Consider the following 277,622-nt stretch of genomic DNA (forward strand, 5'->3'; position numbering starts at 1 on the left):
CCCATTGTTATTATTATTTATGCTAAGCTTTTTAGAACACGTTTGCTTTATGTCATGCATTTATGATGATGTCCACCACCTTCCTCTGTCTCCTGTCAAGCTTCTCTGCTGCAGCTTGAATGGTTGTTTCAGTTGATTTTGATTTGGATTTGGATTCGGTTTCTATAGCTTTTTAATGCTTCCCTTCTCCCTTCTCCCTTCTGCCTGCCTGAGAGTTTTAAATGACTGCATTCAGGTTACTGCAACCATTTGAAGACTATATCATCTCCATCAAATCCTACGATGGAGATGGTCAAATTTATGAGAAACACCCTACTTTTATTTTATTTTATTTTATTTTATCTGATGAGTTAAACTTTATTTATTTTTTAATAATAGAGTAGTCAGTCAATAGCTATCTATATTATGAGTTACCGAACGATAAATATCTATATAAAATAATAATAATTAAAAGTAAAAATAGGGTGTAAAGGATAAGTTTCCCTTGATAATTAATACTTCTGAGATTTATTCTTTGTTTGCAGGCCCAATCAATAGCATGATTAACTTTAATTACAAAATATACGAGTAATAAATTTTATACTTCGTAAAATTATGGATTAAATTAATGATATCATCAACAAGATAATCCGCTACTCGAGAAGGTTGAAAGAGTCCATTGAGCATATTGACAAGCAACTCAGAATGTGACAGATTGATTTGGTGAAGAAGGATCTCTATTCTAATAATAAATAAGAATTATGAGGTAATATATTGTCTACTAAAAAAGTGAGTTGAACTATTCGTATTGAGGAAGACATCGTTGAATGGATAACAATTCTTCAAATATAAATTCTCTTGATGAAGTCGAAATATTTGAAGGGTTTTATTTTCCTACTGACTCTTTAATTTTGTTACCTAATAAATTCAAACATGGTATAGTCTAATTAAATTATTATTTATTTATTTTTTAGAATTTTTTTTATCTAAACCGACGCATTTTTATCTTTATTATCGTTCACATCATATTATATAGATATTTATTATTCGACCCATATATTTTATTTAAAACACCCTAATTAATTTTACTCCAACATAGAATTGGAAATATTTTTATTATTTTATAATACTTAAAATACTTCTCATTTGACTTTATTTATTTCTTTTCATCTTAATCTGAGATAAATTTACTCAGGGATATTAAGGTTATTTTTTTTATATATTTATTTTAACTCATCTATATCGTAACTAATTGTTAAGAAAATTGAATGATAAATGCCTCTAGTTCTTTATCTTAATCTAAGAAACTTACTCAAGAGTATTAAGGTCATTTTTATCTTAATTTAAGAAACTTACTTGAGTATTAATTAAAGATTAACCATTTTTTATAAATTTTCCTTATTTTATTATATCTCTAGTTTGGATAAGTTATATATATATATATTCATCTAACCTCCATATTTCTCATCTCAATGCCTTAAAATATCACTATTTTTCAAACAAAGGAATAAAAAAAAAGAAATCTCAAAACTTTGTTTGACTAATTCCATGCCACAAAACAAGCATCGCCTCAAATAAAGTTTATTGTTGGTCAAATGAAGGAGCATAACATCAATTAGTCTCTACTTAACTGCTCTTAATTTGCTTTGCCCCACATCACCCATTATAATATATTAGAGGCTAACTAATGTATAATTTTTCTATTAATTATTTCTCCATAAGGAAGTGATAAGATTCTTTTAAGTACAACATGGTTTTGTTCCTCAAGTCAAGTATTCTAAAAATAGTATCTTTATGGGCCTAAACCAAGTGGCAATAAATTTTGCATGGCTTCTGGCCCATCAACATGATTATAGCTTTGTTTCATGAGTCATGGCCTATGCTCTCTACGTGGATTCATGTTTGTTTATAGACGAAAGACAAGAGTGGTTTGTTGTAGGGCAGCAGAGTTATGAATCATAGGTACCAACTTAATTATCACATGTAACATTGGATATATATATATATATATCTATCAACACATCAATCACAAGCTTACAGTAACCATAATCACGCATTTATACTCTCGGATATCGATTTCAAATACGACTAGGGTCATTAGATGCTCACGATAAATGCATTGAAATGCATATCTAACAACTAACCATATTAAAATCTAACCCTAAAACCTTCGTTTAATATATTAGATTGCTACGTAAAGAAAAACATTATCACCTTGTCTTACTTTTATTGTGGTTTTAGAGCGCAGTTAATTCTTGTTTTCTACGTAAATAAAAGAGTAAAGTTTAGCTTGACAATATTACTTTCCAATATTTGCATCTCATTAAGTTTATAATTACTAGGTCCAATCTCATGGGATATATGACTTGGACTTTTCCTCCTTTTATTATGAGTAGGAGGTGATTTAGGAATCTCCTCATGCACTATGACAGCTTTGAAGAAAACGAAAGCTAACAAATATGCAATAAATATCTGTCGAATTAGTAACAGTATGCTGTAGGTACTAGTCAGCCATCTCTACTAGTTGCTGAGAAAAATAATAATATCAAATATTTATAAATATTATGTCATGGGACCCATTTTAGTTATATAAATAAATTGACACATTTTCTTTCGACCACTTAGAGTTTCATACGACTCTTACAATATATTACTAGGTTGGCAATCATGCCATTTTATGTAAAAATTGAAGGGGTTTCTTTAACCATAATTGTCATTAACTTTTTTTAATCAAAATTATCGTCACGGTTAGTTTTTTTTAATGAAATATAATATTCATATAGTATTCCTAACGTTATGAGATATAATACTTTACAATATAAAATATTGCTGACTTGTTTTTTGTTATAAAAGATAAGATTTTCTATTCTTCTACTATAATATTGGATAATATTAGATTGGATAAATTATAGTTTATCCTCTTGATTCGGTTTGATTCATAGTAATATCATGTCACACCATACGTGGATAAGCTACACGACATGTTAGATATATTTTAAGCAATTTAAGGGTAAAAGAGTCTTTTGATGATCTAAGTTTTGTTTTAATTATAATATTTTTGAATGAGATTAATAATTTTGGTTATATTTATAATATTTTGAACCTTTCAAGGCAATTATGCAAGGAAAAAAAGAAAAAGAAAAGGCAATCGAGCAAAACTAGTAATATATAGAGAAGCTCGCTCTTCCAACCCATCTCTAGCTATCCAAACAAAGCCTTCTTCCTCCTTCCAACCCTAACAAAGATTCTTACAATTAGAGAAAAAAACCTTCACCATTACCCAGCAATGGTGGCTGCTTCCAATACTAGTCCAAATCCTCGAACCGATTGCGTTCCTTCTGTTGCCATCCCAGTAGTAGACCTCTTGGAAGAGAGAACTCTTGTGAAAGATCTCATAGTTAGGTCTTGTGAGGAGCTTGGATTCTTCAAGGTGATCAACCATGGCGTGCCCCTCGACGTCCCGGCGAGGATGGAGGCCACTTCAATGGAGTTCTTCTCCTTGCCTTCGTCTGAGAAGAATCTTGCGGGACCTGCGAATCCATTAGGGTATGGAAGCAAGTCTATTGGGCTCAGAGGAGACACTGGAGATGTTGAATACCTTCTCCTACCTACAAATTCCTCATGCATGGCTAAGAGAGCTTGTGCTATATCAACGAATTACCCCCATGAATTCAGGTAACTCCTATCCATTCTTCATCGTTCGTTCAGAATGACTCATTCATTCGACCATATAACAAACTGATCACGAACACAAATAGAATTTCCTTTTTTGCAAATAAAAGAAGGAATAATATTGTCGTTGTTGTTGGTTTTTTTCTTCTTTTTCTTCTCTCCTTCTCGTTAGTTAAAATATTCGTTGTCAAAGTTAGGGTTGTTAGGAGGAAAGCTACAGGCGTACTTTTGCATGTCAAAGGGCGAGCATCGTCTACCATTTTGTATGGGGGTTGGACTTTAAAATAGAAAGGCTACTTGCAACCCCTCTTTCGACTTGGAATAATCCTGCAAGGCTACAACCATTTATAAATGCCAATTTATTATCATGTCACACTAGTTTATTATTATTATGAGATTGTGTCAGTTTGAATGTGGTACTTATGAATGGCGTGATAAGAGAAATCTAACCAATAATATATCAATTTTCTCTTCTGTTTTCTGCTGTTGATGAATGATCTTTTTGGTGGAGATGGGTATTGGTGATAGGTCGTGAAAATAATTTGGTGATGAGTAGCAGTAAAGAATGGTGATGAGAGCCATCAATCAATCACTCGTTTGGTCTATAGCCGTACCAAGATCTTAACGGATGAGAGAAAAAGAGAAAAAAACTATGAAGTATGTCTAAGTTTAGAAGTAAAATCACTGTATCTAGATATAAGAAAGAAGCAACCAAGACTAATCGAATGAAAGGAATAGATATTTTATATAAAGAAGGATTTTGATGTGGGCCAATTCATCCGAATCAATTGGTTAGATAATATTTTAAGTTTTTAGATATCATTGAATACATTGGGATATACTAAGCATATAATCCAGACCTGCCAGATAATAGTTTGAGATCATATTACAATAACTAGATGATATAAGAGATGAATATCATTGATGAATCCACAAATTGAATATTGGTAAAAGATATATAAATTGCCAACTTGAATGATAAATCCAATATAGCTAAGCAATTGCTGGCTCTTTGATTCGATGTTATACGTAATATATAATCTAACTAAACTTGATTTCTTTTATATGCATGTATCGTGAGACAGTGATACTCTTTGACGAAAGTAGGATTAGTTGGCGAGAGTGATCAAATTAATGCAACTATTGAAAGGTCAACTAGTGATGGATCTAACTAATAATTAATGTTTAATATTTATATTTATATTTATATATACCTTTCTCTAAGTCGCATGATGTAACATCTAGAAATTATGCATCTCTTTCAATGAGCCCAACTTGCATGAGATGGTCCAATTAAGGTCATCATCGATTGGTTAATTATATATATATCATCACCTTGTTAGGAGAAAGAGAACACGTACCAATCAATCACTAATAGGAATGGCTTTCAATGTCCTTATATATAAGCGTACAATTAAGCTTTACTTGAATCCCCCCTTTCACATTGATAGTAATAGGTACTTAGAAAACAAAAAGAAAAACAAAGAAATATTTACAAATAAAAAGTCACTACATATTTTGTTTTTATTATTGTCTTGAAAACCCATTGAGTTGAATTTTTTTATATATTTTTTACTTTTGAGGGTAAAAAGAGTATAATACCTAACTAAGACATTCATGTTTTATATATATATATATATATATTTATAAAATTTATATCCTCGTCCTAGCAAGAGGTGAATCGAAATAAGTCAACTTACAAAGGGATATTATGGTTATTATACAAGTTGAATTACTTTATTATATAGTACTTATTGATTAAGTGGACTGACGATAGGACATTTAATTTGAGGTAATAAAAGTTAAAATGTAGTACTTGAATAATAAATATCACTGATAGTACTTATTGATTATAGTGTTAATGATAATAAAAGCAAGTAACAGATACACCATTGGGTTATCCCTTGCACTCTCTCAATTTTAACTCCTGTTAAGGGCATCCTTATCACTTTGAGAGTATCATGTAAATAGTGATCTTTGCTATGTAAATACCACTGAGGTTAGAAATCTGAAACCCACAAGCTCTATCAAGTGGGTGAGAAAACCTATCACTTTAATGAAATAAAATCATCTCTCTTCCCTCCATTTTAACTCTTTGTTTTTCTTTTTCCCTCCTTTTTAAACATGCAGCTCTGTGATGAATGAGTATGTGGATGCTGTGAAGAGTCTTGCATGTGAGATATTGGAGTTATTGGCAGAAGGACTTGGCCTTAATAACACTGAGGTCTTTAGTAAACTAATAAGAGATAGGGAGAGTGACTCCCTCCTAAGACTAAACCACTACCTCCCTTGCAACAGCAAAGAGGACAACTATAAAAACAGCAGCAGGATAGGGTTTGGAGAGCACACTGACCCTCAGATCATCACCATACTCAAATCCAACAATGTTGAAGGCTTTCAAATACTAGGGCCCTTCGGGGCGTGGGTCCCGGTCCCGCCAGATCCCGATTCCTTCTTCGTCAACGTGGGCGATGCTCTCCAGGTTAGTTCTCCGAACACTTTCATGCTATCTGTTCTAAAAGCTTAAACTGTTAGTTCTAATACTATAATTGGATAATGTTATTATTATTGAAGGTTATGACAAATGGGAGGGTATTGAGTGTGAGGCACAGGGCAATGGCTTCTTCCTATATGCCAAGGCTCTCCATGGTGTACTTCGGTGCACCACCACTTGGTGCATGGATCTCTCCACTCTCTGAGATGATCACAAGCAAAGAGCCCAAGAGATACAAATCCTTCACCTGGGGTGACTACAAGAAGGCCATGTACACTCTTAGCCTCGGACACAACCGGCTCGATCGATTCCAAACGGATTCGGATCCCACAAAGAGGATGTTGGAGTACTCCACCTCAATTGAGAAAGTTAATTAATTAAATTTTGGCTTAATTTTTTTCTTAAAAAAAAATCAAATGTGTAGATGAGCAATTATTGAACAAGGTTTTCATCTAAATTTTGCCTATTTGTAGTTGATAATTAATTTCCCCAAGTTTTGGGTATGGATGTGTTGAGCTAAGGCCCATAAAGCACTTAGGCCCAATATGAGATAAATATATGTGTACTGAAAAGTGAAATGAAAAAGGAATGCTTTAAGATGTACTTGTACTAGTATTATACTATGTTCATCCTATTCACATCAATCCCTTTGACCATTAGTAGGAAACTAAGTTGTAAAGGATAGAGGAAACCATTGTAATTCAAGTCGGTTTGCAACTTGGTAAGGTAGTTTAGAAAGGAAGGATGTTTATGTTGGGATAAAACATTGGTTAGAGTAGATCTACATAATTGAAGTAATACTGTTTTATCCAACAAATATATGACTCGAGGGAAAACGACACCATAAAGTTTAATAACCATTTATATTGTGCATGAGGGCAAGATTGAAAGATAATTAAGATCCTCGACAAGAGAAGCCCATGAATCAATTGATTAGGTTTAGGATATTTAGGAAGGTGGCCACAAAGATGCAGAGGTAGGAGTGGATTGATAGGATCCTTAATATGATACTTGGATTTGGAAGTTACATCCTTGTAAAGACTATTAATTTTGAGATTGTTTGAGATGATTGGAAACATATCTAGTCTTTAAATATGCTGTCCAAAACAAGATTTATTTTTATGAAATTTTGCTCCCATAAATTAGATCGTATCTTAGCTCCATTGGCCTTTTGGTGACCTTTTATATATACATGGGTTGCTCTATTGTTGCTGAAACTATTCTCAGTTTAACCTATGCTTCTAGGATGATTAGGTTAATGGTTTATGATTGCATATAAGAGAGGGCCTGCTTGATTAGTCAGAAAATTTAGAAATAGCATCTATTTCATAGGAGAGCAAAAAGACCCTTAATTTGATTAATGAAAATTTCACAAACCTCTATGTCAGTTATACAAAACCTAACTCAACTTATCCACGGGAACAACCGTCACCACCACCACCACCACCTCCTGAGTGATATAAGGCTAACGTGAACAACTCATTTTCTAACTAGAGTGAATTTGGGAGGACATACTAATGTGGCCCATTTCCTTGCAAGCATCTATTGTGGTACTTATAGCTCCGCCTTGATCGTTGAAGCTATGGCAACGAGGAAAGCGCATCGTAGCCTCAAACACAAAGGCATCAATAATGTTTTGTCTAAGTTAGCCTCTCTTTTACTGGTCAATATAGTGAACAAAACCAATCGGACCTCTTAGGCAGTAGATTCTATTACAGACGACATAATTACTTTTGACTCATAATTTGTAAAATTATAAAGTTACTAAGCTAGATTAATTACGTTACTGACTAACTCGCTAATTAGGATAAAATTCTAGGTTATGGGTCTACTTTGAATAGTGATTTTCCTGCTGAGCTACTTTTAATTTTTGATCCTTCAACTGTAAAGAAGCTTCTTTTTTTTTTTTTTTTCTTAACCCTTGTTAGCTAATCTATAGAGAAAATGGATGCATGCATGGGGACGGTGTGGTCATCACAAAATGCCGCACGAGGGTCAACCTCGTCCTGTTGACTAAGAATCCGTGGGCGACGGGAAGACCGAAGACTTTGAAGGCCTTCTCTTGGTGGGACCCACGCCATTGACGGGCAACGTGGCGGAAAGTCGAGTCCTCCGCGTCCTCCGCTTCGTGCTCGCCAGCTCATTTTGTACGAGGAAATTTGCATATAATACCCTGTCCTTTAATAAAATTATAATTTATACTTTATATTTTATTTTTTTTATAAATCTATGTTTTAAAAATATTTAGTTTATAACATATCTGTTATGTTTTAATTAGTTTTTATTTTACATATATACATTTAAAAAGTCTCATATTTGATTATATATCTATTTAAAGTTTGTATTTATATTTATATCTCTCAAATATAATATTTTTTTCAAGTAGACCTTTTCAAATTCGTACGTTTTGCGTTAAAATTTAAAAATAATTCAAATATAAAAAAATAAAGATATCCCTATTCTTATTTTTAATTATTTCTCTTAGTTAATAGTATTTTTATCTTCTTACATTACTTAACTTAACTTGAAAACAATCATGAAGGTATTTTATAAATAATATTTGTTTTGAGGGATATACATCCAATTAAACTATTTTTATAGATAGTTTATTTATTTTTAGAATTATTTAGATCTACTTATATATTATTAAATATTTTTAATTAACAATCCGACTAAGTGAACCACTGGTTGAACCAATAAACTCGATCGCTGATCGAGTCAATATCTGATCTCTCTTATTTATTTTGCTCCACTTCAATGAAATATAATAAATTAACAATAATTTTTAAATTTATTCCTACTTTTCTTTTTCTCATGTTTGCTCAGGAGAAGGCAAACCTAATCATTAGGAAGTGGGCCAATTAAATTGCTTGTTGTATTGAGAACAATAGCAGATATATTTTAACAATGAATTAATTAATTACTCGTGATTTAGAATATAAAATATTTATCCCCAGTCTTATCTAATGCGTAAAATATTTGGATAAAGAGTAGGCTTGGGTTGTGGAAAGTGGTCTTAATTAGTTCCGTGCATAGATGATTAATTAATCCCCCTTTTTGGAACTTCCCCAATTCACCGACCCAAAATATTGACTATTAACATGTAGAAAATGATATCAATGATCAGAATGCGTGCTAAAGAGAAGTCTTATCAGGTTTTTGACTGAAGAGGATAAGATCAAAAAATTTGAAAAATAAATAAAAAAATTAACATCTTAATACACCGTATCATATACATCAGAAAATCACCGGCGACACCGGAAGTCCTGGTTGAAACACAGTTTGATACGAACTTTAGAATCCAACTCAACTCAAACACTTAAATTGTTAGGCTAGTATCCATTAGTTGTTTGTTCGATTTATCTTCAAAGTGTCTATTTCATTAGTTGTTGATTTAATTTTTGTAAGATAAATAAAGATATTAGATAGTTGAGAGAGTGGTTCAAGGGATGTTATTTTTCTTTTCTTTTTTAATAATCTCCTCCTTTTTAGAACATAGAGAAGAAGAGTTAAACTATTAATGTATTTAATAACTAACCTTATAGATTAATTAACCAACTAGTATAAACACAAGCAATGGAGATGTGGGCTAATGCCCCTTTTCTCCAAGAGGCGACTTGGATGAATAATTTAGAGCATCATAGAGGCACCCCAATTATGAACAACAGTAAATTGGAAAGAGACCTCCACTGGCTAATTGAGTGTCTCCACGTGTGAATCCAATGGATCCCAATTGGGGGCTTTGCTTATTATTATATATATATACAAACTAATCTTATAGTACATTAACTAAAACGTGTTCTTTCTAAAATTAATGGTATCCATGGACTGGTTAATTTCAAGTTAATTATACCTCCAATACCACACGCGTGCTATGGTTTCGTGGCATAATTAGATTTAAATCTATGTCGAGGGCCCACTTAATTGTAAGGATAACTCTTGGTTATATGAGAAAGATTCCTCGTAGGGCCAAGACATGACAAACATAAGAACAAAATATCCTTTCAGTTCTACCCTTTTTTTTTTATTAAAATATATCAACATGATTAATAGCATTAGATATCACTCTCTCTATTATTACAAGTCATTGGCACAATTCTTATAAAATATGAATCCCTTTAACCAATTCAATTAGGATTACATAATAATAATAATAATTAAAAAAAGATTAACAAAAAAAACCCAAGAGGTAAGTGTTGAATACTTCTACGATTTCTTCCTTTTTTTTTTTCTTTTTGGGTTTGATTTATTGTACTAATTACAGTAACCAAGTATCCTCTATACTCCATAAATTCTCTCCCCAGTCTCCGAAATCAAAGTCCGGTAACCCAAGGTTACAGTAACCTCCCGGACTCGGCAGTGACTCGGCCCATCCGCCGCTCCACTGATGAGCGGCCTGGATCCCGTCAACAACGCCCATACCGTGACCACCCTGCTGGACGCCGCCGTCGGAGACGGGAGGTGAGGAGAAGACGCTGGAGATGTCCGGGCTCGGGTCGACCTGCCCGGACTGGCTCCCCCGACACGTGGCTGGCGTCGGGACGTCGGGTTCCTCGTAGATGGAAGCCGATGAGCTGCCGGAGTTGGCCGCCTGGATCCTCTCCATGAGGCGAGGCATCCAGAGGTACCTCATGAGGTCCTTGAACTGCTTGCTATTCACGTCGCATTTGAGGTGCTTCGCGTGTTTTTGCACTCTCGTCCTCCAGTAATTCTTTATTTCGTTATCCGTCCTCCCAGGCAAGTGCTGCGCTATCTTAGACCACCTGCCAAATTGGGTACAACGTTAGAGGAGGACTAAATAGTAAATATGGCAGAAGTGGAGGGGTATTTTTTTTTTTTTAAAGAAGATTGCTCACCGGTTGCCCCACCGGGAGTGGAGCTCGAGGATGAGGAGCTGCTCCTCGGGGGTGATGTTACCCCGGCGGACGTCCGGGCGGAGGTAGTTGAGCCACCTGAGCCTGCAGCTCTTGCCGGTTCTTCTGAGACCTGCGCATCGGGCCAGAGAATTCCATCGGCCCTCGCCATTAGCGGCAATAAAGTTCATGAGCAAGAGATCTTCGTCGACCGTCCAAGGACCTCTTCGCAAGTCCATCTCCTGATCAAATCCATGAGCCATCCTTAATTTTGTAGAAGACGATGATGGTGAGAAGAAGAGGAGGAGGATTGGGATGGATGATGGTGATGACAAAGAGCGGGAGAGAGGGGGATGGGTTTTTATAGACAGAGAGAGAGAGAGAGAGAGAGAGAGAGAGAGAGGAGTGTAAGGCAGCCGCAATGGAATTTAGATTAAGATAATTAAAGCAAAACAGCGTGAGAAGGGGTTTGACGTTTGACTGGTCTCTCTTTGGTTTCCCTTTCGCATTTCTTTTGTCATCATCTCTCTCTCTCTCTCTCACTTAATTGGACTTCTCTCACTTAATTTCACTTAATTTTTGTACCTAGGAAAAATTATACAAGAGTTGGTTAGGTAAGGGAAGAGCCGAAGCTCATTTCAATCATTCTCAGGGGTATTCTCGTAATATCACTATATCTTTTTCAGAAAATTTTATAAATCATACCCTATATTTTATCTATTTTATAATTTACACACGTCTTTAAGGTTTTTGTAACTCGAGCCGTACTTTTTCTTTATAATTATTACTTAACACTGTCCGATAATTTAAACCATACCAGCAAAGAAATATTCTGTTATAATATATAAAATAATTTGTAAATATCTAAATTATTCATGCCTTCTTCAAATAAGATAAGGGGTTGAGAGGTGGAAAAATGGTAGCGACGATATTTTAATAATTTAGTCTATATTAATTAGTTAAAATAACGCTAAAATATTAAATAAGAATTATAAAAAAATAAATATCGGATTATAAAATCGTCAAAAACGGAATGTGAACCACAAAATAAATAAAATATAAGATTAATAATTTATAAAATACATTTTTTTAATTATAGAATTATAAGTTATAGAAGGCGAGAGATTGGGAGATATATTTATTAGTCAATGGAGTTGGGAAGGTATTTTGCAATAGGATATGAACTTGAAACAATTGGATTTTTGTGGGTGATTTCAACGAGATCTAGATGGTCTTTGTCACGACATTGCACTCTAAGTCCACATGTATTCATTTTTTCTCTAATAACCATTTGCATATTCCAATAATATTATCCCCTTCTCACTTGGTCTTTACCAATTGCCATAGAAAACTAGGGTTTGGACAATTAGGTATATCCTTTTACCTCCAATGTCAACAACAATAGTTTTTTGGATGCTCGTTGACACTAAGAATGGCCAAAGGGAGCCACTTGCTCCTCTCATTGCCCAACTTTATTTGCCTACTTGTGATGGTGGAAGAAGCTATTGCCGTGTTCCGACTAATTCGGTGTTATTGGAATTCGAATTCAGAAATGCTCGCTACAATATGAATCGCCCTTACGATCTAAACACAATCTCATTAGAGTCGACGGCTATCAGAAACCCTAAGTATACATATAAGCAAAATGCAAAAAAAGAGAGAGAGAGAGAACGATATTTTGCATGTGGAAAATATTTAAACATTTACTTAATCTCTCTTTGTTAATTGGAAGACCTCAAGTATCAAACAATTGGAGTGAGGTGGAAGCGTGTGTTGACCCAAATCAAGCATCCACATGTGATTCATAATTCGACATCACAAAATCCACAAAGTTCCAAGCAACCTCTTGTGACAAATTCAGTAAAACTTTGATATGAACGTTACCTATTGGTTTGCATACATTGCATCTATGATTATGCCAATGGTCATCTGAGTAGGGCTACAAGGATGACAGAGCTCTTCTTCAACACAGAGCTGGATGAATCAGAAGTAGGCCCTGATTCCTTTGTTATTTAACCAGAATCCAACATCTCCTCTAGTACTGGTCAACTGTGCTTAGGTTTACTTCACTTCAATGGATCTATGGTCGGTGTTTTGATATACGAATAGAGAATAGAAAATAAAAATAAAATAAAATGAAGTAAAGTGATGTTTGATTAGTGATACCCCTTCCTAATTAACTAGGAGGAGCATCAGGAATATTTTAAAGAACGGGAATCGATTCATCACGCTTTGCACGCTAATTTCCTTACTTGTCTTAGTTCGTCAAATATTACTATTCATGAATTACTACATTAAAAGGAGGATCAAATGTTAAAAAGTATCGGAGAATACGAGGAATTTGGTCTTAAGTTCTATACCACTTTATTACGATGACCTGCATCCAACGGTGTACTAGGATTGACCCAAATTTATTCCGAGTAATTTTTAAGTAGCTTTGGGCATGCGCAAAATATGTTGATCGTATATGACAGTTGTGATCCATCGCTACCAAGATTACGATTGTTGTCAGATATACAATGCACATCACATCTTAACCAAACTTAATTCTAAGTCATCTTCCTCCACTCCTAACCAATTCCAATCAATTGGAACCTCCGGCGAGAGTCAAGAAAAAGAAAAACAAAAGAAAAAAGAAAAGAAAAAGATGATAAGTGTAATGTAGTAAAATGCTTTCAAAGGCATGCATGCCAATGAAAACAACAAGAGAGCATGATAAGCACTACTCTTTCGAATTATTCTGTTGGAATACATACATATATCACCATCAATTTGATTAGTTGCTAAGTCCAAATCACATCAATAATAGAAGCCCACTCCATCCCTATCAACCATGATGCTCCCTTTTATTAAACCGCCTTATTATTTGCCACGTCAATTATTATTATTATTATCATTATGTTCTTTTTTTGCTACGATTAACTATTCTTTATTTATTTTTAAGGATCAAATCTAGAGTGTGAAGAAAATGTAATATTTAATAAAAATAAATAAGTGACCCTCGTTTTCAAGGGGATATAGACCACCATTTCTCTACTTCCAAATTGTGGGTGAATATTAAGAGTTTTTGTGTGTAAGCGTCTTTGACTCAAACATCTTTGCATAGATAAATTCTAGTTTAATGTCACTCTTCTTAATCTTTTTGACCTTCAAATGCGTGTAGTCATGTACAATTTTATTTTATACTCAAATACCGCTATACTTCCACTTCATAAATCATACTTTACTAGAATTTGTGGGCACTTTGGGACTTTTACTTCATTTATAAGTATGATTATACAATCCAAATCAAAATTTTACAAGTGATTAATATTAAAATTATAATATATATCTACATATATTATTGGAATGTTACCTAACATTTTATTTGATATATTATTTAACTCTATACCAAAATTAGTTTTAGTTTATTAACCAACAGCTTAAATTTTTAAGTCGACTAGTTATATAATAATTGATAATGAATATTACATTTGTTTAACTAACTAGGGTTTTTAAGGACCCAACCACCTCAAATATTTTAGTTTCAAGACTTTGGACTTTAGATGGATATAGGTGACTAATATCAAAGGAAAATCCCAAGTGAGAGACTTTTTAGAAAGTAATATGAGTTTTATCCTTACATCCTAATACTTCTTCACCATAACAAGGACTTGGAGTAAGATACTTCTTCTAAGAGGAGAATTAATTGTTAACATTCTTGTGGACTTCTAGTATGTTCACTACCTACCCATTATAGTGGATGCTTGTTTAATTCTTTGACGAGAAAACATTAGGTAGCTATTATTAATGCAATCTGAGTTGACTTTTTTTTTTTAATATGACAGAATCTTAATTGACTTTTGTATGCCAAAATAACAACTCCAACATTCTAGTTTGAATATTTGAATGGAGCAAAACACTCTGACCAAATACTTAATCAGCCAGATTAAATTTTTGGGTCATGAAATGCTGCAATTAATGCCAACAAAATTAGAGCCATCTTAACTTAGTAATGTGTGCATGCCTGGAATTATTTATATTTCAAAATAAGATTAGAGCAAGGACCTCACAATATGAAAGATAACTAAAAGTAAGGAAAACTTATCAAAAAATTTACTATATTTTGTTCATCACTCAACCACTATATATTATTTTTATTGTATAAAAATACTATGAGCTAACTTCAACCTAGGAACAACTAAAAGCATGGAGAATATTTCGTTACTTTTGAGAATAAAAAAAAAATTAAAATACCCCTATTTGACCTTGAAATATAATTCCTCTTTTATCTGTTTATCTTAACTTTATAAACTTAATTACTCAAAGGTATTAAAATGATTTTGCATTTAAAAAAAAAGAAGAAAATGGAGTATTTTAGATATATTAAAAACAAAATACAAATTGTATTGTGTTTTGAAAAAAAATTTGTCAAGGTATTTAATATTAAACCTTGCAAGTGATGGATTGATTAAAGCTTAAACTAAGAAACAATTAATCTTTAGAAAGATCATATGAACTACTTATTATAACAATCATCACCAAAGTATTATTGCCTCAAACTATTCATATATAACTAAAAAGAGGGCACATGTGTCTTTTGTGTTTGGTGATGTCTTTTCTTCTAAGTACACAAAAACTAAACGTGACTCTTTTGGTCTCAAACTCTCTCGGGCTATTCATACTACTTTAACAAAAGAAACACTTTGTTAATGAAGCTTGTTGTTGCACCACTAGGCAAGAATCATCATAAGCTAAGTACTTTACTAATTATTTTGTTTGTATGCTTAATGCTGGCTCTTTTCTCACCATAACCTTGTCTATTTCTTATAACAAAGAAAGTGAAAGATGATGAGCATCGCATCCCTCTCATCCCCCCTCCCCCAAATCTTAACGTGTGCTAATTAGAGCATTGACAAATTATATTTGAACTCTTATGTGATTAGGCTTAATTTCAACCAAATTACAACCGTTAAATTATGTATCCATACTAACCTATTTTTCGTCATAAGTAAATTAATAAAAGACCAAACTACTGCTACCATCTTTCAGACAATACTGTATTTCACATTATCATTAGCAACTTAGTTTAAACCAGAAGGAGATTAAGTGCTTGGGTTTAAACTATGTGCAGGGTTAAACTGTAATTTACCATGATTACATGGTTATCATCTTATAGAGACATTTGCAATAGTACTTGGCAGTCCTTGGTTTTGTAGTCAAGTCTTCTGTGCTTTGCTTCTCTTTTTTTCTTTCTCGTTGGCATTAATTTTGCACGATCAGTGACGAAGAGTGTGGCGAAGATGATGATAGATCCAAGTGGCAAATGCATCAGTAGTGGAGGCGAACAGCTAAGATGTTGATGTTTTGGATAGAATTCAAAAGGGATGTTCAACTGAAGCGAGGAAGGAAACTTAGACGATTTGTATTCTTAGGTTGTCTGGATGCACTGCCATCTATCATGATTTAGGTACTCTTTTTCTTTTTCTTCTTCTTCTTTGAAAAGAGAAACTAACCCAAAAAAAATCTCAAACTCCCATCTATCATGACATAAAAGACTTGCATGATCGATATATATGACGCAAAATAGTCTCAGGGCTACTAATCTTTCAAGTTTATCGATGAAGGGCATGGATGCATATAGGTTTAGAGAGCAAAGCGATCTGTACTGTAGATTATTCTTGTGGCATGGGATGCATCGATCATTCATCAACTTTGCACCACTTGCAAAGAACTGGCACATGCATGAACTATAACCAAGTTTCTCCTTCAAATGTACCACATATGGTGAGATCCTATTGGAGTTTAAGTTTTCCGATGTGATTAACTATGGTAGGTAGAAAGCTTCACAGAGATAAAGAAGAGAGAGAGAGAGAGAGAGAGAGAGAGAGAGAGAGAGAGAGAGAGAGAGAGAGAGAGAGAGAGAGAGAGAGAGAGGCAAACATTGTGTTGATGTTTGTAAAGTGCCAATAGTGCCATGATGGTGCCAACTGCCAAGTGAATGCTAGAGATAAGGGACCACATTTTTATGTGGAATAGTAAACAACCAAATAGGCCATGAGGGAGAGCCAAAAAGAAGAAGGTTGGGGTGAGGAAGAGGCCATGGCCCCATGAGGGAGAGCAAAAAAAGGAAGGTTGGGTGAGGAAGAGGAAGATGAGTAGGAGAGCTCATTTCTTTTATTGAGATCCATTTGTATGTATGTGGATAGTGTTATATTTATTTTATGTTTCTTTTAATAAATATTTGGTTGTAATAACTTTGGTTTTGATTATTTAAATATGAGTACGAATGAGGAACAATGCCAAATATTGAAAATAACCTTCATGCTTTTAAAAAAAATTGTTTGTAGGTGTTTATATTTTCTTTTAGAGGTATTTTGGTGATTATCTATATCAAGCTTAAATTTGATCCATGTCCCTCTCATTTACTCCAACTTAGAGTTGGAATAAGAAAAATATTAAAGACGATTATGGAGAGGAGACGTTAACATCAGTTAGCTAGCTATTTCCATCCTTGTAGTATATATTTGATTATTGACTTAGTTTAATCTTGGAGAACTCTTGTGTCTATTTAGACTCTATATATAGCTAGCTATTTCCATCCTTGTAGTATATAGAATTAAATTGGGCCTTTATCAAATTGGCCCAAAATTCTTTCGGCCCAAAGGAGCAAGGCATCGATGCTATAAAGTCTACTTCTACTTCTTGGATTCAATTCTTACCATTTCAAAATTGTCATTATAATTAATTTTAATAAAATACTTATAACAATAGATAGTTTTTGAACCATTTTTAAAATCTAAATTTAGTTTTAACTATGATTAGTTAGATTTAACTACAAAATAGAATTTCAATGATAATTATGATATTTTAAAAAGTTTCAGTAGCATTGAGAGCATTAATCCCATAGTTTAGATCGTAAAGAGGAACTTAAATGATTCATTATCTAATAGCTAATTTTCTATTACAATTGTTCGGATCTAAACCTGAGAATTAAGTGTCACCCGTTTTGATATCCGAACCCGCAAACTTTTCCGGGTTAACGGGTTATTACTATCCACTACCCTTTATAAGAGTTGCAGGAGCCAAATAATTTCGAGATCGTACTCATTAAAGGGTGGTTGCCTCTCCTCTCCTCTCCTTCGATCGATCGACCTCTCTATCTCTTCTAAACATCCAATTCAAATCCAAACTTGCGATCTTTCCCGTTCCAAAATATGCATACCAACCTCTTCTTCTTTCTTCCGTCTCCGATCTTTTCGAGTTGCATAACCATTGCACGGTTTGGCAGCGCAAGTCAGCCGCTCAAGTGTTCGACGAAATTCCCCTGAGAAGTTTGCTATGTTCTTGGTCGACAGATGCAAGTTTTCTTGCTTAGTTTCAAGTGTTGAATGGCTTGTCAGATTCAGAAACAGCCTTCAATTTTCATCCATGGGCTGAATCACAGCAGTTTTTCGAGCATGAATACTTCACTGTCAAGTAAGTGATCTCTTTGCTATTGGAAGAAGTTCTAAACTTCACTTCACCATCCGAGCACGATCCAATTGTCTTGAAAGATTGGCATGTAATACTTGGCTGGAAATTTATAAGACATAGATATTAAACATTAAGGGCATCTAGAATCCCTGGAACTATAGCCTATGTATTTATAATTAATAAGGAGGTCTATAACTCTATATAAAAATAAGCAATACTACACTATCCCTAATGTCTAATAGTCATATCTTATTAATTTCGAGCTAAGTATTAGCCGCCAAATTTAGGTCAGTGCAATGGGACATGCTCACATATTGTTGGAGTATTCTTAGACTCAAATCATAATGACATTTATTTAATTAAGATATTGTTAACTTCACTTCTCCCAAAGGTCAAACATATGTTTACCCTGTCTTATAGCCATATTTTAGTCCCATGAATTTCACATTTGACAGCCCAAGAACAAGGTTGAAACCCTCATGACATTGAAGATTGGGTAAGTGAATCTAAAAGCAAAAGCAGCAATATTTGACTGTCATTAAAACAACATTAGTTTAAGTGCCACTAAATATAAGTAGAAGCAGTTGGGTATATTATCATTATAATAATACTAAATATTGCAGTGCACAACTCTACCACATCTGCAAGTAGGACAACATTTTGCAAGAAAATGCAGCTAAATAGATCTGCTTCAAACTCTGTCTATTGTGATGTTGTGATCTAAGTTAATTAGCTTGAAAGTTTATGAGAAAGGGGTGAATAATGGCAAATCTTTTTAGAAATTGTATTGTTAATTTATGGACCAAGTTAGAAGGCAATATTATTTAGTAATATTGTAATTAAAAATATGCATTGATTTCTATTGTATGAGAACAATATTTGGAAGGAAATTCAAATGAAAGGAGGCCAAAGAGTGAGCTATGTGGCTTCATTAATTTCAAATGCAGGACGTGAGATCATTAAAAAGAGAGTTATGCATGCAAATCTCCACCCAAAGACTCCCCCCAGGTAGGTGGCAACAAATATTGGACGGCTGGAGGGTCAACCTCCGTCTCGTTGACTGAGAATCCGTGGGCGGCGCGAAGACCGGAGACCAGAAGACGCCACGTGGAAGAAAGCCCGAGTCCTCGGTATGCCCGGAAAGTTGACGCCATGGATTTCATTCTATTCGATTTTTTCCGAGAATATTTCAAAGTGTTTATATTTTACTTTCAAACAAATTTAAATTTTTTTCTATTTTTAATATTTAGTTATAAAAAATAAATCAAAAAATGTCTTTTTTGCCTATCAATTTTTTTTAATTATCTTTCTTAAATGAAAATAAGATAGTCACTTTCTTAAACTCCACTTTCTAGCAATTAAACAAGTATTTAAAAGAAATATTTTAATACCGGAGGTTTCATTCTCGTATGTTAATATATATCTAATAACCACAATCACGCTAGCAAATAGAATCAGTGCGAACACAATTAGGATTATCAAATGCTACAATTAATGAGGTGGCATTCAATTTGCAAGCTTAAACACTACGAAATAAAGTTATTATTTTAGCTTTATCTATGTTTTCTAACAAATAATATTAATTGTTGTGCAATACATTGGTAGAACTCTTTTTTTTTTTTGTTTTATTTATTCTATTTGTTGTTGGGGGTCAATCGTCGCAGATAATTTACACCGGATGAGATTAGTAAAACTCTAGTAAAAACAAATCAACTCTAACAACAATGCGTTTGAAAATTTATTCTCACCTCCAAGTGGAAATTCAGGGAAGTCTGTAGAATGGTTGAGCCTATTCTATTCAAACAATTAATATACACGATAATTTTATATTAACTATATGAAGGGGTAACAAAAATACATATGCCTAATTTATGTGAAGTTGGTGTCCGTATAAAAATACTAGATAAAAACTAAGGCTTATAATTGTGGAAAGTGGCCTTACTTCCGTGTATACATGATAAGTTCCCATTTGAACCTTCCCCAGTAGTTCACCGACCCTAACATTGACCATTTAACAGTGATCCAAATTGTGTGCTAAAGAGGGGGCATGCCAAGTTTCTTGACTGCATGCAGAGGAAAATATCTCAAGAAACAAGAAGTAACATCTTGATGTTACATGATGTTACATTATCTCTGGGAAAATATATGTTACCTCTCTATAGTTAACACTAAATTAATGAGAAAAATGGAGAAGAAAGAAGCACATGAAAAAATAAAATTAAATAAAAATAAAAACAAAAGTTAACTTTCTTTTTTCAGTTCTTTTTATAGATTAATACTAATGTTTGAGAAGAAGAAGAAGATGTGACAAGTAGTTAATTTGGGCAGCATTGATTCGCCCAAATAAGATAAATAGTAAATTGGATGGAGACCTCCACTGGCTAATTGGGTGTCTCCATGTGTGGCATAAACAGGAGAATAGAATACCGTTTTAGTTTATTTGTCATTATTTATCCGGATAATCACTAATCAACTTCTCGGCATCGCCGTCAGAATTATCTATCACAAGCCTGACATTAATTGGTCCCCTCGAACCAATAGACATTTGATATTACAAAACATAAAATACGTTACAATTTAGATCAATCTTACGACAACCTTCGTAAATACGACCCTATTTTTAGCTCAATTCTTGATTTGCTGAGCTGATTACACTTAATTTAGAGATAATCTACATGAATCGGCAATACAAAGTAATACTTAGTCGTCAAAAGAATGAGCAAAAACCCATCAGATAAGCGTTAATCTAGACTTCTATATATATAGATAGATATATATATTTGATAATATTGCACAAGAAAACGATCCTTTTAGAGTTGTTGCAGAAACGAATTATCCTCTAAACTCCATAGGTTATCTACCCAGTCTCTGAAATCCAAGTCCGGTAACCCCACGTTAGAATAACCTCCGGGGCTCGGAAGCGACTCATCCCATCCTCCACCGCACTGAGCTGCCTGCTGGATCCCGTCGCCTCCCAGCATGCCGTAGCAATCGGCGGAGCCGCCGCCATGGGAAACCGGAGGTGACGAGAACTGCAACCCGGCTGTGTCCGACGACGACCACGTGACGCTGGAGATCTCCGGGCTCGGGTTCACCTGCCCGGACTCGCTGACCGGATCCATGCTTTTGCACGTGGCGGCCATGGGGACGTTGGCTTCCTCGTAGATGGAAGCCCGCGAGCTGCCGGAGTTGGCTGCCTGGATCCTCTCCATGAGGCGAGGTATCCAAAGGTACATCAAGAGGTCCTTGAACTGCTTGCTTTTCACGTCGCATTTGAGGTGCTTCGCGTGCTTTTGCACTCTCGTCCTCCAGTAATTCTTAATCTCGTTATCCGTCCTCCCCGGCAAGTGCTGCGCTATCTTCGACCACCTACCAAATTCGCTGCAACGTTAGAAGAGGACTAAATAGTAAATATGGGAAACCTCCAGCAGTAATTTTTTTTTTCTAAAGAAGATTGCTCACCGGTTCCCCCACCGGGAGTGGAGCTCGAGGATGAGGAGCTGCTCCTCAGGGGTGATGTTACCCCGACGGACGTCCGGGCGGAGGTAGTTGAGCCACCTAAGCCTGCAGCTCTTGCCAGACCTTCTGAGACCTAATAATTAAGCTAGTTACGATTCATCCCATGTTCATTATGCTTACAGTAAAGTGAAGCTTAGATATCACACAGTTACATACCTGCGCAGCGGGCTAGAGAATTCCAGTTGCCCTCGCCATTAGCGGCAATAGAGTTCATGAGCAAAAGATCTTCTTCGGCCGTCCAAGGACCTCTTCGCATGTCCATCTCCTCATCAGTAGTTGTTCGTATAGTAGTAGAGCAGTTAGAAGCGCTTCCATGGTGGTCTGTACCAACTCTGTTGAGGCCCACTTCCATAGCTGACTTAGATCTTGTGGTGCAGTCCAAAAGGAAAAAGGAAGAATAATAAAGATCGTTGAGGAGGAGCGGGAGAGGGGGTTGGGTTTTTATAGAGGGGAAAGATGAGATTAAAAGGGATGGATGGGATTAGATTAAGGTAATTAAATGGCGAAAAGCAAGTGGAGGCAACTGCTTAATTATCTGATTAGACTTAAAATAGCGTCAGAAGGGTTTTGAAGTTTGACTCGTCTCTCTCTCTCTCTCTCTCTCTCTCTCTCTCTCTCTCTCTCTCTTCCCGATGGCATATTGTACTTTCCTCTGTACTCTGTAAGTCGGTAGGTGGGGATTTGTCACTTTGAATGTCACAGTAAGTATGGACAAGCCAACTTGATCAGTTCAAACATAACCATGGCTATTCTGGTAATATACTATATGTTTCATTCTTTCTTGAGAGTCGTGAGTACATGTTCAAAGAGCGTTTTGATAACAAAAGAAACTATCAGACTTTAATCCCAACATTTATAATGAATCAAGCTCATAGCCTTCGTCGTCGTGAGTTGGTAAAACCCAACTGATAATAAGATCGATAAAATGAGATATTCACCTTAAACATCCCTGAAGATGATCCAACATGAGTTCTCTCACAAGTCATTAGCAACGTTCACAATAATCTGAGACTCAGTAAAGATATATATATATCTATAGATGTAAAATGTGGTAATTAATTAACTTGTGGCATTCCCAGATCTAAAGCATTGTAATAGATCTAGACATGACTTTGCCAAGGCAAAAGTGTAAAAATAAGTGACCCTCGTTTTCAAGGGGAGATATAGACCCCCCCAAATTGTCTACTTCTAGACTGTGGGTGAATCAAGAGAGTGTGTGTTATTCTGAGCTGAAGCGTGTTTGACTGAAACATCTCTACGTGGATTAATAGTAGTTTAATGTCGCTCCTTTCTTAATCTTTTTGACTTCAGATGCGTGTAGTCATCTACATTTTATTTTATACTCATATATAGCTACACTTCCACTTCATGCTTAACTAGAATTATCAAATTAATGTTAGTTATTAATTACAGGCCTTGCTTTCTAAATTAGAGGGATTCAAAGAGTTGAGTTGCAAGATATCTATTCACCATGCTTTCTGATCAACAATTAATAATAGGCACAGCTGGACTTTAGTGATGATTGTTCTAACTCTAAGCAGCAAATATTAGCTAATCTATTACTAGTTCAAATAAATTGAATCTGATTGACTTTTATACAGAATTTGAATTGACTTTTGAATGCCACATTACCTGTGACATTCTAGTTGTTTGACTATCTGAGTGGAGCAAAACAGTCTGACCAAATCGATCCTTACACAGCCATATTCAATTTAATTAGGTCAATGCCAACAATAAGTTGGTTCACTCTGTCTACCAATTTAATAGTTAATTATTCTAGATATTTATTTCCTTATTCAAAGCTATCAGGTTGACGATGCTTCCATAGCTGCAGTCAGAGCTCAAAAACCCTAGTAAAGTTATATGGGACTGTAGTTAATGCTATTTCTCCATAAGCACTAGAATAGAAACAATGGTATGGAATATACTTCAATTGATTCGATGAAGAATATTAGCTTTCGAAGGGACTCATAGCATCTTTGTCTTGATACCACTTGTTCTTACAGCTTAACACCAACTTGTCGAAGTGTCATCTCGCTTCGTGCGTGTGTGATTCAATCTCATTAAGCATCAAAAGAGAGTAAAGTTGTATGTGAAGGACCCTCTTAATAGAAAAAAAAAAATATTAAATGGCGACAATAACAAAAAAAAATACGAATTTAAAACATCTAGGATAGAACAACCAATATCTAAGAAATATACCCACTTATACATACTGCCTAGTACAAAAACTCATACACAACAGACCACGAAAGATTCTTTTATTATTTTTCACTATTGTCCATATATTAGCTTCTTACTAACCTTTTAAGTTGTTCATATTGTTTCCCGATCATATTGTATTGTTCATGTATCATGCACATTCTGCACCTTTATATTGCTCCATTCAACATCGCATCTCTTATTGGAGGACTCCTAGTGTACTCATCATGGATCTCTGTTCAAAGTCTAAACATCCAAAATCTTCATCTAAGCATCCAAAATCTATGTATTTGAATGTCACCCTTTCTTAATTTGATGGAGACAAAAAGAAAAGAAAAGAAAGACTGAAGGGTGATGATGAACATTACATCCCTCTCACTCCCGAGTAGCTACAACATCTTTAATCCTCTCTATATCACTCAACCAAGATTTCTAAAGCATTTCTTTGTGAGAGCTTAAGTATAACTAATCACATGTTCAAAGTCTAAGAGATGCATAGGTAGGAGGAAAAAAGAAAGAAAAATCACACTCTACATAGGTATCTTTTTTTGTGCTTCAATTTTCTTTTCTTTCGTGCCCACCGTCACTGATACGGTGGGCTATCGTCGACTTAATTTATAAACATATATTATTTATTTATTTACTTTTATCGTTAGCCTATGTGAGGTCAACGATGAAGAATATGGCAAAGATGATAATCCAATTAAGTGGCGAATGCATCAGTAGTGGAGGCGAAAAGCAAAGATGTTGATGTGTTGGATAGAATTCAAAAGGGTTGCTCAACAGAAGTGAGGAGAGAAACTTAAGTGATTTGCCTTCTTAGATCATCGTCTAGATGCACTGGCATCTATAATGACTTAGGTACACTTTTCTCCATTTCAAACTCCCTACTTGGAATCTTCAAACCGTGGGCATAAACGAGGTTGAAGGTTAAGTAATAGCTGCGCTACCTACCATCCATCATTTTCCTCTACACCCTTCAATCTCCATTCGAAAGATTAATTAATAACTGACGTGCAAATTAACACCATTCTTAAAGCCAATATATCTTTCTAATCCTTTCTGAAGGTTTATATATATATATATATATACAAAATTGTTCATGAATAAACATATATATAGTCATCCTTACTGTAGTTTATTCTGGATGCCACAAGGAATTGGAACACTTTTCTTTTGTAAATGCATCGTGCAGGAACTTTGGCACCCACTTGCAAAGGCAGGAGCTATATAAGAAAGCTTTTTCTTGCAACCATCCACTCATAGATTGACACATCATACCAAGAGTGTACAGCCCCTGTCATTTTCCAAGTTTCCTTTTTTCCCTCTCTCTCTATGTAGCAAGCGTGCTGAGATCCTATCGGAGTTGAAGCTTTTCAATGTGTTTTAGCTATGGTTGGTAGAAAGCTTCGCAAAGGAAGAGGAGGAGGAAGAAGAAGAGAGGAAAAAAATAAGAAGAGAAAGAGAAAAGAAATACAACATTGTTCATGTTTTCTAAAGACCAAATAGAGTCAATCAAGAGGGTGCCAACTGAATGCTAGACACTGTTCATGTTTATCCTAATTGATATTAGAATGAGAATATTATTCATTTTCTACCACATTATCTCAGTACTCTTCTTTTGTTGTTCTCTTTCTGTTTAGTTTTCTTCATATCATTAGATCACCATGGCTTGTTTCTTTGATCTTAGAAACCTCTTCTTGCTGTCCATGTCATTTTCTCTTCTTCGAACCACACACTTAATCTTCCTCACTGCAAAAGTAATCTACCAAACACTTGTTTGGGAGTAGTTTATTAGGAACATATATAGGAGTCAATCTATATACGTTCCTAAGCTAGAAAACTCATAATCTGAAATCGATGTAGATTATGCAAACAAATTAGATATCTGGGAAGCATCTAATATACAATTAATCCACTCATGATTCATGGATACTTTAGGGATGAATCAGGTGATCAGTCTATTGCAGGTTTTTGCTCCAGGTTTATACAAGTGGGGAAGCCTTGACGGGCTGCCCTATAAAACATCCAGAAAGATCCAATACATGTATGAATTTTTGTACCGATTTGTATAAATGGTGAAATGTAGTTTTCTTCGTTGGGAGGATTTTCTATATATATATTTGAGTCTGAGATTACTGTGATTATTTGATTCTTTATATATAACAAGTGATATCAGTATGTCACGGAGAATTCCAACATAAAGATATTACTATCCTCGTAGCCTCCAAAATTCCAGTTCTACATAATTGACACAGTATCTAGCTAGACGTAAAATGGGCCAGACATAAAGGCCCAAAACTCTTGAGGCTCAAAGGATCTATCGGCCCATTGGCCTTTTTATTTAAAGGGTAATCAAGTAAATAAAAATAAGAAAACTAAACCATAATAAGCCTTAATGTTATGATCCGACCACATGGGTTAAGTCGAGTTAAGTTGGTTAGTTAGTTTTATCTTATTATTTTAAATTTTAAATAAATCAAATAATTTGTATGTGGATCCGATCTACTAGGACTCTACACATATAAATAAGAGTAGTTATGTGTTAGGGGAGTTAAGTTATTTTATTATCTCATATCTTTTAGTTAGATTGTCCTTATCTTTCTATGGCTATATCATAACAGCTACCCTAGGGGTGAAAACAGGTCGGATTAACTCCGATCTGACTCAACTCGGATCGGATTCGATAAAAAATTTCTGTCCGATTCGGATTCAGATTTAAATATGGATAGAATTTTTAAAAAAAAAATAAGATACGGATTCGGATACGGGTCGGATATATTTTTCGAATTCGGATACGGATATCAGATATCCGTTTACCCGCATATTCTTTTAAATAATTTACAATTTTTAGTTTGCTTATTTAAATAGTAAATATTAATATTATTACTAATAATACGTTATATATTATTTATAGAGATTAATTTATCTAATTTTATATATTTGACGTACAAAGAAATTATTTGTTATAAAACTCTTAATAATTTTATGTTAATTATATTTAAATAAAAATATTATAATTATTTTAAATTCAATTAATATCCGTTTAAGATCCAATCATTTATCCGAAAATTATCTGTATCTATTTAGTTAGGATATGGTTTAAAAAAATTTTATCCGTCCAATATCCGTATCCGAATCCATATCCGAACTAAAAATATGGATCCAAATATGGGTTAAACATTATTTGATCCATATCCGATCCGTTTTCACCCCTAAGCTGCTCTATCTTATCGTCGTCCACTACACTCTAACAACTCTCGCAACGTCGGATATTTACTATTTTACCCTATTTTACTTTACTCTATTATTTTATTAATATCTTTTCATTTAGCTGTCGAATTCTCGTGAAACTAGATCCATTAGAAACATAACTTCCGAAGCTATCTTTATATAAATTTTTACAATTTTTTTACGTCTAGATTGAACCAGATCTAAACGGTAACACTTAATGTGCATTACATCCCAGCACCGATGACAAAGAAAGCATTAAAAAAAAGTTTTAGAAACAGTTGAATATTCTATTAATTTAAATACATAAACTATTGCCCATCAAAAACACCCTGAGCTGTGCAGTATATATATTTATTCTTTTGATAGTGAGAGCATTTTATATTGTTTTATACCTATGTGTATGATTGCCTCCAATTAAAAAATATATATAACATTGAGATATTTTTGAGGATTAAACCATGCAGGATAAACTGTAAATGATAATAAAAATGAAATACATTAAATCAATTTTCCTAACTTTAAAAGGGCAAGTCCACTATTTTCTTTTCATTAATTACCTTGGGAATTATTAACTAATTAATATAAACACAAGCCAGGCAGATGTTGTTATTGTCCTCTAAGTTACAGCAATTTTGTTACATATATATATATATATATAATACAAGATAATTTTTGGCAGCATACATGCGCCTAATTATGATAAATAGTAAATTGGATTGAGACCTCCACTGGCTAAGTGGGAATGTCCACGTGTGACACAAACATAAGAACAAAATACCCTTTTAGTTTACTTGTCATTATTTATCCTGATAATCATTAATCAACTTCAACATCATCATCATGAGCATTATCTGTCACTCTCTAGGGTTGTTATGGATCCCCCCACCCCAATGAATCTTATGAACCAATACAGATGCATTGACATCTTATATTTGTTTGAGTGAATTAAAATATAAATCTTACTATAATTACTAAGGGAAATATGAAATAATTTATTAACTTTGAAAAAACGTGGATCCTTATGTATGCTCTGATACTAATTTAATTTTTTTTAATTATATATAATCTAAAATATGGGATCTAACGTATGATTAATAAAATAAACACGAAAAATAAAGTATGTAAAGACTATTGCAAACACAAGATAATTTATGTGGAAAAATTTTAAACTGTATAAAAATCTAAATTTGGATCAAACTAACTAGTAAAATTTATAATAATTATAAAAAGCTTATATATCGTCGGTCGATCTTTAAATTTGATTTTTTTTCATCTAAGTGATCCTTAAGATGTTGTTCTTCTAGAACTGAGAAAGACATACTGAGTTGAGAGTGATTTTCTGTGTTCTATGTAAAACTAGGTGTTCTCTAATAAATCTCAAAAAGATAATCAAAAGAGATATATATATGACTTATTGGGATTATGTTACAATCTCCATAAATATCTCTTCCAGATACAGTAGAATATTCCCTTAAAAATTCTCTATGGGTTCTGCATGTTTGATAAAATTCTGTACTAGCCTTTGAACGAGCTCAGTTCAAAGTCATTAGTACTTAAAAACTCAATTTATAGATTTCGTCAAACATCCTTAAGAACTTCTGCTACTGCAAAGAAACGTATGTATCTGAAAACATTACTAGTGGTGTTCGAACATCTCCACTTAAAAAAGGATCGTCTCACTTGAAATTCTTCAATAATTAAAGTCATAGGTTGAATTCTTTCACTTCAAAATTAATTTTTAATTTTAATCTTTTTCATCATATATCTCATACTTTGTGCATATATTTATACATAATAGTATTTAGAGACGTGAATTTGTTAATTACAGAGAGTAGAAATAAAAACTTTAGGAACTTTATTAGACTTACCATGTCATATATCATTCGTTGGAAATAGGAAAAATATATTCACTCAAACTATTGATTTCTGAGCTTGTAACGCTGTACAGATTATCTACATGAAATCGACGACACGAAGTAATACATAGCAATCAAATGAACGAACAAAACCCATCAGATAAGCGCTCTAAGATCACTTAGTTTTCCCATAATCTATTGCACAAGTAATCGATCCCTTTAGAGTTGTTGCAGAAACGAATTATCCTCTAAACTCCATAGGCTATCTACCCAGTCTCCGAAATCCAAGTCCGGTAATCCCAGGTTAGAATAACCTCCGGGGACCGGAAGCGACTCCGGCCATCCTCCACCGCACTGAGCTGCCTGGATCCCGCCACCTCCCTGCATGCTGTAGCAATCGGCGAAGCCGCCATGGGAGAGCGGAGGTGACGAGAACTGCAACCCGACTGTGTCCGACGACGACCCCGCCACCCTTGAAATCTTCAGGCTCGGGTTCACCTGCCCGGACTCGCTGCCCGGGTCCATGCTTTGACACGTCCCAGCCATCGGGACGTTAGCTTCCTCGTAGATGGAAGCCGGCGAGCTGCCGGAGTTGGCTGTCCGGATCCTCTCCATGAGGCGAGGCATCCATAAATACATCATGAGGTCCTTGAACTGCTTGCTATTCACGTCGCATTTCAGATGATTCGCGTGCTTTTGCACTCTCGTCCTCCAATAATTCTTTATCTCGTTATCCGTCCTCCCCGGCAGCTGCTGCGCTATCTTAGACCACCTTAGATAAAAATTAGTGAAAACATTAGGACTAAATAGTAATCTGGAGAACTAGAGGGAGGATATATATATTCTTTAAAGATTGCTCACCGGTTCCCCCATCGGCAGTGAAGCTCGAGGATGAGGAGCTGCTCCTCGGGGGTGATGTTACCCCGGCGGACGTCGGAGCGGAGGTAGTTGAGCCACCTGAACCTGCAGCTCTTGCCGGTTCTTCTGAGACCTAATAATTATATGTTCATTAGATTATATAAAACTTAAATATCATTACAATTATATATGTGTGTGTGTGTATGTATATACCTGCGCATGGAGCCAGAGAATTCCAGCGGCCCTCGCCATTAGCGGCAATATAGTTCATGAGTAAGAGATCTTCTTCGAACGTCCAAGAACCTCTTCGCAAGTCCATCTCCTCATCAGTAGTTGTTTGTGTAGCAGTAGAGTTGCTAGAAGCGCTTCCATGGCGGTCTATACCAACTCCGTGCAGGCCCATTTCCATAGCTCGCGTAGATCTTCTGGTGTAGTCTATCGTCCAAAAGGGAAGATGGAAGAGTAGTAGAGATCGATGAGGGGGGAGCGGGAGAGAGGGTGGTTGGGTTTTTATAGAGGGGAAGGAAAATGAGATCAAGAGGGATATATACGATGGATGGGGATTAGATTAAGGTTAAGGTAATTAAAAGGGCCAAAAGCAAGTGGCAGCAACTGCTTAATTATCTGATAAAGACTAATTAAAACAGACTAATTAAGAAGGGTTCTTGAAGTTTGACTCGTCTCTCTCGTCCTCGTCGCATTTTGTCCTCCCTAGGTAGGTGAGTAGGTAGGTGGATTTGTCACTGGAATTTAGACTTCTCTTTCTCCATTCCATTTATCTTCATTCTATAACACCCTATTCTGGTAATTATATTTCTTAATTTCTTCTTTAAACTCATAAATCTTGCGTAAATAGCGCTCTAATAAAAATATATATATATTAAATTAAATCAAAGAAAAGACCCAAGAGTTGGGATTATATTTTTTAATAAGTAAACTGAAATAAACACATTCCCAAAAAAAATTGAAGTAAACTAACGTGTAAAAATAAGTGATCCTCGTTTTCAAGAGGAGATTGAGACCGACCCGGTGTGTGTTGTTCTGAGCTGAAGCGTGTTTGACTAAACCATCTCAAGGTGGATTAATAGTAGTCCAATGTCACTGTTTGATTAATCCTTTTGACTTCAGATGCATGTAGGCATGTACAATTTGTTTTATACTCACAGATAGCTACACTTCCACTTCATGCTTTATTAGAATGTATGGGTTATTAATCATCAAAATTATAAATATTACATGGCCTTACCATCTAAATTGTTACAAGGCTATTTGGACTTTAGATAGATCTAGGTGAGTGATTAATATCAAAGACAAATCCTAAGTGCATGCTAGTCATTTAGAATTATTATTTTTTAGTGCAAATGAATGGAATCTGATTGACTTTCATATATATTTTTTTATAGGATTGAATCTGAGTTGAATTTTGAATCCCACATTACTGCGACATTCTAGTTGTTTGACTATTTGAATGGAGCAAAACAAATAAGTTGGTTAACTGTAATCTACCAATTTAATAGTTATTTTAAATATTGGTTTCCCTGATCAAAGCTATCGTGTTGATGATGCTTCCAATATAAAGTTATATGGACTGAAGATATTTACATTTCTCAATAAGTTCTTGAATAGGAACCATGGTGTGGAATATAATTTAACTGATTCAATGAAGAATATAAGGTTTTATTGGTTCCTCTCAACCTCGCTGTGATATCTCTTGTTGTGCATAGTCTAGTACTAATTATCGAAATCTTATCTCGTCAAACATTAAAATGAGTAAAATAATCATAATGAATTCAAACACAAATATATACTTTAAAAAATTTCTAAATAAAATAATTACAGGACAATAATAAATTTACTTTCTAAATTATAAAACTACATAGATTCTAAAACATCATGGAATAAAACAAACCTTATCTGAGACGCATACCCACTTGTACATACTGGATGGTATAAACAGTCATGCACGAAGTATCACAGAGAAATTCATACAAAGGTGTCTTTGCTTCTAACTACACAAAAGCTAGGTCTCAAATCCTCAGTGCTCTATGTGCTTGCTATAAGTAATAAGTCCTATTCATGCTACTTGAACAAAAGAAACATAGTATTCCTAACAAAGCTTCTCGTTGCACCACTAGGCAGAAAATTTATTAAAAACATCAGTCATTTATATCTCACCATATAGATATTTATTATTTGACTCATGCATATTTTTCTTTTAATATCTCAAGAATACTTTGGATTACTTTTACCATAACAACAGTTAAAAATAAAAACATAAAATATACCCATTATTTCACTTTAAAATCTAGTTTTCCATTTCTTTTTAAGGTATTTTTCATTAAAATGCGAGGAACTAGTGATAAAATAATTAATCACATGTTCAAAGTCTAAGAGATGCACAGGAAAGAGATTTTTCTTTTTAAAAGAAGAAGAAGAAGAAGATCACTCTCTATAGAGGATCTTTTTGTGCTTTTAATTTTTTTTCTTCTTCTTTTTGTGGTCACCACCACCAGCATGGTAGGCTGTCTTTGTGGTCAACAACGAAGAATATGGCGAAGATAATGATCCAGTTAAGTGCTGAATGCATCAGTAGTGGAGGCAAAAAGCAAAAGATGTTGATGGTTTTGGATAGAATTAAAAAGAGACACTCAACTGAAGCCAAAAAAATAAAAATAAAAACTTAAAAGCTGGCGTTTCAAGCGTAGTTTAATAACTCTGAAGCTATTTACAGTCTGTTAGAGCTCATAGATAATGACTAAGTCTATTAAGACTTAGTAGATCTGTTCGCTAGTAATTGGCCAACCATGAGCTATTAGATTTAAAGTTTTGTTTCAATTCCTTGAATTCCTATACCACTTTGGCTCAGTATGGAAAAGATGTAACAGTCATAGAAAGTCAAAATACATTCATTATGGAAAGCATGTAATAGTAAAATAAAGTCAAAATGCACTCAATATGGGAAGCATGCAACAATCAAAAATATTTAGATTTTGACAATTGAGTATGAGATAGAAAAAGGAAACTTTGTCTCAAAGGTTGTTAGGCAAGATTAGAAAATGACCTCATTTTTGCTTAGAAAATAATTATATGAGAGACTGATTATGAAATTTAGCCCCCTAGTTATTTTATTTTTATTTTATATAATATTTAAAATTAGTTGAGGCTTAGCTTGTTAGCGATCTGATTATTTACCCATAATTGGCCGAGTTAGAATATTTGAGCCTGACTTTAGTGATACAATCTATAAGTAATATCATGGTATTTAAATTTAAAAGTAGTGAACTTTTGAGATATTTTATGTCAAATGACTTGAATATCTGTTGTAATGAATGGATGAGAAAAAAAGAAGATGAGTTATGAGGATAAAATAATTTAATATAATAATTAATTGAAGTGATATATTTTTAAAGATAAATTGATAATTGGATTTCATTGGTAAATATAAAATTAATTGGATGGATGAGGAGAGAAAAATGGAAAAATGGGTTTAAGTAGGTTACCCTAAACCGATTTTAACTTAAACTGATATTTAGGTACTAAACCAGTTTAGTAGTTACTAATATTGATTTTAAAAATAAACCTAAATCACATCTAAAATGCATTAGTGTGTCTTCTCTGATTGTCTGTCTACATGCACTGGCATCTATCATGACTAGAGTGCACTTTTTCAAACCAAAATCCCTCTTTGAGATCTTCTGTATCATGAGTTAGGTACACTTCTTCAAATCAAAATCTCTCATTACTGTGGACATAAAAGAGGTTGAAGGTTAATAGCCCAGCTACCTACCATGGCAATGATTCAATACTAACCTATTAGTTATTAACAATAAGTTTTATCTCTTAATAAATTAAGGGGGTATATTAGAAATTTTACATATGTGATTAGATTATCGATAAGTAATCTTAAATTTAAATATTTTCTTATTGCTTATTTTTATAATCGTTTTCTTAATAACAAGAGCGCAGAGTTTTATCAATTTATTATTATTTTTAATTTTTTTATAAAGAAAATAGATAGCTAAGAGAGATAAATAAAACACTACTAATTTATCCTTATAATTTGAACGGTTCATACGATTAGTATTTCAAGTTAATTTTATTTAATATTATTTAATTTTAACAGTTAAATTAGGAGAGAAAAATTAATAGTTCTTTTTGAATCATCTGTCACCATTTATAAGCTTTAATCTCCATTCTTAAGTTAATAACTGAAGTGCAGACTAACTAATATCATTCTTTAAGGCAATCTTTCTAATCCTCACTGATATATATAAGTTTGTTCATGATATATATATATATATATATATATATATATATACCGGCGAACCTTAATCTTATAATTTAGATCATAAGAAGGGCTTAAGTCGTCTAAAACGGAGAAATAAGAGTCATCTATTTTGGATCCGAACCCGATCGTATACGGGTTAACGGGTTTTAGTATACCCTACCCATTTATTGGAGTCGTAATAGGCCACCGAATAATTTCGAGAGAGATCAACTCGTTGAAGGATTTCTCTCCTCTCTCCATCGTCGATCCGTCTCTCTTGTCTTCTCGACATTCAATTCAAATCCAAAGTTGCGATCTTTCCGGATCGAAACTGTATTTCAACGTCGTCTTCTTCTTCTTCTGTTTTCCAATCTCTGATCCCTTCTAGTTGCGTTAGCCATTACATGGTTTGGCGGCGCAAGTCAACCGCTCAACTGTTCGACGAAATTCCCCCGAGAAGTTTGTTATGTTCTTGGCCAACAGATGTAAGATTTGTCGCTTGGTTTCAAGAACCCAGATCAGATTTTTCTGTTTGGAGCACGCCGAATACGATAACGGCTCTTCGGAGCATCGTAAGAGCTTGTCGGAGATTTTTAGACCGCCGGCGCCGACTTATGCCGATTCTGTTTGTAGACTTAGAAGTGCTCTGCAATCCAAACAATGGTCGGAGACAGTGCGGATGGAATTGGAGAGGCTTAATGTGGAGTTGAACACTTACGTCGTGAATCAAGTGTTGAAGAGCTTGTCGGATTCAGAAACGGCCTACAACTTTTATGTGTGGGCAGAATCACAGCAGTTTTTCGAGCATGATCACTTCACTGTCAAGTCGGTTCTCTCTCTGCTATTGAAAGATCTGAACTTTGTGCTGTTATCGGAGTTTTTGAGAAGAGTGAGGAGTAATGGGCTGTTGCTGCACCGTTCCTTGTATCGAATTCTTATCTCTGGTTATGTCCGTGGGGGACTGATTGATTCAGCGGTAGAAGTCTTTGATGATATGATTGCATCTGGCTGCCGTGTATTTAGTGTCGATTATAATAGGTTCATTGGTGTCTTAGTTAAGAATGGTTGCTTTGATTTGGTAGAGAAGTACTATTCTTTGATGGTTCAACAAGGTTTTTCTTTGACATCATTCACTTACTCGAGGTGGATTTCTGGCTTGTGTGAAGCAAAGAGAATAGGGCTTGTCGAGAAACTCCTCAATGATATGGATAGGATTGGGTCCTTTCCAGATATTTGGGCCTGCAATATATATTTGGATTCTCTGTGCAAGGACAAAAGATTGGATGATGCTCTAAAGGTGTTAGAAACCATGATCAGGAAAGGAAGAGACCCCGATGTTGTTACTTACACAACCATCATCAATGGTTTTTGTGATATTAGACAATTCCCAGATGCAGTAGAGCTGTGGGATGAAATGGTAAAGAGGGGATTTAAGCCAGATAGTGTTGCTTGCGGTGCACTAATTTTTGGTCTATGTAATCATGATAAGGTTGATATAGCTTATGAATTTGCTATGGGAATGTTAAAGATGAATATTGAGCTGAATGTATCTATTTACAATGCCCTTATAAGTGGGTTCTGGAGATCTGGAAGGGTCGATAAAGCACAAGCTATTATATCTTTTATGCGAAGAAATGGATGTGAGCCTGATGTGGTGACATATAATATACTTTTAAATCATTACTGTGATAATGTTATGCTAGACAAAGCAGATAGATTAATAGAAAAGATGGAGATGAGTGGAATAAATCCTGACAGACACAGTTATAATCAACTATTAAAGGGTCTTTGCAAATCTAACCAGCTTGAAAAGGCAAATGCTCTGGTCACTAGGCAGATGGAGACGAGTGGGTTCACTGATGTTGTATCTTGTAACATACTAATTGATGCCTTTTGCAGGACAAGGAGAATGAGAACTGCACTTAAGTTCTTCAAGGAGATGGGTTCTAAAGGAATAGTAGCTGATGCTGTGACATATGGCACTTTGATTAATGGTTTCTTCACAATAGGGCATTCTGATCTAGCTGAGGGTCTTTTTGATCAGATGCTTACGGCTGGAGTTATTCCCAATGTTAATGTGTATAATATTATGATCCACTACTTTTGCAAGGCTGGCCGCATGAAACATGCTCAGAAGTTTTTCACTGACATGATTGATAAGGGCATCTCCCCTGATGTAGTTTCTTTCAACACACTTATAAATGGGCTCAGAAGAAATTGTAGATTAAGCGAAGCCCTGGATCTGTACAATGACATGTACAATAAGGGAGTGTCTCCTGACACCTTGACGTTTAAATTATTGATTGATGGACTTTTGAAGGAGGGAAAGAATATGTCTGCATATAGGATTTGGGAACATATGATGGAAAATGGCTTCACTCTTGACAGAAAGGTTTCAGAAAGACTGATAGCTGCAATTAAGTTGAAGAACAACTAGTAACAGTTATGGTGGAGATGTGCCAACTGCCAAATCTCAGATGAACCAGATCATCTTGATCTGTTGAACTCGTATCATGATGATGTATTCCGTTCAACCAGAAGTTTCAGCTCTGAATGTCGACCAGGAAACAAGTTGCAGATTTGAGGTTTTCAGTGGAAGTTCATAGGCTTGGAGGAACTCATCTATCATTGGAAAATCAGAGGAACTGGATGAAGACAATCTAAAAGTCTAAATTAAAGCATAATCGAACTGTGGCTTTATTCTAAAACTGCTGAGTTGTAGAAACCTCATAATTCATATCATTTCTGGTCAGAATGCTTCGCGTTGACTGAAACTTCAAACCTTACATCAGAGGGTGCATGCATCTTGTAACATCCTTTACTGTTCCGCTGGTACTTCTTCCTTCTTTTATTTTTGTCCTCACTAAACTAATTAAATTTTTTTTTAGGAGACAGAAGATCTGATGCTTGAAGCATTAACATGCTATGTCAATGTAGAGAAATGGCAATGTTGGACAAACAAGGTAAAGCATTTTCACTATTGTTTGTAAGTAATGCAATTTCGCCTCTCCTCCTGAATAGTTTTATCTAGTCAGGTTGCTGAATAGTAATTCATTTGGAATTTTGGTGTTGTTTAAGGTACTCAAGAATAACCAATGATCAGAAGTTTTTCTTTTATTGATTGATCCAGTTGGATAGATGAGTTTTCTCATTTTATTTTATGATTAGATGTTGAAGTAAATAAAAGATACAGTAGACATGCTTTTAGAAATGTAAATAATGGCTATTCCTCCCATTCCCTTATTTTCATGGGGGTAGTTGACTTACTGTCCTAAAGTCAAACAAGAAAAAGGCCCGTGCAATGCAGGGATAGAGAATATAGGCAGCGGAGAATGACATAATTATTGTTTATGTGGAATAATGGGGAGACAGGAATGGTAATAATTTATGCAACAGTTGAATTCGCATCTTTTGAGTAGTCAATTTTGAAAATAGCTTTGTACCTCAACAACTATAACTTGTGAAAAAAAGGTAAATAAATTTAGTTAAAACTTCAGAATTTCACAATATACAATGTCAGAGGTACGTCGGGAATGACTTCTGGAGTCAGAAGATCATTTTGTATCATAAATTAATTAGTTCAATATGTAGAGTTCAGACTTATATTTTGCTACTTCATTTTGCATTACTTATGGCTAATATGCCCTTTTATGGCATGCTTAGACATGCATTTTTTTTCACTGGATAGCTCTTAAAAGTGTTCCTCCCATCTGTTACTTTCTTATTCTTTGATGCATATATGGTTCAGTGGGTAGTAAATGGCTATCATTGAAGATGTGCTTGATTCCCGGTGGTAGATGGATGCTGGTTCCAAATCTAGCTGGTCACCTCTTCGTAGCCTATGTACTCATCTTATAGAGTTGGGTTACCTTCTACCAACAACCTCGTGGTGGAATGCACAGGAAAACCACCATTGAGATATGATGGGCGATATTTATGGTAAGGAATACATTCCTTAATTCACCATCAGTAACACCCATGAAGATCCATCAACCCCAAATACAATCTAAAGATTATAGAGAATAATCCAGACTGTTTACTAGATGAATATTGTACATGGTTTTTACTCTTTGCGGGACCTTGACAAGAATTAACAGGTGAGAAGAAATTTGGGTACAAAGCTGGTTGATTCTTGCAGGACATCAGCAATACATAGAGTATAATTCCTGTTATGGGATTCGGCATGTAGTTCCCTGATGCTCATCAGAAATTAAAGGCGCGAAATGATACGACAAATAATGATTGTGGCTGTTGTAACATTTACGTATAAGTGTCTCTCTCAGTACAGACTATGTGTTATAAGAAACCTGAAATGCATAAGTTGATAAGATTTTGTATTCCTCTTGATTATTGCGAGCATCTATTGTACAATTTTTTTTCTTTTTATGCTTTGGTGTCATTGCAGTTAAATCCAGCGAAACAAGGGAGATAAATATAGGCAAACATTTTCAACTTTAAATTCTTAGGCCTTCTTGGTATAGGGGAATAGTTATTCTGATTGAAGGTCCATATCCATGCCTGACAATAACATCTGCAACTTCAGGGGATGTTTGGTTAAAGATAAAACTTTTCATTGCATAGGGAAAGTTGCATGCTGATTTGTGCCATTATTCCAAAGACAAATCTGATGGAATTTGGACACCAAGAGAAATAATTTCTTGTTAGACAACTTTGCCTATTTGAGTTAGTCATATGGTCAGAAGAAACTGAATAATTTTCACATTACTTGGTCATGGAGAATATCAAACTCTTAACGCAGCAGAATAGGTCTACTTTGTAGCATAACCCCTCTTGCAAATGTAATAAATTTACATTCCTTAAAACGTCAAATAGCAATCCTCAGTAAATCTTACCATTAGACGGATATCAGTTTGGAGGCAAATATGACAAGAAAACTGCATAACAGACAATGTACTTTTCACACTAATAATGTTTCACAATACACGCACAATTGAGCCTTGAAACTGAAAAAGATCCGGTTGGACATGTTAAACCTCTCCAAGCTCCATTGTGAAAGAAGAGATGAAACATCTATTCCTTTCTACAACCTGATAATGGTCGGATGCCTACACCTCTGCTGCAGGTGGGACTTCACTTAAATCCAAACCCTCTGCCGGCAAGTCAGACGTCAGTGGGCCTAATATACCCTCAGAATTGAGAGTCAATCCACTCTACAGAAAGAAAGCAAAAGAAAAATAAAAAACAACAGATCAGCCAATGTGCAGATAAGATAAGCTAGCAGACCGGTATTCAGATAAATAACCAAAAAGACCGTTGAATGAAAGAGGTGTTATCAAACAACAAAATAACGAGTAGAAGCAGTTCAGCTTCTATAGAAATGGCGTCCAGTGATTTAACTTTAATAACTGAGAATTAACCATGTTTATGTGCAATATGATCAAAGAACATAAGATCTGAGACTTCACTTATATGGTAACTTTTACTTTTGATATGAGATCTTTTTGTAGTGCAGAACTATAAGTACCTCAGGCTGGAATCTCAGCATATCTGCACGGGCCATCGCTTCTGCTTGAGCTATTCTCTGCCTGAATGTCTGAGCCATCTCATCCGCCTTATAGAAGCCAAAGAGACAAGGAAATCAGTTGCCATATAAGTCAGGAATGGCGGCAAAAATGCTTGGACTAATGTTACCTTCTCAAATACAAGTTTTGGATTGCGAATCATATCTCCCGGGGTTGGTTCAAGTTTTTTGGTAGAAAGACTTACTCGGCCTCTTTCGCGATCGTGACTTAGGACCATCACCTTATTGCATCACAAGTTTTTCAGCATAAGCTTCAAGGCAATGATAAACAACCAATAGTATGCAAGAATAAGTGTGAAATACCTTGAGGGTGTCCCCAGGTTGAAGGACTGTTGAGATATCTGACACACGATCATGACTAATCTGGCTAACATGAAGAAGACCATTGATTCCACCAATGTCAATAAAGGCACCATAGGGTTTTAGACTCTGGACAGTTCCCAAGACAACTGATCCAATACCAAGCTGAGCTTGACTATCTGCCATCGCCTTGCGATTACTGAGAACAAGCCTAGATTGTTCCTCATCAACCTCCACAAATTTAAGAGGTAGTTCTTTATCTATGAGTTCTTCTGCAGCTGATTTCTGGTTAAGATCCAGTAATGATCAGAATTTCTGTTATCTGAATACAACAACAAATTGCAGACCAGCAATGAAAGTAGGTTGACGATCCAGATTCCAAATCTGAGGTGTCTTGCATACAGATTATAGTTTGCTTATTCAGTTTCAATTTGACTTTTCCATCCATATTTATCACCTTATCTACATTCCAATATGGGACAATGTACTTCCCAATCTTAATCAGAATATTTATGTGTTTAACTATTACACATAATATTTCTTGAAGGTGACTAACTAAAAGTAAGAATATCTGGCACAATGAGAAAAGTGGGTTGGACTGTACTCGTCTGAATCGGATTCATATCCATGTTGATACTTGATGGCCTTATCAGGATACCCACAAGAATTGGAGTACTTTATCTGAATCTAGATACATATGTCTATATATTTAATTTGTTATAAATAGTACAATAGCATGAGAAAAGATACATTTTCTTGTTTTTTGTATCAATTTCTAATTTATTTATTCTATGTAGTTTTGCAATATGCTGTATATTTGAGTAATATTCAATTATAATTTTGATGCATTCGATATCTAGTTCATACCCATATTATATGAAACAAATATGGTTTCTAAGTTTATTATCCATTCAGCATTCCAATGGGTATTTGAACTTGGAAAGAGGAAAAGGATACTGATACGATTTAAAGTTGAAATAAATCCGAGGATACTTTAAGCCAGGTTAAAAAACAAACCGTTGATATCTGCGAAAATGGAACAAAGCCACGAAGTCCTTCCACAATGGCTACCACGCCTCCTTTATTTCCCACAATCACCTATGGCTCATAAAAGATGGTACAATCAAATAGATGGCAAGCAGGAAAGAGTCACTAAGCATGTAAAAACTGTGACTAATCTCATCAAAAAGATATATTCAGAAAAACTTATCAATACACAGAAAAATGGAGAGAAAAAGAGGCAACTTTAGTATAAGAAGGTGAATGTGGAAATGACTCTGAGTCAAGAAAAGGAGAAGAATATTATGTAGATTAACTCTTTACATAATCCAAAAAAATAATAGGTTAAAGCTGAACTTTCTTATAGCAGATTGCAGAAATTTTGCACTTTGCAGAATCATCAATGCGATTGAATTACATGATGTTAACGTTAACAAATGAGAATGAAGATAACTTCATCAAATTTAGCGGTCATTGCATGAGGCAGAAAAATTAGCATATAAGATACTCACCTTACCCTTCACAACAACATCTTCAGCCTGAAGTTGTCTGCACCTTTCCCATGCAAGATCATACTGAATTGACCGTAGACTCAGAATCAGGCTATCATCAGAAGAATTCTCACCAATGACAACAAATTCTTCGACTAATCCTGGAAAAATGCCTGCCTCAGATACATGCTTTATTTTGTGAATGCATGCTTCTTGAACAGGTACATAAGCAGAAGATTTTGCAGTGATGTCAACATAGGCGCCATTCATATCAGTCATGAAAACTGTTCCTTTAACCTGTGAAAATTGATTGGTCAATCAACTAGGCCTCACGAGGAGAGAAAGGCATGTGCAAGCATATGAAAAGAGATAAAACTAATGTCCTTCATGAAGCACAGCAGGTAACGAGAAACTTATTGTCTGCTACTAGAAAATTAAAACATAGGATACTTGGAAGTTGAAGTCCAACAGCCATTTCTCCTTGTGAATTTCCTAGACTGCTTCCTGTACAACCTCAGCTGTTTCGGTATAGCTAGTTCACATGGACTGTACTGGCATAACTTCAAGCACCATTACCATCCCAAAGAAGAAGCATCCCAAAATAAGAAAGCAGGGAATCAAATGAGAAACACCCACAATCTGCTTTCTCATGAATGAATAGCACATGGTGAATATCAAATCAAATATTTTCTTGCAACTATGTTGTACCTCAAGGGAAAAGCTCCCATCAGTGACTACAAAGTAAAAGTCCTCGATAAACATCACATATCACCTCCATTCAAACTTTATACTTTTACAGCTTAGCTTCTCTACAATGTTGTTCTATAATCAATTCAAATAGATATTATCCAGGAAAATCATTTCTGGATGAACACTAAAACTAAAGCACTGGTTCAAGTTGGCATACAAAAGAACGTCACCAATAATAATTTGGAAAGCCTTTTCCAACTCGTGATTCAATCTACCATACCCAAATCTACAGCTATCCATAAAGAAGAACATTTGTGAGCATCAACAGGCACAGGATTAACGGTTAACTTATCTTTTAAGACTGATTGACGGATTGGTCCCATATGGAATATATAACTACACACACTACTGCCCACAGACCTTATGGTTTAAGATTTTAGCTCAAATTGGATACCGACATTATATCACACACCCGAATTCCAAGAACTCATCTTGTAGAGAGAGAGAGAGAGGGAGAAAGATCGCACCTTGGTGCCGACTTCGGAATCAAAATCGTATTTTTCGAGGGCGGCGTGGAAATCGTCGACGGTGAAGGGGACGCCATCCATCGTATTAGTGCGGCATCGGTCGTACGCTTCCTCGAAGACCTCCTTAAGCTTCTGCCGCTCCTTCTGGGCCGGGGTCAGGGCGTAGGTGCCGGCGACCACGGCGGCGACAATAGTAGTGGAGACTCGAGCCGAGGGTTTGGAGGAGGAGGATTTAGACAAGGTAGAGGAGGAGAGAGGTGGGCATCGGAGGCCGGAGAAGTGATGCGCTAACGACGCCATGACGCTGCTCCTGCTCAAGAGCTCTATCCGCTTCTTTATCCACTATAATGGAGGATTAATAAAACGGATAGAGAGAGAGAGAGAGAGAGAGAGAGAGAAGAGAGAGAGAGAGAATGTAATCCTACAAGACGGTGGTTCAAACTGGACCAAACCGGGCTTCTCGTGGGCCCGGCCCGGACAGGACAACAATTTTGCAGGCCGATATTGGGCTTAGACATGCTTCAGCTCGGTAAAGAGTTTACCTGGGCTTTGCCCACATCCGCTAGCATTTAGGGTTCCAACAAAGCAAAACGGTGAGAGAGAGAGAGGAGAAAAGTGAGAAAACTACTATTGTAGCCGAAGCGTTTGAATTCTACCAGCTATGATAAAGATCATGGATTCAATTTTTTCACTAAGATATTTAGGGTTAATATTTAATAAATTTTGTATCTAAGCATTATATATATGTGGTTTAAATTTATTGTGTGACTTGTTTCTTAAAAAGATTGACATAATTATCTAACTTATATATTCGGAAGGACTATTATCTTCGTTCAGCTTAGACTTAGTATACAAGCTCATAATCTACTAAAAATCAATGAGAAAATAAAAGTCAGACTTAGACTTAGGCTGGTCGATAATTTAGCCTCTCATATACGTTAAACGAGAGGAAATTTAGATGCTAAAATCTAGTTAAGCATCTTCTTTTGTTCATATTACTGCTTCATTTTCATATCGTTCAACGACACGTAGATTATATGGGATAAGATCCTTCTAACCTCGGAAAGACAAAAGGTACAATAATATAAGTAATCTAGACACGTTTTTAACTTCTAACTACCATTCTATCTTTTCCTAAGAAATGTTGACAGAGTCGTCAATGTTTGATAATTATGCATGCAGAATCTTCGAGCTTCATTGTCTAAGTGGATAACATAATATTTACCAGAGCTCCTATTGGCAGAGCAAAATATAATAACGGAATATTTTGCCTGAGATAATTATTATAACTCTCAATAATATCAAAGTCGAATCCCATTAGTCGTGGACCAACCCAGAGCTTTGCCGTGACGGCGAAGGAGTTAAATTTAAACCACAACTCAAAATTTTAAATTCGTTTTATAAGTAAAACGCTAATTTTAATTAACATTTCACCGACACGAAAAAGTAGATATTTAAATTTGGAGTGTATTTAATTCCTGTAAAAAAAATAAAGTTTGGAGGATGACTCCCCGCGAAGTACGAAAAAAAATCTACGACCGATATTGCAGCGGACCCCACCATCCCTCCCTAGCACGTCCGTTAGTCTTAATCGACCGTCCGTTTTGGATCAAGTGAATCGCGGGCCGTTAGATGGACGACAGCAAGCAAAGAAACCAATGTATATTGGAAGGTTCCTTTTCTTTGAATTCCGTGGGCGGTGCTGAATCCCGATGGTATCGTTGACAGATAGGAAATTCGCATGTAACACCCCACGTTTAGGTAAATTTAGTCTCGATCTAGTTTACCTTTAAAAGATGAAGATGTCAGGATTGATTCGTACAATCGGGGAAATATAGGGTGTTAATTGAAAGTTTCATTGAGAGAAAACGTGAGGTGGCATCACCGCCTCAGCTGTAGCAGGTGGGATAAGGTCCGAAGCCTTCAATGTGTGGATAAGGGCGGTGGCTCGTTCCTCCACTCACTAACCGGTGACGCCACCGCAAGCTCCCTCGAAGTTTCCTTTCTCGACACGTGATGCCATCGTAAGACATGTAACGCATCCTGGACCAATCTCCACGGCTCGTTCCCCCTCGCCTCGAAAATCGTAACGCCACGTGATCCTTGACAGATCAGACGGTGGTCGTTTAACCGTTTCTTTTGGCTGTGAGGTCAATCGTAACAGTGACACGTAACCGGCTGCTTACCTCCCTTGCCGGCACGTGGACGTCCAGAGAATAACCAGCCAATGAGGCGCTACGGTTCCTGTTAGTTGAAGTCTTACGAAGGTCCACCAAACAGCGACTCCCGTTATTTAATTACCAAAAAGGGCCTCTCGAGAAGGTTCCGTCTTACCTGCCTACGGTCTTCATCCGTACACGTGTATGGCCAGCAACTCCGATCTCCGCACAGCAGAGAAGACAAGCCGACTCCAATTCGGTAATTTCGACCTGCCTACCCGCGCCTATTTAAGTCCCACCGGAGCGCCGAGAATAACCCATATCGACAACCGCAACGAGTTTTGCTTCGAAAAGATCGTGTCTGTTCTAATTCCTGTGAATGGCGCCAGAGACAGCAATGAACGAGTCTGCGGCGGTGGGCAAGTCAGCGCCAACTCCGAAGAGGGCGTACGTGACTTTCCTTGCCGGAGACGGCGACTACGTGAAGGGAGTGGTCGGGCTCGCGAAGGGGTTAAGGAAAGTCGGTGCCAAGTACCCTCTGGTCGTGGCGATGTTACCCGACGTACCCGAGAGCCATCGCCAGCTTCTGGTGTCGCAAGGCTGCATCGTTCGCGAGATCAAACCCGTTTACCCGCCTGAGAACCAGACCCAGTTCGCCATGGCTTATTACGTCATCAACTACTCCAAGCTCCGCATCTGGGAGGTAAGCAAGCTACCAGAGGACTCTTTGTCAAATTTGCAGTTCGGTCCCCCTGGCCTACTGTTAAATTTACAAGTAACAACCTGTGATTAAATTATTTCGCAGTTTGTGGAGTACGAGAAGATGATGTACCTGGACGCGGATATCCAGGTGTACGATAACATCGACCACCTATTCGACTTGCCTGGCGGGTACTTCTACGCCGTCATGGACTGCTTCTGCGAGAAGACGTGGAGTCACACGCGTCAGTACAAGATTGGCTACTGCCAACAGTGTCCGGAGAAGGTGACGTGGCCCCACGATAAGCTGGGCCCACCTCCGTCGTTATACTTCAACGCCGGCATGTTCGTCTCCGAGCCGAGCATGGCCGTCGCCAAGTCGCTGCTCGATACAGTAAACGTTACCACTCCGACTCCTTTTGCCGAACAAGTACGTATAAACTTATCCGGCCCCTATCCCTGATTACAATTCTTTCTGGGTTTTTTTGCATATAACAATTCTCTCACTCTCTCTTTCTCTCTTGGTTACAATAGGATTTCCTGAATATGTTCTTCAAGGATATCTACAAGCCTATTCCACTGGTGTACAACTTGGTCTTAGCCATGCTATGGAGGCATCCGGAGAACGTAGAACTCGAGAAGGTTAAGGTGGTCCACTACTGCGCAGCGGTACGTGTTCGAAAAATCGAAGTCTTTAGTGGGTTTTTTTGCAAGAAGGTCGTAGATAGTAAAATTTTGTGTACATTATCGCATGCAGGGATCGAAGCCATGGAAGTTTACAGGGAAGGAGGCGAATATGGATAGGGAGGATATCAAGGTTTTGGTGGATAAGTGGTGGGATATCTACAACGACGCGTCGTTGGATTACAAGGGCCCGGCCGTGGCCGGCGTCGTCGTGCGAGTGGCGCTATCGGAGGCGGGAGACGTCCATTACGTGACCGCGCCGTCGGCGGCTTGAGGTCGAGGGGTAGGGGAGTGAATTGTGAAAATAATATTATAATGTTTTGGGGTTTTTTTGTAAATTTGAGTGCTGAGGTGGTATGGATATTTTGTATAAGTTTATAGATTGATATGCGTTTTTTTTTTAATTAGAGGGAAAAGGAGCCAAAAAAAGGGTGACTTAATGTCACTGTAATATTAATAATAAAAATATTTATTGTAAATAATTTTGGTGTCTCTTATCTTTATCAATTTAAATTTTCAATATTTTCGATAAAAGAATAGGATAATAAATACTAGTTGCTGGACTTGGTCACACATATAAATCCTTGGCCGTTCAATTCGTTCAATTACACGTTTTTTTTGTGTGGATGATGTGGCGACGTGACACCCTTTTTTTATTTTGATTATATTTGAAAAAGAATTACATTGTTTTAACGTATGATAAGATGATATCTCTAGTGGGCTAATGGCTGATGGCATGCTTACGAGTTGGGGATGGATTAGTAATACTTTCAACATAATTTATTGCAACCAGAATCCGAATTTGAGTCATGAAAACAATGAGAAACATACTATAACTTGCTGTCGACCTCTTCACTGAGTGAAGTGACATGCACGGCAACTACGAATCGGATTCATGAATCATGACTGAGTCGTTGGAAATCTCGATCTTGAAGTGAAGCGGGAAGACTTTTTTTTGCCTCTCTTTAATTTTGGGTATATTTTTTTTCTCATATTGGTTGACACAATCAACCATAATTAATTTGGTCTCTGCCGTGACAAATAGTTATCCACGAGAGGGAAATAGTTGACTTTCAGATTAATTTCTGGATTGGAGAAATGTTTATGTCCAAATCCATCGATAGGTCACAAACAAATCTGGGTATAGTGATTGTTAACTACTGATGATAATAATTTCACGCCATGACCTGCTGACGGAGAAAAATTAAACGATTCACTCCGAGATTATAAATTGCCTACCCACCTTAAACATAATATTTAAGAGGAAAAAAAGAACTTCTATAGCTCTTTTCAAAGAAGCTTGATGCATAAAAAAAGGTACATCATTGAAGATATCTGATACCATGCATTTACTCTACCTAAACATAAGTACTTCGACGCTGGAATAGTAGTAAATCTCTGCAATTTACATCAAAGAACATCAAGAGGTTTTGAGAACAATCACATAATAGAGAAAAGAGTTAGTTCGTTATGTTCATCGACCCAGCATCACAACCCGGTCTTTCTGAACAGCTAGAGAAATGTTGAGGTCAAAAAGTTCACACCGGATCGGCATCTCCATTTCATAAAAGGGGTTCTTCAACACATAATCCGTGTATAACTCATAGATGACTTTAAGTAGAAGTTCCATATTTTGTGTGCCAGACTCGCAAACAACAAAGAATTTTGTTCCTGTCGGAAATAAATCATCAGTCATATAGTAAAAAGAGCATAAGGAGTCCTCATTGTTTTTTCTAATTCCAATTTTAAGTGCATAAAGAAGTACCTTAATATGAAAGTACATATAAAGTAAATCCAGTCTGTTCTACAACCACATTATTTGTAAGAAATTTGAACTGGATGATACAGATACTATTAACACATTACATTTTTATCAACATTCAACAAGGAGCTGGAACGCAGAACTGTAATATATTATGAACATAATAGTCAATTCTTATGTCAGCACTTCGAAGTAGGGTTTCTATATATCTCTTTCTAGCTAGTTCCATTATCTCTAAACCAAAAAAGGAGGTTGGAATTGCAAATAATTGAGCCTTTATACCTTAGCATTCTATTACCATCCAAGACACCTGTTCATTTCAAATTAAAGAACTCAAATCTGAGTTAGAATACTAACAATCATATGGCTAGTAGTTTTGCTCCTCAAACATAAACTATGGAATTATTAAGATTTCAACAAGAGATAGTAGTGCAAGCAGCAGAGTACAAAACAGGCCTAGAGAAGATGAATTTATTTATATTCTATGATCGACCAGTATAATGTAGTATAACAATCAACAACTTCAAATTGGACCGGTTTCTCCTCAATAAATAAAAGCTTGGGCCAACAAATCCATCCTAATAGATAGGGCTATCAAAATAATCAAGTCAACTCAAGCTCAACTCGATAAGACTTGATTAAGCTCAGCTAAAAAATAAGCTGAGCTGAATTTGATCTTCAAAATAGGCTCGGAAATAATTTTGAGCCAAGCTTGATCATGAGCCGCTCAATCAAGTAGGCTCGATAAATCTCGAAATTATATATATATATATGAGTAATGTTTTCTATACTATACTATACTTCTATTATGTACACTGATCTTGTAGAGTTTAAATATGAATTTTGATCCAATCATATCTTTTCTAAATAAACAGATATTTTTAATAGTTTATATTTTTTAAATAAGATCTTATTTTAAGTTTGATTAAAGCCTAAATCAAACTTGATCAGTCTCGTAATTTAGCATGAATTGATTATGGCTTGAAATTGCCCTTTGAGCTCGAGCTCAAAATTGGCTCGAATTAAAATGATTTCAGTTCAAGCTTGACTCACAATTATTTTTTATTCAAGCTTGATCAGAGCTAGGCTTGATTATACCCCTACTAATAAGAGATAGTGGGAGACGTGACGAAACCCACCAAAGGTAAATGGATAACAAGTGCCTTCAGATCTGCTAGCTAATGCTCCCCCAAAGTAAAGTAGCACGTGAAGGATCATAAGTGCACTTCGAAAAAATTAGCAAAATATGAGCTAACCAACTAAAGTTCATGTGTAACTTTTAATCGAACAACTGAGTAACTTTCAAGCACATCTACTTACCAACTACACATTATATCTGTACAAATTACTCACCAAAAATCAACAATTCTCCAGCCTACTTAACCCTAGTAATCCTTTCCAGATTAAAAGCTATGTGCAATTGCAATTCAACTTAATAATCTTCCATTTCTCTATCAAAGATGCCCATCCACCCATAGATCTCATACCAATTTACTTTAGGCCATGGTATGACCTATGCAACAGAGGCCCTATTTGTTCAGTAGAAATTTTCTCCGTGGGATTGTAGCTTGATGCCGTCACATTACTATGGTGAAATGGTACCCTGAACTTTCCAAACTTTTTCTGTTTGGATGAAGTTTGAAATCTAGAAACTTTGGAAATCGACCAAAGGGGGAAAAAGAAGCAAACTTAGACCATATAACCTTCAATTGTGGTGTTGAAATGTACAAATCATGAGAATTTAAGTCTCATTATTTTCAGTAAAGGCTGATAGCATGTTCAACATTTTCCAACATTTTCCAATAAAAAGACCAATACTGCAATTATCTGAGGGGGATTTTTCACTAGTAATGCTGATATACTAATGCCATTAAAAGAACAACCATTTTCTTAGAATTCCAGAAGCAATCAAAGTTCTACTACTCCAACTCCACTCGCATGAATAGATGTAGGCCAGAACACTACTAAAGCAAATGGGTAAACTAAATAAGCCTTTTTTTGTGAATAAGAATACCAGTGAGGGATTGGAAGCAGTGGAGATCGAAGGTATCGGCTTGGAGGAGCTCGATGCCGGTGCATCCAACGGTGGGCGATAGCTGCTGCGAGATTGCGTGCATCGAATGCCACAAACTCGCCAATCGCAAGCTATCGTTGGTATCCATCCGACCCGCAGATCCGTAATCCTTGATCCAAAAGTTGTCACTGATTTAGTTACGAGCGAGAGAAGAAGATATCACAAAATTTTGCGGACGGATAGAATTAGGATTCCAAAGGAGCGCACCTTGTAGAATATTAGACCACCAGATTTGTTGATGACGAAGAGGCTGTAGATCGCAGCCATGGCGGAATACGAGATCTAACGAGGTTGCAATCGAAGAAGAAGATCGCGGTCTCTACTCTCTATTCAATAGAAATAGAAGCAAATCCATTAGAACCGGCTCTGGCAACTATAGCCGGCGAAGGTTTTATCTGACTAACGTAGTCGTTGCAGACTTCTCGCGTATCTCCGAAATGGAAGTTTCGGCAACTCCACTCTGCAACTACTACATGTTAGGTGCGACCGTGCCAACTTTTGGACTTGCACAGTTGTTCCCCAGGAAGCAAACTGGCGAACCACCGCAGAGCTCAATATCCGACGTGGCGATTCTCTATTGGTCCTCGTTCCAAAAGCATGGTGCCGTCTACTTAGTTCCACGTAGCCGCTACACTTTACTTCCCGATCCAACACACCGCCAAAGAGGGAGAAAAGAAAGCCATGGACGACGCTGCGCCACACCAACCCGAGCTTCTCCTTCTTCCCGCATAAAGACCCTCTCTCTCTCTCTCTCTTCCTCTCACAGAAGAAGAAGAAGAAGAAGAAGAAGAAGAAATGGCGGACGAATCCAACGAAGCTCCCGTAGTAGTCGAAGTGAACAACCTTTCCTTCACGTATCCGGGGATCGACGGCCACGCGCCGCCGGGATCGAAGCCTCTCATTGATGGCTTATCTCTCTCCCTCCGCGCTGGCAACCGTTGCCTCCTTGTCGGAGCCAATGGCGCCGGTTTGTATTCGTGTGATCGATCTATTCCCAATCGGGTAGGATTGGATTGATTCGATCTCTTGGGTTATCTTTGATGCAGGGAAAACGACGATACTGAAGATTTTGGGAGGGAAACACATGGTGGATCCGGCCATGGTCCGAATCTTGGGGAGGTCGGCGTTTCATGATACTAATCTCACTTCTTCCGGTGATCTTTCCTACTTGGGCGGAGAGGTAGGATAAATTTAACGGATATATCTACTAGTTCTTTAATCATAGATTCATCCTATAAGTTTTACAAAGGAAGTTTTCATTTCACTCTCTTCCGTATAGCTAGTTACGATTCACATTTAAATAAACACTCGAAGCCCTGTCCGAGCATTGCCCAAGTAACCTGTGCGTGGTTTTCATACATTTGGATGTCTCTTTTTGGGTGGACGAAAGCTCGAAAAATATAAGTTTGATTTTTAAAATATTGAAAACATATGGTGTGAACCATGGTATAATTAAACAAAGATTTTTCCCAGAATATGACAAGTATGAAGTATCTTGGAAGATAAATAAAAGTTACATTGTTGTTGACATCTTTATATGCTCTTGATAGCTGAGACCAAACATTTGGGACTAAAAGGCTACTTACTTCTTTGTGGTAGATATGTTCTTGAGTTTGATAACAAATCGAAAGTACTTTTAGCTTCCAGTTTTACCTCTTGGCTATCAATTGGATAAAATTGCATTTAGAAATATGCTGAATTGTCTTTATGGAACTCATTGTTTCAATGTTAACATTGTTTTGAACTGCATAATCTGAGAAATATTGTGGTGGATGCAGTGGAGGAGGGATGTTGCATTTGCTGGTTTTCAGGTAGCTATACAGATAGATGTTTCTGCAGAGAAGATGATATATGGAGTTTCAGGCATCGATCCTCAAAGGAGGGATGAACTTATTAAGGTGAGTCTATTCTTTCTATCTTTTCAAGGCTTGCAATCATAGATATTAGATGGCTTACTTGAGCTTTTTGTTACTTCAATTTAGAAAGATGATTTCTTGGAGAAATGATCAGTTGTTTCCATGGTACAATTGATTTACTTGCTTGATCATCCATGCCTCAGATATTAGATATTGATCTTTCATGGCGATTGCACAAAGCATCAGATGGTCAAAGAAGGCGAGTTCAAATTTGTATGGGCCTTCTAAAGCCATTTAAGGTTTGTGATTCTATTATTTTTATTTATGCTACAGCGATCGTATTTAGTTAGTTGTAACTTGTAAGACAAATGAGAAAGATTAGAACCTCTATATTTTTCTTGTCCTCTACTAGGTTCTTCTTCTTGATGAGATTACAGTTGACCTAGATGTGCTGGCAAGGGCCAATCTTTTGAAATATCTAAGGAAAGAATGTGAAGAACGAGGTGCAGTGATCATTTATGCAACACATATTTTTGATGGTCTTGATGATTGGCCGTCGCATATTGTGAGTTTTGTGGCTGTAATTTTGTTTCATTCAAGGAATTCCTTTTTGTAGTACATGTAGTTATATTAGAACTGAATTTCAGGTATACGTCGCAGACGGGAAGTTGCAACTGGCATTGCCTTTGGGAAAAGTGAAAGAAACGAGTAACTTATCTCTCATGGTAAGAGAATTACAGTTTGTTGTAAACTACTGATGTATCAGTTGTGTCTCAACGAAAATGTTGAATGTGCAGTTCTAACTTAGCAAGAAATGTTCTAGCATTATTAATCAGAGAGAAAAATAATACTTTGTTTCATACTTTTTGAAATGCAAGGAGAAGAAGCAAATTAAAATCAGACATATGTGAAATAAAAGGTTCTAAAATTGTGAGTGTAGAATATGAATCAGTACCTATCTTGTAGACACCAGCATGGTAATGACATGACTGATATTTATGATTATTTATAAGGTGGAAGTGCAGCAGAAAATCATTAATAATCTTGAAGACAATTAGGATCTTCACTTTTCTTCTTATTTCACTTATATACTAGATGGCCTTTTTATTAAATTTCTAATTTAGACATTGCTGCATTACTTTAGAGAAATATAGAAGGGTACAGAATATGAGGAGAGCAAGTGAAGTAAGAGTGCTGAGTTTCATGCAGTGGATTGAAGAGAGGAAACAGCGTGAGATATGACATCGATGGTGTCAGAATATCTGATCAGTGTGTTCAGTTAGCAATTGCATGCATGAGTAAAGAAGTAAAAGTGTAGAGACTGTCTATTACCTGTTGCATCTTAGAACCTTGTCACGGATGGTATCTTTTGCTTGTTCCCCATTTTACATGCTTATGTTAATTCACCAATTAAGACCAGGACTGCAACTTGACATAGATTGATTTCATCATCAGGGGACATAACAGGGATGAAAAGAATATTTTTGTTACCTTAATGAAAGCAGTTTTTCCCTCTAGTTTTCTAATCATGCATTGGTTAGGTTATAATTGACAATCTGCTACATAGCTGGAAGAATTGAGAAGAAAAATTAAAGTTTCTTGAGTGATTGGTTCTAATGACAATCTATTTTTAAGTTTTTTCAAGTTCATTAAATATTTAAGATTTCTCTTGTTTGGAGATGAGATGGAAAGCTTAAAGTACCTGTTTTACTCCATTTGACACTGGATATCATATTCGGAAACAATAGTTGCTGTTGCCTAATCTCTGCTTTTTTCCTTCAAGGGATAAAGATTTAGGTAAAGGAAACTGCTTTTCGATGTGCCAGTGCTATTTGTGTTGATAGGTAAATAAGTCTGTCATTGGGTAGCACCTCTTTGGTGAAAGATTCAACAGGTTGCTGTGGTCAAAGCAATTGGACTAGTGTTTCTGATTCTAGCTTTCCTTAGTACCTTCACTCATCCAATGATGTTGTCTCTGCCTTTTTCCTTCAAGGAATAAAAATTTAGGTAAGGAAACTGCTTTTCGATGTGCCAGTGCTATTTGTGTTGATAGGTAGATAAGTCTGTCGTTGGGTAGCACCTCTTTGGTGAAAGATTCAACAGGTTGCTGTGGTCAAGCAATTGGATTAGTGTTTCTGGTTCTAGGTTTCCTTAGTGCCTTCACTCATCCAATGATGGAGTCTCTGCCTTGAATGTGAACTGTGAAGGCTTACTAAGAAAAGAATCAGAACAAGTTCTGGAAGATTTTATTACCAGCCTCTATACATTGACCTCATACATGAGGTTTTTTAGTCTTCTCCAAAGCTTATCAGGACCACAATGCTCGAACGAGGTGTTTCTTGTATCTTCCAGTTATTTTGAATTGCTTGGATCGTGTCTCTCCTTGTATAAATAGATGTCTCCAATTATTGCACTCTGATAGTGCATTCCTTGGTCAATATAACTTGTTTTATGCTGCATTACTCGATCATAAATTTCTGGTATATGTCAGTCTAACTACTTATTTGACTGCAGAGAACAGTGGAGAGCTGGTTGCGAAAAGAGAAGGATGACAATAAGAAGAGAAGACAGGAGAGGAAGGCGAACGGTCTATTGGAACATGAGAAGCCAATCGAGGGAAGTCGAGTAATAGGAGACCCTGCCAGAAGTGCAGCTCGAGTATTGAATAATGGTTGGGCAGCTGGGAGATTACATTCAACACTAGCAGGGGAGGAGAATTTCCTTCTCAGTTCTAACAGGGTTCTTAGGCAATAATTATAGTTCGATTTAATTATCTAAACGGCAATCTAAATAAGGAGATCTCCTAGAGAGAAAGGGCCTTACATATCCCCTCGAAATAATTATCTTATTGTAATTCTTTTAATGATATAACTTGATATCTTATGTATAATTTATCATTCAGTGCAATATTTCTCTGTTAAAGTTCCTTGAGTAAGTTTTTTCCCTATCCAAAACTGTACCATCCTTTTGCCAATTATTATTCAAAATCTCTCTATATATTTGTGGATTAAACTATTGGGTTGTCTGAAATCAGGGTCCGGACCGATAATAAAGGGAAAGGAGGGTGTAAAAAAAAAATCCCCTAAAACTCGGACGCTCCGGCTTAAAGTCGGCGTCGTTATATTCACAACCGTAGAAGCCCTCCGTTTTCTCTGTGGGAATCCAAGCCGCTCGCTTAACGGGCTTGACCCATCCCACCACGGAACCGATCCGATCACGTAAACAGGCTTGCGGGTTTATTCGTTAATGTCTATAAATATCTCCTCGACCGTTTCGTTCCCCTCCTTTAGGGTTTTCTCTGAGACCGCGGCCGTGAAAGAAGGTTGGTATACTACCCTCGGGTTTCTCCCTTCGCAAGATCGTCCTTTCCGATTCATAGATTTGGTTCTTCGATTAGCACTTCGTTTTTTTTATAATTTTCGCGTGTAATTTGCTCTCTGTGATCTAAGCATGGGATTTAGCTGTAGCTTTTCTTAATTGGTTAGAAGGATTCGACATTGTAATGTATATGAGGGATTGGAGTAGAAAGAAGTCTTTCCATGGTGGGATTGCAAAGATATCCTAAATGTAGACTTGTTTGGTTGTCGTAGTTGCGTCTGACCTAAAGGAATCGAAAAGCTTATTATGTTATGAATTTATCATCCCTAGTGGCATTAGATGATATATTTAATACCGACCTTCGTTATTTCTTCTGAAGGTTTTCGAAAATCTAAAGTATGAGCGGATATTGTGTTAATGTAGTCTTTCTTTGGACTGTAAAACTAATTCCTTACGTAATTTATTACGCGTTAAGGCTGCAGTTTATTGGTCCATTTTATGTCTATCAGGCTTGTGACGTTAGTTTCTTGATTATCTGCAGGTATTTTTATTCTGCCCACACTGTTCTGTGAAACTAAATGGCCCCTCCAGAGAAAGGTATTTACCTATTTTAGCCAAAGAATAAATTTAATGCTGCTAAATTTTAAGTGTCATTGTAGGTCATTTGTATATGTTATATTTTGCTTTTTTTTGGTCTCATTCATTTATGGTTCTTCTCTACTTATGATAGTATTAATTGTGTGATATTGTAAGAATTTATAGAAATTACAAAAATTGAAATTAGAAGAAGGGTCGTGTGGTAAGAGCTTCTCGAGTAGTTCCTGTAAGCCATTAACTGAACATGAAATAGCTAATTCAGAGGGAAATAGTCTACTCAAATGGCGAAGAATATATACCTCTTAGAATTTAGTAAACAGATAGAATCCATCAATTGTGAACATCTACAGTTAATTCAGGTTCAAGTTTATACTAGCAGAAGGTAACAGGATTTAAAATGCTAAGACAGTTCTTATGCTTTGCTACCATGGTTCTGCTATTTTAAAACAGTGACAAAAGAAAAGAGCTTTATGATTTAAACCTGTGTATTTTAATGATCTTCTGCACTGATTGCTGTCCTGTCATACTTTTTCCTGGACTAACAATAGGATTGGCAGGGGATGTGTCATAACTTATCTTTATAATGTTGCTTGGGAAATCTAGCTGTTTAAATCTAGAAAGTAATGTAGTTTTCCAATTTCTGTAATTTAGGGGTATGATCTACTCCTTCAGTGATTGCATTCTATATTATTTGTACAATTGTACTTTACATTTTGCTCTGTTATCTTTTGTTAGTAATATCTTGAAGGAATTATCAATCTTGTATCAATTTTGTCTTACATGTGACATTTTTCTGAAGCAGCTCCTGCCAAGAAAACCGATGGCAAGAAACAGGCTTTGAAGGTTGCAAAGGCTGTGAAGTCTGGGACTTCTACATTGAAAAAGAAGGCAAAGAAGATACGCACATCTGTGACCTTCCATCGTCCCAAGACACTGAAGAAAGATAGGAACCCAAAATATCCTAGGATAAGTGCGCCACCTAGAAACAAATTAGATCATTATGCGATCCTTAAATATCCGCTTACCACAGAATCTGCCATGAAGAAGATTGAAGACAATAATACAATTGTCTTCATTGTTGACATACATGCTGACAAGAAGAAGATTAGAGCGGCCGTTAAGAAGATGTATGACATCCAGGCAAAGAAAGTTAATACCCTAATAAGGTCAGTTGGATTTTTCTTTGTTTCTTTCATTGCTTTTCATTCCAATATCATCATGCATTCTGTAATTTAGTGATTTCTAATAGTCTATTCTGATCCTTCTGTTCTCATTTAATATGACACAGGCCCGATGGGACAAAGAAGGCATTCGTGAAGTTGACTCCAGATTATGATGCCCTTGATGTTGCAAACAAGATAGGCATCATCTGAATCAGAGATAGAGCTGATTTTGCATTAATTTTAGTTTTTTTTTCCCATCCAAGTTCAACATTTTAAATAGGAAATTTTGCTTTCATTAAATTTTCCTCTGTGTTTAACATTCTAATCAGGAAATTTTTGATTGAATTTTCTGTACTTTTAAAAGCTTTGAAGACTAGAGTGTATGAGGTTATAGTCTTGATGCATTTTTTGCTGTTTTCCGCAATGCATGCACTTGAAGAGTTGGAGAATACCCAATTCTATGTTGGTCTCCTTGTGATTCCCATGATGAACCAATATGGCAGCATGCGATCTATGTAGTCAAAAGTTTTTATTTGGGTCACAAACTGAAAAAGTTCCACTGCAATTGCTGTATAAAGAGATGTACAGGTTTAGTCAGGAAAGCTATTATATGTTCGAGTATCAAGATACATGCGTTTGTTGAACAAAACAGAGAGGAAGAGCTCGAAACTTTTAATAGTTTTTAATGACGTAAGATGTCTATATGCTGCAAGTTTAAGACTATATATATGGTTATATTAACAAATTAACACTCATATACAACACTATGAAGGATGTTGTGAGCGTCTGTAGAACTACTAAAAAGTATACACTGGACATGATAATCCTTCTTAGATTTTCTATTATATATATTATATTTTCTTTTTCTTTTTCTTTTCTTTTTCTTTTTGCAATGATGGATTGTCGGAGAATTCAGAAACAAAATGACTAATTTTAGGGTGTTATATGGAAATTGTCCAATTTAAGATCATTCTCAGCTGTCACCCTCTCACCTGACGCTCTGAGCGCGCGGAATATTTCCGCTGTGCTCACTCTCACGAGATGCGCCTCCCTCCCATCCGCTTCCACCCAACCAGCGTAGCGGCACCGATCCTTTCTGCTAACGCCCGCATCGCTCGCCTGGCTCGAGTTGGTGACATGAACGCGGCCGTCGCCGTGTTCGACGCCATGCCCACCCACAACATCACCTCCTACAACGCCCTCGTCTCTGGTTACTTCCACAACCGCCTCCCCCACCTCGCCCTCCAACTGTTCGACAAAATGCCCCAGCGAAATATTTCCTCCTACAATGCGCTCATCTCTGGCCTAGTCAAATGCCGCCGCCTTGCTGATGCCCACAAAGTCCTCGACTCAATTCCCTTTCCGCCCAATGTTGTCTCCTACACCTCCCTCATTCGCGGGTACGTTCAAGAAGCAGACATTGCTGAAGCAGAGAAGCTCTTCTATTGCATGCCAGAGAGAAATGTCGTATCTTACACTGTAATGCTTGGCGGGTTTCTCCAAAATGGACGTATCGATGATGCAAAGAAACTGTTCAATGAAATGCCAGAAAAAGATGTTGTTGCTCGGACGACAATGATTTCTGGTTATTGCCAATTTGGTCAGATGGCAGAGGCAAGGGCACTGTTTGATGAGATGCCGAAGAGGAATGTTGTTTCTTGGACTGCCATGGTGTCGGGGTATGCACAGAACCTCCAGGTGGATCTTGCAAGAAAATTGTTTGAGGTGATGCCCGAGCGGAATGAGGTCTCCTGGACTGCGATGCTGACAGGGTATGTCCAAGCTGGGCGTGTGGAGGCGGCTGAGGAGTTGTTTCTGGCGATGCCAGAGAGGTCGTTGGTTGCTTGCAATGCGATGATTCTTGGATTTGGCCAGTATGGGAGGGTGACCGAGGCAAGGCAGGTGTTTGATGGGATGAAGGAAAGGGATGATGGGTCATGGAGTGCGATGATTAAGGCGTACGAGCGTAATGGGTTCCAATTGGAGGCGCTGGAAATGTTTCGCTCGATGCATATGAATGGGATATACCCAAATTACCCTTCGATCATTAGTGCTCTTACAGTTTGCGCCGGTCTGGCTATACTTGATCATGGAAGGGAGATACATGCTGTGATGCTAAGGTCCTCCTTTTACATGGATGTCTTTGTTGTGTCAGCCTTGATCACGATGTATATTAAATGTGGGAATCTGGTTAAAGCTAAGAGCATTTTTGACATGTTTGAGCTGAAGGATGTCGTGATGTGGAATTCGATGATAACTGGTTATGCGCAGCATGGCTTGGGGGAGGAAGCTTTGAGTGTCTTTGATGAAATGAGATCTATAGGAATGTTTCCTGATGAGATCACCTATATAGGGGTACTCTCTGCTTGTAGCTATACAGGGAAGGTAAAAGAAGGGCGAGAGATTTTTGATTCTATAACCTTGAATTCTTCAATTAAACCAAGAGCAGAACACTATGCCTGTATGGTGGACTTGCTCGGTCGAGCAGGCCATGTCGATGAAGCAATGGACTTGATAAGGAAGATGCCTATTGAAGCCGATGCTGTTGTTTGGGGTGCTTTGTTGGGTGCAAGTAGGATGCACATGAATTCGGAGATTGCTGAGATCGCTGCCAAAAAGCTTTTACAACTAGAGCCTGGCAATGCTGGGCCTTACATCTTGCTCTCCAATATGTATGCCACAAATGGGAAGTGGGAAGATGTTGCAGAGCTGAGAAAGGTGATGATCTCAAGGAATGTGAGCAAGTCCCCAGGTTGTAGTTGGATCGAATTTGACAAGATGGTACATTTGTTCACCTGCGGTGATGTACTGGCACATCCTGAGCATGTACTTATTGTTGGCATGTTGGAGAGACTAGATGGGTTGTTGAAGGAAGCCGGTTACTCTCCTGATAGCAGTTTTGTGCTTCACGACATTGATGAGGAGCAGAAAACTCATAACTTGCGATACCATAGTGAGAGGCAGGCAGTAGCATTTGGTATTCTGAAGATTCCAGCAGGTATACCAATCCGCGTCATGAAGAATCTACGGGTATGTGGAGACTGCCATTCTGCAATTAAGTTAATTGCAAAGATAGCTGGAAGAGAGATCGTTCTAAGAGATGCAAATAGATTCCATCATTTCAAGGATGGGTCTTGCTCTTGCAGGGATTATTGGTGAGGTCAAAGGTTCGCTCTAATCCTTCCTCTTATGAACATTTCATGCTTTTACTTGTCCATTGAATGGCGGCATTTGCAGTTTAGTGACCTGTGCTCTCTCTATTATATCTTAACTTCCATGTCTATTCTTTGAGCTCCTGGTGTTATTTTAACTTCTGCAGCCTTGAACTCGAGTGTCATGTTTTTTCAATTTGCAAAGTTTACTAATGTCCTTCCACTTTCACATGTTAGTTGCAGGAAGCATGAATTTCAGGGATAATTGATTAGGCCAAAGGCTCAGACTACCTCCTTCCTTCCACTAGTTGAAGTATAAAGACTCCTTTGAACTCATATGCTTGTTTCATGATGACATCACATCTTGAATGCTAACGCTTTTGGTGCCACAAACTTGTCTAACTGATTAGTTTACTACCTATTTGGAAGACCACTGTGGCTTCTCTTATTGAGATTGAACCTGAATTGTCATTCTTGGTAAATTTTCATGTTCTGTCACTAAATACGATAACAGAAAGTTCATGCTATTCTTATTTTTTATCTACTAATATTTATTTTATGCTTGTGTTTTTGGTGCAGGCAACAGAAAATGCCATGCAGAACAGGAACCATATTTTCAGCTTAGAAAATAACGTCAAAAAGGCAGTAATTGCCAGCAAGGTGGGGATTCCTGCATTTGCTACTTTACGTACATAATAAATCTGCAAATGCCTCCTCACTTACAGCATCATTTAAGCTGTTTTCTTCACATGGACTTTGCTTTTTTTCTTTTTTATTGAGGCACTTGTTATTAACTTCACTGATTGTAGTGCTGGCAATAACGTATCATCATAGTTCAGCAGCAAACCCTCCCACCACATCTCCTTCACCCAACAGTGTTATTCACCGGCAAGGCAATCCATGACCATTTTTACATTTTCTTTTCATTGTTTTTGGGCTTAAAAGGTTGTAGAAGTCCAAACATGTGCTAGTCTGGAATTTGGAGAAATTGTTTGGTTCAGACTAATGAAGAGTTGGTGTAGATTCTTCCCCTCAATTTGTCACCAAGTTTCTGATATTTTTTGGCTTAACTAAAGGAAGTTTTTTTTTTCCCATTTTGAACCATAAAGCATTGTGAAATTTTCGTGAATTTTACTTGACCTTCCCCAACCCAAAAATATGGAAAATAGAGTGATTTTATTTTGCATATTGGGCCATTATTCTTCTTTGTCCCTTGATTTTCCATCCATGTACTATTCGAATCCTTCTTCTCACCTTCCTGCACAGGAAAGCAATGTACATCCAATCCCATGTTTTGATACTCCCTTTGCACCTATGATTTATTTGAGGTTATATATTAGAACAAAAAATATGTTGCTTCATCTGTAATAATCTTGTGGATTCAGTGCAGAGATTTATTCTATGTATAATTAACAACACATCCAGCTTAATTCCCAAGAGCATACTTCATCTAGATTTGCTAATGCTATTCTGGAACAAGCCTATAAAGTGAGTAATGTCTGAAAATGGATGTCATCATGTGAGCAACTTGGGAAGTGGCATTATGTCTGTAAGGAAGTTTTAACTTATTTGATCCTCTTTAATTTCTAATTTCTTGTTTTCCTTGGTAAGGTTGTTTTACATACTTCTTCGATTCAAGCAGCATCCGGGACTTGCATGGACGGCTATTTGAATTTTGAAGTAGTTTGCAAAAGAATTCCTGCCTATCATTTATTTTCCTATATCAGTTGGAGAAGGCATGGATTCTTTCCCGTGGTGATCAGAAAGAAAGCAAATGTTGGTGCTTCAGACTGGCTGAAGAGGGATGAAAGGTTTCCATGCAACTCCAACGTTACAATCAGCTGCAAATTTAGCTGCCCATCACTCAAGAGCGTTAGTCATTCTGATTTGTGTGCAAAGCATGACAATGATCCACATCTGGGGGTACGATTGAAACCTATATGAAGGCGTGGATTTTGTAGTCTCATTAACTTGTGGAATTTGCTCACCCTGTCAATAATTGTAAAAGAAACTCCTTCAGGACTAGATTTTTCTTTGCACCAGCTTTTATGTCATGCCTGAGCCACTTGCAAAGAAAGTCTTGTTCTCTGAGGGTGGAAGAGGAAGCAAATCCTAAACCCACAATAAGATCAAACGGAATGATAAACTAGTGCCTGGTGCCACTGGCAAACAAAGTTTTTATTATACCCCTGCTGGTAAGCTATTGAGGCAACTTCTGTTAGCCGATAATTTTTTATTTTTATGACGACAGTTTTCGCCATTGGCGTTATAGTGAGAGGCAACTAGCAGGGAAGGAATCTGAATATCAAATGGAGCAAGTGGCCACGAGATAATTAAATCAAATTTTGGTTGTGTTTGGTTTTGGAGGACTTTGACTAAGCTTGCAAGCTGGGGAAAAAGATATGTATAAATCGGCATCCATCTTCCAACTGTCTTGTTGTCTTCTAGCAATACTAAATTAAAGTAAATCTCCTTGGCAATGGTGCCGTTCAAGTTGCAGTCATAGACTTTAAAAGTCAACCAAATTCTTAGCTCTATTACTAATCATTCATCTCTTCAGCGACCAATTTCCTTTCTTCATCTTGGAGTTCTGGGAGATCAATCTCGGTCTGGTGATGGCAGGAGAACTTGTTGCCTCTGCCGTTGTGAGGGAGCTACTTAAAAAGTTAGGCTCCGGGCTATGGTCGGAGCTTGGGCTCCTATGGAACTTCAAGAAAGACCTCGATGACATGAAGACCACCTTGCTCTCAGTTCAAGCAGTCCTCAATGATGCGGAGAAGCGATCTTTCAACGATGAATCCGTGTGCCTCTGGTTGAAGAGGCTCAAAGCTGCAGCCTACGACATTGAGGACATGGTGGACCAATTCCAAACCCAAAACCAATCAAAGGATACAAAGGTATTAAAGTACTTCTCCTCCCCCAAGTCATCTTTTTCTCTCCCAATTATGGCTCACAAATTGAAGGGCATGAGAAAGAGACTGGACAATATTGCGGTAGAAAGAAGCAAATATAATCTGAGAGAGGAGGTCATCCCGTATGGACAACAAGTAATTGAAGGCCGCAACACCACCTCCGCGGTGATCAGAGATGATGTTTTAGGGAGGAAGGAAGAGGCGACAGAGATAATAAACAGGTTGCTGTCCGCAAGTGATGCATCGACCGCTTTCTCTGTGATTCCCATAGTCGGCATTGGGGGCCTAGGAAAAACGACGCTTGCCAAACTAATCTTTAATGATGACAGGATAAAGGAGGTCTTTGAACCAAGGATATGGGTTCATGCTATGGAATTCAACGTGGAAAAATTGGTAGGAGGTATACTATCATCGGGAACCAGAGAGGATTATAACCTTAGCAGCAATGTGGAGTTTAAAGTGAGAAGAGCCCAGGAGAATCTAGATGGGAAGAGATACTTGCTTGTCTTGGACGACGTGTGGAATGAAGACTGGGAAAAATGGGAAGCCTTCAAGCAGATGTTACAAGGTGGCAAAAGAGAGAGCAGAATCATAGTGACTACCCGCAGTGAACGAGTTCCTTCAATAATGGGCGCCGAAATGCCGCATATGTTGAAGCCTTTGTCAGATGATGATTGCTTGAAGTTGTTCGAGCAAAGGGCATTCGGTTCAGCTGCTGCAAAAGATAATCATCTAGTATCACTTGGAGAGGAAATAGTGAAGAAATGCAAAGGTGTACCTTTGACAGCTAATGCTCTTGGAGGCATGCTCCACTTTACCACTGGGGAAGCCACATGGAAGAAAGTAAGAGATAGTGAACTTTGGGAACTGAATGAAGAGGAAGGTGGAAGCCGATCGGAGAATAAAATCATATCTTCCTTAAAATTAAGCTATCAATATATGTCTTCTCCATTGAAATTATGCTTTGTTTATTGCTCTTTCTACCCCAGAGCCTCCGAGCTAGACAAGGACATGTTAATCCAACAGTGGATTGCTCAAAGATTTATTCAGACAGAAGATGAGAATGAAGCACTAGAAATTGGTGATGGTTATGTCAATTACCTGCTATCAATGTCATTTCTTGAAGAAGGACAAGAGATCAGGTATCCTACACTAGATATTGTAAGGGTGACTTACAAGATGCATGACTTGGTGTACGACCTTGCAAGATGGGTTGCTGGGGATGAAGTTTCAGTCTTAGACGCTAGAGATCAGAGTGCAAGACCTAATGTGCTGGAGTGCCGTTATGCATCAATAATCAAATACGGTCGACTATCGGGGGAGCTTGAAAAGGCTTTACCACGGAAGGTAAGAGCATTACACTTCCAAAGATGCAGGCGTCTTGCTAAGGGAATCTTCTCATACACTAAATGTCTTAGGGTCTTAGATATCAGTTACGGTCTCTTTGAGCCATCAACTTCATTAATATACGAGTTGAAACAACTGAGGTATCTCAAAATTTCGAGCAATGCTGGAAACGTAGTAGATGAAAGAATAGGAAAACTTCATAATTTGATCTACCTTGATCTTTCATTTTCTCCCGAACTTATGGAACTTCCTAACTCCATTGGGAGCCTCCAAAAACTACATTCATTGAAATTACACGGCTGTTTTAGTCTCCAAAGCCTACCTGAATCTCTAGGCAATCTTATGAATTTGAATACATTGAACGTCAAAAACTGTTGTCGACTTAAAAGTCTACCTGAATCACTAGGCAACCTCACAGAACTGAGAACACTAGACATTCAGGGGTGTGCATTGCTCGACGAGTTACCCAAATCTATTCATAATATGACACATCTAAAGATCCAAACAGATGAGCCACTAGAACTTGAGCCCAGTGCGGATATGCTAGAGCTTTACATTATGCAAGGTCCATCTACAAAATATGTAGTGCGGAGCATCATTGATGCTAAGAGAATATGTTTGAAGGAGAGAGGGAGTATCAATTCGCTAGTCTATGACTATACTTACGGGTTGAGATGGGGTGATAATGCCATGCTAGAAGCACTCCAACCGCACCAGAATTTGCAAGAATTGTGCATCAAACGGTTCAGTGACTCAATGTTCCCTAGTTGGATTAGGAGCCAGATAGAGTCATTCCTCCCGAATCTGGTTAAGATCAAACTCTACGACATCTATTTAGGTTGTGGGCACCTGCCCATGCTAGGGCAGCTGCCTCAGCTTGAGGAGATATTGATTTGTCGTATGCTAAGTGTAAGGAGAATAAGTGAGGAGTTCTGTTGGGCCAGAAACAGAGTAGGTACACCATTCCCCTCACTGAAAAGACTAGAGCTTGAGGGAATGATACAACTTGAAGAATGGGTGACTGCTGCAGTGGCAGGGGATGGAGAAAGAGGAGCATCCCTGTTCCCTTGCCTTGAGGAGTTGAACATCAGTAATTGTCCCAGGCTGCGAGTACACCCATGTATTCCACCATCAGTTAGAAGATTAAAGTTGAAAGTCCGAGCGCCACAAATTCGTACGTTCTTATATGTTGTTGAAGCGTCCCTCCTTAAACACTTGTATATCAGCGGCCTTAAAGGTCTGGTTGATTTGCCTGAGAGCATCCGAAGCCTGACCTCCCTGGAGACCTTGGAATTAGCAGGGTGGAAATCTCTAGCCACACTTCCAGAATGGTTGGGTGAACTCTCCTCGTTGCAATCCTTGGTGATCAATAATATCCCACTCATCGATCGTTTGCCCGAGAGCATCCAATGCCTCGCTGCACTGAAGAGCTTATATATCAAAGGCTGTGGTGAAAGCTTATTGGAACGCACTCAGAAAGATACAGGTGAAGACTGGGATAAGATATCTCACATTGAGGATATCAGAATAACCACAGGTACATATGTAATAAGTTGTACGTACGTACTTTTTCTTAGTCATGTTTCTTTGCTAGATAGCTCTAGCTGACAAATTTCTTTTCATGTAGACTCGTGAGAAGATTGATGCCAGCAACCAAGTGAGTTCTTTCTTATCCTCTGAAATAACTGCTTTGACAATTAACAATGCTTGTTCTGTTCCAGGCCAATCCGTGAGGCTTCTTCACTCAAATTCCAAATCAATTTGGTTATCACATCCTCATACACGATGGAGCTCCTCAACCTAGCATCACTTTACTTTCATAATAAAATAAAGAAGAGGGAATCAAAGCACATTTCTTATGCTATCTATGTGTTTATCTAATTGGCAAAATAAAAACTAGTTTATATTATCAATCAGAATTTTTGCTATTGTGATCTTGCTTAATTGCAAGACCATTGGTGTGATATTTCTTCAGTGTGTTTATATTTTAATATCTATTTATTGTGTAAATTTTGCAATGTGTTGAAGTTTGTGAACCTTATTTGGAATAAGATTGAAGCTTGTGCTATTCTGGCAGAAGTGTGAAATTAATGATATTCCAGTTAAACCATTGACGTAATTTAAAACTTGGGAATATTAGGCAGGGTGGGTTCTCTTTAAAATCCTAGCAGAACTGCTCCTTCTTTACTATTTAATAGAAAATTTAGAGTCTAATTGTGTCTCTTTTTTTTCAAAGAATGACTTTATTCGAGGCTACACTTTCTTTGTGATACCTTTTTTTTTTCTCTTTTTTCTCTCTCTTGTGCCTGTGGACAAAGAGAGTCATTCTTCACCTTATACTTTCCTTTATGATTTGCTTTATCCTGGAGAAAGAAAATTCACTGTCAGAGTTCTGTGTGAGCCTCTCCATAAAGAACATACGAGTCTCTCAGTGTGCTTCATACATAGCTCTCCTGGATTGCTGTACAATACCAGCACATTGGTTTGGGCATGTGGAGCCAGTTGACTCTGTTTATTATATAATTGACTACACATGGTACAACTATTTATTGAGTAAGAATAATCTTTTTCATTTGTTAAACAATTGTTTAAGCTATAGATGGTGGCAGATAGACTAATTCAGATTTCATTTATCCATTCCAGATAGATCTTTAGCCCAGTTGAGTTCATCTTCTTCATTATTTATATGTTTCTATACTGCACTGCAAGATAGTATAAAGACAAATGATTGATGGAAAGTTCATTGCAGTATCTATTGAAGCGTAGACTTGGACTTCTCATGTCTTAATAGTGATCTGTGCCTAGCATGGTCTTTTTCTTTTATGTATAAGTAAATGTCAAGCAAAGTTTGTGAAGTAAATAAATGAAACACAACTACACATGTATCTATTTTGTCATGTTCCTCGTTTACTTCTATTTATAATACCAGGGAAGTAACATGCAGCTGTCGTATCTTCATGTGAGACAGTCACCATTTTGTTATAATTTCTCCTTTAAATTGTCTAGAGACGGAGATTATAAATTAAGCAGTAGATAACCAGTTGAATGTAGTCTTCAGAGAGGGAAGGATATGGGCAAGGGTGGTGTAAGAGTTCCTCTCTTTGTTGCCCTTCAGGTGCAACTCCTTAAAATCCTACTCTTTTGTTCAGCTAGTAGTGTTGTTCATTCCAACTGCGTCGTCTTCAACTTTGGCGACTCGAACTCCGACACCGGAGGGCTCACCGCCGGCCTTGGCCTCTATCTTGGCCCGCCCGCCGGCCGTCAGTTCTTCAACAAGACCACTGGTCGCTTCTGCGATGGCCGCTTGTACATTGATTTCATCTGTATGTGTGATCTGTAAGATTCTATTTGATTAATCCTATGAACTATTGGATCATGTTTACAAATTACAATCACTTGATTGTGGTGTGACCTTCTTCATAATTTTCTTTTGCAGGTGAAAGCTTGAAGATAAATTACATGAGTCCATACTTAGAGTCATCAGGCCCAGACTTCACCCATGGTGTGAACTTTGCTGTAGCTGGTGCTGCCACCCAAGTAAAAGGAATTCCTTTTTCCTTATCTACTCAAGTTGGCCAATTCCTTCACTTCAAAAATCGCACCCGAGAACTCAGGCCTAAAGGTGCTAAATAGTTTTTGATGCTAAGTTTTAGTTTGTAGTCATGTTTTGGCATCACCAACAGAGCTTGCAGATGAATTATGTATACATGTTATGTTTTATTACAGGAGAGGGATCATTGATCAGCGAAAAGGAGTTTCGCAATGCGGTCTATTCCTTTGACATGGGCCAAAATGATATTTCTATTGGCTTCACCTCAAACTTAACTTATCCTCAAGTTCTGGACACAATCCCTTCTGTCATCTCAAATATTAAAGACTCCATTGAGGCATGTCATTACTTTCAACCTCTAACTGCAAACAGTGTGATTTTCTATATTAAAGATTCCAATTCTTGGTTCTTTCCATGATAATTCTTGCTATACTGTTTTTCTCAGAGGCTTTCAGTATACTAATTGATTCAACTCTTTTTAAATGCAGCTGGTATACGAAAATGGTGGCCGAAAATTCTGGATATATAACACTGGGCCACTTGGTTGTTTGCCTCAGACTCTTGCACTGCGAAAAAAGAACGACAGCATGCTTGATTCACTGGGGTGTCTTGCAGATTATAACAATGCTGCTAAAGCTTTCAATGTGCAACTTAGCGAATTGTGTGATGCTTTGAGGTCTGAATTCAAGAACGCGACCGTCGTTTGCACCGACATGTACAAAATTAAGTATGATCTCTTCGCAAATCCTACAAAATATGGTGAGTTCTGATGAATTTTTCTCTGATGGAAAGTTGTGCGTTTAAAAATGGTTATGAAGCATTTAATTCCATGTATACTTTGTGTTGCAGGATTTGAGAATCCATTAATGGCTTGTTGCGGCCATGGCGGACCTCCATATAACTACAAGGATAGGATGACTTGTGGCCAACCTACTGCAACTGCTTGCCCTGATGGCTCTAAGTACATAAGCTGGGATGGAGTTCATTATACAGAAGCAGCTAATAAGATTATTGCTTCAGAGATACTATCTTCAGATCACTCTGTGCCTCAGATTAAGTTAAAAAATCTTTGCAAAAGTTGAAGACCAAGAACTGGATCTTAAATAAGTTATCATCATCTCATGATTGGTAAAAGGGCTCAATCATGCTAATAAGTAGTGTTCCAGTAATCCAATATTGTGATTCAGTGATTGTGAATCTCATTGTCATTGAATAGTAGGTGTAAAGCAAGTCTTATACTAGTAGGATTCATTCAATATGTTGACTGATGTGGATGTGTGATTCAAGGAAGATTTTATTTCTCATGGATGAAATTTATGGAAATGTATCAGGCTATCTGAAAATGAGTGCATGCTTAACCTTCAATATAAACAAAAATAGGATTTGATTTACTTAATAGACTGTTGACCAATTGTAACATAATCCTACCTTAATTTTATTCTATGTCACTAAACTTCACATGTGATTTCCAATAATCCTAAGTTACTTTAACATCTAAAGGGGTAAACATATATTTTACTCTCGAGTTCGGTCTTAAATCAAAATATTTTCTTGTAGTTTAATTTGTATCACTTTAACTCTTTGTGGCGTAAACTGTTTTGAAATAGTTAATGTTTCTATCTAATACATTCCATGGTATATTTGAAAACCATTGGATTTTCTGTTATATATTGAATGTAATTTTATAAATTACCTTAATTATCCACTTCATCAAATATCGTTCTAAGTTTTATCAAACACTAATAAATCATTACTGTTTGTTAGAAGTGAATTCTTCACAGAACACTATTATGCTTAGAACTGCTTTACAAACAGTGTAGAAAAAAATGATGACATGACATCTTATTAACTCTTGAGTATGTTAAGAATTGATTTCACTATTGAAACACAATGAAACTAAAATGAAATCCATCTAATTTTGTTGTCTAGAATTAGATAGAAGTTCATTCCATTATATTCATTTTTTATATTCTACTCGCGAACTTTAATAAAACCTCAGTCATCATATTCATCACATATATTAAAATCTATCAAATTCATTGAAATCTCATCACTTAATAGTTCTAACAAAATCAGATTTGATAAAATTAGAATTTCAAATCAATTGAGTTTCATCTATTTGTGATTTTTCTCTCCACATAACAATCTGTGGAATATTTGTAGAGTAGTTTCAGGTAAAACTTCATTATTCTCTATTTACCTTATGCTTTCTAAAGTCAGTTTCTTAGCTCGTTAATAAGATAAAGGCTCAAATTTTTAAAGAGAATCATATTGTATAAGGGGTTGTTTGGTTAATAGCTTTTCTAAGTGCTGCATTAATAATAAATACATTATTTAATTTAAAAATTATTGTTTAGTTTGATGCACTAAATTTAGATAACAGTATTTAAAAAGAAAACCATCCCAACCTAATCAAATGGATGTTAAAAGACTGCATCTAACTGTCCCAACTCAATCACCCTTTCTCCTTTTATTTCGATCCCAAACTAACCAACTCATTTTTCATTTTCATCTTCAACAATAACTCAGTTTTCCTCTCCTATTTTGTTCTATTTTTCCTCTAATTAAACACTTATTTACTAACTACGTCATTATAAAATATAACTAATTAAATATGTGTTTAGTAAATATAGCGTTATGAAATACTACTAAGTCATTTATTTATCTAGATATATAGTATCTAGAGGAATATGCATATTTTAATACACATATATTTCTAAATACAAAAAGACGAAACTACCCTCCGAGTGTTTCGTGAGTTCGAATCCAGGTTGTATTGCTGCACCTAGTCCAGCTTACTACGCATGACGAGGGCATTTTAGTCAAATGCGATGGCCTCCCTCCACTATCACCTCCCCTTATTTAACTTCTTTTTTTTTTTTTAAGTGTCCGAAATAAGAAATCTCTCTCTCTCTCTCTCTCTCACGAGCGCCAAGGTTCGTCTATGCTTCTCCACTCTTCTTTAATCTTCGATTCTAGATTACTGTTGTTTTCTATGTTTTCTCGCAAAATTTCTCTCCCAATATTGGTGATCTTCTAACCATTATTTCCCCGGTTCGCGTCGCGTAACTTTTCTCCATATTTTCTCGAAATGATGCGGTTGTTTTTGGTGCCTCGGAGTGATCTAGAGCTAGGGATTTAGCTGCCTGTATCCTAATCTATTTATTCTCCTCTTCTCAGTGTCTCTTCGGTTTTCGTAATCGCATTCGTTATGTTCCTTAGATTCTTCGAGGTCCTTGTCCTTTTTTCTTGGGGGTTTGTCTAGTTTTACCTTGCATGCATGCTCTTTGTCCTTCTATTAAGATGGAAGGGCGAAATCGTGCAATGTGTTCTGGGAAGTGCTTTTCTCGAAAGCGTAGCGGAATATTCTGGATTCCGGATTATGATCTTGCGCAGTTCCTGGAAATTACCGAATTTGTTCTGATTTTTGGTTACTTCGGTTTGATAATTCTACTCTGAATATATATATATTTGGTATTAATTCAATTGCATGCTTTCTTCTCCTTAAGGTACTCACATTTTCTTGTAAATTGCCCATTTTGCAGGAACTGTGAGAGGAATCTTCACAGAGAATATTTGCAGTAGCATTGAGATGGTACCAATTGAAAGAAAAGTGATGTCTTTTTCTGACAGATGTTTATTTTTATGCTTCGTCTGTAGTGTTATCTTACTTTTGTATAGGTTAAGATAGAAGATTATGCAGAAAGCAGTGCAAATCCAAATGCTGACATTGAATATCAACAAGCTATACCTAGGGTTGAGGACTCAGATTTGAAGCCTGGTTCTGGACCATTTATAGTAAAGGAGGTATCTTCCCTTGATTTTAAAAGTCCCTGCATGTTATTACTTGTTCTTTTTTTTTTCCTGGTTGGATTATAGTAGTATCTTTCATTAGATAGTAAATTTCATACCATGGCTAAAGCATTATCCCTTGAGACTCCTTTTGGTCTTTTCTTTTGCCAACATAATTAAATTATGGCTTTTTAATTGTTATGAACACAATATCTTTTTCAAGAAACTACTTGATTAAGGATTTCAGATTATCCCCACATAGGATCAACCTTCCATTGCAGAATAAGGCATTGAGCTTAATTCTAAGAGCTGATACAACAAATACTACTATTAGGAGAAGTAATGAGTAATGACAACCGTGTGGTTCGACTCAATCTCTATCTTATGTAGTCAAAATTTTATATGGTAAGTTTTTCCAGTGAGATCCTAATATATGAGGTGCAAGTCAGTTACAGTTATTTGTAGTTGCATCTTAAAACAAATGAGCTTTTACTAGGTAATGATGTTGGATGATACTAATGGAACACATGGGAGAAAGGAGGAGAAGAGCAAAATGTTCAGGCTTAACTTGGCAGAGCCACATCTCCTCTCTTATCTGTTCCCAGTTACATGATACCACTAATATGGCAAAGATCTCATATGACTTGCACAAATTAGTTTTCTTTGTAATCATTTATACCATGAGTTGTGACTACACAGTTTTTGTTAAGGTTGAACATCTCTTTAGAAATTCAGAATCTATAACAACAGTATGTATCTTAACTTGATGTCATGTGAAGTTTGATTAGAGAGATCAACATTAAATTAAGCCTATTCAAAGGATCCATTAGCCCATATTGGATACTATAGATGGAACGCTCCAGTTATATGCTACTTTTATGCCTAGCAACTCATCCTATTTAAAAATAGTTAACCTAATGAGATCAGATCAATTTATGATACCAGATCTTCCTTTGGTTTGTTTTATCTGGTTTTCCACTTATCTTCTCCTGATTTATTGTAGGAGTGTTTTCCGTCGTCATCATCTGGCCATTTAAGATCTCATTTTGTTGGCATGGGATTTTCATCGGATCTTGTTGAAAAAGTGATGAAGGAAAACGGTAGGCTAGTGTACTTATAAAAATATTTTCATTTTCATATCCATCGATGCAACACTTATCGTCTCCAATAGATCACTCTTTGTTATTTTTCCTGTGAAACCTTAGGATTACTTGCAATTGTCTTCCTGCAGGTGAAAATGATCCAGAGCTTTTATTGGAGGCTCTTCTTGCACAATCTGTAAGTGATCCTTAAGAATGTCATTCTCCACTTTGTCACTATGGGAACCCCTGAACTATTTTTGGCACAGAATGTGTCTATTTATGGTGCATTATGTCCTTTTTTTTGTTAGAAAAGGCATGTTTCGCATTTCTGTGATAGTCAAACAATCTGGAATGAGGTAGTTTTGAATTCTTCAAAAGTTTGTTTTCTCACTTCTAACAGGGAAATATTCATCCTTTTCTGCCTGTCATGTTTTTATCATTTTACGTTAAGAGCTCTGGTGTATATTTTTTCAGGCTAAATATCTAAAGATGAATTTAAGATCTAATTGTCTCAAATGAAATAGGCTTTTCAGAAGTTGACTCCTGAAACATCAAGCTCTCTTGAAGGCTTTTCTAGCTCCGACATGGATGAAGGCGATTCACTTCTTGAGTTCACTGCAGATGGTAATGAAGAACATGAGGTGATAGTTAAGTTTCAATTCCTGTCTTCCATTTCATATTTAATTTTAAATTGAGTTTGAATACTCGAAGAAGCTTCTGCTTATGTGACATTCATGAATAATCCAAGAGGCTTTTGGTTTGTTATGTGTTGCTTACCACGGATTCTTCCACTACCTTTACTGTAGCTAATTTTACTGGTGTCGGGATTTCACCATTTGAATATCTATTTCAGCATATTTTGGATGTTGAGTAATGTGGTGTGCTGTCATAATGCCATTTTCATAGTGTTCTTATGTTCTTGCCTATCATCTAGTTGGCTATAGGGCTTTAGGCGCTTTCTCCAATAGCTGATGATATTTCCATTTTCTTCTCACCAAATGACTGCTGTTGCTTGATAGTTCTCTCATACTAGGTTTCTAAATTCTAAATATTCTTGAGTGTCTAGGCATTTCACTGGTTATAGAATTAGTTGTTTGAACATAATGTTGCATGGGCCCTTCTTGCTTGAGTTCATCACTTCTTTTCCATATAATTGTGGTTAACTAAGATATTTAGTAGTCTTTTCATTTCAGTTTTCCATCTATGATCATAAGTTTTTGTTTGTCACAGGCGCCTTCTGATAGCAATGTGGATAGGAGGTCATATCTATTATCAATGAACTTTTCAGAGCAAGAAGTTAATTCAGCAATAAATCAACTTGGTAGTGATGCTTTCCTTATAAGTCTCTTGTAGAATGCTCTATCCTCTTATTGTTGGCATTTATCGTTATTCAAGTCGCATTAAATTGAACAGTTTAGTGTAGTATTGATTGTTTTCTTGAATAACAGTTTGCTGAATTTAAAAGTGGTGTCTAGTGGTCCTCTAGATTTACTCCAATGGTGAATTTGTGATTCGATTATTACTTCAGATTGCTGTCTTTTCAGAACTCCTCCATTGCAATATTACCTCATCCTTCACTTTTATGTTCAACTGATTCGGGTCTCACCCTTTATGTTGTGCAAGCTAGTTTAGACCCCTTTATGTTGTGCAAGCTAGTTTCAACTTCTTACCTTTTAATCTATTGTTAAGATGTTTCCTCCTCCGAGCAGAAGCTATGATGCCTTTATCCTAGAGAAGTTATGAACTTATGATAAATTGCAATTTATTCAAACTATTCAAAATTATATTTACAAGCTCTAAATATTCTACATGCTTTTAAATTATTGAAGTGGATTTTGTTTATGTCAGGAAATTTCTAGTTTATGAATTAATTAATGTAATAAATTTGAATGTCTTCTTGCTCTATGGATCTATGCTTTCTTTTCTTGTGTTATTTTCTGATGATTATATTATTAGATGACTATAAATGCTTTTAAGAACTGGGTGAGACTTATGATGTTTCTAGAAAATTTGCCACTTTTTCTCAAAGATATAATTATGACTGAGCAATACCTAGGTGTAAAATTTTAGTGTGCCTTGAATAAAGCCAAATCTGGGATTATATGCAACTTTTGCTGAGTAAAATGCTTGGCAGCAAAATATTAGTGACTTGAAGGCTTAAATTCTACAATTGTTTGTATATACTGTTGAACCATTGGATGATTACTGAAGTATCCAGAAACTAATGTTGCATATTTGTGGTAAAGGATCTTCTATAGGTGCTTAGATCATTTGATCTATTGTATGAATTTGGAGGTGAACATTGACTCAAACATTGATTGAGCTGAATTTAGCATATTTTGCTATATTAACCATACTACCGCTTGTTGTTCATAGGCCACATATTTTGTGATTAGACTAACTTCTCTCTTGAATAACCAATCAATCTACATTAGGAGAGTGACTGGAATCTCTACCTGTGATAATTACTTTCAAATTATGCCAAATAAAACCTCAAAATTAAAACGTACTATCAACTTCATTACTGATTTTAGGAGTCCAGGAGACTGGGCTCCTGTTTGATTGCTTTGAGGAAAAAAGATGACTGCTGTAGTTGAATACCAGATCCATGAAAAATATTATCACTTAAATAAGTGAGGGATGAGAACTGGATATCTTCTTAATGTATTATATATCTCTGTTACCTACAGTTGTATCTTTTCAGGGATTCAGATAGTGTAGCTGATTTAAGGATTGCTATTACTGACTATCTAATTGTATTACGTATCTGCTTTACAATGCTAACTCTTCAAACACCATACCTCGATGCTATCATCTCTATTTGTTTGTTATCATGATGCAGTTTAAAGTACATATATAAACTGTGGAAGCACTAAATGAACACTCTCCATTTATCATTTTATACTAGTATACCGTGTTAACTTAGTTGAACTTTGTTGCTATATATGATCAACTTTACATAATTACATCAATGAAAATGTTTGTTACTTCCATCAGGTGCAAATGCTCCATTAGTACAACTTGTAGACTACATAGTTACTGTTCAAGCTGCAGGATTCCCTGTGAAAGAGGAAATGAATGCCTCAATTGATGGTGACACAGGAAAAAATGAGGTTTTTTCTGTCTATGTTCATAGTACTGATCTCTATTTTATGTAGACTGAATGCCATTATATCTACGCTTCATGGCACATGTATGCTTCTCTTACTTCATATGGTCATGTGCAGTTTGACCTTAACTCAGCTTATCCATGAGAACACTAGTAGTAGTTGTAATGGAGCAATGCTAATGGGAAATGGTCACAGAAAAGCAGCCTCAAAATAGAACAACGTCGGTTCAACTGATAAGGAGCTGTTTCTTTTTCACTCAATGTTTTAAAAGGTGCTTGTAGTATGTGGGCAGTAGTGCCTAAGCGGTGTGCGGGCACTAATGCAGTCTAACATTCTTAATATATAGAACCTAAAAACTAATTATATATGATATATATTTATATACTAATATAGTACATATAATTTTTTTTATAGTCCAAGATAATATAATCCTAATATCTGATGATCATCCTTGTATTTGCTGAAAGCTCTATTTAATGTCAAGAAGAACCTATGTTTTTTAACTAACCGGTAAGCCCCGACCCGACCAACTTTGCCTACCTGTTAGCCTGAGCTGACCTGCTATCTTGCAAAGTCAGCCTGATTTGCTTCCCCAATAGGTGAGCCACTAGGCCCCAGCCAAGCCCCAAATGGCAGCCCAACAAGCATAAATGGAGTTGCCTTTTGTGTTTGCGCTGCTTCATGTTGGTGGCTGCGCTAGCTAATTTTCAAAACACTGTTTTCACTTAACATCCAAAAAAAAAAAATTTAAATACTTGCTGAACTCTGTTCTCGGATTATTTGCTTATTTATATTCACTAGAAAGTCAATACTAGTTTGTCAATCTAATTAATGTATAATTTAGACCGACAATCAATCATAAACTTGTCTTAAAATTTTGGTTCTCCATCAAGGCAACAAACAATGACCCACTTTTGCATCTAAAAATTGACAGACTTACTGGTCTGCCTGTACTATGATGTAGGTATTCAAATGCATGATTCCATCTTAGGTTTGATTAGGGTGGATATGGGTTTATAACCCTTGACTTGGTTTTAATAGCAACCTGAGATCTGTTTTTGTATCCAATGGATACAGCCATACAGGTTGACGCCAAACACTTTTGCTTCATAGACAATCAGTTTATACTAGTTTGTTCCATCTAGCTTATTATTTAAGTCATCAATAGCTTCATGCAAGTTTATCTTATTCTTCCTCCCTTGTTGATAACAATATGATTAGCTTATCCTATCACGTACTTATTTGCAGCCTGACTGCCCTAAATCTGCAGTGGTTTAGGGACTGCATCCACATAAATGACCTCAGAAGGTGTTTCTCATATAAATATGATTGTGTAGTTAAGTAGTTATGTACAAATAAGACACCTATCTGTTTTCACTTTTTATTGTTTTACTGCTAAGAAAGTGATTAATTGGGTTTAATTTTTTTATTTTATCATGTAATACCACAAACTTGCCAACAATTTAGACCTTTGATGCTTGACGTCTTTAAAAGCTAGCATTGAGTTGGCAATATTTTAGAGTCTTCTAAGTTCATAAAATGTTAGGGAAATTCTGCTGAAACTCTGTTTGGGATGATGGACAAAACACTCTCTTTGCTGCAAATGGGCTTCACTGAAGATGAAGTATCATCAGCTATTGATTATTTTGGTAAGTAGAATGTCAACAATGCGGTAAGTTATGTAACCAGTGCTATATTGCTTCTGCGGAGTCTGTATTTTACATTGTAAAAAGTTTTTTTTTCCTGCAAAAGGTTATTATTGTATTAGGCTTTTGTACAAACTGGAATGCAGGTTCTAGAATGACATAATATGTATATCACTGTTATCTCATAGTATAAAGGACATATATATGGTCCAATAATGCCACATTAAGTTACAGACATATTCTTGCAGTAATTTGCATGAATAAAAAAAGAAAAACCTTATCCTCTCAAAAGTGAGTTCCTACTAGAGTCAAAAGAGTTCCACTGCTCAAAAGTTTGTTTCCTTTTGTACAATGTTTACTTTATATTCTAATGATGATTGCTTTAGATTTTCTTAATTTTATTTATTTCCTAAATATTTCCACTGCTCCAAAACTCTAGCTAGCCCTAATGTCAAAATATTTCCACTGCTTCAAAACTCTAGCTAGCCATAATGTTATACTGAAGGTCTTAAGCAATTAAGTAAACACTTGCAAGAGGGCTGCGTTCCTGGCTTCCATGTGAAGTCCATATCCAAGTTGAGGTTGATCTAAATCCTAATCTAGGGCTGATCCTATGACGTAATCGTTGTGAATATTCCCCAAACTAGAGACTAACATAAACAACCAAACAATTAATTAAAGTTGAGTGTAAGACTAATCAGTCAAATAAACTAAATCACTTGAACTAACTGTAGAATTTGCTCGAACTTTTTAAACATAACAGTGATATCTTGTGAACAAATGTGTTGTGCCACTAGCATTAATAAATAATTAAATGAACATCATGCAGTAATTTAAAGGGAATCACTTGGTGTTGTGGTAAGGGTTACCATTTGCCGGAGCCTCGTACACTAGGACTCCCTTTTTATTGTGTAACACTTCACAAGTCATTTGATAAAATTTCTGCTATTTTTCCATCAACCCAGTTCATCTTCATTTCATGTCGTTTCATCTGTAATATTAGATGACAACCTTTGTAACTAAACTTCATACTTGCTAGTGAGTTTCTTGTAAATATATCCTCTTCAAGACTCGGTATCCCTCTTGTTTGACTTCTTAGATGATTTCATTATCTTGCCAGAATTTGGTGAGAAGCCTACTCATTCCTCAGCATCTAACAACCTGGCTATTTTCACTTTTCAGGTCCAGAAGTTTCCATTCTGGAGCTTGCTGATTCTATTTTTGCAAGCCGATATGCTAAGGGAGTTGATCAAGAAGAGGTGTCAACATTTAACAATCACAGTCTTTTTTATTTTCTGAGTTCAAGTACTCTATATAATTAAATTATACTAGATTTCGTGTTTCTTGGTTTGACTTTATTGATTATGTTGGAATCTAATCTGCAGAGAGTTGTAATTAACACTTTTTTTGACGTTAGATTGTTATGCTTTGCTCGTTGAAGTTTTGCAATATATGTATTTTCTTTTGGTATTGGTGTGATACAATGGACTCATTAGGGTTTTAGGGAAAGAAGGTGGCCAGAGAAGAGAGGTAGAGTTTCACATATCTACCCTCAAACCAGGGTTTCACACTCAAATCTCATAAAGGAGGTAGAAACAATCTCAAAATTATTTGTTAAAACCCTAACCGGGTATAAGTTGGTTTATATATGAACTTTGCAAATGCAATAAGCAAATACAACCCTAAACATTGAAAATAAGCAAATTCAATTCTAAATGCTAGAAATAAGCAAATACAATTCTGAACACCAAAAAGAAATAAATATGTAATGAAATATGACTCATAATCACTTTCCTAAAAGAGGGATTATTAGCTATCGGCGTCTCTTGAGCTAATACATGCGCTAATATGATCTATCGATGAAGTTCGCATTATTCTCCTCAGGTGGGAGAGAACTTAACTACATCGAATATGCCCTTCTGTTGCTCTCATGTTGCTCTAGACTGTTAGGGTCTTATCGCTCTAAGTCACTTCGATCAAGCTATGTCATCAAATTTAGACCATCCTTTCTAACGTATTGGGGTACCATCGAGTTCCATCGTCTCTAGCAAATATGATCTCAATATCTAAAATTTAATTAGTTTCATCTACTATATTAGGTAGAATGTTGGAAAGTATGGATAAGAAGAGGCTTCCATGAACCGACTCATAGATTGGCTCATTTGTTTAAGGCATATTGGGGTGATCGGGATTGTTAGACTGGTTTCAGCCAAGTATTTATCGGATCGGCCAATATTTGATCCGTATTAGGTCAGGATCGGTTGATCCCGCCCAAAATGGTCCAAGAATATGGATGTGGGTCAGATCCAAGAAGGATACAACCCGAATCTCTTTCTTTTCTTGTTTCTCTTCTTTTCTCCCCATCGATGACACCCATGGTAGATCCAACGACCTTGACCTTCGACGACTTCGGGTTAGTATTTTATTATTTATTGTTTTCCTTTCTCTCTTCGACGCCTTATCTCTCTTTCTTTCTCTACTCTCTCCGACGAGCTGCCTCCCTCTCTCTCCCTTCGATCTCTATCTTACTCTCTGTAGTCATAGAGAGAGTTAAAGGGAAAGAGAAGGGAGGGAGAAGAAACTAAAAAAAAGAGATAAATTGATGAGCATCAGTAAGAGAAAGAAAAGGGAGAAAGAACTGAAAAAATAAATTGACTTGCGAGCAATAAGAGAGAGAGAGAGAGAGAGAGGTGGGGGAGGGAGCGAAAAGAAAGGAGAAAACAAAGTTTTGAGTAAGTTAACATATTTTTTTAGTTTTCAGGTTTCATATATAAATAATTATTATTTTCTTATTTTTTTAAATTTATAAGAAATCCTGTATTTTAAAATCATATTTAGAATTTTACGTAATTATAAAAATAATTTGATTCGATGCGGGTGGTCAATATTATCTCAATACTGAGTTTTGAAACCTTGCATGCAACCTCAGAAGACTTTAGAATAGTTGGGAAAGGGCACGACAAGAGTTGTTTGATTTTGTGAAAGCTTTGGTAGTGTTTGTTGACCACTCAGGCTCACCTTTTTAAGGCAATCAGTTATCGGGGCTATAACTGTGCTGAAATCTCTACTAAATTGATGGTAGAAGATAGTAAGCCCATGAAAACTTCTAACATCCCTATGTTACAGGGCTTAGGCCATTCTTTGATAGCTCTAACTTTCTTGGGATTGACGGAGGCTCATTTAGAAGATATTATGAACCCTAAGGAAATGACTTTATTTGTGAGAAAAGTATATTTCTTAGGGTTAACATATAACTGTGCCTTTCTCAAGACAACACAAGTTGACATAGATGGTCCACATGCTGCTCTGGAATTGACTATAAACATGGATGCCACTAAAGTATACAACATGTGCTTGTGCTATACCATTGTACTAACATTATCCTAATAACAGAATGGGTACGCCAAGATCTGGAGAAGATACACTTAAAAGTTATCTCTTCAGTCTTAACATCTTGTGTTTTTCTTCTTTGCATATTGTGTCGTTCAATGTTCCTTTCTTTCTGAACAACTAATCCAAAGGTAGATGCATGTGATATAAGCGATGGCATCATTTGACCACCAAGTGTTACTCTACATGCAATTAATTATTACTCTTCTTTAATTTTGACAGTGGTAGTAAAATCCTGCTTATTTTGATGGAATTTTTCCTTTATAAAACAGCTTTTCTCCGTCATAACATGCATAAAGGAGTGTATAAATAAGCACTTTTCAATTGCATTCTGCACATGATTGCATGAAAATAATTATTTCCCAGGGCCATGAGAACCAAGATGAAGTTCTCCTTTTCATTTTATGTAACTTGTTAGGAGGGTCTTATTCTAGTTGTTCAATGGCTTAATTACAGCATATTATGTCTGGAATCTTGATTAGATTTTATTAAGTTACTGTCTTTTTGCCTATATTTGATACCTGTACAGCATAAATTAGTTTTTCTTCAACACCTCTAATAATTTTCTGTTATTCAAAATCTCTTATGGACTAAGATGAAGCTTGATCAGACCTGTTTACCTATTAAACTGAAATCTACTTCTAGAATTCCATGATATAATTTCTTTTGGAATTGTCGTTATCTCACTGAGAATCATTCTACCATTCTTCACTGAAGGTTTATGCTTTCTGTTCTGTGCAGGTTAAAGTAAATGGTAAAAGTATCATCAAAAGAGAATTTGATTATATAGGTAATGTAACAACAGAGTGTCCAGAATATACATCGAGCTCCTACATGAGTCTTTATGACCATGAAGAGAAGGTAATGATAAAAAGGGCCAAACACATCCTTGATGACAAAGAAGCTTCCAGTAGTACCCACAGACAGCAAGGGAAGTTGGATGAATGGAAAACAGCTTCCCATACCAAGCCAAATTCATATGATATGCTTGGGGGCTCAACAGAAGAAAGGTTGATTAAAGAGGAAGTACCTGAATTGATGACACCAAACATCCAACGAAAAGTTCATGGGCTCATCTCCAAGCCACCTTATTTTTTCTATGGAAATGTTTTGGATGTCTCCCAGGAGACATGGAGAAAATTATCACAGTTTTTGTATGGAATTGAGCCAGAGTTTGTCAATACTAGATTTTTTTCTGCTTTCATCAGAAAGGAAGGCTACATTCACAATCTTCCTACTCAGAAAAGATCTTGCATCCTCCCAAAGCCACCAATGACTATTGAAGACGCGTTCCCACATACCAAGAGGTGGTGGCCTTCGTGGGACACGAGGAAGCAGTTAAGCTGCATAAATTCTGAGTCTACAGGCGTTGGTCAGCTGTGTGAGCAGCTTCGGAAAATAATGTTGGACTCACAAGGAGTGCTTTCTAGAGAACAGCAAATAAATATTCTTCACCAATGCAAGACATTTAACCTGATGTGGGTGGGCCAAGACAAGTTAAGCCCTATCGAGCCTCACCAAGTGGAACCCATCCTGGGTTACCCAGTTAACCACACTCGACTTTGGGGATTTGAGCCAGCTGAAAGACTCAATGCACTCAAATACAGCTTTCAGTCAGACACAATTGGTTATATTTTGTCTGTCTTGAAGGACATTTATCCAGATGGACTGAGGGTGCTGTCCATCTATACTGGAATTGGAGGTGCAGAGATTGCCTTGCATAGGCTTGGTATTCATCTTAAATGTGTGGTTTCAGTCGAAGCATCTGAGGTCAACCGAAAAATAATGAGGAGATGGTGGCACAACACAGAACAATCTGGTGTACTGAGGCAGTTAGGAGGTATCGGGAAGCTGACCATTCACAGGCTCGAGGATTTTATCAAAGAATTTGGTAGTTTTGATATTGTTGTTGGTGGAAATCCAGGAACCTGTGTTACTGGAAGTTCCACTGTAAATAGTTCTATGGGCATGGACTCAAACCTTTTCTTTGAATTTGTGCGTGTTGTTCAAAGAGTAAGAAGTATAATAGGTAGGAATAATTGATAAAAACTCTGAAAATAATTTCCTTGATCCATTCTTAAAATGGAAGAAGAAATTGTACAGTAACATACCATGCACATTGTATTTATGCATCACAGCATCATGAGTTGGTTCTGTTTGCTAGTGTAGTACCATTTACCTTTTGATTGTTGAGATGCAGCATCTGAAGGACATAAATTTCAAAACTGATGCTATGCAGACTGAGTTAAATGATCTAATTGATGTTCTGGTGAATTCCAGCTGTAAGAAAAAAAACCCTCATTCTGCCGTGCACACAGCCTAATTTGATCTTCTGATGATTGTAGGTAGGCCATATAGGCTAAACCAGCAGCGATGGCCACCTAACAATGGGATTGCAAGGGTTCTGATGTTTACTGATCATCTATGAATTATGCTAAATAAGTTCAATTGTGTATGAACTCCACTTACATTTCCCTGCAGTCACACTCTAATGGCTTTCATGATATGGTCATGTGGTGCCTGAAAGTGAGCGTTGCTTGTTGTGTATTAAGGTAGGTTAAAAGGAATTGTTAAAGTCTTGTTTGGTTTGAGGCTAATCTACGAACTCAATTAGCTAGTCTTATTTTTTAATCTTAATTTTTTAAAAAGTAACCTTAATTAGATATAAAAAAAAGGATAAAAGATGTTCGGTTATTGAATCAGTTTAGGAGTTTCTAAATAAGGAGTTTCTAAATAAGTTTCTAAATCAGTTCAAGGGAATCCTTAAACTCAAAACAAACAAGTATGCCCTGTAGACTTGCATACTTGGAATACAAGCATCATTATGAGCTTCAACGATATTGATAATGTGGAATCTCTACAACTACATCTTTGCAATATTCTTAGTTTAAATTGCATTAGTTTATGCATTCTCAGCAAAAAAAAAATTGAGCTTTGTCAGCTTAAAAAAGACTGATCTTTTCATTAATAAGCACAAAGAGATTCCTTACAGTTTAAATTTTAGTTCTTTAAACCCCATAACATCAATATTTCTCTGCGTCACAAGGATAGATATTTTTCAAGTGGAAACCTCAAAGATTTTATACAAAAGTTCCTCATTGATCTACATGGAATAAACGTCAAGTGCTGGATATTTACAAATAAAAAAGCTGGTGTCTGGAGCTGTCAAGAGAAATCAACTTTCCTAATGAGAAACAGCTATTGATGTTCCTTCTATATATCACCGCATGCAACTCAATAGGACTTCTGAACAATGAACTGGATAGAGAAATCTTGATATTTAATGATACTGACTAATCGTCCGCCCAACGAACTCCATGTTTAGCACCAAGATAGTATGCTCCAACAGGCCCCCTACCTCCAGCCTCGTAAAGCTCAGGTGTGATCTTCTTCTCATCAATCTCATGCATAATTGGAGTTAATATGTTCCATGCAGCTTCTACTTCATCACTGCGCATGAACAGATGATTGTCACCATCTATTACATCCAGAAGAAGATGTTCATATGAATCTGGCACTTCAACATTGTACCTGCACCATCCAAGTTCATAATTAATATATGGCTTCTAAATGAGCACCAAGAAAGTCAGAGTTAACCATACTTGTCCCTATAGAGCAGGTTAAGTTCTGAAGCGTCCAATTGAAGTCCAAGTCCTGGGACTTTATTGTTGATTTTCATAAGAATAGCTTCCTCAGGCTGATCGCGCAGTATTAATTCATTCGTATCGAAATCTATATTGTGCCCAAAACGTTCGCGGTAGATATTGCCCGGAACATGACGAAATTGGATGCGTATCTCAACCCTGAACAAAGCCAGTGAATCAAAACAGAAAAAGTATGATATACATGCTAATCCTAGAAGATACAAAAGCTTGAACCCAACAAAGATCAACTTGATTTGATTCCGCTTATGGACCTCAGCTACTATAATTGATGAAACAATGATGATTTTTTTCCTTATTTTTCACTTTTATGAGTGGGAGCCCTCATTTTTGAAGTTCCTATTAAAATAAGTGCTACAAAACATTGCCAAGTATCAGTCTTTTTGTACTGTAGCTTGCTTGCCATCTATGATCTTTAAATCTTAAATCTGGTTGAAGTTTGCATTTCACAGGACAAGATGGAACCTTTCCTTCACCTTTGCATTCCATCATGCATTTTAATTCTTGCGGACAAATCAGACAAGTATGTTAGAGATAAAAAAATGTTTATAAGTAGCCTAATATACCTGTGTTTGATGAGCCCTATCCCAGTTTTGATCAAAAATGGTACACCATCCCAACGTGCATTATCAATAAAAAGAGCAGCAGCAACAAATGTTGGTGTTGAAGAGCTCATATAACTGTCAAACTTGTCAGAACTATCTTTAAGCTGACCAAGAACAATATCATCAAGGTCTAATCTTCGTATTGATCTGAGCACCTTGACCTGCATAAATGTATTCAATAAAAATCCAACAACTAGTGCAGCTTTCACCAAAGGAATACACATTACCTTTTCATTTCGGATATCTTCCCCATCAAGACTCACAGGTGGCTCCATAGCAAACAAAGCTACTGTTTGGAGGATGTGACTATGAACTATATCTCGAATAGTACCATAACCATCAAAGTATCTGTGAGAAAACAGGAAGTTCATAAATAAAGAAACCAGATTCAGAAAGCAACAGATTGGATTAACAACGAACCCCAAAATTTACAGAACACAAGCAATTTAAGGGATCTTAAACTAGTCTGTGTGAGCTTCACATCATATCTTTCAATAGATATATTCCCATTTCCCTATTAAGGTTGGGTTGCATTAGTAACATGACAGCTAGTGTATACTTTTCTCAAGAAAACTATGAAAGTGATTTTTTGTTACTCTAAGGGATGGGATTATATGCAAACATGATGACAAGGACTTTAGGATTTTTCCTATGACAGTAGTGTCATTTTGCAAACATGATGATTGTTGCCTTGCTCATTAATTCTTGTATGAACATAGGATTTATATAAAAAATTCCAGTTGTGACTTGACTTGTATCAATAGTGCTTATGAAGCATTTGAAACTGTCATAGGCATGATGCAAAAGAATAAAAGGATAACCAGAAGATATAATCATTGTTAACACCACAAATCCTTCATGATCTTAATGCTAGCATATAAATGCCTTATGGTTACCTTCCTCGTGCTTCAATTCCACATTCTTCAGAGAAGATGACCTGTGCCAGAAATAACATGCAACATTAAAAGGTTAAGGCTTAAGAACGTAATACAAATATATAATACAATTCTCAGAAAAGGAAAGAAACTGTACTTGAACATTACGTATGTAGGTTCGACTCCAAAGAGGCTCAAAAACCAAATTAGAAAACCTCAGAACAGTGAGATTTTCTATTAGGTCCTTCCCCAGGAGATGGTCTATTCTGAATCAACAGTTACACCTACTATTGTCAGTATAGCTTAAAGATATGCAGTTCAAAAAGCAATACAAAAAGGCAAAATTTCATCAATTTAAAGCCAGTAAATCTTTACACAAATAGAATAAAGTTTTAGGCAAGACAGATAAGTGCACCTATAGATTTGGCTTTCTTCAAATTTTGAAAGTAGATACTGAGTTAAACGATATGAAGAAAATTCATCAAAGCCAAATGGCTTCTCGATTATTATTCTATTCCATCCTAATTTAGTCTGAGCCCCATCAGCAAGTGTCATTGCAACGTCAAGAAGTGCTTCTTGGGGAACTGAAAGGTAGAATATCCTGTTTGCTGCATGATCTCCCTGTATAAATGAATTATAGATAGTGATAGTCAATTCATAGATCATAATAATGGCAACTCAAGCAGCCAATAAAATCTTATGCTAGTGGAACATTTGTGTTTTGATTATTCCGAAACAAATAATGTGTTTATTTACTGTGCATATAAGTTCTCAGATGGTACCTCTATCTGCTTCATTTTGGAGTTGAGTTTTGCCATTCCATCTCTGTTGTTATATCCTCCATCTATGTAGTAGGTTCTATCAAGAAATGCGTCTAACTTGTTCCCGCAATTTTCACTGCTTATACACAAAATAGCTGCTCATTAACACATGTCCTTTCTGAATTATAGCAGGAGATAATTCTAACTGATTCAAGAAAAAAGAGAACAAAAAAGTATAAACATATAAAATGTTAAAGCCAAGATCAACTGAGATCTTGTATAGAGGCAAGCTATATCATATTGCACATGCCTGCAAGAGGGCATTCATTGGTCAATCCCTCCCTCCCTCCCACCCTCGGATAATTCTGATTTATGAGAAATAGTTATGGAAGGAAATTCTGAAGTTTTTCTCAAAAAGTTCATTGTCAATTTCAGCAGATGCAAGTTCTAAGTTGCAAGTTGCTAGCATGTAGATATTTTAAGACTAAGTTGATACAAGTTACAAGCATGAATTCCTGATAGGAAACCGGAACAAGGAAAGTTGATTCGTAAATCAGCTCAGGCACCAACTTCAAACATAGAATCAGTAGAATAAAATAAACATGCAGATTTAAAGTACGGCAGATAGCAGCTAGTTACTAAGGAAAGAATCATACTGGTGTTCAACCCGACAAGTCAAAGTAGCCGCAATCATAGATCTTAAATCTTCATCTGTTAATGGCTTTCTAGAATATCCAATGATACCCACATTCTGCAACATAGGAAGGAAAAGAGATGAAAAGATGATCAGACATCTGGACAGAAAGTTTGACCAAAATGTTGTATTTGGTCACACTAATACTGGACAGTGATAATGTTGAAGAAAATTTTACCAAATATAAGTGATTCAAGAAAGTAAAGAAGTAAACCAGCAAAGATGCCTAAATGAGCTGCAAATATAAATATAATGATTCATCAAGACAAACTTACGTTTAACTATCGAAGATGTCTTGTTTCAATTTCCAAACCATAGGAAGTTACATACATACACGAATGTCTCACAACACTTAATTTAGGGTTAAATATATTTTACCTTCTTATATTTTGGATAAAAATCACTTTACTCCCCTGAAATTTTCTTTTGTATTACCTGAACTAGTAATTGGAATGCAATTCTTTTCTAGGAGCATGCTTTGTTATACATTCTGTGCAGAGATTTATGAAATATGGCCTGGGCTACTTGGATTCTTACTAAGCTCTAATTGGAGGCAGGCCCACCAGTCTAACACATGAACTATCATATATTTTGTCAAGGTTTCTATCAAGTTTTTCCCTGTCTTCCTTAAAAACCTGGTGCCAACTTTCACTTGAAACATTTTCACCTTGGTCCCACCAAGATGAAACAACAAGAATGGAAAAATCAACGGATTGTTCGTTGTATCACTGTACGTATCATTTAAAAGTTCCACATAACATTGTTTTCCTCCTTTTCTATTTCAATATAACGTAAAATAGTAAAAGTAAGAAATATTGATATAAGCTATTGAATAACTTCTCCTTAGTAATTCTAAGAATCTACCATGCAATTCAAAGGATAACCTTTCTTTATTATCTCGGCAAGGTCCAATACAGAATGCAATAGTTCAACTTTAAAGGTCATTTTCAGAATGAAATAGTTGAAAATGATATGTTTCCATAACTGCATTCTACTTATAATGTACAAAAAAGAATTCAGAAAACAGCATTAAATATTTCAATCTAACAGATCTATCAGGTGTATGGGCAGAAGTATCAATATCTAGTTGAAGTTGAATTTCAGGATGTAAAACATGTTTGTGTTCCTTGAAACATCCTAAGCACAAACTTAAAAGGTCTCAGAAATTAATTCATCTTGGATATTGGAGCCCAACTTTGAAGATAATTTAGAACAAACTTCACGAAGTGCAAAAGGAGAAATGAGACAGTATAGGTCAAAAAAGTCCAATTTTACGAAGCAAGAGGAAGCAGGCAAAGATGATATGAGAGGAAAAGAGGGAAATAGTAAGACGCGGGTTATAAGCCTAGAGGCAAGAAAGCGGAAGGAGATAGAACAGAATAATAGATGTAGAAGAAGTACAAATAGGGAGAGTATACAATGCATGGAAAGAGATAATCGAGTTTTCCATGTCCAAGGGATGGTGCCTTCTCTCTAGGCAAGGATAAGATTGTCACTAAAATATCATACAGTATGTTCCTTAGAATTTGATATCTCATTGAGAGAATACCAAGAGCTAAAGTAATTTCCAAACTTCCCACTATCCAACCAAACGGGCTTGAGCAAGGAATGGCCTACAGCATGTAATCCTATTTATTCATCGGGTATTCCATATTATACCTGTAATATTTTGAGTTAACGACAGGGAGATGAAGCACAACTGCACTGGCACAAGGAGACACGTGAACTTTCATTCTCAAACAAAAATCTGCCCTTTTATTTAATATAGTCCATGACCATGACAATTGGGATAGCAAGAAGAATAACCTTACTCATATGAACGCCAAATTAACAGCTGATAAATAGACTAGAGAATTTTCAAGATCTATTCATTAATGAACTAATCTAGTTTTCTTGTATATCAGCATCATAATGTTATATGACACAAATGCAAGGAGTTGGATATTCCAAAAATTTATGATCTCAACTCCAGTAAGTCTTATTGCTAAACTTTCTTGAAGCCAATGATAAGATTTCCATCTCTATATCTAAATTAAAAGTCAACAAAGTACAGACATTTCTTGTAGTCAATCAAATATTAATCTGAAGAAGACACCCTAAAACTTATGATGATCGTCTATTAATTGACATGGGGAACATTATAAGTATAACCTACAACATGTTTAATTTTCCTTGGACATGCTTGTAGTTACTCAAATTTTGTTTATACTTGCTCAGCAATATGCCTTAGATTATCCACAAAAAAGTAGAAGTGCTTCCACTTTATGCACCAATCACCAGGGAAAAATCGTACCTGAGGAAGAAACCCACTATAATACAGGGCAAATAATGCTGGAAACACCTTGTTCCTTGCCAATTCACCAGTAGCTCCCACAACAGCAATGCAAAGAGATGGTGCATTATCAGCTTGATGGCCATTAGAAACAGATCTCTTCTCTAGCGGAGATGGAGGCCCCTCTGAAGGGTTGGGACCATTATGTTTAACAGGTTGATCATTTGAACTTTCAATGACTTTGGAGTTTAAAGATGGTGTTTCAACTACTGAATCTGCAACAAAAGGACCTTTGAGAGACACAGGGTAGAGGGAAAGATGTAAAGTGCAAGATAAACACATACAAACACCCTAGACCTTAAGCCCTTAAGTCTCTAAACCCCAAACCTTGAAACCCTAAACCTTAAAGCCATAAACCCTAAAAACAAAAGCAGGCATGCATGTGCACGACCACGGCTATGCACGTGCACACAAACACATATATTGGCATGAAACAATCCAAGCATATCATTCCCAACTCATGTACAACTTTTTACTTGATAGATTAAAAAGATAACTGAGTAAAATTTGGCCAAGATGGAGTGGCTTCTTATTACTGACCATTAGATAGCTGCGCATCTTCAAGACTTCGCTTTCCTACCGATGGTGCAGTTTCAAAGCAATTTTGAACTTTGCCTTTTCCTTGAACTTCTAGCTTCATTGGTTTCTGCCATCCATGTCCTTTTATGGTCTTGCAATCTTTCAGCTTTTTAAGTCTCAAAAGTCTTAAACCACAAACATGGGGCCTAAAATAGGCAGCAGAGCCATTGAGGAGGCTTTCTGTTGTAACCTACATATTCATCAGCATAAGTACTAGAAAAATCAAACAAACAGCATACATGCATAAACTTCAACATCTAAGTTACAATGTCTAGACATAAACATGCCTCCCATGGTGAGCTGTTAAAAAATAATGCAATCAACAATGCCACTTTTGAGTGTCATCTAGCAAAATTGGTTCATTATCTTAAAAGCGTAAAAAGAGAATATAATTCATATAACAAATTCAAGAATCAAAATCCCTAAAAAAAACAACAGGGCAGATTAGAAAAACTAGCTTCCTCAGCTATGATCAACTGAACAAGTTGGCATTGCCAAAAGTGGATAGATGCCATCTAACAGTTAATAGGAAGAATTAGGTCTTGTTGAATTCTAACCCAAGAGACGTTTCCAATCCACCATCAGGAAGACGCGAACTTGGTAGACTAATTCAAGAATCGCTGGTAAACCCCGCATAATCTAAGCTAACTTAAGCCAAACTAAGCAAGACTGCAGACAATTGTAAGGAAAGAACACAGAAAAGTACGCTCTTGTTCTCCCGGGAATAAATACAAAGACGTGTAGAAAGAAGAGAGAATGCTTACCGGGCGGTACCGGGAAGTTCGTTGGAACGAGGAGAGCCGTCCGATCGGTGAATTCGGCGCGAAATGGGTGTTTGCGGCCGTCGCGAACGGTAGCGGCGCCATCTCCGTAACAGTATCGGATCGTATCGCTGCTCTTTTCTTTCTCTCTCTCTCTCTCTCTCTCTCCCATTCTCCTGATCCGATATATACCGGTCCGCAGATATTTTGCTTCCCCGGTTTTGAACCCATATCAACATCCGGCAGTGAAATCCATGGGTTGCACGAAATTGACGGTAGACATTGCGACACCTGTCGGTGTCGCAGAAACTGTGGGTTTTGGTCGGACAGCAGATTAGGATATGGATGTTGATATCGCTGTGGAGCCCACCGCCCACGTGGATGTCCACTTGGCAAGATTAAAATTAGGATTAATTATCCTAATCTCTTTTAGACACAAATTCTCCTTTATACTATTTAACAAGTAACATCTCCAAGCTTTTATAAGATTTTTTTAATTAATTTTCTAAATAATTCAGGGGGCAAATTGTACACTTTTATAATTCAGTAGATATACGTAATTAACTTTTCAAATTATACACGAGTTAAGTAACACTTCCTTCTTCTTCTTTTTATTAATTTTCCGATCTTAATCTTTTCACTACCCACTCTATCTCTGTTTATTAAATTTTTACCCCCAACCAAGCAAACCACATAGGATATTCTAATATGTTGATGAGTAAATCTTATATGAAGAAAAATAAATTACATATGAGAAACAGTAGAGATTAAAAATTATATTTTACTCTTTTTATGGTTTGGCTCAATTTTAACTTATAATCATGTCTTTTAAATCTAAACAATTTTTTAATCTCTTGTGATGGAAATCAAAATGTAACTGTTGTTACAAATAACCAAACTATCCCTTCCATCATTAGTGTCATTATTTCTTACCATAAGTAAATTGCTAAGTGACTAAACTACCCTGTCATCATTCATCTCATCATCTAAATCAGTTTGTATCTTTATACTTTTGTGATAGTAATTAAAGCTTTTACACATCCCATCAACAACTGACAACCAATTACAACTATAATTGTTGGAATCTGGCTAAATAACACAAGAGTAAACTATAATTTACCCATCATATTTACAATATTTAGTTTTAAACTCTGCTAAGAATTTCCATGTCAAGGAGTACAACTATTCCTCATTTCTCTCTAGAAGTCCCATGATCCCATCTCTTCCTCTCTCCCTAAAATGTGAATAGAGTTATCCCCTTTACAAATCTCAAAAGAATGACCCTGAAAAGATATGGAACGGAAAAACCATAGAGAATGAGTACTTGTTCCACAAACTTTTATTGGAATTGCAAGTATACCACAATCCATCCAGATAATTTTGATACAAGCCAAGCTTAAAGAAGCAACTGCTGCTATGTCATGGAAGACGTGGTGCTTCACCATTGGTACGCTAAGTTAGAGAGTGTACAACAACATTACTGCAACTAAGAGCAGTGGGACTAACAAGCATAGGGAACAACAAAAGACCATACTTGCACTAGATAATGATACAGTGAGAAAATAATTGTTAACCCAACTATAAATAACTAGATGTGAAGCTCCAGCATCACCCTCGCATCCTATCACCACCAGATCTCTCTTGGAACCAATGTGATTGCCAGATGGAACTGTATGAATGACAAACCCTCAAAAGATGCCAAGAAACATCTGAACTGAATCAAATTTTGCTCCTACTCCCGTGGCCGAGCAAGCCATAGAGAACTCAAGGCACGCAGCCTTGAGAAATAATCGCTTATTGCAAGTAGAGCACGTGCAGATTGGCGGATCGTTAATGTTTTATGCAACTGTCGCAAGGTCTGCTGCCGCAGGTTGTCGGCCTGGAGAAAGTAAGGGCAATACATTTTATAACAAATTATTTCCTATTAAAACCATGAAGATTGTACTATACTTGAGACACTGCGAACCAGAAATACATTTGAATACCATAGATGAACAACTTCCATAATGAATAAATAGCAATAGTTACACAACTCTGTACAATATACCATAAACAAATTTAATTTGCAAGATCCACAAGATTTTACCTGACGAAGGAAGTTCTCAAGGGTTCCAAGTTTCCCCATGGCCATGGCCATCTGGCCCATGTAGTTTGCAACATTCCCTGAAGACCCTGTTGGTCCAAGAGACCCAGCCAATGTTTCTGCCAAGGATTGTTGCAATGCCTCCATACCTTGAGATAGAGCATCCTCAGCCTGTTGAGAAGATTGCTGAAGATTGCATAACCCCATCAATTGTTGCTCTGTTAGAGGCTCTAGCTGATTTATAAGTAGCTGCAAAATGTAGCACCATAAGTAATAAACAAATCAACAATAAAAAATTGGTCAATCTGCTGTAAACCTCATAGAATTTCTATTTAACTCATTTCTAACATTCACAGATTATTTTCTCCTTTTCTCTGTTGCTCCCTGTCATCACATAAATTAAACTCTATATAAATGTAACTCTATATTCAAAATATGAATATAACTATCTTCAAGGATAGTGGTTCCTTCTAATTTATTTTAACTAAACTTATTTTTCTCTAGTAGAACTTTAAACAAGGACTAAAGTACAAAATTTTCACCTTTAAAAGCTCTGACGAACGGAAACCACCAAGCCAGAGAAAACACCTCTCTGCTGGTGTCTTCCACATGCCTGATAATATGTGAAATACATCTGCCTTAGAAGCAATACCCTTGAGCCTGAAGATTTCATCATAGTGCGACATGATGCCTTCTACAGTAACTCGGAGATCATCATCACTTGCATGAGCATTTACTGCAGCCCTTAGCTCATTTATCTGTCTATTATGCTCTTCCAGCCACCGAGCATATTCTAGGTCAAAAGCCAAAGCCCCTATAAAACAACTTACAGTTATTTCTTTTCAAATGAATAGGCAACTAAGACTCGACCTAGCATAAGATTGTATAATGTCAAACAGTATCACTGGTGCTGAATATACTATCTAAAACCTAAACATTTGAATGGCGGTTTCTCAGCAGATTGGAAAGGAAATAGAATGAAAATTTAAAAAGACAACTGCAATTACCATTTCCACTCATTGCATGGGACTGATCTCCTGAGCTAGAAATGAAGATACCCTGTCAAAAAAAAATTCTAGGTAAAGAAACTAGATATCAATCTTCAGGCCAGACTCACCAGAGAATGGCATCTATAAGATGGGTAGAGTATGAATTAACAAAAGTGTACCTGCTGGCGAGCTCGTTGGAGTTCTTGCTCTAATTGCGTAAGTTTCAGCCTACTGTTCTCTAGTTGTTGAACATATGCCTTGTATAAAATGATCATTATCAGTATCATATCTAAAAAAAAATGAAGCAAGTTGATAAGGTTCCTAACAACGTATTGGCAACAAATTGCCAACCAAATACAAGAACTGAGATCAAATGGGAGAAAATGTGAATACAATGAATATCAAAAATCTTGACATATATGACCAGGGTAGCACTGAGCAGATTTCCTTTAAAAGGAGCAAACAAAACTATCTTGCTTATTGCCCAGATAAGGAATAATATAGTAAATATGTGCACTATATGGATACACATTAACTGCAAGATCAAATATATTTCATATTCATTGGGTTCTATCAAGCTCAAAGTAACTTTTTATGATACCAATATCTGAATACAGATATACATCATATATTGGACCCTAGCAACTACTATCTGACTCATCATTCGAACATTTTACTCCAAACTAGAGTTCTTTATTCTTTCCTAGTTCCTACATCTTTAATGAGAGCTTCAAAGAGCATAAATTAGCAGCGACATAATTTCTGTTCATATTTTAATATTCACATGTCATGCAGTCAGAAGAGTTTTGTTAGATTTAAAAGCATTGTACTGTGTACCAAAAGATCTGTCGTGGTGAATGAAGCTAGACATCCTTCTTCCTGATGCTTTAGGTAAGCATTAGAGTTTAATTATAGTTAAACTTCTAGAAGGGGATCTTGAGAGTTTGAATTTCTTCATCATTGTTTCCAGCTTTGCTCAGAATGGTTTCTTTCCTTCATGATTTTCTGCCATTTAAAGCCATATAGCTACTCTTCAACATAAATAAACCAATAGCTGCTGCTGATTTCACACAGTTCAATTCATAGTTTCATACTATGCGGAGCATCCCCTTTTTTCCCATTTTTGGACATCAACGGACCCTGTCTAGGCCTTCTTTAACCATAGTCTCACACAAAGAGATTCACTTTACAATTTCATGCTTGTTTGAAGGCAATAGATGACACTTGGACTATTGCCAGAGATAGCTGACTGTCTATTACCGCAGACTAGTTCATAAAGGATTATAAGCATATTATCTAGCTTCTTTCTCTAACCAATTGGAGGGAAATTAGAAATAGTTTCGGTACCATTAAGCATCAACATTCAGCATCCATATTCCCTTTCACCTTGGTTTAGAAGAACATCTGAAACTAAAAGATAAGTAGCAGCCCCTTCTGGTGTCCATTGTCCACCACTCTTCTTGATCATCTCATGTTGAGATATAGGGCAACAACTTATTTTCCACAGAAAAAACATGGGGAGTATGAATAAACATTTAGCTAGTGAAAAGTCCAGAAAATCTCAATTTATATTAATGGATCTTAATTATTCGGCGGTAGGGGATATGAATACAGTGAAGCTATTGTACTATCAACCAAATACAATGTAATTGAGCGGGTGACCCCATTAAAAGAAGTTGGAAGATAAGTTACTTATTTTTAGGGAAAAAAAAGAAACTCATGTTCAATGCGAAAAGAAGAAAGTGTTATATCAAGATACCTTTTTCCTCAAACGACTTTTTCTGGCAGCTTCACGATTTTGTGCAAGCCGGCGAAGCGTCTATTATGACAAAAAGTTTGATCAGATCATTTCTATTTATGACTACCAAACAAACTAGCAGCTTACAGGAGACAGAGTTATTACTTTTTGGTCCCCAGATCTGTCCTTTGATCTGTCACTAGAATCAGACATCACGACAGCAGCAGCTTGTCCTTGTTCCATCTGCGCATTGGAAATGATAAACAAGAATAATCAATCAACTGATAAAAAATGACCATACTACCTAAAGATCATAATTAATCAGGCCTAAAAATACTTTAAATACAGACTAGAAATTCAGATGTATTAAACAATAAAATGAGAACTTGATTTGTCAACAAGCTAAAAATTCTGTATAAGGTAAAAACCTGCAGGAAATGACAACTATAACTGCACACAGACCATATTAAAAAAAATGGAAGCTAAAAAGAAAACAAATAAAAAGTTATAGCTCAAGTACAAACCTAGGATGCATGAGCTTGGTGGGCAAATATTTCTCGATTCCATGGATGAAATCACAAGACAATTATCTGTAAGTAGAACAAATGACACCTGACAAAGTATGATCTTATGTCTATATTAAAAAGATTTCTCTACTAATGACATGCTAATCCTGTTTCTGACGCAATCTGCAGAAAGCAAAATGGATCCCCTTAAGAATTAACCTATGCAACTACCATAAGATCCTTGGAATTTACTCTCAATCTCATTTCAAGCTACTTCCAGTTAAATATCACACTACAAATACATTTTAGGTCTAAATAATTAGCAAGCTTCATTTCACCTTAGATGAACTAATCACTATGAGATGCTTCTTCACAGTAAATGGAAGACATTCTACCTAATGATGGGTTACACTATGATATAAGTCCTAAAGTTGACAATTTAGAGATATATAATATATCATATACCCTCCCCCCTCTTCATTTTCTCTCGATAGGACAATCTTCACTGTATATTCATAATTTCATACATCACTACATTGCACTCGGCAGAAGTGTATGAAATAGTTCACCTCTTCGTTCATCTTCTAACAGTGCCATTCTCTGTATTCATATGATATCTACTGCTCAAAATTGTCATTTATATGCTCTGCCAAAGTGTTTATGTTTTCAACCATCTTATTATACAAATAATAAAATAATAAAATCATCAGGAGCACCAATGATATAAATAAAAAGGGAAATGCAGGAAGTGGATCAACCCTCTGGTTCTTCTCATCAGTGTCGACATCCGTAGATGTGTCAGTCCTAGGACTTCCATCTGCCATTGTGGACTCGCCCCAGTTCTCAAAATGACCACTAGAAAATGGCACCAGATTAGGTTGTTGTCCCTTTTCTTGGGGCACTGTCAGAGACCCAACTCTAGCTGATGGAGTATTATCAGTCGAAGTGAGAGCCTGTAAATGGCGAAGAATCAATTCAGGACGTCAACAGCAGGCATAAACAGATGTAACTTTCTGGACAGTAAGAGCATGTGATACATTAAGATAAGCTAGTGCTCACTTTAGTAAAAGCACCAAAATGAGGCAGATCGGAACCAACAGCTTGTCCACTTGACTTTATATTATACGCAGGATCTGCAAAAGGACAGAGAAAGTGTAAGCATAATAGGATCTACTAGGTTCCGATAGTTGTTCATACGTAGCTTAGTTCAACCACAGGGAACCAATTGCCTTTTATGTCAGTACTGAACCATATCCTATTTCAATTAGAGGAAGAACCAATGCACATAATGTTAGACTATATCATATGACCACCATGAGTATATTGTGGAATGCAATAAGAATATATGGAATGATAGGGGCACTTTAGGCAAGTACATGTCCAACCAAGGAAACAAGAACATACTTCTGCTTATATCAGAAGCATCGTCTACTCGAAATCCGATAGTTTGATGAATTGCCTCAAATTCTGAAATTCTAGAAGGGTGCATTCTGTTTCCCTCTGCAACACTTAGAGATGCAAAGAGAAGCATTAGTCTAACATGGAAAAATATCGCAGAGAAGATAGTAACAAATAGCTGAACAATTATACTGCGTTATAACGAATTAAAACTTTCATCTGATGAGACATGCAAAAGGAGGCAGTTTGGCAAGCTCATGAGTATTATAATCAGTCATGGAGCAGTCTCTCTATGAGATCAAATAGCACATCTTTCTATACATTTGCAATTCTGTACAGTATTGATCCGACAGTATCTTCTTAACAGAAGTGCTACAAATTATCAACTGCTTCATTATCCCTTTGTCCAGGAAAGCCACCAAATAATTAAATGTCAAGTCAACTCCCTAACCAAAATATCCCATGATTGCTAGGATCTAAACATAATAAATTGAATGATAATCTTTAATTATCTCTTTCTTGATGGATCTACACATTTACTAACTGAATGGTTACCCTTGTACAATACTACAACTATTCGTACAATATTAGCAAGAAATGTAGTGTTCTTCCTACTTTGTCTCTGGCAACTTTTGCATGAACATAACTATACCCTGGAACAACAGCAAAAAAAGAAAAGAAAACAAAGAGTGTTCTTCTGCTCATAAGAGTGTGTAACAAAATAAAGTACCATGTCAGCCAATTCGCATCCAATTTTCCTAACCTACCCCAAAATCAACTTCCAGACCAACTCTAAGACAGGATACATTTTAACACTCAAGACATATTTGTTATGCATGACCATGTCAACTAATGAGCATGATTATCCTAAATTATCCAATATCCTGCATAAAAATCATCACCAACATTAACTCTAAGATAATACATGGTATTACTCATAAGATAACTTGTTATTGTGAGACCATTGCCATTTCAACATTGAATTCATCATACCACAATCTTAATTCAGTTCAGAAATACAGCTACCTGCTTTTGGAGTACATTTTGTTACTACTTCCAACATAGAAGCAACTATAATAAAGGTTTGATCAAAATGTTACATTATCAACAACAAATTTCTATAGAGACTCTTCTCTGTTGAATCCTTCCTCATGCAACAAATAGGCAAATCCATAGAGAGCCTATTAAAAATAATGCTCCCGCATAGGGATTTAATATCTCAACTAGCCTAATGCGGAAAACCCAAACCTCACCGTACTGTTGTACTACGCAACTAAATGAAGGTATCAGTAATGTGTGCCCTACTGCACTTTTGCAGTTCCACTAACGGGAACATGAAGAAAAAGAGACATCTTTCATCCCATGGAACGAGAAAATAAAGTAAATAAAATAGGAACGAACTCAAATAACTATCAATAATTTAAGTATGATCATAAGCTGCATAGAGCTAAATCACAAAAAAATTAAATCACCATTAAAATCAATCCAAAGATCATAAAGTGCCAAGAAATGATCCACATACACTGTTTGAGCTCCTGGAATCGAAGACGCGAATCCCGGCATCCCTCCAACGGCTCCCTTACCATCTTCTGCGCCAACCCCAACTTTCCTACTCCCCATCCACAACCACCATCATCCTCACCACCACTCCCAAAAATCCAGATCAAATCGCAACCCAGGAACCCCAATTTCCACCGAAAGGCAGCACCTTTCTAGCTCCAAGAAGAAGATTCCGGAATAACCAAAGCAGCAACCTTTCTAAAAGAGGCAAAACAACAGCAAACCCACCACCGAGAAAGACAAGTCTCCAACCCTTATCCGTACAGCAGAAGCAAAGCGCCTCAGGCCACGAGCCCTCGCCAGAAGCAGAGAGGTAAAGAGGGACGGCAGCAGAAGAGTACAAAAGACAACTGGAGGACCAACACCGAGGAGGGATTCGTAGATCGAGAGGGAAAGGAACGATCTTGGACCGATCCCGGACGAGAGGATCCCTCAATTCGGCGGCAAGAAAGGAGAAACCCTAGAATTTGGAGGGGAGAAAAAATCTCATAGCAAGGATTGGAAGATGGCGACGCCTACTCCGTTCTTTGACTCCTCTCTCTCTCCCCCTCCCTCTCTCGATAATTCCGATCTCAGGTGGTCCGAAATTTAGTTTATTTATTGCTTTTATCGTTTTATGCCATTTTTCTTTTATATATTTTACTAAATACACCCTAACTTTGCCAATATTATTACTTTTAACCCTATCATCTCAATATTGAATTAAATGCCTTGGCCCATGCATTCTGCTTTTAACTTTTAAAAATTAAAAAATTACCTCTTATTTGAATTTATATCTATACTTAATTTCACTCATCTACATATTCTTAACTATATGTTAAAAATAAATAAAAATATACCTTGTTTTTATAATCACAAAATTAGGTAAGTATATTAAAAAAAAACAAAAAGAAATTTCTTTTTTATAATTCGGTCCAATCGTTGGTGAGCTGGAGTGTGTCAGAGATCCGGGATCTCAACGCTTCTCGTCGCACGAGGAAAGGAGAGAGAGGGAGAAGTTAAAAAAGGGAAATTTATCATTCTGGTCCCTACAAAAGCCGGTTATTAGACGTTTGGCCATTGGAAGGGTTTGACACGTTACTTATATGTGGGTTGACTGTTGAGCCGTCTAAAATTGTAGCTTGATTGGAAATTGGAATTATGATCGTTTGATTCATAGCCTGCATGCCTCAAAATTCCCCTTTGGTGGGGTCCAAAATTTAGTGCGCAAGACTATAGGTTTATCTTGAACCCCTTTTTTTTTTGGGCAGCCCAGTTAGTGGGACTGGGGGCCCATTTTCCATCCTTCTTTTTTTCTCCTTACTTTTCTTTTTAATTTTTTTTATTTTTCCATGTAGAATATTAATGATATATTACACTTGTAAACAAGAAAAGTGTTAGACATGCTAATAGATATATAGATTGAATAACTAACGTAACTTTCTTAAGCTATATTATAACGGGGTTGGATCATACTCATGTAGCACTTTTATAGAATATTTAATAAATATTATCTGGCTAAAGTTTTTTAGTAGTAATATCTTACTCAGTTCGAGAAATGAACAAAACGGGGGGTGTAGCTCATATGGTAGAGCGCTCGCTTCGCATGCGAGAGGCACGGGGTTCGATTCCCCGCACCTCCAATAGGTATAAATTAATTTTTATTTATTTTGCAAATCACCCCCTGCAAATTGTAATTATTATCCTAAAATGAATCAGAAATGACCATTTCATGTTTCTATTTCCCTATTTCGTCTTCACCTCTAGGTTTTCTTTATTCACAAATCGGTTTTTTTTATATAATTTTACCACCCGGCACGAGACCGAAATGAGATATCCAAGCTTGGACCATCAAATTTTTGAAATTATTTAGAGACCTACTGTTATGGATTTATCTAGTGAAGTAGTTTTGCATATACCATGACATGCTCAACTACTAAAAGGTTCAGCTAACATTATTCTACTTTGAGGGTGTGGTGATTAGGTGATACAAGTCAGTTGAGCGAATTATATCATTCGAATCTTGACAAAACTTTATAGATGCAATATGTGCTCGATTTGGTCAAACTCAGTACGAAGACTTTTAGATCACATTAACTAAGCTAACTCAATTAACAACAGTTCAAGCTTACTCGGAAGAGTTCAAACAAATCTGTAATCAAGTCATTATCTGGTCAACTTAGTCTTGAAGAGTATCTTTATTAGTGAGCTCAAGCCTGACATTCAAACTGAGATGAAGGCTACTCCCGAGTAGTTTCGATAGGGCCTAAATATATTCACAAGAAGGAGAGAAGAAAGATCTATCTGGAATTTAAACAATCCAAAGAGAAGCCCAAACTTGCCCAATATATTATATCTTATATACAATGCTTATTAGGCCTTTTTGGGCTTCTTTTTCTTTTGGTTTCTTTTTTTTTTTCTTCTTCTTCTTTTTGGGTAAGAAAGTACTTATATTGCCACAAAAAGAGAGTAAAAAAGGTCAGATACCTGGACAAAATACTCTGTGTATCCCTATACAAAATATCTACCAACTCAATAATAGAACAAACTCCCCCCAGGTAGAGGTAAATCCCTGCTACCAAGTCATATGAGCTTTCTTAATAGCAGTGAGAGAAAAGATTAAAAAAATATATGTTGACAAAATGAAAATTTTGTGATCACGGGCCTCACTAGATGAAATATTTGGTACCATATTCTTAATCTAATTACATGCATCTATCTATTAATCCAAAGTTAATACTCTAGAATTTTTCATTCTTTTCTTTGAATTTTGAATTAAAGAAACTTATAGTAAGCTGGGGTAGCTCAGTTGGTTAGAGCGTGTGGCTGTTAACCACAAGGTCGAAGGTTCAAGCCCTTCCTCTAGCGATTATAATTGCTCTTACAAACTATTTTTGAACAATTTATACCAGAGGAAAATGTTTTTATTATCTAAATTTAATTTTAATCAAAAATGATACTTTTAAAAGAGAAAATTAATTTTAATTATGATATATTTAGGAATTCATGGACAATATAATATTTTAAAAGTTTTCACTAGCAATTATATAAAAATATCCAAGTATAATTAGCTACTAATCTGCATCTCTACTCATTCCACAACTTTATGGCCTTAGTTTCTAATCTAATATTTTTAGTCTTCTTTAATTAATGATGGATCAAAAGACTCATAACATTGGTAGAAGATAAGAAGAAGCATCAAATAAGTAAACCAAGCAATTATTGTGGTCAAATTGGGATTAGAACATTAATAATGAGTATTATTACTTTAATGAATCTAAGAACTTGCCCTCTAAGGAAACCAATTTTGCTACGTGTGGAAGGTAGTGAGTCCATAAGTTGTTTGCTTGTTGTTTGGGATGGAATTTTGTTCAACATTGTAACATATGATGTTACATGGCAGAGGACAAAGTCTTGGTCACACAATTTGATACCCTAATTGATGGAGAGAGGAGAGAAAAGAGAGAAAAGATTGACAAAGATTGGAAATTGATAGTCCTAAGTTATGTCAAGAGGAAAAGTTGAATTAATGTAAAATAGTATTAGAATTTATTTGTTATTATTTAGGGTTAAATATATTTTATTTATATTTATGCTCAAAATTAATTTACTCTGTCGTACTTTCAAAAGTCTCAAATCAGTCTCTGTATTTATAACTAAAATGAGACTGTTAATTTTTCTGCTAAATTTAACCGAGTATTTTGACTATTTTGATAATTTTGTTGTATTATATCAAAATCTGTATGTTTGCTCTGACAAACACGATAAGGATGTTTTAGTTATTTTGATGTCGTTCAGTTAAGTTTAATTGAAAAAATAACTGTTTTACTTTAGTCATAAGTACATGGACTGGTTTGAGACTTTTTGAAGTATAAGAGGGCAAAATAATTTTAAGCATAAGTACAAGAGATAAGATATATTTATCAGTATTATTTATTTAAGACTGAATTTGATTATAAAAAGAAATAATAAAAACATTTGGTTACTGAATCAGATTAGAATCCCTCATTAACTCAAAACCGACATTACCCAATCCTTAGTAGGTTGATCTTTGTAGTTGATGGAGACTTAGTATTGGAGGAGTATCTTCTACTAGCGTCAGGCATTAGATATCAAACTTCTTTATCACTTTATTTGGCGTGGAAGAGTTAGTCCATCTTCTCTAGATCCTTAAAAGCTAGTAGAGAAGGACGGATTAGGTTATCAAAATCTTAGGTGAGAATCGCACCTTATGAAAATGAATATTTGGAATATTAGGTTGCCTAAATCATCAGCAGCTCGATCGTTAACTGATGCACCGAACATCTAATGCGGCATGAGTAAAAATTTGAATAACTTTAGAATAAAGAAGATTTATCATAGAAATAGCACACTTATTCCATCTAATTAAAACGATGTCTACACCGTGTTTGATGGCAACTACACTAAGATATCACCATCATGAGTACATCCATGTACCTTCCTCGTTGCTTCGTGATTCAAAATCTTCTTAGTCCAACAACAAGATCACAAAGACTTCTATCACCTTCAACCAATAAATTATATCTCATATATATATATATATATATTTGCATGACATCAATGTATCATCTCAAGCCGACCAACAAAGAGAGAGTTTGATGAGGATTGGAGAAGGGATGCTGTCAGAAGGAAACTTCCTCGTCTATGGAATGTTGTACATGAAGGTACCAATGTCAATATAAGTTCTCCATTAGGGGCCAAAATGATCTTTTTCATAGAATAGAAACCATGTCCTTTAATATATTTTTAGGCCCACTTTGGATTTAATTGCAAATTACACGTGGTAGATCCTTGGCCTTTCCTATATATAACGTACCATGCACTAAGGTTGACAATAGTTTTAATATCACTTATATATATATAATAATAATTATGTAATTTAACATCATGATATTTAAAAAAAATATTCATCTATATAAGATGTGAGAATGATAATAAAGATTAGATGTGGAATGTAGTATACTAATTATTCTAAATGAATTGATTGATTGATTGATTATTTCTAATCATGATTACAATTACTCATTCAAGTTGCATGCATGCAATTATATGATGACATACTTATATTCTCAAGGTGTCACTATGATTTCACATGCTCTAATGTAGGTATTAAAAATCACAAAGTTGCTCATAAATAAGACATTAGCCAATTTAAAATTTAAATATGCACCATATATATATAAATTTTATATTAAAATACACGCAGTCAATTTTATATACTAAGTCAAAAAAATTAAATATAATTAAATTACACAAGCCCTACTTGAAATTTTCCAATTGAGAGGGGATATCCTACCATTGGAGTTCAATTTAGTATTCAAATCCACATTGATTTCATTGAGTAAGTCATGAATAAAGTCTAATCTATCTCTTATTATATACTCTATATTACCAGGCCACTTAATATACAAAGGCATGGGGTTGGAATTTCAGTAAGCTCAGTGTTAAATATGTGCTGATACATTAATTATCCTACTTAAATTCTATGACTATATATATTATTTTTTTGGGGGGGGGGGGGGGGTGTGATCAACACCTCTCATATATGTAATTTGATGTGTTAGCATATATCTCAAGATATGTCCTAGTGGACAGCATCTAAGATGTAACTACTGGGCATTGTATATATGCATTTTAGAAGTTATTATATATGCACTAATATCTAAGTATGAGAAAAAATAAAATAAAAAATAGTTATAAGAATATTAAGGAAAGGGAAGAAATTATATTAGCAAATACTTTACTGCCCCTTTTAAAATTATAATCTAAATTCGACGGTTATAATAGCCAGTTTTTATATCCGGTATCGATTCCAAAACCACATTACTTAAGAAAAATAGTTTCTATTATACCTTTGAAGATCTTAACCGTTAAATCTTCATCAAACTGATTGATAAACAATTACCTTTTACGGTACCAAAGAAGCATTCTACACCGTCTTTTCTTCCATTAAAATTTCTCTCTTAAATATAATTATGCCTTAATTATAGGAGGTATCATTTAATATTAAATAATTTAAATTTAATTATTTGGAGATAAAATTTAATTTAAATATAATTCTCTATCTCTATCTATTAAAATTTAATTTAAATCAATCTTAAACTAATAAGAGATATATATAAATAATAAAAAATAATTAAATAGATAAAATATAATTAAATTTTCATCAAGTTAATTATAAAAGATATCAATACCCTTATTTTGATATATATATATTTCTCTCAGTTAAGAATATATACGTCTTTTATCTGATAAAATATTAATATAATATAATTGTCAAAAAATAATATACAAGATTATATATCTAAATAATAATAATAATTATCTACTGAACAGATAATATTTTTTATTTCTATTATAACTTTGAAGATCATAGCTCTCTGTAGTTTTATTTATGTCAATTTCACGTAGATCGGAAAAAAGCAGCTCAACGGCTGCTATTGGTGATTTATTTACCTCCCCTCAAAGTCAACCGGCCGACAATAGATAATATCGAAGTGGTAATTAATTACCGGTGCAACTTGCACGCCAAGTGCTACCCTTTAAATAGGGGAGCTTCGGCTTCTCTTTCTTTGTCTCAAACTTGTGCCAAAAGTTTCCAAGTAACTGGGGGGGGGGGGTTTGAAACGGAAATGGCGGCACCAAGCGAGCCATTGTTGAAGAAGGTCTACCATGCGAGCTGCCCAGGTTGTAAGCTTGACCAGAAGAATGAGATCCAAACTGGGATACCATACAAGGAGTTCTTCTACATATGGGTAGTCACATTGTGCTCTGGTGAGAGTTCTTAATAATATTTATCTTGGGTTTCCTTTGTGTTATGTTGCATTTGCTGTTGTGAGGATTAGAATTTTTTTCTTTTCTTTTGGATTTCAGTTTAATATGCAGAAACAAAGATGTGTATTTTTGTGTTTCCCTTTGATTTCCATATGAAAGAAGTGGTTTAATTATGGTATAACAAAGTAAACAAATGGGAAAAGAAAAGTATCCTGGGGATCGCCAACTTAGTTCATCTGTGTGGAGGACCACAACTTATTAAAAGTAGAGGTGGAAAGTTGAGATGCTGACAGTTGCTGCTATAACAAACAAGAGCATTTCCAATAGTAAGCAAACAGAGAATTAGGCATCTCTGTTAGATGTCGAAGTTCCACCGCTAGATTCAATCGATTGAACAGATCGCTATCACAATTCGCAGAAGTACGGTATGTTTAAATAATACATGGGGACACTCTGTGTTGTTCCAAAATGAACTGATTGATGTGGATGGACCCATCTGCCTAATCATCTGAGGTGAAATGATATTGAATAAACTCGTTTTGCATTAAATAGTGCTATTCATGTTAGCTTATGTTAATAAATAACTCTTATTTTTTTTCATTCCAAAACCTCTCCGATTTGAAGTTCTAGTGCTTTTTCTGCATCTGTTTATTACTAATATGCAATTGCTAAACCATTGCTTTTCAGCTTTGCCGATTCAATCATTGTTCCCATACTTATATTTCATGGTACGTGCAATGCAAACACTTTTTTTTTTTCAGTAACCAGGATAATGTTCATGGGCTATCAAAACAGAAAACCTTTACTCAATAATAATTTATTTATAGTTCTTAAATAGCTTTTAATGTTGGTTTTTCTTTTCATTACAAAAACAGATAAGAGATTTGCACGTTGCAAAGCAAGAAGAAGATATTGGATTTTTCGCAGGTTTTGTGGGTGGGTATTTGTTGTGTTGCATTTAATACATACACAGATTGCTCACCCAGCTAACACACACACTACTCGAAAACTTTTCATCTAGTCTGTTAAAATTTGCATTTATGAGACCATATTTGTTAAACCTTGTTTCCGGTTAAAGGAACTGCTTATATGTGCGGAAGAACTTTAACTGCGGTCCTGTGGGGAGTGGTGGCTGATAGATATGGGAGAAAACCAGTCATAGTGATTAGTATTCTCTCAGTGTAAGTAATATCGAAGCACCAATATGTGACAGATATTATTAGATTTTTATTTGATTCTTATGGTTTGAACTGTTATTTTTACCTAGTTCTTAATTCTGTGTATGGTCTGCCTTCAATTTCAGAATCATTTTCAATACTCTTTTTGGACTTAGCACAAGTTATTGGATGGCAATTGTAACAAGAGCACTTCTTGGACTTCTTTGTGGTTTACTAGGACCAATAAAGGTATTTAGCATTATGTGAACAATAAAGCAAGCTATTATGGCAGCCTGCATGTGATGTGTTATTAGTCCTATCGAAATTGATTCATTTCATTTTCAGGCATATGCATCAGAAGTGTGCCGGAAAGAACATCAAGCTCTAGGATTATCACTCGTAAGAAGTTTCTCATACATCAATTTCCTTTTGTGATTCTTATTGTTCTTCCTAATTTAGATCTAATTAATGAAAGTTTAGGTCACTTCATCACGGGCGATTGCTCTGGTTATCGGTCCAGCTATTGGCGGTTTCCTTTCACAGGTGATATTTTGACTGCTTGCTCTGTTCAAGAATATTAATGGCAGGCTCTAAAAAAATGACTTGATAGCTTGATAATATGTTGTTAGTATAACAATTTTTGCGCGTACCTTGTATGCTTTGTGTTATTTCCTATTTCACACTACAATATTTGGAACCCTTATAGTATGTCAGCATTCTTTTTCCTTCTTGGAACATATGACAATTCATTAGTCTTTACCATAGTTTTTTTTCATTTACGAGAATTTCCATTAGTTGTTTCTTTCATCACCTTAGCATTTTCTCACTGTGCTTGTTATATGACTTTTATCAGCCTGCTGAAAAGTACCCAAGAATATTTTCTCAAGAGTCCTTATTTGGGAGGTAAAAATGGCGTCGATTCTTGTTTTGGTTTTATTGGCCCATTATTTTGTTTGATGAAAAATTTTATTTTGCAACTGATTTTAGGTTTCCATACTTTCTACCCTGCTTATGCATATCACTTATTGCAGTCGGTGCGTTCATAGCCTGTTTCTGGCTTCCGGTAAGTTGCAACTAACCTCTTAATTTTGCCTCCCTTCACATGTGTATCCGTGTGTTATGTGTGAAATCATCATATCAATATATAGAAGCAAGATCAACTACCAACTAGTCTGCAGGGTATGGTTGTGTTTGCTGCCTTACATAGCTTCTCAATCACCCAGAATAAGGTCTCAACATATAGTGCACAAAGTTTAAGTAGTTTGCTGAGCAAACTGTGCTATTGGAAATCTTCTTTGGATATATTGTATTTATCCATAATTTGAAACCTTTTTTCCCCTCCCTGTAGTCTTCTAAATTACCGCATAATTTAAGTAGTCAAACTAAAAATTTCTTCTTTACACTGCATATAGAGGTTCATTTCCATTCCTTTTCTTCCCATTTGCTGCCGAGAGTTTCATTCTGCAATATTCTCTGTGACAAAACATATCTGTTCATATTCCTGAACATAATTGTTGTTTAAAAATCAATATTTTAAAAGGGCATGAATCTTCGTGGTCAACTGGTCAAGTATCAATCACCAAAGAAAAGATTTAAGTCTTTTTACTTGTTGTTCCAACTGTCTACTTTAGGAAACTTTGCACATGCACCATGATAAAGATGTAGAAGATGGATCATTTGAAGCTCTAGAGGCATCGGTAGGTGGGTCAGACTCAGAAGTGATCAGTGAATCAACTAAAGGAAGAGGATTGGCTTCTAGTAAGAGCTTACTGAAAAATTGGCCATTGATGTCGGCAATCACACTTTATTGTGTTTTCTCTCTCCATGATACAGCATATGCCGAGGTATGATATAATCCGAAAGTGTTCTCTTGCTGCTATGGCATGACTTTTAGCATTTCAGGACTTGTCTTTTGTCACTGTTTTGTGTGTTTCACTCGAACTTTTAGACTTAGAAACAAAAAAGAATCAGCATGAACAGTTTTACTACCTGATAATCTCGAAAAGAACTTTTTGAACTATCCATTTTGCTCAATATTTTGCTCTCTTCCATGTTAATCTGCTCATGTTACAAATTCAGTAGGTTAATATATGGTTTCTCATTAAGCATCACTCACTTACTACAGATATTTTCTCTCTGGGCTGTGAGTGATAAAAAATATGGAGGCTTGAGCTTTTCATCTCAAGATGTTGGTTTGGTGCTTTCTGTCTCAGGTATATAATATTCAACTGTGTGACAATATAGGCATCTTACAAAACACACACATGTATGAGCCTCAAGTTTCAATATATGATAAGATGCTTAAATTTTCTAAGGGGTCTTAGGATCACATTGTGCTTTCATTAGATCAATTTGATCTAGAAGGTAGAACAATCCATCTTTTCAGGTACCTTGTTTTAACTTTTTTATGTCCTGAAGTATATATGAAAAATCCTGGAGCAGCCAACAGAAGTAGATTTAAGTGCTACACAAAAGGGGCATTCCGAGAATCGAACTCGGGACCTCTCGCACCCAAAGCGAGAATCATACCACTAGACCAAATGCCCGGATTTCGATAACTTTCTAATACACGATTTCATGGATTAGATTCCAAAGTTCAAACTCTTGAAATCAGCTTTGCAATTTGATAAGAGCTATTGAAAGTTGAAAGTAAATTGATGGCTGTCGTCTAGTATGTTAAACTGGTTATACTCACTTTAACAGTGCTGATAAATGGATCAAAGAGTTTTCTCTTGCTTTAGATCTCCTAGACAAGAATTAGTTTACTAGTCTGCTAGTTAAACGCTTCTGCTTCCTTGACCAATTCTCTTTGTGTTTAAAGTGCAAACTTTCTAGTGTTCATGGTATATTGTGCTTAATTGATGATTCACTATCAGGTTTTGGTCTTCTGGTTTATCAACTTCTTCTATATCCACTTCTTGTGGACCGCGTAGGACCCATCATACCATTCCGTGCGGCAGCGGTAAGTAATCAGCTTCCATCTTTGAAATTGATGTCCTCTTCCTCCTCATGTTATAATTCTTCTACTTTTTATTAATATTGATTTTTCCATTTACATGACATTCTCTCTTTATCTCTCTTTTCTGCAGGTTTTAGCTATTCCACTACTTGCCTGCTATCCATTTATGACTAATCTATCTGGAATCACCCTCAAGATAATAGTCAACATAGCATCCTTTCTGAAGAATGGTTTTTCTGTGAGTATGATTTCTATCACCTGGTTTATGTAGGACAGCCTGACAGGAGACCTGACAGATAATTACACCCAAGCAAAACTTTGAGTTAGATGCAAGAAATGATTCATGAGAAGCAAGAGGAGTCAAAAGTTCCATGTTTAAAAACAAACCACATTATCACTTCCTTGAAAGAGCTATGTTTGGATTCTTTTATGTCCTTGATTTCCCAGCCATATTGGATGGTCATTTTTTTTTTCTTCTCCTTCTCTTCTATACTCTCCCTAAAAATCAATCCAAACAGGTAGAAACCATTTTCTCTCCTAACATTCTCTTCTTCCCTGTTCACTCCATTCCAGCAGATTGTTAATTCATTTCTTTACAAAACATCAAATTCATAAGAAACTGACAATACTTTTTAGAGGAATCTGATGATTCTTGTTAGTGAGAGTTCTAATGCATCCTCTTTTACTGTAACAGGCAACGATCATCATCGCGTGCAACATTTTGCAGAATACAGCTGTGGTATTTACTTCTCCAAAAACTCTGGCAATACATTGTTTCAAATATGTATTGTTACTTTAACTATGAAGTACATAGGTGTTAAGAAAAAAAAAACTGTTAATTTGTACATTATATTTACAGACTCAAGAACAAAGAGGTGTCGCAAATGGTATCTCAGTCACTGCAATGTCTATTTTCAAAGCTATTGCTCCAGCAGGTGGAGGAATTTTGTAAGTATTCTGCAACATCTAGTGAGTGAAAGTGGTCCATTACATGTCAATATAGCTTTATAATGTAGTAATCAGCGAAATTTGTACCTCCACAAGTCTCACATTCTTCACCTTTTCTGTTAATAAAGTTGCAATTCTGGTTTGCCAATGCCTCAAATTTCTGTCTGATTAGAACTTTTTAATTTCATTGTGCACACCTAGATTTTCATGGGCGCAAAAGCACGAGAATTCTTCCTTTCTACCAGGTATTACTTAACCCTGTTTGGGAACTGTTCAACATGGCATGTAACTGTTTCTTTTTTTGCCCCAGATGAGCACTGCTGATTTTTAACTTTCAAACACATAAACAAAATTATATTTAGCTTCATAGTGTCTAATTGAGTAGATGTTCAAGTGATCTATCCAAGGACCTAAATGTATTGTTAACATGCAGGTGATCAAATGGTCTTCTTCATCTTAAATGTGACTGCATTGGTTGGACTCATATTGACCTGCAAACCTTTCCTTACTGTACCAAGTACCAAGAGTACATCTTAGAATGCAGAAGTTATTAACTTGCAGTTATCCATATATAACACACCGCTGAAAGGGAGCAGCAAGATGTCATGTCTTCCATCTTCTGGTCTTTGCTGTTATAGTGTGAGAGACATCTCTCTTTCAGGTTATTTATTCATGAAGCTACCATATATGAATTAAACACTTTCTTTTACGTAATTAGATGAGTATAATGTTTTAAAAGACTGATGGTGGAATTGTTACGATCCGACCACATGGATTAAGTCGAGTTAAGTCGAATCGAGTCAAATTAGTTATTTAGAATTTTTTATCTTTCAGTTTTGAATTTCAAATAAATATGATAATTCGTTCTTTATATGAGTAGACCACCCTCTGACGACCGCTACACCACGTCGCCACAACATCGGAAATTATCGTTTTGCCCTCTCTGATTTATGTCTACTATTTTATTTTTATCTTCTCATTCTGACCTCCGATTTAGATGAAACTAGGGCCATTAGAACTCTAACTTACGAGGCTACTTGCACCTAAATTTTCATAATCATCCTACGGACGGATCGTTCTAGATCTAGTCTGTAACAGGAATGTTTAAAACATCATACATGATCAAAATTTTAGGTATGAAATGAGCAGGAACATTAGTTAGCAATTGAAGTTCTAACATGTCAAAATGATATCTTAATCATAATGTAGAGTTCAAGAACTTGTAGCAGAGTGGTGCTAATACAAAACAAGATGTCAATAATCTAGTCCTAGAATCTGAGTAATGCAACCATTCGAGTTCAATATAACAAAAGAACAATTGGATAGCACCTGCAAATCCGAACTTTCGCTCTTCCATCTTCTGCATCTCAGTCCTGGGGATTCAAAACTCTGAAAAACGAAGTGTTTTCTCTCAAGCACCTTTGCACTGTGGCCCATAGGTTATACAGTCCAAACATATGATTTAGATGAGCCTGAGGTACTTCTGGTTGCTGATGAACAGAACAACCTACATTTATTAGAAAACTTTAGCTCCAAATCAATTCCTTTGTATACTGTACAAATGCTTGCCACTTCCATCAAATCTGCATATATTTTTTTACGGTGGTAAAAATAGGTGAAAGACATCCAGAACCAGCAGACTCTGTTGAATTAGTACAAATTCATTGGCTGCAGGCAGCAGTTGATCCTTCTGGGCTTATAAGCAATTAATCCATCTTGCAGTTGAGACACAGTTCTGGTTTTTGTCCATTACTATTTGTGACCACTCAGATGTTTTGTCATGTGTGCACCATTACATTTATAATTGATATCTATTTTGTACACTCATGTGTTTATATTGGTCAATGCCAGAACTATGTAGCATTTAAGCAACGAAATATAATAATTTCCTCCTAACCTCATCCATAAATGTTATAGAGCACACAGAACTATGAATGCAATTCAACCCAAGAATTGCATTCATGCACTTGCCATTTATGTGCAGCAGCTTATTTCAATGCCTTCCAGTGCTTGCAGATAAGACCAGCGAATGACTCAATTTATCGTGGCAACTCTACACACAACTTGCCAATGAATTAATTCCCTGGCAATATATTGGACTGCTCTAACTGAGACCGTTGAGATTATCAAACAAGATAGCAATTGGCAAACTTACTCACGACTAGGATATATCAAAAAACGCTCTACACTAATATGAAAACATCGTATCTCTCTCAAGAAAATAAAAAAAGGTGCTTCTATCCTGAGTTATCGTACACATTTATTTATATTCACATATATTGTACTTAATACATACATATATCTTTAATGCAAATTAATGGATCAACAGGATGACGACCGACTCATTTCCAATAAGAGGAGGAGGTAACAATCGTAGACTGGCATGTCATTCTATCACCCAGCATCAACGTGAGCAGCACGTGTCTTTCGACTCTTTTCCTAAAGCATAAAAAAGTTTCTCAGTAAAATTTGTCCCTCCTGCCCACCCCCACCATTGTTGCCTTCGTTTCTTCTCTTTTTTTTATCCCCCAGTCTCTAGTGGATGCATGAATCAATGATGCCTCCTTTCACAGTTCACGCCTCCCTCTCTGTCTCTCTTCTCTTTCTCTTACCAGCTTTACAGGACTGCTCTCTTCCTAGCTTCCCTTCTCTTGCACAATGGCTCAGAGCCCAACAAAAGTAAAAGAACACCTATACTGCTTTGCTTTCATCTCTCTCTCTCTCTCTCTCTCCCATCCTTTCGTTAAAATGATTCCGTCCTAACAAAGCAACTGCACCCATGAATTTGCCCACACTGACCTTGAATGAACTCGGTCCTCTTTAGTTAAAATGGCTGGAATCCGTCTTCCTGTACGAGAATGTGTCACTTGGTCATCATTTTAAAAAGTAGAGTTTAATAAAAATGCATCACTTCAACAAAATTAATTTCTAGAATTAAATATTAAAAATAGAGAATATGTTTAAAGCAACCAGCACCGTCCGATGGAGGAGGAGGAGGAGGAGACGAAATATAGTCGTTCCCTTATTTATATCCACGTTGCAAACATCTATAGTAATAAATTATTGCAAAAAATAACATAAAAGTTCTACAGGAGGATGCCACGTGGTGATGTCCCCCCTATCTTAGGATTCTTCCGGATCCCCTCCATCGGTCATCATTGTCATACTACTCCCTCCACTTTTACCCTTTCACTGTAGTTAGTATCTTTAATCATAAACGACAAAGAGTCCGACCCGTTAAGAAACCATATATCCCAAATTACCCCCCCTCCCCCCTCCCACCTCCCCCCTCCACCGTCTGTAAACTGTCCCGCTCCTTGAGTCCTTGTTCTTGGAACCTGAGTGGCAATCTCGTATTTTAATCACAAAAAGAATCTCCGTCGTGTCCTTATGTGTAACAATGGCATGACCGTAATTTCACTGGCGCGTGTGGTTTAGTTGGTAGCTTTGCAGTGGGACTACACTGCTCTCACTCTTCTCCGACTACGTCGCCTTTTATCTCTCTCTGCTTCAGAGGAAGAGAGAGAGAGAGAGAGAGAAGAGAGAAGGGAAAGGGGAAAAGAGATGAGAAACGGGGAAACGATGCAGACACCGTCATCCCGCCTTGAATCCGGATCCGGCCACGGCCACGGCCACGGGGGTCACAAGCGGAGCATCGGATGCATGTCCGGCATCTTCCAGTTCCTCTCGCGCCACCACAACCACTCTCGCAAACGACTCACCTCCGGTAACTCCCTCTCTCTCTCTTTCTCGCTCTCTAACGGCTTTTCATTTCACGGCTAACGTTTGTTTACTTCCAGCTCCGAAGAGGGAGAGGACGGCTGTTATCTCACCATCAAAACCGAAACCTTCGCCGGCGAAGCGATCCCTATCGGAAGAAGACAACGAAGTAAAGAAGAGGGATGGGTACCTCGCCGTCTCTGGAGCTCGCACGTGCGAAACGCCGCGGAGCCCGACGATCCCCCAGGAGATCAGGCGATCGACCGCCGGCATATCGCCGGACAGCCCCCGACCCGCGCCCGCGATCGTGGCCAGGCTGATGGGCCTAGAGGAGGCAGCGCCGCCGCCAGATCCGCCGGAGTCGGCGGCGGAGAAGAGGCGGAAGCTGCTCGGAGCGCTGGAGAAGTGCGACGAGGATCTCAAGACGCTGCGGCGGATCATCGAGGCCGTCCGACTGGCTGAGATCCGCGTCAAGGCGTCGGACGCCCTCAGATCGGACGAGGCGAGCAAGGGAAGGTTCGATTCGGACGGTCCCGATTCGAAGTCTGAGGTGAACAACGCCGAGCAGCCGAGTCCCAACTCGGTGCTCGACGCCATTTCCTCTCCTCGATTTCGATCAAAAAGATCGGAGAGCGGTAACTACTTCCATATCCTTCTCGGGAAAGAAAATAACAATTTTCCTCCTTTTTTTATTTAATTTTTTTTTTCACCATTATATTTATTCCTATATCACCAATAACTCTTCGTTTTGGCGTATTTGTCAATCACACCCCAACTCTTCTTTTAGCAATATCTACGAAGGTTCGAAAAAGAATTGAGCACGACTTTTGATGCAGACAAACGAACCGTGTCGGCGTCGTCCGAGACCGTTAGTAATGCGAGGATCGTGAAGCCATCTCGCGTGGGCGTCTTCTTCTTAGGTCGGCCTCCATTCTTTAGCCAAACAGCTAACAGCTAAATCACACGAATGAGGGAGCCGGGCACACGTTAACGTGCCAGGTTTCCATTCGTCGATCAAGCTGTGCGCTGGCTGCATGGGTGATCCAATACTGACACCACGTATAATTCATCCACGGCGCAGGTCATGAGCATTGCAGAAAGACGAGCGAAATCGCCATGGAGAAGAGCAGGCTCCACCCTCTGATGGCGATCGAAGGGCTGCCGAGGAGCAAAGATCTGGAAGAATCCGGCGCGGCGGAGAAGAGGAAGAGGTGGACGCCGCGGAGGAGGAGCGAGGCGATGGCGGAGAGCGTGGAAGAAGTGTGGGAGGACGGCGAGTGGGAGGAGAAGTGGGAGGTGGGGCGGATTGCGGTGGGCTTGGAGTGCGATATATTCCGGGATTTGGTCGGAGAGGTGATCGTCGAGCTCTTCGCATGCAGCCCTGGGGTACCCCTTGCTCTGAAGACTTGCAGGAAGATGTTGCTTTTCTAATAATGTTACATATTATGGATATTACATCTAAGTTTTTCTAATAATTTAACAGCTGATGATATGTTGACATTTTCTGTGACAGTAACGAAAGTCTAAACGAATTTTTTTTCCTACAAGTGGACTATTCCTGTTAGAAATGCTACAGGAGTGATGGGCCTAACAGTGGAGGCCTGGTAACCTTTGGACCAGGCTCAGGAGCTTGGGAATTTACTATTGATTGAGAACCGAGCATTTGACTATATGGTCAAGCATCGACGGTGACAACATCCCTAACCTTTTATTTTAATTTTGCGGAATCACTCATTCATTGTTTCACTTTGCAGAACTATCCAAAGTTCTAAATTGTTTTTATTAAAACTATATTTATTTATTTACCGTTAAATGAATGATCATCATTTGGGTTTCTTGTAAATGACCTGTTAAAGTAAGATCAAGTTCATATGGTGAGAAGAAAAGAAGATTGAACAATAGACATCAGACCACATTGCTTGATTGGGGTCTGGGTGGTGTAGATTAAATCGGGCAGCATGGGATCACATCAGAATGTTTCAATGCAGATTAGTTTAATTCGCCATCGTGATTCACCTTATGGTTGGGTCTATAATTCATAGGTAATTAGATCATTACCTATACATAAAACAACCTATAAAAGAAATTTAGCCCTCATGAATTATCATTGTACATAGAAAACTAAAAATATTAAAGATTGTTTGATAAATTAATTTTTTTTCTATTTTCTTTTAAAATGTAGGGTAAATATACGGATCGCTCATGTCACTTTGAACGTGACAACTTATAAATAAATTAAAATACAAATCTAGCGAAAGAGGTAGATTTATGTGTTATAAAAAAGTTTGAGGGGACCATATACAAAAATAATAATAATTTAGAAGATATAAATATAATTAAATTTAAAAAAAATTAATTGATGGAGGCTAAAAGTTTAATTCTCTCGGGACATTAGAGTTGATATTTTATCAAGATGCGAATGATTGAGCTTTTCATAATCTATTTCCCGTCAACTCAAGTTGACGCAGGTGTTCAATTTATATTATGGAAGAGTGACCTATTTTATGTAACCCATAATAAGCCTATGAGTTCATAATTTATAAGAGAAAAAAATCATTGATGGCTAGATACAACTATACAAGCTGCACGCAATCTAGTCATAATATGAGGTTAATTGGGTAATTGAGCATAAACGTGGTAGACCTTAGATAATAAACAAATTTGCATATAATACTATGACTTTTAATAAAATTATAATTTACACTATTTATAAACCAAATTTTATAATTTAGTAAATATATATAGAAAATATCTTACCGTTAGTTGACTTAGTTAATCTTAATTAAATCTCTAAGTTAAAGATCTATGACCATATTATGTTAACTGTTCGTATTTTGTTCATTCCATCGGCTTGCTCCTAGGTACCTGTAATTGTGATATGTTTGCTAGAACCAAGGAGTCTTTCTGTGAAAACCTCCACGAGCAATCATCACATACTAATTAATTTATAAAGATACCCTCAACGAAATTATATTAAGATTATTTTAGTTATTTTAGAAATAATATATTTTTACTTAACAGAATATTCTTACGGGTTATAGTTTAAATCTAACTCAAAATATTTTTTTCACATATTTAATAATTATAAAATTTTAATTAATAAATAATAAAAATATAGAGTATAAACTACGGTTATATTATAAACCCTGGTGTTAGTGTTAGTGTTAGTGTTACTAAGATAAAACGATGGACGAAGCGTGCGGACTCTCCCCTTTCCGGTCAATTACTACTATTATTTTACCATTACGAACCCTCTCCGCGTTCAAACCGCGTCGAGGGCAAAACCGTCATCGCACCCACCCACTAAAGAACGACGAGAATATTTAAAAGGTCGACAGACAGGAGAAGCGCCGAAAGTTACCGATTTGCCATGCTTTTTTCCTAAGACGAAAATGCCCTCGTATGCCGTGTGGTAACCCACGTAAGTGCAACTGGCCAACCCAGCATTGAAAGGCCCAGCTCCTAATAATTGGACGTCAGCTGTCGCACCGTTGGCCCTCGCAGGGCAGATGACACCCGTTGGATCGCCATCTAACGGGTAAATAATACTCCACGAATCTTACGAATAGCCCATGAATAGTGCGTTATTTTATCCGAACCCGTACGCTATTCGTTGTCGGGTATTTGAGATCGGATAACGAAGACGCCGATAAGGGGGAGGGGAGGAGGGCCGCGCAAGCGGCAGACCAGGTTAGCTGTACCAATGGATAAACTCGTCATTCTCTTTCCTCATCAAGGGTAGTTTAGGAAATGTGCGAGAAGATAACGGTGACGGCCGTTATAGAGGAACGGACGGCGAGTGAAACGGAAAGGCGTTCATCGCCAATATAAATCGGCTCTGGAATTTCTGAACGCGAAGCGGAGGCTCTTCTCTTCTCTTCTCTCCTATCCTCGTCTGTTCTTCCTTCTCTCTGCGTGCGCGGTCTCCGAGGAGCCATGGGGGATCAACTCACGGACGACCAGATCTCCGAGTTCAAGGAGGCTTTTAGCTTGTTCGACAAGGACGGAGACGGTCAGTTTTTTTTCCTCTTCCTTGCATCTTAGTCATCTCTCTCTCTCTCTCTCTCTCTCTCTCTCTCTCTCTCTCTCTCTCTCTCTCTCTTTTTCTCTCCTTTTCTCGTTAGATCCGTGTGGTTCGTGTAGCTTTTATATATATATATTTTTATTCTTCGTAAGAATTATTAATCGTGGATAAACTCGGAGTCGCCGTATCGATTTCTTATTCCCACTTCGATTTGTTTTAGTTTTGTTGGTGGATTATGTATAGCCCTTATCTCGGGTGGTAGAAAATATTTTTCGTTGCTTAATTTGATATTTATTTATTTTCTCTTGAGATCTGTACTTTGGATGTCTCGAGAGACTGTGGTGGATTAATGGATAAGATTTTTCTTCTGGATAACTGATGCTTTTCCGATCTATTCTTCACCATCATCATCATCATCAATTTAAGTCTTTCTGATTTTGTTTTTGGGAATCTTTTCTGATTGAACATCTCATGTCTTCAATGTTCTTGTTGATGCGACTTCCAGAATGAGATGAAACGAAGTTTGCCATTTCCCACTAAATAGATTGTTAGCGATATAGCAATGTGAAAGTCTTTAAATATTAAGCTGTGGGCTGAATAGTGACTGCAATATGCACCACATAGAAATGATAGCTTTGTCATAGTTTTGCAGGTAATGTTGCTTTTGCCTGCCAAAATTGTTTTCCTATGAACAAATTATTGCGTTAAAGCTTGTTCTTTTTATATATTTAGTCTTTGCTATTACAGATATCAAACATAAATTGCCGAAAAGTTAATAATATATGTCCTCTTGCAGTATTATTATCTTTAAGATTAATTACATATTAACCCTTTCAATTATTGCTTCATATCACTTTCACCCCAAGGAAAAGAGGTGGATAGACACAACCCCTAAACTATTTAAATGTCTCCATCAAAATTCGAAATTTCTATGAAAATAATCTTAAAAATTTAACTAACTTAATAGATGAATAAAAATGCCTCCATCTTTCGTCTATATTCTTCTATCTTCTTTGGTAGTATTCGCGTCTACTTTTCCAAATATTGAACTTTAAACCGATCTTTTCAAATTTCTTCAAAATTCACTTGGAATATGAGAGAGAGAGAAAGAGAACGGAAGATCTTTTTTTATTCATCTAATTAGTTAATCGATTTATTAATTTTTTTCTAGCAGAATTTCTAAATAAGAGGGTTTAGTGAGACAATGAGATGATTCAGGGGTGTATCATGTATATGTCCTTTTCTTCTTTGGGTGAAAGTGATATGGGTTGATGGTTGAAGGAATCAAACTGCAATTATTTCTTATCTTTATTTAGGATTTTCAAGTCAGATGAACTGACTAATATATCAGGTTGAGGAACTCTGGAATTTCTGTAGTATTCTCTAGCTGCTTCTAGATCTTTAAATCCTTTATGGTAATGGGATTAGTATTTTCTTACTGCTTTAGATCCTTAAACTTATAGTAATGTAGGAAATTAGATAATTTAAATGGAAAAGAATTTGATCACTACTATGGCCGGCGAGTACCTTGCTAGTTATTCTTTGTCTTTGCAAAGTTTTAAATTAGCAAACATAACTGTGAAAGAATTTCATCATTACTATGACCATCAAGTAGCTTGCTAGTTGTATATCATTTTTGCAAAGTTTTCTCCTACTAAACTAACGTATACATACATTACATGAGTGTGGATATTTCATCTCTAATTACTTTCTTAGGCTTTCTTGGGTCAAAAATTAATCATACTTAAGGAAATTAACTTCTAAGTTATACTTTTTTCACATGTATTTATGGCAGAGTATAGATTAAGATATATCACTCTTTAGTTCCTTCCTTTTTTTTCTGTTAATATTCAAATATTTGGTTGGACACTGGAGAGTGGAAGGAATTAGCATGCTAGTAGAAATTGGTCATTTGGACTGGAGTTATTGCGATCTTGTTTCATGTAGTTAACTAGAAACATCCTTTGGATCTTCAACAGGTTGCATCACAACCAAGGAACTGGGAACTGTGATGCGTTCACTGGGGCAGAACCCAACAGAGGCGGAGCTGCAGGAAATGATCAATGAAGTGGATGCGGATGGCAATGGTACCATCGACTTCCCAGAGTTCCTCAACCTGATGGCCCGCAAGATGAAAGACACTGACTCAGAGGAAGAGCTGAAGGAGGCCTTCCGTGTGTTTGACAAGGACCAGAATGGCTTCATTTCTGCTGCCGAACTTCGCCATGTCATGACCAACCTCGGGGAGAAGTTGACTGATGAGGAGGTAGACGAGATGATCCGCGAGGCTGATGTAGATGGTGATGGCCAGATCAATTATGAAGAATTTGTTAAGGTCATGATGGCAAAGTGAGCCTCAATGTATTTTAAGGATGAGGAAACTTCATTGCAGATTAGTAAAAGAGCAACTCCATTCCCTTATCTGCTCTAGTTTTTCACTTTGTTGGATAGATGTAGTTGTGAAACAAGAGAACGGCGAACTTCTCTTTTCCTTTTATTGTATGTCTTATCTGTGAATTCGTTGTGCTTGTTTTCTTTTGGGACTGCTGAGTTTTTTATTGGATCTATTTGTAGTAAGTACTTACCTTCTTCCGCTTCTGTCTAACATTTGATCAATGAACGCCTTGTGATGGATGGCTTCTCGGTATTTCTTTGTCTCTGTGCTGTTATCTTCTTGGTTACTCTACTGTGAAACTGTCATAATTTGTGTTTAGTTGTGCTTGGCACTATTCTTGACAAGTTCAAACGACCCAGTTAGTATCCTGGTGATTGCCATGGTGAGAAAGCTTTGAATCTAATATCTCTGAGCCCTTTCTAGTCTTTGGTTGTGGAACTTGAATGATACTAAATAATTACTATTGAAGGAATGTATTGAAATGATTGAAGCAGTTTACTCATCGAGTGAATTAGTCTGGTGATTCATAAGTACAGAGGCGTCAACGAGCCAGCTTTACATAATTTGTGGTCCTTCCGTTCTTCATGATGCTTGCTGTATATTTCCGGTATTCATTTCTAATTCAACAAGATTATTGAATTCTTTATTGGGTTAGTTGTTTCCATGTCTCCATCTTCTTCAATCAATTTACATTTATTTCTTTCAAGAAGTAGAGTAGGAGACCACATATTCTAAGCAGTAAGTGACAAACTGACGATATTTCTCACCTTCATCTGGAGCAATCGTTGTGTAGCCTTTTTTTATTTTTCCAACTAAGAAATGGAGTGATGCTGACCAAGCTTGGATAACGGTGCGTGTTGTTTTGAATTTAAATTTACCCGTCAAACTAAGAACAATAAAGGCTCACGTCACTGCACTTGGAATGGTAGGTAGCAACTAACTTGGAATTAAAAGAATTCTACGTTTTTTTCTGCATAATTTCTTTGATTACTGCAACTACCGCTAGGTTGGATGCCTTTATATGGATCTGCCTCGTTTAATCCTTACTGCTGTGGCCTTTTCCTTCAACACTTAGAGAGATATATATAGAGAGAGAGAGAGAATGGAGCAGGAGAAGAAGATGAAGATCTTATGCCTTCATGGGTTTAGAACTAGTGGGAGCTTCTTGAAGAAGCAAATTAGCAAATGGGATCCCTCAATTTTCCAAGACTTCACCATGGTTTTCTTCGTTCTCTCTCTCTCTCTCTCTCTCTCTCTCTCTCACTAATACATATATATATATATATGTATATATGTTACGTTTATTTTAAATTCTTATTATTTGTTTGGCCTGCAGGACTTCTTAGATGGAATTTTTCCTGCAGGAGGGAAATCAGACATAGAGGGCATATTTCCACCACCATACTTTGAGTGGTTCCAATTCGATAAGGTGGATATATTCCTAATTTGCTTTCAGATTTAGGACAATTCTCTTAGCTCCAAATTATCTTTCCTATCACTGCTTACAAACTATTTAGTCCTAAGAGTCTCAGAATTTTTAGAGTTTTAACTCAATTTAGTGACTCTTATTCTTTCTTTATCAAATTATGTTGATTTGCTACTAACATATATAATATATGAACAATGAACTAGTGTAGATTTACATATATTTATTTATAGATTGCATAAACTAGATATTTTGCATGTCAAAAACTGTAACTATATCAGTAGGTTCTCTTTATCCGATTTGAATCCTAAATGGTTCAGCTATAAATCGACGAACTATTATTATATATCAGTAAAACTTTTGGTGCAGCATTTCTGTTTTACTTTAACCTTTGAGATCGATTGCTCAACTACCTGTATTCTTTTGGTATGCCTAACAGGACTTCACAGAATACACAAACTTGGAGGAATGCATTTCCTACTTGTGTGATTATATGACAAAGAATGGCCCTTTCCATGGATTGCTTGGTTTCTCACAGGTACATATTATGCATTACATCAGAATTTATTTTTCTTTGTTAATTGATCAGTGTTATTTGTTCTATAATAGATCATTTTAGAAACAACAGTCTATTTAATTTTAAGAAATTACTAGGCGTCGCAGTTGAGGATTTACTCTATGTGCCCTGGTAGCGTAAGTTCGACTCAAGGAAATAAATTTTCCAGTAAAAGGAAGCAAATTGTTTGCATATTATTCTTTCTAAACTGTAAATGAAGCATGATAATAGAACATTTTTGACATAATTGGAAATTTTAGTAATCGTGTATCATGAATTTAAGCATGACTCGCAAATTTTTCGCTTTGTTTCAGGGATCAACACTGGCTGCACTTCTGATAGGCTATCAAGCACAGGGCAAGGTGTTGACTGACCACCCTCCAATAAAACTCTACATCTCAATCTCTGGCAGCAAGTTCAGAGACCCAAGCATCTGTGATGTTGCCTACAAAGACCCCATCAAGGTGAAATCTGTGCATCTAATTGGAGAGAAAGACTGGCTCAAAGTGCCTTCTGAGGACTTAGCTACTGCCTTTGATTCACCTTTGATTCTAAGGCACCCCCAGGGCCACACTGTCCCCAGGCTAGGTTGGCATCTTTGAATCTGAACTGCAATCATCTTTAGTATCTCTCATTAGTTTTCTTGCTATTTATCTTCATTCAGTAACTTCAGTAATGAGACATTAAAACTTACAGATGAAGCAGCAGTGAAGAACATGTCTGCATGGACTAAGAGCATTGTGGAAAGTACAACCACTCATCAGGCTTGCAGTTTGGAGAAGTTGGAGACTGAAGAGAGCAATGCCAAGTCAGGAATAGCTGCTAGTGCGTAAGTGTTGCAAGGGATGGAATTAGAAGCTAAGAAAACATAAAGAAGCTACTGGTGAAGAATAGTTTTTTGTCAACTTGAGTTGTATCATGCATCTTGGAGTTGCAGTGCAACCCATTATCTAAATTCAATTATGAATAAATAAACTGTCAACCTATCAGCTCCTCAAAGATTCATTTCGACAAAAAAGAAACAAGAGAACTGATAAAAATATATATATGAACCATTCTTATAAAGCCATCCTGAAAAGGTTTGTTTTGCATTTCAATTCTAGCTCCATCATTGCAATGTCTGTATTAATGTACATTAGGTATAATTCACATTTACTGCAAGAAATCACAGAATACAAGCTGTTGCAAATGCAAAGATTAGCGCCAGTCCTGTGAGCTTGGGTGGCTAAATCTGATAACTTTTGCAAGATATTGGTGCCTAACTATAACAATACAACATCAGACAGCCACAGTTCACAACTTGGGATTCTTTTTTTCCAAAAATGTAACACAACCCGGAAAACATGTACAACACAAATGCCCCTCAGCCAATGCTCACCAGAACACTGGGAAAAAGCAAAAAAGGTGGAAAAAAGAAAGAAAAAGAGTAGATGCTCCATCTAATATATACAATAGGAAAGAGGTCCAACAAATAAACAAATGATAAGAAGGCGAACGCACCCAGCTCAACATTGAGAGGGCTACATACTGTTGACCTACTACTAGAAAAGGTAAGAGACTATTTAGAGGGACATTTGATGGCGAAAATCGGATGCGGAACCTTGGCACTGCATCAATTGGGCACATTCTCTTGCATGTCCTCTTCAGATTTCCAAACAACATCCTTTAGCTGGGTAGATAGATTTTTGTAGAACTGCATTAGAGAAAAGAGATTCATTTAATCTTTGAAATAGATAACAAAGATGATGAGGACGCCAACGCAAAAAGGATAGACCACTATTTTAGTGAGAACTATACAAATTAAAGGGTTCAGGAAAAGATTACCTTCTGGAACTCCAGGGTATCTCCTTTTGCTTTCCGGAGTTCAACCATATGTAGCGAAGGCGCCATTTGAAATATCTGCACATTTGCAGAAGGAACAAAATAATAAATTACAGATAATTAAATTTCTTTAGTTACTCTAGACTTGAATGGTTTATCTTACCTCAGTAGAAACATTTAGATTTCCTTTCCTTCCTGCTTTCAAATTTTCCAGTCTCATCTGAAAATTGCAGAAAATTAACATAGCAAAGGTTACGATTTAAGAATATATATGACCATGGCCATGTGAAACTGAAAAGTTAACAGTTATCTAGATGTATCTGAAGATACCACACCTTGAAACTTTTCTTGTGAATATCAAAGCCAAGAGGTTTTGAGGCTTCTTCAATCTTATTGATGATCTCCTTTGCGGTACACTTGGATGTAAACCTCGTTTCTCTTTTGTACTCCTATTACAAAATGATTAGATAATAATTAAGATCCTAATTAGCCTATTGCAGTGATTTATCATTCGCAAAATTAATCTTCAAAACTAAGATAAATAACGGAGAGATAAAATCACAAAAAGAATAAGTTACTGAAGAAACGAGAACTCAGAAAATAAGCCAAGGTTAGCTTACTATAGCAAACATATAGATGGCATTAAAATCACCAGCTAATGAAAGGTGTGTATGTTCATACCTTCTCTATGTCAAACAAGTTTTCCAGATTCAGGCCTTTTGAAAGTGAAATCAGTTCGAATGCATTCATAGGTGCTGGTTGATCTTCTGTCTTCTCTTTTGCATGGTGATCCTAGTAATATACCAATATCGTCGGTCAATTTCAAACTAAAGCATGTCAACTAACCAACTTCATAGTTGAAACAATGAAAAGAAATTTTATTGAAATCTCATTTTTGTTCATCTTTTACTCACTTCTGGGTCTCTGAAAGCAGCATCTATGTCATCCAAATTTGTTTCATAATTCTTTTCAAAAACAGGAATTTTATATCCTTTTCTGAACCATTCATCCTCCAGAATTTCAGGAATAGTAATTCGCTGTGATCAATCATGGAAAGTCATGTAAGCAGAGTTGAATTTGCATATCAATAATAACCTAATAAAAGAAACTGTTACTACATGAAGATGATTTAATTGTCAACATGGATTACCATTTCATATATATATATATAAAGTCCAAAATTTTAAACCTGTTGTGGAACTTCTGAACAGAGTGGGAGAGCAAACTTATATTCATCAATAAGATCAAAGGAGAAATGCCATTCAAATCATTTCCTCAACTTTTAGTAGATATAAGATTAGTTCTCCACAAATCTGTATGCGATTCCATTAACTAACAACACATCATCTACTAGGGTCTAGTTATGTAGTAAAAATATTATACTTACAGTTGCTGGGTTAGGATCCAAGATTCTTGTTATCAATTTCATGGCACCAAAGGATAACCAAGGTGGGCAGGTGAACTCAGCTGCTGAAATCTGCAAGTGCAGATGAAGTTGCAAAACAAAGATGAGTTGCCAAACAAAGATGAGCCAAAGAAACAAAAGGAATAGGAAGAGTTGTCCAGTTCTTACCTTTTTATACAGGGCCATAAGATTGGCATCCTCAAAAGGTAAGTATCCTGCTAACAGCACAAATAGGATAACCCCACATGACCACAAGTCCGCGGTTGCACCATCATAGCCTCCATCTTCAAGAACCTAATGATAAAGTAATACAATACATATGTTTACTAACTTTATTAATGGCAAAGAAAATGGTAATGATTTATCATCTAATAACCAACACAACCTCAGGAGCCACATAATTTGGAGTTCCACAAGTAGTGTGCAGCAAGCCATCACCCTGGAGTGAATAATTCAAATCTCCGAGTCAAGATATAGATTAAAACCAGCAGCTAAAGAAATATATACTATGTACTATGTAGAATTACTTCTAAGAAGTGAGGAACTACAGCATCTAGATTTTACTGACCCAACAGTATCTATATAATAAGAACTCTATAGGAAAGGGTAGGCTTATTTTAGCAGCAGCTGTCTCCATTGTCTTGTAGTCGAAGATGTTTTACCAAATGCGCTTTTGCATCTTAGACTAATCCTTTCTATATGAAAAATGAAATAAATCTAAGGCCTACCTTTATTTGTTGAGATAGAGCACTTAAACCGAAGTCTGAAACTTTGAGAGTGCCATACACATCAAGTAGTAAATTTTCTGGCTGCAAGAATGCACCAAACAATTAAAATGTTTCGTTCACCTATACTGTTAATAGAATATAAGATCTCCTCATGTTTACCGTAAAAGAAACAAATAAAGTTTGGCTTCACCTTTAAGTCTCGGTGATAAACACCCCTACTGTGACAATAGTCGACAGCATTAATTAGTTGTTGAAAGTATCTACGGGCTTCATCCTCCCTCATGCGTCCATGATTAGCCTAAGATAATGCTGACATTTATGAGCACAGAAATAACAATGGAAGAATAGTTATACAGAGATTGTTAATTGTCATTTTGACAACTTACAATTATGTCAAAGAGCTCTCCTCCTGTAACATATTCTAGAACGATGAATATCTTCGATTTACTCCCCATCACCTAAAAGAAAGAGGAACTTTGATGAACAGGAATCTAAATGGATACTTATTAGTTACAAAGCCATGGCACAAAGGATGATAGAAATGACAAGTTACATCAATCTCCATTTTTTTAGTTTCATCAAGATGATGCTATATGGCAGCTCTAAAAACTGTTTAATTTTATATCCAACGCAATTCTTATCTTATGTGATCTATGGCACATAGTTCCAGAAGTTGCATTATGATAGAGGAATAAGCATGATTAGACAAAACCAAAACATTAATATATAGATTTTGTACTTTCACCTATCAGAAAATGGTCCGTACCCCATTCGCCACAGAGACGTGTATCTTAGAAGAAAAGGGATAAAACCTGACAAGAACCAGAAAAATGAATCCCAAGGGGGAAAACTAGGGCAAATCCAACCCAACAGGTGAATTTGGAGTAATATAAGGCCATTTTTTAGTAAAAAAATTAAATCAGTTAATCATAAAACAATTCTTAAAAAGAAATAGGAAAGTTCAAGGATAAGGACTAAAAAGAAAGTTGGCAGTTTTGACAGTTGTTTCCAGCATGTATGAGCAGATAAGGCATAAGCTAAGCAGGAAACTAATAAGACTATGAAGTATGAAATCAGTTAGATAATGTGCACATTAAGGCTCACTTATCAGAATTTTTGAGCTTATTCCCATTAAAAATGGAGTTGGTTGTAGACCATATATATCTATATACAAAACACAATAGCATGTCTAACCAACTGTCACCCGATGTTAACCTTCTAAAATCAGCTGGGTGGCAAGTAAAAGACTACAACACTGTTTGGAACATAAAAGACTAAAATACCTAACTTGTTGATTACAGTTTAAGTTCAGGCAACAAAGGAGCAATCAAATCACAGCCAAAAACATTGCAGTACTGTAGTTATTATTAATGCCTTTTTTTTTTTGCTGTGTAACAGCTATTCTAACAAAACTTATCATATAGAAGGTTTGAAACTACCTCATGCAGGCGAACAACATTAGGATGCTTTATTAACTTCATAATTGAAATTTCCCGCTTAATCTGCATCATAATTTAGAGCTTTCTTATCTCAAGATTAGATAGAAAAACATACAGTTAAGCATCTCCAAATAATAGAGATAACTGGAAAGAGTTTCTACTTTCTACTAAAGCAAATTTTATGGTAAACTCATGAAAATTAGAGCAAAGCCAACTAAACATAGTGTCATACCATAAGTAAAACTAAATGACGATGAAATCACATATGAGTTTTCAAATTAGATAAATTCATTCTTCTATTATTATGTAATATAATTTTTTTAAGAAAATGGATTTTTTTGCAGAGAAATTGAAATATGGAGATAGCACAAAAGGACAAGAAGATAGAGTAATCTAACATGTATGGCTTGTATTTCAAATATGGCCTACCTGAATATTGAAGCTTTAGTTTGTATACATACTTTAGGGTTAAGAGAAGAGGTCCCAACTCCTAACTCTTGACTTATAATCCTCACTATTTCATGACAAAAAGGATAGTGTTGGCCATTGCCTTTAGTAATGTTCTAAACATTTGACTATGCTGCTTCAAGTGGCAGTTGAATTAGAATAAAGTAAGAAGGCATCTAACAAGAATTATTAGGAAATATCAGAAGAAGATTTTTCAAAACTCATATGTATAGCTATTTAGGTTCATCAAAGTTATATAGAATGGAAAAACAGAGTGCAGCATGTGTCTACTCACGGGCAAACAATACCCAAAGGAATTTACAAAGGACACAGGGAGCAATCAGTCGGGCCCTTTTATAAGTACTTATAGCCTGTAATTGCTATTTTGGTGAGTAAATACCAGAGAAGAAAATATTTCATGATGCATATCTGCTAATCTAATATCAGCCATGCAAAATTGGCCAAAGAAAACTTAAATGAGAGGAAATACCAAATAGCTTCCTAATGGGTCTCACTCATAGGGAAAACAAGTGCAGAATGAATTACAGTCATTTGACAGGAGTAAGCTACTTTTCCTATTTTCATGATGAGATGCTACATGATTCTCTTGATCATTTATACTTCACTAAAACTACTTATAAGATGACAAACAAGATACAGAATGAAAGTGAAACAGGGATTTGTGATGATACAAGAATCTGAATAAGACCTGTTCGACTAATTTGTGCTTCAGAACCTTCTCCTTGTCAAGGATCTTGATAGCAACAGGTTCCCCAGTTTCAGTGTTTTTTGCAAAACGAACCTTTGCAAAGGTTCCTTCCCCAATCGTGCGACCAAGCTCATACTTACCAACGCGACGCTTCACTTTTGGAGCCGATGCAGTTGTTCTAGCTCTGTTCATTTTGAGAGCTCCCAATGAAACTGATGACTGATTTTCCAGAAAGGTGTTCCAATGGTTCTTGATATACCTGTTATCCTCCAGAAACTTAGGCCATAATCAAATATGTGACCAAAATATAAATAAATAAAAATGAAATCAGGTATGAACTCCCAAAGTTTTCAAGCTCAAATGTCCAGGGAACTGAAAAAGAGCTATATACACAAGATCAATGTTTTTAACTTACTTCAGGTCAAAAGATTCAAAATTAGTAACAAGACTCGGCAACTGGTAGGTTCATATAACATCAATTTAATGTAACAGGCTTGAATCATATGTCAAAAGAATCAACAGACACAATGATTCAAATAATTCTCGAATCTCTTTGAGAGCTGAAACTAAGGACCCCCAAAGCGTAGAACTGTGGTTTCTAATGGACCAAAGTCAGAAGCTACACATTAGGGGGAGGATCTACAACATTCTACCTGGAGAATGCAGCAGCAGGAACCAAAGTAACTACAAAGATTTTGCCTATGACTGAAAGAGAATAACAATCACGAATCTGGACTTTTCAAAACATATCAGATTCCTTTCAGAAGAAAAAGAACATTCTTATCATATAAATGATCTGAAGTATAACAGTACTACCTGAAGTTTAGGAATCTAAGAGAAAACCTGAACATTAGGAAAAAAAAAATAATAACGTAGATAAAGGGGAACATCCTAAGAAGGGTGACCCCATCAAGAAACAAAGATGAACAAAAAAAGGCAACTCAGAACAACAGTAAGCCATTAAAAAGATGACCAGAAGAAGGGTACTTTTTTGCAGTCAGATGTTGTAAAAGGTTCCAACGCTTAAACAAAATCACCGTCAAAATAAAAAATAGCAGTGAACGAATTTGCAGTCCTAAAACTCCACAGCGTAAAGAGATCGACAAGCCACCTGTCAGCTACCAACCAAAGAATTTACTAATTGTCAGTAATTTTCTCAAAATAGATTAAACCTTTCCAACTTCGTAACCTATCTCACATCACAAATTCCAAGACCAACTTCAAAACGAGATGAGGCTCAAAAAAACCCACCACCCACCTTCAAAATATCAACTTCGAGACAGACCCAAATGTGAAAACAGCGGGAAGATCCCAAATTGGCAACAAATTAACACATGCAAGGGAAGGAATGCATTAAAAAACCCACCCTTTCGACCAAGCACAATGAACTTAGACCTCGAGAAAGAACTTGCATGCAGCCACTTCGGAGGTATGCCTCAAAATTTTCCTTAATCTATTCTTGGATGGAGAGAGGAGAATTGGGAGCTGGGTGTGGTGGTGGTGGTGGAGGTGGTAATGAGAAAGGAACGGATCGACCCATATAAGCTGCTCTCCTTAGCATGACATGGTCACCCTGGCCCATTGAGATAGGGACAAAAAGATTTGGCTTTTTGCTTCTCTCTCCCTCTCTCCTCTTCTCTTCTCTCTCTTACTCGCATCGAGTTTGTACTGTACCGTTCTTTATTAGAACGGCTCCAACAAACAAGCCGCCACTTGGAGAGCTGCGCTCTCCTCTTCGTCTTCCTCATCTCACAGCGTTTACTTCTTCCTGGTTGTCTACATTTCCATCGATGTCTATTGATTTGATTTGTCTGGTGCTATTAAACTGACACAATCCTCGTTTCTCCTAGTATAAAGAAATGGAGCAGCTCCGGATTATTAGAATAAAAAAAGATGAGATCTTGTAGCGCTCTACTTGTAGCGTAAAACGCTAAAACAGTTTAAAATACTTTTCTATGGAACACATGAGGTGACAGCTGACTTGTCTCACTAAATTTGACTTATTTTAGTCAGAAACCTCACTAAATCCTGGTGAAGATCAAGAGAAATTCAATAACTATACCACTCTATGTCTTTCAGTTACTTTTTTTTTTAACTGAACAGAGACTACGGATCATTTTAACTGGAAATTAATTTGAGACCGGGGAAAAGAAAAAGAAAGAGGTGAATGAAACTTTCATAGCTCACATGTTATGTTGGATCACTGATTCAAGAAGTAGGTGCAGAGGTAGAGTTGCCCATCCAACTTGCTGATTTATTATTATTTTCTTTCAGAAACCCAAACAAAAGAAGTAAAAAGTTTACTGCTCTCAAGATCTATTTCCTGGTCTTGCATGCCCTTCTACAGACATTTGGGATATTTGATTCGTTCTCAAACACAGTTAAAAAAAATACTTCTAAGTTTAAACTGCCTAAACTGGGGCATCATTAGATCTGCATCTAGTTTCCCTATTTAAGTTTTTATCATACCTATCTGATTGAATTAAACAAAAACAATCTCTACCCTATATCATATGCAGCCTCAAATCGATGCTTTGCAACCTTTGAATGGCTGCCAAATTCTTCAGCCAATTACAAGGTATGGAATAATACTTCATTGGCATAATTTTGTTTGTAAGAGAGCATATACTTCTTGGTCGGTTGATAAATATAGTGATGTGCAATAATATCTGCAAATCTATGATGAACATTGAATATGAAACGTGTAACGATTGTGTTCACCTGAACATTTCCTCAGTTTTGGACTACAACATTATCGAATGTGAACTGTTCACTGGAATAATTCATCATTCCAATAAATAGATGGTAGACCCAAAAGCTTAAATTATTAGGTAGAGATAGATAATAAGTATCATACTCTTTCTTTTAACACGCTCCCTTAGTGCTCCACATAGATAAATGATAGATAATAAGATGCCGAATTTCTTACGTCGCACTAGAAAGTAAGAATAACAGTGCCTAAGGATGTTCGAACAAATGACATCTTAAAAAACTGGCTAATTTGTTACTATGTTGCAAAACCAATTAATTCAAAGGCTTAGAATATTAGATAACATATTCACAATAAATATTATAATACCACATGATGAATAGATGATAGATAATAAGACACGCAATATACCACAATGCACGAGATTAGATGCTAAAAATAGAGAATAGAAAGTAATTGCCAATGTTTGAACAAATGACCTATGGAAAAACTAATTAATTTGTTACTGAATTGCATAACCAATTAATATAAAGACTTAAGTTGTTAGGTAACAGACTCATAATAAATATTATGCCCTTTAACACGTCTTTTCTCATGTGCGACCTCCAATACTACACGTGGATGGATGATAGATAGCAAGATGCGCAATCTATCACAACTCACCAAATTAGATACTAGAAATAGGAAATAAAAGTGGTTGATGATGTTTGAACAAAAGATCTCTAGAAAAACTGGCTTTGCTATCATGTTACATAACTGATAAACTAAAAAGCCAAAGATTTTAGGTAACAAACCAATAATGACTATCATGCCCCCTTTACTCACCTTTTTCTAGTAATTAGAATGTAACTTTTTGGAACTTTGCATCTTATCAAGATAAATCAAGAGACAATCTCTAGTAGAGTCAAAAAGAAAACCAAACTATCCAAAATTCCATTAGAAGTATCTTTCTTTGACAAAATAAAATAGGTTGGTCCTTTGCACTTATGTCACTGTTCTCCTTTCAACAATAATCTGGGTCTAATCAATATTAGAGCATTACCAAGAATCAGATAACATTTTATGGAGTCTTAGGAATTCATCCAACTTCTTGAGAAATTCCTACAAAGCATACAAAACAAGATACTTATCTTTAGTTTTTCTTTTCTTTCATTAAGATGATACTTATCCTTAAATTACTACCAAGAGAAATAATCCAAAAGGAGAGTATTATGCACAATACCAGCGGTCCTTCTTCCTGCAGTGGGCCATCAAGAACACATTGACCACACTCTTCTGCTTCACTTTTCTCCTACCATATTATGCATATGGCTCCTAGTCACTAGTCTTATTATCATTGGAATGATATCATATCTTTCTGTGGGCCAAGATGGAGAGTTAGTTTAAATCATAACCAATCTAAATTTTACAATGCAGGAGAACTAGAATTTATTATCATATATCATCTTATTTCATGGGGACTAAATTTCTTGCAATATCTTCTGTGGGCCCAATTTTAATTTATTTTTATATATTTTGAACTAAAAGTTTTTATCCTATGTAATTTACACTAAGTTGTAATTGTTAGTCAGCCATTAACTAAAAATGTGAAACAACTAATTACTCACTTATATATACAGTAATAGGAGCAATTTGGCTATCTACCACTTGTTTATAGTGGAAAAAAATTAGCGACGACGAATCACATTGATATTTTTGCTAAGATTTAAATGCTTAAGTTTAAAGTACAAGAAATAAATTAAAATTATGAAACCAAGAAAATGATAAACTTGTTGCTGCTTCACTCTCATTTTGGTTGAAGAAAGAAGCTATTTCCTATTTGCAAGTCTTAATTGCCATGAAGACTATTTCAATTTTTTTTTTGTTTTCTACCCACTTATTACTATACTAAAACTAACATATATGGTATCTCCAATGGGACAATCCAGATATCAGATTAGAACTCCATATATGATCACAATTTTCTCATAGGATGGCATTCAATACATCCACATCAATGTGAGTAAGCACTTACATCAATAGAATCATCATACTCATTCTGCTTCTCTACTTGTTTGCCAAGGTCTCCATCAACTAAGCTAGTGACAAATTACAAGCAAATAATGAAACAACATGTCATCCTCACCAAGGAATTTTAGGAAGCTTCCTTTTATTAGGAAAAAAAAGAAAGATTTCCTAGTAGCAAATTGAATTAAGTATGATGGGACCAATATACAGCTCTTAAGAAGAATCCATTGGATTCCTAATTTGTGTATCTCATAAGAAGTGATAAACACCACACATGAATGGATGCAAAATCTCGACACGCAAAGCTATATCCATAATCTAATCTCGGAGAAAATTTTATTTTACCCCCTCCTTTTTTTTCTTTTTTTTCTGGTTCATCACCGTTTTTATCGATTATTATCTAAAGAACACCTTCAAATAAAGAATACTTTTAGTCTCCGTAAAGAAAATTTAACGAAAGGGGTGTTTTATGTAGGAAAAAATAAAAGAAGTCGTCGATTCAGATAGCCAAAAAAGTTGGGTCGAATTATAAATAGAAAAAGAGAATGGGTTGTAATGGAAAATTTACCTTTATCTTGGATTCTTGAGATAAAGAACAAGGTTGAGGATTTTGAGATGGAAAACTTTTTAGTACCTGTAGAGCTAACACTCTAACAGGATGGGGACTTGTGGGTCAGATTTGGGGGCTAGTTGCTTATGTTGGTGAAGGAAAGCAGCTGAGATAACCAGATATTTAGTGGCTGGCAAAGTCTGTTTTATGTGATTGGAAATGATGAAATCTTGTCTGAAGATGTATAATCTATGATCAAGTTGTCCCTTTTCTTTTTCTCTTTGTTCTTTTCATTTGTTTTGCATATTACAACCTACAATTTACTGTGGGCTACAGTAGAAGGTTTTTGTTAAACTTTTTGAAAAAATATTTACCACATTTGTAACTTCCAATGTATCTTAGGGCAAACTTTTGACCGCTGCCGTTAGCGGTGCTTTTTGTAATCGTTGCTAATCTTTAAAATATTTTCTATCTTTTCTTTTATTTTTAAGAAAAACTTGATTAGTTTTAATAAGGGAAGCTATTTCTTTCTAATATATGTATAGATTGAGTCCCCCTTTTCAGCTATGTACATATAATATCCATTCAAAAGTAATGCTTTTATTGTATTACATTTTCGAAAAATACCCTTATGAGGAACCGATTGGTTTGATCTATAGTATTAAATAAAAAATCAATATAAGTAAAAGTCTAAAAACTTATTTTCATATTGTAATTTATGTGTAGATGCCGTTCTTTTATTAAGAAAAAAATATGAAGCTAAAAGACTCCTAAGTTGGAAAAGGAGTCAAAAAAAAAATTAAGCACGCAATAATAAAAGGATTTTTTAGTTAATAAACGACACAGTGCAATTTAGTTGATAAAGGACACAAATATGCAATGAATTCATAAGAACATAGAGCTTGTGAAGTGCCTTGATTGCAAATGTACTATGAGAGGAGTGGAATCCAGATGGGCCTCAATGAACATAGGACATATTAATATGTCCTTTTGGGTCGACAAGTAACTACTTTTTTCCGGCAATTTTGACATTGTTCTCTTCCAGATAAGACTATTTGGTTGCTGTGGTTTAATAGTTGAAGTAAGCAGTTGAAGAGACCAAGAACAGCATTTAGATGATTGAAAAGTCCTCCTTGTCGAGAGATGTCATCAAGAGGAGATGAAGAAAACAATGTAGTAACAATAGAAGAATATTTGTGGCAAACACACTCTCTGTTTTTTGTCCTCTAAAAAGATAATGCAATCTCTATCTTCTAATTGATGCCAGTGGACAGAGTAAATGCAATCTCTAGGTTTATTTAAACAATTTCAGATTTTTGATATCAGGATTTTTATACGCCTATTCATCAAAAGTGCGAAAAAGTTATAAAAGTCGGATCTCAGTATGACAGTAAGGAGATTTGCAAACCAGAGGGTTAAATTGAGGGCACAAGTAGATAAGAATTGTTATCATTTACAAACACATTTTCGTGCTGCATAAAAGTGGAAAAAGGAAACAAAAGAGAATGCATTACAAAATGGAATAAGGATACGCAATTATACAGTACAGATCCTAGAAGCCTTCAGTCTGACTTAGGCTTATGTTCTTCAGCTCCTTGCTTTTTGCTCTTCTCAGGCTTAGTAGACAACTTCACTACCCACACTCCCAGCAAAGTGGCCTGCAGGGGTGCCAGCCAGTAGACAAACAGGTGATCCAGCGTTACGTGATCTCCCCGTGCATAGGCCCACGCAAAAGCCTGCAGAATAGGGGATAGAGAGTCACAAATTCAGGAAACCTTAGTGACAACTGCTACTGCGAGCTCGAGCTTCGTAGTTATTCAAATTGAGATATATAAATTCGTCCAATGTTAATAACTAGACAAACAGGTTCACTATTCACGTTTTGAGATTGAACATGTCGATATAGCATTCACATGCAGCAACCAAGAACTCACTCCAGAAACAGTTAGTCTATCAATTCTAGATGTAAGATATTGCATTGTATGCTAAGCATTACTAGGGCCTTCTTAAAAGAATTAAATACAAAAGCAAAGATTGTAACAGAAACAGTGGAGAGAAGATAATTGATATTAGTAATACAAGATCAAACTACTCAGTCCTGAATCATTAAAACTGAGTATGACAATAGTAAAGCAACTCAAGGAAATAGTTATAGAAACGGTTTGTTGTGACCTGTTCATTGAACTTCACATGCATCCATAACAAGCGAGAATTATAAATCCAAAAGATATTATATACACAGAATTTCAACAGATTGCATTTGGATCAAGGCATTGGATACACTTACAGAGGCAGGGTTCATGATTCCACCAGTTAAATCAGAACTAAGAATATGAAGTGCCATTTTCGAAATGCTTGAAATCCATGTTTTCATAAAGAAACTGTTTGGATCTTTCTTCTTCAGTGTCACTGAGACCATGACAATCAGAAACGTTGCCAATCCTTCGGCTAATGCTCCATGATGAATTTCAACATTGAGACGAGGACCATGACCTAGTTCAGGGAAGGTTTCTCGGATAAGCTTAACACCAAGAATAGCACCAACTACCTGATAAGTGATAAGCCAGATAAAATGAGTATAATGTATAGGAGTTGAACGTGAGAACGGAAAAGATATGAGACCAATGTTTGATACTAATTGAAAGTTTACAACAACTTTCCTTTTTGGAGTAATTTAATTAAAAGGACATGCATGTAACCAAAATCTGATACTAATCTGCAAGATCAAAGCTTAAACTAATGTAGGAAGGAAATTATAAGACCAAATTATCCATAAAAGAAGAAGCCTAGTATAGGAAGCTTGATTAAGGTAAACGACTGCAATCAAACGACTCACTAATCCTAAAGTTAAATGGAGAAAGCCTGCTGAATTTTCTCCCATACTGATTCATTAGAAAATCTTTGTTCAAAGGGGCCTCTTTGATCAAATAACATCAAATGGAGCTAAAGGTAAAGTTTTTCTGTTTTCCACTCAAACAAAATGTAAAGTGACAACTTTCTTATACTGTTGCTATCAAATGCATTCAACTTCGCGAAAACTTCAATCTTCTTCTTTACGTGATCCAACCAAATCCAAATGGACTAGAAATATACCAATTCAAGAAAAACCCAAAAAAAGAAAAAGAACGCAACAAAAATTCACCCGGAAAGTTAACATAACAGCGCACCTGAGCAGGAATCCTTCCGAAAGCGGTGAAGAGGTACCCGTCGAGCTTGGCCATGATGGAGGAGGCGAGAGCGGTCAAAGGGTTATAAGAGCCGCCGCCGGTGACCTTCTCGAGCCCGGCGAAGAAGAACATGTAGAGGACCGTGAGGGCGATCTTGAGGGCTTCGCCTTCGGGTCGGTGGCCGATGCCAAGAAAGCCGTAGACGAAGAGCTTGACGAGGGCGCCGGCCCAAACCCACATGAAGGCGAGGACGAAGTCGGAGACGAGGAGGGAGATTCGAGCCATCGATCGAATTCGACGAGGACGAATCCACCGAGAGGATTTGTTCTTAAAGGGTTGGGATTGGATCAATGGTGGGGTCCAAGCTAATGAAACACTTGTAGATTATACTTTTTCTTTTAAGGGACAATAAGTTCATTTATTATAGTTATTATTATTTTTAGGGTTAAGTATACCTAAAACTCATAAACTATTGGGGTTAAATGGAAAATGTCAACTAATTATTGGAGTTTTTACATAATTACCACTAAAAACTACTCAAATATCATAATTACCACTAAATTGTTTGACATCATAATTATCACTGCAGTCTTTTCTTAATTTTTAACAAAATATTAATAGAATATTATTAATTGATAATCGTTAAAGTTAATAGTACATATAAACAACTAATTGTGGAAAAGAGTAATAATTCAAAGATTAAAAAATCCTCTCAACTTCATAATTATTTTATTTTGACTTCACTCAGCTTTCTTTCTTATAAAATAATAATACACTAATCCTCATAAACGATAAAATTGAATTAATAACAACATGTGTCATTTTCGTGAGAGAAAAATCAAACGGACAAATAATAAAAAATGCACTTGAGATTTTTATTAAGTAGAACCGATAGTCTACATATTATATTTTGCCGTGCGTAGGACTAATGTTTGTCTTAAGGAAGGGTTTTAGGCATAGATTATATTGACTACCAATTTCACATCACTTAAATTGACATTGTGGAGGAAAAGCCATAATATAAGATATCTCAAGTTGTTTTTTTATGTGTTCATATAACATAAACCACAAAAACAAATCAAGCACTGTAGATTTCCATTAGTATAGTGATTCTTTGATCAAGATAGTATGATTAACTTAATGATTGATTCATTGCTTCTCTTGTCTTATGGATTAGAGGTTATGCTCCAATAAGAGAATAAAGCAAAAGTAGGTAGAAACAAACTATGTATCTAACATCAAAGCAAAAGTAGAAAACTCAAATGAGCTTAAAACTTCATCTTACTCAAAAAAACATCAAAGTAGACTTATCTAGTAAATGCCTGCATCTTTAGTAGTAGAAACAAACTATGTATCTAACATAAATTGGGAGATATGACTCTGTTACAAAATCAGTAGACAATTTGTGGCTCAAACTCTGCGAAATCTACCGATCCGGCATCGACCGGCGGCATGAGATAAGCAGCCACAAGCTCAGACAGCAAGGCTGCAATGAGTGGAATTTTCTTCAAGCTCTTGACAAAAGGGATGTCTTGGCTCTCCCCCAGTGCAATCAGCTTCTTGTTGATCTCCACCATCCTATCCAACTTCCTCTTGAACTCTGGATTCTCGACATCCAAAACTGCGGGGAAAATCCTCGCCGTTGTGCGATTTGTCTGCGAAAAAAATAGAGTTTGACTGTTAACTGTAAAATATAAAAATGACTGTTATCTAATAGTTTAAGCTTATAGAGTAGTCGACGAGCTCTAGCATGAAATCCAAGTGAGTTCTCACCTCAATGATAACATGCATATCAAATTCTTTGGTGTTCAGGCCAAGGCCTTCATAGAAAGAAGTACGCTGGCAGTCATTTAGGTACATGGTCACATAAACCTGCACATTGAGGAGCATAGACTTACTTATATGATTTAAGTTTTATCGAACACTATACACTTAACAAGTTGTGGAATTGATTGGAATTACCGAGAGGCAGAAGAAGCGAGCCCAGAGCTTGGCCTTCCAGTCTGTGAGGAACTGTGGCTGGGCTTTGAGCAGCGCAGAGATGAAATCTCCATGCCTGTTCTCATCCTGACACCAGTTCTCAAAGTACTTGAAGATTGGATAGATTTGGTTTTCTGGGTGGGCCTTCAAATGCCTGTAGATTGTGATGTACCTCCAGTATCCAATCTTCTCAGATAGATAGGTGGCATAGAAGATGAACTGTGGCTTGAAAAATGTGTACTTCCTAGCCTTTGTCAAGAAGCCCAAGTCTAATGCCAAGTTGAAATCTGACAGACCCTTGTTCAGAAACCTGCAGAAAGATTTGAAGTCAATTTCTTGTCCTAAAATAGCCACCAACATATGGTTGCAACAAATGAATTGAGTAAGAATTCACATACCCAGCATGCCTGGCTTCATCTCTAGACATAAGGGAGAAGATATCAGCTACCACTGGATTGGTTTTCTGAAATGGATAAAGATAAAAACCACCGTTCTCTATCAACCTAACACTTAGTTGACTACAATATTCACAATTTGATAATTAGGTTGTAAAGCAATGGCGTAATTAGGATCCAACCTTTAGCCTCCTCCCAAGCTCCTTGTAGAGCAAGAAGCCAGAGAATTCAGCAGTGCAGGACCTCTCCAGGAACTCCACAAAGATCTGCCGCATTGGGCCTTGCAATTTATCGGCGGCCGCCTTGAATTCCGGGTTTCTGACGAAGTGGGTCTGATTGTAATCAGTCTTGAACTCATTGAGCAACGCATCAAACTCAGCCTGGTTGAGGCTCTTGTTCATCTCATTGTTGAACAGCTTCTCCATCTCGTCGAAATCAGTGGTGTAGAACCTCGGCGTGAGGAGCGTCTCCTTTATCGACGTCTTCCCGGCCCTCTTCGTCTTCGGGGTGGCGGCATTGGTGGTGGTCTGAGACTGAGAGGTGGCCAAGACTCTGAAGCAGCTGGAGTGAGGCCTTAGAGTGGCAAATTTGGATGTGGGTCTTCTGGTAAATTGATGGATGGGGTTGATAGGTTTGATGAGAGAAAGCTCAATTGCAGCCATTCTTGTGCAAACTCTCTACAAGGACTCACTGGAGTGAGGTTGTGGATTCCTGGGAGAGAAGGGGGACTGCATATAACAGTGAAGAAGGTTGGTGGATAAATTTTGGATAATCCTTTGGATGCCTAGGTGTATCATCCAATGCAATCTATAGCTTCTAATGGGGTGTCGACATGTGTAGATGTTTGAGTCCTGCTGCAGGATTACGCATGGTCATGGTGTGGATTATTTCTGCGCAGTTTGAGCTCACAGCAAACTGTGGACTAGCCAATGGTTTTATAAAATCTGGGTATGCATGAGATTGTTTGAGAAAGTTTTGGTGAACAGAAGGTAGAGGGTAGGGTAGAATGCAACTTGTGCTTTATTTTGGTTTTATGTGCTATATAACAATGCTACAGAAATGTGAAATTTGACGGCGGTGGAGATGCTGACAGCCTGACAGTGATGGTGTTCCTATTCGAGGCGCGGATTAGGAGTCAATAATGGAATCGAATTTAACTTTGACTATGGAAAGAATTCGTTTTTTTTTTTCAAAATAAAAAGCTGAACACATCCATTGATTCCAAATGGGTTTTAAGAACTTGATATATATATATATATATATATATATATATATATATAATATGTTGAATAACCCACAATCAGGATAATTAAAAAATATATAAGCATCAAGCCCAAAGGATAAATATGATCAAAATAGAACAACTTCTAAATCCACGATAGTAATTAGCCAACTACTTAGAGCTTCAGCTTCATTTCAATTGCCATAGATTTTGAAGCAGTGTAGCAGCTTTAGTTTGACAAGAAACAAAAGAAAAGACATCTAACAAGACAACAGTTGACGGCCACCAAAATCACCTTCAACATCTAATTAAAGGGGGAGGGATATTGAAGTGGCAATGATAACAGAATTTGATGCGGCGAGAAAGGAGCAGTGAGGTAGAAGCATAGAGGAATTTGAATTAACACCATAAATAATATTTTGTTATGTAGAAATATTTGATTTATAAAATAAGTAAAACATCTTTATTTTTAAAATGATTAAAATGTCTTTACTTCTTAAATTACTAAAATACACTAAGTATGACATGGTTGAGAGTATTGTTATAATTTTTTAGTATATTAACTTAATTTAGATGTTTAATTAAGTTTAACTAACAAATCTAATAGTACAGTATTTTTTACACATATTTGCTAAATTATAAAGCTCAATTTGTAAATAATGAAAATATATAGTATAATCTATAATTTCGTCAAGAGACAGAGTGTTGTAGGCAAATTTGTCTTAAAAGAAATACTAAAGGAGAAGACCAATCCCCTCCTTTAGCAACTCAGAGAGGAGAGGGAGCAGAGGATTGATAGACATATTTAATCTTTAACAAATTCCACAAACAAAGGATCATATTCAATAGATTTCAAGAAGAAGTATCACGATTCAATAGATTTCATAAAAGAAGGATCAAAAACCCTTCGGAAGAGAGGAAGAGGATTTGTGGTCATACCCTATAGCTAAGCTAGGGCCGGTGCAAAGGAATAAAAAAAAATAAGAGGACATAACTTGGTATTGACATAGAAATTATGGAGAGGATTAATGATTTTTGGTCAAATTTGATGGTATTAATTTTTCCAAATTAGCAATTTTATCATTTTAGGAACCTTTTGTTTTGCTTATATCTTTCTGCCTAGCAGTAGAAATTCTATTCCATTTGCCTAGTCAAAAATTCAATTTTAGAATAGTTGGTAAATAAATATGGTATTAAGCAGTGCTCGGTTGTTTAAAATATAAAACTTCTACCTATTTAATTCAAATATGCTTCCTGGACTCGGTAGAGTAATTAGTGAATTAACAACAGTTTATACTTATATGAACGGTAGAACTTGTTTGAAACTTTAGTTTGTTTAAACACTAACATTTTTACATAGATTGGGTTCTTAATTTCTATAGAGATCAGTGGTTTTCTTTCTTTACTAATAGCAAACGAGGCTAGAGAAACAACAGTTGTTAGATTCTATTCTGCTGTTAGAATGAAAGCAATAGAAAAAAAATTCAAAGATTCAACTCCGACAAATAAAAGAAAAATTATGAAGGAAAAACAGGAATAAAGTGTCAAAATTGCTTCACTTTCTTGCCTACTTTTCTTTCAATCAATCTACTTTTCCTTGTGTTCAAGGTTACTGTATTTCTACCAGACTATGAGATTGCTACTATATCACAATGTATGAAGGAAAAAGAAGATTTAAGAGTAATATATCGCGATTATAAGGAAAACTCATGAATGATCAAAAGCTCTCTTACATTTGTGAAATTTTTGTTCCTGTTGTTCAGATGAAACTTTACATTATCTACAAAGAATATATAAAACAGCAATATGAAAACAAATCAAGACAGTCACACTTGCAGACAAACTCAGCATTCAGATTTGCACCTACAATTTCACATATCGGCAATGAGGAGCAGGCTACTTGATTCTTTCTGCATTACTGCAATCTTTTTGTAGCCCTGTCACACATGGTTTGAATTTTGAAGTGTATAAAGTAATGGATGGTTTTCTTTTCGGGTTCAATTCTCAATCTACAAAACAATGTTGAATTTAACGATCAACCTTGACAAGCTTTAAAAACTGCAGATCAGAATATACGCTCCTCGAAAGGACTGATAAAATTGACACTTCAGAGATAGCAATGATTGTTCTCACCTGAATGTCTGAAACAGTCAGGTAAACCCTGCAGAATTATATGACAAAATCATTAATCTTCCATACAAATACTTCCAATTCTCTCTTTCAATTCTATCAAGTAAATAACAATGACTTTCTTTATAATCCTTCTAAAGAGCTTATATGGATGTCTTGCATTATTTCTAAATAATAAGTTCATGGTTTTGTTCCTCAAACTGAAACAAAGGAAACAAATTTTTTTTGTTTTACCTCATTTCTGCAAGACATTGCTATCTTCATGAGCTGATGTGCTGCTTAATCTTTCTTCATCACTTCTTACAAGTGCATCAGTACAGTCTGCTCTTGCGTCGATCTGATTGGATTCACTTTCTACTTGATTGTTAGAGTCTGGAATGACAGGAAAGGTAAATTCATCTGAGCCAGGAATCCCATGCCTTTCCTTTACCATTATATTTTTCTCGATTGCGCTGTAATCCAAATCCTGCAGTATGTTAGGAAGTGGCATATTGTTCTTGCGGTCACGCTTATTGCCCATTTCCAAGTCTATTTTTTCCTTCATATTTAGAATTCTAATTCCATTACTTGCAGTAATAACTTCTGAGCTGTCTTCCGACGCAAATGACCGGAATTTGTTCATTGAAGGAGGAATTTTTGAGAAAAACACAGCCTTAAAGTTGCTCAATATAGACTTGTTATATGGATTCTCCTTCTTATCATAGCGATACCTGAAGTTCTCGTAAGTTGTCTGCAGCAACATCATACACAGTCATCAAGTTAGACGATAAAAATTCGGATAGAAAAATTCACTATATGGCTGTGAAATTTGAAACTCTAACAACAAGAATATAAAAATTTTAGAGGTTCTCATCAATCACATAGTAATGAATGTTGGATCTCCAGATACACATCCCAGGTTTTAAAGCATCATTTTTATTTCAGGACTGTTTTACTGATTAAAATAAAAGATGAATGACTTGATACATCGAGTAGTATTAAATGCCTGATCTTTTTTTTTTTTGGACATTAAGCAGGAACATACTGTCTAATATCTGAGACTACATGTTAACTTCTTAAAAAAGGAGAAAAAAAAAAGGATAACAGAAAGTTTGAAATTATCATGTTAGAACTGAAACTTAATACAGTCAAAGAAGATTTACCTGATTTGTGCTAATTAAGTAGAGATGGAAAACTGTCAGACCACCAACAAACCATACTGCTATGAAAGTGTACAGTATTAGCACAAGCGACAAGACCTCGCTTGTCATGGACTTCCACAAGGAGTTGTGATAATGGTTTCTCTCCAAGATGATGTTTAGCCAGGAAAAGGTGAAGACATATATGCAAAGAAAGGTCGATGTCGATATGAATAAGAAAAAGAATCGGTAGTTACGCTGCACAATTTAATTAGAGATACTTAGTTTCAAGAAAAAATCAGAAAGAAAACAAGTCTGAACTTTATATACAACTGAAAACTAGAACAGTAAGAACAACTGTTAATAACTTAAAATGAGAAAGGTGGACATGACTTACTAATCCAATGCACTGATCAACCCAGGGGCAGTGGTGATCGAACTTCTGAACACAATTGTTACAGATTGAACAATGAGAAGCTCGTGGTGGACGATAGAGCATGCATGTATCACAGTATTTTACTTTTACAGTAAAACCATTCACAAGAACATCCTTCGTGCGTGGCAACTTTAAGTTTGGGCTCGCTGCATTGACCCACTCCATGGAAGGAGTGGTTATATCGAATGTCTCATCTAATTCTGGTGGACGTGAATTCCTTGGTACTATCCCAGGATCCCGACTTGATGTCAAGAAAAGAAAGACTAGATCCTGTACCATCCATTAACATGTAAGGAAATAAAATTTTGTTGATGTTATCATTATAGCAACTGATGCATCGAACCATTTACATACCGCTACCGTTACGATGACCGTAACGACTAATATGGGATAACCAAGTATTCTAATGTGGTCGACATCCCAGTCCTTGGATCTTTCACGCTTATGGATCTTTATAATTGTTTGACAGCAGAAAGCAATCGATGGACCTGATATTAGAATTATAGATAGGAAAAGAGAAGCCAAATCTGGGCCAAATATAAGTCTTCCACCACACAAAAATCTCTGCAATAAGAATAAAAAGAAATAGCAAAGGTGATCATAAAAATATAATTTGTCGCTAATTTGGAACGTATTCTGATTTAATGGATTGCTGATACTGCAAGCCAGAAGCATAATTTATTCAGCAGGAGATAAATAGGTTCAGTAAAAATGTATCAGCAAAATTGAACTGTTTTAATTTGAAGAAATTTAATGAAGATAACATCAATCGAAAATAACCAAAATAATTAGAAGGCATCCTCAAAAAAGGGATGGAAAGAGAACTCGACTATTACCTATAAGCATTCATAACCAAAACGTTACCTTCATAACTCGACAAATTTATAACCAAATTCCAGTCATCAAGAATTATGCTAATAGAAGGTGGAGATGTACCAAAAGAGATGAAACACATAAAATTGGGACCCAAATTCTGAATCAAAACTCACAATAAACTCATCTATTGATATAAATCAGACAAGAATAAATCAAGTTTTCATATCAATCATAAAAAGGTAAGAGCTCATACATTGCTGCCTTTCCAAACTTGGTACAATCTCTTCTGCTTCGTCATTGCCATATCCTCTCAATCACCAAACGATCAAGGAAAAGAAGGAAACGCGAAAACAAAGAACCCAGTTCAAATTTTAAGATGTGGGTTCTTGAAAGCAAACTATCATTAACCAATTTCAACTGTTTTATTGACTAATGGCATCATTTGAGACCATTAGAAAGAGAGATGTCAGAGAAAGAGAGAGAGATAGAATAATATAACAAAAACAAAAGAAGTCTCTCTCTTCTCTTTCTCTCTCTCTCTCTCTCTCTCCCCCTTGTTTATTTTATTTTTCTCTTTCTTTTCTTTCCTCTGTTTGGGATCAGAACAAGCTACCCTGTAAGATGTCGTCATTTCTATCTCTATCTAAATCTTGTCTCAGTTTAGCCAAAGGATCTCTTTGTCTTTTCTTAGGGGTGTTTAGAGAGAGAGAGAGAGAGAGAGAGAGAGAGAGAAGCGGCAATCGTATACACGTTGCGGTTTTTTCGCGGGAAGTTAACGACTGTAACTAACGTGTGAAAGATTGATTCGAGCTGGGATTATTCCAAACTAATATTTCCAATCACATGCCACATTTGCAACTAATTCTATGCTTACAAACGGTTTAGAAAAACCCAACTCCAATAATAAATTCTCTCTTATGTGCCTCCACGTTTGATGCTAATTTATGACTATAATATGGACAGGATTGGAGTCGTGACAACTTGTTATATGTCTTCAGATTAATAAATTCTGAGAACCTCTGGCAGTTTAAGATATATTAATTTTTCTTACTAAAATCTTTGTTGGAGAGTGGAAATGGTAGCCGGCCTCTAAATGTTCTGCTTGGCATTTGTCATTGAACTAATCCTATCAACATTTGAACAATTGTAAGCACTCTCGAGATTATTATACCTTTATTTTAGAAAAATTAAAAGTGAAAAAAAATGCTATAATAATAATAATAATCTATTTTCGTTGAACATATGTTTGGTGTTTGGTTTCACGTACTGTTAGCTTGTATGTGGAATATGTATTTGGTAGCTTGGGTTAGATCATTTTGCTGTCAAATACTATGCTTCTAAAAAGAATTAAGATGATTAAAATGTTAACCGATTGAATAATTTTTGATCCGTTCTCCTACTCAACTCTACATTTATTAAAAGGTTTTTTTACAAAAAAAATCCCCCTCAAAATATATATTTTTTACGTTAAATCTATATTCGCTACTAAAAAGAATAAAAATATCCTTAATTTAAAAAATACTTTAAAAAGTGAAAACAATTTCAAAGGGTATAAGTGTATAAACGAATTTTAAGGAGTATAAATATATGAAAATAAATATTAAACCCTTCTTAAGAAAAAAATAAAAGAAACCCTTAAACCCCTGTATACGTACATCAAGGGGTTTTTAATATCACCCATCTCTACTATGGCGGGAGACATGACCTTGCTCGTCCAAAGAGCTCTCTTCCCGGAAGCTAGGGTTTCTTCCGAGACCGCTACATCCGCCAAACCACTAGAATCGGACGACGGCGACGATGACGACGACACTCTAACGCTCGCTCGGATCTTTCGGCCCCCTCCTCCTCCGGTGCACCATGACCAACTCGACCTCCCCGAGAAGCATCAAGATTCTAGGGTTCCCAAGAAGAAGAGGGGTCGCGATTTCTCTAGCGGCGAGTCGGGTTCCAGTAACAAGCGCTGCAGGAAGACCTTCCCCGAGAAGGATTTCAAGAAACTTGATCTCGTCTGGGCCAAGGCGTTCGCCTACTCTTGGTGGCCCGGATTTATCCAAAGAATCAAGAACTCGTCCGCTTTGGTGTCCTTCTATGGGTGTGAGAAGAGTCGTTGGTTTCGTCTTCGTGAAATCCGTGGGTTTGAGGAGTATTATCCTCGGATTTCGAAGTTGGTGTGTGTGAAATTGGCGGGTGAGATTAGTCTTGCTTTGGAGGAGCTAAGCCGGAGGACGGTGATAGGTCTAAGTTGTGGAGCTTCGGCGGCGGAAGGGAGTGGGATGTCAAGTGACCAGATTTCTGAAGTAAAAGAAGGTTTTGATCCTATTGATGTGTTGGGATTTGTTGGTGATTTGGCAGTTTCCGCTTGGGTTGGCGAGGAAGAAGCTGCAAGGGTGGTTAGAATGTCGTCTCAAGTTTATGCATTCAGGCGTTATGTCAAAGTGGTTCAGTATAGTGAAGTAGATGGTGGGTTTGATTCAGCTACTTTGTTGGAATTTATTCATGGAGTAGCTGTTTCTTCACACGTTGATGGTGTGGATGCTTCTTCTTTTGAAGAGTCAACAGTGAGGTTGAATGGAGTTAGGCAATTTGTGTCTGTTTGTCCTGGTTGGATGTACCAGGGAACAACGGGACTTGAAGATGACTTACTCAGTGAGGAGTCTGAAGGTAATTCACTACTATGAGAAGGTCATAGTTATATGTGTCTACACTTTTGCACTTAGTAACTGCATTTTTTACAAGCTAGTAACTATTTGATTAGCTATTATTGATAGATCTAGAGAAATATCTTTTTTGGATTTAAACAAGAGAAATAAGAACAAGGACAAGATGTATTATAGTCTCTGTTTGTAGGCCTTGCATACTTAGTAATGAAAAGATCAAATTGAAGCCATACTGCTTGCATTTAACTTGATCCATCTCACTCAATTGCTTGGAGCTTTATAAATAGAAGAAGAAAAAAATTGCTTCTGTTAAGTTTCACATATTAATATCTGTGAAGTCTTCCAATTTACTGTGTGAAGTGATTTTATTGCTAAGTACCAATACAGGAATAGAGCTTGTACACAACAAGAAGCATGAACATAATTTCTTTTTGTTCTGGCCTTCTGTATTCCATTTTTTACTTTGTAAATTTTATTATGAGCATGCTAGATTGCCATCTTTGTTTACATCATTGGAGGTGTATTCCATCCAATAGTGCATCTGGTAATATATAATTTCTAAAGGCCCAAAAGTGTTAACTTCATGTACTATGGTCTTGAGTAAGCTGCAGAGCAATTATTTGTTATATTAATTTCTCAGTTAAAATGGGAAAGCAGGTGAGCAACAGATGCCGGATTCATCAGATAGAGGAGAGATAATATGTGAAGTCATCAGAACTTTAGAGGAAGAGATCTCTTTTAACAATCTAGGAATGGATTGGGAGACTAATGAGCAACAAGTGCCAGAGGGCAGGGAGATATGTTTGCTAAACAGAGCTGATTTTGATCTCCTTGATATTGATGAAGAATATAACTCTCTGATGGATAATCAACTAGAAATTGCAACCAAATTGGAAAATTTTTATCTAAGTGAAGATCTTGAAATTCAAAGATCATGTACTTCCAACTCCATAGAGCAAGAGGATGTTGATATAATACACAACGAGAACTTTTTTGAGCAGTCTGCAGATGATGGAACCTATAAAAATGTGCAATTGGGATGCCATTCACCCTATTGTGATGCTAATAGTTCAAAAGAAAATTTAGCACATCAATTAGATCTTACCCATTCTGCTTCAGGGCATGTTCTAGCTTACAACGACAGGTCAGCCAGTAGCATCGAAACAGAATACTTGAAGCAAGAGGGTGTTGTAACGATGCACACTGAGCATGAAAATGGTGATTCTGCTTCAGCACCTGTGACTTTGATTGACAGTTATTTGGTGCAGACTGCACCTATTGCAGAAAGGCAATTAACTACGTCCTCTCCTAAAAGCAACATGCAATGTGCGGAAAAAACGGTTGAGTGTATTGAGCCTCAGTCTAGTTCTCAATCTAGTCCCAATGTCAGTCTTGTTCTTCAGAATGAAACTGCTCCAAGAGGCATCATAAGTACTATTTCCAGTTTAACTTCTACCTCAAAATCTCCTCCTTTGAACACCCTTAAAAAAGGAATATGTGGTAGCGCGTTTCAGAATTTCTTTAAGTTGCACAAATCCTTGGCCCCCTATGCAGAAGCCAAGTCATATGCAAAACTGTTTATGAAATATATAAGCTTTACTGGCTATGAGAATTGTACTTATGAGGAGATCATTAATGGAAATAATATATCAGGAAAGAATTTGTTGCCAGAAAATGCTGACAATGATGCTAAATCTCAGTCTGCAAACAAGTATTTAACTGTTTCTAGAACATTATTGCAGAGAAAATTGAGGAGAAATGACAGCATGAAGGGTTCTTACAACTTGACTCTGCCCAAGCCTACGTCTAAGAAAAATTTGCATCAGAAGAAGAGGCATGACTGGCCCATTGTCTCTGGTCACCCCAACTGGACTGGACTATATTCATCTCCCTTGATTAGGGAAAGATCTAAGTCAATCTGCAGATACCAAAGGTCCTTTTTGGTCGATACATCCATCAATTCTTTTAAAACATTGCACATGAAGTTTCCAAAAGATTTTAAGATGCCATCGAGAGAAGAACTTGAGAAGAAATTTGTTGTTTTTGGACCATTAGACTGTTCGAGAACTAGGCTCTTTTTCTACACAGGTGCTGCTCAGGTGGTTTTCTTTCACCAGACCGACGCAGACGCTGCTTATAAATATGTAAAAATGAAGAACGTATTTGGTCATGCAAATGTTCGTTTTTGGTTTGATAAGCATGAGAACTTCAGAAAGGGGGCAAGATGTCATAATCATGAATCCTTATGCAAAGAGGGGAGTTCATTGTTAGAGAGAAATCCATCTTCTGAAGGCCTTGATGTACTTCAGAAGAAGAATAAGAATAGTGCATATAGTGTCAGCACTCCTGAGTTATCTGTGCCGGTTCATGGACATTCACCATCAGATCTAAAGTCATGCCTTAAAAGCCCTGATGCACTTGCAACGAGGGATAACAAGAAAATATGCAAAGTGAGATTTACAATTGAAACTTAGGTCAGTTGGATGCTTATCAGAATTACATCAGTTTATCGTCTTTTACTTGCCCTCCAAGGGTTGAGCTGAATACATGTACAAATTTTTTCACTTGTGGACCAATATGAAAATTGTTACCAGTCCCTTTTGTTATGTGATGAATGAAAATCAAGTAATTTCAGTCGGTAAATTGTATTACAGAAATTTGCTTCTGAGTTGATTTTTCACTGGAATGTTTATAGAACCACAGCCATCACCTTACAGCACAACCTAACAGGCGTTGTTAATTTAGACATGCCTTCTGCTTGTTGGGATGTAAATTTCAAACCTCCCGATGATTCTATGTTTACTTTCAACAAGAATTTTATGTCGATGTTTGACTTCAAGTTTTGTTCTTTAGAAAAGTGATGGATTGGAAAGAAGTAATTTGATGGTCATTTCGCTGGGTTGAGGATACTCTTCAAAGGTTTAGGGAAAAAAAAAATGTTGAAAGTTTCTGGTCTACAAAAGGTGACAGTAGCTCAGGAGCCCAGATGCTGTACATTCTATGTACTATTGTGTAATACTGTACTTGCTTTCATTAAACTGCTGAAACAATCTAAGGTATGACTTCAGTAAAACCTCTGAAACATTTCTATTTCCTGGAATGTACTCTTCTTGGCAATGTCGTGTCCTTAGATTGCTGGAGTTGTTCGAGTGATGATAGAACCTCTGTCATGCTTGGTCTGTTCTTGGGATCTGCATGCAAGCACTGCAAAGCAAGAAAAGCGATTGACTGTGCTTCTTTCTTCGAGTACTGTCCTTCGAGCCTCGTGTCCATAATCCGAAAAATCTTGCGCTTCTCATGTAACAACGGCTTAGCCCATTCTACAACTGTCTGTGCCGATCCTCTTTCTTCATCCAGCGCTCGCCGTCCAGATAGTAGCTCTAACAACACAACTCCGAAGCTGTATATATCACTTTTCACGGACAAGTGACCTGGCAGATGAAGGTTAGACTGTGAGAAGTAGAACATGAAAACGATCTATAATTGTGGAATTTTGGTTAAAACTCGATTGATGAGAATATAAAGCCTTTATTCCCTCTTCTGTGTTGTTCTAGTTACTTCAGGACCAAGTAGAAGAGCTGATCTCAATGGACACTAACTAGCCTAATAAGATTGCATCACTAAAGGAAACAACTGAATGCTTCAGGTGTAATAGATTTCTCCGAAGTAATGTTCAGACAAGTAGAAGGATGTTGTAAGTCAGAATTGCAGAGAGATCTATGTATGTTATAACCTGTGGCAATGTACTCTGGAGCTGCGTAACCGCGAGTTCCAACAACTCGAGTTGAAACATGCGATTTGTCATCAGTCGGACCATTTCTTGCCAGGCCAAAATCTGAGAGTTTTGCCCTGAAATCCTGCAAACAGTTTCCATGTCAATTTCACAAGGGCAGTTAAAAATATTTTTGAACGAGCCAATCATCCACTATGCTGCATTAGTAAGGCCATACCGAGTCAAGGAGAACGTTGGAGGACTTCAAATCGCGGAAGATTACTTGAGTCTCCAAGCTATGCAAGTATGATATTCCTCGAGCAACATCGACGGCGATGCTGACTCGCATAGGCCAAGAAATGCGCTGTAATCCTCCTGTAAGTAGAAAATAATACTCTAATCAGAATCTTTTCCCTTGTACTTGATGTATTCAATGTCCATGAAGGTTTGAAGATAGACACTACTCAAAGAAAACAATGTGAAAGTATCTCTAGTAAAGCAAATCTACGACTTTCAGAAAAGCAATGCACTCCAGTAGAAAGGCCTTTTGTTTACATAATTCTTTTTACTCGTATGTAATCATGACATGGATAGGGAGAGAGGTTTGAATAACAATATACTTCTGAATAAGTGGTTCTCCAAGCTGCCTCTTGGCATGTACTCATACACAAGAAGTTTGTTATCAGACTCTGAGCAATATCCCACAAGCTTTACTAGATTTTCATGGCGAAGCTGACCCAAATAAGTCACCTCAGCCTGCATGTACCATGATGAAGGTGGAGATCATAAATGAAATCCAAGAGGCCTGTTGTAATCACCAGATACGAGAATAGAAAAATACCAGCCATTCCTTGTGTCCTTGAAAGCTTTCGCGTTTGAGTTTCTTAATTGCGACGACAACTCCAGATCCTGGTTTTGTAGGGGCGAAGGTGTTCTCATCAATCCAACCTTTGTAAACACATCCAAATCCTCCTTCACCGAGATACGAATTCGAACCAAAATTCTTGGTAGATGACCTGAGATCTGTCAAACTGAAGCTCTTCAGATTGACAGGAGGTGGGGCTTCACTTTTAAATGATCGAAGAGAACCAGACAGACTAGTAGTAGTTGCCCTGCTTGAATCCGTCGAAAAGGTAATACTACTGCTAGCCGGTTGAAATTCTGCAAGGTTACATGAAGATTAGACCTTCTTCTGGTACTAAAAAATCATCGAAAAGATGAATTCAGCATAGGAGTAGGTAAATTAATAGCAGCATATACAGTTCTGAACATAATAGAAATCAGAAGGGACTCTATGATGAATGGTTTTGTTAGCAGTAGCACTAATCTCTTAGATAAGTGGAAAACTAAATAATAAACAAAGGGACCCTATACTTCAGTACAGGAAGAAGTACAAAGTTTTGTAATTTGAATCAGAAGAAGCTCTGAAATTCTGATTGCCATTTTTCAGAGAATCCTTAGCAGCTGAAGATTCTACTGGAGAAGTGTTAAAATCTATTCAATTGATCAAGATGTCTTAGTATTAATAGATGGTAAAAAAAAAATTTACTGGAAAAAGAGAAACCATCAGAGCCTTTGAAGCAAAAAAAGAAGATGAAGAAAGATCCAAAAAAGAATTTAAAAAAAGAAGAAGGAACTTGATCTTCATCCTTCTACATGATCATAAACAAAGAAAACCAATCAAGGAAATTACTACTTCCTTACTCTAATCACCATAAAAAAGAGCCATTCCTTACTTGAACCCAAAGAAGAAGAAGCATTCTCATGTTTCAAAGATCTCCCACAAAAATTCCCCATGATAGTTGTTAGCTGCTACCAACCTATTCACCGAACACCCATTAAATCTAATTTCAAAAAGTATATGAGAAGGTGGGTAGAAGATAGCGAACAGAAAAGATCATTTGAATGCAGGACTTGGTCAAACACTCATCCAACCTCTTCGTGTATAAAAAAGCGGTTAATTGAGAGCAAAGTCTACCAAAACCGGCCCCAGGCAAACAATTCAAAGAAATATCACATTTCTTTGACCAAATTGAATGATTCACAAAAGCAGCAGCCTGCCCATTTGGAACTATTGAGGTAATTAATTTGCACAATGGATTTTTTTTCTTCCCATATTTATTTTGACCAAAATTATTTTACTCCGATAAACTTTATTTTATACCCTCTTTCGACTACGAAATAATACAAATATCATTCCTAGAGATCACAAAATAGAACAAAATTTTTTTTGTCATAATTGTTATCGAAAAGAAAATTCCTGGAGCTAATTTCAATATTTTCATGATAAATCTAAAATATCTCTTGAGAAAATTATCTATTAGAGAAAACAATAACACTTTCACATAGTGAATTTGACGGGCCATCGATATTTTTATATTAAACCAGAGCTGATAATTTATCCGGCCTGTGTCTAATTTACGAGCGCTATTAAATGACATAAAAGAATTCATAATTATAGTTTTTTTTTAAGGTAATAAAAGCTAAAATAGTAGGGTTTAATAATGAGTACAGGCATGGCGTTTTTTAATAAGGTTTTAAAAAGTAAAAGAAAGGAGAGACTTGCAAAAGACTAATACTTTCCGGAGGTTCTAAAGGTTATGGGGTTTAATGGAAGAGTAGATATGACTCTTTTATTGATGTGACAATCAAAATATACGTATATGGACAGGAATAGGGATAGGAATAAGAATAAGAACAGGAATAGCGACAGCCTAGTTTCCTCGGGTTGTTATCAAACCATTGACGAAATGAAGCGGGTCTTGACCAGCATGTACCATCATGTCATATGAGACCGGATCGTCTGCAGCCCGGTTACGGGAACGAGGCAATTTAGTACGTGGCAAGCCGGTAGCTGCAGGACATTCCTGCACTCGGGATCTGCAGACCATCCGCTGACATATGCATGACGTAGCCACTAATAATAATCAATAGCGACCGCGAGGACTTTGACGCTCAACGGTTCAATCATTGGAATTGACATTTGCCGAGTATGGGATTTAACGCAAGATAATATAGATTCTTACGAACCTTTTCGCCAAAACATTAATGTGAATGGGATAAACCATTAACAGGTCATGTTGATTCTAAGAGGACTCCGCGTTGGAATGTGTATATTTACCATCTTTTAAATTATTTTCCTCATTGTATATGTTGCTACATACTTCCATTTGACTTTTAACAGAGTAATTCCTATCAATTAATGAAGCCAAGTCAACTTTGGCTTATATTTTCTCTGTTTTTATTAAAGCAGTGGTTCCTTCTTTGACTGTCTTTAGAGAGTAAAAACTATGGAAGGTTAGCAACGTTCCGTATATGTTCTAGATTATTGTTCATGTCAATCAGAATAATCCCATTTACACATGTGAAGGGAACAAAAGAGTACGAGCATTCTTTATCGCTTTAAGACCTTTGATAGTTTTATTAAAAAGAAAAGGTTTGGATCCTTCATCCCATGAGAGGGTTAGTGTATTTCTATGGCTAAGTTGACATAGTAGTTGGGTTAGATGATTATATCTGTGTATAGTTTGGCTTGATAAATTATGAAAAGAGAGTGTTTAAAATCTCCAGAACCCCTCAATTTCCATTTCTCCTTACTCTCCGCTTCCATTAATCTGTCCAAACTGCTTTGCCATTTGATCGCCATTCGTTTTCGCAAACGATTTCTTCTTCTTTATTCTCGACGATCCAAGGATGCACCTTTAGTGTTTGTTGTATTTACTCTGAAGAATTTTGTTGGTGCGTCTAGCTCTTCTTATCTTGATCAGCGCTCATTTTTCTTGGGGAATTTGTATGAGCAGCATCCAACTATTGATCGATCTTACAAGTTAGAGATTGGTTCTAGCTTATCTTCTTATTTTTACCGTATCACTGAAGAGAGGCTGTTAATCATACAGGATTGGTCTTCTGACACATACTAAATGCAAATTTTCTTTCAACTCTTTTTGCAATTTTGTCTTTTCGGGCTCTCTGGGAATGATTATTTAGTTGGCCTCGGTAGAAACTTGGGCGCCAATCTATTGACCAGTTAGTGCCCACTTGCTTGTCTTGATTTTCCAAACAGGTGTAACTTGGACAATGAACATTTTGTCAACACCTCTACTTGATCCATGCAGAAGTATCAAGGAAGATGCAGACAAGTTGAACGCTTTGCTGCCAAAGATTGAAGCCATACTTGTCAATGTTGAAGAGAGGCATACAGAGATGAGAGCCTGAGCATTACAATCAGGATGTCACTGCTCAATCACAAGTGACATTCTTAAGTCATCAAGAAGAGGTATGCAGCTCAATCACTTCTCTAGAATGTAGAATTGAGACAGTAAGAGATAGATTTGTCACACTTTACCAGCTTAAGGATGCAGTCCAATTGAAAGAGGTTGCTAGGAAAAGTGGGTTGGGGAGTGCAACATAACTAGCTTGTGACTCTGGTGAAGATTCTAATATGGTCTATGGTAGGGAGGAAGTTAACTGAACAGCTGCTATCTGAAAGGCCAGAAGATCCTAGAGTTTGTGCACGCTTCAGTAAACAGGGATGGATCCAGATGTCATAGGATTTTGATATAACAAGATCTGTGGAAAGAGATTTTGTAGTATTTAATTATTTATCATCAGCATCTTGGATACATGAAGAATCAAGTTATTTGCCAAAAGCCTTGAAAATTTGGATGAGAGGGCACAGATTTTGATCATACTATGAAATTTGGGGGGAAGATAGGATTTTGAGTTTGACTAGGTTTAGAGGAAAGAAAAGTAAAATATTACATCAAAAGTCAAAGTTACAAAGTAGACCAAATCCGATATAAAACTGAGTTTTACTAGATTTAGAAAAATCAAATTTGAAATCGAAACTAAGTGGAAGATGAAAAATCAAATACTACTCTAATTATGAAGACCGAACTCGAACTCAAGTCAGATGAGTAAAAATCTACGATTAAAATATGAAATACTAATAATAGGAAAAATAAAATACAATAAACACAACCACTTAACGCGGAAACCTCTCTCACCAAGACGAAGAAAGAAAAAACCCAAATCTTCATTTAAATTCTAGAGACAAATTTCACTTAAAATCACTCTCACCGCACTAATGATCTCTTAATATACATCTTGATTGGCATCCCCAGTGAATGTTTCCTATTGGTCACATAGTTTTTCGCCGAAAGTTGACTAATTACTCGATGGAAATCAAGACATTTCTTTCATTCATGTGTAATCTATTATTTTTTTTTTATCTTTTTCGATGATTGTAAACCATAAATACTATTCGGATTTAGCTACTGCATATTTTGGTCCTGTAAATTTCTCTAATGCTGTGGGGTTTAACAATTCATCAGATAATGCATCATTTGCAAACTGCACAGCAGGAATTCATCCACTACGTAATGCATAAATGAAAAGGAAAGAATTCCTGTTCTCAAGAGTGAGTAATGGATTTTGTTCAGAATCATGTAGACTTTGCAATATTATCTGAATTATATATTGTTAATCAGGTAGCTCCTAAATATCAAATAATGTTTACTCGCACCTCTGAATAAGATATGAGACAGCCGATTCTTTTTCTTATTCAAAAGAGACTTCTTTAATCTCAGCTATCCAACGTTAGAGGTAAATCTCAGCTACTTCTTTAATTTCCAGTTTAAGACCATAAGGAGATCTCAACCAATTGGCATGCAAACTTACAGACGAGAGTAAGAAGGACCTGAATAGTGTTGGGTTGACTTTGGGCTCAGGATTTAGGCCCAAATCGAGCATTAATTGTTTCCAGTTGGGTCTTGCCCAAATGGCCGAACCCCATCAATTTCCATTTGTATCCGCTTTCTATTAATCTGTTCGAAGTCCTTCTTTCTTCTCTGCTGTTTGATGGGCATTTGGTTCGCCTGACGATTTCTTCTTATTTTCGACGGTCTGAGGACGCTCCTTTAGTTTGATGTATTTGCTCTGAAGAAATTTGTTGGTACGTAGATTTTGCCTCATCTTTATTAGCACTCTTGTGCCTCTCTGTTGTCTTCCAGAATTTGTATGAGCGACATCCAATTGTTGACCAATCTTTCAAGGTAGGGATTGGCAATTCCTGTAGCGTATATTATCCTGTTTCGCTCCCATTTAATTCAGTAGATGATATGTTACCAAAATGGCTGTTTTTTTTTTTTACATATTTGGTATTTTCATCCAAACAAAATGTTTGCTTGTTTGTTTTTCTGACTTCATATGGAAGTTTTATTTCAATCGATTTAGGAATTTCAATTCTCTTGCTTGTTTGTGCTTCGATTGTATTATGCAATGATGAAATATGCAAGTAAGATCACACTTCAAATCCTCTCTGGCTTTCTCTTGCTAAGACGTATCAAACAAATTACCCAGCAGAGAAAGGAAGAAAGAAACAAGAGAATTGCAAATATGGAGCAGCATAGATCCTAAGATGGAGCACTTGGAGATTAAATTTTAATTGAGAGACTGGGGAAGTATAACTTCACATAGTTGAATAATTTTGCATATATACATGTCTTATGGTGCCCTTTGATATATTTCATGATCTCTCTCTTGCTCATTCTAGTTTTCGTTTTCATCATCTTCGTCCTCATCGCAATCCCATTCTTCTTCGTTCTTGTCAAGGTCTTCTTCATTCTTGTCAAGGTCTTCTTCGTCCCACCCTTCATCATCGCTGTTGTCATCCTACAGAGGAAAGAACCTAAAGAAATTTAATATGGCATACAAAGTACAGTATCATATCGTGCAGTAGATTGTAGTTAGAGAAGTGAGGGGGAGAGAGAGAGAGTGGCAACGCTAGAAGAAGACAGATTCAACTACAAGGAGGGTATCTCTACAGATAAGAAATGAACTACTTTTACTCTGTGTGATTCAAACATTCAGAAATTGAAAGAATGTTTACCTTAACTGTTTGTTGGATGCCATGCCACTGACACCAATCCGTTAGTCCTGGGCAGTTCACTATAACCACATCAACTTTCGAGGAAGGTAGCTGTTCATGAGATGAAAAGCTTAAGGCAGGGCAGAAGCTTATCTTCAAATGCTCAAGGGAGGTCACATTGCCAAGTCCTTGCACCGCCGTAAGTTGCTCGCATTCCTCAATCTTCAGTTCCTTGAGTGCTGATAGATTTTCATGCAGAATTAAGGAAAACATTTTGTCACAGCTGGAAATTTCCAAGAACTGAAGAGCCGGTGGCAATAACTCATTGGATGAGAATGAGAACTCATGGCAATCTATTATCTTCAAGCTTTCAAGCAACTCAATTTTCTGCAGGCCCTCAAGAGTTGCAAGCCGTGGGCAGCCTTTAAGAGAAATATCCCTAAGATCAGATAGATGCTGGTGTAGGGGAAGTGATGTCAGGCTATCACAACTCTCAATGTCCAAGATCTGAAGTGTTGGTGGAAGCTGATCACCTGGTGTGAACTGGAACTCGGGCAAGCTGTCCAGTTCCAAGAATTCAAGTGAGATGAGTTTGTGCAAGCCCACAGTTGAAGCAAGGTTTGGACACTGGTTGATCTCCAATTGTTTTAGCTTATTTAAGTTTCCTTCTAGTCGAAGGATTTGTAGGTTATCAGACCAATAAACACCCAACATCTGAAGACCTTTGAGCTTTAGAATATCCGACCAGAGCTCGTCAGTCCACTCACCTTGCAGACTTAAACTTTTCAGTCCCTCGGGGTTCTGCAACTGCTGTTCTTCCAGTAAGGAATTAAGCTTGGGCAGTCCTTGTAGCTTTGAGCAGTTCTTGATGACAAGCATTCGAAGGTTAGGGAAGTCACCATTGTTCGTATCATCCCACTTCTGCCATTCATTCAAAGATTCAAACTCCAACCTCTCCAGCGCTCTAAATGCTATTGCACTCTGGCCTGAAAACTCAGTGCCTGTGTGCTTTACCCTGTGCATGCTTCCTATCAAGAGGGTTTTGAGACATGGCAATTGGCCTAAAGGTGGGAGGAACTCACATTTATGGCACTTAAAGAGTGTAATGGAAGCCAGTTTGTCAAAGGAAGGATTTCCCATCCAACTAGAAAATGTCGTACCAGAATAATTAAGCACAATAAGTTGTGTGAGACCACTATGAGGTTGGAGACTTTCAAGAACACCATTCGCGATGAACTCGGGAACAGTAGGTTTGTCTGCATCATCATGTTGATCAGTAGAGCTTGAAGTCTGCAAACTACGCTGAAGGACATGATCTGGAGAGCTCCAATCTAGAGCCAGTGTTTTTAGGTGATCCTTATTGATCAAATTAGCCTCCCTAGCCTCCTTTCCACTAGTCACATTCTGAAGCCCTGAAATGCCAAGATGTCCTCTGATGCCCTGCAACTGCTTCAGCTCGCTAATTCTGCAATGCATATCGTTGCCTCCCACCTTAAATGCTGAAAGTGTTTGAAGGCTAGTTAAAGTGCCAATCCCTGATGGCAAGCTTACAGCAGAAACAAAATTTTTCATAGGAAGTTTCAAATGACGCAGATTAAAAAGTTTCGAAAAATCCTTGGGTAGCTCTTGCAGGCTTGTACAATAGTTCAGATCCAGTGTCTGTAGATAGTAGAGGCTACATATGGACTCGGGCAAGCTTTTGATTTTACTGCCCTTGAGATCAAGGTAACATAGGTGCTTCAAGTGGCATATTGAGTCTGGAAGCGTTTGTATATTGGTGTAGCTCAGATCAATTACTCTCAAATATCTCAACTTCATAAATACATCTGGTGGCATCTTAAGAGGTAAAAGTGCTTCATCTCCCAGACCATCTCCAGTTAATGTATTTACCTTCTTATTTACAAACAATAATGTTCGAGCTGCTCTGCTCTTGCCATAAGACTGCACTACAATGTCATCCTTGGAGTCATTTGGAATGAAGGATAGATGGCGTGCTTCCTTTAGTATGTCATCATTTACTTTCTCATTCTGTATTACACAGTACTCTTTCCCTGCAATAGATCGTGCTAGATCAAGGATCAGATCATGCATTAGAAATATATGGCTCTCTTTGCTCTCTGCAAATATGAAGTATGATGACTTCAGGAAAGTATCACAACTCGTCTCTGAAGTCTGGAAGTTTAACTGGATCAAAGGCAACTCATCCGCGTCAAATTGTTGGAATTGGAAGTATGATCTTCTTACCAAGTCATCAAAGTGCTGCCTGCCTATATCTTCAGGTCTCCTGCTTCCCTTGCATTCAATCAATCCCTGAGCCATCCATAGGCTGGCTAACTCATCCTTCTTGAACAAGTAATTCTTGGGGAACAAAGAACAGTACAGAAAGCAAGGTTTAAGATGTGTGGGCATCCAGTCGTAGCTCAGTCTCAATACTGGTAAAATAGAATCTTCTTCTTCATGTAACTCCCACACATCACTCTCCAAGATATCCTCCCACCTCTCCATATTTTCTTCAGAACGAAGAAGGCTTCCCAGGATCCTCAAAGCAAGTGGCAAGCCATTGCACTTCTTGACTATCTTCTTACCAATTTCTACCAAGTTTTTGTGAGCAGTGGTGTCCAGACCATCAAAAGCATATCGTTCAAACAACAGCCTCCCTTCGTTTTCTTGTAAACCACTAAGGCGTCGTGCGGTTACCGTCTGCATCTTTTTTGCTACCGTCTCATTGCGAGTGGTAACAATGACTCTACTACGCTTGGCACCAATCAAGGCTACTCTTACGCTATCCCAGAGGCTAATTTTTTCGTTCCAGACATCGTCTAACACAAGCAGAAGTGTCTGTTCCTCCAATTCCTTCTTCAGAGCAGACTGAAGCGCACTGAGCTCTGTGAGGTGACACGGTTCTTTCTTGATGGACTGTATGATTGCTCTCAATAGTTTCACAACATTGAAATCTATTGAAACGCAGATCCATACCTTTAATTTGAAGTTCTTGGTAACAACTGGGTCATTGTAGACTAGTCGAACAAGGGTTGTTTTACCCACCCCACCTAAGCCAAAGATGGGAAGAACTGAGAAAAGATCATCTCCAGAGGTTAACATCTCAACTATTTCCATCTTATCCTTCTCTCTTCCATACACACATGATTCATCTATGGGTGTTGTTGGTGGTGGACGAACTGTTGCATTCGGCTTCCTCTTGCCATCATCCTCTCGCAAGCTTAGAACCTCTCGTGTCTCCGCAATCTCATAAAATCTTGTGTTGATCTCCTTGATTCTACGCACCATGCTTCCTGTGACAACTATTTGATAAGGAATAGCAGCAGATGTTGCAGTCTTCATGTCGTTCACCTCTTCGAGCTTGCGCTTGCCGCTGGTAGGCAAAGGAAGGCTCCTTGCTTCAGCTTCGGCTTCGGCTTTGGCTTTGGCTTGGAAATATTCATAGCCATACTCGTGCAGGATGTCCTCAGCATCGTAAGCTAAGGCTCTAAGTTCACCAAGCCATTGCTTCACTCCTACCTCTCTTATCTCCCTCTCCTCTGCGTCGCTTAGAACTGCTTGAATCCTTAAAAGAGTTCTCTGGAGCTTCGATAGATCCTCTTGAGCACCATGATGTCCGTCGGTGGTGGCAGAAGCCAATGTGTTGATCATCCATCTCATCGTAGAACATAAGATTGCACTAGCCATTGCAGTCTCTCCTCCTTCCTTCTTCCAATGCAGACACCAAAAGAAATCAGACCTGGAATTGGCTACAAGAGATACAGAGTCAACTTGATGAAGAAGCTTAGGCCTGACAAACTGTACATGGACATTGACAAGTACCAACTTGGCAATTTGTTTATTGAATATGATTGATTTGGATAATGAACTTGTTCGATCGTGTTACCCTCTTGACAAAAGAAATTTCGTCTAACATAAGGAAGAGAGATAATTGCCACCGGAAACTTTCAGAATATCATATTTGCCTTTGCATTCTTTAAAATATTATTAAGAGGTATTCCACACTTCTATTTGTTATTCTTAAAATAAGGCTATTATTCTAACAATAAATATTCCTATGCTAATTTATATTTTAAAATAAAATAATTATTATCATTTTTGATGTAATATAAAGTAAAGAAATAATATTTAGCTATCATTTTAGAATAATAAGTTGTATTGTAAAAAATAAAAAATAAAATATTTCTAAAGTGAAACGGCTAATCCTTCAAACTCTTTGAAAGAAGTGGCAAAGAATATGTTAGAATATTACTTCTGAGGTACATCTTCTGAGAGTTCCACTTACTTGATTCAACATAAAATAGAAGGCAAATAATACTTCCTATTCGCTCAATGCTAAATGTTTCTAGTACTGTAGAAAAAATGCAGCACTAGCTATATATATCTCAAGGAGAAAAAAGAAAGAAAGAAAGAAAGTAGTAAAAATGCAGCACTAGCTATATATATCTCAAGGAGAAAAAAGAAAGAAAGAAAGAAAGAAAGAAAGAAGAAAGAAAGAAGAAAGCAGCATCAATTCTCTTTGATTTCACCTCACCCACCTTTGGGTTATCCTCATCTTCACAATGTTTAGTATTAAAGAAATCCTACACCCACCCCAATAGTGAGACAGATTCTCTCAGCTAATAGAAAAGTTTGATGACTTGATGATGCTTAGTCTACAACATGTAGATATGAATGAGCTCCAGGTAAGATTCATGACCTTGTCCACAGCTGTTTCAAATGCCATCTTGATGAACATGAATGACTATATATATATATATATATATATATATATATATATATATATATATATATATATATATATATATTAGCAAACACTGAAACTAAAATAACGCATTAATATCTCTACGCCCTTCAACACTAGTTACAATTGAGCGAATTATCGCCGTTCATAATTTAGCCAGTCAAGCCATTCAAGATAGAATAAGTAACCCCTACTTTCTGAACAAACTATCTATGGGCTTCTATCAAACATGAAATAAAAAAAGAACAATTAAATTGACTTCAATGCTTAAATCTTAGAAAATAGTGTTCAAACATGGATGGCCACTCGGGTCCCTTAAAAAGTCTCCTCTTGTTTTAAACTCTTGGAGAGATCACCTATTGAAATTGAAAGAAATATCCAATTCTTCAATTCTTTGGAAGAAGTGGCAAAAATATTAGAATATCACTTCCGAGGTGCATCTTCTAAACAAGCCATCTTTCCAATTGGAAGAGAAAGGAGAGTTCCATGGCAGCTTCAACTCTGATTTCTTTCATTCTGAGAACCATTGACGGGTTGGCATCTCATCCCCAGCACCCATCTTTGTCATCTTCATCAGATCAATTCCCTTGCCAGGAAATAGAAAAGCTGAAGACAAAACTGGGACATATGCAAAAGAGTGTCAAGGCCTCGGAGGATGAGATAGGAGATGCTTCTGTAAAACTTTGGCTAGCTGAGCTCCAACATTTAGCTTATGCCACAGAGAACACAGTGGCGGTTTGGGAGTCTTACCAAGAATCTCAAGTAGGATCTGCTAACAAGAGGAAGAGAGTAGAAGATGGTCCCTATGTCAAAGTTCCAATTTCAGATTGTTTGTCTCAAAAGCTAGAGGAGATCGAGAGGAGACTGGATGAGATGGAAACTGAATGGACTGCAATTTGCTTGACAAAAAATAATGGTAGAAAGTTGATTAATGATTCAACGCAACAACTTTCCGGCTTTCAGATCGACAAATCGTTCATCTACGGCCGGGAGAACGATAAGATGATGGTGATACAAATGTTACAGTCATTTGATTACAGGAAGAGTAATGTTTGTGTCATCCCTATACTTGGCATGGCAGGCATAGGTAAGACTACTCTTGCTCAACTTGTTTACAATGACTCAATGATTTGTATGCATTTCACAGCTAAGGGATGGGTCTACATATCTCAAACTTCTGATCTTTCGATGATTCTCAAAGCAATCATCGAATCTGTTACTGGAATGCCTTGTCTGTTCAGCGAAATGATTGCAGTTCAACAAATATTGGAGGAAGTAGTGAAGGGAAAGAGGCTCTTGCTTGTGCTAGATGATGTATGGAATGAGGAAGAGAGGCTTTGGGAATGCCTGAAGAGCAATTTGAAGAGTGCAGAGATTACTACAATTCTTGTAACTACTCAAAGTGAACAAGTTGCGAAGATTATGCAGACAATACCTGCTTATAGAGTCAGTTTATTATCTCATACTGATTGTTGGTCGCTATTTTCTCGATACGCATTCGAAGGGCAAGATATGAATGAGCATCCAAATTTGGTAGATATCGGGAAGAAGATCGTGATGAAATGTAGAGGATTGCCTTTGGCGGCGAGGACGGTTGGAGGTCTTCTCAGGTTTGAAACTGATGAAGAGAGGTGGAAAAATGTTTTAGAGACTGATATGCTGGACTTAATTAGAGAGAATATGTGAGAAATTCTTCTCTCCAGTTTTGAGAGAGAGATCTGATATTGTAAGGCAATATATTACCAACTTCAAAAGTGATTCAATGTTTACTGTCCAAATGAAAACATCAAATATTTAGTTGAGTAGATGAGATGTAAGTATTATTGCTCTTCCACTATGACTCAATTATAAGATGTAGTATAACAGAGATAACAAACAGCCTAATGGGCTTCTAGGAAATAAGAAAGAATGGAATTACAAAAAGGATGCTTCACAAAATTGCAGTATAAATTCATTAAGCATACCAATTCTCCCACAATGTACTGGGAAAATGAATATTTCTGCTTCTCTGAACCAAAAATATGCAAAATTTTGTTTAAGCTTTTCAGCTAACATATCCCACTCATAGTTCCACTTACTTGATTGAACATAAAGTAGAAGGAAATTATACTTTTTATTCGCTAAAGACTAAATGTATATAGTACTCTGGTTAAAGAGCAGCACTAGCACTAGCTTTTCTGTCAGAGGAAAAAAAAAAGAGAGCAGCATCAATTCACTTTGATTTCCACCTCAGCCAGCTTTGGGCTATACTCATCTTCACAATGTTCACTATTAAAAGGAATCCTAGACCCACCCCACTAGTTAGACAGATTCAGACAGCTAAGAGAAAAGTTTGATGTCTTAATGAAGCTTAGTCTACAACATGACAGTGAAAGGAGAGAGGCGTGAGCTCCAAGTAATATATATGATCTAGTCCACAGCTGTTAAATTGAAGTGAGATTCATTAGAGAATTGGTATAAGATTCAAGGTCACCTAAATGAAGATGAATGAATATATTTTATCGGTCATGTGGCAGACACTGAAACAAAAATAACACATCTAGATGTTATTCAAGAGACATTTTAAAATAGGCTGCATGCTGTACAACGTCTAACTGCAGAACATGGTCATCAAAACATTTATAATCTATTTAGTTGGTGCTTGGTAGAAACTTGGGCGCCAATCAGTTGACCATTTCAAATAGGTGTGACTTGAGAGATGAAACTTGGGGACATGGCGAAGTCATTGACTAAAATATGCCAAGCTTTTCTATAAAAAGCATTAGCATGCTATAACTCCTTCACATAAACTTGGTTCCTCCTTCGTTTACCAATTTGCCTTACCGAGAAAGCTCAATGGCTGCAGGAATCCTATCTTCCATTGCATGGATGATCCAAAAGTTGGAGATTCCACTCCAAACACTAAATAGTGCTTCATCATCAACATCACTATTTGATCCATGCAGAAGTATTCAAGAAGAGGCAAACAAGCTGAAAGCTTTGCTGCCAAAGATTGAAGCCATACTTGTCAATGCTGAGGAGAGGGCATACAAAGATGAGCGCGTGAGCAGTTGGCTCTGGGAGCTCAAAGGAGTTGGTTATAATGCCGAGGATGTGCTCAATGTGCTCGAATCCGAGATGCTGCATTCCAATCTGGAGGTCACTGCTCAATCACAAGTAACTTTCTCAAGTAAACAAGAAGAGGTATGCAGCTCAATCACCTCTCTAGCATGTAGACTTGAGGCAATAAGAGATAGATTTGTCACACTTTACCAGCTTAAGGATATACTCCAATTGAAAGAGGTTGCTAGGGAAAATAGGTTGCCGAGTATAACACAGGTAGCATGTAATTCTGGTGAAGATTCTATTATTGTCTATGGTAGGGAGGATGATAAGAGGAATATAATTGAACAGCTACTATCTGAAAGGCCAGAAGATCCTTCTGTAATTTCGATAGTTGGCGACGCTGGCGTAGGGAAAACGACCCTCGTCAAAACTGTATATAATGATGCTAGAGTTTGTGCACACTTCAGTTATCGAGCTTGGGTCCAGATGTCAAAGGATTTTGATATAGCAGACCTGTGGAAAGAAATTTTGGAGTATATCTCATCAGCATCTTGGAGCCATGACGAACCAAGTAATTTGCATGAAATCCTCAAATGTTGGTTGACAGAAAAAAGATATATGATTGTATTAGATGATTTCTCTGATGAGAACAACACTTGGGTTAATGACTGTGTTTCTCTATCTACTGTGTTAGGAAGTAAAATTGTTGTAGTCACTCATAGTGAGTCAGTTGCTCAGGCCATAGAAGCTCCTTACTATCATCTTAATCATCTGTCAGAAAAAATTGGCTGGCAATTGTTCCAACATAGTGTTTTTGAGTCACAAGAGCCTACAATGCATTCAAGTATCTTAACTTTCGCAAAGAAAGTAGTCGAGCAATGCAAGGGCTTACCTTTGTCCCTGAAAATGGTTGGATCACTTCTTTGTTCCGAGACCAATATAGATAGGTGGAAATCCATTTCACAGAGCCAATTATGGGAGATTAATCAAGTAGAAGATGAGATACCACCTGCTGTAAAACTAAGCTATTTTGGTTTGCCACCACAGTTACAGCAATGCATTGCATACTGTTCCTTGTTTCCGGAAAAATACCTGTACAGAAAAGATCAGCTAGTAAGGTCGTGGATGGCACAAGGATATATACATCCAATTGAAGGAAAGCAAGTAGAAGATGTAGGCAGTGATTATTTTCAAGAGTTGCTGAGGCGATCATTCTTTCTAGAATCACATTTTGGCCAGCAAACATATGTTATCCATCATCTAGTTTATGAGTTTGTGCAGTCTATTTCAGTGAGAGAATTCTCAAAAATAGAAGATGGGAACTTATGCTCAGTTAGAAAAGAATCCCGGCATGTGTCCTTGATTACTCCAAATACAAGAACAACAATAGAATTCCAATCTTCAGGCAAAACTTTACCTCTGCGCTCATTTCTAACTATAATCCGGTCCCTAAATCCTACTGTTAAAAGATACTACCGGGATAATGATCATCTACATGTATCTTCTTTGGATAATATCTTCCTACACTTTAAAAGCTTGAGAATGATAGACTTGAGTGACACAGATATTAAAGATCTTCCTGAATCAATTGGTAGCTTGATAAATTTGTGCTTCCTTGGCCTCAATCGTACTAACATTGTCAAGTTTCCAAAGTCATTTCATAGGCTTCACAATCTGCAGACACTGGAGCTACTAGATTGCCATTTTCTTCAAGAACTTCCGCAAGATATTACTTATCTTACCAGGTTGCGCCATATCAATCTTGGAAACAGATATCACTTCATCCTTCTTCCAAGAGGCATTGGAAAATTAGTTGATCTCCAAAATTTATCATTGTTTTGCATTGGAGGAGATGCAGAGCATTATGTGCTCAGGGAATTGAAGAACTTGGTGAACCTTAGAGGATCTCTTCGCATTCCAGGACTCCATTATGTTGGCAACATAGAAGATGCTAAATTTGCAGATTTGATGAATAAAGAGCACATCGAGGAATTGACCCTAGAGTGGTCTGACAATTATGATTACTGCAGGATTGAGGGTTTTGAGAATGTTTCTGATCAGCTGTCCATTGACTTTGATATCAAAGGAGGAAATGAAGATCTTGGTGAAGAAGTCATTGAAGAAGATGAGATCACATTTAACTGTCCTAGTGATGAAGAAAGTTCAGAAGATCTATGGATATTTAAGATCAATACAGTCGATGAGCCCGTAAGGATATCAAGAACAAGAGAGGAAAGAATTTTGCGGAAAAAGAAGATCCAAGAGTTGCAAGAAGGAGTACAAGAGAACCTCCGCCCTCATGTTAATCTCAGAAAGTTGGTCATAAAATCATATCTTGGCACCAAATTTGGAAGCTGGATGGTAAGTCCTCTATTTTCCAAACTAGCTTCTTTGACACTGGCATGTTGCAGCAACTGTGAAGTCCTACCTCCACTCGGACAACTTCCATTCCTCAGGCATCTCACTTTAAAATCTCTTACCAACATGAAGCGTGTGGGCCATGAGTTCTGCAGCCAAGAAGATATGGCATACAAGGCATTTCCATCTCTGGAGAGGCTTGAATTCCATTCCATGTATGTATGGGAAGAATGGTGTGGTGTCGAGGACGGGGAATTCCCTCGTCTTCGTGAACTGCAGTTAGAATCATGCAGCAAGCTGAGGGCAGTGCCATATCTCCCTCCCTTACAGAAGTTAGAATTGCATTACTGTTGGAAACTGGCAGCCATCCCAACCCTGCCATCACTCACTACCTTATCCGTGAGGTCATGTGAAACTTTGTACTCTTCATTGTCCCCAGACCACCAAAAGCTTCTGAATGGAAAATAATTTTGGTAAGTGAAGCGCACCAAAAACTCACTATCAGCAGATATGATCAATACGGTTGAATGTTGCTCAATGCCACAAAAGTAAATTCTCCTCTTCTTGTTGTCATCTTGTGCACTCGAAATCATCTCGTTAGTTTGTTATTTGCAGGATTTTCTTTTATTTGTATGTGCACTTTTTCTGATGATTGTAAACCATGGACAATTGCTCTTGTTCTTTCAATTTACATATTATTATTTTCCTGTAATGTTGCTGAGTTTAACACCTGCTTTTGTTTCCATCTTGTATCAATCACAAAATGCATCAGTTGGAAACTGCAAAGCAGAAACTCAGAATAGAACCCCAAAAAATCTCCATTTGTCAGGATTGGAATGGATTTTCTTCAGAATCATGTAGGCTGTGCAATATTATCTTCAGATCTTTCAAACCTTCACACAGCTGGACTCACTAATTGCATTCTAAATATTCATCATCGGAGATAAGGCTTCCCTTTATGCATACACAGTCCTTTTGGAGAATCTAAATACAAACATCCAAGAAAAGTTTGTCACACCTCCAAATGGAGTCACAGGATTGACTTCTTTGCCTGCAGTAGAGACAATTTTCGTTTAACCTTTTCAGCTAAAATTTCCCACTTAGAACTTTGCATGATAAAACTTTGAATAGAAGGTGATTCTAATTTCCATTCACTCAAGACTAAATATTTTCAGTACTCCTCTTAAAGACCAGCATTAGCTATTTCTCAAAAAGGAGAAAAGTAAAGCAGCATTAGTTCTCTTTAATTTCCACCTCAGTCACCTTTTGTCCAATACTCTGTCTTCACAATGTTTCTTCTAGGGATCCTGGCCCCACCCCCAACAACCATTAGACAAATTATCTCAAGCTAATATAAAATGTTTGATGACCTCCTGATGCTACAACATGACAGTGAAAGTAGAGACGAGTGAGCTCCAAGTAAGATACATGACCTAGCCCACAGTTGTTTCAAGGCCATCTTGATGAAGATGACTGACTATGTTTTTCCTTGTAACAAACACTGAAACTAAAATAATGCATCAATATCTATACGCCCTTCAAGAGACTGATTACAAAATAGGCTGCATGTTGTACAATGTCTAACAGTAGAGCATGGTCTCCCAAACATCAAGTTGGTATTGGTAGAAACTTGTGTGCCAATCTGTTGACCAATTAATGCCATCTTCTTTTCTTAATTTCAAATAGGTGTGACTTGGACAATGAATTTGGGGAGATGGCAAACCCATTGACTCCAATATGTGAAGTCTTCAATTTTCAATAGTTCCTTCACATAAGCCTTAGTCCTTTCTTGATCTGCCTTACCAAGATAGTGTAATGGCAGCAGGAATCCTCTCTTCCATTGCATGGATGATCCAAAAGTTGGAGACTCCGATCCAAACTCTCTATAGTGCTTCATCATCAACACCTCTATTTGACCCATGCAGAAGCATCCAAGAATATGCAAATAAGCTGAAAGCTTTGCTGTGAAAGATTGAAGCCATACTTGTCAATGCTGAGGGCATGCAAAGCCAAGCGCGTGAGTAGTTGGCTCTGGGAGTGCAAAGGAGTTGGTTATGATGCAAAAGATGTGCTCAACGTGCTCGAAACCGAAATGCTGCATTCCAGTCTGGAGGTCACTGCTCAATCACAGGTAACATTCTCAAGTAGACAAGAAGAGGTATGCAGCTCAATCACCTCTCTAGCTTGTAAAATTGAGGCAATAAGAGATAGATTTGTCACACTTCACCACCTTAAGGATGCACTCCAATTGAAAGAGGTTGCTAGGGAAAGTAGGTTGCAGAGTATAGCAAAACTAGCCTGTAATTCTGCTGAAGATTCTAATATTGTCCATGGTAGGAAGGATAATAAGAGGAATGTAATTGAACAGCTACTATCTGAAAGGCCAGAAGATCCTTCTGTAATTTCAATAGCTGGCAATGTCAGCATAGTTAAAACCAACGATGGTCGTGCCACAGGCACGGCACGTGCCGCGGCACTTGCCGGCCGTGCTGTAAGAGAAAAAAAAAAACGAGATACTCACCTTCGTCGTCGTCGACCACCGCTAGCCGCTCGCTGTCGACGTCGCCCAAGCGCGTCGGTGCCCTAGCCCGAGATCTCTCTCTCTCTCTCTCTCTCTCTCTCTCTCCCTCGGGCTAGGGCACTGACGCGCTCGGGTGACGGCGATCGGCGACAGCAACGACGACGGTGATCGGCAACAGGTAACTCAACAGCGAGCGGCGGAACTATTAGGAGAGGTGTCGTGCAGCACCCCTCGTGCCATGTGCCGATATGCCGCCAGCACGGCAAGTGTCGACCGGCACGCCCCGTACCGGTCGGCACGGGCATCCACGGTTAAAAAAATCCTCGACAAGAACATCTATAATCATCCTAGAATTGTGCACAATTCAATACACGGGCATGGTTCCATGTGTGAAAAGATTTTGATACAACAACTCTGTGGAAATCAATTTTGGAATATATCTCCAATCAGATCTGGTGTGGGTCTCTAACCACCTTCATCTTCCATGCTTCTCACTCTCAAGTTGCGCCAAGGCTTTTTTTGTCCTAATTCCTAGGGCTTCATTTGGTTCATACATAAAAATTTTTAAGGATAATTTTATGTACATAACTTAAATATGGATAAAAGTATATTTATAATTTTATTCACATTTTGTTGTTTAGTTACAAAACGCAGATAAAATCGTAATGATTACCTTAAATAAGTTTATATAAAATTATGTTTGGTTATTAAATTTTGAATAAGTGTGACAAATAAAGTCATTTTAAGATGAAAAGACTAAGATGCCCTCATAATAGATAGCAAAGAACAAAATAAAATGTGTCCATAATATGCTTTATTGTGAACTCAAGTTAGAGCAATGATCATCTCATTTTCTTTATCTAGTATTAGGAAAATGACATTGTATGATGAACCCGAGTTAGAGCAATTTTAAAAACAACGACCATATCTTCTATATCTAGTATTAGTAAAATGACATTGTATGAACTCAAAAAGTGTGCGGGCCAATAATTCTGTTGATCATGGATTCAAAAAAAAATTTAATAGTAGTTCTAAAACTATTGGAAATAATTTTATAATTATATCGAATATACATTTTCTGGATATGATGAGCAAACTCAACAATCGGCAATTGAGATGGAGAGAAATCGGCTATTGAGATAGAGGTGGAAGAAACATGGTAAAATGGGAAAAAGGGGTTAGGTATAGAGGGGATATTTGGTCATTTCCTTCTAACAGAAATCCTACTAGAAAATTTGCATAACTTTATCATACCATTTACATGTGATAAGATTTTCTATTTAACTTGTCATATGACTTACTTTTTACATGGTTTGATCAAAACTATATAAATGAGCATTTGATAACAAATTGTATTTAAAGGAGACCTAATTCATGAATAAGTATCCCTTATTCACGAAACAAATGCCACCTAAATGTAATGAAGCTAAGGAGGCCGGTGACTTCCAACCATTAGCCTTATCAATTACCTATTTAAAATCATCTCTAAAGTCCTAGCCAACTGTTTTGCCCCCATCTGAATGACCTAATCCACCCTACCCAGTCTGGCTTCATCAAAGGGCAGCACATTCTTAATAACTTTGCAGCGGCTCATGCACTAATTCATTGGATGAGCATGTCAAAATGCTCTGATTTCATCATCAAGTTAGATTTTAGCAAGGCCTTCATACCCTGCTGATGGATCTGATGAAGGCTAGGGGCTTCCCCATGTTTTCGATTCATTGGATCTCAGTAATGTTCTCTTCCACTTTGAATGCAGTGTTGGTTAATGGCACCCCCTCTGACTTCTTCGACATGGAAAGAGAGGAGGGGACAGGCAAAAGGATTGACTCTCTTTGATGTTTTTCATCATCCTAACCAACCTCCCTTCACAAATGATTAATCTGGCTAGTCACAACGACTTCCTCAAGGCGTCAGGACCTAAGAATAACATCTTCATCCTTCAATATGCAAATGGCACGATATTTTCCTATAAGGCGGATGTCACTTCAGTTTTTCACCTCAAAACAATCCTCCCCTTTTTTGAAATTGTTTCAGGTCTAATTATCAACTTCTTGAAATCCTGCATGTTATTGATAACGAACAACCACAATCTTTAATTGTGGGCTTCTCTGTTGGGCTGCTCTAGTCTTACTTATAGCAAAAAATCCCACTCCTCTAGTCTCCGCTGCCTAGTATACTGGAAGATTGTGTGCAAGCCTAAGGACCAAGGCAGATTAGGGATTTCTCGATCTCTAAAACCAAAATATGGCCCTGCTCGGTAGGTGGTGGTGGAAGCTTTTGGATCTTCATGCTTCCCCTTGCTGGAAGACTTTGGTCATTTACTCCTATTACAGAAAGGCGCACTCCATTAAAAGAATCATCTTACTTTCCCTATTCTCACTTCTAGAGGGAAGTTCTCAAGACAAGACAGATTTGAACGTGTCAATTCATATCAAATTGGAAATTGGATCCTAGGTTAATATTTCGACTTGTAGATGGGCTTCCCACTTATCACTTTAGTCTCAATTTCCCTTGGTCTTCCGAGCGGCTAGGAGCTCGGATACCACTATTGCAGAGGGCCTTAGAAGTGTGACATCCCAGGATCTCTCATCCTTATTTTCAAAAACTAGAGGATCAAAAAACACTGCTTCTCAAGAGCTCCTAGAAATTATAAACTTAATCCAAGGAGTTAGCTTGGGAGAGTCTCATGGTAAGATTTGGTAGAGATTCAAGACCGATAGCACCTTCTCAGTAAATATCTCACTACCATCTTTTGAACTTCTCGAGTTTGAGATTTGCTAATTACATCAGAATTTGGTGCTCTCCTATTCTGTCCAACCTCAAAAAAATTCTATGGTTAGTCAGGTTTGACGAGCTTCATACTAGGTCTAACCTAGCTAAAAAAGGTATTTCAAGACTTCTCTCCTACGCCCTTTGTAGTGAGGAGGTCGAATTGGTGGAGCATATCTTCTTCCATTGCATCTACTCTATGAGGATTGTCAACAACTTCAGTACGAAGCTCGAATTCACTCTGGAGTACCACTCAGGACATGATTAATTGACTAATAGTTAGGTAAGCAGGACCTTCACACCTTTCCTCCTCAAGCCTTAGAAGCTTCTCATTTCTATCAAAAAGTGAAAAATCTGGCATGAAAGAAATAACAGAATCTTCAATTTTAAAGCTCTTACCTCAGCTGGCTATCCTCTTAGAATCAGTGAACCTTTGGAGGAAATAGGAGTCTTTTTACCCACCCTCTTTTTCCATCTCATTTTTCTCCTTATCTCTTTGTAATCTTTAACTTTATAAATTATTCTTCTTAATTCATAATTAGGCTTCGCTCATTAATTCTCAAAAAGAAAAAAAATATTGGAGTATATTTCATTGTCATCTTTCATTGATAATATACTACGGGCCTATTCACATGTGGTATAGAGATGAAATAGGAATAGCTATTCCTATTTGTTGTTACTAAAATAAGAGATTTATTCTGGGAATAACTATTCTTATGTTTACTTGTATTTTGAAATAAGGGTATAATAATTATATTAATGTGATATAAAGTAAAGGTAAAGATTAAAAAATTACTAGAATACCCTTCAATTTGATTTAAAATAGATTGATAGAATAGGTAGAGAAAAGAGTAATATTCTATGTATGCAATGCATGCATACAAAAATGTATTATCATGATTTACGTATGCAATGCTATATAAAGCACGGGTAAGTGTGCATTACTATGTTGATTGTCTACAATATGGTAATATTTTACCATTGTCATGCAACGCTGCTAGCATCGCAATACTATTAAGTTGCCTTACATATGCAATGCTCGCTACTAGACATGTAATGTTTTATATATGAATATGCAATGCTAGCAAATAGACAACTGCTTCACAGAAGAGGATAATGGAGGAAAGCACTAGAAATTTCAGTACTAAAATCAACCTCAAAAATCAGATTTCAATACTAAAATCATTGTAGTAGAGCATACCTCACAATCATTGGATGAGTTACACTACGAGCAATTTCAATAATGTTTTTAAATAGATGAAAGCAAAACCCCTTCTGTTACTATGCATTAAAATAAATACAATACCACCATAGTTATGTAATTTTGAAGAATGAGATTGGACTTTCAACATGATAATAACAATAATAAAGGATAAAGATTGAAATGCATTGATCTATTGGCAAAAGCAAGCTGAAAGAAACAAATCTACAGTCTAAAATGTGGCTGGATTGATTTCATAAAATCCCTGCCTTGCAATCACAAAATTAAATGAAACACTCCTGCTGCTTCTATAAAAATGAGGAGCAGCAGCAGCAACAACTGACTATACAACCCTTGGCAAATAATGTTAAAAGCATTTCAAACATAAGAGTAAATGTTCAGCAAATGTTCAATAACATGTATGCTTTAAAATTCCAAACATAACAGCAAATGTTTCAACGTCTACAAAGTTTACAAATTATCTCTCAAGTCCAGTGATCAGCATATGGATTAACTGAAAAAACAAATAAATCAAATTTGTCTATAAATAAAAGAAATTAATAGGAGAATAAATTACCATCAAATTTTTCATCAATGATACGACCTGAAAGATTGATCAGAAGAACTATATCTCATAAAGCCTTCACCCTGCAATAAATGTAAAATAACACTATCAACAACCAATTATACGTAGTCCAAAAGTTACAAATTTGTGTAAAGACATAGAAGTAAAAGTATTTACGATTCTTTAGAAAACCATCAGTTGCTTGCTCTATAGCATGCTTGAACAAAAGCAATTTCATATATTTCTGTCCAAATCCAGCGACTTTAACATTTATTTGAATTCAATCTTCATATTCTACAATCCACGCTTTAATGTTGCCTTGGCATATATTTCATCTATAACTTTCCAATCGTCGCTAGCTTGGACTCTATGTCCATATATGTTTGGAAACCCGTTGAATAGTCTTGTACCCATTTCCCCTGTTGCAAATATAAACTTGTAAATTATGTTATTACAAATAGTACTAAATAAACACGCAATACATAGTCAAACTTCATACCATTATTATCATCTCATCCTAATACTATTCAACTTCTATTGAAGTGTAACGTTGTTGAACACAATTTTGTAAATCAACAGCAAAAAAGTGCCAATGCAAATATGTATTCAGTGAATCATCCAATAAGCACACTTATGTAGTCTTCCACCATAAAGAGCACCGAATACACAATATTCAAACATGTGTTCTGATTTCATGCTCAAAAACCTCTACATATACAAAATAATGTTGTTAGTTCAAATAAAATGTAAGAAGTAAAAATCTATTATAAATTATAAATTACATGTAAGTCTGTGTCTATAAAACAATATTGAGTATATTCTTATGAAACTTCAGCATGGTTGTAATATATTCTTTGCCTTACACAAATAAGATCATCTACAATCATGTAACCATTAAGCATATCCATCACGTGTTTCCTTGTGCAATGCAAGAAAGAGTCGTTCTAAATATAATCCGAACTATCAAACAAAAATATAGCATTAAAAACATCATTAAAAAGACTGAAGATGATAGCTTTGTGCATAAAAGAACTCAATCAGAATCATAAACATAATAAATGGGATAAAATAGCACTACTCATCAGGGACGTCATTAGTCTTATCTATAATATCTTTATTCACACTAAATAATCCTTTCAGCCTAATAGGATAGAATCTTTCTAGTTTCTTTTTGACAGATGATTGCTGCAGTGAGTGAATGTCTATTATTTTTTCCTCAGGCCATAAAGATATACTCTTTATAACATCATCTAGTTTTCCAACACATTCTCATATATTATGTTCATCATCTATTTTTTTTCTCAGCTTGTAAATCCTTCTACTCGTCCTCGTATATTGTCTCTAAGCCTTTGTTTACAATGGGAGGTTGCTCTTCAATAACCTGGCCTAATGAAGAAGCAAGACATATCGACTCCTAGGGCAACATTGTGCTGCTAACTATACTCTTCCTACCCCTCTTTGTTTCACTAGTTTTTCCTTCTTTTTTTTTTTGCTTTCCTTGCAACAACTTCTCCATGCGCCTTAGTTTTGTAATATTTGAAGTTGCGTTTGCTTGATCTCTTCAATATCAATTTTAATCTGGTGCAAAAAATTTGTTAATTATAAGTGTATAATAATTATATCTGAATTCGTATTTAACCAACATTGATAACTATATTTATGTATATATTTAGTAATGTAGTTATTTACAATACCTTAAATAAGTCTTCAAAATATTCTTCCTTTTGTGGGCCCCCCTTTTTCAAAACCAATCTCATTTGACCAAGTCTTTTGTTTCTTTTAAGTATAGGGTTTGTTAGTGATGCAGACATCACTGATAGAACACGATAGCGTGTGTACCAGCACAGGAGGCACCGATAGTTGATGATCCCCCCTATAGGAATTTGGTCATAATTGATTTTATATTTTTATTTATTTATGGTGTCTTTTGCTTATTTCTTATTTATGGTGTCTTTTGCTTACTTCCATTATAGGTCTATATATAAGCCCGTTGTATTTTTTTTTTTTTAGGTTAATGAAAATTATTTGACTTTGCTCTCCTTTGAGACAGTTGGTGTGAAACCATTTTAAGGGTGGAGGTGTGAAACCCATTTCTCTTTTCTCTTTGTTCCTCCTCTATCTTCTTTCCACCACGTTTTGCATCAGTTAGACTAGGGAAAGGCGGCTTGCTTGTGGTCTTTTCCCTATTTCTGATGAATCTATACCACCGAACAATGCCCATTCTTCAGGAGACAATCAAGAGAGCTCAAAACCTACAAAACATCAAACAGAGTGTTAACACATCTAAAAATGTGTGTGTGTGTGTATATAATCAAAAGAATGTTACAAGTACGTGATGCTCCTTTGAATGACTATAGCAGTCCAACAGAAAAGGTGAGGGAACAAATATGGAACATCCATATCACTTGCTATTGAGGTGTACTTATAAAAAAATACCGGCAACAAAATGACTGCTCCGTTCACATATATAATCTTGCCTTAGTGTCATCTTTGCAAATCCTGGAGATGACTCTAAACTTCTCTAATTGAAATCATGAGAAACTCGTGGATTGCTATAGATCACGAGTACATACTTATTTTATTGATCCAGAGATAGTTTGACAAGATGGGCAGCAATAGTTGCTGCGCTGAAAGAAGACAACACTGAATATAAGGAATAGAATTTTTTTTACAAAATCTTCAATGTCTTCATTCTCATTACTAGAGCACAATTTTTTAAATGCTTATTCAATTACAGTCCTATCTAGCTTCCCTACATGTCATAGAACCTAAGATGCTACATCTTCGCTGCTTGTAAGAAATATTAACTTCCCTTGTAATGAAAGCCCCAAAAATGCAGCAACATCAATTGAGGTCATTTGGCAAGGCACAAGATCCTTACACTCAAAAGAACTAGCATGTGATACGAAAAGGACCTTTATTTCAGGTAGTTCAGTATTCTTTGCATTATTATGATAATACAAAAATTTGTATCTTTTTAGCTATCTCAACCTTTTTTGTTATATAGGAGAAGCCCTAATATGGAATTGACCTCAAAAATACAGCGAATTGCTTTACCACTTACTCACCTCACCAAAAAAAGGGTGAAATTTAAGTGAATGGGTAATTATGGAAATTGCTTCTAAGAGCTCAAATAGATATTGATCTCATCCCCAATCCTTATCACTTCCAACTGAGGGTGACAACTTCGTGATTTAAAGTGATGCATCCCGTTAGGGCCTGGATTGTGTTTTGATGCAGCACGGGATGGTGATAACTTATGCATACAGACAGCTTAAGATTCATGAGAAGAATTACCCTACTCATAACCTTGAATTGGCTACAATGGTTTTTGCATTAAAAATATGACGTCGCTACCTCTATGAAGAATCTTGTGAGATTTTTATTGATCATAAGAGCCTCAAATACATCTTCACTCACAAGGAATTTAACTTGAGACAACATAGGTGGCTAGAGCTGATCAAAGATTATGATGTCAGCATCAATTATCATCTAGGGAAGGCGAATATAGTAGCAGATGCTCTGAGTAGAAAATCAACAGAGGAAAACTAGTAGCACTCACTTGCTAGCAGTGCATTATTAAGGATTTCAAAAGTTTGGAGATAGAAGTGACTGACATCGCATCAAGAGGGAGAAGCCATATGTAGCCAGTTAATGGTCAAACCTATACTGTTAAATCACATCCAGACTACTCAATCAGAGAAAGCCCATCTCAAGAAAGTCTTGGAAGAACTAGAGAATGGAGAAGCTCCCACCTCCTCAAGATCAGATAAAGGACTAGTCAAGTACCAAACCTATGTTTGTGTCTCAGCCAGTGAAGATTTGGAGAACGAGATCAGCCTGTGAAGATTTGAAGAACATTGCATTTGCAAGTGTAGATGATAGAGAAATTTAGTAGAGTGAGATCTTTATGAGATCAGATTTTATGCTTGTTCCATTGCGTTTACTCTGATCTAGCAGATTTGTATACCTTCCCTGATCTAGACTCAGTAATTGAATATTTGCATGTCCAATTCTCATCACCTAATATGACTTCCATACATACAGAGTCCTTTCCAAGAATCTAGATATCAAAATCAAATAAAATTTTATCCCATCTTTCTCTGCTGCAATTGAAACTATGAGCATTGGTTGCTGATATAAAAAAATTTCATCCCCAAGTTGAGGTAACATTATCACAAACATGTATCCAAGCTTACATTCACATTGCACCATGATAGTTCATAGACCATTGTGCCTCATCATTCCCATGACTTCTAATGAATATGTAAGATAAGCTCTTCTCCAAACTATCTTTCTTGATTCAATTATCCAGAAGGAATTGGACTGGAGAATAGGGCCAACCCTCCGATTAATATATAATTATATATGTTAGTACGGCGGCCACGTGCACACCAGAATACACTCTACAGTCTACACAACTAGACAATCAGATGGCATTTCATCTTTCAAGTGTCATCAGGGCATCGACATCACAGAGTAGCCACAGAATGGGGCAAATACTAACTTGGACATCTATAACTATTTCTTCACATAGAATTTTTTTGTATATTTGCTATGAGTATTGATGGCATAGCAATTTAAATGAATATCCAGGTTCTGTAGTCAGGTGTGGAAAGTTAAGAACATGATTCCTCAAGTAGAATAAATCCTTGTCAGCCAAATGCGTTAACACACAAGTTAAAATGAAAATCAACAGCCACCATTAAGTTACTGGAACATGGAAAGATAGATTGAACTCTTCAAATGGATAGCTTGATGGTGAACACCTTCCACAGCTTCCAAGTGACTAAGGATAATCCTGGAGTTGTAATGAGTTAGCAAAAAAATTTAAGAGCTTGTTTGAAGATTTGGAGAAGCACCTTATATTTCCAAATGTTCTAACTCCAATAAAGAAGAACACAGTTATGCTTTAAATCTTCACAGATCCAGCCTCACCCGCTTGTTTGCTGGCACAGCAGGTCCATCTTGACCCTCTTATTTGCTGGCATCAGCAATCAGGAATATTTGCAAAGAAAAGTAATCCAACTGAGATAGTTCGTAAAAAGCTCACAAAATGGAAAAAAAAGCAGATAATAAGAAAACTAAAGTGCCAGTCAGTAGATTATGACCAAGACAATCAACGGAACGGTAAATTACTACTTGCAAAACATTACATGTGAAACTAAAAAAAATAGTGTTATAGGTGACAGTCCATCTTATTAGATGTATTTCTCACTTTAAAATTTATATGATTGGAAAGAACCTGGAAAGATAAGGAATAAATTTGATAACTAAGGGCTTCCTCACTAAGGAAGAGGCATGTACCTATTGAGTCATTTTTAGCATACTGAGATTCTTCATCAGAATTGTGCTTCAATTGATAGTCCCACTTGGTGATACATAAGAAATGTAAATTTCACAAACCAAGGTAGCATTAAGACTCTTTATATGGGAGGCACGACGCAGTGTTAGAAAATCAGTGCATCTTACTTCATCCAGGGAGAACTATAGTAGGCTAGAACTCTCTCTGCTCTCTTTCATAACTCAAAATTTTCCTTGCCGAGCTTTATTGAGTATTGCATCTAGGATCAACTTCACCCTCAAAATCTTGTCAGCCCTCTCCGACCACCCAAGTCAACCTCCAAAGTTCCTATTCCTCCAAATCTTTTCAGCATGATTATAAGTTACATGGTATACTCCCTGAAGTTGCAAGGACTCTGACCTTATTCTTTCATCCTTTATTAGCATTTTGAGAAGGTAATCCACATCCTTGCGGTTCATGCTTAAAAGTTTCAGACACTCACTTACAAATGGAAAAAATGCTTCAGGCCTAAAACAAAGGGGCCTAAAAATATGAAAAAGTGCACTCATATCAGCTTTAAATTGATTGACTCCTGAATTAGAGAATTTAACATCAGTCCACGGTATGCTGCTAAAGATAAAATAGTCAAGCCCCTCTGCAATGCTTCTCCACAGATCAAGAAAGTCCTTGGAATTAAGATGTAATTTCAATTTTCTGATTTGGAGCCCCAGCATATCTAGTGCTTCCACAAAATCAGAGGACACAACTAGGTTTTCTTCATCCATGACCTGATCTTTCGTTTCAGGTAGTTCTTCCCACTGCCCAACATTTTGCATGTAATCCCAGCACAAAGCATCAAACTCCAGTAGAATAGAAGACATAATATTCTCAAGACAATCGGTCCCTAACTTAATTAAATACATAATTTCATTTGAGAAAAAGGACAGTGAGTGTTGGTGATCATGTTCATAATTTTCTTTTCCATAGCACACATCATTTACATCAACAGTCATCTCCAAGAAAGTAACATCTTCATCCCATTCCCTAATGACAGATTCACAGTATCGAGCAGCATTAACTGAACAAGAAACCTTAAGAAAAGCATCATCCTCTGCAGAAGCAATCATCAGTTCTAAATCTTGGCAGCGCTGAAGTAAGATAGCAAAGAAATGGCTCAAGAAAATGGTTGTAGAAGACCTAACAAATTGAATTTTCATCCCATTACTTGGCAAAGCTCGAGATCTTTCGATTATTGCAAATGCAATTTTAACAACAGATTCTGCAATTGGTGGAGCTTTATAATCTTCTCTAGTGGAGAAAAGGAATGCGTCAATTTCTTCCTCATAGCCAAATTCAGATTGTTGTCTAGCGCTACATAACCAGCTTTTTTCATCCTCCATTTCACATTTTAGCTTGTCATGAGCAATCTTTAACTCTATATTTGCCCATATCTGAAGCCAATCAGAATGCTCATTAAATATTGATAATATTGGCAATGATCTTGAGAAATTTTCAGACTCTAGAAGTGGGCCCATTAGTTGAGAACCTGAAGCTGCAAGAACTTGGATTCTCTTGTCAAAAGTAATCATAAGGTCAAGTAAGTGAAGCCATGAAGAAAGAACCCCTACGTTTTTATCACTAGTGTGGTAAGTACTTACAAGGGCAGGAAAAACTTGTCTTTCCAAGTACCCTAAAAGAACTTTAACCATCGCAGTAACCCAAGCCTCTTTGGCACTCAAACCTGCTAGTCTTGCTTGATCAATCAAAGGCTGCAAAATATCATCTATTCCATCCATAAAATCTTTTGTGATCTTGTAAACAAGAGCAAAAATGAACTTTGGCTGATCGAACCATTTGGAAAAATGATATTCCATCCTTGCCGCAATAGGGTGAACCAATTCATCAACTGCCCAAAGCCCATTTATGAAGCAGGTCTTTCTATCCAAATATGTATGATCTAGGTATGACTTGCGCCCTTTCTCATATTTTAGAGAATGTCGTGCTTCACGTTCGGCCTGCAAATGTTGCAATGCACAAAGTGTTACAAAGCTTTGAGAATATATCTGCTTCTTCTCCCCATGCATCAGAACAAGGGGGTTTGGAATTCCCAAGGACTTATTCCTCTCTATGTCTGATGTCAAGAGGGATGGAGGCCATCCAAGTGCTGAAACTAGAGCCCGATGATCCCTTAGGGTTTGAGGCCTCAAAATGGCTAAACATGTATCTACTCTAGAATCAACAGCCATGATAAGTTTAATCCACCGTGGTCTACAGTTAGCAATTTTTACTAATATCTGTTCAATATTCTTCATGACCTTAACAGCAAGAAGCAGCTTCTCCTGCTTCCGCCCATTGTCCTGCATTCCAAATAAGGAATTTTCAATTTTAGAATTTCCTCATGTATTATTCAAGGAATAGAGTTACTACTGAACATGTTCCTATCAAATCTTTCTAACTTTAACATCAAAAGACAAGGAAAAAAGACAAGAGAGAAGGGACTCACATGTGGATTGGATCCAACCGGAAGACCAAATAATGTATCATTTATTGATGTTTGGCTCACCATGGCAAATGTTGCATCTTCAAGATCACCGACTAAAGTTTCCAATTGTAGCGTTGTTTCTGGAAAGTCAGCAGTAAAGTTGCAAAAAAGCCTATAAGGTCCTGTCTTTTCAAACCAGAAGGTCCAGAATTAATAAATGGAGCAATTCAATTACAATAGGAATTTCTTATTCCATTTATCTCCTGCTCACTTGCCACAAATGAAATTCCTATAGTTTCTAGACATTGGCTGTTGAAATAATCTGTTACCCCTGTTCATTTCAAGAATAACTTTTTTCTTATTCCAGAATAACAGCTAAATATCATAATAATCTCATTCTAAAATATAAATACTATTCCTCAAAATTATATTTTATACTACACACCAATCTAATTATTAATTTATTTTTAAAATCTATCCCATCAATCTATTTTATACCAAATTAAAGGGTATTCATAGTAATTTCATAAAAGATAAAATACTTTTTTCATCTTTTTCTTTACTTTATATCACATCAAAGATAATTATTATACTTTTATTCTAAAATACAAGTGAATCTACAAAAATATGTATTCCTAGAATAAATACTTCATTTTGGAAATAACAAAAAGAAATACATATTATAGAATTATCCCTTTTCATAAAGTCAATGAGGCCTTAGTGAAACCTATCAAAAGATATTATGCCCAAGAAAGCTTATTGATTCCAGATATTTTAAAACATTTTTTCTGATTGCAAAAGTTGACCTCAAAATGGTTTAGTTTATATATCGGTACAATCATAGCAGAGTTCAAGAACTCTCTGGACAGATGGAAGCAAGCCAACTAAGCACCTAATGAGGTGACTGCAGAGAGCAAGCATTGTCTACTTACCGAAGCAGGAAGGAAAAAAAATGACAAGAAGCAAATTTGTCAGGATGAGAGCAAGCCACCAATGCTCTAATGAGGTCATCCTGGAACACTCTGTGATGTCTAGTTACAGTTGTAGGCAGACAACTGTTGAACAAGTTCCTCCATAAGTTTCTCACGTCCACAACAATGGCAAACAGAAAAGTGTGAGCAAACCAACGTTACAGCGTCATTACATCTCCTTCAACATCATAAATATACAGCCAAATCTATAGAAGCAAGCACCATGTGTATACTGGATTTGAATTATTTATCATCGTCAACAAATTATAAAATTTTAAGTTTTAGAAGAAATTTCCCAATTCAAATCATCCTACGCATTCATGCCAAAAATAATCCCCAAGCATTTCAAGATAGTAATTTTTCTCGTCAAGATTTTACCAGCATATAACCGAACCGTCTCGATCCGGGTAACTTCCTTCGCAAGCAACGGCAATTCCACATCTAGCATCCTCCCCATCCTCTCCTGCTCTGTTTCCAACTCTCCACCTAATACTCCAACAAAATCCAAAGAAAGAAAAAGTAAATCAAGAAAAGATCCAAAAGATCCCACAAAGAGAGAACGACTACCAGAAAATATAACAAGAACTAGGGTTTAGGTCGGAGAACCTCGAGATTGGAGCCGGCGAAGGATCCGTTGGGCCTCATCGGAACGTGAGAGCCAAGAGGAGGATGCGACGGATAGCCTCTCCTCGAGATCCCGGAGACCTATCTCGAGATCCTCGCACTCCCGGTTCAGCTTGGCGACGAGGGAGGGGGCGTTGTCGAGATCGTCAGGGGTCTTGAAGTGCTCCCTTAGAAACCCTAGGAGGCGGCGGGGGACGACGGGGCCGGAGATCGCCGCCGCCGGCGTGTGTGGTGTCGCCATGGGAGTCCTCGTCTCTATCAATCTTAACGGTCAAATATTGCAAAATGGGAGCCATTCAAGAAACAAGACATAATGACACCTGCGGTCGACGTCAGCTAATAATAATAATAATAATAATAATAATAATAATTTCAAGAAGGCTACGTTTAAGCCCACTTAGGGCCCATCTCTACTGTGCCTTAATACTACTGTGTCCTTAATACTGAGCCCAGGGACAACCGAAGACCACAAAGCCTTTGATGTGTAATCGAGAAAATAAGAAGATAGTTACGGATATCATCAATGGGACCCTTAAAAGTCTAAACAAATTTATTGTTTTCTCCTTTTAAACCGGCCATGACAAAAATAATATCATTATTTTTTTTATTAAATTTAACTGAACAGCATCAAAATGACTAAAATATATCATAGAATTTACTTTAGTCATAGAATTGATTTGACACTAATCAAAAATAATTTATTATATCAAAGAGTTAGGCAGCCTCATTATGAGAAAAAATTAATAAAAAGACTAAACTTGTCCGCGAACAAAGTGAATTAAAAAAAATAAAAAATATCAAGACCTAATAATTGAAAATTACAAGTAAAATGCTTAAGATGTGAATCTCATTTGTAAATGAGTTAATAGTTTATTTTTCAAAATATGCATATAATATAGAAAACGAACGCATTAAATTTTAAAATTTTAAACTTTTGTTAATTAAAATAAAAGACCGCAATTAAAAGGTAAAAAGCCTCTGCATTAATAATGTGTCACTGTTACGTAGGCATTACATCAGAGACTTATCCCGGCAATCACTCCTTCATTATATAACAATTAACAAGGCATATCCTTCTAGTAGACTAAGCTATTACGTCTTAGAACAAGCGAAGACCCACTAGTTCGTGTTGCTATTCTAACACCTGGTTGACTTCTTCAGTCAACGTACCTCACCCCACATTGAATTTTTTTACGAGCCATGGGAATCAATAACAGCAACGTCCCAACCACCATATCTAGTTCAAAGACTGTGGATTAGATGGGCTTACATTAATGACCACTAATTGAAGGACTAAATCAAATTATAATTAGGTGAGTAGAGTAGCCTCTCTTAACTACTATATGATTCAGTGTAATTCATCATGAAAAATAATATAGATAAATTATAATTTAACCACTCGACTATTATATGAGTAATTTAAAACTATTAGATTACCTTTGCTAGTTAATTTATACTAAGGAAAAAGAAATAAAGACGGATTAAACTTTGATAGAAGCTAAAAAGAAAAGAGAAAATAGCATTCACAGCAGCATCACACCATCTCTCTCATCCCCATTTTACATCTTTAGAACATAGGAATTAAGACTACACTAAAAAAAGAAATTAATAAGAAAAAACAGAGCTATTTTCTATATCAAGTTCCAGGATTCGAGAGTGGGGAAATTCGGCAACGAATCGAAGTCGAACGCCGGCATCTCGATCGCCACCGGTTCGAACCGGCGGTCGACTTTATCCTCACGGGCCTGGTCGAGTAAGAATGATGACGTGTCGAGCGTCGGCAGCATCTGCTCCACCGCCGCGCCACGGCGCGGCTGCGACCTGGCCACGGGTTCGACCGGTCCGGCTCCCCCGGCCCTGTTCCCGGTCGCGTGCTGCACCATCTCCATGAAATTGGCCGGGTCGGCGGTGATGTAGGTGGTTGTCACCGCGCGCTTGGACGGACGGACTTTCCGCTTCCCGATCCGGCCGGTCGGATCTAATCGTTCCGGGCTTGGGACGGCTTGTTCGGGGGAGACGAACCGGCGGAGGAGAGAGGAGGCGGAGGGGGAGGGGGAGTCGGCGGAGACGGCAGAGGAGGTGGAGGTGGAGTTCTCAGAGAGGGAGATCTGGAGAGCTCTGGTGAGAGCTTCGTTGTCGCGAGCGAAGGCGTCGGTTAACATGGAGGTCCACGAATCCAAGCTTAAGCAGTTATCCGCCATGAAGTTATTCCGGGGTAGTATAAGTTATCCGTCTTTTCTATTCCGATTCCAAGGATCCAAATAGACTGGAAGCGGAAGGAGCAGACTGGGAGTATTTTTTTACGCTCTCCTTTGGTCGCTTAATAAAGGCGGCGAGGGAAAGACCGGAGAGAGAGAAGGGGGGAGAGAGAGAGAGAAAGAGAAAGAGAGAGAGAAACCGCGTCGTGATCGTGCCACGTGTACGCGCGCTGCAGCTAATCGAAAGAAGCCGCGGTTTTGTGTCGGAGCGGTACAGTGATCAAGGTTAGATTTATCCTTTTCTTTTAGGAAAATTATAAATGCTTTAAGCCAGACATTTAGCTCTAACAAATTCTAAAAAAATTGTTGTCTTCTAATAAAGATGTCACGTATTATTTATATAATTTATATGAATTGCCTATGTAAGATGTATGCTCTAATTTTTAATAATTTGTACATTAAGATTTTAAAAAAATATCATATATTAACTATATAATTTTTACACACTGTCTATATAAAATATACGCTGTAATTTCAATGATATGCGCATTGAGATTAAAAAAAATGATACGCATCACATATATTATTTATATACATTACTTACATAAAAAGTACGTTTTAATTTTTAATAACATACACATTTAAATTAAACAATTAAATTAAATTAGAGATATAATAAACTAGTTTAAATCAGTAAAAGAATTTAAATTTATAATTCGATAATAGGGAGCCTATTTCTATCAATTAAAAAATTAAAGGACAATTTTTTTTGGGGGTGTAAATCACCGCGAGGAATCCTTTCCAAAATCTGTCCGAATATTTTTGGCCGTCCACATCGACGGGACCTTTTAATTGAGACGATTTATTTATTTATTTATTTAGAAGGAAAGAAAAAGAATCTGTAAGGTGGCACATCCGTAGATAGAGCCAAAGGGTAGTGGTATGATCGAGAAAGGGAGGAGAAAATTGGAGTACGCCAGCGGTGACGTCATGTATCGGCCCTCGTGTTCCGTTTGATACTTTGCTCCAAAATAAGAGGGACAGGAGAAGCTCCAACGGTTAAGCTTCTGGAAGTCGAAGCTTCTTCTGGTTGACTCCCAACTATGGTTAAGACTCGCACAATTAAAATGTGGATTGGAAAATATTTAACGTAATTAATCAATGATCTTACCCACTAGAGCGTCACGGCAATGTAATTAATCATCCCTCACGAGAGGAGTAAACTCATCAAATAGAGTAGAATAGGGGTGTAAACCGTAAGATTGAAATTAATCTCGAGCCTCCTAAGTTATAATTTAGGCTTGGCTTAACTCAAGTTAACTTAAGTTTAAGTTGAGCCAAAGTAAGCCGAAGTCTAAATTGAACCTATTTTTGAACCGAGCCTATTTTTGAACTGGAACTTAAGTCATGTCGGATCGAGCCTAAGTTAGTAAGTCTTAAAACAAGTCAAAAACTATTCAAATTAAGTCATGAGCTATTATATATATATATATATAATAGGTATTATATTTTGGCAAGTTTATCGAGCCGACTCCAACTTAGACTCGACTCGAAATTCAAATTGAGCCAAAATAAATAAAACTTATGCTTGACTCAATCTGGCCGAGCTTGAGATGCTCATTTATTTTGACAATCCTAATATTGGAGCTTGTTCAAAGAATCACTATCTTATCTCTTATATTGATTGTTAAGTATTAATACATCAAGCTTGTATCTTTGAATTGTTAGGATTTTCTTAGATTGCTTCAGATATAGATAAGCAAAGGATTTTCCTCAATACTTTTCTTATATTAGATTTTGTAACTCCTTTGTATAATAAAATCATGCCTAGGAGCTTTCCCCTAAGAAAAAAAGAGAAAAAATTATCTCTGTTTTAGATAGTGAGATAAAAATGCTTACAAATTGTGTTTTGCTGTAATTTGTGAGTAATAAAGAATTTATTAATGAATATCGCTCCTAGTATTAAGAGAAAAACTAACCCCTGTAGACTGTTTATGTTAAGATTATTTGTATCAACTCACTAATTACTCTAAATATTTAAACTAGTAAAAACCCTTAAAATATTTTAATAGATAATTTTCTTTTTAATTTAATTACCAGTATATGCTCGGCAGAATTCGAGCTTAAGTCTAAATCGTTAGAGAATAATATTTTTTTATAAATAGTAATAAAATTAGGGGGTTTGAACTTAGTATTATTGAGTGCTTCTATAATCAAGACTTTGAGTGCATCAACTTTGTATATATAAATGTAAATTAGTCAAAAGGGTGACATGATATCTTCACCAAATTATTAACAAGCAACTAACTTTCCCGCATTCTAGAGAACCCTTCATAGAAACATTGGCCCTTATTTGTCCACAAACATCCATTAGAATCCATGAGATCTATCCAACCAAAGATCAAACAGGGACATCTCCTTTGTCTCTTGTTCTCCTGACAAAGATCCAACTAGCTTTCTCCAAGATGATCCAACCTATCACTAATGTTTGGTCAAAGGCCAATAACTCGAAGGCCTCCACATGGCTGATAATTACATGGACAAAACATGGGGGCCAGTGGTTTTTGACTTTGCGCAGCTGTTTCTAGCTAACGTACATGCTACTATTTATTTTTATAATTAGAAGTGTTTTGTTTAATCGTTTTTTTGTTGGTTTGACTTTGGTTGTTCTGTTCTTCGAGACTTAAAGGTCAATGGGTTGGTGGTGCATGGTAGTGTGCAAAATTATGAAAGAATCCACGGTCGGTTAACACGTGACCGTCTATATATCAATGTTTTTTAATTCTTGTGGATAGTTGTGTTTCTAAAGCATTGAAAACAAAATAGAAAGGTTGGATACTAATAGAGAAATTTATCAAAAATATTATATATTTTATTTTTAATATATGAATTCTCTGGATATATTTTCGAATTTTAGTAACTTTCTAAAATAATGTTAACTATATTATATAAATAAAATTATATTTTAAAATATAAATTTTCAATTTTAAAAGGAAAGGATTATTCTCTACTTCGTCAGCTCTGTTAGGTTGAAGTTGACTCCCAGAGTATATATATATATATATATAGATGATAATTTAGCCATGTTTATAGATACTCGTCGCTTTGTTCTGTAGCCATTGCCGACTTCTGGTGGCTTAGATATCCACCCTCTGATATCACTATCCCCTCCTCTCTGTATACGATCTCCGTTCCATTCATTGATGGAGAAGTCGACGAATTCCAGGATGGTGGATCACCGATACCTTCAAATAGGCCGTCTTATTAGTAAGATGAAATCTTCGTCTATTTCTTATTCTCCGATGCAGATGTTGTGATGCAACAGATTGGAAAACCTTGATTCCTTACACTGTTCGATTTATGAGGATTGTGATCGTTTCCGAAAGTTAGCATCTGCTCAAAATCTTCTGATTCTATCTGTTCTTGGCTTAAATTAGCAGTCCTGAAATGGGATTTGTAGCTATAGTTTTCATCTGGATCTGTTAATAGAATCAATCGATAAATTTTTCCACTTGAAAGTGATGTTAAACATCCGACAAGCTATTTACAGATTTGGATATGCTAACATGAAAAGATAATAATTTTTTTTTTTTCACCAAGTTGCAAAAGATTTATATGTATTATGAAACCTAGAACATGAATACTAGGCCTCGCTATCCCACAAATGCAATTCATTGATCAAATTTTAACTCAAATATAAAAGCTTAAAAGTAACAGAAGAGAACATGTTCTAGTCTGTTACATTCATATTTTATTCAACTTCTTTGACCTTTGAACTCTCTCTTAGTTCATTATTCTTTCTGGAAGAATCTTCCAGCTACCAAAATTGTCCCATAAGAGAATATATGCAGAACTACTAGCAACTCATGTCAAAGTCTCCAGGTATAAGACAGTTGATGCTGCAAATCTTTCCTACTTGTATAACCTCTTTATTAAAAGCATTGAAAAAGAACTAATCTTGTGGTCTTTGAGGTGGATGGTGGATAAGAAACAAGAGCATAGAGAACTGGTGACACTTATTTCAGAAAATTAGCAACTTCTAGGGCATCCATTTGACTTTTTTGACATTAAAGAGAATATAATTGTTGTATAGATAAATTTACATGCCAAGATTTACTAGCTCAAGATGGAAGCAGCTAGAAGTTTACAATACTGATTTTAGATTTCCATTCGTAGACTTAATCTAGCATCTCATTATAAGAAATCCGGGTGCTGCGAAGTTTTCCTTTTCTATTTTGAAAATATTTTCTTATACCTGAAGCTGATCCTTCAAAACCTCTAAGATTTTGTGTTCTGGAAGTTGGTGCCAAGAATGCCAGTGGATGTGTCTCAGTTTTCTGAGTTCCATTCATGGACTGGGAAGTTGCATTTGTTGTTTCCTTTGTTTCTGACTCTCCATGGCCTGATGATCCATTTGACGGAGATAAGCTACTAAAAGAAGAGTATGTGAGTGAAAAATCTTCAATACCGCAGACTGTTACCCTATCCATTATGTATTTTCTCAACTTATATTCCACCTGCATGAATCAAGAGTATTCACGTTTTAAACTCAATTTGGAAGAAATTTTGATTTAAAAAGCCAAGATATCAGAAGCAAATTTGGATGCTTGTCTCAGTTCAAAAGAGAAGGTCATGATGTCCAATTATAACCCTTTCTTATCTTAGATTATTTGCCCATAACTTTTATTGAATAGTAAACATGGATGCTTAAGAACTTCTGCGACATGGTTTGAGTTCCTTATGAAGTTGTATGACTCCATGAGTAAGAGTGAAGTTTGGAAATTTTAGTTTGAATTGGAACTTATGAACTTGATTACATAGTTTCAGGTCACACTATATTATGAGGCCAATTATTTTAAATCAGGTCACTTGTTCCAATTATTTGATAGATTGGACTTCAAAAGAAACAGAGTAAGACCACGGCAACTTAAGTGTGTTGAATATTTAAATAGTACAGTGCCAATTTATGAGGAATAACAGTTAAAGAAGTATCATAGTCGGAAACATAGAAGTCGACAACATAGAAATTGAGATAAGATATGAATCTTTTAACTGTTGTCTAATATATGGAAGAACTCCATGTACTTCATAAATATTATTCTGTCTGTGTATAACCACATTTACTTCATATAACTTGTATTATTTGATAATTTACTAAAATATGTATGTAATAAAAGAAAAGTTTTGCATAAATATAATCTTCCTTACCATCTCCATCGATGGCCTTTTATCAGGATTTCTCCGAAGACATGTCTCAGCCACACTAACTATCCAGAATAATTGATGAACATCATGAGATTCAAGAATCCTTTCATCAATAAGCTCTGGATATTTTCCTTCTATCAAAAGTGGTATTGCCTGTAAAGGGTAAAAATAGAACTTTTAAATACGTACAACGAAAACCAACTATTGATTACTATGCTTCTTTTTACCCATTCTACAAGACTTGGTTCTTGGAAGTTCCTATCTTTAATAGTCTGGCCAGTAATTAGCTCAAGCAAAACTACTCCAAAAGAGTAAACATCAGTCTTGGTTGAGACTCTCCCTCTTTCTGCATACTCTGGTGCCAAGTATCCAAATGTCCCAACTACCTTCTTTTCTGATGGTTTATCGAACTCATTTTCTTTTGTTCGCGCCAGACCAAAATCTCCTAACTGAGAAATTAAACAGCAAAATGGAAGTCAGAATCAGAAGTCAATAGATATACTCTATCAAGATAGTTGTGATAAGGTATTTTACCAATGGATCATATTCATGAGTTAATAGAATGTTATTTGGCCCCATGTCTCTGTGAATTATATTGTTCCGATGTAGATAGTTCAAACCTCTAGCAGTTCCAAGTGCGATTTTCATCCTTTCTGTCCAACTCAAACAATCTGAGCTGCTTCCTGCATAGTTAGATATCAGTTCTGTCAGGTTGCTTGATCTCAAGCATTCCTACATCAAGGATAAATGAAATCTAAAACAAGCACAAAAATCTATAACATGGTAACTTTAGCTTAATCTTTTGTAGCTTTGCATTACTTTTGTACTCTACACTGTGTTAAATATCTGTGTAAATATTTTCAACAGTTGTCTTTTGTCCTTCTCTTGAGCAAAAGTTTGTATGTAGTATTAGTTGGATTGGAATCTGGATAAGACTAACCAAATATTATCTCCATGAAATTGACTGCCTACATTGCAAAAACTACTAAATCAGATCCTAGAAATACTAAATGTAGATGCATGATGATAAAGCCTTGATAGGCTTGATGTTTAAGCGCTGAAAAAAGATCTCAATTCAAAGTTCCTTGATACATTCATACCTACTAGTTTAGATATTTCCCAACCATTATTGCTTGTCTATTCTATGATTAGAGGTCGTTTTAATTTCTTATCTTCAGTAGGCAAGAAACTAAAGTTTCTGGATTGTGTCATCTGATTTCTGCATAACTAGAATTCTTATGCTACAGAAAATGAAAAAATTACGCACAGACACAGACAGGTGCACATGTGTGCGAGCATACACACGCACACAGTTAAATTTGAAATTTTGATTAATCATAGTAAATAGATTGTTGATCCCTAAAGAAGTGAAGAACAATGATGCGTACTTACTTGAGAGGTGTATGTCCAGTGAACCATTGCAGACATATTCATATACTAGCAGTCTGTGACTTCCTTCGGAACAGGAGCCCAACAGCATGACCACGTTCTCATGTCTAGCCTTACTGAGAACCTGAACCTCCGCCTTGAATTCCTTCTCTCCCTGTAAACTTGCATGTTTATGTTGCTTGACAGCAACCCACTGTCCATCTTCAAGCTCTCCTTTATAAACAGATCCAAATCCTCCTTCAGACAAGAAATTTTTAGTTGAAAATCCATTTGTAGCAGTATGGAGCTCTGTGTAAGAAAAAGTTCTCGTTGTTTTGATTTTTGGTCTTTCATTCCCACAATTTTTACATTTACGATTTTCTAACATGTCATTCTCCAGTTTTATTTCCTCTATTTTGCTTGCATTCATTTCCATGTCTAGTCTACAGCTGTTGGGAATTGATGAATGATTAATGCTTGCTGCTCTTTCTTCGCTAATAAACTCATCATTTTCATGTTGTAAGAGAAATAGCTTCCGTCCATATGTTTTGGAAGCCTTTGCTATCTTTTCACTAGCTTTCTGTATTCCTTTGCTGTTATCAGTTGCCATTTCACCATTTAGGTTGCTTATTTGAATGCTCTTTGCCCCTGAAAGTGTTACTGACATTTTATATTGGTATTAATGCAGAGCGCACTACAACACATCTCTAACTCAATTGCAAACAATTAATAAGTGTTGACAATTTTATCTTTACTAAAGCCCCTAAAAAAATAACATTTTGTTCTTAGAAACTAAACTTGATAGTAGGCAGATGTTGCTACTTTTATTTCCATTCCTCATTTATCTGCTGTGAGATGGCTCATTTTCCCCTAATGTAGGAAATTATTAAAAATCCAATGAGGTTATCTACTTTGAGATAATGTTACTAAGGAGGGAGAGCCAGATACATTCAGTTTCCTCTAATATTGTTGTACTCCGAGTTAAAAGAAAGGTTAAGATCTATTATTGAAATTTTAAGGAGGGGAGAGCCAGGTACTTTCAGATAGTGCTAGTAATCCAATTCAATATAAGCCATTCTCTTGGATAAAACTCCAAGTGTTAGTAATATCCTTATGACCTCAGCTTCCTGCATATTCTTCACTGTATGATGTCAGCTTTAGAATTCATTTCAATTCCTTGTGCACTAGAACATCATTTTGCTGTAAATATTATAGTATAACCAATTATTCTTTTGGTACATTATCACTGAAACTCTGACAGGTATCTAAAATCAGTCTGGTAAAAAAAAGTCAGTAGCAAAGCAAGTAGCATGTAATCTTCTGAATCACAGGTGACTTGATATCTTTTGATGACAAAAGAAAAGAACTCTGTGAATGGCAGATGAACTAGTGCATAGTATCATATGGCAAATCAGCAGGATTTCATAGGATGTATGCTTCATATACATATCTATTAGTTTATGTTTTTGCTCGCTACTGTAATTAAAATGGAAATGGATGTAAGACATGTGCATAACACCATGACATTATGCGTTCACGTCAATAGAAATGTAAAACCAAGAAAAAAACCAACTTATATTTAATTATGACAACTATTATATGCTTCAGTGCTTTCAAATTTTGGCAGTTGATGGCATCTGATATAACATTTTGTATTCTCTGCAGCTCTTGACTCTACTTGACTCTAGTTATAGAAGTGTGCATCAACATATTTTCCTTTTATTGCAATAATGAACAATAATGAACAATGATAAACATTGACTTACTCAAGGGCGACAGATCCAAACTAAAAAGATCATCATCATCATCATCAAGGTATTCTGTTGCCATCACCCCTGATCCTGGTAAAACATCACTGCATGTCATCTCAATTTTAGGGCTTCCATCTGTATGTCTAGTCTTCCGTGGAATAGCTTTTGGTCCCCTCAGGAGTTCGACATTGTTGTTACGCTTCATCCTTGAGATACCACAAGATAGCCTCTCCATGAAATACTTCTCGTCCTTCTTCATTTGCCTGTAGAGGATGATTTATCAGAAGAGTAAATGAAAGAGCAAACTATTTTGATGAAGTGGTTCAAGATGGTCTGTTAGCCTGCGAGTTTATAGTAATCGGATCTATTTGCTATAGAAATGCAAATGAACAAGTTAAATCTAGGCGTAAGTCTTCCTTATGTTTTTGTGGCATCAACAAGACAGTAATGTTATTAAGATGATACTATCTTATGTATTCATGACCTTGACCACTGGTTAATCATTTCATTAGCATGTTCTTTTCCTGTTTTATACTGTGCTATTTGAAATTGATGGTATCAATACCTTGAATTGCTATATTGCAATTATGTGTATAAACTTAATGACCAGAAATGGTGCAGAGCATGTTTCTGTTATCATCCATGCCTTACCGATCAAGAATTATCCATGTTGCCTGCAGATTCAAGGCAAATTCCAGAGCCACTTCTTTTGGTGAAGATGCTGCAATGACCTGTCTATGAAATGCAACCTAACAATGGAATGAACTCACCATCAGTTCTGGGTTTCGTTCTTCATCTATGGTGCTTAACAGGTATATGCATGCCATAATGTAACTAATAGAGATATTAAACTACACCAACATAATCACATTATCAGATGGATATATATTTTAATGTCTTAACCTTTTTTCTTTGATAGAGCTCATAGAGCAGCATCATCTCTGCACTGTTCTGGTATTCCTTCTCTTTTCTTGTGACTTCTTCATCGATGATCTTCTGGTTTACTCCCAACATAGAGTTTGAACTCATCCTGCTTTTATATCCCACTGCGAGCAAAGAAATAGATGTAAACGAATTGGCATGAAAGACTTTCTTGTTGTACATGGTGTTCTTTATGTAGTTGCTACCATTCTGTTATCCTTTTTGAACAAAAAGAGCTAAAATTTCTTACTTAATCTCTTGCCTCTCTTGAAAGGAAACGTACTAGGGTTATTAACCTGGTGAAGAACTCCAAGGAGTGTGAGTTCATCTCCAGGTTTGAGTGGAAGGCCATCTATGGCCCATTTGATTGGGATTAAACTGATCTCTCTTGATGCATCCTGGATCACTACCACCCTCTGAGCCTCCACTGACATGCTAATTTCTAGTTGAAGAACTTGCACTATATGAAGAAGATTCCAAAATAATTTAGGTATCGAATGCAGGATAAGACTGTAATGATTAAGCTTTTACAGGGGGGATAGTAAATAAGAAAACCAACTACATATGGCTATTGCTATTAAGAAATGTTCATGAAGAAAATTGATCTCAAGTTTATGCCAAAAGAATTGGAGGATCAAAATATCAGGAGAAAAGACGAGGTGTCTTCCTAAGTGGATTCTTAGAATTAAAACTGATAAGGTGGTGGATCCAGGCAAAGCATCTGAGAGCATAGTTCAACCGTATATTCAGATATCCAAGAAGGTTTAGTATTTAAATAGAATCTTTGGAGGAAAACAGATTAGCTGATGATTGATCTTGTTAAGAACTATGATTGCTCTCTTGTTGCAGATGCTTGAATGCTAGAAGCTGACACTGGGACGTGGAGAAACCGATGACGAGAAGCAAATTGCAAAGAATTATTGTATAGCTGGTAAGTCATTGTCATGCTTGGTGCGTCAGCTGTTTAGGCAACAAAACTCTCTTTCATAACAATAGACGAATATGTAGCCTATCATCCTGTACTTGGGGTATTCTATTGTTCTTTGCCTGAATTATATATTCTTTCATAGTGTTAAGAAAAGAACTCACAGGATTGTATCAGGTTCATCTTTTCTGGTTTGTGGGACTGGGTGACAAGTAGCCATCTCCTGTTCTATCTGTTTACAATTTATTGGTCTACAGTTTTTTAAGCCTCACAGTTTGATTCCTTATATTGTTTTCAGTGCAAGATTCACTTGGTACAAACTTTACAGGGCTAGATACATTCCTAAATTTTGTTTTGTATCACATCAGTCTGTTCTTTTGACTAAACTAGAAAATTATTTTTGCTTCAAATTGATAATAACTTTTAAGATTCATCTATAATACAAGGGGGTAAAATGTTCTTACCCCCTTTTTAACATTTGTTGGACCGCAGTGTTTTAAGTTCCACTGTTTGATTCATTCTATTGTTTTCTCTTTAAAGAAGTCTAATGATGTCCCAATTAAAACGCCATCACTAGACTTCAAACTCAGATTATTCTATACAACATTTACACCCATATCAGCATCTTTTTTTTTTTTTATAGATAATCTTTTTGAAATGATCTCTGAAGCTAGTTCTGCTCATTCTCTTGTAGCCATTATAACGATCTGAATTTGAACTCTCCAGGCTCCTTCCAAATCAAAACAACTGGATTGAAAGAAAAGAATTGGATGGTGCTTGAGAAGAAGAAGAGTGGGGATGTTGTTTTTAATGCGCATGTCTCTGCTCTCTGAGCACAGCGCAGATCTGCGAGCCACTTAGCTGGCATCACATTCTCTACATTTTTATATTTCTGGCAAGTGGCTCAAGTTGGCATCGATTTGTATTGGACCAAACCTTGTACTGCATGTACTGCTCTTAATGGCTTCTTAATCATCTGCTTACGCCTTTATTATTATCTTAGTTGCTTTTGCTGGCCCACCACTAACCTTGTGCAATTAGTGCTAATTATCACACATGCTATTCTTAGTGCTCATGTAATGAGTAGTGACAGTTGAAGAACAGAACAGCAGCTATTATACATATATTTCTCTAGATATTGTATTTAGAATAATAAATATATTTTATAATACTATATTTATTAATTATATTTTATAATGATGTATTGTAGTAAATAAGTGTTTAATTATAGGAGAATAAAAGATGAGAGAAAAGATGAGTTAGGATTAAGAATCCATTTAATTCAAATAAATATGAAAAGACTGCGTCCGAGTCTAATTAATTTTTAGATTTGGTACACCAAACTAAGTAATGATTACTATATTTATTAAAACAACCAAACAACCCCTAAGTTTCTTACCTTGTTGTAATTAAAGAGTTCACAACACAGATTAAATATTGATTAGATTAGCATCTTTTTTTTTTAAGCTAAGTAATATACCGATATGGTAACTCGTTTTGGGGATTAATAATTAAACATACTATTTCGATAATATAAGTTCCTAACGAGGGTTATTTTGGTAAAATAAAAACAATAGAAAACTCCTTCAAGTTGGCGAAGTTGGGTAGGCGTCAAACCAGATGAGTCCATTTCCAACGCCAGCTCAAAGTCGTCTCTTGTCTTTGGTGTAGATTTGACTTTCAACATGATTATGATTTCTTAATCCCTTTTCCATCATAATTATTATTATTTTTACTGCATAACAATTTATCTCTAATAATATAGGATTTATGGCTCTCTCTGAAATGTTTTCTGTAGCTCAACAGTGAGTTGGAAGAACTCAAACCCAATCTAACCTGATCCCTATCAGAATCCAAAGATAGAAAACTTTGTCAGATTTGGAGGAATCATGATCCAAATATTGTGGGAAACTTGCATATAACACCCTGAACTCGAGTGAATAATCAATCAGTGGCTAGATGGAAACCTTAGGGTGTTGTTTGCTAAATTTACACAAATTATAGGATTGGATTGTAAATAGTAGGAAGTGCAGGGTTTGCATGCAAATATCCCCTAAAAAGGGTCGATTTGCAGAAGGGAGGAGCTTTTTTCGAGTGCCAGCTTTGGATCCGCTTTTAGATAAAGGTAGATATCTTTGGGGGTAGATATTAATAACAAATTACTACTGACTGAGTGCCGATAAACGCAATTAAAGTCGATTAAGACGACGATTAGAGGAGGCCAGGTCCAGGAGAAAACGATTAGTTGTAGGGACCGGAGGACAGCGCACAACATACCCGTACTGATACTATTCACTGCTCCTTGTCATGAGAGAGAGAGAGAGAGAGAGAGAGAGAGAGAGAGAGAGAGAGACAAATAACTTCTCCATTGGCTGCTACTTCTCCATCTTTGCTCCACTTTGCTCCCACCATTCCTTCCATCTTTGTAGAGAAAAGAGTTCACTTCGCTTAGGGCCCTTTTCCTTCTTCCTCCTCGTCTCCTCTCTCTCTCTCTCTCTCTCTCTCTAGAGGATGATAAAGATGAGGATTCTTACAATTTTGCCCGAGGCCCAAATGGGTTTTCATTTTTTACCCCGTAGAGTGGAAGTTCCTGTCTGAGGTTGTCCTTTGACTCTCTCTCTCTCTCTCTGTCTCTCCATCAGAAAGGTGCCTTTTTGGGACCTAACCATCTCTCTTACCTGCATTGCTTCAATTCTTGCCTGTTCTTGGAATTGGGTTTCTTTTGTTATCTAACTGCTGTTCCGAGTCATTAGTTGGAGATTCTGAGTTGCAAATCCATCTGGGTCAGTTTAGATTTGAAGGGATTTGGTGGTCTCGACCGGCATTTGCTTCTATGAAACATTTTTGATCAAATTTAGCTGTCTGGATTTGCTGATTTGTGTTTGTCTTTTCACGTTGTCATTTTTTGCAGATTGTTTGTCTTTCGTTGTTGATTCCTTTTTGCGTTGCATGTCACATGCTCCATCTTAGTTTCTTGTTTCAGTCCTGCAGTCCTTAGAGCTTCGATCTTGTGAAGCCACCTTTTGTCTTTTGGGTTTTTCTTCGTTGGCTAGGGAATGCAGTTCGTTTTTTTGCTTTTTGTAATTTGGGTAGGAGTTATTAGAGCAAATTCCGACTTAGATGCACTACTGGAGTTCAGAAAAGGGATTGAGGAAGACCCTTCTGGTCGAATCTTTGGTTCTTGGAACCCTATTAGTACGCAGGATTATGTTGGCTGTCCTCTTGATTGGTATGGGGTCCAATGTACCGGTGGTCGGATTTCTGAGATCGCGTTAGATAACATTGGTTTGGTTGGAAACATCAGCTTGTCGGCTTTAGCTAGGATGTCCATGCTTCAGAACCTATCTCTATCAAGCAATCAATTAGCAGGAGTTTTGCCCCCTGAGCTGGGGTCTATGGGCTCGTTGAAGTTTCTAGATCTCTCAAACAATTTGTTTTCTGGTACTATACCCGCTGAGTTAATGAAATTAGTGGATCTGGTCTATTTGAATCTGTCTTCAAACAATTTTGGTGGTAGAGTGCCGTCGGGTTTCCAAAATTTAAGAAAATTGAACTATTTGGATCTTCGAATCAACAGTTTTTGGGGCAAACTAGATGACATTTTTGCTCAGTTGCAGAGCCTTATTCATGTCGATCTCAGCCATAACCAATTTTCTGGATCACTGAAGTCGATTTCTGACAATTCCACCATTAATGGCTCACTACAATACCTAAACATTAGCTACAACATGCTGTCTGGAGAGCTATTTAATAAAGATCCGATGCCTTTGTTTGATTATTTGGAGGTGTTTGACGCCAGCTTTAATCAGCTTAGTGGCAATGTTCCATCATTCAATTTTATAGTTTCCCTCAAGATATTACAGCTGAGGAACAATCGATTTTCTGGCTCCATACCTGAAGCACTGCTCAGTGAAACTTCAATGGTCTTGACCGACCTTGACCTGAGCTTCAACCAACTTACAGGTAGTTTTCTTCAATTTACTACTTGCATGTTATGTTCTTGTGTCTTAATATGTTTAGCTCTTCCTCAATACCTTCTTCCAAATTGGAAATCGTCATTATCAGCACATTTCTTCTACCACGACGGAACTAAATTACAGGGTCAAACTAAATGGCTCTGCTGCAACTGGTTTATCCTCCTGTTGACCTTTTCTTTTACTGCCATTTTCCATGTATAAGGAGGATGTGCAAGGCAGGGCACGATATACAATTGATAGATAGGTGCAAATATTGTTTTCCCTTTTTCTCTTACTTCATGATATACTGAACAGACAAAAAGGAAAAACTTACATGCTTTGCAGGACTGAAGAATTCGAAATAACTCGTTGGTTGAGCAGCTCTAGTAACTTCCAAGTTTTCCTACTGACTTAACGTTAAATAAAATCTAAGATCATTACCTAGAAAGCTCTTTCAAATTGAAAGTTGAGATTCACTCTCCATTTGTACCTGCATGTGCAGATATGCTATTTAGGATACCAATTCGTTTATTGAAGTCTTAAGGCTTTTTGGGAGGTTTTGAAAAGAGATTCTTTTTATGTTTTGCTTGTCAAATTACAAGTAAAATCATTTGTTTTGGTGTATAAATTATTCATTCCCCTTTTTGACCATTCCTAATCATTTCAACCTTTTCTTTTTTAACCATGATCCTATAAACTCCTATTCTGAGTCATATAGGTTAGCAACAAAGCCAGCTCTTAAAATTTGTTTTTTTTTTCTCAGAACCTTAAACCTCACCTACTTGGTTGGGATTGGATAGTTTGAGGTTGAAGTATAGTAGCTTTAATTCATAAAATATATCTTACTTGTGAGAGATTGCTGAATCAATATAGCATTTCATTAAGGATTATATGATTTTTGTACTTTTTTAGGAACAATTTGAATTTATATGAAATATTTATACTGAGAATTCTTCATGCAAGTCTTGTAAGATGCTCATCGAGCACTTAACTAAGATACACTGCTAATAATAGATAACTTTGGAGAGTTAATTTTGTCTTGAAATTGCTGGACAACCATTTATTACCTTAGTTCAGGTTCTTTTCTTACTATATTCTTAGAAAGTTAGATTTTTATTTCTCAAATGGTATATATTAGCCATTAGGTAGTTTATCGATATAGATATCTGAAATTCTTCTCTTTGGGTGGATCTAAATTTTCAAGTTTATGAATTTGTTCACTGTATTTTTCTTTTAAGTCTTAACTTCTTGCTTTTATGCAGGCCCAGTTAAACGGATAACGTCTGCAACTTTGAAGAATCTAAACCTTTCATTCAATAAACTTTCAGGTTCTTTGCCTATCTCAGTAGGCAGTTGTTCAGTTATTGATCTAAGTAATAACATGCTTTCGGGGAACTTATCTACTGTCAGGATTTGGGGAAATTATGTGGAAGTTATTGATCTAAGTTCAAACCGATTGAAAGGAACTTTGCCAAATATAACATCACAGTTTCTGAGGCTGACCTCTTTCAAGGTTTCAAACAACTTGTTAGTTGGAGAACTTCCTCTTGTGATAGGAACATATCCTGAACTAAACATCATCGACCTTAGTCTCAACCAGTTATACGGGCCTTTACCTTCGAGTCTATTTACATCAGTAAGATTGACAAATTTAAATCTTTCAGGAAATAGTTTTACAGGAGCTGTTCCCTTCCCTACCTCTCAAATCTCAAACTCCACTTCCTCAAATCAAATGATACTCCCTGGACAGGTCTCAAGTCTTACCTTTCTTGATCTTTCAAATAATTCCTTAAGTGGCTCGTTGCCTCAGGAAATTGCTAGTATGAGTGGACTGAGATTTCTGAATGTTGGAAAGAACAATTTTTCTGGGCATATTCCAAAGGAGATAGGTTTACTCCAACAGTTGCTATATGTTGACTTGTCAAATAACCATTTTGAAGGCAACATACCTGATGATTTTCCTGATGGAATTGTTGAGTTCAATGTTTCATATAATAGTCTGTCAGGCATCGTTCCGTCCAACTTATTGAAGTTTCCAGATTCATCATTTCACCCAGGAAATGAGCTATTGATATTTCCTCATCTGTCTCCTTCAAGTGCTCCAAACTTCTCTGATAAGGGAAAACATGGTCGTCAGATGAAGCGCGCAATTAGGTATGCTCTGATAGCATGCGCTGTTGCTTGCATTACTGGTATTCTTGTTCTATTACTTATTCATCAGAAGTTGTCCAACCGGAAAAGTAGAAGAAATGATATTGATGACAGCAAGGCAGTGCAATCTCTCCATTTTGGGGATCAGAAATGTGCAGAACTACCTCCTACCTCCATCAACCAAGATCAATCACTTTCATCAGGGTCTGTATCAATATCACGTGAGAATAGAGATGTTCCCTTGTCCACCAGGGAGATGGAACCTGCAATTCAAGATTCATTTGCAAATGTAGGACAGTATGATCAGGAGACATCTAGTAGCATGCTGACAGAGAATGAGTGGAAGTCATCAATGTCTCTTGTGACATCTTCACCCACTATTGATCCATATTTACACCCACATCAATCAAGTCTAACAGTGTGTTCCCCAGATAAGCTGGCTGGTGATTTGCATCTTTTTGACAATTCATTTGTGTTTACTGCCGAACAACTTTCTCATGCCCCTGCAGAAATTATTGGTAGGAGCTGTCATGGAACCTCCTATAAAGCTACACTTGATAATGAACATGTGCTGACTGTGAAGTGGCTAAAGGAAGGCCTTGCAAAGAGCAAAAAGGAATTTGCTAGAGAAGTCAAGAAACTTGGCACCATTAGGCACCAGAATCTAGTATCTTTATGTGGTTACTATTGGGGTCCGAGAGAGCATGAGAGGATCATCATATCAAAATATGTAGATGCAGCATCTTTGACAGCCCACCTTTGTGGTAGGTTATGCCTTCGTTGAGTTTATATACTGGCTATTGCATAACATCAATGACTAACCTTTGTATTTATATGTTCGTGCATATACGTTTTCTTGTTTCCTTGTTTTTTTGAAAAAGCTAGACTTCAGCAAATATATTTTCATCATGAGAACTTGATTTTGTTACAGAAGGTCATTAGTAGTTACTATCCTTTCATGGAGAACATGGAGAAGAGCCTTCCAACATAATTACAAAATTTATCTTATTTATTTGGTCTTTGAATTAAATTGATCCTTTTCAGTAGAAGTAGGTGATGCGCTTTCTGAAATCTTCCTTTTGTGTCTTTTACCTCTTTTCTAATTCTCCAAAGTTATTCAATTTTCTGCTCTTACCAATTCTAAATTTTTATAACAAATTATGCCAACTCTTTTTAATAAATAAACTTTTTATTGACAGAACTTTTGTGTTGCAGTTAATCTACTTAATTTATTTAATTTATGCTTAAGCCTTAAGGGACAACAGTATACAGAGATGAGGCATGCTGTCGATAACTGACATCTAGCCCAAGCATTTCTGAGTATTTATGATGCAGATTGCCCACATACCATTCTATATTTCAGACATGATAGCATTAGCACAATGAGAAAGTTTGAGCACTTGTCGTGTGTTTAATAAGTTAAATTAGCTTTAGGAGTTCATGTTTTACTTATATTACTGTTCCTTCTGTAATCTCCTCATGCTTCACACTAGTTGGTTTTGGTTGCTATGTGCTATCACTTCTGTTAGGATTCTCTTTTTTGGGAGGCTTATATATGCATCAATGAACAATTTCAATGGGAGGTGGCATTCTTTGTAAGATTTATGGTTTATGGTGTAGAAACTCTTATACCTATTGAGTCTCCGTTTGCACTTATTATAATAGATTTAGTTCATGACCAGCCCTGCCATTTTTATTTATGTTGTATAGTTCATATTTAGAACATTAAGCCTGTTGCTGCTGTTCATTTTGTGTCTACTTGATGCTTAAGAAAGTTACCTGCAGAATGTATTCTTATTTTGGTTGCTTCAAATGTTTTTGTCATGATTGATTATGAGGCAATCTAGATTTGGTACTACAGATGTTCTATATGTCTAAAATATAGGTAACAATTATTGACGATCTGTTGGAGGCCCACTTCAGAATCTTGTGGCCGCTTGCACTCATAACACTTTGCAACCACCATGACTCTTGCTGTCTTGTTTGGTTGCTTTGGGCAGAGTTCAACCGCAACAATTATCAACATTTTTGACATTTCAACATGAAATGGAAGGATGCAACTCTGCATCACAAAATGGACTTCCTTGATCCCTTTCTTCGCTCACTTTCACTCTACTTTTCACCCTTTTCTCATCCCTTCACCACCTTAATACCTTTTGTAAAGCTTTCCAGATGGAAATGTACAGATCCTGTTAGGACGCACCACCTGATTCTTTTTTCTTTTCACTTTGGTTAGTTTAGCAGATCATTATTTCTGTTTTCCATCCATTAAAATTGTACTAAACCAATTGCCCGCCAAACCTCTCAAGTTTCATCAGAAATAAATCACGGTGAAACTTTTGCTTGCTTTTCATGTTTTCCTTCCATTGATGTATTTATTTAATTATTTACTCATCAAGATAATGAAGTTTTATTTCGCCTAATTAGTTTTATATGTTTCATGACCTTTCTCTGGCTAGTCAAGTACGGGAGGAAGTTTTCCATCATATTTTGGCTGTTCTTATGTTTGCTGGATGGAATTGATCAACATTAAGATAATGTTGGAAGGATATAGTTAACTGAACCATAATATTTGAACTGATGGTTTTATTTTTGCTTCTGTTCAGAGTCTGAAGAAAGAAAGCTCTGTCCTTTATCTTTGCACCAACGGCTTAGTGTTGCTGTAGACATTGCTAGCTGCTTAAACTTCCTACACAATGAGAGGGCGATTCCCCATGGCAATCTTAAATCCACAAACATCCTAATACAAGCTCCTCTTCTGAATACTCTTCTCACTGATTACAGTCTACACAGGTTAATGACTCCTGCTGGCATGGCAGAGCAGGTCTTGAATGCTGGAGCTCTTGGATATCGTCCACCAGAATTTGCAAACACAAGTAAGCCATGCCCATCACTGAAGAGTGATGTATATGCTTTTGGTGTCATTTTGCTTGAGCTCCTGACTGGGAAAGGTGCTGGAGAGATCATCTCTGGGAATCCCGGCGTGGTCGACTTGACAGACTGGGTGAGGTTGTTGGCCAGAGAAAACCGTGCTTTTGAGTGCTTTGACAGGCTCCTTTTGGAAGTTGATCCTTCTCAATACCCTCCTAAAGTTCTTGAAGATGTATTAGGAGTGGCCCTTAGGTGCATTCGTTCCGCGTCTGAAAGGCCGGAGATTAGAACAGTCTTTGAAGACCTCTCTGCGATTTCCTTATAACTCGTCCTGAAAGTGTAAATCTCGTGCTGACAGATCTGAAGAATTTTGTGCTAGATACTAACATCTGTGATTTCTTGTCATTTGTTTAGTCACCAGCATCAGATTTTTGTAGTTTTGGATCTTCATTCGTTGTATCCATTGTACTCGTCTATTCAACTGTTAATGTCAATAATTTCATTTACTGTAACAGTTGAAAGAAAATAAAGGTGTTTTCACTGATACTTTTGCATGGATGCAGTTTAGGATTGTTGGTGCTGCTGCTGTGATATTGAGTTGTAAAAAAGGAGGACGACTTATAAGGAAGACCACTTCAAACAAACTTAATCGCTCTTTTGGTAAGATCACTGGGTATTGAGTTGAAAAAAGAGAGGATAAATAATAGGATAAGATGGTACTGGCTGTGATAGTTGGGATAAAAGATAAAAATGAAAATAAAAATGAAAATATGAAATTAACTTGATTGCTCTTTTTTACTTTAATATAATAGATATTTATTGTTCATTGGCATGTGCCTAACTCAAACCATGAAATCGACGACGTCGCGATAGTTACTTATGTTATGGCGAGGGTGATGTATGTATGCAGAGAGAGAAGGGTTCTACAGAGGGAGATGGGAGGTGGGTCAAGGATGCTTACGGTTGCTGAGGAGTGGGGAGGGAGGCAATGGTAAGAAGGGGAAGGTCCGGCGACCAACCAGAGAGAGAGAGAGATAGTGGCGATGGCTAGCAGGCAGGGAGGGGAAAGGAGAACTGCAAGGGAGAGGAGGATGCCGGCGACCGACCAACCGACCCAGAGAGAGAGAGAGAGAGTGTTTCAAATAAAAAATCCCACATTTAATGTGTAAAATTACCTATATCAACCTGAAAAATGGCTAATTTAGGTCATTTTAATGTTGACCATGCCCATGAATCCTGAACCCGATAAATAGAGCTTAATTCCTTCCAAATCTCAATAAATCCTCAAAATTTCATTTTCTGTGTCTTAATCTATCCTCTCTCAACTCTCAATTAGTTTTTTCCACAAGAATCATTTCTCTCCAACTGCAAGGCCGGGAAATGTTTGTACAACGCATCCTGCAAAAGAATATTATGAGATCGAGTTGGAAATCATATTACCTATCTCACAAGCCAAAAGAACAGTACTACTAAACGTTATCCTAGCATTGTTTCAACGAAGCAAACATAGTGAATTTTCTAACATCAGATGGAAGAGCTCCTACAGTGCAGCATATGAGATCCAAGAGAGCAACTACAGAACAAAGCAAACCTGGCTATCACCGCTCGTGCATAAATAATTGTAGAGGAATAGAACACACCATTATATTTTTACCAAAAAAGAAAAGAAATGGGCACTATATATTTAAATAGTGTTACATTATAGACATTTTTCCAGATCCCATGCTACTCGGTGCTAACAGACTGCTCGCCAGAAAATGCACTTCCACCAGATGCAGCAGATCCTGTTTGTGAAATGCTAGCACCACGGGTTCTTTGAATCTGCCGAAGCCTAAAAACATCCCGTGGAAGTGGCCGACTTTGAACAGTTTTGGTATCATCTTCTTCCCCTGCAGGTAAATCAAATATAATGGGCAGATTACAAGTCACTTCTAGATTGCAACTCCATGTTTCTTGGCCTGTTATTCAACAATCAAATAATCGAACATCTTTACCAGGCTATCTGGTAATCATGGATAATTTCTAAAGGCCAGCTTAGTTAAGCTTGGGCTATGCCAACTTTTGTAAAGATAACTGAACTCTACAATCTTTTTGAAGTGTAGACATCTTGATGTTAGGCGTTCAAAATGATTGTACAGTACTTCAATATACAAAATCATTCATCGTTTAAAAAAGGGCATTTAATATTTTCTTTTTCTTCTCTTTTTCTTTTCTTTTTCTTTGTGAGAAAATGCCAATAATGAGGTCACTTATCTTTGTTGCATTTGAGATGATCTGAGATCAGACATATAATTTGAAAGCATAAAACTAGGGTTGACTTATGACATTGACGACTACATTTTTTTATTGTTCAGCCTTTTGGTTATCTTGACACAGAGAAAGGTTGGGCGAATGCTCATTGGACAATTCAATTAGCATTGAGACCATGCGATCAATAAATAAAATTGATGAATAAACTGGTGATGAGCCGGACCTTCTGACTAAAAATATCCATGAATATACTACAAAACACCTAATAGAGTAAAGAGAAAATATAAAATTGGGTGAATCGAAATGTGCTAGTAGTTCGATTGGAGGTGGTACTAATCTGATTGGACGTGGTACTTCTAGACATTTGATATTTGGTTAATCAATTGGCTTTTAAGATCACTAAGCACGTCGAATGGGCACATGTGTGTGTGTGTCAGAGAGAGAGAGAGAGAGAGAGAGAGAGAGAGAGAGAGAGAGAGAGAGAGAGAGAGCATACTGTCAATATCTTTTCTCTTTGCGGATTGGCCATCTCTTGAAAATCTCTGGAGAGATCCATTTTGGTTCAATCGTGTCCTGCTAGATCCTGAAAGGTCACTTGTGCTAGGACCTGGACCTGTCGGCATTTGTTGTGAGGAAGAAGCTTGCCTGCCAATCTGTCCAGTTGGGATGTTGCCCTGCAACAGAACAGATAACACCACATCCAGATCTGGAGCTGGTCCTGTAAATTTTCAAAACATTACTAACACAATGCTCCTGAACCATTCAATGATCACTAGTTCTCAGGCAATAAAATAGAAATTTGCCAAAAAGTTGATAGAAATGAGATAATACTCAACTACATACTGAGAGAGGAACCAACACATCAACAACATACACAGAACAACAGCTGCCAATGCTCCAACCATTAAAAGCTCAGAAAAAAGATGTACAAAGAATAGAAGCCCCATAAATTGCAAAAATTGGCATGCCTTCTCAATTATAGTTCCTAAAAAGATGTTTGGAAAAATCAAGCACTCCTACGAGATTGCACTATGATAAACTCTCACCTTCCCTAAATAACACCAATAGGTAGTGGCCCTCAACCAAATAGTTGGATCGATGAGCACCCATGAGGACAGAAACATTTCACATTGTATTCAGTAAGTTGAATGACAGTATGAAACAATCATAAAGATGGAACTGAATTGTATAAACAATAACTAAGATTCAATAATTCATGCCTAAAAACCAAAATGCAAATGGATTCCTCTGGCAATAAATATACCTTTGAAGTTTAAAGTTTCAATCATTTGAATGAAAATAATATGCAGCCATTAATGATATTCCTGTCACAGCTGACAATGTATTTTAGCACAAATAGTGTATTGTTACCAAACAGCTTGTGCCTGTGGGAGGCACAGAACAGAATGTCTTCAATACATGTCTCTAGTTTTAAGAAAGTAAGATATGACAAAATATAAGAGATCTACTATGTTGGCTCAAAGTAATTTAGGAACTGGTCTCAAATAGTCTTCGACCTTAGTCAATCAGAACATGATACAAACAAGGATACAAGGCTACTATGTATTCAGATAAACTATTCACTAATCTTGTAAGTGCGCTACTGCAGAATCGTCCAATAAAAGGACAATAACTTTAAGCCAAAAAAAAGACGATTGCAAACAGCAGCTCTACAGCAAAAACTTGGAAAACACTGAAAGTGGTACCTTCAACCGCAGGCAAGTTTGTGATGAAAGCCACCAATGCTGGTGAGAGAGCTTTCAGAATCTCATCAATCCCCTTAGCACTTCCATTGCCAAGGAGAGTAATGCTAGATGTAGAAGCACTTATGCTGGAGGCTACGGAGAACTCTGGGCCTGACAAGTTTGGAAGAAATTTTCAATATGCGGATGCTACACCTTAGGAATTAATCTCCAATAAATGGCAAGATTTAACATTTATATCTAGAAGAAATTAATCAAAATGTGCATATCTGCAAACAGCACTGGGAATTAGTAAATTCTACAATGTCAATCTATCAAACAAATTCTTTTTATTTTTGTGTCAAGTACTATGCAGACCAGAAAGTTGTTGATTTTTTGTGTGTAATTTCTAACAGTAACTAGAGGACATACAGGGAAGAAGGCTATCAGAATCCAACTGAAAATGCAGGCAGATAAAAACATGAAACATTTTAGTTAAATAAAAAGAGCAGTTTAACATTTAGTTAGTTAAGTGAACAGTTTATAATTTAAATTACTACGTATATTTAAGTCTAAAGATAAAAATGTAAATGTCAATCATCTTGCTGGTGCGTATGAACCCAACATTAAGTGTCACATTTAGGAATTGAAATATCTTTCCTCTACTAGATTCAACCAGCGAGAGGTAACCACTACAACAAGAAATGTGCATGTCAAGCTTATATAATATTGTCTTTGAGCCTCAGACCATAAGCCAAATTACAGGTATCAAAGGAAAAGGTCAGGAAATATGCTCTTGTTCAAACTGGCGGAAGAGGGTAAGACAGGACATATTTGCCATCATATAAGAGAGGTTGATAGGAGCCTTGTGCACTATGAGACCCTTTATCAAATGAGGCAAGCAGGTGGTGTCCCACAAGTGGTGGTGGACCTAAATGGTAGAAAGTTGGCAAACTATGCAACAAAACAATATCAGAAGAGATTCGGGGTAATTGAGATGAAAATGTTGAGATGGATGACTATCATTGTTAGTAAAGTTAAAACGAGAAATCAGAATCTATGGCAAAGATTAAAGGTCGCAATCATTGTGGTAAGATATATCAAAATTGTTTATAGTGGTTTGGATGTTCCCAAAAAAGATTGTACAGCATCCATCCCATTCATGTCAGAGGAGCCTTAAGATGGAGACAGAAGCGACATTTAACAAAAGAGTCATGATATTGAGAAAGGATATTTTGTAAACGAGAGCTGAATGAAGGAGAAAGATCCAGAGAGTTGAATCCAAATAACAAGCAACTTAAGAGATGGGTTTAACTGTTGTTGTAGTTCATCTACAATGTCACTGATCCGAGAATTGTCAGAACTAATATGAAAAAGTTTGCTGTGTACAAGTAAGAAAGATTACCTTTTGTCTGTCGAGGATCATAGATAACCATTCGAGAAGTATCTGGAAGGAAAACTTCTGTAGATTGTGGTGATACCTTTAAATTTGTTGCGAGTCCAATGGCACCCTTCTCAACACCTAAAATACTGTTACTTCATTTTGTGCCATATATGGAACTATATGATTTATTTAAAGCAAGAACTGATACATTTACCTGAAGCAGTGCCTCCATTTTGTAGAGTTGGCTTCTCAATTCTTTTACTGATGTTTTTTGCTAGCCACTGTAAATGTAATCAAATGCATTTCACCACATATCTATCTTAGTTTCAGTTTAAAATATAGTTATCAAAATATAACAAAGGACAATATTCATGAATTAGCTGTGTACAAGAATCATGAATGAGAAAACCATAGGCAGAAAAATGAAGCAGAAGTGCCTGCAATATTCATGCAAGATTTATAGTAGAAAAGGGCATTATCATCAACTAATATATTCTCCCAGTTCTAGCATATCAAGTGCTCAAAATCAGTAGCTAATAGAATTCAAAGTTCTCAGAAAACTATTCTCTTTAGTTTGCATGAAGAATAACATTGTGCTGCTAACTAAATTTGAAGGTCTAGAATTTGGTTATGGTGTCACATGCTCATGGCTATGTAGCAGCTACTGCCAAACTTGTTATACATTAGCACAGGAACACACTATCCTTTGCCTAAGTAGGTTGTGTTCAAAAGTTGTTACATATGACTGGAAATGACTTAAGAGGAAATAGGAAATATCATTAATAGCACATTATTTCTTGACATGAATAGGAAAAAAAAAAAACACATTTCTGAAGCATCTACATTTGTCTCAAAGTACTAACAATGAGAAAAACAATGGTTTTCATCAAGAATAATTGAGTAATATAAGGAGTAAGGACTATAGCAGATTTATGACCCTCAAATAACCAGCTTAATAGCTTATTTTTCAAGACCTAATACAGCATATGTTATGTGTGAAGAACACCATAATACCATATGAATCTCCATGTGAAATGTGCAAATAGAAAATTTATGGATGTGCCTGCAACAGGCTTAAAGACTGTTCTGAAATCCAAACAGGAGTCATTTATGAAACTGAAAAACAAGGATCAATTTGACAAAACTCACTAAAAGTCCCATGACATCCTATATTATATATTACTACGCATAGCCTAAATAAAAATTAGGAATTGCCATTATGTTAACAAAAGAAAACATAATCTACAAGAATTATTCAAACTATATAACCAAGGTTCCCAATTTCGACCAATTCCGAGTGGGATCGGCCCTAGCCGATCCGGCTGATCCCGATCTTGGCCGGTTTCGATCCTTACGATTGATACCCAGTCCGTTTCGGATGAAAACAGGTCGGTTCCGACACGGGGGGATATCAACAATTGATGTGCAGTGAGATGTGGAGAGCATGATGAGAAGAGACAGAGGAGAGCAATGAAAGAGAGCAAACGTTACAGCAGAATATGGAAATATTACACATTTATATGATTATATTTAAATTTTTCTTCTACAACCATATTTTTTTCAATATAGTTGATAGTCCTTATTATCATACTACGGTGGATGCTATACAATAAGTATGGTCTGGTGTTCTGTCTCTAAATTCAAATGATATTGCTACTAAATATCTTAACTTAGAAGTAATATGAGCTTCATACTTACATTGAGATATGTAAGTGGTATTGTAATGAATTTAATTGTACACTGATATGTGATAGGTGGAGTATACAAAATAGAAGAAATATAATTAATTTTTTAGTGTACTCGGGCATAGGGACAATACTTCTGAAGTCTGTAGATGCTACTGCTCATCTAAAAAATGCAAATTATATTTATTAGATGATAGACGAGGTGGCATAAAAAATAGGTCAAAAAAGAGTAGTCCAAGTGGTTGCTGATAATGAGGCCAATTATAAAACTATTGAAATATACTTATGATAGAAAAAACTCATTTATATTGAAAGTCATATGTTACACATTGTATTTATTAAATGTTAGAAGATATTGCAAAAGAATATAAAATTGATATGGTCATACATGAAGGTCAGAGATTGATAAATTTTATATATAACCATGATTTATGACTAGTGGTAGGAAAATTATCAGACCCAGCATCACTATATTTGCTATTCATTTTTTAGCATTAGAAAGCATCATACGCTACAAGGATAATATTATGCGCATGTTTATATCATAAGAGCAGTTCATAAATATAAAATTTTAGGTGAAACTTTGAAGAATATGACTCTTAGAAATATATTTTAGGATGATACTATAATTACCACTGTAGTATTTGAGCATCTTGTCAAACTATTGTACAATAAAACAATAAACATAGCAAAATAATCAATCAAAAAAAATTGTGGGCCAAAGTTATAGAAAATGATGGAAGATAATTAATTCTAGATGGAACAGACAACTACATAAAGATATACATGCTACTAGTAGGTATGCTTTTAGGTTTTAATTTACTAATTTACTTTTATTTATGAATATTTATTTGAATGCTTACAAAATTTTAGTGTTTTCTTAATCCAAGATTTTAATTCTCTATAAATGTCAATAATGATAGTGACGTCTTATTAAGAGTTAGGAAGGTAATTAGCAAGCTTGAACCAGATATTCATAAGCAATTCTTTGCGATAAAAAAATAAATTATAATTTAATTAAATAATTTTATTATTATTTGTTTCAAGTTTTAACTTTCAATATAATTAGTTTCTTATTAGATATATGCAATAATATATTTGTAATTTCAGATGGAGAGATATAAATTAAAAGTTGAGTAATACAGTACTGCTAAAGTTGCTGCAGCTATATCTCATAACACCCCAACTGAATGGTGATCTATCAATAGATAGGAGAAGACATCAAATTTGACATCAATAGCAAATAAGATTTTAAGTCAAACTATATCTTCATTACAGTGTGAAAGGAATTGAACTACTTTCTCCTTAAATTACACCAAAACATGCAACCGATTAACAATGAAAAGATTGAAGAAGCTAGTTTTCTGTCATTATAATATGAGGTTAGGGGAGAGAAATAAAAAATAATAATGAATAACCGATTGATTTAAATCATATTTTTGATGAAGAAGACCGCTTGACTTTATGGATCAGAGAAATAGAGAACACATGGTTAGATAAGATATTGGAGACCACAACAAGAGCAAAGGCTGGTACGAATCATTCAATAGGGGAAGATAGTATACCTACTAGTACCAATTATAATTATGATAATACATCCGGTTGTGAGATTGTTCCATCTACCTTTGCTAAGAGAGTCAAAAAGACATAAGAATTGGAGACAAAAACTGAGGATATATATATATATATATATCAACGACATTATCATGAGAATGTTGCTTCCTATGATTATGGTGCATCAAGTATTTATTTATTATTTAGAACACAAGATCTATATGCCGGTTATTATCCCCAGTACTCTCAAACACGAGATCCATATGTTGCTTATCATCTTCCTCAGACACAAGTCACACAACAAAATCTATACAATATGACTAGTATGATAGAATCACTTTTTGGAGCATCAGGTCTTAGGCATCATTATTTACAAATTTATGATGATTATGATGATGAAGACCATAGAAATTTACAAGAGCTAGCCCGGTATTCATCAAAGTTTTGAATTTTGAGTAAGTTAATACATTTTTTTAGTTTTTAGGCTTCATATGTGAATATTTCATTTTTCTTATTTTCCTGTCATTTTTTCTAAATTTTTAAAAACATTTGTGTATTTTAAAATAATATTTAGAAATTTATTAATAAAAAAATAGTCTGATCCGATAAGAGCAATTGATAAGTCAATACCGATCCCGATCTTGATACTAGGAACTTTGTATATAAAATATATGCTGCAGTCCAATATAAATTTAAACACTTCATGATTACATAGGATTTGTACTCAAGCAACTTTAACAAATTTCAGCAAAACACACATATTTGTGAATCATGCATTACCTCTTGTCTTGCTAAATGATCCAAATCTTTAGATGAGCATGGCCAAAGATCCATAAAGCTGTAACGAGAAACCACATCATACAAAGTATTCTCCAATGCTGATGAACCATCTTCTGCTGTCCTAGATAAAGATTCCTTCCTTCTTTGTTCAACCTATAACACAATACAAGCAATGCATTATTGAACAACAAAACAATAAAAACTTTGTCAGAAAAAAGAAAAAGAAAGGAGTCAGCCTGCATATTTGCTGTTTCTACTAACAATGTATAGTTGTAGATAATCGTATTTGAAATATAACAAAAAACTGAGAAGGAAGAAAAAAGACTATCTATGGACGTGGAAAAGCAAGTAATCATATTCATAAATGATATGGTCAAAGGAACAATTAGATGTTTTTTATGATTATCTGTTAAACAATTCTTTCTTTTATCAATCTCTCTTTCTTCCCTATTCTAGCATACAAACAGCAAGTATAAGGTAAAGAACGTTCCATATCTCAGTGTCAAATTAGTATGGTAAAATTCCAATTAACTAGAAGGAAACAGTGTGTCATGCTAGAAGTTATTAAGGCAGAATACTAGAATGTAATCACACACCTAACTATCTAAGTATCAATCACGAAATACAATCCAAGTTAGACAGATCATGCCATCAGCAAAGTCAATCTGCAGGTTGGCATAGAGCTTGGTTCAGATCTGGTGTTCTCAGTAATCATTACTTGAACATACTTCGTGCGCAAGGGACTCATTCAACTGTATAGGTACAAATTAATTAATATATCTCAAAGAAGAGATGATCCTTTTCATACTAAGTTATTACCTCTTCTCTTGATATCATTATCAAGATTCCCATAAATCAACTTGAGAATTTCATATTAAGAGCTAGACCGTTTTCTTTGTTGATGGCAAAAGTTCAATAATGGAATAATATCATCAACATGACATACAGCCATATCTATCCTTCCTATTTACTTATCCACATAGAGAACCTAGGTGTATTGACTGAGAAAATAAGAGATAAAATAGTTATACTGCCTGTTATAAGATGATATAGAAGATTAAAACAAAATATTTTCTGATTCCTGAGGTGCCAAACATACTTGCAGTCTTCTGTATACTTACATCAATATTTTCCCATAACTATACATTACAAATTTAATGCTTGTTTGAGTATATACATATCCTTCAATCTGATAGAAGAATTTCCTTGGTAGTTTCATATATGATTCTATATAGTGTATAGAATTTGATAGCAACACACACACACGCACACACACACATTTATAAATATTTGGTTATTTAAAAATTGAAAATGGAGAACAGAAGTCTTGCCTGACATGCTGTCTCACATTTCTATTGAACATTGCATGACAGGAATCTGTGTATAATTGTGATATTCACAAACTACATGTTTGGTTCAAATTAATCATGTCAGCAATGTTGACAAACCAAAGGGTTGACAATTTCAAAGGACAATAGAAATGGATAGAGAAATAAAAATTGCATTAAAAAGCTTACATTAATAAAACTACCTATATTATAAAAATACCACAATAAGATCCATTAAGGTTAAAGTAACTAGGTGATAACATCGTACAATATAACTGTATCATTGAGCATATACAGTAACTTCAATGGAGTGATCAGAAGAACTTGAGACAAAGAAATCTACAAAACAAGAAAAAAAAAAAAACAAGGCACAAGACATACCTTCAACATGCTTGCTAAATCTCCATATGTCTGTTCAAATTGGGTAAAGCGTTTCCAAACCTACATATATAATTTCATCAGATAACAATTGAAAGAGAGAAAAAAAAAGGGAAAAAGGAGTTTATGCACATTTGGTAATGAGAGGGATGTAATAACTTTCTCACATAACTTATGCTTGTTGACCATATTTATGCACATTTTTAGAGAGAAAGAGTAGTATCCGGGTGTGTGTTATTTACAAATAAGGGGGAGTAAATTTGTACATAAGGAAGGCTTATACACTAAATAATAAAAGAGGCTTAAAACTGGCAATGCCTAACGGTCTATAAAGATTTGTCCTGTATCCACTTATTATTTCCAATGTCAAGGTGAAAAAAGCATATAACTTTTTGGTATCCCTTGACAATTAAATATGTTTTTTAAGTTTGGCATCCAATTTCAGTAATTACACTTAGCACCAGTTTTAGACACTATATTCCAAACCATTTTCCAAAATTTTCTCCTCCATGATTCCAACTTATAGTTTATTACTTATACTTATAAATTAACATGATACCATTAATAAACAATCACCGTGTAGAAACTGATAATAAACATATGGACTTAAGTGTGACAACACATTCATGTCAAATCAGAAATATTCCTAGTTTGGACTTGCATGATCTGAAGTTTCAATTTTGAACCATATAAAGAACAAAATCTTGGACCAAAATGGGTTGATTTCAGCAGATGATAGTACAAACAAAAAGTCAAAATCAACAATTATGCAAGTTTCCGTCATAGATCAATTGATTTTCGGCCTTAGTCTGGTATTGTTCTCACTGCCTCTCTACTCTCCTTTAAACCCTTTCACTCTTTTATGTTCCCTTTATTTTTTTTATACTGATAGGGCATAAATTTAAATTTATGTTAGTTATTTTAATTCTAATTAGTGTGATAAACTAATAATGTGATAGATTGATAGGCAAAAAAAAATTGGGAGTTAAATTGTTAGATAGACAGATAATGTGATAGCTTGATGTATGTGTATTTTACACTATTAGATTGCAAACTTTTGTTTTGTATCAATAATTATATATTATTTATTTATTTATCGTTGTGTCCTATGTCGTGTCCGTGTCTTATATTTTCAAATTTTGCCGTGTCGCCATGTTCGTGTCATGTCGTATCCATGTCCCGTGTCCGTGTTCATTGGGTACTTTACCTTTCAAAGTTTCTTCCTTGATCTTCTTGCACTGAGTATCCTCTTCTTGCGTTACCTTGATGCAATTTCACAATGTAGGAAGAATTGTCAGTTGGCCATAGAGAGCTTCAATACCACGCGGTACTATCTCAATCTCAAGTCCTCTAAGGTCCTCTAGAAGGTAATGTTGAATTGATAGTGATGCAACAAGTACAGTTAATGATAACCTACTTATTTGCCTTGCCTACAACATAATTGATGTTGACATAGTCCTTGATTAACTCCAACCATCAGCATTCTCTAAGATTTAGCTCCTTTGTATGAATATATATTTAAAAATTTTATGATTTGTATAGATAGAACAAGACTACCACTAAATGTAGTGACACCAAATTTTTACGAGCAAAAAAGATGTCATCAATTCCAAGTCATGAATTTAAATACACAACCTAGTCCATGCCGTGAAGCATCACTTAAAATGACAAAATTGACACCCTCAATATGTACCTAGTTGAAATAATATTATTAACTGTGCAGATTCTGGCTACCATGGATAAGGCATTCTATAGGCACATAATACTACATATAAAGGTCCAACAGAAAAGGTATTCAGTTGAAGAAGTAACATAGGAACTCAAGGAAGAGATGCAACAAAAATATCCAGAGTTAATTAATTGTTATGGTATGAGTTAATCAACTTACAGAATATTCTCATTGTTGTTGTAATTAAATAAATATAATATTTTATTAGCATGGCATAATATTCATCTACTATACATTAGTATCTTTAGTCATGATTGTGTGAGTTTGGAAGACCAAACTAATTTTAAGAGGAAAAATATAATAATAAACAAAAATAAACAAAAATTTAATATATAAACAGATTCACGTTAATTTCGGACTCCTTTCAGGAAATAAATATCGAATATTATTCCAAGTTTATTTTTGCTCTATCTTACACCTATAAAAAAGAGAAGGGATTTACGGTTCCAAACACACGAAACAGAAAACCCTATATATTTGTGGCAGACTCTGCCGGTGACGGCATAGAGCAGCGGCATTGAAAAAAGAAGAAGAAAGAAAAAAGGAAACAGGAAGAGGGAGGAAGAAGGAAGAAAGAAAAAAGAAAAGGACGCTTAGTGCCACAGTACACTCTGGTGCTGTAGCTGCAAGGTGAACAGAACATCGATATCCATGCCATTTAAAGAACTTTGAAAATCTAAAATTCTTGAATTAAGCATAGCAGGCAATATTTCTTGCTTATATTTTATTTTAATTCATAAAATTTATAGGTAAAAACATTTACTGAAATTAATCTCTTAGATTACTTTATGAGGAATGTTCTAATATTTTACATGTAACTTTCTTTAGTTTTGAAAAGACAGTGATGCCATGACGTATAGATCAAATAATTTAATTATTTGCCAATTTATTTTATTTATTAAAAATAATTATTTTATATTAGCTAATAGGATATATCTGATTATCATATTTTTTACATTATTTCCAGCAAATGGAATATAAGGATAATCATGATATGAGAGTATTTTATAAGATCAAAATCATTTGACTCATACGATATTAGCTTCTAGACATTATTTAATTCATTCATCATGAATTCTTTGTTAATATTAAAAAATTTAGATATTATATGATCATGACATGAAATAGAATGACTTAGTATAAATTATACTGGTGAAAGAGATATTCAGAACTCAATTTGAGAGATAAGTTTAAAGAAAAGACTTTTCAAATGTCATGCCACGATGTGCTATTGAGTATTGAGTGACTCTGTTAGAAAAAAATTCATATTTTTATCCGTGGTGACTCAAATCTTACTTAACTGCTAGAGACAAAATCAGCATGACATTGTAGGTGTATATATTATGACTCTAGCCAGACTAGCAATTTAGAAAAGTCTTGGGTGCTAATATGACGGTAACTAGTAGTTCACTGATCATGGATCAAAGTACTAATTTAAGAGGTAATATGACATATTTATCGGTTTGGTGAGTATATAAGATATTGATTTCAACAATATGAATTCTATTACTATGGTGATTTATTCAAATATACAAGCTAATACATTATTTATAATTTAAGCATTATGATTTGAAAAGCATTGAAAAATGTAATTATTTTGAGAAAATCTTAGTATGAGTTTATGATCTATTGATGCGCTATGTTATATACATCATTTGTTGACTTTTCTGTCATTAGACATATTTATAGATATAATGAGATTACTTGCTAGGCGTTAAGCTCATTAAAAATTTTAGTTTTCAAGAGCAGAACATAACAACTTAAAGTTGGACCCAGGAGACTAAGCTCAAGGCTAAAATCCTCCTCATAGGAATCTAGGATTAGTTTTAGTTTATTTTATCTCTTGTTATTGTCAGATTATTGGTTATTAAATTTATGAATTATTTGAATATTTTTTAGTTGGATTATTATTGAATTAGTATTGTTGAATTGATTTTAGTTATAGAAAATTTTGTTATTATTGGCTTTGTCTCTTGAGATTGTTTTTCTCAAGTTATGAGGCATATCATCTCTCTAAGCGGGGTGTGGCAGTAGCTATGCCAGTCAGAACATATATCTTGACAGCATGATGCATGTTGTTGACACCCAAAGGTCAAAGCCTTGATTAAATACACTTAATAGTTCATCATTAGTAGAACAAATCACTAACTTTGGGAATTGTGTAACTCTATGTTGATAGAAATTTATCCATCGCCTACCGTATAGCATATATCTGTATATCATAGAAAACCTCCCAAGATTGGTGAGTTGGAGCAAAACTCAAATTTGAGAATGCTCCTTGAAGAATTGGCAAATTTTAATCTTGTTGACCTAATCATTATAAATTGCCAAAAGAAATATACCAAAAAGACTTGGGAGCTTAGAGCTCTGGCAGAAGTGAGCTTAGAAAGTTCCAAGGTTAAAATATATCAAAAAGGCTTAGGCTACCTCTACAGATTCCTCTGGCGGAAGTGAGCTTAGAGCTCTCTCAAATAAAGCACGGACATTTCTGTCATCATTTAAACGGCACAAGAAGTCCACATATCTGGGCAAAAAAAATTAAAATCAAACTTTAATATAAATTTTGTCATGTTCCATAATGCAAAGAATATTAAAGCACCAGAAATTTTAGGCCAAGAGAACATGGATATAATAAATGCAAGGAGTCACTGATAACATCTCAAGCTCATAGAGAAGCAGAGGGTTCTCTGCTTTCCGAGCTTAAGTCCTGGTTCACCATATTCCAATTGCCACAACTTCTATGTCAATTTATTAAGGATAAAAACTTACTCGAGTATGTATCCAGACTCGTGCATAAATTTCTTGAGACCAGCCTCAAAAACACTGTGAGCCACCTGCAAGAACAGAAAGATTAAAAGATTCATGCAAACATGTAATATGATTGTAAATAAACACCAAATAGTGATAGACCTTTTCAAAACTAGTACTGATATAGTACTCAATTCTATCCATGTCCCACAGAAAATAAGATTCCTTATAAAAGATATGTTTCGTTCAGTACTACAAATTGTCCGTACTATAGAGGCTGTAGATCTCTTGCAAATATTGTTGCACAATGATATATAAAAGCATAACCATTCATTCAATTCAGTTCTCACAACAAATTTGTGCAATCAATTAATTCAAATAGAATATTTTAAAGTATCATTATAAAAGTTTTATTATAAATCTGCCAGATTAATCGTGCAAGTTCTACAGAATAAAAATCATGTACAGTGTGATGTAAAAAGGAAAAACTACAGGAAATTCTCAACTATTAAAGTTTTCTTCAGGACTTCTAGCTGGGCCAATTGGCAGGTAGTCAAAGATTGCTGGTACTCGTCATGTAAAAATCCAATATGTTATATTAATTGTAACACTGAAAAGAAACACAATTACTTAAGTGCTCTATAATCAATGTAATTATTATATCTGGGTTTCTCAGAACAATAAGCAGTGTCCTTCAAGACTAATCTCTGGTGCATATATCTTGTCCTCTAGACTTCATTTAGCTTCAAATAGTGGAGACAACCCCTCTAAATCAGTCTCCTATAAACTAACTGATCAGAATAGAATACACAAATCATCACAATGTCACAACAGAATAATCATGGTTGAGACATCTCCTTAAAATGGCATAAAATCTCTATCATACTTGACTTTCTACTTCTGAAGTGAACTGTTGCAATAAATGGGCATACGGTGTATTACCGCATTAAAGCTTCAGATGTTGTTTACCTTGTCCTTCAAACTTCACAGTAAATCAAATTGAAGTCATAGATACTGTTTTATATGCAACCTTCTGAATGAAAGTATGACAGGATAATACATTCTGCTACTGAGAATCGGCCTGAAATCCTCAACCAAGCACTTGGTGAGAAATCTAATTATGATAGCATGGTACATTTGAAGACTACAATATGGATTATCAATGCCAAAAAGTAATAAATATTTAAGTTCTCAAGACCAATAGAACAGAGATAAGCAACAAAAGATTATTGTTAAACATGATAGTACATGAGCAAGGCACAGGAAATATTTAAGTGTTTCACAACCTTGGCATCTTTGTCAAGGCAAAATGCCATCATGGCATATGCAACAAATACATGGTATGTACAGCTAGGAGATTTCCGTGCATCCAAGAAGTACTTGCGAGCTGCTTCCAGGCCTTCATTTCTCCTTAAAAACCGAATAAACTGCAATAGAAAATCAAAAACTCCAAACTAACATACAAATGACTATCCAATATATTAGTAAACCTACTAAACAAATTAAAACACCCAACCTGAATGTGGGCAAGTGATGTTGCATTGACATTGTTAGCCAGAACGCTCTCATATATCTTTTTCGCAGACTGCATTGAATGCTACTATTAGAGTCAAATTAACCCTACATTAATATTTCTCATAAAGCCAAGAACCTAACAATTAACCGACCTGAATTGCACCTCGTGACTCTTCCAGTTCAGCAAAGGCATACTTCAAGAGCTCAGAATCTAAGAACACATTATACCAACTCATCAGAGCTATTTGCATGCAAAAACTTCAAGAGATAATAACCAATATTCTTGCCCTTTGTTGTTGTTGTCTGTCAAGCTTTCTCGATTTTAACAAATGCCTCATAGGTTACTTGGCAAACATTATTTGGCTACCTTTAATGATAAATAAAAAATGGCTTGCATTATTTGGTGCATCTCGAATTAGTCTATAGAAAAGCCAGTTCAAATGCATGACACTCCTTAGATCCATGTGGGCAATGATGTTCACAGCCTAAAAAAAAAAAAAGAAAAGGAAAAAAATACTTTAGCACTATAGTTGAAGGAAGGTGGGATTATCTCACAGTATGGCTAGCCAATATAGGACTTCAAGGGAGGTGAAAAGTAACCGCATATAGCGGTCAAGAATGATCAGAAACACAATTAGATTTTGTCAATTCACAAATGGAGGCAAGGTCTGCAGCTATTTAATGATAGATTAAATGACTTACAATGTAAGAAAAATAAAACAATTAATCATCTCATCTAAAATGACATGAAGAAAGAAAAGATGACCAAGTGATGATAAGCTCTAGAGCAAACTGTCACAAAGTTATACACTTGGACTTTAGGGGATACAAAGAATAGCATATAGAAGTCAAGCTTGACTAAAATAACCATAATGATTATTTGCCAATGCAAGAAGAGAGATGGTTTGTAGCTATTAAATGATATTTTCCCCAGGAAAAATGTTATTTTCTCATTAGGCACCTTAGACACCTACAATTTCAAAGATTAGTTGTATAACACCTCCAAAAGACAGTTGTCCTCTAAAGTACACGTTAAAGCAGAAAATTGAAAAGGTCAAGTGAACTATGAAGCATGGACATGGATATAGGATATGGATACGATACAGATAGGCCAATATATCAAATCTTAAAAAATAACGATACGATATTCAAGGATAATCTGTGGCACAAAGGTCACACGACACCCCTCCTCTCACCTCTTAGCATCAAGTATAGCAGCTAGAGAAGGCAAGTAAGGGTGGAGCGCGTCGACGCGAAGCCATTGCCCTCCTCTTGTTTTGTCCCCACCCTCCTCTCTCTTTCCCTCTTGGTGCCCTAATGAAGGTTGAAGACGAGCTTTCAAAAGCTCGTAACTGGTTGAGATGAAAGGATTCTCATTGCGGATCTGACTTAAATTAGAGAATATCGATGATGATGGATGGCGAGGCAATCATCGGTGGTGAAAGCTCCCTCTTTCTCTTTCTCCTTTTCTATTCCTCTTTCCCTTTCTTCTTCTCTTTTTCTCTCTCCCTTTCATGGGGCGGCAACACAGCTCTATTGACAAAGCCCTTCTATCCGAAGGAAGAAAGGTCTCACAGCACGATTGGCAAATATTGTGTCATGTCGGCGGGTGTGGCCGGCATGGCCATCCTTGACAATATTCCTAGGATACGTAGCTCATATATGTATATATATTTAAGTCTACAGTAAAAAAAAATCGCTACACAATCAAGTGTAACAATCTGGATATTAATTGCCAAGATAAAGATGATAGATGAAGGGAAACACAACTTTTATGTTCTGCAAGTTGTTCGTGTCACCTACATACATGTTTTCCTAGTGATAACTCAGAGCAAATATCTTTCATAAACAAAAATATTGAAGTAAAATGTAAAATATAAATTCAGTCCCATGAAGGCAATAATATATGTAGATAATTTGGAGACAGGACTGAACAAATAGTAATAGATTAAGCCTTCACATGCATATACAATTTATTCCTGATAAAAGGACACCTTCCTGTTCAAAACAATCTGATCTCAAATCCTCTTCCATTACTTCAACCTCCCTCTATAAATGAAGGAATGATTTCCATCAGAAAAGGTCATCTGATTCTGATTGGCAATCTTGGCAATCAGAACCAACTATATTGTACCAATTCAAGCCGGTTTGTCATGACAATGCCAATACAGCACTTCACACAACCAAAATAGCAGCATATTTTTGGAGATGCATGCTCTCAAGAATGAGTAGAATATGTTGGCCTAACATTTAGACTTTAATATTTGGCTGTCAAAAATTAATCTTGGCACTTTTTAGAAGATTGATTTGTCAAAAAGTTAAAAAATCATGACCTAATAAGAGACTAAGAAATGATTACAAGAAGAGTAAACAGGCATTAAGGGATCAGAGTCCATTAAGTACATTTTCACCTAGCTCCACTTAACAAGGAAACACTTATGTAAAGATATCGTGGCATTTAATTAAATGTAAAACTGGAAAACTTTCTTATTTATCACAAGCTGACAGAAGCAGGAATTTCAAAGTGTGAAGGAGCATAAAGAAGTGTAGGACAAATGGGCCAGCCTTAGTATAGTAGACCTCTAAGCTCAAACCAGAGATTTGTGCTAGAAAAATTTCCAAATTGAAACTATGGAACGTAATCCTAGACACCAAACTATAGCAGCAACATGTGAAGTTTCCATAGTCATAAACATCATATCTTTCCATGAAATTTGCTATCTACTTTTATCTGTAAGCGAAAAAGCAGATCAATTCAGCATTTTGTGAAGAATTTCTACAGTTATTCATTAAATTAACTTCGGGCATCTTAATATTTGATGTCCAAATTCATAAGGAGAACCAAAGAGAACGAATGTATGCAGCAGATGCTTGGGAGGGAGGTGGGGAGATAGAAAGTTCAATTAGGTAGTAAACCTACATATTTCTACAGAACGAAAAGAGGCCTACTTAGGTTAAAAATTATAATGTTGATGTAATTGCACCTGCTATAATTTATGGATCTTAATAAATTCTTTTAACTACAAACCAACAGAAAACAGATCAAATGCAAATACACACAAGTAGCCGGCTCCTGAATGAAAGAGCCAACACATAAAGCACAATTGAAATCAAATGAACTGTAGTTACCAGGAAGAGCTTTTAAAGCCCGTTGAAACACCTTAACAGCAGAATCCATAGAACCACTCTTCACATGCCATGTAGCATAGTCATACCATATATCAGGATAATGGTATAGATACATCAGGCACTGCCAATAAAGTCAGGAAGAATTGAGAATATCAACGGAATTTCAAAGTCAAATTCATAAAGCAAAAAAAGCCTGAAAGTTATACTCGATAAGGTTGTAGATTTTGTAACACAAATTGAAGTTATAGCTAATAATTTGAGTCTGGAGATGGTAATGTAGGAAGCCACACCAAATTAGTCACCAATGGATCATAACGCTCAATTAATCTTTCTACAAGAATACCAAGCCACACCAATTTACAGATTACCAAAGTGCTGCTAAAAAATACTTTTTTATAAAAAATGTATAAATCATCTGAAATATAAGTAAAATGCACAATGCTTCTATAGTAATTCAGTGAAGTGAATCTGTAAGTCTGACTATTATAAGATTGTATTGCTCATTTATCTTTGAATAGCAAGCAACTAACATAGTAAGATTCAAAAAGGATCTAAACAAGGTTTTATGTAGGAAAACTTTCATAACAAAGAAGAGCCAGAAAGGTAGATCTTACAAGGCAAAGAAAGCATATCTAGAATAAATTATGAAAGAGGAAAAACCAAATGTATCTTAACTTGTACAGATAGAGAGAACTTTTAAAGACGAAATATGTGCATTGGTACATGACATCATCTAATCCGGAAATAAGTAGCACATAATGGCCAGTACCGATACATTCAAATGCTTACATCCTACTGAATGCAATTATACACTAGTTGTGTACAAGAGGATGGCAATAAAACATGCGAGCATCATAATAGGATACCTGCTCATAAGCAAAGGTAACACGTCTATTAGCAGAGATAGCGTCGATCCTTTGAGGATTTGCTCTGTATATCAGGAAGAAACACATGTCAACCTCAATCTGAAGTAGTAAGGAGAAAGAGAAAGAATACATATTTCAACCTAGTTTGAAACTTCGAACAATCTATAGATGAAATCTACATGTGATCTTTTAAGGGGTCCAAAGAACAAGGATCAAATTAAAACTTAAAAAAGAATTACAGTCAAGAAGAAGACAGTAATATATGTGCGCATTCATGATGCATCAACTTCTTGTTTATCTCATAGAGTGAAATTAAATATAAATCTAAAAGAGATGTCTAGGTGAAATTACAGAACAAAAAAATGCATGTTAGGTTAGGAGTTGAGCTAACAAGAATAAAACTATGAAAAAGGCATAGCCAGATCACCAGAAATTAGGCTGCATATTGTTCATACAAGGTAATTCTAATTTCAATTAATAATACTGATACATCAGATATTACTTAACAATCTTGCAGGGAAAATTTCAAGATTTCTTTAGCAACTCCAAGTACATCAGTAATGTTTAGGAAGCCAAATACCAAGATCACTTACTTTTCAAAGGCCAAAAGCTTTTTCCATGCCATGCACTGCTGTTCTTCCTACCAATAAAGTTAACTGTTACTTTAGACAACAATTAAAACATTTGTGTTCTATTACACCTGATTTTAGGTAACACACATATGTAACAACGATGATCTAAAGTTTAGTGTCCAAGAGAGAGACTAACAAAATGTGCTCAGAATTGACTATACAAGTAAAACTCTTGAGCATCATCACCTGCTCTAAGCAAATGATATGCAGCTCTGTTATTAGATAGAAATGAATTCACAATAAATAGTCAGTGACTTAAAACACATATAAGAATTATATAACGGAGGGTGGAGGTTGTGCACAATGAGAAAAAGACAGGAAGATTAAGGTCAAATGAAACTGTCACTGATAGAGGATATGGGCTATTAAACTGATGTAGGACAACGTCTCGATTGCATATTTGAGAAAAAGTAGGGAAAATAACCAAATCCAGGAAATCCACCGATGTTGAAATCCACCAACAAACACTCAATATGTGAAAAAAGATTACAAGCCTTTATATAGGCGAAACAAAGTAAAAGACAAAAAAAAAAGAGAATAGCTATAAAAGGTGGCTAGTCACACTCCTCGTTAAGCCAAAAGAGCAACGGGTGTAGTCATTTTGTGTCTACGAGAATAAACATGACGAATAGTGGTGTCCTCACCATAAACACTGTGGTAATAGAATCAAATGGGCAGCTGGTTTAAATAAAAAGTTGCCATGGGACATGGTATATTCTTTTAGAAGCCTCAGTTCAACAAGTATCATATATATAGAACTCTATACGCCGACAGTAAATTCATATGCAGCCATCTCACAATAAGGTTAAAAAATAGGTTCAGATAAGTATAAAATTTTAGAGAAGTTAATACGGAAAATCTACCTTGTATGAACCAGTTGGTGGAACAGCAAGCATGTTCCAATCTATATCATCAATGTATTTTTTTCGTTCTCTATACACAGCCCTAGCACTGTTAAACTTTGGTTGATATTCTGATAATAGCCCTTTGGCCTGCAGAACAGATTATCTCAAGTTAAAAAGAATTGCATTTGAACTTTCAATTGGGAAGGAAGAACTGAATGCACAAAAGAATTAACTTCAGACATGTCAAAAATAGTAGAATATGAAAACTATACTAATTTATGGTGTAACTGCAGAGAAATTCATGCCTTATGAATTCCAGTGTCAACAACGTGATAGTCAAAGATATAGGAGAAAATACTAATAATACTAATAAGCAATGGGCTCCCAATGAATTAGTTTAGGATAATAAATGGAGACTCTTTCAAGATTATTACCAGTGCTCGGCTAACTGAGTTTTCAAAATGTTCATATTCTTTCCACAGCTGCTCCAATTGGTGAGTTGGCATGACAATAGCTTTTTGGTATATTTTCCGGACAGAAGTCATACGGTGTGACTCTTCCTGAGCTGTTGAAGCCTAATGAGAAATCGTCATATAAAAGGTAGATATTAGATGAGTCAAGAAGAAAGCCAAAAGAACTCAGAAAGCAACACACAGACCGGCATTGATTTTAGAAAAGCAATATACTCCACCCAAACAGGTCCAGATGCGATGTCAGTGCCTGAAGAGATCAATCATTCATGGAGTGTTAAAATTCTTGCAAAATTTCATAAATTAACATGAGGGACATTACTAGAGATGAAGTACTAAACTATTTAAACTAATAGCAAATATAGAAGATATGCATGACAGACAAATATATCTGTCAATCATCACTCCCCGTGATCTTTGATGGTCACATGTAACCTTGTGAAGCACAAAAGGAACAGCCCTTGGAGAGAAAGAAAACTATATTATATGTGATCTTACAGACAAAAGTTATAGGCAAATAATTATAAAGATTGATTATTGCACATACCAACATAGCTAAGCATAAAATCAAAAGCCTTCTTGGTTTCTTCGATACCCTCAGCTCCCTTATTCTCATTTACTTTCCTGATAAAACGGATGTAACAGCGCCTACAAGTTGAAGGCAATCAAAAAAGAAAATCACTATTTCATATAACAATAGCCAGAAGAATAGTTTCATATGTCGGTCAACAAATTTAAGTTTCCTTTATGGTTTAAGAATGCTAAATTCAAATCCTATATATCAATACAAGAGTAGCACAGAAAACTTCAGTTGAGGGCATTGCTTAGTGAGATAGTAAATGTTGCCACCAAGCCCCCCTGCTCCCATTTGATTCACGTTACAGAAATGGCCTGCCTAGTAATTCGAGTAAGCCTGCAAACATCTTACCCTCTCTATCTTCCCTAATAGCAATTCACTGTATTAAAGATATCATTGCTTCTAAATAAGCAAGAAACACTAGAAATGGTTAACTCCATACCTAACTTCATTTGTTCAAGCATTAAGTTTTATTATATGCTGTATATAGTGGAAGAGTATCAGGCTTTCAGTTAAAAAATGAACTTGACTTAATGCTACCACATAATAATGAATTTAATCTGATTTAATAAGCGTGACTCAATAAATAACTCAAAAGGACAAGGGAACTCTCAAACTAGGCTATCTCTTACTGATCAATTGCATTTGCAATTCACTGTTTAGGTTCCATATCCATTTGCCTATGTAATTAACTTATCTGGGCTAATGGATTAGCATAAGAAAGTGACAGAACCTATGAGGTCTTTTGTCTGCAAAGTGTAAGGCTCCAAAGAGACTCATCTACAATACTGAAAATATACTCTCTGACTTAAATTTCTCAATTAAACAAACATTTGTACCTTCTCAAATCTTAGAAGCCCTCTCTCATTTTAAGGACTAGACTAAAATAACTGATATTCCCTAACTTGGTCTATGATATGACCAAAATTACAAACCACTTTGGCCTATGGCATACTCAATGTCATGTCCCAAATTGGCCTATCAAAATTACAAACCTATGATGTGAAGAACACATATTCAACTCGATACCCCGTAAATCCTATGACAGTACTTTTAGCAATAAACACCAATGAATAATTATACTCAAATTCAAACAAATAATCTCCAAGCTAATTCTAAGAGAAGCATACTCCAAAACCTCTCAAAATACAAAAGTCAAATCATGTACACAGACAACATCTTATATTTTTGGGCGATTTGTAGCAAAAAGCCCTTCAATTTTTTAATTGATAGAAATACCCCTACCCAGCCCCAAAAAAAATTGAAATTGAATTTTAATTTCAGCTATTTTTTACTGATTTAGACTAATTTACTATTTTTCTAACCCAACCCAACCGTTTAATCTCGATGCGAATATTGTTAAAAAATTAAAGCGTACATTTTACGTAAGCAATGCAGTCGTGCCTCAATTGACTCGACTTAACTCAATTGACTCGACTGATTTAACACACATGGTCGAGTCGTATCAATCAATCACGCTTCTGACACGTTGTTCTTAAGGTGACTAGTCTCTCATGTCTTTGTACTCGTATATCTTGTCATGCCAATCAGTGGCCTCAAGTTCATTCTCTTTCAACTTTGCCTAGAAACATGATGTGGGCTAACTGGCACTTGCATTTATGATCAAGGATAAATCGATCATCATTGTAAATGTAACACCAAAAAAAAAAAATGAATGAAGAGTGGGGCACGTTGCCCACCCTCACCCCCCCCCCCCCCCCCCCCCCCCCCGCCTTACTTGGCCTGACAAAGTAGTGTCTTTGTCAGGCTAAGGGGGAGAGAGGAGGGCAAGCCTAGCCCCCCTGCACACGCCACCGTCGACGTGCGTGGAGGGCCACCCTCATTTCTCTCTCTATCCCTCCCTACTTCGCTCATCTTCCTTCTATTTCCACCATTTCCCCTCCCCTTCCAATCATTGTCGTGATTGTCGCTATCGGGCCGACAAGATCGCCATTGTCATCGATGTGCCCCCCCCCCCCCCTGAGTCCTTTCTTTTCTAGCTTGTGAAGACACGACGCTTCGGGATGTTCACCCTCCCTCCACCTTCAACGATGGGGGTGGTGTTAGTGTGGGTTGGTGGGGGAGGGGAGGTGGTGCCTCCGCTCTGGTGCAGAGCCCTAGCTTATCTAGGAGATGCCCAGCTCGAGCATGCCCATGCGTTCGGGCTCAGACTAGCAAAGCCAACTCGAGCGCCTTGGTTGCGAGTTGGGCTTGGCCCAACCCTATCTTGGGCTGGTATAGCCACGCTTGTCAAGCCGATCTCTTTAGGGTTTGTTTCCTGGACTGGGCAGGGACTGAGCTGGGTTTTCTTAATTCCTCCTCCTTACTATTATTTTCAACATTAATAATTGTCCTCTCTTTCTCTATCTCGTATTGATGCTAACCAAGTGATTCTATCACAAAACACCTTGGACCAGTGGTCACCTCGGAGCTGGCCGTGATTAAGTAAGAACTACTCATCGCCAGAAATTTCAGGCAAGTGGTTTACCAACTCTTAGATTATCACTTAATATGATGAATGACAACATGAGCATCAATGACATGCTAATTTCATGTATTGTAGCGAAACTTGTTTGATTAACATGTTGCTTGACATGACTTTTATTAATTTATATATGATGTGCATTCATCCGCATGCTTAGATTTTCTTGCTTACAATTATGTTATGCTAGTTACCATATCATGTCACTTACACACGTGCACGACCTTAAAAAGGATAATCTCTACGTCTCGACAGTATCCGACACCTCCCCAGCTAGGGTTAGAGACGGGGGATATTTATAATATTACATAGTAGCGCCCACACTTGAGGTTTCAGTTTGTGGATTTCAGACAATCAGACAACCGCTTCGTCGAACGATGAGCGATTTACTGTCGATTAGCAATAGTCAACCCCTTTAGGATGTTTAAGCTAGATAGTAAGGGTACGAAGACAGACCTAATGATACCCGATGACGCAGGATAAAGGCGTCCGTGAGCGACAACTCACGAGTTACTACATAAGTGTGCGATGATGTGGAGACGCAGGTTCATATGGGCATATTGATGTACGATACTGAATTATGTAATGAGATTACAACTGGGGTCCCTAGTCTACAATGGCGGACGACTGATCATAGTGGTGAACGGCAGTATAGTAATGTGGCTTGTGGTAGAGGATAGTAGTTAGGGTTTAGGTGCTTGAAAATGGATCTACGGTTATGATCTATTCATACGAAGATAAAGACGATCTAACAGCTATAAATAAAAATAAAGATAATAAGAATAAATTGGTTAAACTTAACTTTCATTCCACAATAATAATCAACTCATCATTACTCATATTTATAAGAGTAAAATCCTAGCAAACCAGATCCACATGCGGATTATCTACTTTATTTAAAGTTTAAAGCAATAAGATAAATCTAAATAACTCAATTTGACTCTACTAACTTAACACACGTGGTCGAATTATATCAATAAGTTCCTTATTTATATCATATCTTTCTTAATTCACTGGCAAGTATTGCTACTGAATAGAGTTGAGCTATATATCGACCAACACATAAACTTTTATGAATTAGGGAATAACCTTAGATACAATAGAGTGAATGAATAGATAAGATTTGCCTACAAGTATTATCACTTATGAATGAATGAATGCCAAGAAGATATTGATGCTTACCACAAAGAAACCTGAAGACAACTCAATAAGCACCGGCTGAATATCTGTTTTGCAGCCTCATCATTGTTTACTGCCATGTAGGCCTCCACATACTGTTTCCAGAATTTTGCCTACAAAATTCAGAATGACTGATCATCCAACATCAAATCATAAGAAAGAAACTCAAAGGAGAAAACATATGCATCCCTATAAAACGTCTACCTGCTGCAGTATGCTAGTTAGACCTTTCCATTATCTTGGTAGGTCGAATTTTACTTGTAAAAACCAAAAAGCACCTCAATTCAGTATCTTAGCCATCAAAAAATCAAAACTATGCTAACGAAAAAGGTGGTCTAGAAATCTAAATTTGTTTGGCATAACAGTAGTTTTTCTTCATTGCAAAACTTTCACCACATTATCTTAAAAGAAGCACAGGTCATTAGACTCAGTTTGAAAAATAAAGAACAAGCAACATAGAGTAAATTATATGCTTTCCATTGCACAGGTAACATACCATTAATAACTTCAATTTCTATATGGAAAGAAAAGTACATTATCAACCGCTCTCTAGAGACTATTTGTAGATGAATTGGTGAAGAAAATGTTGGTTATCTTATATGCATCTCTATTTTATAACTGTGAGCACATAATCATCCCAGTATATAAGCATGATGCTTAGTTTCAATGTGAGTAACAATCACCATACGCACTAATGGCCTAGGAACCCCTTCACTGTAACAAGAAACCTACGTGATCATGTCACTGAGGCAATGCTTTCCAATCATCAGAGAGAACTTCATCCATACCATCAAGTTATTCTCCAATTCAAACCAAAATTCGAAACCAGAAAACCAAATGCAATTCAAGAAGGAAACTTAAACAACAAAAATATCATACTTACCGCAGTGGGGAAGGTCAAAAGAAGCTTCTCATATATCGGAGCCGCCTCAGATATAGGCAAAAGCTGCATGTACCAAAAGAGTCCCAAATAATATCAACCGAAAGGATTCCAAACGATATTGCAACATAAAAGTGAAACCCTAACCTATGAAAATAACTACTCTCTCACCAGCGCTTCGTTTGCAAGAATTTCGGCGGCTTCAACGTTGTAAATGTCTGTAGCGACGCCGTCCCCAACTTTCTGCTCCAATTTAAAGAATCAAAAAAGACACTTGTTGTAAGTAATCCCAAGAAATCACTTCAAGAACGAAATTTAAGCCCTAGCCCTAGAAAGGAGAGGGAGACGAACGCTTACATTTGACTCCTCCGACATTTTCTTGAAAACAATTCTTCAGCTCACAACATTCGACCTGATGCCATCCACCAAGAAGGGTTTCGGGATTCGATTGAGACCGAGAAAGACTCTTCGAGAATAGATGGGCAGAGAGAAGACGACGGCAAGAGGGAGTGAGACGCCGGCATCTTATAGCGGCTGCGCAGATTACCGGACTGGGGCGGGCGGTTCACATAGCAATACACAAAAGATACGAGTAATTCTTCGGACTCATAAGGGTAAAATAGTAATTAAGCAGGTAAGCAAGAGTCGGATCGCAGAAAGGCCTCTTTCATGCATGAGACGTCTCACGTGGGAGGTTTGGGCCTCTGTTCTTTAGATTTTAAGGTTCTTTAAATGCATTATTTATTTTGTTGGGAATCATAAGATTTTTTTTCTATTGCAAGTTGGAAATATTTCTAACTTCGGATTCTTTGAATCATGTCAGGGGTTTGAAATTTAGGAATTTTAGTTTATGCTACAGAATTACAGAATGTTTTGAGTTCAAAAAAAAAAAAATATATATATATATATTGAAAATGATCAGAATTCTATCTATGAGCTTGTTCATTTGTATTGCAGTGCACAAGCACTGCAGATGGCACTAAGTTCTCAATTTAAAGTAGTTTCTCAAATTTCGAATAACTGATAGCCTGGTAAGTGGTAACCTTCCTAATCTTTGGCTCTCTCCTAGTCCTACCTTTATTTTTCTGAATTCCCAAGCATAAATTCATAAATCAAAATCGAACTTTCACCGGTATGGCACATCATAGATTATTTTTTAATGGTACAAATTATAATGCTTGGAGTTAAAGAAGAGTATAAAACAATGAATCAATTTTGTTAACTTTATTGCTGTGTGCAGCTTTATATGTGACTGAAAGCTTAATCTAGTCTTTACTTCTTAGCAACATTCTAACTTTGATGAGATGAGAACTTTTTGTTAAATTTTCAAGAAGGATTGAAAGCCCAGATAGCCTTTGAAAGGTCAGGTCAAAAGAGGCCATTTTGGCCAGCAGAAACGTGGTCTTGAAGTCTTTCAATGTTTGCTTAGAACTCATTTATGTTCAGTTGTACTCAGCTAGATTCTACTTTTTTGTTCATGACTAGAATCAATGGAGGAAAGGTTCTTTCTGAAAATTTTGAAGACCTTTTGGAAGATAAAGATGGTGATGTCTTTACGAGCATGGGACTTGCTTGATCTTTAGCTGAAGTGCATATTAGTATGTTACAAGACTCAACTGATAGCTGATGCTTCTGAAGTGACTGGTTTCTCTTCGTACCATTTGATGTAATGAGATTGTGTTCATCTATGTTCTTGTGTTCAATATGGATGACTACTTTGGTAAATTTTGTTCTTACATATATTTGTTTGTCAAAGATAAGAGGATTCATGGGGTGTCGATCTCTTCCTTTTTATCTTGCAAATGACATCTTTGACTGGCTATCTTATGGCTTGCTTGGTTGATTTGCTGTTTTATTTTGTAGGTAGTACTTCCAAATAACTGCAGCTACTGTTTAGTAGTTGCAGTTGATACTTTATATTTACAGAAGGTGTTAAATCCTGAGAATTCGAGTAGAATAACTGTCTCTTACATATAGATTTCTTGCTTTCTCCGCTTAGCTGTTTTGTTGTAGTGTTTTACATAATCAACTACTAGTTCTTTCCCATCAAATGATATCTTCTCAAGTCTGATATGATTCTGACAGAGGAAGAAATCGGGACAAAATTGTTGCACATTAGCTGATTTTTTTTACCATGTAATGTTCATATATGCGGAACACGTTGAATCCTCCTTCGTTGCCCTACATCAGTAGTAGTATCATTGTTGTCTTCCACCTTTTCGTGCAGGCTATTTCATGGACCTGGCAGACATTATTCATACCGATGTCTTTTGAGCCCAATGTCGAATCTCTACAGATGAGCAGCAAGTCTTAAAGATTGAGAGCAAAAGTTCAAACAGAAGTATTAAGGTGGTCAACTTGCTTCTGAAATTTCTGAATATCGAGATAATTATCAAAATAGTTTGCAGATGGAAAATGACCTGAAAAAGATGCACCTGTATCAATGTATTATTGCATCTGAGAGTGAGAATAGTAATTCCAATGACAGAGGTTAAATACTTAAATTTCCATTTTTTACTTCACGGTACTTTTGCGTTATGAAGTCTTTTTCCCCTGTCAGCATTATGAGCAATGAGTAATGAATACTTCAGAGTTCAGAACAAGTGTGTATTCTACCAGTCTGAGGTGTAAAATTGCAGCATCTCATCTGAAGTGTAAACAAATTTGGTTCCATGAAACATGTCACTGTCGTGATCTTTCTATATGCAACTCTACTGCATAATTTTCTGACCAAAGTTTTCTTGGTGGATTCTTACGTTTGTACATCATTAGAGCAGCAAATTATGATTGTTATTTCCTCTCAGAAAGAGTAAATATGATAACAATAAGCTATATATCTTCTTATTTGTTTTATCCAACTTGAATTAAAATATTGATTTCATAATTTGGAAAAAGAGTTCCTTTCTCTGAAAGTGACATCCACTATCAACCATATCTACCACCTCAGTGTGAAGAGTTGTCTAGGAGTTTGATTGTGAAACATAAGTGGCATAGTAAAAAACATTGAATCATATATACTTAACATTTTCTATTGGTGAAATTTTTAGGATTTAAACTTAGGACCTCTGCTCTAACATTCCACGTTAATTCATCGACTATTCTGAAAAATTAAACCGTTAGATAACGAATCAATAGTATATATATCATATAATTTTAGGCTGAACCTAGTATATGTTTTGAAGCATGAAGGTGATCTCACATGGCTTGTCCAAAAAAGAGCCAATCTTTCTTAGCACCAACTCATGGTGACCATCTTCCTTTTTAGTTTTCTCATGTGAGAGGCTAACAGAATGCAGGCAATCTGGGATAGGGACAATGACTACCACTAAATGAAGTGCCCACATTCCAATTTGCCATGACTGTGGTCCATGTGTAAAAGAAAGCAATGTAGACACCTAGACCAGATGCATGCTTTATCAGATTTCTCATCCTTTTTGCCTTCAATTGTATGAAGGTTCAATTGGTTCACAGATAGAAATTCTGGGCCCCTCTGGATGATTACAGATAAGGATAAATACATCTAATACTTTGGACTACAATTATTTTAGTTTCTAAACTTTAGTTTGTATTAATATTTTTCTTTGCACTCTCGACTAAAGTTGTAGTTGTTAAATTGTTTTGGAAATTTTAATGCCTTTTCATTTAAAAATTGTTTACCGGTTTGAACGAAATTATTTTACCTCCCTATATTTTTATTTTGTATCACTAAATCATCTTAACTTTCTCTTTGATTAAAGGAAAGAAATGATCAAATATGAGAAAATAGGCTTAACCTAGTTATATTAATTAAAGAAAGGGGAAAAGGATATAATAAAGCTTAACTTACAGAGACAGAGATGAAAAGAAAGCTTAAAAAGCTAGCATGAGAGAGAGAGAGAGTGGGAACTGGGATCTCCATTGCTGGAGTCTTGTGCCTCTTCCTCAAATATTATGTCTTCTTTAGGCTGTTCTTTGAGGCTAATTTTGTCCCTTTTTCTTCCAAAGATTTTAAGTAAGTTATCCTTAGGTTCACTCTATTTGAGAATATTTAACTTAAAATTTGCAGTGAGTACATCTGGTGGTTAATACTTTGGCATAAATTGGTGCATGGTTCAATGCCTAGGGTTCCACATTGTTATTTTTTTCTTTTTTAATGGTTTCCAGAGTTTCTTTGTTTAGGTTCTCCTGGATTAATTTGATATTGCCCAAAATTTAGTGTCTATATTACTACTATAATTCCGTATTTGAGTCTTACTAGCCGCCCATTATACTTGTTACATCCAGACATATTGATGGATCAGTCCAAACTACAGAGTTACAATCTTGAGTAGTTAGACCGGCTAATATATGGGCCGCCCCATTGTTAGTTCAACTCCTGAAACATACCCTAACATTAGGACAAACAAAAATACACCTTTGCATTCGAGCGCTAAGAAATTAATGGACCAGTCCACTTGATCCTCCCACCTATTAACTAACTGCCTTACCCCTTTGACATATCTAAAAGTCTACCGACCATTCTAAAAAGGAAAAAAGAGTCTTACTAGCCCATGACAGAGGTTATGAGATTAAATCCTTTTGTTGATATTGGGGATGATGCTCGGTAGATTTTTCACGAGTTTTCTATTTTTTAAAAAATTTAATTTAATTACCTAACCTATTTATTAAAAATAATTAACTCTTTTGTCTATCCTATAATGAGCCTACGGGCTTATAATCAATAAAAAAATATTAAAAAATAATCGACTACCTCACAGTTAAGCACAACTCCATTTGTTCTAGGAAACCACCGTGGGTCTGCAGCCTAGTGTTTCTTTTAAGCCATGCAATGCGGAAGGTCGAGATTTTGAAAAGAACTATTTTTATAATATTCTACGAGTTACATTAATTAATAACGTATTATAATATTGTCACCTACTTATAACCTTTCAAAGGATGATGAGATGGCAAACCAGCTAATCTTCTACATTAGAGCATGACTGACATGGATGGGACCCACGAATCCACGACGATATAATCACTCTAAATCCACACTTACTGAAACATTGTATCCAATTTTTACTGTGCAGAAATGAATGGCAACTGCTGGTTTAGAGCAGTGCTACTTAATGCAACAAGGAATGCATGCATTTGGACGTGGAGATAGATCGATGCGTATGCGGAAGAACACAACTTGCATAGGGTTTGTGATCGTTTTGGTTCCTTGAATCTGGAGAAGAATTCTGCACTAAGAAACACAAGAGATCAAGAAACATTATCTGGTTGGTTGTATGTCACCAATCAGTTTTGATTAGAAATTATATTTAGATAATTTAGAGAGAGAGAGAGACAGAGGAAAGTACGCATTGCATATAATAGGACCCAGAAGTTAAAAGAGCAGATATTGTAGGGGTATTTTTGTATTTAATAAACCCAAAATTATTGTTTTAAGTGGCACATTACTAAGTTTTCATTCTTCTCAACCAAAATAATAATAATAATAAAATAATAATAAGATTTGCCATTCTCTTTTTATAGATACTATATTTTCAGCGAGAGATTGAGAGTTAAAATTTGTTTAGATAAATTACACCAGAGTTAACCTCTTATTATTGTTTGTTTGTATGAGAGAATTGACTTAAATTGTTTAATTTAATTATTGAGGAGAGTAGCCTCGTTATTTAATAAGTGGCAATAAGCTATATCGATCCTTAACATCCATTATCATCGATGATATTATTAATCTAACTAATAATTATTGTAAAGTTAGTCACACTTATCGGGAAGCCAACCGAGCTATGGACTGTGGCTTGCTAATTATAGTAGAAGCTTAGGCTTCGGATATATTTGGTATGGGGGATATCCTCTGGAGATTAGGTATATTTTGGTTTTCGATACTTCAGGAGATGTTTGTTAACGGTTTAGTTAATTTATAAAATCTTCTTTTTCTTAAAAAAAATTACTAGCTTTTATCCTCTTTATTTAATTTTCTTTCAAAAATAAAAAATAATGTAACCGTGATTTTCACACACTTTTAGAGACTATTTTATAAGGAAAAAGAGAAGAAAATTTAAAGGTTAAATAATTATTTGATATCTTTCTTTTAAACACCATTGTGAGGTTGAGAGATTTTCCATAATTTTCTTTTAAAGAATAATTTCTACGATTAGGAGGTGGATGTATACTTAAAAATAATAATTGAGAGGGTGTATATAAAATGAGCAAGGGTCTTAGTGTAATAATCTCTTTTATTTATTTATTTATTTTTGTCGATTTGCCGTGTGTCCGTACTCGGAGGATCAGATCCCTCACAATACGTTGACACCTGTCGCGCTCCGTCACTCTTAACAGTCCGAGCAAACAGCGTCGATTCGCCCGCTCCATTTAACGCCGCTGACGGCGCCGTTAAATCTTTATCGCCGAGAGGAGAAATGGTATTTATCTAAAAAGCCCCTCCCCTCTGTCATCAAATTGTCCACAGAAGAGATCGAAGAGTTCAATCTCCGGAATTCCTAATCCCCCTTTCCCCATAGCTCGGATTCGTGAAGCCCTAGCTCGAATTCGATCTTCATTCGTGGAACAGGGAAAAGGGAGGTGGGAATGGTCTTCTGGTTGAAGGATTCTAGGGCTCTTAGGTGGAAATGAGGAGTCTGTGTAAGTAATTTGCTGAATCCTGCGCTAATTTGCTGCTAGTTATTTGTGTAATTTCCTCAGTTTCTCTGGAGAATATTGGAAGCTGAGGTGTTTGTAATGTGTTTTAGTTTTGGATAGTTTCCAAGTATATAGATCCAGGACCTAGGGAAAAGAAAAGATTTTTCTTTTGTTTTGGTTAGTGAAGTTGTGGAGGGATCCTACCAAGAAATGTTTTCCTCCCTTTCTCTTTGATATTTGGAATTGTCTGAAAAGAGATTCTGTGCTTTAATTGTTCCTTATCAAGCCAACATGTTCTTTCATTACTTTATTTTTCACACTGTTAATTGCTGTTCTTTTCGTCTTCTTGTTCTCTTGTTTGTGGTTTATTCTCTTCAGATATTTGGTATGAAGAGTTATTTTCTTCTACATTTGTTCTCTTGTTTGCTCTAATCAACTGTTGTTGTTTCTTTATTTCATTCTTCAGATCATCAAGTTAATTGTTGATGGGGTTTCAGCTTCCTAATGGCATGATTTCCCCCTCACATGCAGTTAAATTTTGCGTCTGAATCGAGCCATTCCCACAACCAATCTTGAGCTTATTTTTCTATATTTATATCTGGCTGAGGTAAAAATTGACAGAATATGCAGTCAAAATCTAGAATTCACTCCGACCCACCTATTTGCCAAGACCATTTTGACCGGATACCAGACACCCTTGTACTACTCATCTTTAACAAGCTCGCCGAAGTCCGATCACTTGGCCGGTGCTCCGCAGTCTCAAAGCGCTTCAATGCCCTCGTTCCGCTCGTGAATGATGTCTATGTTAAGATCGACCGAGTAATCACAAGCGATGGGGATCCCGATGATGCCTTGAACTTATCCTCCCCCAAACCACGAAACATCATTGCCCACTTCCTAAAGCTAATGTTTACCATTTTCAAGCCTTTCAACAACCTCCAGATTTCCAGCGGGGCAAACAAACCCCTTCTCCCTCAGCTCTCACACCATTCCCCTGCTCAAGTTCTCAAGAATTTCACAGACATCCGCAACTTGAGGATCGAGCTCCCTGCTGGGGATGTTGGGATGGAAGATGGGGTGCTCTTAAAATGGAGAGCGGAGTTTGGAAGCACCCTTCAGAACTGCGTGATATTGGGGGGTACTCGTGTGGACCGAAAACCAGCTTCTTCCGATCATGATCCAACTCTAGACGACAATGGGAGCATACCCGAGTCGTTCTACACAAATGGAGGGCTGAAGCTGCGTGTAGTTTGGACAATTAGCTCCCTGATCGCTGCTTCCACAAGGCATTATCTTCTCCGTCAAATAATTAAGGAGCATCCAACAATGAAGAGCTTGGTTTTGACAGATGTTGATGGGCAGGGAACACTGAGCATGGGGGTAGAACAACTAAAGGAATTCGCAGAGAAGCCATTTGCAGCTTCTGCATCATCAAATAGGACTCAGGTGCCAGCATCCAACATGAAGCTGCGGTACGCTCCATACTTGGAGCTCCCGGAGGGCATGGGATTGCAGGGTGCTACACTAGTGGTGATCAAACCTGCTAGTGAAGGAAGTAGCGGTAGCAATTGTAGCAAGAAGGAGGTAGAGGCATTTGTTACTAGAGCATTTGATGGCCCATATAGGGCAGCAGTAAAAGCACTCGTCAAGCGGCGAACTTACCTCTTAGAGATGAATGGTTTCTAGATCATGTATCTTCCTAGCACATATCCTTCTTCAGCTTACCCTTGGTTCGTTTTCTCTTACTTATGGAATCAAAAGCAAAATCCTAATTCTACTGCATGAGGTCTGTTCTTGTTACGATGAGTTCTGATCTTTTTCCTTCTCTTGTAGTATCTGTACAGTAATAATGGCTAGTTTTATTAAATATCCTAAGAACATGATGCAATGTTATTTTTGTATATATATCTATCTTCACTTGATATCCCTTGCACTCCGTCCTTGTCTGCAAAGGCATATCAAATAGGTGTTCGCCTTCCGGAATTTGAAAGTTTATCCTTCTTAATTGTTGTTGGCATGATGATTGTCTTCTTTTATCAGATAGGTAAGGAGTACCATGTATAACACATCCCTTGGAATCCATTGTTGAATTCTAAAACAGTCTCTTTGTTCTCATTGGACTCTCTTTTTCTTTGTATTCCCCTTCTCTAGGCAATTAAAATCCCTGAATTCGCACTTGATTATTGTGGGTCTATAACAAAAGAATAAAGTGTTTCTTTTGTAGTTATACATACTTCCATAGACATCAATGTTAGTAGTTGGTGATTCGACAATCGACCTAATGCACACTCATGTGGTTGGCAGCACATTGCTGCCATGCAGGATTTTTCCTGCAATTAGGGGGACTTGGCAACCATTCAAGGACCGCCAAGTATTAAGACTGCAGGAATTGCTGGAAATTTCTGCAGTAAGGCCACTGCTCCACTTCTATGATACATCAAAAGTTTACCCACTGAAGAGTTCGGTGACCATTATCCTTTTTATACTATAGCTTTTGAATTTCTATCTGGGTTTCCACCAACTCATGTGCAACGGCTAGTAATTTTGACTTCTCCTTTTGTTTATAGTGCACTAGATCTCATATGGTTGACTCCAGCTGTTTGATTTCCCTATATCTATATATAAATATATATTAGCCAGATGTATAACCTATAACTACAATTAGCGCACTAACTCACTTGTAATGGATTTTATTAAATGGTATTTAGTGTAACAGCTGTATAAATTATTCCATCACCAACCATGATGTAATGAGGACACCCATAATCTTAATCAACCCACCAATATCACATTGTTTCTTATAGAATATATTGTAGAGCTATGACTATGGCAAATAATAATGATATGCTATGTATTTTTTGTTTTGTTTATTTTAATGAATACATCACAGCTGTGTTACCATGTAGGTCCCTCGTGTATTGCTAGGTCATGCTAAGACTGCAGCAATAGCAATCGCAAACCCTATTAAGGTATCATGGTTCTTTGTTTATTTTTATCCTTTGTGGCATCCAAATTTCAAATGGAAACTAATGACTAATGACCTGTGAGGTGCCTCAGAAGCCAATTGTATGACAGCTCTTTTCTTATAGGTGCTCTCCATGGCTCCTTTCTTTCCCCCTTCAAAAAGCATTCCCGTAGTTGATTGATTGGCAAAAATTTAGCTTATATTTCATGAAATGGGCCCATGCAAAGTTGCCAACTTAGCTACTGAACCATGCAGCAATTATGTTATAAAGTTTGGAGATCCAAACAAAAAGTCTTGTCCATATGAATGGCCCAGCAAATTCAGCAATTATGTAATGAAAGATACGCTGTAACTGCTAGATACTATAAATACTATGATATTGATAGTTGGTGATCACAAATGGTAGCCTATCTTCCTGTTTAATTGGAGGGTGTGATGTCTCTCCATTGCATCGAGTACTTGACATTGGTAACACAGCTTATTTTTTATTTGAAATTCCATTATAAATTTTTATCACAGTTTGGTTTATTTCACTCTGCTTGTTTTCAAAATTCTCATCAAATTACTCACATTTCCTTACAATTACTATCAGAATTTGATGCCTTTGTAGGCGTGGCGTGCCAAATTTCTTATCCATTTGGTCTCACATACCATAGACATTTGGATTCTCTGATGTACCAAGTTGCACTGCTCTGGTGTTCTTATCCTATCTCATCCAATTGTACTTATGCTTGAACCAGTGGTCACTATGGTCAATATGTATCTGTGTAGGCTATACCACTTGCAATCTCCTTCTCAGAGTTGGAATTGCATGGGCTGCAGCAAGTGAGATAGCGAATTATAACTATGAGAAGGTGGCCAAAAGATAAGACTGGAAGCAGGGCCACTAGTGCACTTGTAACTTTAATAACAAAAATTTTCTAGGCCCATCTCTATTTATATGAAAATTCCATGAAGAGGCCCCTCATTGTGGTTAGTGGGCAGACAATCTTTCAACATCAGTGGGAGCTGTTCCTTTTAACCTTTTTTTTGTAGGATTCTCTATGGAGGGGAATATATGTTCATGGACATAATCTCTCTAACTTCTTTCTCATTTGATGGCTACTCTACTCCTCACTTTCAAGAATTTATAAGTTCCATACACTGTCCTAGCTTATGTTTCAAACTTATATTTGACACTATCAATCGTCTAGTCTCTTGATCGGTATTTTAGTGATTGAGACATTTGATTCTCCACATAGAGATCAGGAGTTTGAGTTCTCTTAATGTAATCCGATGAGCTAGGCAATTGTTGGCCCTAATCATTTTGCCAAATTATCTTGTAAGTCATTTATTGCTTAGTAAACCCAATTTATGAAAAGAAAGCACTTTACCCCCTTTCACTTATGAAATATGAATAATATTATTTTAGAATAAGTCTTTTATTCTAGTTTAATAACTAAACAACAATTTAGTTTTTTCTTATATATTAGTTTACTATTTTGTCTCATCTAATTCATACAATTTTTATATCCCAGAATTATTATATTGTTCATATATTAGACATCACTTAATTACACATCATCTCAAGTACAATTTAGATTCTTTCTCTCTTATTTCTTTTTCTTCGAAAACCAATCATGTTATATAAATATACTATGATATCCTTACTACAAAGTAGTACAAATGATATAAGTTTGCACTATCATACATTGTATAATTATGTTTTCACTGTCACTTATTATGTGGTTATATATCTACACTGCGATGCACTACATAGTTATATATCTAATATCCGTATTGCTATGCACTACATGGCTCTATGTCCACGATGCGATGCACTGTACAACTATATGCTCGCATTACTACACACTATATGGTTATATATTTGTATACACTGTCATACATTACATAACTATATGTCAATATTGCCACGCATTAAATAGTTACATATCTACACTAACACATATTTATAAGTTCGCATTTGTCCTAATACAAATATATGTTTTAAATTTATATTTATAATAAAAAAATATTACTATTATTACTTTACATTCAATCAAAAATATTTCGTCATTTGATATAAAACATCATCAATTCCTAATAAATTTAGTGTTCTCTAATATCTTAATATTAACTTTATATCATATCAAATATAATTATTACTCTTCGTATTAATATTCAACTAAACAATAGAATGACTTATAGTGTCATTAACTTTTTTTTTAATATTAAAATTAAAATATTTATTCTAGAATTTGTTTTATTCGACGAGCAACGGAAAAAGAATTGAGAAACTAGAAGCATATGCTTAATGGATGCAGTGTCTCTGATTTCTATTCTGATTCGATAGCTACTTTACTACCCACTTTCAGGAATTTGAACGTTACATTGAATTCGACACCAGCAATCAATCGTCTTATAAGTCACTCACTTGTCATCATTAAAGCCAATTATTGCAAACAATCCTCACTTCTCTCTCTCCTAAAAAGAAGAGCATTTAGAAGAATTATGAGGCATAATAATTTTCTTCTCGAAAATAGGAAAATAAAAAAAAGAAAAAAGAAAAGAGAAGCATCGTAATCTTGTCCACTAATGATTGTTATTGTCATTACTGTTGGCATCGTTATCGTATCGTTCTCATCAACCTCTATTTATATTATCATCGTCACCACCATTATGGATTTGTGTACATCCCTCCATTGCTATCACCATCCATTCCATTCCATGGTATCCCAATCACTCACCATCACTATCGCCATAGCATACGCCTTCGAACAGAGTGCTGCTTGTCTAAGCTAACTGTGGAATGTTCGTACCTTTTTTAGGAACATGGATAGGTACGAAGAGGATAGAGACATTAATAAAGCAACAAGAAGTGATAAGAACCAATAAAAAAAGGGGGAGGGGGGGCAAAAGGAGAAAGAATAGAATCATGGTTAGAGTTTTTGAGATTGGGATTATACTTAGCTTTAGATATTTTAGGAACTGCTTTTCCCTCATTTTAGAGAAAATAAATAAATAAAGAGATCTATGAAGATGGGGCGATACATGAGTTCTAGATATTAACTTAACCCTATAAGTTATTAAGATAAAGTTGGTTTACTTTAGTTCCATAAATGAATCGCTTAGTTCTATTCTCTTCTCCGACTACTATCAGCGTCTTCTCCCTGTACATATGCTTTAAGGCATCAAGCTTAAACTAAATTTACATTCTTTCTGTGAATTAACTAAAGACTTCGTTGATGATTAATTGTGCTCTGGCAATCCAGTGATGACTGGTAGTCTGTAGAAACATAAACTATCAAAGTTGGTGCTTATAAACCTTTGATAAACATACAACATATACATTTATTTTGGAAAGGATTTGGAGATTTCTATGATATAATACAAGAGAATTGTACATCAGACAGAAAATTAGGTGGAAAAGAACTTGTTCAAGCATCCGTAGAACTTAGTGTTGACATTTTTATGAGGACATTCTTTATGAGCCTTGGCTGTTCTCCTTCTGTATCTTAACCTTTTCAATGGACTCCATCGCTTCTTCAAATGATTTCTGCATGTAAAAGAAAAATGATCATCATTTTCTGTAATTTTTCTCGAAGTCAGGACTCAGGATCACAATTCTAGCATGAATTATCCAGTTGGCACAACTTTTTATGCCTCTCCATTTTGGCATGCTTTTTTTTTTTTGTTGTTGTTGTTGCAAATAGCTTAAATCCATTGAAGACTGCAATACTATCACTTAATTTAATGCATGGATTACAGACCAAGCCAACTACATGTCACTATAAGTACATTTGTCAATGCTGATACATGGGACAATTTAAAGTGTCACAATTTGCATAGCAAGAACTAAAGATAACAAATTTCGTGTTCCTTCACAACAACTTCTCTTATTCATATGCAGAAGCATCATAAGGCTCCTGTACCAGAGAATGCCCCAAATATGGTGAGTATTAGGTAACGAGTTAAGCCATATATTAGGTAATGTCGGAATGTTGATGCGTAGCTATAACACTCTTAGTATAACACATACATCTTCATAATTGCTAACTCACTGTCTATCGTTTCCATTTAGTAGATGCGTTCTTGATTTAGCTTATTCAGAATTCAGTATTACTCTGCCTAAGTAACAATATATGACATGTCCAAAGGTACTTAATACCTTTTCTGTAACCTTCTGTTCTTTTGATTCTTCTAAAAGTTATGGAAATCTAATATGTTAATAGAAATTAAATTGATAATATTTTGTGTGCGCATGTATGAATGTGTCTGTATGTATGTAAAATGTGTAAATATATACCTAACATGGAAAAGAGGTACACTTTACTTAATACGGCTTGAATCCCTTATCTTTGAGACTACCCTTAGGACTCTATAAAGTCGCAAATCAATGTCAATGGCATGACATAAGAATTCTGAAAGATTAACATGATAGAAGTGGACTTAAATTTCAATATAAGAAGAGATTCAGAAGTTTACCCCAGAGTTGTTCATTCTCCAAAGCTCTTCTAGGCTTCTCTCAATAAAAACTGCTCCACCTAACAAGACACTGTAAAGAAGAATATATCACCATAAATGTGTTGGTGTCTGACTGTCTTCTATTTTCTACTTTTCCACGGTGCACAGTAGTTAGTTAATCTTCATACTCAGAAATATCAGGAATCATATAATAGAAACAGAGATTGTAACGAAATGATGGTCAAACACATGATCTATCAAACGACGACCTTCCATACGAAAAACTACAAATTCTTTGCACCAAATCACTTTACCTAGACAGCATTGGCTTCTTTCCTGTCTTTATCCTTATTATACACTTGATCTCTTTCTATATCATTTCTTTACGGCTGTCTTGAAGCCTGATAAATTGAGGTCTGTGAAACAGGTAATTTTGGAATTAAATCATGTTGCCAAGGACTGGCATATGCAGCCTACTTGCAAAAACCATTGCTTGAGGTTTTCATAGGAATGGAAGGGTAAAGTTGGGATTTCGAAAGAAAAAAAAAGAAAGTGATTTTGGACACACTATTCTGGGATAAATAGTTATACAATATATGAAACTATATTTCTTAAGGAACAAATATTCTCTAATGTCCCAATCAGCTCAAAGTATTCATCCAAATCAACCCAGCATAATATCAGCAAGAACCATATTCTAGATTTGAAAAGAACTGCATGTAACATGATACAATGAAACAAAATGATGCGTTTCCATTTATCAAGAACAATATAATTCTTCCATACGCAAACAAACAATTCCAAAGAATAGAATCTAAAGCATTGCAAATTACCTGGCAAAAGCGACATTGAGAAGAAACCCCTTCCTCGTCACAAACCTCAACAAGAACTCCATATCCATCCCCACGCCACCGTCCCTCTGAGGAGGCCTCCTATAACTCCCACCACCCCCATAACCATAACCATACTGTCGTGCTCCATAGTAGTAAGATGAAGAAGACGACGCACCTCTCCTACTCGAAAATCCAAGGTCGTATTCGGATTTCTTCCTCTCATCGATCAAGACCTCATAAGCCTCCGAGGCCTGCTTGAAGCGAGCAGAGGCGCCGTCCCTGACCTCCTTGGAGGATTGAGAGTGCTTATCCGGGTGGAATCTAAGAGCCAGACGCCTAAACGCCTCCTTGATCTCTTCCTTGCTCGCGTCGCGGCGAAGCCCTAGGGTTTTGTAGTGATCCATCAACAAATTCAAAAGAGGGATTGAAAGAAAGACCCATACGAGGTGACGAGGCGGGAAATTGGATTACAACTTGCGGTTTTGGGGGTCGCAGGGATCCATGAGAAGGGAGAGACAAAAGAGAGAGAGAGAGAGAGAGAGAGAGAGAGAGAGAGAGAGAGAGATTCTAGGGCTTCATTGGTTTATTGGAATCGGGAAGTCGTAATCTATTCGCGAAGTCGAAGGTGAACGCGTGGTACGTTTACTTGCCGCGAAACGGGAGGGAGGAGGGAAGAGAGGTTCGTTAACTGGGCCCCCCCAGTTTGCAGCCTAAATTGTTTATTTATTTATTAAAGCCTAAAATATTCATTGTTACCGACCTAACAACAAAAACACTTTCTAATATATAACAGTTGATATCTGGGCCAACTCCTAGGGTCCGTTTGGTTTCACCGATTCGAACAAAAAATAATAATAATAAAAAAACCGACATTTACACATAAATTGTAACATAAAAAATTAGAAAAATCGATATAGAAATGTATGCAAGTGAGTGCAAAATTAAAAAAAATTCAATATAGAAATGTACGCCGTAAGTGATATATTTTTGGTAATAATATATGTTTGAAGATTTACCTCTTTTCAGCAACATAAGTAATTCATTCATCTGAAGCTAGAATAAATGCTCCAACAAACTATTGGCAATTTAATTACATTTAATTTTTCAATCAATAATAAACTCTACTATGCACTCCACATGTAAATCATCTGTTTTTCATTATAATAAAATATACGTCAATTATAAAAATAAATAAATAAATATAATTAAACCACAAAAGTCCACAAATGGCACTAATCATAATAATCACGATATACATCTCTTACACTACACGTCTACCAACATTTGTTATATGTAATGCCAGGGACGAAGTCTCAGCATGACACTAGCATTATAAACCATTACAAAATCACGTATAATGTGCAGCATCGTATGTATTTGTGAACATTTGTTCCACTTAAATAAATAGCCATAAGTTTACACATCGATGTTAGAGGAAAGGAGACCTGATATGCAGGCGTCCATATCTCAAGAGTCATAAATATATCACCTTCATTTCCGACCATTACTGTTCTCCCTCTTTCTCTTTAAATTAGGGACATCATATCACGAAGAACGGTAGATCACCCATACTTCCCAAGCTCCATCTTCTTCTTAATTGCCCGATGACCATGATAGATAAAAGAATCAACGATCCCAGCAACCGTGAAAATGCCTGGTAACATCGACAACAAAAGGAACTTCAGTTATTCTCATTCATATTAACTATTCTAACATATATGGTCCTAACCTAAATCACACAAACCAATGCTTAACCAATGGGCAATGGTGAATGAAAGAAAGATGACTATACTTTCTGGTTAAGTAATGCTTATAATTCGTAGATGAGGTGAATGTGAGGTGAAATTTGTTGTTTTCTCTGGCTTAACTTAAATCTACTTTCTTTATTCTTTAAACATAATCAAATGAATTGTAGCAAAAGGCGCTGATGGGTAACAAAACAACCTCCAACTATAGCGCAAACATTTGTCAAGAAGTGAAGCAGTGAAGTATTTCCCTCTGTATAAAGCACCTGCAAACACAACAATCAATAGATAACATTAAATCCAAAGCCACAATGCTTAAGCAACTCACATCTTAGCAAGGAAAAGATCATAAAAAGAAAACGTAAAAGAAAAACAGGAAAACAAAGAAAATATATCCCGATATAGAAGTTTCTGTCGGCTTTGCAAGAAAATGGACTATCAGGCTAACCTGATCAAAACAAAGCAAGATATTTGCAACATGTCATCCTATAACAAACTGTCCACATACATGCAAAAATTTACTGAGTTTGTGATGAAGTATATTTTCTTAAAAAAAAAATATGACTTACCTGGATGACTGTAAATTCAAATAATTAGACATCTGTGCAAGTACATATCCCATTTTTGAAAACTTTAATTCCAGGCCCTGCCTTTTCTAAACATATGAGAAGCTCATTGATCATTTGATAGTTTCTACTTTTTCCTCCAAGGACTAGAATAGATAAAACCTCTTCAGATTTTTACTAGAAACACAAACAAGAATTCAGTTGACTGATAAAGTTAGTATTTAACCAACCTTCATATCAAAAAATCATTATACCATTGCATGTCACTCGACCTTTTTATGATTACACCATCCAGATAGCACCCCTATGTTATTATTTGTTTATGCAAAGTATTCGATTTCCCTTAAATTTTACAGTGTACCACCTGATAAACCACATGATAACAGTACATTGTGCTACCAGCTGTTGCCACGAGGCAACTATTACTGTCTCTGAATTTTGCGAAACAATACTGTAACATTACAATTTCAGAAACAATCATGTAATCCTACTGTCCATCTTATATTGTTACCTTAATTGGTGAAAATTCGTAAAAGAAGTATACTCCAGGAGGAGGCTTTGGATAGCCCACGGTATCTCTAAAGTGCTCTGTCACTGAAAACTGCAAAAAGGAGTGAGAAAAGCTAAGCATAACACTTTGCTTCTGGACAAATACTCAAGAAATACTTTACCTGATTTGTGTGAATTTTGTGTCCTGTAATATCAGTATAGATGGTAGGAACAACCTGAACATCAGTAAATAATCAGCATTGATGCTTGACCAACACATACAACGTCATATAGAAAGCATCATTATGTAACAGTACTACTAAAATTTATGAAATAGTTTTTCTTCAAACAATAAAAGCAAACACTCTTACTACCAATGACAACTAATGGCTCCGAAAGTAATGTTGATCACTGAACACAAAGATAAAAGTAAATTTCACATTAAATAGATAAAAGATACAAAGTTCATGCTTACCTTGATAAAATATTGATACATCCCAGATGACGTTGGATGCATCCACTGTACACTGAAGAGCTCATTAAAATCAGGTGCCATTAAAAGAGATACTGTTGCATAAAAAAAGCTAATGAATTGAATTATAAGATGATTGTGTAACTTACCCATCAAGCGGATTTACAACACCTGGGAACTCTCTTCCAAATGCTAGTTTATTTATTTTGTGGCTAATCTGGTTTTTGCCAAAGAAAAAAGAGATTAGACATACTGACGTCAAAGATAAATGTAGAGAACCAAGTAGAAAAGCTCATAGATATGCTTCCTCAAGTTATGTACTAGACAATACAAATACAAAAGTTTACTGTACTGACGTTATAATTTTCTGGTTGAAAGTTCAATAGATCTTGCAGAAAATTGAAGGATTGGTGGAAGCCTTTTCCAGGGGCAAAGTGAAAATTTCCAGCTACTTTATTTACTTCTAAGAATCCATGGATGTTGCAACCTTCGCCCTGTTCATCTTTTATCTTCTGTATGAAGCCCTCTCTCTTGCACTGCATATATGTTACATTAAAATTTGTACCTAAAAAGACTTGGAACCACACAACGTACCAAAATAGAAACTTATTGTTTGATAATCTGCCCACCACAAGGGTGAAACAGGAAAGCTACAAGTATTATGATCATTGACACGATCAGAGAAATAGCAAGAGACTGGCTGTGACAACATTTGGTTTGTCCGCCCAATACAATTACAGGAAGCCTCAAACTAACAAGCACTTGGAAAAGGGCTAACACTACTAATAAAAAGAATAGGTAGCAATTTAGAAACATTGACACCGGCAAGAGTATAATTAAAAATAAAATCCTATAAAAATGGAATCTTAGAAGAATATAAATCACATAGTCCTCTGTTATCATGCTTCGTCATATACTATATTGAGAGTCACTAAAATCTAGGCCAAAATGGAGAAAGGATCCAAATAGCAGGTACCCAAATCATTGGATGATTTCAGTGAGTTTACTATTAAGTCCTGAAAATAAAATTTTATAGGTACATTATTGTATACAATACAATCTAGGGGTATAAGTAGAATAAGTGCGACACATGTACATCAATATGTGTAAGTGATTTTATTCAAATATAACTGTCATGAGAGGGAGAGAGGACCAAAATATATGAGAATACATGATTTTGTAGAGAACCTTGCATAGAGTTGAACATGAAACAAATCCATGTCTTTAATTAGAGAGAGCCCATGATCATCAATATGAGCCCAAAAATTCTAACTGTGAACTATGCCTTTTATACATACAGAATAGCTTAATTGTTGTTGCTATTGGTTAATGAGAGGCATATGTGATACGTAAACCTAGGATTGATATCCGTCAGAACCACAATTAATAGTGTCAAAAATATCTTAAGTCTAGGGAGATCAGACTCTTATACTGTCTACCATTAAATACCCATTTGGATCACAAGATTCAATTACTTTCTGATGATTGACAGAGAATATCCAGGAAGTTATTTTGACGTCTACCAAACTCCGACCTTATTGATGAGATATTACATTGAAAAGAGATGTCCGGTCATTAAAAAAGTACAAAGATAGACGACAAAGTTTACTTCAAACCTTCAGCACACCTGGTCAATTAGATCTGGATTTGTGACACCCCAACCTTTTTTCCGGTATGCTTCACGGACTTCCTCGCATGAGTTACAGCAATCATCATCTGACTGAATAGTAGAAAGAAAAATAAAAAGAAACTTTGTTTTACCAAATTAAGAGATGGCATGAAGTTAACAGATTTTGCCAATCACTGTAGAGGAGACAGCATATGGCTTGCAGAAGATTACAGAATTGACAAGATAGAATAAATGAATAATAAGGAAATCTTATGTGAATGAAGGAGCATACTGCTTCTGCACCATAACAAGAACCACAGTAACTCTCATTGTGATCAAGTCTTCCACCATGTCTCTGTAAAGGCCTTTCAATCTAAAACATGAATAAAAGCTAAGATCAGAAAAATGTTTTACAGTATGAGGTAAAAGAGCATGTAGGTATACATAGATGTACCTAATTGACATACTGATATAAATCAACATAAAGAAGAAGAAACTGATAAGTTCAACAACATAATCCATCTAGCAAATAATCTTTTCAGGTTTCCTGTTTAGTTGACAGATCGAGGTGAATTATAATTATTCAAGTAATACATCAAGAAAACTACTATGCTCGTGCAAGTCTTCTGTGAGAAACTTATACAAATAGCATCCACAGGAATGTCTTTTCCACGAGGCCCAATAAATCCAACACAAGTATCATATATCTAGTCTTCAAAGATTCAAGAGGCATGGAATTTTACTTAGTTTGACATGGAGAACTAGAATGGAAAGATGAAAGATAAGATACCACGATAAAAAAAAAAAACAATACTATGACAATCTCTTTTGTCAACCAAAGATGTTAACCATGATGAGCATACTTCTCAAGACTGAGCCACCACAATTAAGACCTCTTAACTGCATGAAATATTAAATATGGAAAACTTGCAGAGGCAGGAAGTGAAAGAAGGTTGGAAATTGAAGGTTGAACATTGAAGCTATCTTCAAGAGTAAGCCTCAAGAATAAGAAAAATATATCTGAAGATAGAATTGACTATAGAGTGAAGAAGGGCGTGAAGGGAGCAAAAAATGGAACTTCAGAGAAAAGTGTAGGTGTGAATAAGTAGATAGGGATGGAGACTCCTTGGAGTTTTTCATGTGACCATCTTAAAGTGGAGACAGGTAAAATCCACTCCGAGACATGAAGTGAATGGCCACATGCACATGAAATACATGAAAAGTGAAGGCCTGAAGCATAATGATGATGGTACAGACTCCCATGGCATGCTTAGCATCTTAAGAATGAATGATGTTAGCTAGCAAGAAGCCTGTTCATCCACCCCTTTTCTCAACCAAGATTGTCAAGGTTCTGACTTTAAGTCATAGCCAACTATAGTAATACAAGTAAGACCAAAACTTAACATGTATCATTCATTTCAATTAAATTCGGAGTTTCAGCACGAACTGGTTCAGCCTACACATAGTTTTGGTTGATACTACCCAAAACCAATGCATTTCAAATGAAACTAGTTGGTAGTCTGAAACAAATTTATTTTTAAAGCTCAAGCTTCAAGCCAAGCTTGTCAGTACCATGGTAAACAATTCTGCACCGTCACTTAAATATGGTTGCCATTCATGTTAAGAGGGATGTCCTTCCATAATAATTTCTTTTGATATAGTAAAATAACTAGATCACTAAATGTTATAATAAAAGGGGGTTGGTTGGCTTCCCATTTCTTTTGTAACAATATATAGAATATATCATTACAAAAGAAGTAACTTCATAATTTCCAAACAATTCCCAAGTATTCTCTGAGAATGTTAAAGGACATATCCTAAAACATCTTGTGGTATGCATAGGATTTGGCCCTACCAGTTTGGTACTGTATAACATAGGTCTTATGGTTCCCAATTTCTTAATATTACTCCCTACAACTTTTGCAACAGAGTAATCTTTAGGTTAATTACACTTTGACCCTCTTAACTATTTAAAATTACCAAATAAGTTTTTCTATTAGTTTGATGTTAGGATTTCTAACAAAAAATTGCCACAAAAACTTAATTGTAGACAAAAATACACTCTTCTTCAACCTCTTGTCCTTCTCCTATTTTCCCAAACCTTAATCCTAAATAAATACCACTACCACTACCACCATCACCACCACAAACATCTAACGGTCTCTTCTTCATGGCATGGGCCTCAACACCTCACTTTTTCCCCTCTTTTTAAACTCCCTACCATGCACCTCCCAAATTATAGCCCTATATATAAATCCCACCACCATCACCACATCATCCTCTAGACCATCATGATCTTAACGGTGGTGAACGATTTGTCATGAGAGTAAGTGTTTTTATGTTGTGTGAAAGGTGTTCAATAGATGACTTTAGAAAACATATAAATTTTTAGGGGTATAATAACCATTTAGTAATTTTTGTTAATACCATTAAAGGTTTTGATGATTTTGAATAATTGAGGGGGTCAAATTATAGAGGAAAAAAGATGATGGGTATACTATAGAATGAGAGTATCGAGTGAATAACAAAATAACAAAAGTCGTAGAATTCACCAACAAGAAAGAATAGACAAATCTCAAAATATCAAATTATTCATTACCCTTCAACAAGAACATCTCAAGCCTTTACATAGAGGAAAAGAACAAATGAAAAATAGACCAAAATACCCTAACATAAAAAGACCAAAAATGCCCTAAACATAAAAGTCCCTTTCTCATGACCTATCACCTAGCTAGAGTGCTACTAAGTGGGCTGCCCTTCGGCGCCTGTGCGAGAATACATATCTAAAGGTGACCACATCAGCTCTTACGAGGTGGGAGAAATTCGACTCAGTCAAGTGAGATTGAGAGCAGCTCTAGTAGAACTCTAAGATGTCTAGATCGATCTGTTATAGCTCCTATCAAGTAATCCATGTGCCGTCAAAATCTAGACAGTCTATAAGAAATGATGAACTCCTTCAATATTAGATATAATCTTTTTATCCAAAACAGCCTCTATCTTTTTCTTTAGTATGGATGGAAGATGGGAAGTGCATATCTAGAGGGGTTGAAGTAGTTGCATTATAAAGGCAACCTGAGATGGTCAAAAAAGGTTTATAAGCAACTAAGCCCTCGATATTAAAAATAGAACTAATACAATAATCAGAGAGAATATCGATAAGACAAGCATCAGATCCTACATGTTTCAATATTTGGAAACATCTACCATTACAGACTTGCAACTTCTTTACAATTCCAAATGGAAACCATTAAGGTCTAACACGAAGCATGACATAACCTTCAATATGAATTCCTTAGTATGTCTATAAGTTGGTTTATAGTTTTTATTAACGTTTAGTAATTTTGATTCGCTCGCTAATCTATTAATGTAATAAAAGAATGTGAATCCGCAAATTCTTCTACGAACTCAGAGACTCTAGAATGATGCGACATAGGGAAAAGATCTAAATATTTATGAGTCTTAAAACCATGGAGAATCTCAAATGCTCTCATGCCTATAATCTCATTAATGGAATTGTTATATGCAAACTGAGTTTTAAGAATAATGAACCCCCAATTCATGTTATGATCACTCATGATATTGTAAATTCCTAGCTACAGCTAGACGGATGTCATTCTCCCCTTCCACATCCGCTTCAGTGCTTGGGCCTTTCTTGCTTTCGGACCGACTTTCATTGATGGCAGATCTTGATTTTCAAGACCATAGTTGTCTTGATAACTTTTGTCTGACCATTAGTCTGAGGGTTGTAAGCTTTTGAAAATTTTAATTTTGTGCTCACCATATGCCATATATTTTCCATTAGTAACTCAAAAACCAAATGTCACACTTTGATACAATAGTCTTATATAAGTCATATACCCTGACTAGATGGTTGAAATACAGGTTAACAATGTTTGAGGAGTCACAAAGTTGTAGTATGGAGAATAAATTTTAGCCATTTTATAGAATGGTCTTCGGCCACAAAGATTGGGTTGTGTTCTCGAAAGGTAAGTTATAAACCAAATATAAAATCTATACTAACGTCTTGCCACAAACGTGTCATATGTGGAATACCTTCATTTGGCCTCATTTAGCTTCTCGCTAAAATAAGCAACTGAATGATGTTCTTGGCTAAAGACGCCACATATTCCATTTCTAAAGACATCAGAAGTCATGAAGATGCATCATAGGAGCTTTCACCATCCTTCTCTTGACTTCCCTCAATAGCTTTATTTCTAGATCATGTCCACTGAAAATCACCTCTCTTGATTTTCAATAATCGGAGACATTATTTATTGAACCCACGAATAAAATATCTATAGAACATAATGAGCCTATGAAAATTGAAAACATTGTCAATATTTTGTGGCTCAGACCAATTGACAATCACTTTGTTCTCCTGGGGATCAAAGCAGATTCTAACTAAATTACAAATCTGAAAAAATAACTTGATCCACAGGAAGGAACTCTTTTCCATTGGGATAGAGGTTGGCAGTGCAATTGGGAAGACAGACTTGTCGGAAATGATCCAAATATTGCTCCTTCAGCTAGTTATATTGATGTCATCAAAATACACCACATGAAAAGTCAGAGCACTTGTGTCATGACTTGCATGAATATGCTCGGTGCATTAGAAATCCCTAAAAGCATTACCAACCATTTGCACAAACTATTATTCGTTTTGAAAGCCATCTTCCGTTTAACTCCCAGGAGAAATCTAACTTGATGATAGCCACTCTTCAATTCGATTTTAGAGAATATCATGACCAATGCATTAAAAGACTCTAGGTAACACATGGGCAACCAATGGTTCATGTACCACCTAGGCACTAAGTTGGAGTTTGGGCAAGCACCCAAAGCCAAGGAATACCTTCTCTTTATTTGTTTCTAACTCAAATAACCATGCAACAATATTCTCTATAATCTTTGATGCTATAATATCTAGGGGTGTAATCAAGCCAAGCTTCATCAAAGCTCTGATCAAACTTGAATTAAAAATAATTTCAAGCCTAAATTTATGACCATCGAGGAGATTGGACGATTTCAAGCCGGTAGCTTTTCGGGTCATTTCAAACGATTTCAACCATCAAGGAGATTGAATGCCAATTTCATTGGCCAAGCCTCAAAAATAATATAGCCAAGTTAATCGGTCAGTGTTGAACGTGTCAACTGGCCAACCATTGCAAGACACTACTCTGTCCACTTTGCTAGCTATACCAAATTGTTTGTGGTAAAATGTGTGCATGAATTTTATACTTAGTTTACCATGTACCTTTCGAAATCATGACTATCTTTGTGGTCATAAACCGTTTTTTTAAATGGCTCATTTTATTTCCTGTACTAAAACTTCTAATGCCTCAAATGTTATTAAACTATATTTCGACCATCTAGTCACAATGTATGACTTGCTTAAGACACTCGTATCGAATCGGGACGTTCTATTTATGAGTTACTTCTAAAAAATATTGTGGTTCATGGTGGGCATGAAATTATTTTCGATAGGTTACTACCCTCAAACTGATGGTCAAAGGTTGTGAATCATATTTTAGAGAATCTTTTATAGTGTCTCATGATTGATCACATTAAGATTTCATTCTTCTTAGGTCTTATTTGGTTTGAGACTAAGCCTCGAACTCAATTAGTTAGTCTTATTTCTTAGTCTTAATTTTTTAGAGAATAAACTTGATTAGATACGAAAAAGATAAAAATGTTTGATTATTAAACCAATTTGGGGTCCCTAAACTGGTTCAGAAAGGGTCTCTAAACTCAAAACAAACAAGGCCTTATAGCTTACTTTACATATAATAACTTCATTAATAGAATAATAAGTATGAGGCCATTTGAGATTGTCCATGGTTTTAAGGCTTGTAAACTTTTAAATCTTCGCCCTATGTCACTTCGTTATAGAGTCTTTGAATCAACAGAAGAACTTATAAACTACATGCCAATTTACATAGACATGCTACGGGGAGATAATATCATGGTTCATATTAGATAATAACTATTTCCATTTGGAACTACAAGAAATTGCAAGCTCGTAAAGGTGGACTTTTTCAAATATTAAAACGTGTAGAACATAATGCTTATATCATTGTCGTTCTAATCATGTTGTTAGTTCCACTATTAATATTGAGGAATTAGCTGCTTATAAATCACTTTTGACCATCTCAGATGATCCTTATGATAAACCGATTTTTAGCCCTCCATATCCTGCTACCTACCACTTCTCATTTTCCATCCACATAAAAGAAAAATAGTCTATTTTAGTTGAACAAATAGCATCTAATACAAAGAAGTTTATTGTATCGTAATTTGATAAAGAGACCATCCGAATTCTGACAGCACGTAGATTGCTCGAGAGAAGCTACAGCAAATTGGTCCAGACTTCTTAGAGTTCTACCTAAGCCATCCTTAGTCACATTCGATTGAATCGAGTTTCTCCCACTCTGAGAGAGCTGGTGTAGACATCACCTTTAGACATGTATACTTGCGCTCTGTAAGGGCTTTACCATTCATTGGATGACCCAAATGTTTCAGTAAGACAAGGCAAAGAGTACAAGGAAAGGTTTGTCTTGTTTCGTACATAAGCAGATCGATCGAAAATGACTACTCCCTTCCCAGCTACCGGAGAGTGAAGTTCAACTTGGATCGAAAAGAGTCATTTCATTTGCTGCACGAGGAAAGTGAGGCACCTCGTGTCACTCAAGAGTCGGCTAAAGACATATGTCTATCAGCAACTGTACTGCTCATCATCCTTTGAGACTGGACAGGCGACGGGATGCCAATCCAATGGGGCAATCCAGCTCAAAAAAGGAAATAGAACCTAGCATGGGTGACCGAGTAGGCAGCTAACCAACCAAAGTTCAAGGCCCAACCCTGTGACATTTTAGCTAGGTGATAGTTATGAGTGAGACTTTTGTGTTGAAGGCATTTTAGTGTTTTTATGTGATGATATTTTAGTCTATTTTTCTTTTGTTTTTTCCCATGTATAAAGGCTTCAGATGTTCTTGTTGTATGTTAATGAATAATTTTATATTTTAAGGTTGCCAATTATTTCTCATTGGTGGATTTCATAGGTTTTTATTACTTCATTTTTTTGCTCGAAACTCTCATTCTACATCAATCTCAGTTATAAATATTGAACAATGAGGACCAATTCTCAAGTTATAGACCACAACGAGTGAGATTTAGTTTTTCCCCAATGTTAAGTGTTATAGAGAAAAAAACCCTCTCGATGAGAAAACAGAAGGATCAATGAACTTGTTGCTTGAGCTATTTGGAAGTATCAAAAAACAAAAAGATAGAAAACAAATCACTTTACTAGCAAAACATCACTATAGTTCAAAAAGGATCGTAGGAGCAAGCTCCTCCCTCAGCAAGCACTAAATAGTAGCGTGTCCATCAACCAATTCAAAGACTGTATTCATATATCAAATCAAATATCAAAATATTTTCCTTGAGATATCTGATTATACGCAGGAGCTTCTCATTCAAAAAAGACAAACTATGCATATTGTCAATACCTAAAATTCTTGGTTTCTAATTTTGATTACATAAAATTAAAAAGTTAAATACACCCAGTCTGTGCCACTTTAGGTTGTGGAGATTACCTTAGGAGCACCAACACCATCCTGTCTTGATTCAATTACATTTCCAAGATAATCAAGTCTTTTCTTTATTATGTCATGCTTCTGCAAGAAAATGTCCACAAAGATGTGCAAAATATAGTAATTAGATGGACACTATCTGAACAAGAAGGTTGAAGCTAAAAGCAGCACAGTATTGATAAAATGTGCAAACATACTATATCATAATGCTGCTCTCCACTAACATCCATGGTATCAACAGCAAGAAGTGAACAAGCAATGGTTGGAAAAGTAATATCAAACTGCAGAATGACTTGAAAACATCAGTATACAGCAATAATGAAGTTGAATTATGGCAAATGCTTTTATGAACAAAAAATGAAAAGATATGCATATGAAGATTAAGTATCCCTCCATCCTGGTTCTACCAAACTACCTTATCATGCCGTGGAAAATCCCCTTTCAAGGATCGGCAAAGCCCATAACATAACAAAAAGTGGTTATACAGTGAAATGATAAAGTAAGAAAAACAAATATTAGTCCAACTGCAAGTTGTAGAAACAAAAGGAGTGGCTTCATAAGACACTTAAGAGACTTACGAGTCCAAATATTGAAACATATCTATCAGATGCAGCTGATAAATATACAATACATATAAGTAAATGAATTGATGTGAAGAGCAGGTTGTGAGTTCTAAGACAGAAAACTAGTAACTGACAAGGTCCAAATGTTTTAACTAACATTGACACCTAGTCTTTCTCCCCTTGAGGTATCTACTATCAGCTTTGTGTCGGTTGCGGAATATAGATATAATCCTGCAAAAGTATAAGTACAAGCTGTAAATGCACTGGATATGAAAACAAAAATTTCTGAAATGCACAAAATTCCATGATATTGAGAAAAAAACAATCTAGAGAAAATTAATAAGGCAGGCAATAATATCAGATATAAGATAATCCTACTAAAAAGTACCAGACATTAGCAACATCTAATACACAGTTCTTAAGTGGACAAGCAGCATAGCAAATGTCACATATTAGAGAAGATCTTTCTCGTTACTTAAGACAATCATCATATACACAACTAGCATCTCAAATGAATGCGCCTTTTCTGGTGATTGCATGGTCAGTAGCTTATGCTACCATAGTAAATACAGCCTAATAGACATTCACTGAACCATACTATGTTTTGCGATCACAAATCAATATATAATAAGATACAAATGAATCCACATGCATATAAAATTGAATCAGCAAAGAACCCAACTAACAAGAACTCACTTTGCACAAGGGTCAAGCCAAAGTTTTTCTCCATATCTCCAGGAGTTGATCCAGCTTCTACGATTCACAAGGTTGTACTTTTTAACCATGAAATTTCAAAATCTGCTAATGTGCATCATCATTATGTCATATTGGTTTAGAGATATTCCAATTGTTGCTTTTGTTAGGATGAGACAAATATTAACCTTATAATATAAAAGTACAACAGTACAAATGCAATAGGATGCTAAAACTTTGGATTACTTTTGGTTTTTGGTAACTACTTTAATTGGATAACTACAAGTTATCTGGATTCGCTCAGTTCTTTCTAATGTTTTAAATAGCGGTCAAGGCGGCCGCAATGGCGGGGCGGCACGCCGGCCGCCCCGCAAACAGCCCAGATGGCCTTAGCTTGGTGGCCAGGCCGTCTAGGCCTTTTGGTGGGTCGCCAAATCGCGTGGCGGTCCGCCAAGGCGCGTAGCAGGCCGGACGGCCCGCTAAATCGTTTTGCGGGAAAGCCCAATGGTATTGGGTTTAAATCGATATCAGGTCAGATCTTGAGGCTAACCGTTAACCGTTTAAATAACTAACCCATCGTTCTCTCCTTACTATCTATCTCCCCGAGCGTCCTCTCTCTCGATCTCTTCGAGCCCAAAAAAGCTCATCGTTCTCTCCTCACTCTTGGTCTCCCTCTCTCAGTCTCGCCAAGGCTCCGAGCAGCGCTGGTAAGCTAGCAGCCGAGCATAGCCATCCCTTCACCGAGCGGCGCGACCTTCCCCTTCACAGCTCGAAGTGGCAACCTGCAAGGTAGCAACTAAGGTATCCCTTTAAGTGATCCCTTTCCGGCCAAGATTTTTCTTTTTCTTCTTCTTCTTCAATATCTCCTTCTCTTTCTCCCTTTCACCGCCAGCTTTGCTTTCTATTTTCTTCACCGGTACAGTAAATCAGTAATTAACACTTAAATTAGTATTAAAAATTATAGATATATTATATATACTTTTTATTTTATTTTTTAATATAGAAATGCTAGACCGTCTTATCACCCGCCTTCCGCCTTAGTGCTAGGCGGTGGGGTGACCGCCCACCATCCATGGCCACCTTTCAAAACATTGATTCTTTCACATTGATCCATTGGCAAAGTTGAACCCAAAGTCTGAGGTAAAATTGAGTTATAAATGCAAGGTAGGGATCAAGCTCATATATGCCAACATTCTACGTTGACTTGGTCAGCTGGGCCAATGCCAATATTCTATGTTGACTTGGTCAATCTGACATGCTTCTCATAACCTATAATAGCTAGCTATATAAAGGTCAACTATCTTCTGTAAGGCTCATAGCAGTACAGCACCTAATAATAATTTCAACACTTAATCCAGCTTGTCAGAACAGATGACAACAACAAGGACAAGAAGCAGAACTTGGTTCTTCTCCCATTGAACAAAAAACACAAAGCAAATGATTGAAGTTTGCCACCTTTCACTTTGTATTCCACACTCTAACCAAGAAAAAACACAAAGCAAATGCTGCATTTCACAATGAAAAAGAGTCTCATTGATTAGAAATAAGAACAAAGAAAAAGCACACTCAACAGATAACAGACAGGAAGATCAAGAATTTGACAGCATTTGGAATTACTAACATAAAAGGAAAGTGAGATCGACAAGTTAAAAAAGAAAAATCATTTAACATATAAGGAAAGTGAGATCGACAAGTTACTAGCATAAATCCTTTAACCCAATATCCCTATCATTCACCGTTTACCACGCAGTTCACACCAGAATTACATCAAACAAGTTAAAAAAGAAAAAGAAAGTAACATCAAGAACCCACGGATCTCGGACCAGAACAGGAAAAGAATGGTAAATCCAACACACTCCATCATTTAACAAAAAATGGGAGCACAGAGATCAACCCAAGTCTCGAAACCTCAACATTCTAATTTCAACGCATAACTCCAAAACTCCAATATCATTATTTCATCAATTGACCAAACATTTCGTGCCAGAATCACAACAAACTAGCTAAGAATATAGCAAGGGCAAGAACTCACGGATCTCGGACAAGAACAAGAGGAGAATCGCGATGGACGATACGATCGTGATGAGACCGCCCGAGAGAGTCCGGCTATAGAAATCCTCGTTCACTTTGGGGTACGCATCCAAATTCCGGAGCTTGCTCAAGATCTCCATCTCCACGCCGAATGATCGGAACCCTAGAAACCGAATCCGGAGCACAAATCTAGGGTTCCTCTTCGAAACTCATTCGCCTCGATTCCGCTTATATCCAGAAACTAAACGGAGGAGAGGTAGAGGGATTTAAAATGTACGAGGTGGTCCGGTTTTCAGTGGTTTCGGGTTGGAATCGTTGTTATCGGGCCGAAACGGGCTGGTTTCGGACCCGTCTCTGCCTCAACGGGTCGGCTTCGAACCGGACCCGAACCCACATTAATAACTTCCCCTTCTCCCTCGCACATGCTCTCAATTCCTCCCATCTCTCTCACGATCGACGGCGACGGCCAGTAATTCTTCGGCGATCGACCTCCGGCGAGAAATTCTACGGCGACGAGAGGTATGTTTCTCTCTCACTTCTTTGGTTTGGTTCTTTTCCTTTTTCCCATCACTCTTCCTCTTTCCCGTCACTCTTCCTCTTTCCCTCTCTCTTCCCTCCCATCTTATCCGCTCTCCCCACTTTCTCCTCGCTGCTGCAGCAGTCCCGTCTTTTCTGCTACAGTCACAGGGAGAGAGGGAGTGAGATAGCGGGGGAGAAAGAGGGAGAAGCTATAGAGGGATGGGTATTTTTCTTACTATTCCTGTCATTTTTGTGAATTTCTAGGATGTTTTCTTCATTTTATAACAATTTTTATATTTTTTATAAAAATTATATATTTTTTTCCTTGGTAGATGACGACGGTGCTTGAAGCTGATTCAAAATCTTCCACAATTGCATTTATGGAGCTTGCCTTAGAGCAGGTTGGCTTGAGATTCTTTCATAAAATGTTTCTTCTCGTTACATATGATTCAAATTCACTACATATTAGGTATATTACTTTCAGGCCAAGTTTGCTTTGGACAACCTTGAAGTCCCTATCGGGTATGTTTATAATTCATCTTACTATTATTGCTATGATCTTTCATATCGATTTCTGCAGAGCTTTGTAAATGCAATAAGTGGATGGTAAATTCATCGGTCGAGAGCATTTGTTATAAAGAGTTTGCAAGATTTTATTCTTGTTTTATCCAATAGTTATTAGCTTTCTTAAGATAATGTCTTTCATATGTATGATGTTTGTTATATTATTTTTGAGATCTCTATATCTCTCTCTTCATATATATATATATATATACAAATTTTTTGCATTGGATGCCTCTGAACGGGTAGAACTCCATTCATAGTAGTGCCACAGTTGTTTCAGTCTATTAAAAGAAAATGAAAGAGCATCTTGTAAACTCTAATATCCAAATTGGTTAAGGCTCAAGGAAGAATAAGAGTCAGTTTGGTGGGTCTAAATAAACATAACGGATCAACAGACAATTACTCATACCATAAATACATAAATGATAAGTCCAGACTGGCTACTTATGATTTTAATAATGTTATAAATGTGAGAAGAATCCACATTTAAGGGTTTATTATAGCTCTTCTAATTCTTCATCTTCTTTTCTTCCACCAAGAAACTAAGAGATACAATCATACAAATGCATTTGAGTGTCTCTATTTTTTATATTTTAATTTATTTCTTTATATTAGAATCTCTATCAATGTTTACTTTTCCTTATTTTTAGATGTGTGATAGTGGAGGATGGCAAAGTTGTTGCTGCTGGTAGCAACAGGACCACTGCAACACGAAATGTATGTATTATCAAGAAATAAGCTGTGTTTGCTTATGATCTATGTTGGCTTACCATTGGTATCTTTATCTTACCGGACATCTTATGCAGACACTATTAAAATTCAAAAAGTATTAGTCGTAGTAAGCATTGTGAATAAAGTAAAGTATGTCGAATATGCATTACCTATTTAGTGGTACCTATGCTTAGTAGATGAATATACAGCATTTTCTTGATGATTATTCATGCAAGCAGAGATTGCAAAACCATGCCCTTCAGTTTTTGAAGAAGAAAATATTGTGCCGCCTTGTGGTTGTAATTTATTTATAACCTCAAGCCTGCAAAGTAGTATAGTCAGATTGTTTAAAGTTGACCCATAAATGAGTTTGTCCAAATGATGACTCATTGGTCATCATTTGGACAAACTAGGGGTGAAAACGGATCGGATATGGATTGGAACCAACATCTGGATTCATATTTTTAGTCCTAGCAAAATTTAAAACCATATCTTAACTAAACGAATATGGATAATTTTCAGATAAATGATCGGATCTTAAACGGATGTTGATCGAATTTTAAACAAATTATGATATTTTATTTAGACATAATTAACACAAAAATATTAAGAGTTTCATAAAAAATTAAATATTTTGTATGTCAAATACATATAAAATTAGAAAAATTAATCTCTACAAATAATATATAACGCATCATTTGTAACAATATTAATATTCACTATTTAAATAAGCAAATTAAAAACTATAAATTATTCAAAAAAATATGTAGGTAAATGGATATCTGATATCCGTATCCGAATCCAAAAATCATATCTGATATGTATCCGAATCCGTATCCGGGTTTTTTTTAAAATTATATCCGTATCCGAATCTGTATCTAAATAGGATAGGAATATTTTATCCGAATCAGATCAGATAGGGAGTTAATCCGACCTATTCTTACCCCTACCAATGACTCTTGCTCATGTGTGAGATGTACAGTAATGTTTTCAATAATTATGAAGAAGATGAAAGTATTCAAAGCTAATAAGGCACATATGGATATATATATATATTTAAATTTTAATTGCAATGAGTTCTTTAATCTCTAATGTTCTTTATTAGGCTACCAGACATGCAGAGATGGAAGCCATTGATATTCTTCTTGAGAAGTGGCAGAACACTGGGCTTAATCAGTTGCAGGTTGCTGAGAAGTTTTCAAAATGTGTTCTTTATGTTACATGCGAGCCATGCATAATGTGTGCGACAGCCTTGTCCATACTTGGTTTGGACACTCTACCTACTTTTGCTTATCATCTGTATGCTTATTGAAATAAGAATGTGATCAAATTTCAGTTTCTTTGGATAGGAATAAGGGAGGTATTTTATGGATGCGGAAATGACAAATTTGGAGGATGTGGATCAATCATGTCATTACACAAAAACAGTTCTGAGAAATTGTCCAGGTTAGGGAAAAACTCTTGGGCTAGATGAATGTGTACACGAAGGTTTAGGTTCAAGGTCAATAGCAGTTTATATTATTTAGCTTCCTGTTGACAGCTTTAACAGGTAAGCTTATGGATGATCCTTAGATTTTTTTTTTTCTTTGAGTATTTTCTGTCTGGCTCGTACTGTCCTTGGCCTTTCTTATGAAGTGAGGTCAATGGTCTTATTCATCTTATATTTAGTTCTTCTGACTTCATCGATTTTCATGCTGATGGCATTTTCTTTTTTGTTTTGGGGGACTTGAATACCTCATGGTTCATATATCTACTTTTAAGAGGCTGGAGATTGGGATTGCTGGTCCTTGACAGAGTGAATCTTAATTTCTTGCGGAGCTTATCTTTGTATTTGACTGATAGTCTAATACTCATATTCAGAATCTGCTTTTTATCGTGAGTTCCCCTGTTTAAGGTGCTCTAGGTTTTCCAAGCTTCTTTGTTTTGCCTATCAATGATTTCCTGCGGCAAATGATATTCAAAATGAATCTAATTATTACTGTTTATGCTCGATGTGTGCTACTCGAAATTGAAGGTTCTCACTACTGAACTTTTTTACGAATTTGTTGCCAACCAGTTGTGTCTACTTCCTTTATTGATTTATGAGTTGAGATGTACTTAAGTTCAGCTGGCCTTAAAGATGTTCAATTATGAAGTAGCTTTTTGGTTGTATATTACAGAATTTCATTGTTGTTACCTTTGATTGCTTTTTAGTGGTGACAGCAGTGGGACTTTTGGAGGAAAGGGCTTCAAATGCACAGCAGGAATCATGTCCGAAGAGGCTATTGCTCTTTTACGATATTTCTATGAACAAGGAAACCCAAATGGTACTGATATCCATCATATTCCTATCTATTTATCATTTGCGTATCTTAGTTCTTGCAAAAAAATTCTTCTAATTGTTGGATTATAATTTTATTTGCTAAGACATGTTCTGCAATATACTGTTTAAAGTTGGTGACCAGTAGTAACTCATCATGTTGCTTATCTCAATTGTAATGATAATTTAGTAGCAGAGATTAATAATTTTAGATCTTTGTTGCTCCAGATTTTTATGCCATGGCATCCATCCATTTTTAAAGAAGATACTATTAGCCATCATATGTCAGCCTTGTACAATTGAACATCTCATATGTTAGCCACCATATGGGCAGAAGAGAATACTAAACCAGCAACTTGCAAGCTCCACTTCTGCTCTTCACTTCTTGTTGACCTTTGCAACCAGATTGAGGCCACCATGCTCAATTTTGAACTGTTGTTTAAAATCCTTCAACTTCTTAGCTAGATTAAGCTTTTTAGCTTTATCTTCTTTCTGTTGCAGCTCCAAAACCTCACAGACCAGTCCGACTACCTCAACCATAGTGAGAGCTGAGAATTAGCCTTTGTTTTTGTTTTGAAAGGCTGTGATTAGCAGACAGTCAGTCGTCCTTTTTCAAGAACTCCATTAGATGCTCAGAAGATTTAGGGGAACCTTACGAAGAATCTTGTGATGTTTCCCACTTGTATGAGGTTAGCTTCACACTTAAAACAGATAGTTTGCTTTATTTCTAATATCAAAATTCCCTGCTCTCTTATGCTTTTTTCTTGCCTCTTTGTCTGTTTTGCAGATCCTTTGGCCTATATCAGGAGTCCCGATATTATATATCACAGGCTGAAAGAACCAATGTTAGATTATTCACTTTTCTGCACATTGCTGACAGGAATAATATCATTAGTTGCTTTTATGATTTGCAAAGCTTTCGAGATATGCATCTCGATAGTCATCTCTAGCATCATTTGAGGGGTAAATTTTAAAAAAGAAGTTGAAATCAACTTAATTTTAAGAATCTGGCATTGGAAAGAACATAACTGGCAGTAAGAGAGGCCTCTATTTTTTTTTAATTCTTTAATTCTGATCGATTGCTAGAGAGGGATTGTATTAGATTGTAAGCAATTTTTATTCAAATTCAATGACTGAGAGGAACAGGCTTACCAGAGAACTGATCAGTGTGCTTAACCTCCCCCTATTTAAATCTCAAATGCCAATTACCAACAATGAGAACAATGCATGACAAGGCTGCTACGAACGATGGTTTAAAATGAGTATTTAACTTCACTAGAAGACGCCTGTTGAATGCTACTTCTTGTCCACTGAAACCGCGTAAACATAAGAAGTTTACAAAAAAAAATCATCATGCTAAACAAGATAATGAGTTTATTTACTCATTTTTAACAGAGAACAGGAACATACAAATTGTATATTCACAATGGAAGGATGCCTAAGCATAAGAAGAAACCGCATAAGCATAAGAAGAAATAATTTAAAAAGTCATCATGCTAAACAATAAGTTTATTTTCTCATTCATAGCAACGAACAGGAGGAACATACAAATTGTATATTCACAATGGAAGGATTTTTCTAAAGAGGCATCTTCACCTATTTGGGGTTTTTCTTTTTTGAAAAAAAAAAAAGAACATTGATAAAGACTTGAACCAAGTTATGCAAGATAATTGCCTTTAAATTTTTCTCTTAATCCATGCCAAATTCCTTCATTGTCTTGGGACTGCAAATGATGTTAAATGGCTTGTCAATACTGTCCTTCAAGATGGAAAGCTGTCCCTCCTTAAGTAGTATGTCTTCATCAAGGGCTTCAATCTTTTTCCTGAGGGTTTTCATGTCATCTTGCATGAGCACGTTAGTCTTCCTCAACTGCTTTGCTTCCTGCCACACGAAGTCCCTCTCTTCAGTTACTGTTTTAAGTGTACCCCTAAGAGCATTTATTTCCTTCATGCATTCTTGAAGGTCCTGCTGGGTCTGGTTAATGTTCTCATCTTTCTTCAGCATCTGTTTGACATTGTCAATATCATTGGTATGATCAGGTAACTAAGGAAAAATAAGTTGAAACCAAATGCAGCATTAATTTTGATCAGTACATCAATGGAAGATGTAATAAGATACTTCCAAGAAGATTGGAAGTTCATAAGGATGCAGACTATCCTGACAACATGCCAACCAAAGCAAAACATAATCTCAGATCTCATCTCTAATGGTGGATCTTATTTCCAATCAGATTGGTCTTTGATCTAGATCGCGGACAAGTGTCAGAACCACCTTGGGACCTGGCACAATGGCACACTATATACAAATGGAGAACCATGACAATGACCTGAAATTCCCAAGGAGGTTTGACTATCTTACACAGTTCAAGGTTCCTAGAAAGAACATTGTATTATCAGTACCAGTTGCTGGATAGAGTTACAAGCACTTCTGCACTTGGTATCTTTTGGATAATTGACTATAAAGAATAATTGTTGGTGCATGTCTAAGACCTATTATTTTTGTTATTTTATACCTATTTTGCCGGCTTCGGACATACGTTTAGATTGATCCGTTGATCTTATTTGATAGAGGAAAAAAAAAAGCAGAATAGCTTCGACCATTGACATATACTTATCTCTCTATCCAATGTCTAGACTTTTGGCATGTTATCCCTTTTGAGAAACCCAAGCAAATGTTTTTAGATGAGCATAGATGTATCCTAGAGAAAACAAGATATCTTTCATATTATTCAACCACGTTTCAGTCATCAGAGTCTCAGCATACTCTGCTGCTAATAAGAGTTGTTTGATCATTTGTGCACCAAGCAGCCAAATAACAAATATATAGAAACTTATACAACTGACTCCTGATGCAGGTATTACTGACATAAAGAGAAACATAATTCATAATTGCAAAGAAATATATGTAATTAGACACAAGCATAAGCATAGGCATGAACAAAGTAACGATATTCTATTATTCTATAACATCCTTTACTCCTTTAGATAATACTACATAGCAAGTGGCAAGAAATATGGACACCCCCAAATATATACACACAAAGTCATAAACATGTTCATGATGCAATAATTATCTAGCAAGAAGAATTAGGTGGAGGAGAATCTGTAAATCTTGAAATTTACAAGTTTTTCTCTGTTAAATTTAGAAATTTTAAGTCTGCAGAAAGGAACTCTGTAATTCATCAGAAGAGTTGTAAATCTATGAAAATCAGTTTAGATGAAGTATAATTTAGCATGTTTACCTGAAACTCCATTTCCTTTGCCTTGTGATTGAGACAGGAAAGTTCATCCTGAAGCCTCTGGATCTCGTTTTGCTGAACACCGTAGCCCCTAACTGAATATGCCAGTTCTGCATGTAGTTGCTCAAGTTCCAGTTCTTTAGAACATAGCTTCTCACGCAGTACTCTAGTTAGCATGACTTCTGCTTTTAATTTGAGTTCCATGTCATCCTACATAAGGTGGAAATATAAATATTGAGATCAACAGGATCGTCAAAAAGGGAGAGCAAAATATATAAGCTGCTGAAATGGGAGTATTTGATCACTGCTGGCTCTTGTTTCATTAAATTCCAGGTCTTCAAAATCAAAGATGTCTTCTGCAATTTCTTGATATAAAAATTGATGCAATGCATTTCCTAAGTTATGATGCTAGAAACCTAGAAATCTGTTAATATTGAGAAAATTACACTATAGGTGGAAGGGAACTGATAACCAGAAATGAACCCAAGAATGCATAAAAGGCACATTTAATTTGTTTATGTACATAGAAAGCCCGAGTTTGTTTTACCTGCAGTTTCTGTGGTATAGTGAACTAAATTATCTTCTGCTTAACATTAACATGAAAGTGATTACTACTTCCTTGCACACACCTCAGTTTCTGTATATTACTTAAACATATACGTAATTCTTTAAAACCAATAGCTTGCTTGTACCTCTGATGCTTGATCCTTCTGTTGCCCTGAGAGACCACCTTCTATAGTTCGCGGCATAGATTCTGATGCTTCTAAACTAGACTTCTCATCCAATATTGATTTGATTGTCTGGAGACTTCTTTTAAAGCTTTCAATTCCTCTTTTTATGGTCTGGTGCTTTAGCATGTGCTCCATGAGAGAGTATCCTTCAAGAGTAGGCTCTTGGCCGTTTTCATGCTTCATGCATTTTATGAACTCTAACAATTTAGCACAAAAATAACTGTTATCATCAAGTAATGATATGCCCTGAGTCTGCAAGTAGTCCACTCTGCCACGAAGTTCCTCATCAAGCCTTATTGAGAAAAGTTTAGATCCGCTTCCACTACTCTGCAAACGATTGAGGAATGAAATGTTCTCATGCCTAAGGGACTCTATCTCAAGCCTGCAAGATTCAACCTCTCTCCTCAGCATCTGCTCCACACCAGTCAGCCTTATAAGCTCCATTTGCAGCCTATTAATGTTGTCACCACTCTCTATTGATTTCTTACCGAGTTCATCACTGTATCCTTGTCTTAAGGCAGTGATAGTCTTGTCCTGTTCACTGCGTATCCTTTGAAGTCCTACCACCACCTTTTGTAGTTCCTTATTCTCCTCCACTTTCGCCTTGTAGCTTCTCTTAAGATGGTCCTTTTCGCCTTCGGCCTTAGTAATGTGATCTTGTAATTCTGTGCTGAACTTATTGATATCATGATTTTCTTTGCTTACTTTCTCCAGCATAGCAGTCAGTTCTTTAAGTTGCATCTCTGAATTGGTTATCCTACTCCTTGTCTCAGCTTCATTTGCCTGACGTGAAGAAACTTCCCTTTGGAGAGACACATTTTGTTCGGCAAGTTCTCTTACCCGCTCCCGAAGCCTCTGTTCTTCAGATTGGAATTTTGCAAGCTTCAGTGACCAGTCATTCGACCTCCTGTCCAATTCTTTGTCTAATGTAGATTGCAGTTCAGTTTTTTCCTTCTCTAGCCTCCTTGTTCTTGTATCTAATTCTACCTTTGACTGTCTATATTGCTCTTTAGCAGAGTATCTCTCAGAAAGACGCGATTTAATTTGTGAAGATAGCTCGAGCACCAGGTATTTCCTGTCTTCATTCATATTCTCAATCAGCTGAAGCAATGCTGGTAAACTTGAGGTTTTGTTCCTGAGCATCTCAAATTCAGAATTTTCTTCAGAGAGAATCATAAACTTCTCGTCCACCTCTTTAGCTTTCCTAAGTAACTTCTCATCTGTATCTTGTTCCTCTGATGCAAGATTTGGCAAACTATCTTGCTTAATTCCTGTAAAAAAATTTCCAATAAAACCAGTTTTTTTTTGACAACCCTGTAATTGCTTGGGGCAATAACCATTTGAAATCTCATGGGACAAAGAAAGACTAGAAAGATGCATCTGTGTAGTGCTACTAAAATCTGAAGAAGGATGCACATCTGATGAATCTTCATAGATATCTTCAACAGTTGTTGTGGTTTGAGATTCATAGTCTTGTGATTTTATCAACTTCCCTTGAAAAGGATGAGCTAGGCTCTCATTATGTCTTCTTGAATTTCTGTGGTGGGAAGTGCGTCTGAGATTGTCTTTTCCTGACTCTCTCGTCAAATTGTAGGGAAGACAGACATCTTTCATGTTTCTGAATGAATAGGTCCTATGGCTTTCCTTAATTGACGTTGGTGAAGATGGTGCTGTAGACTGAGCTAGCGGAGGCTTTCCTGGACAGGGAACTGCAATTTTTTCATCTAAATAACTGTCATTTGATGTTTCAGAAGAATTCTGCTGGTTCTCATTTGGTCTTATTGTATCCTGCTCTCCATCAATATAGAGGTCTAGGACTTCATTCTTGTTTGAAAAATTGGGTAGTCGGGCAGGTCTGCATCTTAACGCCACAGGAGGGCTGTAGCACGAGCGCCCTGATGAACAGACATAACTTTTTGAACCTGGAGAATCAATTTCCTGAACTTCATAAGACTTTTGGACCTCAGTAAGTTCACTTCCTCTCATTCCATCATGCCTTTCTGGGGTCAATGTATGGCAGCTAAAGAAAACAGAGATTCCAATGTCAATAGCAGCTTATAGATTTAAAGAAAATAATAAAGAAAAAGATACCAGGAGAACAATAGGAAAGATGATATAATTATGGTGCAATAGAAAACAAAACCAACTTTATATCCTTGTGTTGGCAAGAAATAGCAGCTAAGAGAAGGATAGTCAGAGAAAGCAATTCTCTTTTGTCTATAGAAAAATACATAAGAACAACGGTTAATGCTCACATATAGAAAGACCTAGAAACTTTAGTAACCGTAAAAGTTCAATGTGACTATTTCTATATCTTTAATAAAATCAGCCATTTATAAAAAAATAATCTAAAGATAAAATACTCTAAGGTAAATTTTAATACATATATTCAAATAAAAAACTACAGATTGACATGCCAAAAACCTTTTTTTTTAAATGCTCTAAAAATTATATTAAGAATATACAAAAGGTGTGTCAATGCGTGCCAGTGGCACGCAGAAAATTGATTACATATAAATAATAGCACAGGAAATTAATTACATAAAAAATTCCTCTCAACAGAGTGAACAGTGGATCCAAGATGATTGCAAAGTAGGTTGCTAAGCCATTAGCTAGGTTCAATGTCATGTTGGGTTTAGTCCTTGTTGTCCTCACAATACCACTTATTATTCTATGTTTCCATTCTTTCAATGCACATATGTAAGGATTTTGATAATGATATTGCTGGCCTCAACAGAAGGATCAATTATTTAAGTTAGAATGATAGTATTGGAGCTCATTCTCGATACATGATATAGCAGAGTTACACCGTCACTGTCTGCTAGATTAAAAATGGACATAAGCATATAACAGATTATTTTGAGTAATTACTTCATAATTCATTTATGAAGTAATTACTC

The 277,622-nt window shown here is 36.2% G+C and overlaps 37 protein-coding genes, 2 long non-coding RNA genes, 3 other non-coding genes and 1 pseudogene across 72 annotated transcripts in view; 21 read left to right on the plus strand and 22 right to left on the minus strand.

Moving 5' to 3' along the window:
* The first annotated feature begins 3,175 nt into the window (after window positions 1-3,175).
* Window positions 3,176-6,721, plus strand: LOC140776310 (gibberellin 2-beta-dioxygenase 2-like). Its single transcript, XM_073119974.1, has 3 exons — window positions 3,176-3,654; window positions 5,782-6,133; window positions 6,226-6,721. Exons 1-3 carry the CDS (start codon window positions 3,266-3,268, stop codon window positions 6,520-6,522), a joined length of 1,038 nt encoding a protein of 345 aa, XP_072976075.1. The 5' UTR covers window positions 3,176-3,265; the 3' UTR covers window positions 6,523-6,721.
* Window positions 6,722-10,241: 3,520 nt separating this feature from the next.
* Window positions 10,242-11,341, minus strand: LOC140776189 (transcription factor MYB2-like). The gene is made up of 2 exons (XM_073119809.1): window positions 11,002-11,341; window positions 10,242-10,908 (listed from the first exon to the last, which is right to left on the minus strand). The coding sequence occupies exons 1-2, from the start codon at window positions 11,259-11,261 to the stop codon at window positions 10,404-10,406; spliced, it is 765 nt and encodes a 254-aa protein (XP_072975910.1). The 5' UTR covers window positions 11,262-11,341; the 3' UTR covers window positions 10,242-10,403.
* A 9,649-nt stretch (window positions 11,342-20,990) lies between these two features.
* Window positions 20,991-22,355, minus strand: LOC140776451 (transcription factor MYB2-like). 2 transcript variants are annotated; one of them, XM_073120163.1, is made up of 3 exons: window positions 22,129-22,355; window positions 21,916-22,045; window positions 20,991-21,822 (listed from the first exon to the last, which is right to left on the minus strand). In XM_073120163.1, exons 1-3 carry the CDS (start codon window positions 22,322-22,324, stop codon window positions 21,264-21,266), a joined length of 885 nt encoding a protein of 294 aa, XP_072976264.1. In that variant the 5' UTR covers window positions 22,325-22,355; the 3' UTR covers window positions 20,991-21,263. The 2 variants fall into 2 exon arrangements, with proteins under 2 accessions (XP_072976264.1, XP_072976263.1); XM_073120162.1 differs by having other exon boundaries at window positions 20,991-21,834.
* Window positions 22,356-29,449: 7,094 nt separating this feature from the next.
* On the minus strand, window positions 29,450-30,434 carry LOC140776502 (transcription factor MYB2-like). Its single transcript, XM_073120231.1, has 3 exons — window positions 30,336-30,434; window positions 30,126-30,255; window positions 29,450-30,036 (listed from the first exon to the last, which is right to left on the minus strand). The coding sequence occupies exons 1-3, from the start codon at window positions 30,391-30,393 to the stop codon at window positions 29,484-29,486; spliced, it is 741 nt and encodes a 246-aa protein (XP_072976332.1). The 5' UTR covers window positions 30,394-30,434; the 3' UTR covers window positions 29,450-29,483.
* Window positions 30,435-34,611: 4,177 nt separating this feature from the next.
* On the plus strand, window positions 34,612-38,734 carry LOC140775760 (uncharacterized). Of its 5 annotated transcripts, none has more exons than XM_073119180.1 (4): window positions 34,612-37,197; window positions 37,278-37,352; window positions 38,138-38,328; window positions 38,478-38,734. In XM_073119180.1, exon 1 carries the CDS (start codon window positions 34,856-34,858, stop codon window positions 36,824-36,826), a length of 1,971 nt encoding a protein of 656 aa, XP_072975281.1. In that variant the 5' UTR covers window positions 34,612-34,855; the 3' UTR covers window positions 36,827-37,197; window positions 37,278-37,352; window positions 38,138-38,328; window positions 38,478-38,734. The 5 variants fall into 5 exon arrangements, with proteins under 5 accessions (XP_072975281.1, XP_072975282.1, XP_072975278.1 ...); XM_073119181.1 differs by having other exon boundaries at window positions 38,487-38,734; XM_073119177.1 differs by having other exon boundaries at window positions 38,138-38,734.
* A 425-nt stretch (window positions 38,735-39,159) lies between these two features.
* On the minus strand, window positions 39,160-43,321 carry LOC140775761 (small ribosomal subunit protein bS1c-like). Its single transcript, XM_073119182.1, has 7 exons — window positions 42,939-43,321; window positions 41,743-42,018; window positions 41,249-41,329; window positions 40,235-40,516; window positions 40,042-40,152; window positions 39,875-39,961; window positions 39,160-39,560 (listed from the first exon to the last, which is right to left on the minus strand). Exons 1-7 carry the CDS (start codon window positions 43,236-43,238, stop codon window positions 39,456-39,458), a joined length of 1,242 nt encoding a protein of 413 aa, XP_072975283.1. The 5' UTR covers window positions 43,239-43,321; the 3' UTR covers window positions 39,160-39,455.
* Window positions 43,322-45,409: 2,088 nt separating this feature from the next.
* LOC140775913 (galactinol synthase 2-like) lies at window positions 45,410-46,962 on the plus strand. Its single transcript, XM_073119405.1, has 4 exons — window positions 45,410-45,800; window positions 45,903-46,226; window positions 46,331-46,465; window positions 46,554-46,962. The coding sequence occupies exons 1-4, from the start codon at window positions 45,477-45,479 to the stop codon at window positions 46,752-46,754; spliced, it is 984 nt and encodes a 327-aa protein (XP_072975506.1). The 5' UTR covers window positions 45,410-45,476; the 3' UTR covers window positions 46,755-46,962.
* Window positions 46,963-47,736: 774 nt separating this feature from the next.
* Window positions 47,737-50,727, minus strand: LOC140776212 (uncharacterized). The gene is made up of 3 exons (XM_073119839.1): window positions 50,524-50,727; window positions 50,257-50,425; window positions 47,737-48,151 (listed from the first exon to the last, which is right to left on the minus strand). The coding sequence occupies exons 1-3, from the start codon at window positions 50,581-50,583 to the stop codon at window positions 47,955-47,957; spliced, it is 426 nt and encodes a 141-aa protein (XP_072975940.1). The 5' UTR covers window positions 50,584-50,727; the 3' UTR covers window positions 47,737-47,954.
* A 280-nt stretch (window positions 50,728-51,007) lies between these two features.
* LOC140776516 (ABC transporter I family member 20) lies at window positions 51,008-55,079 on the plus strand. Its single transcript, XM_073120246.1, has 7 exons — window positions 51,008-51,283; window positions 51,363-51,496; window positions 52,095-52,214; window positions 52,376-52,471; window positions 52,585-52,737; window positions 52,820-52,897; window positions 54,687-55,079. Exons 1-7 carry the CDS (start codon window positions 51,112-51,114, stop codon window positions 54,924-54,926), a joined length of 993 nt encoding a protein of 330 aa, XP_072976347.1. The 5' UTR covers window positions 51,008-51,111; the 3' UTR covers window positions 54,927-55,079.
* Window positions 55,080-55,396: 317 nt separating this feature from the next.
* Window positions 55,397-57,606, plus strand: LOC140776517 (large ribosomal subunit protein uL23-like). Of its 2 annotated transcripts, none has more exons than XM_073120249.1 (4): window positions 55,397-55,494; window positions 56,032-56,087; window positions 56,890-57,253; window positions 57,376-57,606. In XM_073120249.1, exons 2-4 carry the CDS (start codon window positions 56,069-56,071, stop codon window positions 57,458-57,460), a joined length of 468 nt encoding a protein of 155 aa, XP_072976350.1. In that variant the 5' UTR covers window positions 55,397-55,494; window positions 56,032-56,068; the 3' UTR covers window positions 57,461-57,606. The 2 variants fall into 2 exon arrangements, with proteins under 2 accessions (XP_072976350.1, XP_072976349.1); XM_073120248.1 differs by having other exon boundaries at window positions 55,479-55,494; window positions 56,887-57,253.
* A 448-nt stretch (window positions 57,607-58,054) lies between these two features.
* Window positions 58,055-67,931, plus strand: LOC140775458 (pentatricopeptide repeat-containing protein At1g56690, mitochondrial-like). 5 transcript variants are annotated; one of them, XM_073118763.1, is made up of 5 exons: window positions 60,646-60,879; window positions 60,982-61,062; window positions 62,014-66,198; window positions 66,289-66,318; window positions 67,811-67,931. In XM_073118763.1, the coding sequence occupies exons 3-4, from the start codon at window positions 63,018-63,020 to the stop codon at window positions 66,294-66,296; spliced, it is 3,189 nt and encodes a 1,062-aa protein (XP_072974864.1). In that variant the 5' UTR covers window positions 60,646-60,879; window positions 60,982-61,062; window positions 62,014-63,017; the 3' UTR covers window positions 66,297-66,318; window positions 67,811-67,931. The 5 variants fall into 5 exon arrangements, with proteins under 5 accessions (XP_072974865.1, XP_072974866.1, XP_072974864.1 ...); XM_073118762.1 differs by lacking the exon at window positions 67,811-67,931 and adding an exon at window positions 66,383-66,522; XM_073118764.1 differs by lacking the exons at window positions 66,289-66,318; window positions 67,811-67,931 and adding an exon at window positions 58,055-60,417 and having other exon boundaries at window positions 60,640-60,879; window positions 62,014-63,019.
* Window positions 67,724-69,562, plus strand: LOC140775459 (GDSL esterase/lipase At1g09390-like). The gene is made up of 5 exons (XM_073118767.1): window positions 67,724-67,984; window positions 68,098-68,283; window positions 68,388-68,548; window positions 68,700-68,970; window positions 69,061-69,562. The coding sequence occupies exons 1-5, from the start codon at window positions 67,732-67,734 to the stop codon at window positions 69,291-69,293; spliced, it is 1,104 nt and encodes a 367-aa protein (XP_072974868.1). The 5' UTR covers window positions 67,724-67,731; the 3' UTR covers window positions 69,294-69,562.
* A 1,544-nt stretch (window positions 69,563-71,106) lies between these two features.
* LOC140775867 (probable inactive DNA (cytosine-5)-methyltransferase DRM3) lies at window positions 71,107-83,431 on the plus strand. Its single transcript, XM_073119339.1, has 11 exons — window positions 71,107-71,147; window positions 71,757-71,806; window positions 71,893-72,018; window positions 73,007-73,103; window positions 73,235-73,281; window positions 73,610-73,726; window positions 74,316-74,406; window positions 76,083-76,198; window positions 77,742-77,844; window positions 79,024-79,100; window positions 81,973-83,431. The coding sequence occupies exons 2-11, from the start codon at window positions 71,804-71,806 to the stop codon at window positions 83,272-83,274; spliced, it is 2,079 nt and encodes a 692-aa protein (XP_072975440.1). The 5' UTR covers window positions 71,107-71,147; window positions 71,757-71,803; the 3' UTR covers window positions 83,275-83,431.
* Window positions 83,432-84,174: 743 nt separating this feature from the next.
* On the minus strand, window positions 84,175-91,680 carry LOC140776318 (inactive glucose-6-phosphate 1-dehydrogenase 4, chloroplastic). Of its 2 annotated transcripts, none has more exons than XM_073119981.1 (12): window positions 91,504-91,680; window positions 90,701-90,919; window positions 90,122-90,375; window positions 87,791-87,885; window positions 87,156-87,270; window positions 86,789-86,994; window positions 86,531-86,639; window positions 86,395-86,435; window positions 85,726-85,846; window positions 85,460-85,659; window positions 84,834-85,034; window positions 84,175-84,762 (listed from the first exon to the last, which is right to left on the minus strand). In XM_073119981.1, the coding sequence occupies exons 1-12, from the start codon at window positions 91,670-91,672 to the stop codon at window positions 84,525-84,527; spliced, it is 1,968 nt and encodes a 655-aa protein (XP_072976082.1). In that variant the 5' UTR covers window positions 91,673-91,680; the 3' UTR covers window positions 84,175-84,524. The 2 variants fall into 2 exon arrangements, with proteins under 2 accessions (XP_072976082.1, XP_072976083.1); XM_073119982.1 differs by having other exon boundaries at window positions 84,176-84,762; window positions 90,701-90,929; window positions 91,504-91,662.
* A 1,130-nt stretch (window positions 91,681-92,810) lies between these two features.
* On the minus strand, window positions 92,811-100,357 carry LOC140776320 (transcription factor TGA2.2-like). Its single transcript, XM_073119983.1, has 11 exons — window positions 99,737-100,357; window positions 98,221-98,324; window positions 97,876-97,949; window positions 97,575-97,769; window positions 96,476-96,553; window positions 96,332-96,391; window positions 94,752-94,829; window positions 94,591-94,642; window positions 94,126-94,397; window positions 93,587-93,832; window positions 92,811-93,379 (listed from the first exon to the last, which is right to left on the minus strand). Exons 1-11 carry the CDS (start codon window positions 99,832-99,834, stop codon window positions 93,233-93,235), a joined length of 1,404 nt encoding a protein of 467 aa, XP_072976084.1. The 5' UTR covers window positions 99,835-100,357; the 3' UTR covers window positions 92,811-93,232.
* A 966-nt stretch (window positions 100,358-101,323) lies between these two features.
* On the plus strand, window positions 101,324-101,396 carry TRNAA-CGC (transfer RNA alanine (anticodon CGC)). Its single transcript has one exon. It is a non-coding gene; the product is annotated as a tRNA-Ala (tRNA).
* Window positions 101,397-102,547: 1,151 nt separating this feature from the next.
* Window positions 102,548-102,621, plus strand: TRNAN-GUU (transfer RNA asparagine (anticodon GUU)). Its single transcript has one exon. It is a non-coding gene; the product is annotated as a tRNA-Asn (tRNA).
* Window positions 102,622-106,370: 3,749 nt separating this feature from the next.
* LOC140776083 (probable peptide/nitrate transporter At3g43790) lies at window positions 106,371-112,432 on the plus strand. Its single transcript, XM_073119645.1, has 17 exons — window positions 106,371-106,548; window positions 107,236-107,276; window positions 107,424-107,484; window positions 107,627-107,729; window positions 107,852-107,954; window positions 108,051-108,104; window positions 108,186-108,248; window positions 108,559-108,608; window positions 108,693-108,768; window positions 109,337-109,549; window positions 109,831-109,918; window positions 110,582-110,667; window positions 110,795-110,902; window positions 111,359-111,403; window positions 111,524-111,612; window positions 111,814-111,857; window positions 112,046-112,432. The coding sequence occupies exons 1-17, from the start codon at window positions 106,407-106,409 to the stop codon at window positions 112,147-112,149; spliced, it is 1,470 nt and encodes a 489-aa protein (XP_072975746.1). The 5' UTR covers window positions 106,371-106,406; the 3' UTR covers window positions 112,150-112,432.
* Window positions 110,180-110,251, minus strand: TRNAP-UGG (transfer RNA proline (anticodon UGG)). The gene has a single exon. It is a non-coding gene; the product is annotated as a tRNA-Pro (tRNA).
* A 2,647-nt stretch (window positions 112,433-115,079) lies between the features above and the next one.
* On the plus strand, window positions 115,080-117,169 carry LOC140776317 (uncharacterized). Its single transcript, XM_073119980.1, has 4 exons — window positions 115,080-115,339; window positions 115,413-115,967; window positions 116,169-116,252; window positions 116,414-117,169. Exons 1-4 carry the CDS (start codon window positions 115,177-115,179, stop codon window positions 116,761-116,763), a joined length of 1,152 nt encoding a protein of 383 aa, XP_072976081.1. The 5' UTR covers window positions 115,080-115,176; the 3' UTR covers window positions 116,764-117,169.
* Window positions 117,170-119,009: 1,840 nt separating this feature from the next.
* On the plus strand, window positions 119,010-124,722 carry LOC140775804 (uncharacterized; annotated as a pseudogene).
* Window positions 124,723-125,013: 291 nt separating this feature from the next.
* LOC140775802 (CBL-interacting protein kinase 32-like) lies at window positions 125,014-131,867 on the minus strand. 2 transcript variants are annotated; one of them, XM_073119241.1, is made up of 15 exons: window positions 131,649-131,867; window positions 130,283-130,541; window positions 129,127-129,189; window positions 128,074-128,145; window positions 127,878-127,985; window positions 127,688-127,768; window positions 127,345-127,398; window positions 127,128-127,253; window positions 126,942-127,031; window positions 126,469-126,591; window positions 126,236-126,346; window positions 125,890-126,003; window positions 125,718-125,774; window positions 125,558-125,632; window positions 125,014-125,426 (listed from the first exon to the last, which is right to left on the minus strand). In XM_073119241.1, exons 2-15 carry the CDS (start codon window positions 130,472-130,474, stop codon window positions 125,346-125,348), a joined length of 1,347 nt encoding a protein of 448 aa, XP_072975342.1. In that variant the 5' UTR covers window positions 130,475-130,541; window positions 131,649-131,867; the 3' UTR covers window positions 125,014-125,345. The 2 variants fall into 2 exon arrangements, with proteins under 2 accessions (XP_072975342.1, XP_072975343.1); XM_073119242.1 differs by lacking the exons at window positions 129,127-129,189; window positions 130,283-130,541; window positions 131,649-131,867 and adding an exon at window positions 128,433-128,470.
* Window positions 131,868-136,948: 5,081 nt separating this feature from the next.
* Window positions 136,949-139,028, minus strand: LOC140775803 (aquaporin SIP2-1). Its single transcript, XM_073119243.1, has 3 exons — window positions 138,717-139,028; window positions 137,837-138,097; window positions 136,949-137,285 (listed from the first exon to the last, which is right to left on the minus strand). Exons 1-3 carry the CDS (start codon window positions 138,999-139,001, stop codon window positions 137,112-137,114), a joined length of 720 nt encoding a protein of 239 aa, XP_072975344.1. The 5' UTR covers window positions 139,002-139,028; the 3' UTR covers window positions 136,949-137,111.
* Window positions 139,029-139,930: 902 nt separating this feature from the next.
* Window positions 139,931-141,812, minus strand: LOC140776306 (magnesium-protoporphyrin IX monomethyl ester [oxidative] cyclase, chloroplastic-like). Its single transcript, XM_073119970.1, has 5 exons — window positions 141,274-141,812; window positions 141,095-141,159; window positions 140,679-141,006; window positions 140,490-140,588; window positions 139,931-140,371 (listed from the first exon to the last, which is right to left on the minus strand). Exons 1-5 carry the CDS (start codon window positions 141,751-141,753, stop codon window positions 140,108-140,110), a joined length of 1,236 nt encoding a protein of 411 aa, XP_072976071.1. The 5' UTR covers window positions 141,754-141,812; the 3' UTR covers window positions 139,931-140,107.
* Window positions 141,813-144,099: 2,287 nt separating this feature from the next.
* Window positions 144,100-147,117, minus strand: LOC140776459 (probable protein S-acyltransferase 4). The gene is made up of 6 exons (XM_073120175.1): window positions 147,067-147,117; window positions 146,352-146,561; window positions 145,959-146,267; window positions 145,586-145,819; window positions 144,678-145,173; window positions 144,100-144,474 (listed from the first exon to the last, which is right to left on the minus strand). Exons 1-5 carry the CDS (start codon window positions 147,115-147,117, stop codon window positions 144,679-144,681), a joined length of 1,299 nt encoding a protein of 432 aa, XP_072976276.1. The 3' UTR covers window positions 144,100-144,474; window position 144,678.
* A 1,289-nt stretch (window positions 147,118-148,406) lies between these two features.
* LOC140775577 (uncharacterized) lies at window positions 148,407-152,325 on the plus strand. Its single transcript, XM_073118957.1, has 2 exons — window positions 148,407-149,474; window positions 150,128-152,325. The coding sequence occupies exons 1-2, from the start codon at window positions 148,502-148,504 to the stop codon at window positions 151,942-151,944; spliced, it is 2,790 nt and encodes a 929-aa protein (XP_072975058.1). The 5' UTR covers window positions 148,407-148,501; the 3' UTR covers window positions 151,945-152,325.
* A 141-nt stretch (window positions 152,326-152,466) lies between these two features.
* LOC140775580 (probable serine/threonine-protein kinase PBL11) lies at window positions 152,467-155,088 on the minus strand. Its single transcript, XM_073118960.1, has 6 exons — window positions 154,919-155,088; window positions 154,024-154,343; window positions 153,803-153,938; window positions 153,421-153,557; window positions 153,204-153,327; window positions 152,467-152,901 (listed from the first exon to the last, which is right to left on the minus strand). The coding sequence occupies exons 1-6, from the start codon at window positions 154,977-154,979 to the stop codon at window positions 152,558-152,560; spliced, it is 1,122 nt and encodes a 373-aa protein (XP_072975061.1). The 5' UTR covers window positions 154,980-155,088; the 3' UTR covers window positions 152,467-152,557.
* A 1,430-nt stretch (window positions 155,089-156,518) lies between these two features.
* On the plus strand, window positions 156,519-160,475 carry LOC140775584 (uncharacterized). 4 transcript variants are annotated; one of them, XR_012106783.1, is made up of 4 exons: window positions 156,519-157,208; window positions 157,298-157,458; window positions 160,117-160,249; window positions 160,334-160,475. It is a non-coding gene; the product is annotated as an uncharacterized lncRNA (long non-coding RNA). The 4 variants fall into 4 exon arrangements; XR_012106785.1 differs by having other exon boundaries at window positions 156,525-157,458; window positions 160,127-160,249; XR_012106782.1 differs by having other exon boundaries at window positions 156,528-157,458.
* On the minus strand, window positions 159,243-167,083 carry LOC140775576 (putative disease resistance protein RGA4). Its single transcript, XM_073118956.1, has 3 exons — window positions 166,759-167,083; window positions 160,072-163,799; window positions 159,243-159,854 (listed from the first exon to the last, which is right to left on the minus strand). The coding sequence occupies exons 1-3, from the start codon at window positions 166,847-166,849 to the stop codon at window positions 159,732-159,734; spliced, it is 3,942 nt and encodes a 1,313-aa protein (XP_072975057.1). The 5' UTR covers window positions 166,850-167,083; the 3' UTR covers window positions 159,243-159,731.
* Window positions 165,153-166,728, plus strand: LOC140775579 (putative disease resistance protein RGA3). The gene has a single exon (XM_073118959.1). It carries the CDS (start codon window positions 165,281-165,283, stop codon window positions 166,478-166,480), a length of 1,200 nt encoding a protein of 399 aa, XP_072975060.1. The 5' UTR covers window positions 165,153-165,280; the 3' UTR covers window positions 166,481-166,728.
* A 546-nt stretch (window positions 167,084-167,629) lies between the features above and the next one.
* LOC140775639 (putative disease resistance RPP13-like protein 1) lies at window positions 167,630-170,665 on the plus strand. Its single transcript, XM_073119022.1, has one exon. It carries the CDS (start codon window positions 167,630-167,632, stop codon window positions 170,663-170,665), a length of 3,036 nt encoding a protein of 1,011 aa, XP_072975123.1.
* A 12,207-nt stretch (window positions 170,666-182,872) lies between these two features.
* Window positions 182,873-184,903, minus strand: LOC140775640 (RINT1-like protein MAG2L). The gene has a single exon (XM_073119024.1). The coding sequence runs from the start codon at window positions 184,901-184,903 to the stop codon at window positions 182,873-182,875; it is 2,031 nt and encodes a 676-aa protein (XP_072975125.1).
* A 203-nt stretch (window positions 184,904-185,106) lies between these two features.
* Window positions 185,107-186,901, minus strand: LOC140775583 (uncharacterized). Of its 2 annotated transcripts, none has more exons than XM_073118962.1 (3): window positions 186,600-186,901; window positions 186,372-186,479; window positions 185,107-185,353 (listed from the first exon to the last, which is right to left on the minus strand). In XM_073118962.1, the coding sequence occupies exons 1-3, from the start codon at window positions 186,856-186,858 to the stop codon at window positions 185,250-185,252; spliced, it is 471 nt and encodes a 156-aa protein (XP_072975063.1). In that variant the 5' UTR covers window positions 186,859-186,901; the 3' UTR covers window positions 185,107-185,249. The 2 variants fall into 2 exon arrangements, with proteins under 2 accessions (XP_072975063.1, XP_072975064.1); XM_073118963.1 differs by lacking the exon at window positions 185,107-185,353 and adding an exon at window positions 186,042-186,077.
* Window positions 186,902-188,088: 1,187 nt separating this feature from the next.
* LOC140775581 (calmodulin-binding protein 25-like) lies at window positions 188,089-188,948 on the minus strand. The gene has a single exon (XM_073118961.1). The coding sequence runs from the start codon at window positions 188,816-188,818 to the stop codon at window positions 188,249-188,251; it is 570 nt and encodes a 189-aa protein (XP_072975062.1). The 5' UTR covers window positions 188,819-188,948; the 3' UTR covers window positions 188,089-188,248.
* Window positions 188,949-191,951: 3,003 nt separating this feature from the next.
* LOC140775585 (uncharacterized) lies at window positions 191,952-199,956 on the plus strand. Its single transcript, XR_012106786.1, has 4 exons — window positions 191,952-192,082; window positions 197,820-197,951; window positions 198,910-198,991; window positions 199,712-199,956. It is a non-coding gene; the product is annotated as an uncharacterized lncRNA (long non-coding RNA).
* LOC140775578 (uncharacterized) lies at window positions 192,080-198,986 on the minus strand. The gene is made up of 7 exons (XM_073118958.1): window positions 198,043-198,986; window positions 197,155-197,402; window positions 195,413-196,036; window positions 194,555-194,703; window positions 194,248-194,469; window positions 194,024-194,173; window positions 192,080-193,332 (listed from the first exon to the last, which is right to left on the minus strand). Exons 1-7 carry the CDS (start codon window positions 198,063-198,065, stop codon window positions 192,994-192,996), a joined length of 1,755 nt encoding a protein of 584 aa, XP_072975059.1. The 5' UTR covers window positions 198,066-198,986; the 3' UTR covers window positions 192,080-192,993.
* A 1,387-nt stretch (window positions 199,957-201,343) lies between the features above and the next one.
* LOC140776417 (probable inactive receptor kinase At5g10020) lies at window positions 201,344-208,511 on the plus strand. Its single transcript, XM_073120125.1, has 3 exons — window positions 201,344-202,948; window positions 204,204-205,856; window positions 207,699-208,511. Exons 1-3 carry the CDS (start codon window positions 202,042-202,044, stop codon window positions 208,286-208,288), a joined length of 3,150 nt encoding a protein of 1,049 aa, XP_072976226.1. The 5' UTR covers window positions 201,344-202,041; the 3' UTR covers window positions 208,289-208,511.
* Window positions 208,512-209,541: 1,030 nt separating this feature from the next.
* On the minus strand, window positions 209,542-236,602 carry LOC140775855 (cleavage stimulation factor subunit 77). 2 transcript variants are annotated; one of them, XM_073119320.1, is made up of 23 exons: window positions 236,414-236,602; window positions 236,228-236,299; window positions 236,060-236,122; window positions 235,180-235,289; window positions 231,486-231,586; window positions 231,127-231,188; window positions 230,903-231,043; window positions 230,487-230,615; window positions 229,585-229,631; window positions 228,992-229,055; window positions 228,126-228,246; window positions 225,149-225,207; window positions 224,998-225,066; window positions 224,768-224,908; window positions 223,503-223,567; window positions 223,161-223,257; window positions 219,008-219,067; window positions 217,299-217,451; window positions 213,494-213,560; window positions 213,301-213,417; window positions 211,920-212,069; window positions 210,710-210,931; window positions 209,542-209,852 (listed from the first exon to the last, which is right to left on the minus strand). In XM_073119320.1, the coding sequence occupies exons 1-23, from the start codon at window positions 236,429-236,431 to the stop codon at window positions 209,689-209,691; spliced, it is 2,292 nt and encodes a 763-aa protein (XP_072975421.1). In that variant the 5' UTR covers window positions 236,432-236,602; the 3' UTR covers window positions 209,542-209,688. The 2 variants fall into 2 exon arrangements, with proteins under 2 accessions (XP_072975421.1, XP_072975422.1); XM_073119321.1 differs by lacking the exons at window positions 231,486-231,586; window positions 236,060-236,122; window positions 236,228-236,299; window positions 236,414-236,602 and having other exon boundaries at window positions 235,180-235,284.
* A 5,871-nt stretch (window positions 236,603-242,473) lies between these two features.
* On the plus strand, window positions 242,474-246,627 carry LOC140776377 (F-box protein At4g18380-like). 5 transcript variants are annotated; one of them, XR_012106876.1, is made up of 4 exons: window positions 242,474-242,668; window positions 243,132-244,451; window positions 245,572-245,634; window positions 245,755-246,178. XR_012106876.1 is itself a non-coding variant. In XM_073120058.1 (3 exons), the coding sequence occupies exon 2, from the start codon at window positions 243,290-243,292 to the stop codon at window positions 244,349-244,351; it is 1,062 nt and encodes a 353-aa protein (XP_072976159.1). In that variant the 5' UTR covers window positions 242,474-242,668; window positions 243,132-243,289; the 3' UTR covers window positions 244,352-244,395; window positions 246,241-246,627. The 5 variants fall into 5 exon arrangements, 2 of the variants coding, with proteins under 2 accessions (XP_072976159.1, XP_072976158.1); XR_012106877.1 differs by having other exon boundaries at window positions 243,132-244,395; window positions 245,755-246,177; XR_012106875.1 differs by having other exon boundaries at window positions 245,572-246,181.
* A 2,315-nt stretch (window positions 246,628-248,942) lies between these two features.
* On the minus strand, window positions 248,943-251,636 carry LOC140775952 (chaperone protein dnaJ 72). The gene is made up of 3 exons (XM_073119455.1): window positions 250,907-251,636; window positions 250,095-250,164; window positions 248,943-249,165 (listed from the first exon to the last, which is right to left on the minus strand). The coding sequence occupies exons 1-3, from the start codon at window positions 251,308-251,310 to the stop codon at window positions 249,094-249,096; spliced, it is 546 nt and encodes a 181-aa protein (XP_072975556.1). The 5' UTR covers window positions 251,311-251,636; the 3' UTR covers window positions 248,943-249,093.
* A 441-nt stretch (window positions 251,637-252,077) lies between these two features.
* Window positions 252,078-266,922, minus strand: LOC140775951 (uncharacterized). 2 transcript variants are annotated; one of them, XM_073119453.1, is made up of 13 exons: window positions 266,662-266,922; window positions 264,094-264,167; window positions 263,571-263,654; window positions 263,377-263,457; window positions 256,080-256,160; window positions 255,806-255,898; window positions 254,535-254,714; window positions 254,328-254,395; window positions 254,182-254,233; window positions 253,889-253,942; window positions 253,729-253,818; window positions 252,851-252,917; window positions 252,078-252,560 (listed from the first exon to the last, which is right to left on the minus strand). In XM_073119453.1, the coding sequence occupies exons 1-13, from the start codon at window positions 266,798-266,800 to the stop codon at window positions 252,469-252,471; spliced, it is 1,155 nt and encodes a 384-aa protein (XP_072975554.1). In that variant the 5' UTR covers window positions 266,801-266,922; the 3' UTR covers window positions 252,078-252,468. The 2 variants fall into 2 exon arrangements, with proteins under 2 accessions (XP_072975554.1, XP_072975555.1); XM_073119454.1 differs by lacking the exon at window positions 266,662-266,922 and adding an exon at window positions 266,442-266,505.
* A 142-nt stretch (window positions 266,923-267,064) lies between these two features.
* On the plus strand, window positions 267,065-271,912 carry LOC140776048 (tRNA-specific adenosine deaminase TAD2). 2 transcript variants are annotated; one of them, XM_073119597.1, is made up of 9 exons: window positions 267,102-267,179; window positions 267,512-267,580; window positions 267,664-267,701; window positions 268,394-268,460; window positions 269,560-269,719; window positions 269,804-269,900; window positions 270,648-270,760; window positions 271,255-271,442; window positions 271,541-271,912. In XM_073119597.1, exons 2-8 carry the CDS (start codon window positions 267,512-267,514, stop codon window positions 271,293-271,295), a joined length of 585 nt encoding a protein of 194 aa, XP_072975698.1. In that variant the 5' UTR covers window positions 267,102-267,179; the 3' UTR covers window positions 271,296-271,442; window positions 271,541-271,912. The 2 variants fall into 2 exon arrangements, with proteins under 2 accessions (XP_072975697.1, XP_072975698.1); XM_073119596.1 differs by lacking the exons at window positions 271,255-271,442; window positions 271,541-271,912 and adding an exon at window positions 270,982-271,248 and having other exon boundaries at window positions 267,065-267,179.
* A 328-nt stretch (window positions 271,913-272,240) lies between these two features.
* The window catches only part of LOC140776684 (uncharacterized), a 12,911-nt gene continuing 7,529 nt past the window's right edge, over window positions 272,241-277,622 (minus strand). For all 8 annotated transcript variants that reach the window (XM_073120480.1, XM_073120476.1, XM_073120478.1 and 5 more), the window contains 3 exons: window positions 274,684-276,742; window positions 273,995-274,201; window positions 272,241-272,757 (listed from right to left, as the gene is read on the minus strand). In XM_073120480.1, coding sequence (XP_072976581.1) covers window positions 272,443-272,757; window positions 273,995-274,201; window positions 274,684-276,742 — 2,581 coding nt within the window. In that variant the 3' untranslated portion in view covers window positions 272,241-272,442. The remainder of the gene's footprint in view (window positions 272,758-273,994; window positions 274,202-274,683; window positions 276,743-277,622) is intronic.

Source organism: Typha angustifolia, chromosome 14 (genome assembly GCF_048772165.1).
Source record: "Typha angustifolia cultivar Huaian chromosome 14, ASM4877216v1, whole genome shotgun sequence".
Lineage (NCBI taxonomy): Eukaryota > Viridiplantae > Streptophyta > Magnoliopsida > Poales > Typhaceae > Typha > Typha angustifolia.

What these genes read in the sequence shown, in the direction of transcription:
- LOC140775579 (XM_073118959.1), top strand. Translation starts at nt 165,281, where the DNA reads ATGGCAGCTTCAACTCTGATTTCTTTCATTCTGAGAACCATTGACGGG.
- LOC140776189 (XM_073119809.1), bottom strand. Translation starts at nt 11,261, where the DNA reads ATGGCTCATGGATTTGATCAGGAGATGGACTTGCGAAGAGGTCCTTGG. An exon ending in CACTCCCGGTGGGGCAACCG is followed by an intron (nt 10,909 to 11,001) that starts GTGAGCAATCTT and finishes CCAATTTGGCAG; the next exon opens with GTGGTCTAAGATAGCGCAGC.
- LOC140775761 (XM_073119182.1), bottom strand. Translation starts at nt 43,238, where the DNA reads ATGGCGTCGTTAGCGCATCACTTCTCCGGCCTCCGATGCCCACCTCTC. An exon ending in AACCTGGGGACACCCTCAAG is followed by an intron (nt 40,153 to 40,234) that starts GTATTTCACACT and finishes TGATGCAATAAG; the next exon opens with GTGATGGTCCTAAGTCACGA. An exon ending in CAAAACTTGTATTTGAGAAG is followed by an intron (nt 39,962 to 40,041) that starts GTAACATTAGTC and finishes GGCTTCTATAAG; the next exon opens with GCGGATGAGATGGCTCAGAC.
- LOC140775640 (XM_073119024.1), bottom strand. Translation starts at nt 184,903, where the DNA reads ATGCAGGACAATGGGCGGAAGCAGGAGAAGCTGCTTCTTGCTGTTAAG.
- LOC140775576 (XM_073118956.1), bottom strand. Translation starts at nt 166,849, where the DNA reads ATGTTAGCTGAAAAGCTTAAACAAAATTTTGCATATTTTTGGTTCAGA. An exon ending in AGTACATTGTGGGAGAATTG is followed by an intron (nt 163,800 to 166,758) that starts GTATGCTTAATG and finishes TATCTCTTGTAG; the next exon opens with CCAATTCCAGGTCTGATTTC. An exon ending in GCATCCAACAAACAGTTAAG is followed by an intron (nt 159,855 to 160,071) that starts GTAAACATTCTT and finishes TTTCCTCTGTAG; the next exon opens with GATGACAACAGCGATGATGA.
- LOC140775577 (XM_073118957.1), top strand. Translation starts at nt 148,502, where the DNA reads ATGGCGGGAGACATGACCTTGCTCGTCCAAAGAGCTCTCTTCCCGGAA. An exon ending in ACTCAGTGAGGAGTCTGAAG is followed by an intron (nt 149,475 to 150,127) that starts GTAATTCACTAC and finishes ATGGGAAAGCAG; the next exon opens with GTGAGCAACAGATGCCGGAT.
- LOC140775458 (XM_073118763.1), top strand. Translation starts at nt 63,018, where the DNA reads ATGGCAGGAGAACTTGTTGCCTCTGCCGTTGTGAGGGAGCTACTTAAA.
- LOC140775578 (XM_073118958.1), bottom strand. Translation starts at nt 198,065, where the DNA reads ATGAGCTCTATCAAAGAAAAAAG. An exon ending in ACTGGACATACACCTCTCAA is followed by an intron (nt 194,704 to 195,412) that starts GTAAGTACGCAT and finishes CTAACTATGCAG; the next exon opens with GAAGCAGCTCAGATTGTTTG. An exon ending in CTCATGAATATGATCCATTG is followed by an intron (nt 194,470 to 194,554) that starts GTAAAATACCTT and finishes TTAATTTCTCAG; the next exon opens with TTAGGAGATTTTGGTCTGGC.
- LOC140775913 (XM_073119405.1), top strand. Translation starts at nt 45,477, where the DNA reads ATGGCGCCAGAGACAGCAATGAACGAGTCTGCGGCGGTGGGCAAGTCA. An exon ending in CCAAGCTCCGCATCTGGGAG is followed by an intron (nt 45,801 to 45,902) that starts GTAAGCAAGCTA and finishes ATTATTTCGCAG; the next exon opens with TTTGTGGAGTACGAGAAGAT. An exon ending in TGGTCCACTACTGCGCAGCG is followed by an intron (nt 46,466 to 46,553) that starts GTACGTGTTCGA and finishes TATCGCATGCAG; the next exon opens with GGATCGAAGCCATGGAAGTT.
- LOC140775952 (XM_073119455.1), bottom strand. Translation starts at nt 251,310, where the DNA reads ATGGATCACTACAAAACCCTAGGGCTTCGCCGCGACGCGAGCAAGGAA. An exon ending in CTCAATGTCGCTTTTGCCAG is followed by an intron (nt 250,165 to 250,906) that starts GTAATTTGCAAT and finishes TCTTCTTTACAG; the next exon opens with TGTCTTGTTAGGTGGAGCAG. An exon ending in GGAGAATGAACAACTCTGGG is followed by an intron (nt 249,166 to 250,094) that starts GTAAACTTCTGA and finishes TTTTACATGCAG; the next exon opens with AAATCATTTGAAGAAGCGAT.
- LOC140775951 (XM_073119453.1), bottom strand. Translation starts at nt 266,800, where the DNA reads ATGGAGATCTTGAGCAAGCTCCGGAATTTGGATGCGTACCCCAAAGTG. An exon ending in ATCCAGATCTAATTGACCAG is followed by an intron (nt 254,715 to 255,805) that starts GTGTGCTGAAGG and finishes ACATATATGCAG; the next exon opens with TGCAAGAGAGAGGGCTTCAT. An exon ending in TGTTTGCGCTATAGTTGGAG is followed by an intron (nt 252,561 to 252,850) that starts GTTGTTTTGTTA and finishes CGATGTTACCAG; the next exon opens with GCATTTTCACGGTTGCTGGG.
- LOC140776377 (XM_073120058.1), top strand. Translation starts at nt 243,290, where the DNA reads ATGCAGTCAAAATCTAGAATTCACTCCGACCCACCTATTTGCCAAGAC.
- LOC140776517 (XM_073120248.1), top strand. An exon ending in AAAGTTAATACCCTAATAAG is followed by an intron (nt 57,254 to 57,375) that starts GTCAGTTGGATT and finishes AATATGACACAG; the next exon opens with GCCCGATGGGACAAAGAAGG.
- LOC140776318 (XM_073119981.1), bottom strand. Translation starts at nt 91,672, where the DNA reads ATGGGAGAGAGAGAGAGAGAGAGAGAGAAAGAAAAGAGCAGCGATACG. An exon ending in GAACTTCCCGGTACCGCCCG is followed by an intron (nt 90,920 to 91,503) that starts GTAAGCATTCTC and finishes AGGTTACAACAG; the next exon opens with AAAGCCTCCTCAATGGCTCT. An exon ending in AACCTGCTCTATAGGGACAA is followed by an intron (nt 84,763 to 84,833) that starts GTATGGTTAACT and finishes TGGATGGTGCAG; the next exon opens with GTACAATGTTGAAGTGCCAG.
- LOC140776502 (XM_073120231.1), bottom strand. Translation starts at nt 30,393, where the DNA reads ATGAACTATATTGCCGCTAATGGCGAGGGCCGCTGGAATTCTCTGGCT. An exon ending in TTCTCTGGCTCCATGCGCAG is followed by an intron (nt 30,256 to 30,335) that starts GTATATACATAC and finishes TATAATTATTAG; the next exon opens with GTCTCAGAAGAACCGGCAAG. An exon ending in CACTGCCGATGGGGGAACCG is followed by an intron (nt 30,037 to 30,125) that starts GTGAGCAATCTT and finishes TTTTTATCTAAG; the next exon opens with GTGGTCTAAGATAGCGCAGC.
- LOC140775581 (XM_073118961.1), bottom strand. Translation starts at nt 188,818, where the DNA reads ATGGCGGATAACTGCTTAAGCTTGGATTCGTGGACCTCCATGTTAACC.
- LOC140776212 (XM_073119839.1), bottom strand. Translation starts at nt 50,583, where the DNA reads ATGGCTGCGATCTACAGCCTCTTCGTCATCAACAAATCTGGTGGTCTA. An exon ending in GTGGTCTAATATTCTACAAG is followed by an intron (nt 50,426 to 50,523) that starts GTGCGCTCCTTT and finishes TTTTGGATCAAG; the next exon opens with GATTACGGATCTGCGGGTCG. An exon ending in CTGCTTCCAATCCCTCACTG is followed by an intron (nt 48,152 to 50,256) that starts GTATTCTTATTC and finishes TATTTCCGACAG; the next exon opens with GAACAAAATTCTTTGTTGTT.
- LOC140775639 (XM_073119022.1), top strand. Translation starts at nt 167,630, where the DNA reads ATGGCTGCAGGAATCCTATCTTCCATTGCATGGATGATCCAAAAGTTG.
- LOC140775855 (XM_073119320.1), bottom strand. An exon ending in AGTCACGAGGTGCAATTCAG is followed by an intron (nt 225,067 to 225,148) that starts GTCGGTTAATTG and finishes CATTCAATGCAG; the next exon opens with TCTGCGAAAAAGATATATGA. An exon ending in ATTTAGCAAGCATGTTGAAG is followed by an intron (nt 217,452 to 219,007) that starts GTATGTCTTGTG and finishes ATTGTGTTATAG; the next exon opens with GTTGAACAAAGAAGGAAGGA.
- LOC140776417 (XM_073120125.1), top strand. Translation starts at nt 202,042, where the DNA reads ATGCAGTTCGTTTTTTTGCTTTTTGTAATTTGGGTAGGAGTTATTAGA. An exon ending in GAGCTTCAACCAACTTACAG is followed by an intron (nt 202,949 to 204,203) that starts GTAGTTTTCTTC and finishes GCTTTTATGCAG; the next exon opens with GCCCAGTTAAACGGATAACG. An exon ending in TTTGACAGCCCACCTTTGTG is followed by an intron (nt 205,857 to 207,698) that starts GTAGGTTATGCC and finishes GCTTCTGTTCAG; the next exon opens with AGTCTGAAGAAAGAAAGCTC.
- LOC140775803 (XM_073119243.1), bottom strand. Translation starts at nt 139,001, where the DNA reads ATGGCTCGAATCTCCCTCCTCGTCTCCGACTTCGTCCTCGCCTTCATG. An exon ending in TCGGAAGGATTCCTGCTCAG is followed by an intron (nt 138,098 to 138,716) that starts GTGCGCTGTTAT and finishes ATCACTTATCAG; the next exon opens with GTAGTTGGTGCTATTCTTGG. An exon ending in GAATCATGAACCCTGCCTCT is followed by an intron (nt 137,286 to 137,836) that starts GTAAGTGTATCC and finishes CCTATTCTGCAG; the next exon opens with GCTTTTGCGTGGGCCTATGC.
- LOC140776083 (XM_073119645.1), top strand. Translation starts at nt 106,407, where the DNA reads ATGGCGGCACCAAGCGAGCCATTGTTGAAGAAGGTCTACCATGCGAGC. An exon ending in GTGATTAGTATTCTCTCAGT is followed by an intron (nt 107,730 to 107,851) that starts GTAAGTAATATC and finishes CTTCAATTTCAG; the next exon opens with AATCATTTTCAATACTCTTT. An exon ending in ATGATACAGCATATGCCGAG is followed by an intron (nt 109,550 to 109,830) that starts GTATGATATAAT and finishes CACTTACTACAG; the next exon opens with ATATTTTCTCTCTGGGCTGT.
- LOC140776320 (XM_073119983.1), bottom strand. Translation starts at nt 99,834, where the DNA reads ATGGGGAGTAGGAAAGTTGGGGTTGGCGCAGAAGATGGTAAGGGAGCC. An exon ending in CTGATGAGAAGAACCAGAGG is followed by an intron (nt 96,554 to 97,574) that starts GTTGATCCACTT and finishes TCCAATGCGCAG; the next exon opens with ATGGAACAAGGACAAGCTGC. An exon ending in CCATGCAATGAGTGGAAATG is followed by an intron (nt 94,398 to 94,590) that starts GTAATTGCAGTT and finishes GTTGTTTTATAG; the next exon opens with GGGCTTTGGCTTTTGACCTA.
- LOC140776459 (XM_073120175.1), bottom strand. Translation starts at nt 147,117, where the DNA reads ATGGCAATGACGAAGCAGAAGAGATTGTACCAAGTTTGGAAAGGCAGC. An exon ending in TTGATCAGTGCATTGGATTA is followed by an intron (nt 145,820 to 145,958) that starts GTAAGTCATGTC and finishes TAAATTGTGCAG; the next exon opens with CGTAACTACCGATTCTTTTT. An exon ending in ACTTAATTAGCACAAATCAG is followed by an intron (nt 145,174 to 145,585) that starts GTAAATCTTCTT and finishes ATGTTGCTGCAG; the next exon opens with ACAACTTACGAGAACTTCAG.
- LOC140775802 (XM_073119241.1), bottom strand. Translation starts at nt 130,474, where the DNA reads ATGAACAGAGCTAGAACAACTGCATCGGCTCCAAAAGTGAAGCGTCGC. An exon ending in CTGCTTTCAGAGACCCAGAA is followed by an intron (nt 126,347 to 126,468) that starts GTGAGTAAAAGA and finishes GTATATTACTAG; the next exon opens with GATCACCATGCAAAAGAGAA. An exon ending in TTCACAAGAAAAGTTTCAAG is followed by an intron (nt 125,775 to 125,889) that starts GTGTGGTATCTT and finishes TGCAATTTTCAG; the next exon opens with ATGAGACTGGAAAATTTGAA.
- LOC140776306 (XM_073119970.1), bottom strand. Translation starts at nt 141,753, where the DNA reads ATGGCTGCAATTGAGCTTTCTCTCATCAAACCTATCAACCCCATCCAT. An exon ending in AGCTTGGGAGGAGGCTAAAG is followed by an intron (nt 141,160 to 141,273) that starts GTTGGATCCTAA and finishes TATCCATTTCAG; the next exon opens with AAAACCAATCCAGTGGTAGC. An exon ending in CTCGCTTCTTCTGCCTCTCG is followed by an intron (nt 140,589 to 140,678) that starts GTAATTCCAATC and finishes CTCAATGTGCAG; the next exon opens with GTTTATGTGACCATGTACCT.
- LOC140775760 (XM_073119177.1), top strand. Translation starts at nt 34,856, where the DNA reads ATGTTCTTGGCCAACAGATGTAAGATTTGTCGCTTGGTTTCAAGAACC.
- LOC140776048 (XM_073119597.1), top strand. Translation starts at nt 267,512, where the DNA reads ATGACGACGGTGCTTGAAGCTGATTCAAAATCTTCCACAATTGCATTT. An exon ending in GGACCACTGCAACACGAAAT is followed by an intron (nt 268,461 to 269,559) that starts GTATGTATTATC and finishes GTTCTTTATTAG; the next exon opens with GCTACCAGACATGCAGAGAT. An exon ending in AGTTCTGAGAAATTGTCCAG is followed by an intron (nt 269,901 to 270,647) that starts GTTAGGGAAAAA and finishes ATTGCTTTTTAG; the next exon opens with TGGTGACAGCAGTGGGACTT.
- LOC140775580 (XM_073118960.1), bottom strand. Translation starts at nt 154,979, where the DNA reads ATGGGGAATTTTTGTGGGAGATCTTTGAAACATGAGAATGCTTCTTCT. An exon ending in AAGGACACAAGGAATGGCTG is followed by an intron (nt 153,939 to 154,023) that starts GTATTTTTCTAT and finishes TGGTACATGCAG; the next exon opens with GCTGAGGTGACTTATTTGGG. An exon ending in GGAGAACCACTTATTCAGAA is followed by an intron (nt 153,558 to 153,802) that starts GTATATTGTTAT and finishes TTCTACTTACAG; the next exon opens with GAGGATTACAGCGCATTTCT.
- LOC140776317 (XM_073119980.1), top strand. Translation starts at nt 115,177, where the DNA reads ATGAGAAACGGGGAAACGATGCAGACACCGTCATCCCGCCTTGAATCC. An exon ending in TCGCAAACGACTCACCTCCG is followed by an intron (nt 115,340 to 115,412) that starts GTAACTCCCTCT and finishes GTTTACTTCCAG; the next exon opens with CTCCGAAGAGGGAGAGGACG. An exon ending in CGTGGGCGTCTTCTTCTTAG is followed by an intron (nt 116,253 to 116,413) that starts GTCGGCCTCCAT and finishes TCCACGGCGCAG; the next exon opens with GTCATGAGCATTGCAGAAAG.
- LOC140775867 (XM_073119339.1), top strand. An exon ending in GACCATTTATAGTAAAGGAG is followed by an intron (nt 72,019 to 73,006) that starts GTATCTTCCCTT and finishes GATTTATTGTAG; the next exon opens with GAGTGTTTTCCGTCGTCATC. An exon ending in ATGGTAATGAAGAACATGAG is followed by an intron (nt 73,727 to 74,315) that starts GTGATAGTTAAG and finishes TGTTTGTCACAG; the next exon opens with GCGCCTTCTGATAGCAATGT.
- LOC140775583 (XM_073118962.1), bottom strand. Translation starts at nt 186,858, where the DNA reads ATGGCGACACCACACACGCCGGCGGCGGCGATCTCCGGCCCCGTCGTC. An exon ending in TCGCCGGCTCCAATCTCGAG is followed by an intron (nt 186,480 to 186,599) that starts GTTCTCCGACCT and finishes TTGGAGTATTAG; the next exon opens with GTGGAGAGTTGGAAACAGAG. An exon ending in GACGGTTCGGTTATATGCTG is followed by an intron (nt 185,354 to 186,371) that starts GTAAAATCTTGA and finishes TGAAATGAACAG; the next exon opens with GGGTAACAGATTATTTCAAC.
- LOC140776310 (XM_073119974.1), top strand. Translation starts at nt 3,266, where the DNA reads ATGGTGGCTGCTTCCAATACTAGTCCAAATCCTCGAACCGATTGCGTT. An exon ending in AATTACCCCCATGAATTCAG is followed by an intron (nt 3,655 to 5,781) that starts GTAACTCCTATC and finishes TTAAACATGCAG; the next exon opens with CTCTGTGATGAATGAGTATG. An exon ending in ACGTGGGCGATGCTCTCCAG is followed by an intron (nt 6,134 to 6,225) that starts GTTAGTTCTCCG and finishes TTATTATTGAAG; the next exon opens with GTTATGACAAATGGGAGGGT.
- LOC140776516 (XM_073120246.1), top strand. Translation starts at nt 51,112, where the DNA reads ATGGCGGACGAATCCAACGAAGCTCCCGTAGTAGTCGAAGTGAACAAC. An exon ending in GCCTTCTAAAGCCATTTAAG is followed by an intron (nt 52,472 to 52,584) that starts GTTTGTGATTCT and finishes GTCCTCTACTAG; the next exon opens with GTTCTTCTTCTTGATGAGAT. An exon ending in ATGATTGGCCGTCGCATATT is followed by an intron (nt 52,738 to 52,819) that starts GTGAGTTTTGTG and finishes ACTGAATTTCAG; the next exon opens with GTATACGTCGCAGACGGGAA.
- LOC140775459 (XM_073118767.1), top strand. Translation starts at nt 67,732, where the DNA reads ATGGGCAAGGGTGGTGTAAGAGTTCCTCTCTTTGTTGCCCTTCAGGTG. An exon ending in ATATTAAAGACTCCATTGAG is followed by an intron (nt 68,549 to 68,699) that starts GCATGTCATTAC and finishes TTTTAAATGCAG; the next exon opens with CTGGTATACGAAAATGGTGG. An exon ending in CGCAAATCCTACAAAATATG is followed by an intron (nt 68,971 to 69,060) that starts GTGAGTTCTGAT and finishes TTTGTGTTGCAG; the next exon opens with GATTTGAGAATCCATTAATG.
- LOC140776451 (XM_073120162.1), bottom strand. Translation starts at nt 22,324, where the DNA reads ATGGAAGTGGGCCTCAACAGAGTTGGTACAGACCACCATGGAAGCGCT. An exon ending in TTCTCTAGCCCGCTGCGCAG is followed by an intron (nt 22,046 to 22,128) that starts GTATGTAACTGT and finishes CTTAATTATTAG; the next exon opens with GTCTCAGAAGGTCTGGCAAG. An exon ending in CACTCCCGGTGGGGGAACCG is followed by an intron (nt 21,835 to 21,915) that starts GTGAGCAATCTT and finishes CTAACGTTGCAG; the next exon opens with CGAATTTGGTAGGTGGTCGA.